The following is a 206,576-nucleotide window of genomic DNA, read 5'->3' as shown; positions in this document are numbered from 1 at the left end:
TAAAATGTTTTGTGTCAGATTGTAACACTCTGTTAAAACTGAAAATGTATAAAAGTAGAAAGAAGGGGGGGGGGGAGTCATCCCTTTTCAATCACCCAGAGGCAACCCACAGATGGATTTCTTTCTAGATGTTTTTCCCTGAACACATACTTTACATAGTTAGGTCTCACTGTAGTTTAAATTCTGATTCTGCTTTTCACAGTTAACATGCATGGGCACTTTCCACTGTTATTTCTAAGTTTATAATCATTATCTTGGGCAGCTCGGGTGGCTCAGTGGTTTATCACCGCCTTCAGTCCGGGGTCTGATCCTGGAGACCCGGGATCGAGTCCCATGTCGGGCTCTCTGCATGGAGCCTGCTTCTCCCTCTGCCTGTGTCTCTGCCCCCCTCCCCCCCGTGTGTCTCTCATTAATAAATAAATAAAATCTTTTAAAAAATAAATAAACATTATCTTTAAATAACATTCTTTTCCTGTTGGTTCATAAAAGCTATACTTGGCCATTCCAGAGAAGGTAGGAAAGTGGAAAGGAAGCCACTTTCCTTATCTGCACTTCCACTGCTGCAGGATGACCACCATCAACATTACGGGGGGACGCCTTCAAATATTTTGTATAGTTTTGGATTTTCAAATATGTACGTGCGTTTACAATGTTCTGCAGCTTGCTACAAATAACACTTCCTGGAGCAGACATCTTTGCAGGCATCTCTGGGCATTTCCATGAAATAAATTTCAAGAACAGGACTAGCTGAGTCATAGGCGTGTACATTATACAGGCGGTTGATAACATTACCAAGCATCCTCCAGAGAAACTAGACTCTTCCCATTCTCACCTGCAGTCGAGCTCACAGTTCCCCAAGCTCTTCCCGACACCAAAATTCCTGTCGATTTTAATCTTTGCCAACTTGATAGGAAAACAATTACATTTCATTGTTTCAATTTCCTTGAAAAGAAATTGAAATTGTTTTTTCATTTGTGTATAATGGCTATTTGCATTTCTTCTGGTATGAAAAATGTTGCTTTTGCTCATGTTTTTATTGGGAAGAATATTGGTTTTTATATTGGTTCTTAAGATTAGGGGAGAAAAAAAAGATTAGGGGAGAAAGCTCTCCCTCTCGACTTTATCTATAGCTATTAAGCCGGGTATTTAAAAAAAAAAAAAAAAAAAAAAAAAAAAGCCGGGTATTTTGCAAATATTTTATAAAGGATGTTTATCATATGAAAATACTTTAAAGATGGCTAAGTGTTGGGACGCCTGGGTGGCTCAGTTGTTGAGCATCTGCCTTGAGCTCAGGTTGTGATCCTCGGGTCCTGGGATCAAGTGCTGCATCAAGCATCTCGTGGGGAGCCTGCTTCTCCCTCTGCCTATGTCTCTGCCTCTTTCTCTGTGTCTCTCATGAATAAATAAATTAAATCTTTAAAAAAAAAAAGATGCCTAAGTGTCCATTTCATCAATTGTCTCTGGATATTTAGATTTGTTCCCTTTTGTGATTATAAATAATCTGCAGAGAATGACTTTTCTTTGAGGATTTCAAGTAATTTCTTATGGTGGAGTTTTGGTGATGCCCCTGCTGACTAGTCTGACTTTATTTTTTTTTTTTACATATTTATTTATTTAAGAGAGAGAGAGAGAGAGAGAGAGAGAGAGCAGGAGCAGGGGGAGGGGTAGAGGGATAAGCAGACTCCGCACTGAGTGTGGAGATCCCAGGGGCTGGATCCCAAAACCCAGAGATCAGGACCTGAGCTGAAGTCAGATGCTTAGCTGAGACACCCAGGCACCCTGCCATAAGACTTGAAATTCATGGCCACCCATCCCTGGCATTGCCACCATCACCATCTCTTCTCCTGTCCCTAGCCCCGAGATGCCTATGTAATGCCTTCTCTTGTCTCTTCAAATTCCCCTCCTTGCACTCAGCCACTCACCTGTTTCCTTCTTCCTTCCAAAGGGATTGCTCTTGCTGAGGTCCCTGCACCCTGCACATGGTTGAGCCAGTGGTCTCTACTCAGTCCTTACTTTCCTTGATCTGGCTTTTCACAGATGACACTCTGGTCTCTCTCAGGCCACATCACTGGGTCTTCCACTTCTCTCCCACCTCCAACGGACAGAGTGCCTGGGCCCAACTTATCTCTGAATACACCGGGGCCCAGAGACACTTGGTCCAGGCTCACTGCCTTAAACACCATCCGCATCGAAAGTGGATACCTTCTGCTCGTGGCTTTGCTTTGAACCCCAGACCTGCCACCTCTCCAAGTCAGCCCATCTGGTCTACCACGCACCCCTGTCTGCTCTGCCTGTCATTTTCCCTATGCCGGCTGGTGACCATCCTTCTCCCCACTCCTCAGGCTGAAGCCTGAAGGTCATCCTTAGCTCCTCTTGCCTTCTCAAGTCCCACATTCAGCCCCCCAGAAGATTTGGTCGGCTCTTTAAAATACACCTGGAATCAGGGGAATCCCTGGGTAGCTTAGCGGTTTAGCACCTGCCTTTGGCCCGGGGCATGATCCTGGAGGCCCGGGATCGAGTCCTGCATCGGGCTCCCTGCATGGGGCCTGCTTCTCTCTCTGCCTCTCTCTCTGTGTGTATCTCATGAATAAGTAAATAAAATATTTTTTTAAAGATTTTTATTTAGTTATTCATGAAAGACACGGAGAGGGAGAGAGGCAGAGACACAGGCAAAGAGAGAAGCAGGCTCCATGCAGGGAGCCCAATATGGGACTTGATCCTGGGTCTCCAGGATCACGCCCTGGGCCAAAGGCGGCACTAAACCGCTGAGCCACCCAGGCTGCCCAAGTAAATAAAATCTTTAAAAATAAAATAAAATAAAATAAAATAAAATAAAATAAAATAAAATAAAATAAAATAAAATAAATAAAATACACCTGGAATCCAGCCCGTTCTTCCAGCCCTACCACCACTGCCACCACCACCTCTTGTCTGGATCAGGGCAGAGTTTCCTCACTGGTCTCCTGCCCTTGCTCTAGACGGTTTATTCTCTGCACAGCAGCAGCTTTCACTCCTCTGCTCAGAGCTCTCCAGAGCCTTCCCAAAGCAGTCAGGATGAAAGCCCGATGATGGCACACAGGACCCACTGAGTCCCTGGTCCTCACCTTTCAGGCCCGCTGTGAGGTTCCTAGAACCCACCAAATGCATGCCTGCCTCAGTGGCCCCCTCCTGCCAGGACCACCTTTCCCAGAAGATGTTTGTTTGCTTGGTCCTTCACCCTCTCCAGATCCCTGTTCACACATCACCATCCAGTTAAGCTTTCCCCGACAAAATTTTATGACACAGCGTCCTCACCCTCCTCCTGAGCCCTCACGCTTCTCAGCCGCCCTCCCTGATTTACTTTTCCCTAGGATATTTTGCACCACTGGACATATTTCATTGCATATTTGTTCATTTTCTGTCCTCCATACTGGACTACATGCACCCGACAACAGGTATTTTCATCCGTTTTCTTCATGCTGTATCCCCAGCACCTAGTGAGCCTGACTGCATAACAGGTACATGGTCAGTGTTTGTAAGTGCAGGAATCACTGTGTGAGCACATTTGCAGAGAATTGTCTTGCCTGCTGAGGGACAGGGGATTAATCTCCCCACCTGAAACAAAGCACCTCAGAGCCAGGGAGGAGAGAGGTTCAGCCCAAGTCATCCGGCTTGCTGGTGGTGGAGCCCAGGGCTCCTGATGCCCAGGGAATACCGTAGCAGCTCAGAAAACTGTGGGAAGACCCAGGAGGACTTTCTGGAAGAAGGGGTTCTTTGGGGATGGGCAGGGAAGGACAAGAAGAATTCTCTTGGGGGGTGCCTGGCTGGCTCAGTCAATGGAGCATGTTACTCTTGATCTCGAATCATGAATTCAAGCTCCACGTTGGACACAGAGTTTACTTAAAAAGAAATTCTGGGGCACCTGGGTGGCTTAGTGGGTTAAGCATCTGCCTTCAGCTCAGGTCATGATCCCAGGGTCCTAGGATCAACTCCTGCACTAGGCTTCCTGCTCAGTGGAAAGCCTGCTTCTCTCTCTCCCTCTGACCTTTCCTCTGTTCTCTCGCTCACTCTCTCTCTCTCTGTCTCTCAAATAAATAAAATCTTTTTTTAAAAAAGAAATTCTAGGGCGGGCCCGGTGGCGCAGCGGTTTAGCGCCGCCTGCAGCTCAGGGCATGATCCTGGAGACCCTGAATCGAGTCCTGCGTCAGGCTCTCTGTATGATGCCTGCTTCTCCCTGTGCCTCTGCCTCTCTCTCTCTCTCTCTCTATGAATAAATAAATAAAATCTTTAAAAAAAATGTCATCCTTAAAAAAAAAGAAATTCTATCAGGTAGAAATAAGAGGAAGTCCCATTGTAGGTAGCTTTAGTATAAATTTAGACTATAGGGAAGGCGAGGTCCAGCAGGTAGGCTCTACCTACCTATGCCCACAGGAATACCAGCCTGGGACATCACCTGTCACCTCACTATGGGCACTGGGGAGCCGGAGGGTGGGGTGCCCTGTAGGTGAAAGCGCACACTTCCTACCAGCTTACTGTCTGTGGTCCTTCAGTCGGTCTTCTCTCTCCTTGCCTGCATGTCTCCCTCAGCTGCCCCAGATCCTCTGTAGCCACAGGGAACCTGGTACATTGTTTCTACCTAGCAGGCTAGGACCCCAGGGCTGGGGGGCAATGGGGGGAGTGAACCCTGCCTCCTTGCAGCTCCAGCAGCCCCAGTGCCCTTAACCGCACACCCAAGGGCCAGGGGCGGAGCAGCAAGACCTGGAGCGGGATTGGGAGGAGAAGGTGCCTTCTGCTGCCCAGCCCCTGAGCGACATGGTGGTGGTGGCCTCCCCTCCTCCTCTGGGGCCAGGCCACAGGCCTGGACAATCCTTGGACTGGTTCTCCGTGCTTAGTACCAGCTGGTGCCAGCTGGCAGCTCTCACCCAGAGACTGAGGTGGCGTGAATATGAGGGAGGAGGAGGAAGTGGGCAGGGGCCCAAGGGGAATAGGGGCCAGGACTGAGGAGGTGGTAGTCAGAAGCCGGGTGGCCAACGTGGGGGTCACATGAGATGAGGGAAAGGCTAGGCTGAAGAATCTGAGGGCTTTCGGAGCAATGGAGGAGGTGTGGGGTCCCCCACTCTGGTCCTCCTGCCCCTGGCAGAGCTAATCCTCTCCCACCACCCACTTGCCTCTACAAACACCCCCTTAAGCTGTCCCTAGCTAATTCGTCTTGGTCCCTTTAAGAGCTGCCTGGGAACTGGGGCACTGGAGGCGGCTGGCAGGGCCCCCCCCCCCCCCCACCATGCCTGCCACTGCTCCACTCCCTGCCCTGTGCAGACTCTGCTGGAAGTCTTGGACGCCTGGGTTAGGGTCTCCTCTTCTGGGCTGGGGGTAAGGCTGGAAAGTGATGGGTGAGGGGGACCATGGTCCCTGGGGGAGTGTGGGAGGGAAGGGTGCCAGTCTCCTAGCACTTTGGGCATAGACTATCTGTGCCAACTTCAGTGGATAACATAGGGGGTCCTTCTCGGTGGTCCTGTGGCCTCAGACAAGGAGCGGGGAGGGCAGCTCTTGAAATCTCAGGGTGGGGGCAGAGCCTGGGGGGCAGGATGACTGTGTCTCCTCACTGTCCCATCTTATTTTCCTGGGACCATCCTGTGATAAATTCCATCAGCCACCCGCTGCCCCTCCTGTAATTACAGACAGGGGGCCCTGACACCCCATCCTTGCACTGATGGGAAAACTGAGGTGAGACAAGCCAGAGGAAATGGAACTGCATGTGTGTTAGCAGGAGAGATGGAGACTAGGCTGTAGAAAGCTTCTCGCTCCTTCTCCACCCAGAACAGGACCCAGGCACTGAGTGTCCAGCTCACCCCAGCACCTTTCTTTCTTTCTTTCTTTCTTTCTTTCTTTCTTTCTTTCTTTCTTTCTTTCTTTCTTTCCTTCCTTCCTTCCTTCCTTCCTTCCTTCCTTCCTTCCTTCCTTCTTTCTTTCTTTCTTTCTTTCTTTCTTTCTTTCTTTCTTTTTTATTTTTTAAAATATTTTATTTATTTATTCATAGAGACAGAGAGAGAGAGAGAGAGAGAGAGAGAGAGGCAGAGACACAGGCAGAGGGAGAAGCAGGCTCCATGCAGAGAGCCTGACGTGGGACTCCATCCAGGGTCTCCAGGATCATGCCCCAGGCGCAGGTGGCACTAAACCACTGCACCACCGGGGCTGCCCTTTTTCTTTCTTTTTAAAAAAGATTTCATTTATTTCTTTAAGAGAGAGAAAGCAAGCACGAGTAGGGGGCAGAGGCAGAGGGAGAAGCAGACTCCCCACTGAGCATGGAGCCCATCATGGGCTCTATCCCAGGACCCTGGGATCATGACCCAAGCTGAATAACCAATGAAGCCACCCAGGTGCCCCACCTCAGCACATTTCTAACAACAGCCATGGCCACTGCCTGAGACTAGGTCCCTTCTGCCTTACAGCCTAGTTCCTGCCTGGAAGTTCTGATTCCATATAGCAAGGCCAGGAGAGGGTCCCCTGCATAATCTAGGGTGAAGAGAGCCAGGAGAAGCTTGCAGGCTCCCTCTACCTTGCTTCCTTGGAGTAGTTCAGAAATGTAGCCCTTACAATTCTGCTCCAGAGGCTGCACCCAAGTCCCCAAGCAGGGAAGGAGGTAGAGGAAAGACTCAGGGACACTCCCAGGCAACAAGTCCTTCTTTAATCCGACCTTCTTCCTTCCTCTTACACCACTAGCTCGGTTGCCTCTGGCCTTGCCACCTTAATTTGCAATCATCTCTTTTCCTGCAACCATGTGCCCCAGAGCAGGGGGAGAAGAGAACAAGTGGGCAAGCCCTGAGGACCCCAAGGCCAAGGGGCTGACAGCAGCCGCAGCGAGGAATGAGGAATTGTACTGGTGTGTGTGTGTGTGTGTGTGTGTGTGTGTGGTGATAAGGCTCTGCTCAGAATCCACTTCTGCTTTCAGCACATGCCTACCCTCCTTACCCCGCCCCAGAAGGAAATGCTCATCTACCACCCGGACCCAGACCTGAAAGGGAACTAAACTTGGCCTCTGGAACCCTCTGCCTGGGGCTGGCACCAGCACACTTCCTTCCTTCTTCTTAGAAATACTATGAAGTCTAGAAATGAGCCAAACTGCTCCAGGTGGGGTGGAAAGCCCTTATTTTACCAATGTGAATCAGAAAGAACGAGAACTCTGCCCAGGATCACACAGCAAGGACCCAGGGCTTCTGCTCCCTGGCCCCACAGAGCCTTTTTAATGGTCCTCCCCCAAGCGGAGAGCGGCCAACCTAGAAGGGCTATTTCAACTCTCATGTTACCAGTGAGGAAGCTGAGGTCCAGCGGGGATAGGAAGGCAAGTAGGGTTGGTCAGGATTGGGGCTGGGAGAGGACAAAGCTTCCAGATGCAAAGCTTCCAGCCAGAGCCCTGCTTACTCTTTCATAGGTGGGAAGAAAGCCAGCTCAGGCTTGTGTCTGTTTCATCCTTATCTGGTCTAGACCTTTGGAAAGTCCCTTCTGCAGTCTGCCCTCATCCTTCCTCTTCTAGCACTTCTCCTAACAGGTCTCACAGGGTTAGCCAAAGAAGGCTTCTGGGACAGTGGCTTGGGAAGAAATGGCAGAATCTGAATTTGGCAGTGGACCCCTTCCCAGGGGAGTCAGGAGAGTCAGGATAGTAGGAACAGAGAGCCTTCTTAGCCTTCTCAACCGAGACCCTGCCTCTCAGCTTATTTGCACAGATATTTGCATGTTCCCTTGCCTCCTTGGCAAACTCAATTTGCATGGGGTCAGGCTGGCTGGCAGCCAGGTAGGACCCCTTCCCCCCTGACACAGATGCAGTTCCCCCGGAAGAGGGAAACCCAGAGACACTGACCGTAAGAGAGAATTTGGCCCCACATGACCCCTGAACCCAGCTGGCAGACATCTGCAAGGGGATGCCTGCCTGGCAGGGGGAGAGGAGCTGAGCAAGGACTCCCCCCCAGGGGCTAGTGTTCCCCTTCCACCTCCCCCACACATGTGGATTCAGGAGCCGCAGAAGGTGGGGCTGGGGGGGACACGGGTAGGAGGAGAAAGAATATGGGGAGATTCTAGTCCCTCCCACTTAGAGATGCGGTCGCCATGGTGACTGAGGACCAGTGAGGCGGGATGGGGTTGAGGATGGGGGGCGGGGGTGTGGCAGGGACGGAGGCACTGGGAGACAGGAACTGCCTGGCATTCCAAGGGGAGGGAAGCACGGTGCATCCCCAAACTCCAGGTAAGGGAACAGGAGAACTGAAGGGAGGGGGCGGGCCTTTGTCTGGCGCTGGCTTTGCCCTGAGGAGGGGGCAGACAGCTGGGGTCGGGCCATTGTGTGCGGCACTCAGCTCAGCCTTCCAGCACAGTCAGATTGGAGGAAGAAGCCTAGGAGGCCTTGGGTAAAGGGTTAGGGGGGATTGGGCTGGGTGGGTGGCAAGGAGGCTGAGAGATGGTGTGGGTGGGAAGAGATGTGGGGATGCTGGGGGAGTAGAAGCTAGGGACATCCCTAGTGCCTTACAGTAGGCACCTAAATATAAGTTGATTTGACTTGCTTGTGATCATAAAAAAGAAGGCAACCAGGGGCAGGGCATATGGAGCTGAGGAAGGGGACCCAGGAGGCTGATGTTCCTGAGGACTGTGCTCTCAGGGGCTGCCCCTGAGGCTGGAAGGGAGATGGAGAAGGGGCCACTGGACCTGCTGGGTCCTTGGCAAAGCCTTTCTCCCACCCCTAGAGCCCCTCTCAGTGAAGTATCTATGTGCCCTGGGGCACCACAGAGACAAAGTGCCCCAGAGTTCTCTGGGTGAGCACAGGGTAGGGTGCAGGGTGGATGAGCATGGGGTAGGGGTGCAGGGGGTGAGCACAGGGTACGGGTGTGGGGAGATGAGCATGGGGTAGGGGTATGGGGGGTGGTGAGCATGGGGTAGGGGTACAGGGGGTGAGCAGAGGTTAGAGGTGTGGGGGGTGAGCATGGGACAGGGGTGCGGGGGGTGAGCACAGCGTAGGGGTGCAGAGGGTGAGCATGGGGTAAGGGAGTAGGGTGTGAGCACAGGACAAGATGGAGAACGACATCTCCATCTCTCCTCCCACCTCCACCCCCCACAACTAGATCTTTACCCTGGGCCAGAAAGCCTGGCAGGAAAGGGCCACTATCTGCTGTGATCTAGGGGCCGTCGGGGAGCAGTCTCCAGGGGAGGGGGATCCTGGGGTGGAGGACAATATTGTTGTTATTAGGGGGGTCTCCAGGCTGGAGAGAGAGGAGTTGGGGGCCCCCACAGTGGGGCTATGAAATGTCATAGCCCCTAAGGCCTTGTCCATGAACATCTGACCCCTTCTCACCACCCGCAACATCCCCCCCAACTGCTGCACGACTCCAGCTCTCACCGAGACACTTCCCCTGCAGGGCCTCAGTTTCTTCATTTGGACAGTGAAGGAGGAGGTGGGGCTCTTTCAGCTGTGAGCCTCCTTGATGCTGTGGGCAGGACCTGCTGCATCATCTGTAGGCCTGGTATTAAATGAAGATGTGTTGTGGTCCTGTGTCCAGAATGATCAAACACCTTCAGGATGGCAGAACAGCAGAACCTGCATGGGCCTTTCTGAATGTGGGCTCCTGTAACTGCCCAGATCATGTGCCCTTGAAGCCACTCTGGCTGTGGACCCCCAGCTGCAGCATGGCGATGGCTGTGTGATGTTGCATGTAACTCCAGAGCCTCCCATGAGAGAGGGGCAGTGGTAGAGCAGGTGCCCTTCGTCCCTGTCAGCCTCTTCCACAGAACCGGAACTGATGGCCCTGCTGGATGAGGGGCCCAGACCTCCACCTGATAGCCAGAGAGGTTTCTGTTCCCTCCTGGGTCAGGAGTCCCTGAGATACGGTTTCTGGGTCCAGCAGAGCCAGAGCTTGCCACCCCCACCCTCCCAGCTGTCTTTCCAGTCCAAGTGGCTCAGAGCTAAGGGAGGATCACAGGAGTGAGCACTCCCTCTCGGAGTGGTCTCTGGGTGGAGAGATCTCTTGACCTCTGGGTGGTCAAGGCATTCATTTTTTGAATGAGGCAGATTTGAGCCTACCTTGGCTTCTCCCTGTGTGATCTCCCTGACCCTCACTCTCTTCACCTGTGAAATGGAGCTATGATGGTGCCTATCTGCTAAAAATGGTGGTTAGACCAAAGCTTAATGATGCAAACTATCCATATTGGCTGGAGGGCTGGGAAAGTTGACCTGGGCCGGGAGGGAAACCCCCAGGTCTTGGGGAAGGATGAAATAAGACCAGTATGTTGAATCGAACACCTCCACAGGCATAAGAAGGGCATCGGGCTGGGAGCGTGCTTCCCCCACAGCCCTCCCCCCATCAGAACTCCTCCGTGACCCAGATAAGCCGATCTGTTGGAGCAGAGAGGCCCAGGGCCAGGGCAGGTCCCAGATCTGGGCTGGGCTCTGGAGAGGTGCAGAAGGTGGGGTCCAGGTGGGAGTTTCCCTTGATTCTGAGAGTGGGTTGGCCCATGGCCTCTCCCAAGGACCTGGCTGCCGGCTTCTGTGCAAGTCTGGGAGAGTCGAAATAGTCAGAAGGGGACTGGCTGAGACCAACCCCCAGGGAAACAGGGAAAATAGGGGCAGAGGGGCAAGGAAAGAGGGCAAGTAGGCCAAGGAACTCTTTCAAGGGGTGACCAGGGCTGCCCCATGCCAGAGGGATGGCGGTCTCAGGACAGGAAGGACGTCCTGCCTGAGGGCCAGTTGTCAGGGAAGGAGTTGGGTCTCCAGTGGGAGTTAGGTTAGCTTGGGCTAGCTGTGCTTTTAAACCAGCTGCCAGCCAGTGTTGGGCTGAGTGGGCCGGAAACAACCCACTTTATAGGCTGTGAGATCTCAGTGCTGGATGCCTCATTAACCCTGCATTACAAGGCTCCCCGCCAGGGCCCCCAAGGAGAGGTGAGCAGTCCTGCCGGGGAGCTCAGATAGGACAAGCTCTGGGGTCCTCTGGAGACCTGATGCTGCCCTGGGAGTGAGGGAGGCCGAGGTGAGGAGGGGACTTCCTCAGCACAGCCACAGCCACAGCCAGGGGGCCAGCCTCCTGCAGCTGTTGCAACCCCAGCTGGACATGGAGGTTTGAAGGTCAGACTGCTGCAGGCACTTCTGAGTACACAGCTGTGGAGGGACCTCATCCTGCGGGTGAGGAAAGAGGAATAGAGGAGGGTGTCATGTCTCCCATCTGTGAGGTCTTGAGCTCTTGCTTCTTGAAGTCACTCCTGGGCTGGTTAGAAGGGTTGTGGTATGGCAGAGGGCAGAGGGTGGCTGACATGACCCAGAAATTTTCTGGTCTTTTCAACTTTCTGGATGGATGGAGCGAAAGGAAGGGAGACGGAGGCGAGTCTCCTTCTATGGCCCGCCCTGCCCCCCCCTACTTCCGCCCAAGCCAAGGATCTGTCAGGACTCGAGAGGTTGAAATTCTGGTTTTCCAGAACACCCAGTGCTGGCTCTGGCCCTATGGGTTCCTGGAGGGCCGCACTCCCGGCCCAGCCAGGCTGAGCCTTCCATCCCCTGCCTCTGGGGCCTGGGAACCCCCTCCTTTCTCTTGGATGCACCTCCACCCAAGAATCCAGACACCTGGGGGCTCTGCACTGTGGCTGGCTCGAGGGTATGTAGGATTCGGTGGGTGGCTGGGGGTCCAAGGTCCTGGGGACGCTGATGCAGCCACCCAGGGACACAGAGCCCAGGGATAGGGCAGCTGCAGAGAGGCTCTGGGCAGTGCTGGGAGCCTACCTCCCAGCAATGAGAAGGCCATGTAGGCCTGAGCATCAAAGACCTGCGCCCAGCTGGGGCAAGGGGAGAGGTTGGAGCAGGCCGGCGCAGGCCTGCCGGGGTCATCTGAGGGCAGGGGTAAGGGTGCAGCACCAGGGTATCCAACCTGAAAGTGCTGGGGCAGATGGGTCCCGTTGATCTATGTTTTTTTTTTTTTTTTTTTTTTTTTAATTTTTATTTACTTATGATAGGCACACAGTGAGAGAGAGAGGCAGAGACACAGGCAGAGGGAGAAGCAGGCTCCATGCACCGGGAGCCCAACGTGGGATTCGATCCCGAATCTTCAGGATCGCGCCCTGGGCCAAAGGCAGGCGCCAAACCGCTGCGCCACCCAGGGATCCCCCGTTGATCTATGTTATGAGAGAAGGAATCTGCTCCCTGGGAGTCCCCTTCTCTGGGGCCAGACAGTGGTTTGAGTTCTGGACAATGGGGAGGGAGGGCAAAGAGTAGACAGCAGGGAGGTCTTGCTAAGAGTAAGATGAGGAAAGGCAGAGCAGGGCCAGTGGTGGCCAGGGGTCAGAAGGACAGGCCTGACGGCAGGACTCCGACCCAGAGGGGAACATGAGGCAGCAGGCTGGCGCCTAGGGATGATGGAAGTGAGACTCTGAGGGCGCTGTGCAAAGGAACCTGTCCCCTCCCCGGCAACCCCCACCCCCACGAGTACTTCTGCTGCCTGGGGCTCAGTGATTGGTCCCTGCGGGGGGGATGTGGTGAGGACTGCTCACCCAGGGAGTGCCTGGGTGCCTGTTTCCCCAGAGCCATCTGGTGACAGCCTCTGGCTGAGCATGGCCCTCCTCGCCCTGGGCCTGGACCCCTGGAGCCTCCTGTGCCTTTTCCTCTTCCAACTGTTTCTGGCATGGCTGCCGCTGACTGCAGGGGGCAGTGGGCAGGGGCCCCTGCCCAGGGTCACGTTCGGGGCAGGTGAGTGTCTGATGGCCAGGCATGGGGCGCCAGCTAAGCTGGCAGGGCAAGGAAGGGAGGGATGGAGGGAGAGAGGAGAAAAGGGATACAGAGAGGTTACTGTCTCAGATTGATGTCAGATTGGTGTCAGAGCCCCAGAGACTGAGGAAGGAGTGAGTGAAGAAACACTATGTGGTGGCTGGGGGAAGATTGAGCGGGGAGGAGGGGCCGGGTGCTTCTCTGAGGAGGTGATTTCTCCTTCCCTCCTTACCTGGTGCAGTCATCAGGCTGGCACTTCTAAGTGCTTTCACGCCCCTCATGGGCCACCAAAGCCAAGGTCATCCGTGGACCTGGCGGTACAGACCGTGCTGGACTGCGCAGCCTCCATGTCTATGGGCCCAGGGAAGAGGACTCAGGGCACCCACTGGCCCTCTGACATCCAGGGAGAAGGCTCAGGGGGCCTCAGGCTCTGCAGGAGTTGTAGGGGCAGGACTCCCTGAGCACTGCTGCATCTTTAACATCTGTCTGGGGCAACCCAGTGTTGGCCACTGTGCCATGAGACTCAGCCCTGCCGTTGGGGTGCTGGCAGTCCTGGGGGGGAAGCAGATGAGCAGCCGGCTATGCCACAGGCTGGTCAGCTCAGTAACCAAGGGGCTTCTCCCACTCTGGGGGAGGCTACCCTCTCCAGCACCTTGTACCCACTTCTCCTTTTGGTCCCAAGATTGTCAGAGCTTCCGAAGGTAACACTTAGCCAGTTGGTCCTCTAACTAGGGCCGAGGTGCAAAGACACCCATGAGAGTCCTGAGGAACGTGAGCCCCTCACTGATGTGCCCAGGGACAGGAGCACACGCACAGCACCCTCTGCCACACCAAAGTGATGAGGAGGGCCTCAGTCAGCCTACGGTAACCAACTCATCTCCCCTGCCCCGGGGACGTCCAGGCATGCCCACAGGGCCTTTGAAAACATGTTTGCTCTCTGCTCAGCCTGCACAGTGATTCTAGTGGTATACGTTTCCTGCTAGAGGAAGGCAAGGGGGGTCGGTGAGTGTGGCCCTACAACCCACAGCTACCAAGACACACAGTCCTGTCTGTCTGTTTTCTGCTCACCCTGCTCCTCCCTGGGGGAGGACTAGCGGATCCTCCCCCACCCCCCAGCCCCTCAGGCCTGGAAGAGGATCCAGGTGCCTCACTCTACTTCCTGTCGCTTTGTCTATCTCTTGGATGCAGGCCATCTTCTCCCAGTCCTGGGCTGTCGTTACCCTGTCTCTGGCTGCCTTTTCTCTCCACTGTTGGCTCAACACAAAGCTCCTGTGCTGCCAGTAGGGTGGCTGAAGGGGGAGCTGCCGATGGCAAGTGGGCCCAGCTGCCATGGCCTTGGGACCACACTGTGCCAATGCTTCCCCATCCCCACAAAATCAATTGCCTACCTACCCACTCCTCATCACCCACCCCTTCTCGTCACTTCCCGACAGGGGATGGACGCAGGGCTCTCAGCCTCTTCCAGCAGAAGGGCCTCCAGGATTTTGACACTCTGCTCTTGAGTGGTGATGGAGGCACTCTCTATGTGGGGGCTCGAGAGACCATTCTGGCCTTGGATATCCAGGACTCAGGGATGCCAAAGCTGAAGAACATGGTGAGGAGGCCAGGGACGAAGGGCTTGGGCTGGGAGTGTGGTGGGGGCTGGCAGCTGTCCGGTGCCTGGACTGCCCATGTGTGACTCACTGTCCAAGAGCAGTAATGAGTAATTCCTGTTACGGACAGATAAGAAATACCACAGTGGTCTCACTATTTGCTGGCATTGTGCATCTTGATTGAATAATATTAATTGCTAACGTGGCTGATATGGAAATCATTGACATACAACAGAAACACTGACTCAAATTATATCAATAATATGATATCCATCCACCGGTAGAAATCACTGAAGCTTCTGTATTAAATTATAGTCACCCTGCTAATGGGAACAATATGAGGAAGAAAGGGGGAAGGAAGGAAAGGAGGGGGAGAGCTATGATTACTGAACATCTCTCTGGTTGTGTCTCTCAATGTGTGGTCTGTGGGCCACCTGTGCATAAAGGATGCTCAATGAAAATGCAGAGTCTCTGAGGTGTGAGCCAGGAACTCACATTTTAAACAATTTCCGCAGGAAAGGTGTGGTTTGTCAACTGCTGCTCCGTGTAGCATGCATTGTATTAGGTACTTTACGTACGTTCCTGGTTGTGTCCTCTAGAAGCCTGCACAATGGACTAGGACCCCTCGACCAGTAAGTGGCCATGCCTGGATTCACACTGAGGTCTGATTCCATAGGCCATGTTCTACCACAGAGCCATGTCCTAAAATGAATACCAGTATCATCAGAGTAACAGCCATGGTCACAAATTGATGTTATTACAGCTCATCAGCCTGTCACTGATCACTGTGCCTGCTGGTGGCTTCACACCAGACCCAAGGACAGGACAGCAGGTCAAAGCTAAAATGGAAGACCTCATATCCTCTCCCTCCCAACTCCCCACTGCAGATACCCTGGCCAGCCAGTGACCAAAAAAAGAATGAATGTGCATTTAAGAAGAAGAGCATCGAGGTAAGTGGAGGTGGGGGCTTAGGGGCTCTGGGTGGAGAGCCCCAGAGTCCCCAGACCATCACGGATGACCTCAGGTTGGGGAGGCAGTAGAGGAAGATTCTTTCTATGATGATGGTCTACGTCACATTCTGTGAAGACATCCAGGGATGCCTCAACAACTCTGGGCCCTCTTCCCACTGGGAAGTGAGGGGTAGCCCGTGCAGCCCAAGAGTGTGGGGCAAGTGGCCTGGACACCTGAATTCTTTGTCTCCCCAGACACAGTGCTTCAACTTTATCCGTGTCCTGGTCTCTGTCAATGCCACCCACCTGTATGCCTGTGGCACCTTCGCTTTCAGCCCCGCTTGTACCTTCATTGTGAGTTACTGGGAACTCAATTCTCAGACCCAAGCATCCCTTCTCACATCTACTCCTGAGCCATCCTCTGTAGCTCTGGAAAACCCTGCTCTTCCAGATGCAGGATACTTGTGAGCTTCCTGCCCGAATTCCCCTCCATGTCCCTCTCCCTCCCTCAGGCCCCTCATTTCCCAGACATGAGACTCTGGCATTCTGGCCCCCAGCCTCTCCCCCCCTTTAGGAACTCCAAGATTCCTACCTGTTGCCCATCTCTGAGGACAAGGTTGTGGAAGGGAAGGGCCAAAGTCCCTTTGACCCTGCCCATAAGCACACAGCTGTCTTAGCAGGTGAGTATCAGGTTCCCAACATCTGCTTGCCTGGGTCATTCTGTGAAATATGGAAGCTGACAGTTTCCTGGAAGGCAGGGGACTGAGGGAGGGGAGCCAGGAGCCTCTGAGCACCAGATCAGAGAGAGACTTAGGCACCCCAATCATCAGCTCCTGTTGAAGCTGCCACAAAGGAGGTGGAGGGAGATAGGTACAGAGAGGTTCACATTGGCAAGAGGGTCTGGGAAGGGTCTTAGGCAGAGAAGAGGCCTGAGGTTCAGCCATTTGTTCTGTAGAGGTTACTCAGAGATTACAGTCTGTGCCCTCCTGACACCAACCATGACAGACTCTCCACTCTGGCTTCCTGGACCAGGTGGCTTTTGAGTGGGACCCTGAAAGATAGGTAGGTGGGCAGGGAAGATGTTCCAGGAAGAGGAGGGTAGGACCAAGGTATGGAAGCAGAAGACACAGCCACCTTTGGGGAAGAAAGGGTGATTCTATTTGGCAGCTGGTTTAGCTGAGTGTGTGAGTGAGCACACAGAAGGACTTGCGGTGGCTATTCCCTGTAGCAATATTCTCTAACGAGGGTGCCCAGTGGCATCTGTGCCCTGGACTCTGGGCGCCGCAGGAGGGCGTGGAGCACAGACAGGGAGGCTGGAGAGGGATGTGAGTGCTGGCCGAGTAGAGGCAGGCCTGAAATGGGCAGAGGCACCCTCCAACGACGAGGCCTCTGCCCTCTGCCCTAGATGGGATGCTCTATTCTGGCACCATGAACAATTTCCTGGGCAGCGAGCCCATCTTGATCCGCACGCTGGGACCCCAGCCCGTCCTCAAGACCGACAATTTCCTCCGCTGGCTGCAGCGTAAGGACCCGAGTCCCCCAGCACAGGTCTGGCCCTGCCCTGAGCGCAGAGCGCGGGCCGAGAGCCGAGAGCCGCGGTCACTGCATCCCGCGGTCCTCCGCACTGAGGCACAGAGTCGGGTCGGTGCCAGGCAGCACTGCTGGGGGAGGGGTGCAGTTCCCGCCCCCAGGGAGCGCCAGTAAACCGAGGGAGGAGCAGGCACCCCCGGAGCCGCCCCAGGCCAGCTCCCTCGGCCAGCCGCTGCAGAACCAGCCTCGGGGTGTCCCAGCCCTAACCCTATGTGCCCCGCCCCGCAGCGGACGCCTCCTTCGTGGCAGCCATCCCTTCGACCCACTTCGTCTACTTCTTCTTCGAGGAGACAGCCAGCGAGTTCGAGTTCTTTGAGAAGCTCCACACGTCGCGGGTGGCCAGAGTCTGCAAGGTCTGCGGCCCAGGCGGGGGCGGGGCTGGCCGTGGGAGAAGCCAATGGGGAGTAGTCAGGGGCGGGGCCTAGCGCCCAGGGTCAAATGGGAGCGGGGCGGGCGCCGTGGGTGGAACTGGCGGGGGGCGTGCCTGACCCCGCTCCCCGGCGCCAGAACGACGTGGGCGGGGACAAGCTGCTGCAGAAGAAGTGGACCACTTTCCTGAAGGCCCAGCTGCTGTGCTCTCAGCCGGGGCAGCTGCCCTTCAACGTCATCCGCCACGCCGTCCTGCTGCCCGCCGCTGCCCCCGCCGAGCCCCGCGTCTACGCGACCTTCAGCTCTCAGTGGTGAGCCGCTAGGCGGGAACGAGGGGGCCGCACGCGGGTCGGGGGTCCCTTGGGTCTAGGTGACGTGAGCACTTCACCTAGGAAGGCATGTGACCATCATTATGTCCCAGAAATCTGACTTGCGCCCTTCGTGTAGATGGGAAAATACAGCTCAGGTTTTTACTCGTTTATATCCCACCCGGTTCCAAAATGGATAGGAGTCAGCTTACGGAAGGCAAACATTGAGACCAGACAAGGTAAAACTGATGAAGAAATGGAAGTGAAAGGAGAATAAGAAGGCAGGGATAGCGTCAGCACATCATAAACGTTTGTCATTTATGCAATGTTGGGATGCTCTGTTAGCCGCGAGCTTCCTAGTGGCAAGAGCAAAGAGGGAAACACCATCAGTGTCACTAAGATAAAAATAGTCATTGATGAGAGACTGAGAAAAGTTCATTGATTTGCTGTGATCTGGCCCCACTGTTTAGGTACCTGCTGATGACATGTCAGGTATCAGAACTATCTGCTGTAAGCAGGGGCTGGTATCAGTGGCATCCAGAGCTGAGAACATGTGTGTGCCACAATCAGGTTAAAGAGAACAAGAGAAGCCTTCTGTCTCCACAGACTGGGGCTGAAGGAATAAGAAAAATCTCATAGTCAGGCTCTGGTTGGTTGTCTGAGGATCAGAAATCCATGGGACACAGGAACAGGGCTTCATCTGGAGCCTGTTGGGAGCTGGTTACATTGCCCCTTCCATGGGTACAGCCCAGTCTGGGCAGGAAAGGCAGGAGCCACCCCAAGGCCTGAACCCCAGTTAATTGTCCTTAAGGATAATCACACTTCAAATCCTAAGATGAGCCAGAGTCAGGATCTCTTCTAGCCCTTATCATCACAGCTGGGGGGAAAGTAAGTAGCAATAGGCCAACCCAGCCCTCCATACTCCTGCCCTCCAGAGCTTTCTCACAGGGTGGGCCAGGGCTGGAGGAAGAGCTTCCTGGAATAGCAGAGGAGATGATCGTGTCCCCTCTGGCTGTCCACAGGCAGATTGGTGGGACCAGGAGCTCTGCTGTCTGTGCCTTCTCTCTCAAGGACATCAAGCGTGTCTTTGAGGGGAAGTACAAGGAGTTGAATAAAGAGACTTCACGCTGGACTACTTATGGAGTCCCCGAGATCAGTCCCCGGCCAGGCAGTGTGAGTACCACCCCCAAAACTGAGCAATGCCCCACTGCCACTGATACACACACATCCCACACATCAAAGTACCTGTCGTGGCACAATAAATGTCCAATAAATGTTAGTGCTTCCTGCCCTAACCAGTCCTGTCTGCTCAGGTGCACACCTGCTCCAGCAGTCCAGATGCCACAGGTGTCCAACCCATCCTACACACAGAGAAATCCCCCCCCTTCACTAAGTGCACACCAAATACCTGCACACCAAATACCTGGGTGTATCAGTGAGGAAACAAGGGAGCATGGGCTGTGCCAAGGACTGGCTGGGCATCTTCATCTGCATTCTTATTTAACTTTTTTAAAAAAGATTTTATTTATTTATTTATTCACGAGAGACAGAGAGAGGCAGAGACACAGGCAGAGAGAGAAGCAGGCTCCATGCAGGGATCCTGATGCGAGACTTGATCCCGGAACTCCAGGATCACGCCCTGGGCTGAAGGCAGGCACTAAACCGCTGAGCCATCCAGGGATCCCCTAACTTTTGTGTTTTGATCAGAGTTGTATACGGCCACCATTTATAGAATCATATACCTCTACATGGTTCGTTACAAAAAACAGCCCTATTCCCTGTCCTACACTTTTCCCTCTCTGGAAGGATAACCACCTTCAACTCTTTTAGCCTTTTTGTATTTATCTCCAAATCTCTAAATCTCTGCCATACTTTTATTGCTACTTCTTGATGTTTGAATTCCCATTCTGGATGCTAAAGATTTACCCGTGCTCTCCTACCCCCCACCCAGTTACGTATGTGCTGGAGCTGGCCTAGAGCAACCAGCAAGAACTGTTTTTGGCTTCTCTTTCCAAATTCACGTGCACCAACATAACACTGGTAGCCTGAAACTAGCCATGCTGGAAGTGCGTGCCATGACATTCAGCAAACACTACAAATCAGGGCTCCCCCACCCCCACCCCAGAACTGCTCCACCAGCACAACACTGCACCCACCCCTCATCTCCCAACATAGTTATATAATAATTTTGGTTAGATCAATATTTATATTAGGACTCTTATGCACAGCTGAGCCAGGTAGCAGGCCATGATTACTTTTCCTTTTTGCATAATTTAAAATTTTCCTTGGGGTAAATAATGATCTCTTTTCTCTTTTCTTTCTTTCTTTCTTTCTTTCTTTCTTTCTTTCTTTCTTTCTTTCTTTCTTTCTTCTTTTCTTTCTTTTTTCTCTGTCTCCTCCTCCTCCTCCTCTTCCTCCTCCTTCTTTTTGGCTTGCTTTGTTTTCTAAGTCCTTATCATTAATTCAACCACAAACTCTTCCTCAATGATCTGCATCTCTTCTGAAGACAGATGGATTAGGCATTCTAACAGTCTCATCTTCCTGGAAGTGGTTCCTGCCTGCTGCAGTCTGCACTGGGGACCCCTCTGTCCTGGGCACTGCTGCTGCCCTGGAATTTCCCTTCTTATCATTCTGGGCATTCCCTTTGTATCTCTGTGACATTCTCGTGTTTCTTACATCCCATAGCTTCCTCTTTTTTTTTTCTTTTACTATCTTTTATAAAATATTTTTATTTTTTAAAGATTTTATTTATTTGAGAGAGAGAGCAAGAGAAAGAGAACATGATTAGAAATGAGGGGCAAAGGGAGTGGGAGAAGCAGACTCTCTGCCCAGCAGGAAACCCAATACAGGGCTCCATCTCAGGACTGTGGGATCATGACCTAAGCCAAGGGCAGATGCTTAACCAACTGAGCCAGCCAGATGCCCCTAAGATTTTAATTTTATTTTATTAAGATTTTATTTATTTATTGAGAGAAGAGAGAGAGAGAGAAAGAGCATGAGCTTGGTGAGGGGCAGAAGCAGAGGGAGAAACTGGCTCCCCGCTGAGCAGGGAGCCCGACTCAGAGCTTGATCCCCAGGACCCTGGATCATGACTTGAGCCAAAAGTGATGCCCAACTAACTGAGTCACCCAGGTGCTCCAGATTTTTATTTTTAAGTAATCTCTACACCCAACATGGGGCTCAAACTCACAACCCTGAGTTCAAGTCACATGCTCTTGCAACTGAGACAGTCAGGCACCCCCCCCCCTTTTTTTTTACTATCTTATTTTTAAAAAATATTTATTTATTTATTTGAGAGAAAGGAAGAGCACACAGAGGGAGAGGCAGAGGGAAAAGCAGACACCCCCCCGCCCCCCGCACTGAGCAGGGAGCTGGATGTGTGGCTTGATCCCAGGATCCCGGGATCATGACTTGAGCTGAAGGCAGATATTTCACTGAGCCCCCCAGGTGCCCCTTTACTGTCTTAAGTGGAGCAGAGCCTCCATAGATTCCTGGAAAGGGATATATATGGCAGGTAAATATTTTGAGACTAAAAATGTCTGAGAATGTCTTTATTCTACTTTTGCATTTGGTAGTTTGATGTGTGCATGTAATTCTAGATTAGAAATCATCTTCCTACAAAACTTTGAAGGCTTGCCCTCTTGTCTTCCAGGGGGGTAGCAGTGCAGAGTTCTTCTGATTCTTCAGTCTCTGAAAGTCCCTGTTCTCACTGGAATCTTATAGGGCCTTCTCTTGGTCCCTAGTTGTTCTGAAATGTTGGCGCTTTGATGGGAGTGTTCGTTTACTGGACATGTAACCTGACCCTCAGCCTGTACGTTTAGTTCCTTCAGCTTGAAGTTCTCTTGAACAATTTCCTCCTACTATCTTTTCATTTAATGAATATTTTCCGAGGCTGCCTGCTGCTGTTCTAAGCTCTGGGGAACACGGCAGTGAATGAAGCAGACAGAAGTCTCTTCCCTCATGGAGCAGACTCCCCTGCTGGAATGTTTCGTCACATCTTACTGGACCTCCTGGACTGGTCTTCTTTATAAATCCTGTCCAGTTTTCCAGGTCTTCGGTTTTGCCCTACATTCTGGGAGAGTGTCTCAATTTTTTTTTTAAAGATTTTATTATTTAATCATGAGAATACACAGAGAGAGAAAGAAAAAAAAGAGAATACACAGAGAGGAGACAGAGAGAGAGAGAGAAAGAGAGAGGCAGAGGCGCTAAACCTCTGAGCCACCCAGGCTGCCTAGGGTGTCTCAATTATATCTTCGAATCCTTCTATCAGATTTTTTAAAAAATTTTTATTTATTTATGATAGTCACAGAGAGAGAGAGAGAGAGGCAGAGACACAGGCAGAGGGAGAAGCAGGCTCCATGCACCGGGAGCCCGATGTGGGACTCGATCCCGGGTCTCCAGGATCGCGCCCTGGGCCAAAGGCAGGCGCCAAACCGCTGCGCCACCCAGGGATCCCATGATTAATTATTTAATATGCATTTAGCATTCAAATTTCCAATAGTCTCCAAGATGTCGTAAGAGTTGTTTAAAATACAGTTTACTTGAATCAAAATCTACATAAGATATATAAATTTGGATTGGCTCTCTCCTTTTTTTTTTTTTTTTTTAAGTTTATGTATTTAAGTACCTTCTACATCCAACATGGGGCTTGAAGTCACAGCCCTGAGATCAAGAGTGGTACGCTCTATTGACTGAGCCAGGCGGGTGCCCCTCGGATTAGTTGTTCTTTTAAGTCTCTTTTAATCTGTGTTTCTTTTCTTTTCTTTTTTTCTTTCTTTTCTTTTTTTTTTTTTTTTAAGATTTTATTTATTTATTCATGAGAGACACAGAGAGAGAGGCAGAGACACAGGCAGAGGGAGAAGCAGGCTCCATGCAGGGAGCCTGACGTGGGACTCGATCCCGGGACTCCAGGATCACACCCTGGGCCGAAGGCAGGTGCTAAACTGCTGAGCCACCCAGGGATCCCCTGTGTTTCTTTTCTATCTTCTTATTTTCTCTTGCCATTTACTTGTCATGTTGAATTTTTCAGTCTAGACCTTGGTTACTATGCATCTCTAGGGTGGGGTTGCAGTATTTCCTGTAGATTCACTGGAGGTTGGGCCTAAAGGCTTGGTCAAGTCAGAGTTTGACTTGGGGGCAAGACCCCTTCACCATGATTGTGGGTCTTCCTTTGGGATACGCATGATGTCTGTCTCCCTCTCTGAAGTCAGGAGTCCTCTTTTGTTCTGGTTTCATGGGTACACGCTCTTCTCTTCAGGAAGTGATCATATTTTGTTGTGAATGTCTCTTTTCTCTGAATCAGTTAGCCTCTTGTTTGTTTGTTCCATTTGTTTGTTTTGGTCTCTTTCATGTTCATGGTTTAACTCATGTGTCTGGTAGCCCTGGGCTCTCTGCTCACATTTCAGAGCGAGGATGTGAGGCCATTTGGAAGCTACACAGGGGGAGATGTGACTGGTCTGCTTGGGCCCCCCCATGTCCCCAGAGAAGATGGCCTGGCTGAGAGCTTTTCTCCGAGACCCTTGATATCAATAGTATTAGGTCTTACTGCTGACGCCCAGTCAGTTTTCTGGGGCCTTCTTCTAGCCTTGTGTTTGGAGGGAGATAGCCTAGCTGCTGGTCCTGCGGGGCCATGGGGGAAGAGTCTCCACAAGTGCTTTGCTTCCCTGCCTTCACCCCCAGCTTTCGTGGTGTGCCTGCCACCCTCTGCTTTACCCTCCCCAGAGAAGGAGCCTCCAGTCCGGGGCCAGGGCCCCAACTACACACCTTCAAATACTCTTCTGACACAGCCCCTCCCTTGCCCCATTCCCAGTGGGGGCCGCTCATCCATGACCTTTAGGAATTCTGCCTTGTAAATCAGATAGTTTTGGTGACCCCAGGGCTGGCTTAAGAAAATTCTGCTAGGTCTTTTACCATTCGCTCATTTGCTTTCCAGCTTCTACACTGGGGCTGTCTTTGCTCCTCTTCTTTTCTCCCCTTTCTGGGGTGAGGAGGAAGTGAGAGGAGGTGCATGTGCTCATTCTGGCATCAGAATGAAATATAGATGTTATTACGTCACTTTGCAAATAAGGAAATTGAAACTCAGGGAGGTGGAGCAGCCTGTCGGAGGACACAGCTGGCAGGTGACAGAGTGGGACTGGCCCTGAGATGGCACCCTTAGGGTACAGAGGATCAGGATACAGCATGCTGGGTTTGGCAGGGTCTTCACAGAACAGTCGGCCCACCCCCTGCCCTCCACCCCTCCATATTATGGGTGAAAAAAGGAGGCCCAGAATAGAGAAGGGGCTGTGCCAGATTCATGTAGCAAGTTCATGTGACACCGTGGGGAGGAGTGCTCCCTGCCGTACCCCCTCCTTCTGTGAGATCTTTCATTTAGTCACTGACTCAGCAAACCTTTCCTGGGTACCAGCTGTGTGCCAGGTCTTGTGCTGAGTGAGCCTGGGGCTATGGACGTGAGTGCATCTTCCCTCATCCTACTTCCTGCTGACTGCCAGGCACCCCTAGTGAGGGCACCAAGGAGAGGGAGAGATAACAGCTAACATTTACTTACTTCATGTCATGCCCCGTTCTAATTACTTTTCACAAATTCATGCGTTGCCTCCTCACAGCAGGCCGATGATACACTGCACTGTGTGCAGAGCCTGCAAATCAAAGCCAGGCCGCTCCAGAGCTTTCACCACCACCCCTGTGCCCTCAACACCTGAGATAAGAAGATGAGGACCTCCTCTGGAGCACTGGGAGGGAGGAGGGGAAATAGCAATGGTGAGCCGCTGGGAGGGCATGTGCTGACCTGAGGTGCCTCCTTCCCCCTCTAGTGCTCTGTAGGCCCCTCTTCTGATAAAGCCTTGACCTTCATGAAGGACCATTTCCTGATGGATGAGCAGGTGATGGGGACACCCTTGCTGGTGCAGTCGGGTGTGGAGTACACGAAGCTGGCAGTGGAAACAGCCCAGGGCGTCGATGGGCACAGCCACCTGGTCATGTACCTGGGCACCGGTGAGTAAAGTGCTGTAGGTGTCTCCCTGTGACCAAGCAGGGATTGCAAGACAGGTTGACAAGGGAAGCCGTGGAGCTCCTTCACTCATGCTTTTACTCAACAAACGCTTTCTGAACATGTACAGTGGGCCTGGCACCCTGCTAGGCTCCAAGAATACGGTGGGGTAACCAAACAGCCCAGAATCCATCCTTTCTGAACTTTGAGTCTAGAGGCGGAGAGAACAAAGAGGGCTCTGGTGGCCTTAGGAGGAGCTGTTTGTCTCCCGGAAAAGCCATGTCAGAGCCAGAACTGGAAAAGCCATGTCAGAGCCAGAGCCGTGAAGACTGGGCAGGTGGCAGGTAGTTTGGAGCAGCCAGGGCAGGGCCACGCCTTTAGGAAGCTGGCCTTGAAGGGGAATTTGGGTGGGGGGGATGACTGGGGGAAGTCGTGGGGTCCCACCAGCATGCTTTTTTTTTTTAAGATTTTATTTATTCATTCATGATAGACATAGAGAGAGAGAGAGAGAGAGGCAGAGACACAGGCAGAGGGAGAAGCAGGCTCCATGCAGGGAGCCCGACGTGGGACTCGATCCCGGGACTCCAGGATCACTCCCGGGGCCAAAGGCAGGCGCCAAACTGCTGAGCCACCCAGGGATCCCCTTTGCTTTTGTTTTTTAAAGATGAGAAGGTCATGGGGATCCAGGAGGGAGGCAGATGGAGAAGAAATGAGCAGGCCAGGGGATAACTGGCAGGTGAAGTCGCAGAAGGAGCAGGAAGCCAGAGTCCAGAATGTAGGAAGGGGGCAGCCCCCAGGCTGGGATGGGATGAAGAAGTAGAAGGTAAGGCTGGGAAGCAGACACAGCTATTATGGACAGGCTTTTGTGTTCCGTGCAGGAGGAGGACACAGTACCTTGGGCTGGGAACAAGAGGTGGAAAAGGTGGGAGGCTTGAGGAGAGAGAGGTAGATTCAAAAGTCACTGTGGAGAGAAGGGGAGAGTCGGCAGGGCGATGTGGAAGGCTGCCAGGCATGTCTGTGGAGGGCCCGATGGGGGTGGATGAGCTGGAGCTTGGGTGGAAGAAACCTGCAAGTGTGCTGATTCTCTCAGGACATGTGCCCGACCACGACATTAGCCGCACACATACTGGGCTCTGGTGGGGAGCTCAACACACTGAAGCTTGGTGCTGGTGGAATCTGTCAAGATGCACAACAAACATGCCACATGAGCCCATGACCTAGGGTGTTAGGAGATCAGAGGTCGACTTTGAGTGAGGGCGGATCAGGAAAGCCAGCTGGGGAGGTGGCAGTGGGTACCGGGTAGTCGGTGTGGACCTTGCTGATATGTCCTGGAGTAGGGACACATACTGGAGGTGAGGATGGCCGGCGGCGAGCTTTCTACAGAAGCACTCGGCTGTCCACTGCCCGACTCCACAGAGGAAGTGGGTTGGGTTCCTGAAAAGCAAAGACAGAGGGACAGGGGGTTCCAAGCCATTTATAACAGAAATCATGTTATCTCCCCGGCATAGAGGGGAGCAGCCTAACAGACCTGTGTCCGTGCCCAGCTCACTCTGAAGGAATGTTCTGATAGTTGGGAGGCCATCTGGGGTCAGAGGCAGCTTGACGGGGGTCTATGGATGGGGTGACAGCTCTGCTCTCTCCCTCCCCACAGCCACAGGGTCCCTCCATAAGGCTGTGGTGAGTGAGGACAACAGTGCCCATCTGGTGGAGGAAATCCAGCTGTTCCCTGAACCTGTCCGCAACTTGCTGCTGGCCCCCGCGCAGGTGGCAAGGGGCCTCTGGCAAGGTGGGGGGCTTGGGTGCTGGATCCCTCCTGGGTGCGGTGAGGCATCCTGTCACCATCCCTCTCTTTTCCAGGGCGCAGTGTTTGTGGGCTTCTCAGGGGGCATCTGGAGGATTCCCCGAGCCAACTGTAGCATCTATGAGAGCTGTGTGGACTGTGTCCTTGCCCGGGACCCCCACTGTGCCTGGGACCCTGAGTCTCGAACCTGCTGCCTCCTGCCTACTCCCATCCCGTGAGTGCCTGTCCTGGACAGGGTCGCAACGGGCCCACCAGGATCTTCTCACCCAGCATGCATGATCCTTCCTCCCTCCATGGACTACTGGCACATTCCCTCCAAGAATCCCTATCCTGTGGCAGGTTCTTCCTGGGACAGAGTTGCCACAAACAGGCTTGAAGCCGCTCTAGCCCTCCTGGGTTCACCTTCCCCTCCTCTCTGGCTGTCTTGTCTCGGGCCCACTTCCCTCTCCTTCTTCCTTCTCTTCCCACTTTGGTCCCTGTCAAGGCTTGAGGATTGCTTTCCCTGCCTTCTCAGGAAGTCCTGGAGACAGGACATGGAGCAAGGGAATCCAAACTGGGCATGTGCCACTGGCCCCATGGGCAGGAGCTTCCAGTCTCAGAGCCGCCCCCAAATGAGTGAGTGTGAAACCAGGGGGTAGTGGGAAGGCTCAGGTGGGCGTCTCTGCCTTCATCTCTTCCCTCAGCACCCAGACTTGGGGTGGATTTGAGTCCTGGTTTAGGGAGGCGGGATAGGAATCTAAGCTGGGATTCAGGATTGAGGCTGAAGTCTGTTTTGGTGTCAGAGCTGGAGTCGGATGGACTGAGGTTAGTTTGGGGTCCAGACGAGATAGACGAGAGATCAGAGTTGAGTTTGGGAACTGCCATGGAAGCTGGAGATGGGAGTCAGGTCCAAATGCTGGGAGTACTCCTCCAAGCTCCTGCTCCCCCTCCCTCATGCGCTTCCCCCTCCCTCCATCTCCAGTTAAAGAAGTCCTGGCCATCCCCAACTCCATCCTGGAGCTCCCCTGCCCCCATCTGTCAGCCCTGGCCTCCTATCGCTGGAGTCGTGGCTTGGCACAGGTCCCAGAAGCCTCGGCTGCCGCGGTCTACAATGGCTCCTTGGTGCTGCTGCTGCGTGGTGGGGTGGGGGGCCTGTACCAGTGCTGGGCCACAGAGAATGGCTTCTCGTACCCTGTGGTCTCCTACTGGGTGCACAGCCAGGACCAGCCCCTGGCCTTGGACCCTGAACTGGCGGGCATTCCCCGGGAGCGCATGGAGGCCCCACTGACCAGGGTTGGTGGTGGGGCTGCCCTGGCTGCTCCGCGGTCCTACTGGCCCCACTTCCTCACAGTTACAGTACTCCTGGCCCTGGTGCTTTCAGGAGGCCTCCTCCTCCTCCTCACCTCCCCGCTGGGGGTGCTCCGAGCCCGGGGCAAGGTACAGGGCTGTGAGACCTTGCCCCCGGGGGAGAAGGCCCCCCTGAGTCGAGAGCAGCACCTCCAACCTCCCAAGGAACTCAGGACCTCTACCAGCAATGTGGACGCTGACAACAACCATCTAGGCCCTGATGTGGCTTAAACTCTGGGCACAGGCTGGGGGAGGGGGGCCCCCGGGCACACTAGCTGGGGGGACCTGGGACAGCACAGCACAAAAGATCACCTTCCTGCCATGCCACAGTGGCCCTCAGTGGGGCTGACACAGTGGCCCTCAGAGGCTGATACAGTGGCCTGACCCCCTGGGGGCCTGCCCTGTACCACACACGTGGGCTCTCCAACCGCCTGTCCCAACCTGGGTCAAATAAGAGCGGATCCTTCAGCTCCGGCCATTCCAAGATCCTCCAGGAACAGACTGCTTCAGGAGACCCTACAACATGTGAGTGAGTGTTCACCAACGTATAAACAAGCCTGCATGCCCGCTGCCCCCGCAGCAGCAGCTGCCATACCACCCACCAAGGCTCTGCTCTCCCAGGGCTCCTGCTTCCCTTATCAACCGTGCACTGCTGACTCCTGGGAAGTCCTTCTGGAAGTTTGACCACCTTCCTTCTTGTTTTGTTTGGGGGAGATTCTGGTCCCTGCTGGCCCGGCTAGAATAACAGGGGTAATCTGAGCCTTGTTCACTCCTTTTTCTGGCTGACCTTGATCTCTCTCCTCTCCCCTTTCCTTTATTTTGGGATTCAGAAAACTGCTTGTCACAGACAGTTTATTTTTTATTAAAAAGACAAATCTCACTGCTGGTGCTGTTTCTGTCAGAGCAAAACGCTGCTGCTGCTGCTGCTGCTGCAGAGGACTGTGGGGTGGAGGGGGCAGGCAGCCCTAGGGCTGCAGCAGGGAGGAATGCTTGGTTTGTGGGGTGGTTGCTCTCTCCAACTGTACACCACCTCTTCTGCCCCTGCCAGCTTCCTGCACAGAACCAACCCCGCAGCCTTTTCCTCTGCTCGGGCATCGCCAGAGAGTGCCTCCAACTCTGAGCTCAGGCCAGAGCCGTCCCTGTGGAGCAGCCTCAGCTTGGCCTGGGCAGCACCTCATCCATCATAACACCCGCTGCTTCCCATCCTCTGCTGTCCCACTGTCTCTCCCCTTCCCTTCTCCACAGCCGCAGGTGGTGTCAACTGTGGGTGAACTGAATTTTTGGAGACACTGTACAGCCACCTCCATTCTGGCCACACACTTCCCAAATCTGACAAATAGTGCTCTGTCCACACCCCTGGGCTACCTCCCTGGAGGATCCCCAAGCCTCTTCCCACCTCTGCTGAGACTGCCAGCGTTGCCCCTCATTCTACCACTCTCTCACCTTCCACCTCCCCTCTCCCACTTGCAGGTGTGCTGGCTGTTCTCTGCAGGATCCAAACAAAGGATGATGCTGCCCAACCATCCCCCCTACCCTGCCCACCAATGGTTCTCTTTTCCCTGTTCTCACCAAACATTAGACAGGGTCCTTTCTGGCCGCCTGCCCGTGGCTCCCCCAGGGAGGCCTTCACCCTCCTGAGTGCCCTGTGGTCTGGCTTTCTCCCCCACCTCTCTGCAAAAATGATTCTCTAAAACTACCCATAAGCCCCCACTGACCATACCCTCTGTACCACCTTCACGCTTTGCTACCACATTCCAATAATTCTCTTTCTCTATGGCTTCTTTTTATTTTTTCTTTTTATTTTTTAATTAAAATTTTTAATTAAATTTTTAAAATTTATTTATTCATGAGAGACACAGAGGGAGAGAGGCAGAGACACAGGCAGAGGGAGAAGCAGGCTCCATGCAGGGAGCCCGACGTGGGACTCGATCCCGGGACTCCAGGATCACGTCCTGGGCCGAAGGCAGGCACCAAACTGCTGAGCCACTCAGGGATCCCCTCTATGGCTTATTTTTTAAATGTTTTTATTTTTCACTGTGTAACAAAGCAAATAACATAAAATTTATCCTCTTAACCATTTTTAAGCATGTAGTTCAGTAGCGTTAACTATATTCACATTGCTGTGTAATGCTTCTAGAGCTTTTCATTTTGGACATCTGAGTCCATCGAACAACATCCCTCATTTCCCTGTCCCTGCAGCTCCTGGCAACCAACATTCTGCTTGCTATGAATTTGGCTACTTTTGGTACTTCATGTAAGTGGAATCACACAGTATTTGGCCTTCTGCGACTCGCTTTTTTCACTCACCATAATATCTTCAAGGTTCATCCATGTAGCTCGTGACAGGATTTCTTTCCTTTTGGGAGGATGAATAATATGCCACTGTAGGTGCATACTGCAGTTTATCTGCCTATTCATCTGTTGGTGGACACTCAAGTTGTGTCAGTGCTTGGCTACCGTGAATAGCGCTGCAATGAACACGGGTGTCCAAGTATCTCCTCAAGATCTTTCCATGTCCTCTTTAGTGCAGTTATTTGGCTTCTCTAGGGATTTCTTTCTCCCCTGCTGGCTCCTACTGCCCCTGTCACCCAATGCACTTTTTTTTTTAAATTTTTATTTATTTATTTATGATAGTCACAGAGAGAGAGAGAGGCAGAGACACAGGCAGAGGGAGAAGCAGGCTCCATGCACCGGGAGCTCGACGTGGGATTCGATCCCAGGTCTCCAGGATTGCGCCCTGGACCAAAGGCAGGCGCCAAACCGCTGCACCACCCAGGGATCCCCCAATGCACTTTTATCCTCAGCCTGAATTTCACTGTTCTGAGCACCTGACAGACTCCTCTTGCAGCTCCCTGACCACCAGGCCAAGAGATGTGGGGCAGCAGGCAGGGCACTGGGCCAGGACGGAGCTGCTGGGGCCTTTGTCCACTGTTAGCAGACTCAGACCACCTTTCATGTCTGTGCCGCAATCCCTTGCCTCTCAGAAGGAAGGAATGCACAGGAAGCTCCTTCTGCTTTAAGGATCATGGATCCCTCGCTGCCAAATGGGTGACTCCAGAGGGAGCTCTCTCCTGTGCTCCAGCCATGCAAGGACAAACCTGCCGGACATCTTCATCCAGGGGACCTCGAGGCTCCTAAAAGCACATCCTTTCTCCCCCATTCTCTGCCTCCCCTCTGGAATCTTCTCTTTCCTCATCTCCCCCTGGGGTACAGTCTGGATGCTTCCGTGCCATCTTCCCAAACCGGCCCCTGTCCTGGCCGATCATCCTCCCCCAACACAGCACTCAGGAGGTACTTGAGCCAACCATAAGGCTGTGAGACAGAGAGTGGGGTGGTACATGGAGTACCCCTGCTGGGCTGCCAATGCTCCAGGGCACAGGGGGCATCTCAAGCCGCCTCCACAGCCTGCAGTGTGAGGCACCTCAGGAGGCCTCCTGATGTGCTTACCATTTGTGAGATCACATCCTTGGTCCATTTCACCCTATGTGACCTCTCTACAGCCTTTGACTTTGGTGCAAGACCTGTCTTTGGTCTCTGGCTGCAGTGCTTTCTCACTACATGCCTGCCATTGCATCTCAGTTTCCTGTCAGCATCCTTCTCTTCTCTCCCTCTAAACACTCCCTCCCTTGGGCAGTGTCTCCATGTCCCACGCCTACTGCTTCCTCTCCCACCTCTTCACGAAGGATGTCTGTCCATCCATCTATCTGTCCATTCAGCAAACATGCACTCAGCACCTGCTATGGTCCAGAGCTTGACCTAGACAGCCAGAGACACATGAGTGTGCCTACTTCCTGTCCTCACAGGGCTTACAGCACAGGGATGGGGCAGGGCCACCACAAGCTGGGGAAGACGTATTGTGGGGAACAGTTGCATGCCCTTTTAGCTACCGCTGACCTCCACTTGGACACGCCACAGACATCTTTAACACAACATGTCCCAAATTCAATTTATCAGCCCCTCCAAACCTGCCCCTCTTCCCTGTTTCCCTATGCTAGCCAATCACACTGCAATGCAGAGGCTTGGGACTCAGCCTACACTTTCTCTTTCCCACTCCTCCATTCTGTTGACTGGGTCCCCACCCACTCTTCTCCTCCTCTTCACTTGCCCTGGAATTCCTCAGCTCCTCTGAAGTCCCACCAGGTCCTGACCACCTCACCGAGACAATCAGAGCCAACCGAGACAATCAGAGCCAACCGCTAACTAGTCTCTTCCACCTTCCTGCCACTCCCATCCAGACCCCATTCTCTGGCCAGGGTCAAGAGAAGCTTACTAAAAAAAATTCTGCCTAAAACTTGTAATGGCTAGGGGTGCCTGGGTGGCTCAGTTGGCTGAATATTTGACTCTTGATTTCAGCTCAGGTTGTGATCTTGGGGTCGTGAGACCGAGCCCCACATCTGACTTTGCGCTGAGCAGGGAGTCTGCTTGAGATTCCCACTCTCCCTCTGCCCCTCCCCCATGCACATGCACTCTTTCTCTCTCTCTCTTTCTCATAAATAAATGAAAAAAACTTAAGAAAAAAACTTCAATGGCTTCACTAACTAACAGCGAGGTTCCTTTGGGCATGCTGTTTCTTCCACCTAGGACATCTTCCACTCTGGATTCTTTTCAAACCTACCACACAGAGTTAGTGCCCTATGCACACTTCACTATAATCCATTTTATACATTGCTGCTGCTGCTGCTTCATTGGGTTTCTGTGTGCCTGGCATATACTCTTAATGCTGAAATCTTTTCATTCATTCAAATATTTACTGAGCACCTACTATGTGACAGGCACATCAATGAACAAAGCAGAAACAATTCTAATGGTCATAGCATTCATACTGGTGTGGGAGATAGATAACATAAATAAATCAAATAGGTAGGGTGCATTGGATGGTGATGTGCTACGAAGGAAGAAAACAGTTGCAGAAAGAAGGTTGAGTGGAAGGAATGTCTACAGTTTTAAATAGGAGATTCAGAGTAGATCTCGCTGAGAGGGTGAAATTTGAGCAATAAAACAAAGGAGTAGGGGATCCCTGGGTGGCGCAGCAGTTTGGCGCCTGCCTTTGGCCCAGGGCGCGATCCTGGAGACCCGGGATCGATTCCCACGATGGGCTCCCGGTGCATGGAGCCTGCTTCTCTCTGCCTGTGTCTCTGCCTCTCTTTCTCTCTCTGTGACTATCATAAATAAATAAAAATTAAAAAAATATTTAAAACAAAGGAGTAAATGAAAGTATAGGCTATGTGGATGACTGTAGGAAAAGCTTCCAGACACAGCAGAAGCCCATACAAAGGCCCTGAGGCAGGAGTGAGAGTAATAGATGAAGGGAGAAAGATACTGGGTATGCCGGGGGCAGGGGTGGGGGATTGTAGGACCAATAGGCCTTTGCTGTTGTAGATGTTGGTTTTTACTCTGAATAAATGGGGAACCACTGGAGTACTTTGAACAGCGGAGGGTGCATGATCTGACCTAGAATTTAAGAGCATCAGCCCGACTGCTTCCTTCTGATTAGAACATAGCAGGAGCAAGGGTGGAAGTAAAGAAACCGGTGAGGTAGCTACTGGAATCGTCCAGTTGAGTGTGGTGACTGGGACCAGGGAGGGTATATGGAGGCAGTGGGGAGTGCCCAAGCTCTGGACATATTTTTAAGATGAAGCCAATGGTATCTGATGATGGGCTGTGTGTTATGCATGAGAAAAGGAGAGTTTGCAAGGATGCCCCCAGATCCTTGGTCTGTGCACATGGAGGAATGGACTTACTGATGAGCTGACCTATGAAGAAGAACGTTTGTTCAAGCCCTTTTATCCATTTTTAAATTGGGTTGTTTGTCTTTTGTTGTTGAATTGTAGAAATATATATTTTGAAGTGCACTGACTCTCCACTCCAGGCCTTCCAGTCCCTCATTTGAAGAGCTATTCCTCTCTTTTTATTTTATTTTTTTAAAAGATTTTATTTATTTATTTCAGGGAGAGAGAGAGAGTGAGCTAGAGAGAGAGCACAAGCCGGGGGCGGGCGGTGGGGGGGGGGGGGGGGGGGCCCGAGGAGGCCGAGGGAGAGGGAGAAGCCAAAGGCAGGTGCCCCCTCTTCCTCTGCTTTTATTTTATTAAAGATTTTATTTATTTATTCATGAGAGACACACACAGAGAGGAGAGAGAGAGAGAGAGAGAGAGAGAGAGAGGCAGAGACAGGCAGAGGGAGAAACAGGCTCCATGCAGGGAGCCTGACGTGGGACTCGATCCTGGGTCTCCAAGATCATGCCCTGGGCTGAAGGCGGCGCTAAACCGCTGAGCCAGCTGGGCTGCCCTTCCTCTGCTTTTAAATCCAAATATAAGTAGACAGTTTCCAAGCCGTTAGAGATCCTAATGTCATGTCCTCCGCCCCCAGGATGGCTCCTACTGCAATTTTTTAAGTTCTCAAATCTGAAGATCGGTTGTCTAATTTCACATTGCACACTGGCCTCTGTTCTGGCTCCACAGATGACAAAAAATTACGCAAAAATTACAGATTAGATTTGAAGTTAGGATTTCCAACAGACCCGAAACACAAGGTGACCCATTTACAACCAGATCCTCAAGACCCGCCAGACGACCTGACTTCTGCGAACGAGAAAGGACACGCACGCGCCGTGGAACTGAGGGCGGGACGAGGCCAGTGAAGGCGTGGCTTCTGCCCGAGTTCAAGATGGACGCGGGCCCCGCCCATCCCCTCCCAGGGGGCGACAAGGGAGAGGCTCAAGGCTCAGCACGCGATTGGTGGAGTTGCCCGCGGGGCGGGAGTGACAGTGTCCCGACTTCCGGTTCCGGCAGTACCCGGAGCCGGGTCGAGATGGAGGAAGATGCCCGGGTGTGCCGGCGGCTGCCCGGCATGGAGGCTAGAGTGGGAGCTGTGGCCTAGAGGCCCGGGCTTGGAGTTCGCCTCAGTCGCGGGGGAACCGCCCTGATCCGAGGAGGTAAGAAACCGCCGGTGCAGGGTGCCTGACAGTTGAGGTCTCCGAGGATCTGGACCTGTCACGGCGGCAGCGGGTGCCTGCGCTCCGTGGGAGCCCCCCTGGCCGCTGCGGGGATGAGGGGCGACTCCAGCCCGGCGTCTGTTCTGTCGGAGGAGCGCGAGGCTCGCCCACGGCGGAGGGAGCGGGACGGGAGGCGTGGCGACGGCCGCGTCCGAGCCTCCCGCCGAGGGCTGCCGTGCGGAGGGCCGGCGGGAGCTGCACGGACCGTGTCAAGTGGTGTCTGTGATGAGGGATCACATGGTGCCTGTGGACGACCACGGGAGAGCTGGGAGGCACCTCCGGGTGCCCGAGGGAAGAGACGGCCTCGAAGGAGGGGTCGCAGGCATTGCGGGGACCCGCCCTGAGGACCGGTGGACTAGCGCGTCGGTACATTTCGCGCTCGTGCGGGAGATAGCTCCCAGGATGCAGAGTCTTGATGCAGACGCAAGGGTGGGGAACGTAGGAACCGCTGGGGAACCACAGACCGTGGTTCCGGCTGAGGAGCGGGGACCCAAGCCCATGGGTGTGGGTCTGGAGCTGTAGAAGGGGATTTGCTTTGGTGGGGGTGGTTGACCCGAAAAGATCTGCCAGCGTCTAGTGATCATCACTGGGCCCAGTTCTGGTGACAAGTCAGGATGGAGTCATAATGGCCCTGGACTCTTAGAGTAGCTGTATCGTTATGATAATACTGATGATCCTTAATAAAGCAGTGTTTTCCAAACTCTGACACATAGTAATCACCCAGAGAACTTGTTGAAAAATGTTGGCTCTTATTCAGCATGGCTAGCCTGCAACCCGAAATTCTGTCTTTCTAAGAAGCTTCCCGGTGACGCCCAGGCTGGGATCTGTGCGCCACCCTGAGTAGCCAGGATTGAGAGCAGGCTTGTCTGATAGAGCTTTCTGCAATGATGGAGATGCTTTGCTGTTACAAAACACTTTCCCCCATATTGCCTCCGGTGAGTGCCTCTACATTATTACCCAGCCATGGCAGGCCTGACTAGCCCCGCTTCATAGATGAGGAAACAGTTTCAGTGAACACATGGTTCCAGTGGTACCAGTTAGGAACAGAAGTAGAGCTCAAACTTGGGTCTCTTGAATACTAGTTAGTGTCCTTTGCACTGCATGACCTGGCCTTCCAGGTGACACTGCCTTGTTTCAAACCAGAATCTTATCCCCAGACCCAGTGAATAGTCTGGTGTGATGCTTCTGGTTCAGGAAGAATGCAAGTGGAAGGGGGGTATGCAGAGACCTCCAATGTGTCCCTTTCCTTTGCTGGGCTTGACAGTGGAGGCTCTGCCTCTGACATCAGATTTGATGACTTCGGGTATTCTGGGTCATCTGTTGGGTACCCATAGGAGGCACTTCAACCTTTGTGCCTGAGCAGTTGTTAAAATACAGAAGGAAATTCAGAATTGGAGCTTGCTCACAAATAAGGATCTGGGAAAGAGCCTTAAAGTATTGGGGCTGGTCGTGTTGGGAGAAGGGAAGGCTGGAGGAAATGTGTGTACAGGCGTCTGCCAAGAGGATTTTCCAAAGGGTAAAACAACAGTTTTTTGGGATCCCTGGGTGGCTCAGCGGTTTAGCGCCTGCCTTTGGCTCAGGGCGTGATCCTGGAGTCCCGGGATCGAGTCCCCACATCGGGTTCCCTGCGTGGAGCCTGCTTCTCCCTCTCCCTGTGTTTCTGCCTCTCTCTGTGTGTCTCTCATGAATAAATAAATAAAATCTTTAAAAAAAAAAACACCAAGTTTTTTATTTTTATTTATTTATTTATTTTTTTTATGAGAGAGACAGAGAGAGAAGCAGAGACAGAGGCAGAAGCAGGCTTCCCACAAGGAGCCAGATGTGAGGGACACCTGGGTGGCTCAGCGGTTGAGTGTCTGCCTTTGGCTCAGGTCATGATCCTGGGATTCAGGATCGAGTCCCACATTGGGCTCCCCTTAGGGAGCCTGCTTCTCTCTCTGCCTGTGTCTTTGCCTCTCTCTCTCTCTCTGTCTCTCATGAATAAATAAATAAAATCTTTTTAAAAAATGGAAAAAAGGAGCTAGATGTGGGACTCCATCTAGGACCCCAGGACCGCGCCCTGAGCTGAAGGCAGACACTCAACCACTGAGCCACCCAGGCGTCTGGAGGAACTCGTTTTGATATTTCAGTAGGAAGTTTGGACGTTATGTAACAAAGAGCAGGTTGAGATCCCACTTTTTTTTTTTTTAAGATTTTATTTATTCATGAGAGACAGAGAGAGAGAGAGAGACAGGGACAGGCAGAGGGAGAAGCAGGCTCCATGCAGGAAGCCCGATGTGGGACTCGATCCCAGGTCTCTAGGATCAGGCCCTGGGCTGAAGGTGGCACTAAACCACTGAGCCACCCGGTGGTTGCCACTGATCTGCCCGAGATCCCACTTTTTGAAGGGATAGAGGGAGTGATTGCAGGGCCCTCTCCTCTTTAACTGTCTAGGCTCCTCCATCTGAGGCCAGACCCTTAGTGGCTTCTCCTGTCACCATGGCAGTGGTAGGAGTTACCTGCTTTGGCCTCGGAGAGAGTTGTCCCCTGCCTTCCTTCTGGGAATTTAGAATCCCCGGGCACACATAAGAGATGGAAGAAAGAAGGGAAACGGGACACTGGGTTTTGCCTAGGATTTCATGCTAGGGAGATACTGGTACTTTGTGCTTCAGCTTGACAACTGAGGAGGTGCCCACAACACCAGGTCTTGGAACAGAATCTGCTGCTCTGCCATTCTGCCCTGCTTAGCAGTTTTCACGAGCCTTGCTGTATTTGTCCTGGGACGACAGTGTGCCGGCCAGCCTCTTCACTTGTCACTCCACCAGCACCCTAGGAAGCAGAGGCAGCTCTTGGTTTCCCTGGAAAGAAACTGAGAGAAATAACGGGTCATCTGCAGGGCCAGGAGCTTATGCTTAACCCTTGGGTGACCAGCGGTCCTGAGGGCATTAATTCTGCCTCCCATAGGTGGGAGTGATTTGGCTTTAGACTGAACTGTGTGACTTGTGTTGGAACTCTGCGACTCCCATGAGGTAGAAGGCATGGTCAGTAGAGAAGAAATCTTGGCTCATATCCTGTCTCTACCACTGACCAGCGGCATGACCTTGGACCTGTTCCTTTTAACTTACTGATGCGGTGTCCTCATTTAGCAGAAGTGTCTAACTGCACAGGTTCAGTTGTAAGGATTACATGAGGTCATAGGTATTCAGAAAATCCTAGAGTCTCTCTCTCCTCATTGCTCAGTGGTGTTGAAAACATGACCTTGGGACCCTGTATAATGAACACTTGGGTCAGGGCAGATGATAACCACCTTCTCTTGAGGGCCTCAGAGGAGAGGTCTGCTGGGCTTGGTGGGAGTCTGAGGCGGGGGAGGAATGGTCACTTCCCTTCGCTCCTTTCCCGCAGATGCTCCATTCTGGCTGAGCTGGCTGCTCTAGGCCACTGTTTCTTCCTTTTGTCCTCATGCATTTCTGCTCTGTTCACGTGGCTCTGTCCTGCAGGGGTGCCTCCCACTCGCCTCACCTGGAAGCTGAAGTTCCCCTCAGCGCATAGGTGTGCAGCTTGCCCCACAGGCAGGTCCTTCAGTGATGGTGATGTAGTCCAGCTTAGTCCAGCTCAGGGGTTCCAGAAACCCCACTGTGCTTCTCTGCTGACTTCCATTGTAAAAGCAAGAAGCTCCTCAGGCTAGTTGGGAGCTTTTAGTGGGGAAGGTGGTAGAGGATGGACTCTGTTTAGAAACTTGACATGAGGTTTGCCAAGGCATGGGCTTTCAGAAGATTTCAACCTCTAGATTGTCCCTTTGATGCGGTCACCTCCTTTCCCAGCCTGGGCGGGGGAGGGGGGGGTCTCTCTCAAAGCATGGGAAGCCCCTGACTTCTCACTGCCAACTTCACTTCCCCATTTCCCCTCTGGCTGAAAATGTCCAGTGTCTTGCCCAGGAACACATTATATTGTCACCAATATATCATGGCCTGCTGTTTATAGTTTCTCAGTTGCAACCTCCTGATTTTATACAATTACATTAATATTAGTTTTGTTTGAAAACTTAGGCAGTGGATACACTTGACATGAGAGCCACATTACAGTGATGTGCCCTGGTTTCTTTCTCAGTATCTTACATCTGTTCCCAAGAGGGATACTGTTGTCCTCAGGAACAGATTTTGAGTTTCTGGAAGGCAGAATCTGTGTCTCCCCTGTCACTTGACTCTCATTATATAGGACAGAGATATGATTTCTGTGCTTAGGGGTGAGAGGGGCCAGACATGTCCTCTCCCCTGTGGTTCTCGAGACTCTTCAGGGAAACCACTTAGCTCTGCTGGTTCTTTTCTTTCTCTGGAGTGAGTTATCTAATAACCAAAGAGGACTCTGACCTTTGGCTTGTTCCTAACTTTCTAACTCCTTTCACTGGAGGGAGGGGAGAAAGGGGGGTGCCACACTTTTTTCGAATGCAGCCTGGAGAAAAGATAAGTGTGGTGAGTGTGTAGGGGGGTGGCTCAGAGGGGCCAGCAGGGAAATCAGAACTAAAGTGAGGGATGGAAGCTGGGAAATGGTGACAAAAGAGGCACCCTGCAGAGGGCCAAAGGTCAAGGCAGTGTCTCCTCAGCACGCCCAGGAGCATCCACTAGGTCTTCCACCATGGAGAGCTTCCTGCCCTCCAGCAGTAGGAACCTGCTGAGTGATATCCCCTTAGCCTTGGAGAGCCTTGCATCCTGCTGGGTGGTTTATCCCCAGCATCCTGCGCTCTGCCTGGGGTGAGCAGAGGAGGAGGACAGCAGACTGTAACACTGGGGCCCAGGGAAAGGCAGGGACTGGAAGAGGTGGTGGATCAGCCTGGGGCAGGGAGCTGAAGTGGGAGTGGAGCGGAGAAGTCACTGAAGTGAGGAACAGCTCCTGGAATTGGGGAAGGACCAATGAAGGGGAGAGGAGGGGGTCACATCCTGATCCTTGAAGGAAGACTCAGGTGAGAGTTGGCCAAGCCGGACTGGGTGGAGTCTAAGCTTCGGGGAGGTGAGAACTCTAGGGGATGAGGCCTGAGGAGGGGGTTCAGAGCCTACCCCGCAGGGCAGAGTGCAAAGTTCTGGCCTCGTTCTCTACATCCTCCCACCTGCTCACATCCTCAGGTCTTCAGGCGCCATGGAGGACAAGCGCAACATCCAGATCATCGAGTGGGAACACCTGGACAAGAAGAAGTTCTATGTGTTTGGTGTAGCAATGACAATGATGATTCGTGTCAGCGTCTACCCGTTCACCCTCATCCGCACCCGGCTGCAGGTTCAGAAAGGCAAGAGCCTCTACCATGGGACTTTTGATGCCTTCATCAAGATCCTGCGAGCAGACGGTGTTACTGGCCTCTACCGGGGGTTCCTGGTCAACACCTTCACCCTCATCTCTGGCCAGTGCTATGTCACCACATATGAGCTCACCCGGAAATTTGTCGCTGACTACAGCCAGAGCAACACCGTCAAATCACTGGTGGCCGGTGGCTCAGCCTCCCTCGTGGCTCAGAGCATCACAGTGCCCATTGATGTGGTGTCCCAGCACCTGATGATGCAGCGCAAGGGTGAGAGAATGGGCCGCTTCCAAGTGCGAGGGAGCCCAGACGGACGAGGGGTAGTTGCCTTTGGCCAAACCAAGGACATCATCAGGCAGATCCTGCGGGCTGATGGGCTGCGAGGCTTCTACCGAGGCTACGTGGCTTCACTGCTTACCTACATCCCAAATAGTGCTGTTTGGTGGCCCTTCTATCATTTCTATGCAGGTAAGAGGAGGCCAGAAGAGTGAGGGTAGAGGGAGGGCCTGCTAATGGGGCTGAGATGCTGCAGCTCTGTGCATGCTGGAGTGGAAGATTTCATGAGAGAATTGGCTGTTCATCCAACAAACATTTGACCCCATTCACAGATGAATAAGACACGGTTCTTGCCTTCAGGGGGCTTATATTATTGTGGGGGGAATCAGATAAGTAAAGTGATGACTGTAGAACATAAAGTATGTTCTGGCTGCATTAGAATCAACGAGGGTTAGTGGAATCTTGGTAGAGAATTGGAAGGTGAGGAAGGACAAAATTCATGGGATATTTGGGATTTGAAGATAAAATTACAAATGAAATTTCATTTGAATGTTTGAGTTGGATATCTTTCCTCAGCGTTGTTAAATTCAAGATGTCATAGAATCTTGAACCCCTTCACTTGTAGAATGTATTTTTGTTTGTAAGACATTTTATTTAAGTATTTCCCAGAAATGGATTACTGGGTCCAAAGTAAGTATGTTGCCAGATTTCCTTCTGTAAGGGTAGAGTGCACTGCCAGGAGCAAGACCTCGGTGAGCCTGCCACCCTCGGCATCCACAGCTTTGGGCAACCAGCAGATTCCCGTGAGGAAGCCTCCCCAGCCCCTGCTGCAGGCTTCTGAGCCTTGGTGGTGGGCGTTCTGTATGATCCATCTGGGACCTTTCTAACCAAATTTCATGACGACCTCCTAACCTATAATCATTCTGTCCCTCTGGTACTATGCATTTCTAATTCTATTTTCCTGATTGTACCTTCTTTTTTATTGCTAGCTCTGTTTCACACACCCTTTCTTCTAGACTATTTGGTGAAATTCACATACCTGGACTCCACACCTGGCCCTTTGCATCACATCCTTTGGGAATTAAGATTATCAAAATCTAGGGGATCCCTGGGTGGCTCAGCGGTTTGGCACCTGCCTTTGGCCCAGGGCGTGATCCTGGAGTCCTGGGATCGAGTCCTGCGTCGGGCTCCCGGCATGGAGCCTGCTTCTCCCTCTGCCTGTGTCTCTGCCTCTCTCTCTCTCTCTCTCTCTCTCTCTCTCTCTGTGTCTATCATAAATAAATAAATAAATAAATAAATAAATAAATAAATAAATAAATAAATCTTTTAAAAAAATCTTAATGTTAAGAAAAACTCAAGGAAATGTGAGCATTTTCTCTGGCATTGTCTCCTCCCTTCTCTCCTTATGTGATTTCATTTATGATTGACTTGTACTTTTCTGACATGTCAGAAAACATTTGTCCATCCCCAGACTAACTTTCCAGAGCTCTGGACAGGCACTCTGTTGGGCCTCTCGACTTGGGTGTGCACATTTACATCTGAAACATTGCTCAGTGAACTATTTTTTAACCGAGCTGGTTAGGTCACTTCCTTCTCTCAGTGGCCATCCCTGAGACTATCACTCTTCCTTCCTTGTCCCCATATCTGGTCCTGGTGACCCCAGAATGTTTTTCCCTACTTTTGTCCTTTCCTTCTGCCTCTCCTGGAAATCATGTCTCAGTGACCACCCTGCTGGGTGCTGCACCAGCCCTTTAGCTGGACTCCCATCCCACCTGCCACACATCCCTAATGGAGTCACTCTTTCAACCCTAGTTGCAGTGTTCAGTGGCTCCCACTGCTCCTGAGGACAAGGCCATCTCTTCAGCCTGGCTTCCACCTCCCTTTATACTGAAGCCTCCCCTAATGTAGTGGGTGCTGCAGCCAGGTCAGATCATGCACAGATCTTCCACTGTGCATCATGTCTCCCACCCCTGCTTGTTCCTCTCAGCCCTCAGGCACACTTGCCTGGTGAAGCCATAACTTACCTGAGAGTTCCTTACTGCCTCCTCTCACATCTCTCCACTGGCCCTTAACCCAGAAGTGACCTTTCCTTCCCTTGAGCCCCCTGACATGGCTTGAAGCTATCTTCAGGCAGCTGTATCGCTTGTCTTGATATTATTTGTATGTGCCTTATCTCTTCACTCTGGGGAAAGGTTCCTTTTTTAAAAAAATGCATTTTTTCCAGTTTTATTGAGATAGAATTGATTGGAAAGTTTCTTGGACAGGGGAGGAAGCTAATATTTATTGAACATGCACTATGTGCCAACACACATGTGTCTGACATGTGTGTTTCCTAAGTATTTGTTGAAAGAGTAGATTGGCTCTTGTCATTGCCCTTTGCTAAAAATCTACCAGTGCTGCCTTCTGGGCATTTAGAGTAAAATCAAATGTGTCCATGGTCAGCACAGATGTCCTTGAGTTGCATGGCCTGCTGTACCAGCCCTGTGAGGGGCCTCTCCCCTGACCTTGCTCCATCCTCAAGGTCCTTCTCTCTGCCTGAATCACATCAAGCTCTTCACCCTCGCAGATAATGTTTTTCAGCCTGGAGTGCCCTGGCCCTGTTCTCTTGGTGGCAGGGTCCTCCTCATGCTTTAGGCCTCAGCCTATATGCTGCCTTTGCACAGCAGACTTCTTCACCCAGTTGGCAAGAGGGCTCTTTCTCTTTTCTTTTTCAGTTTGTTTCCTTCATAGCACTTGTTATAATTTGTGATCATTTTATCCCTGACTCACAACTCCTGGATTAGATTGAGTCCCAGGAAGGCACTTCCCTGTTCATTTCTCTCTATGTCCTGTGCTCACCACAGTGTGTGGCATCCAGTAGCATTAGATAAATACACGTTTATATTACTGTCCAAACTCATGTAACCAGAAGGGACATAAACCAAGTCAGCCTGGGTTTATCTTCTGCTTTGCACAGATAATAGGTGCCCAGAAAGCACTTGGGGCACTTTTCCCCACTCTCTTGCTTTTTTCTTTTCATCTTCTCCTGGAGTCCAAGGAATATGGCATGTGTGTATGACTAAGTTGGAACCTGGATCTTGCTGTGGCTTGCAGGCCTGGGGGCCAGTGCAGACACGCCCATGGAGGCTAGCAGCACCAGACCAGATGCCACCTTCCAGTAGGTTCAAGATGCTTGCTTCTTAGGAGAAACAAGATATGGGTGAGAAGGTGTCAACAGGTCACTTTGTCTTGGTTTGTGCTGACCTTCTGGAGGAAGGGAGGTGATTAACAACCAGGGGAGAGGTGGTTCTGGCAGGGCATTAAGGAGTCCTACTATGCTGCTAGATTTAGAGGCCTTTACGTCTGCCCTGCCAACCCCCCACCTTCCTACTGTCCCCTAAAGATTTTTAGGTAGCTACAAATTACCAAAAGTAGAGGCATGAGAAAAAGTTCTTCAAGGTTCTTTGACAGTGGGCAGCCCCAGTGGCGCACCGGTTTAGCGCCGCCTGCAGCCCAGGGCATGATCCTGGAGATCCTGGATCCAGTCCCACGTCAGGCTCTCTGCATGGAGCCTGCTTCTCCCTCTGCCTGTGTCTCTGCCTCTCATTCTCTCTCTGTGTTTCTATGAATAAATAAATAAAATCTTAAAAAAAAAAAGATTTACTTATTAAAAAAAAAAGGTTCTTTGACAGCTGAACTGTAGAGAGAAGACTGAGAGAGAGCCTTTGAGATAATAAATCTACTTTCCATCTAGCCTCATTCAGAGCGAAAGCCAAAGCTCTCACAGTGGCTCCAAGGCCTTAATGACTTACCTCGCAGACCTCGTCTACTGTTGTTTCCCTTGCTCATTCTGTTCCAGGTACACCAGCCCTGCTGCTCTTGGAGACTTAAGGCACACTCCTGCCTCAGGGCCTTTGCATAGGATGTTACCACTGCTTGGAAAGTTCTTTCCACAGATCCACAGGGCTTGCACTCTCCTTCAGGTCTTTGCTCAAACTTCAACCTTCTTGGAGAGGCCTTCCATGACTGCCTTGTTTAAAATGGCAACCCCTTCATTCCCCACACTCAGCGTTCCCGATCTCCCTTTTCTGCTTTATTTTTATCTACAGGGGGCATGCATCACCTTCTGACGTAGCTATATATTTTGGTTTTTATTTGTTAATTGTCTGTGTTTCCCCCATTAGAATGGAAAACTTAGTAAGGGTGGGACTTGAGCTCATTCGTTCACTGCTCCATCCTCAGGGAGGCTGGCATACTGTAGCCAGTTAATGAACCTTTGTTGAACAAATGAGCTCTTGTTTCTCACCTCAAGAGAGGGTAAAGTAAATAGTTCAGCTGCAGGTAAGTTTTCCAGTGACCAGGGAATGGACGGGGCTCGGTCCTCTGCCATCACTTCCATCAGTATTTTGAAAAATGAGTTTTTCTTTCTTGATATAGCCTGGAAAAAAATCTCACTGTTGGATATGATTTTTCTCTCTCTTTTTTTTTTTTTAAAGATTTTATGTATTTATTTATGAGAGACAGAGAGAGAGAGAGAGAGAGAGGGGTGAGACACAGGCAGAGGGAAGAGCAGGCTCCATGCAGGGAGCCTGATGTGGGACTCGATCCTGGGTCTCCAGGATCAGGCCCTGGGCTGAAGGCTGCACTAAATCACTGAGCCACCCAGGCTGCCCTGATTTTCTCTTCTAAGTGTCATTGTTTTTATTTTTAAAAACATTCACATGGGTATATACATGATGGAATATTGGCCATTAAAAAAACTGAAATCTTACCATTTGCAATGACATGGTTGGAGGTAGAGAGTATAATGTTAAGTGAAATCAGCCAGTCAGAGAAAGACAAATACCATATGAACTCACATGTATGTGGAATTTAAGAAACAGGACAAACAAAAAAAAGACAAAAAACCAGACTCTTCACTCTAGAGAACACATTGGCGGTCATCAGAGGGAAGGTGGGTGGGGGATGGGGGAACAGGTGATGGGGATGAGGAGTACTCTTATCATAATGAGCACTGAGTATGATAGTGAACTGTTGAATCACTATATTGTACACTGGAAACTAATATAACACTGCATGTTAATAACTGGAATTTAAAAAAGAAGAGTAAAAGTATTCATGTGGCTCAAAACTCACCAGATAAGGAAGGGGATGCAGCAAAAAGGTTCCTCACCCTCTGTGGTCACCCTGCCCCTTAGCCAGTCAGCACTGCCCGCTTTTACTGTTTGCTGCGTTGTTCCGTGCATGAGTGAGAAAACGTACCTCATGTGCTTTCCTGGCTGTGTGTTGAGAGGAATAGATCACAGGCAATAAGGTTTTTACACCAGGAAGGAGTTATGTCCATCAGATGAAAGCAGCAAGCAAAGAGGCTCTGAAACCCCTTCTCCAAAGGAATCTTCTATTCGAAGTGGGCAATGTACCCAGCATGGCTTCCAGAAGGGGCCTGAGATTTATCATTTTTTGTTGGTTAGGATGGAAGCGAAAAAAAAGAGAAGATGGGAGTTACAGGGCCTAAGGACACTGAGGATGAAGAGGGTTCATCCTTGTTGGGCATAGAGGCAGCATGAGGGCAGATTGAATGGCATCTCGTATCTTAAGGTATTATTGTCTTTCCCTCAATTCCAGAGCAACTCTCGTACCTCTGTCCTAAAGAGTGCCCGCACATTGTCTTTCAAGCCGTCTCGGGGCCCCTGGCTGCGGCCACCGCTTCCATCCTCACCAATCCCATGGATGTCATCCGAACCCGAGTGCAGGTAAGGCCAGCCTCTACCCCTGTGAGAAGGGTAACTGTAGGCTTCCCAGCAATCCCTGACCTCTCTGTGTCATAGCCTCCTAGTCCCAGCCAACCTGGTCCTGGTCGGCCCCTTCCTTGTGGTTAGGACTCAACATCTATAGAAACCAGCTGAGCACTGTGAAGCACCTAGTTTCCCTCATGGTGTCTGCTGCTTGCATGCCCTCCTCCTGTCCTCACCATGCCTCACTGGCTCCTCCCTGCCTTGCATCCTGTTAGCAGAGCCCATCAGACACCTTTTCCTTACCTTGTGGTATTAGAAATAGCCATCTCAGTGAATTCTGTAAGTCTGGTTTCTCTGCTGGGCTGTGAGTCCTCTATGGGTTGTTCTCGAGAAGGTCTCCTGGACTGTGCCGTGTGGACTCAGCAGAGACACTGACAGCCCTTGGTGGTGCTGTGCAGAGATTATCATCCCTGTCTTCACTCAGCTCAAAGATAGTTCCCCAGCACCAAGTCCAAGAACCTAACTATGGTTAGGCCCATAGAACCTAACTATGGATGTGTGACAATCAGGCAGCAGGTTCTGATGCTTAAAGCGTTAGGTGGAGAGAACCGGGGATTCGGAGGTGTGAGGTGGGTAACATGAGAGGACCGCTGACCAGGAGGTCGGGCCGCTAGTGAGGTTGGGAGGGGAGGGAAAGAAATCAACAGATTGGGGGTGAAGTCAGGGTGCTGGGATGGGGTGGGTGGTAAATCTAGGTGTATTTGTCCCTAGGAGAGAATGACCTGCCCCGCCCCCCCCCCCCCCCCCCCCCCCCGCCACACACACACACTTTTAAATGAATAAATGGGCATCTGGTTGGTTTGCAAATAGCAAAGCACACAGGTTCCCTCTGCATTCTCCTTGGAGGTTTGTTTTGAGTGTTGTAGGAGGAGATCCCAGGGAGAGGACAGGTCTCTACTTCTGAGGCGCTCCCAGGCTGGAGAGGACAAAGTGCATATGAGGGCCAGAGGCCTTGCTGGAATGGCCTTGGACTCGGCTGTGGATGAGTGGGAGGGCTAGGGGGGCATGGGTGGTCAGAGGAGATTCTGGAGAGGAAGAGGGGAGGATAGAGGAGGATGCTAAAGGAGGTGGGGAGGAGTAGGGCCAGAGGTCCCCTGTGAGCATCATCCAGTCTAGGGAGGTGTGTCAAGGAGTCCGTGTCCTGCAGTGGTTGAGGGTCTGTGTGGGGCCTGAGCGGGGCGAAGTGTGTTTTGGTGGCCGGGGACGGGTGGTCAGGGGAAGGGGGCAGTACTGCTGAAAAGGAACAGAAAATTCTTGCCTTAGCCAAACTTGCAGTGTGGTAGGGAAGACAGGTCCCGGGGTATGTGGGGGTGACAGATCAGGGGAGGACTCCAGCTGGTGGAACTGAGGGACTGAGATGGAATGGAAATAACAGACTGGCAAGGCCGCGAGGACCCAGTCTCCCCGGGGCCAGAGAGCAGCATCTAGTCCAAGGACCCTAGCTGATTGGCTTACCTCGTGGTAATAATAGCTGGAGGTTACAGAACTCGAGCGTCTGCCAGGTGCTGTTCTCAGCAGTGTTGACTGCTCAGAACAACCACGGGGGGCGGTATGCCCCGTTGCTGTTTCACCCCTGAGGGGACTGAGGTGCAGAGAAGTGGGTACACCCCCTGAGGTTGCACTGTCAGGAAGCCAGGGAGCGGAACTCTGCCTGGGCAGGCAGCCCCGTGCCGCACTGGCCCTCACAAGCACAATCCAGCCCCCAGACTCCAAGGGGGCTTCTTCCCATGGTAGCCCAAGGCAGAGGAAGACTGTGCTGAGCGGCTTTGACTGCAGACCACAGCCTTCTGCTCTGTTGCGTTTCCAGGTGGAAGGCAAGAGCTCCATCACCCTGACCTTCCGACAGCTGATAGCCGAAGAGGGGCCTTGGGGCCTCATGAAGGGCCTCTCGGCCAGAATTATCTCTGCCACGCCCTCTACCATTGTCATCGTGGTTGGCTACGAGAGCCTCAAGAAACTCAGCCTCCGACCTGAGCTGGTGGACTCCAGACACTGGTAACCCATGGTGGGGAGTGAACCCCAATGTTTGCCACACTACTTACTCTAGGGCGGGTAGCACCCTCCCCACGTGCCCCCACCACATTTGCAGCCTGCCCTGGGCCAGGTGGTCTGTCTGGGACAGAGCAGAGACTCTGAACTGCTCTTGCTGAAGAGGCTCCACACCTGGACCCCCTGCTCCTGTTATTTTTCATTTTCTTGCCAAACTAGGCTCCCTCGCTCAGTCCCGGTCCTCGGTCCTGTCCTAAGGAAACCCACCATCCACACCAGTTCTGCCGCACCTGTCCCCTGTGAACTCTTCTGGCTTCTCCCACCATCTGTGTCCCTGCGATCCTGACAAGAGCTGTATATAGAGCTTGCTTACTATCTCACTGGTCTTCCTCTTGGGCTTTCAGCCCAGGTTCCAAGCAGCTGCCATCAGCCCTTTCCTGCTTAGTATCATAGGCTGGGTGTTTTTACTTGGGACTGAGCTGCCCACCAGACTGTTCTGTTTTTCCCTGCCACCGGGGCATGGTGCCAGGTGCCAGGTACTTCTGCACAGGGAGCAGGAGCAGCACAGACCTCTGATTCTTCAGAGCACTTGTCCTCTCTTTGGAGAGTTATTAGGTCGGGGACAAATGTTGATACTTTATTTTGTGTATTTTTTTTAACATCTGTGAACTAGGTACTGTCAGTACTGCTGAGGCGCCAATCCTGCGGTTAGAGCCCACCCCTTGCTCAGACAGGTGGAAAAGGTGGCTTTCCCCTCAATCCCAGTTACCTATCTCTTCCACTTCCTTCAGAGCCAGCAGCCCCAGGACATGCAGGCTGCTGGCTGCCCCTGGTCCAGATGATGGGGGGGTGGGGGGGCCCAGTTTGGAGTAGATGGGGCAGCCTGGGTGCTGTTGCACCACCGGGTGGAGAGAACAGCTGCTCTGGAAAGCCCTAGTGCACCTGCCGAGAGCTGCCCAGTGAAGCCTGGGAGAGGTGGTGGGGCCACTCACATCTATACCCCAGTCACCGGAACTCACACAGTTCTCACAACAGGAATCTCTGAGTTGTGGAACCACTGGTGTTTCTCCTCATCCCTCTCAAGGGATGCTGGGGAGTAAGGAGTGGGTCAGGAGGTCACCCACACCAGGACTGCACTTACCAGCCCGACACTGCCCAGCAGATGTGGCCACCGCCCAGCCAGCCCTCCTCCACCACTGGGCCTGCGAGGCGGGGTGTGGTGCCCCTAATGACAAAAGGCCTGTCAGACCCTGCACTCCTACTGCACATGTGTGGCCTCTCATCATTCCTCTGGGAAAGGCCGAGGAGCCAACTTGAAAGGTGCTAGCTACCTGAGGCCTTGACACTTCCTACGGCTGTCCCATCTTCTGTCGCCCAGGCGGATCAGAGCCAAAGCCTGCTCCTCTACCTTCGCTGCTGCCACCACCACCTCTGTCTGTCTAGGTCTCAAACCTTCCAGGGTTATTCCCATTTACTTACCTTCGGTGTATCCCCCAGTGTCTGTCCGCTGATGGTTGCCACCCCACCTCTGTGCACAGGTGACTCTGAACCTCCTGCCCCTCCCTCACCCACCTGCCCCCAGAGCCACCAATAGCATGGAGGCCAGGGCCTCTGACCCTGCTCTCTGCGCCTCAGCCCTCCCCAACTTCCAGAGGCTTGTGGGCTCAGAGCGCTCAGACCGCTTTCCCCCAACTCCCCGGGCAGGGTGCCGCCCCCTCCCCCCGCCCCCATCGCCCTCTTTACCTCCCTCCATTCTCCCCATCGCCCTCACCCCCTCCCCCTTCTCACACACACACACACACACACACTCGCGCACTCGCACGGTCCGATAGGACGCCGTGCGTCTCCCGACAGGAAACCCTGGCCGCTGCTCTCCCATCCAGCACTTCAGGGGCTTTGGTCTGGCTGGGTTACGGGGCGCCCGGCGGGGAGGCGACCGAAGGCCACGCCCGCTGGACTTGGGGGCCAGCTGGTCCGTGGCCAGGAACTGGAAGGAACGTGGGACACTGGGTAGGCGTCTGGTACACTGGACTCCTGTGAACATTAGCGGCGGACACTCACTGCTGCACTGTACGAAGTCTCTGACGTGTAATTAAAAGTTTTTATTGAGCCCCTGAGCTTTGGCTGGCGCGTACTCTGCCCCACCCAAGTAGGACTTCGGCGCTGGCGCGCAGCTGCGTCCTCCCGCCCCTCGCGCGGCTCGGGGATGGACACCCGCCACTGCCAACCGGAGGCGCCCACTGCCGGGGCCGACCAATCGGGGGCCTCGGTGGGCGGGGCGGCCGAGCCCGTTAGATTTGGCGGTCCGACTTCAACATGGCCACAGCGCGCGGCGTCCACGCAGACGGCGGTTGTGAGGAAAAGGGGCCTGAGGGGTCGTGTCCGGAGTCTGGGCCCTACAGCGCCACCATTCCGAGAGTGAAGCTCCTCGACACTCTGGTGGATACTTTTCTCCAGAAGCTCGTCGCCGCCGGGAGGTAAGGTCGAGGAAGCAAGGCAGGGTAGAGGGCGGGGCGGCGGTGGCGGCGGCCTGGTCACGTGGCCTCGCGCCGGGGCGCGACTGACCAGCGTCCCCCCGTCTGCAGTCACGTGGTCTCGCGCGCCGCCAGGGGGCGGGGCCGGGAGTTCGGGTTCCTTCACTCCTGCCTGCCTGGCCCGCTGAACGCTGACGGTGGTCAGTGAGGTGGTGATGACGGTGCCCCTGCCCTGGGAGGTACGGGCGCGGAGGGCAGGGCGCGTGCGGGTCGTAGGATGTCCGTGCGGGGCCTCCGCGGGAACCCCGTCGTCCCCCGCGATCGGAGCTGTCGCGGTGCCCCCACCCCACCCCGCCTACCCCGCGGACCCGCCGGAGCCCGAGGCCCAACTACCCCACCCCCACCCCGGACCTCAGTCTTGCCGCGGTCGACTGCTGGGGAGAAACTCCTGCTGTCTCCGCCCTCACCCCCCGCCCCCGCCGCGCTTCAGTCCCGCACACACCCTGCGGCTGGTCCACTCCGCACACGGTGGGCGCGGAGCTGGTTTCTCGGGGGGGTGGAGACGGGCAGGGAACTGAGTAGGCACCAGCTTGATGAGATAACGAACAGGTGATGGGCGAGGACAACGCTGGAAGGAGCCCGCTGAGCAAGTGACCCTGAGCGGACACTGAAGGATGAGGAAGGCTAGGCAAAGCACACAGCTTGTGCAAAGGCCCTGAGGTGGTCAGGCCTGCTGGGGGGTGGGGGGGAGGCGGGCACAGACATGCAGGTGGCAGCTTTTTCGTGCAGGACCTAGTTTCCAAAGTAATGAGTTTTGTAAAATAATTTGTAATTGTTTTTGTGGACTCATCATAAGACACCATCAACGTGTATCCAGCCAGGATCCCCCCCCCTTGTTTTATGTATTTATTTTTTTTAACTCCTCCTACTCATTCTTGTCTTCTTTTCTTCTCTTCATAGGCCCCACTTTCTGTTGGCTCTATGTTCTCCATTTGTTCATGTGCAGTTATTTATTGACCATCCACAATGCCCCAGGCTATGTTCTAGGAGCTGGAGATAAACCAGTGATCAAGAGGCGAGAAAGGTCCCTGCTCTCATGCAGTAGGTCTGCGAGTGCCATAAAGAAAAATAAATCAGGAGAAAGGAATAGAGCAGTGGGATGGGGGGGGGGGGTTCTGCTTAGTACGGGTGCAAGGAAGTGACGTTTCAGTATGTTTGCATCCTTGTAAACTATGTTTGTGTATTAAGTTTATGTGAATGATAATTGAGCTACATAGGACTTTTCACTCAACACCATTTTTTTAAAGATCTAACCACGTACTCTAAGTTCATGTGGTTCAGGGCTTTGCAGGCTGCTTTTCATTCCATGACATGCATCCAGCTCCTGCCCATCTCCTGTCACAGACCCCTGGTTGCCTCCAGGCCCCTCCTCCACAAGTCATGCCTAGTGAATGTCCCTGTCCCTGCCTTTGTCCCAGGGCTAGCATTTATGGAGGTAGATAATGGAGAGGAGCCTCTGCATTCTGGAGCTTGCACCTGTCGGTACCGTGTCAGATTGCTCTCCAGAAGAACTGTTCTATCCCCTGCATCCTCACCAGTCCCAGGCATCCACCATTCCAACCCCTGCTGCTCTGAAGGTGTAGAAATGGCTGTCCTGCCAGATTATAATCCACACACCTCTGCTTTGGGCATTTCCTCCTCTTGTCAGTTGTGGGGCTTCCTTTTCTGCCACTGGCCTACTCATTTCCTCCAGCTATTTTTTTTTCCAGGCTTTTTCTTTTCCTATCTATCTATCTATCTATCTATCTATTTATTTATTTCGTTTATGTATGTATGTATTTATTTATTAATTAGCTAGAGAGCACAAGCAGGCAGAGGGGCAGAGGTAGAGTGAGAAGCAGACTCTGCTGAGCAGGGAACCCGACATGGGGCTGGAGCCCGACGTGGGGCTAGATCCCAGGACCCTGGGATTATGACCTGAGCTGAAGGCAGACACTTTACCAACTGAGCCACCCAGGTGCCCCTCATTTTCCTTTTTTTTTTTTTTTTTTAATTTTTATTTATTTATGATAGTCACACACACACAGAGAGAGGCAGAGACACAGGCAGAGGGAGAAGCAGGCTCCATGCAAAAAGCCCAATGCAGGACTTGATCTTGGGACTCCAGGATCACACCCTGAGCCGAAGGCAGGCGCCCAACCACTGAGCCACCCAGGCGTCCCATAATTAAAGTTTCTAATTGTAATTCCAGTACAGTTAACATAACATGTTACGTTAATTTCAGGTGTAGTGTAGGGATCTGCATTGCTCAGTATTCATCGCCTGTTTTCCTGTCCCCCACTGCCCTTCCTTCTGGTGACCTCTCTAGAGTGACCCTTGTCAGTGTTAGACTGAAAAAAGAAAGATCTTTCTGTATTAGGTGTTAATTTTGTCTATCATGTCTTTTGAGGAACAGAAATCTTCAGTTAATAAACAGGTTTGTGGGATGCCTGGGTGGCTCAGCGGTTGGGCGCCTGCCTTTCGGCTCAGAGTGTGATTCTGGGATCCAGAATCAAGTTCTACATTGGGCTTCCTGTGTGGAGCCTGCTTCTCTCTATGTCTCTGCGTCTCTCTGTCTGTCTCATGAGTAAATAAATAAATCTTAAAAAATAAAAAAAATAAAATGGAAAAAGGGGAAATAATAAAAATTAAATTTAAATAAAAATTTAAAGCATTTTGAAAAGTTAGAACACAACAAAGGAGACAGAACTTTAGGAAGAAGGCACAATGACATCACTCTGCTTACTAACTGCAAGTCCTTCATGACAATATGGGTGAATCTCACAAAGGCAATTTTTGTTTGTTAGTTCCTTTTTAAAGATTTTATTTATTTATTCATGAGAGACAGAGAGGCAGAGACACAAGGAGCCTGATGTGGAACTCGATCCCAGGTCTCCAGGATCACGCCCTGGGCTGAAGGCGGTGCTAAACTGCTGAGCCACCCGGGCTGCCCTCACAAAGGCAATGTTGAAGAAAACAAGCCAGACATAAAAAATTACAAACCACAGAATTCCATTTAATAAAGTGGGAAAAAAAACAACAACAGGCAAAACTAATGTATAGTTAGTAGAAGTCAGGAAAGTGGTTATGCTTTCAGTGGAAGGTAAAGATGAGGAGGGGAGATACGAGCACTTCCTGGGGTTCTTGATCTAGGTGCTGGTTACATGGGTGTGCTCATTGTTGAAAATGGTTATCAAGCTGAACATTTATGATTTGTGAACTTTGAAGGAGGTTATTATACTTTAGTAAGAGTAGAGTAAGAATGCTAGAGAATTATCTTACAAAAAGCAATAGTTTCTCTAAGTCGTCAGTAATGAATTTTAAAAGAAAATAGAATATTCACAATAGTAACAAAAACTATGAAGTGTACTAGGTAGTAACCTAGTAAAGAACGGATGAGTTCTTTAAAGAACTTTAAAATTTTACGGAAAAACATAAAAGACAATGTGACTAAATAAATGTATCACATTTGTAGCTGGATGGTGTCATTGCAGAGATGCCTGTGGTCCCCAAACTGATCTACAAATTCAGTACAATCCCAACCAAATTGCAGCTGAATGTTTTTGAGGAACCAGAAGAATTCACTCTGAAGTTTACAAGGAAAAATCAAGGTCTCCAAATAGCTGTGCTAATCTTAAAGAGAAGAGAAAGGAGAGGGACTCTTGGATTTCCAACAGAGGCATGGCATTAAGAACGTGTGTGAATAGACAGGCAAAAGGATGGGCAAGCAGATCAGGGGGCAGAGAAGGGACGAGTCACAGGAGACCGAGGACCCTGCCTATGATAAAGGACACCCCAAAATGAAGTATGGATGGATGAACTTAGTTGACAATGATGGGCAAACTTAAAAATAGGACCGGCAAGACAGCCTTTATAAACAAGGACCCAAGGGACACCTGTCCCAAGATTCAGGATCCAATCCTCATCCGGCTCCCTAGAGGGAGCCTGCTTCTCTATGCCTATGTCTCTGCCTCTCTCTCTGTGTCTCTCATGAATAAATAAAATCTTCAAAACAAGGACCCAAAAGTACAACCATAAGGTGAAAAAAAAGTAATTTCATGAAAATTAAGGATTTTTAAAAGATAAATTGATTAGGCATTGCCTCACAATTTATTCTGGCTAAGGGGTGTGGAGTTAGGCTGAGAAAAGGAGGAGCTATAGTTTGTGAGGGGCCTGGGATAACTGCATTTCTCTTTGTGCTTTATCCTTTTGGGATAAAGTAAACAATCAAAACCGGTGTCTTGTTTTTGTTTTGTTTTTAAGATTTAAAATTTTTTTCAAGTAATCTCTCCACCCAACTGGGACTTGACAGGCCTCCCAAGAGGGAGGCTGACTTGGGACTTGATTCTAGGACCCTGGGATCATGATCTGAGCTGAAGGCAGACACTTAACCAACTGAGCCACCCAGGCACCCCCCCCCTATTTATTTATTTTTAAATTTTTTTTAGTTTTAAATAATCTCTACACCTCATGTGGGGTTTGAACCCACAACCCTGATACCAGATTGTGTGCTTCACCAACTGAGCCAGCCAAATGCTCCATGTTTTGTTTTGCTCATTTCTTTTTTTTATAAATAAATCTCAGTATCTGTGAGAATTTATTTTTATTTTTTTAATATTTTTTAAAGATTTTATTTATTCATTCATGAGAGACACAGGCAGAGGAAGAAGCAGACTCCATGCAGGGAGCCTGATGTGGGACTCGATCCTGGGACTCCAGGATCATGCCCTGGGCGGAAGGCAGGCGCTAAACCACTGAGCCACCGAGGGATGCCTGTTTTGCTCATTTCTTAAGTGGGCTGTCTTTTTACTGTTAACTTTAAGAGTTCTAATTTTGAGAAGTCCAATTTAAATCATTTACTTGGGCAGTCCTGGTGGCGCAGTGGTTTAGGGCCGCCTGCAGCCAGGGGCATGATCCTGGAGACCCTGGATCAAGTCTCACGTTGGGCTCCCTGCGTGGAGCCTGCTTCTCCCTCTGCCTGTGTCTCTGCGCCTCTCTCTCTCTCTCTGAATAAATAAATAAGTAAATCTCTTAACTCTTTAAATAAATAAATAATAATAAAAAGCCCACCAAACCCAGGTTTGGGGGTTACAAAAAAAAATCAAGAATTTTTTCTTTGGTTGCTGGTGGTTTAGTATCATGAGAGAGACCACTGTCTGATTCAAGGTCACAGAGATTTACACCTGTGTTTTCTTCTAATGAGTTTTATAGTTTATGCTCTTCTGTTTTAGGCATTTGATCCATTTTTTTAAAAGATTTTATTTATTTATTGATGAGAGACACAGAGAGAGGGAGAGAAGCAGAGACACAGGCAGAGGGAGAAGTAGGCCTCATGCAAGGAGCCTGATGTGGGACTCTATTCCGGTCTCCAGGATCACACCCTGGGCCAAAGGCAGGCGCCAAACCGCTGAGCCACACAGGGATCCCGGCATTTGATCCATTTTGAGTTAGTTTCTGTGTATGGTATGAGAAAGGGGTCCAACTCCATTCTTTCACATGTGGACATAGTCATTTAATTCTGTGTCTTTTGTAAATTTCCTTATGATTTCTTCTTTGACCAGTGATTATTTACTAGTATGTTATTTGGTTTCCAGGCATATAGTTTTTTTAAAGTTATCCTTCTGTTGTGATTTCTAAATTTATTGCATCATGATTAGATAACATGGTCTGTATGACACTGATTTTGGACGGGGGGGAGGCTTTAGCACTTTGACATCATTTGGCCAAATATGTGGGCAATTTTTGTGAATGTTCCACTTAAAAAAAATGTGCAGTTTCTATTTCTTGGGTATAAATTTCTGTACTTGTCAGTTCGAACTTTTCAATTTTATTAAAATCTTCTATATGCTTATTTAAAAAATCTTTTGGCTGAGCCATCCATTTCTTTTTTTTATTTTTAAATTTTCAAAAAGATTTTATTTATTTATTCATGAGAGACCCAGAGAGAGAGGCAGAGACACAGGCAGAGAGAGAAGCAGGCTCCATGCAGGGAGCCCAATGCAGGACTCGATCCCAGGACCCCAGGATCATGCCCCTGGCCGAAGGCAGGCGCTCAGCCACTGAACCACCCAGGCATCCCCCATCCATTTCTTTTTAAAGTCACATTTTTTGTTTTAAGTTTTTTATTTATTTTTAGTCATGTCTGCTCCCAACATAGGGCTTAAACTCAGGACCCGGAGATCAAGAGACACACTACCAACTGAGCGGGCCAGGCATCCCCCTGATGTTTCTTTAAGTCATGACTGATCTTTTTTTTTTCTCCATGTTTGAGAGATGTCTCTCCACCAGTTTAAAAATACTTATTTATTTATTTATTTGTAATGCTCTGAATACAATGACTTCAAAGGTTCTCCACTGTGCAAAGGAATAGATTATTGGCAGGACTGTCTTAAGATCTTTCTAGAGGTCTAGCCTGGTTCTTTTTGAGACTCTAAATCACATTATGTCAGTGTCTTTAAAAAACCTCCAGTAATAGCACCTAGGTGACTCAATGGGTGAAGCCCTTGACTTTCTGCTCAGGTCTTAATCCTGGGGTCCTGGGATTAAGCCCCTTGTCGGGCTCCCTGCTTAGTGGGGAGTCTGCTTCTCCCTTTCCCTCTGTGTCTCCCGACTCTGTTTCTCTCTCAAATGAATGAAGTCTTTAAAAAATGGAAAAAAAAAAACATGCAGGATCTTGACTGGAGTACACATGTGATAATACTACGAAGATGTCCACACAAACAGAGGTACGTGGATAGCCAGTGAAATCTGAATGAACTCTGTGGATCATATGGTGTTGGATATCGTACTATAGTTGTACAAAATGTTAACATTGTGGAGGGTTGGGATGCCTGGACATCTGCCTTCGGCTCAGGGCGTGATCATGGAGTCCCGGGGTCGAGTCCCACATTTGGGCTCTCTACATGGAGACTGCTTCTCCCTCTGCCTATGTCTCTGCCTCTCTCTCTCTGTGTCTCTCATGAATAAATAAATAAAATCTTAAAAAAATATATTTATTATAGGACAGCGTTCATTGGGAAATAATTGAAAACTACCCAACGGGATCCCTGGGTGGCACAGCGGTTTGGCGCCTGCCTTTGGCCCAGGGCGCGATCCTGGAGACCCGGGATCGAATCCCACGTCGGGCTCCCGGTGCATGGAGCCTGCTTCTCCCTCTGCCTATGTCTCTGCCTCTCTCTCTCTCTCTCTCTCTCTGTGTGACTATCATAAATAAATAAAGAAAAAAAAAAAAAAAAGAAAACTACCCAACATGTCCAACATTTGAAGAATGATGGTGGTTACCCAAGTATAGTAACTCGGACTAATAAAATACTCTGCTGGTATTTAAAATTCCAGTATTTTAAATAATGCCAAGTCATGGGAAAATGATCACATTATAATGTTAAATTTTAAAATCAGATTATAGAGGGAAGCATCCACATCCCACATGAATATGATTTTTTTTGAGATTTTATTTATTTATTCATAGAGACCTACAGAGAGAGAGAGAGAGAGAGGCAGAGACACAGGCAGAGGGAGAAGCAGGCTCCATGCAGGGAGCCCGACGTGGGACACGATCCCGGGTCTCCAGGATCACACCCTGGGCTATAGGCGGTGCTAAACCGCTGTGCCACCGGGGCTGCCCTGATTTTTATCTGTGTTAAAATTTCAGTTGACTAGGGGTGCCGAGCTGGCTCAGTGGGTGTAGTATGCAACTCTTGGTCTTGGTTATAGGTTCAAGCCCAGCATTGGGTATAGATTCCTTAAAAAAATATAATTGCAGTTGACTAGTTGACATGTTACATTTTATAGTCATTTAAAAATGACAATTATTTAGTCTGGAATTTTTTCTCAGCCATTCTACTTTTTATTTTATTTTATTTTATTTTATTTTATTTTATTTTTTTTTCTTCTCTAGGATTTTTTTTTTTTTAACTTTTATTTATTTATGATAGGCACACAGTGAGAGAGAGAGAGAGAGAGAGAGGCAGAGACACAGGTAGAGGGAGAAGCAGGCTCCATGCACTGGGAGCCCGAATGGGATTCGATCCCGGATATCCAGGATCGCGCCCTGGGCCAAAGGCAGGCGCCAAACCGCTGCGCCACCCAGGGATCCCGCCATTCTACTTTTTAAAAAAAGATTATTTATTCATTCATGAGAGACCCAGAGAGAGAGGCAGAGACACAGGCAGAGGGAGAGGCAGGCTCCATGCAGGGTCTGATGTGGGACTCGATCCTGGGATTGAGCCCTGGGCTGAATGAAGGCAGGCGTTAAACCGCTGAGCCACCCAGGTGTCTGAAGCTATTCTATTTTTTAAAGGTCTGAAATGTTCTTCCTGACCCTGAAAAGCTTGTCAGCTGAGAGTCCTGTGCCTAACTGTGTGGAAGGGGCCACAGTGGTGGTACAGACAGGGGCACCTGGGGGTCGGAGGGCCAGGGACTCCAGGGCTCCCAACTTGTGGGTGGTGGCTGGGTGGAGAGTCGTGCCATCTGTCTGGGGCTGAGGAGAGAAACAGGTCTAGGCTTAGAAAGCTATTTGGACAGGTTCGGGCTTCTCTGCACCTTTGCTCCCTCCTCCCAGGGATGGCCAGGCCCAGTCTGAGTTCTGCTTGCACTCCTCGGCCCCTTCCCCAGCTTGCCCAGCAACGCCACAGAGCCTCTTCTTGGTGGGAGCCCGGCTGGGAGCCAGGTTGGGCCACAGTGGCCCCTCTATGAGCCCGGCCCCTCCTGCCCCCGCTGTCTTCTCCCCTTCTCCGCCTACCGTAAATGTCATCACGCCCCTCAGGCTGCATCCCTGCACCCTGCCCCTCGCCCCCTGTGCCTGGCAGTGAGAATGGCACCTAGCACCTGGTCTGTGGAGAACACCGAGAGCTCCCAGATGAGTTCCTGCATCTGTGGTCCTGGCTGAGAGCCACCCAGGGGCACGTCCTCCCTTGCTGTCACTCCCCTTAGTCCAGGGTTGTGGCCACAGCCTTCTTCCTTCCAGGTGCTAGGTGCCCATCTCCAGTTTCTGTCTCAGCGTGAAGCAGTTTGCCACCATTCCCTTGAAACTTCTCCTTTCAAGATAATTAATCACGCTGTTGCTACTTACCGTGGATGTTTTGTTAGCCTACTCACTCTCCTTGTAGCCTTTGATGCTGCTGTCCATATCTCTGTCCTGGCCGTTTGACCCTCAGCTTCCCACACCAGCCTCTGCCACTTCCCCTTCTTGGGCTCTTCCTCCTCTCCTCATCCTTGAGAGAGCCCTGGTTTTTCCTCACATTCCTCCACATGTGAGCGAGCACATGCCAGGTGATGTCTGGCTGCCCTTGGGCTCCCCTGAGTCCCTTCAGCTGGGCTCCGAGTTCCCATGCTCTGGCCTCAGTGAGACCTCCTTTCCTAGGTCAAGAGCTTCCCTGCCTCAGGGCATTTGCAGTTGAGGTTTGTTCCACCAAGAACGGTTTCCTCTGTCTCTTCCTGAGTTTCTGTAAAGCTACCTTCCTCCCCTGGTTAGTCGTTATCACGACACTTCTGACTGTGCACAGTTCTGTTATCTGTCCCACTCAAGCCACCCCCGAGGTCCCAAGGACAGGATCTGGCTGGTTTCATGTACCACTCTCCCCACTTTGCTTATCGCGCAGCCCAGCACTCTTGACATGCAGTAGATAGTTAGGGCTGTGAGGATCCCAAGCTGCATTGATCTGTCAAGCTTCCAGCTCCTGCAGTCTACCACTGGACTCTCTTGGTGTCCCCAGGACCATCGAGCTCAGCAAGGTGGGGACAGGGCTGCTGCCTCCATGGTCTCTAACGTGGTTGAAGAGCCCAGCGAGTGCTCATTCCCTAGGCCAGAGGTTGAGGAGTGCTAACCCATCCCTTGCACCATCAGATACAGAGCCCTGTTGAAGCAGTTCATGCTCAGCCACCCCTTCCTGGCCCTCCAGCCTCAGCTTCGTCCCCTCCCTTGCTTCTCACATTGGAGCATGGCCTTCTGGTTACAAGGGTTCATTGGCTCAGGGTTGCTTCCAGAATCAGCTCAGCACACAAGGCCATTCACTCCTTGGCCCTGCCCTCATCTTTACAGCCGTGGTCAGGGCTGTGGGTGTCTAACATGTGCACACTTGCATGCAAGTGGAAGCACTCAGGTGCCCATGAGGTCTTCTGCAGCGACCTGCTCTCCCCACTTGCTGCTTCTTGCTAGAACCTTCTTCCCTCTGTGTGTGTAAACAGGAACTTGCAGCTGGTTTCACACAGAAAGGGCTAGACAAATGTTGTATATGAAAATTCCCACTGGCCACTGATACACCTCTGATGCCTGAGGCTCCAGGCGGCTGGGGTCCTTGACAAGTGATGTGTGAGTCCTGTATGTCATAGGGAAAGCTCCCACCTCCATCTGGTGACCAAGGACCTGACCACACGGAGTAGGTCACTCTTCCTCCACCCAGACCTTACTGCTTGGTCCTCATGCCATCTGGAGCAGCCTCCCATAGGCCCTGGGTGCCACTGCTCATCTTCACCACAGTCCATCCAGCCACTGTCACCTGGGAACACGCTGCCACTCCTTGGGTGGCCTCTGATGGGCGATTGCAGACCCCAGCGATCCCAGCTCTTTTCAAAAGACCTAATAAATCCCTGTCTGCCCCACCAAAAAAAAAGTTATTGAGAGACCACATTCACGTAATTTTTATTACAGTATGTTGTTATATTTTATAGAACAATCATTTTTTACAGTGTTCATCTTTTATGGTGCCTAGTGTATAAATTAAGCTTTATCATAAGTATATAAGTGTTTATGTACAGGAAAAAGCATAGTTCTATCCAGTTTCAGGCATCTACAGGAGGTCGTGGAATGTATCCCTTGTGGATAAGGGAGACCAATCTACACATATCTGGATTGATTTTTTTTTTTTAATCTTTGTGCTAATATTTCTCAAATCAGAAGTCTTTTTCAGGCAGCCCCCGTGGCTCAGTGGTTTAGCGCCACCTTCAGCCCAGGGCGTGATCCTGGAGACCCAGGTTTGAGTCCCACGTCTGGTTCCCTGCGTGGAGCCTGCTTCTCCCTCTGCCTGTGTGTCTGCCTCTCTCTCTCTCTCTGTCTCTCATGAATAAATAAATAAAACCTTTGGGGAAAAAAAAGTCTTTTTCAGAAAAAGCATCTCAATTTCAGATTCTCACTATTAAGTTTCTAGTAGTTTTAGTCCAGGGGGCCTACAAACCTAAAGACCTAATGAAGATTAATTTAAAAAAAAAATAAGATTTAGGGCAGCCCGGGTGGCTTAGCAGTTTAGCGCTGCCTTCAGCTCAGGGCATGATCCTGAAGACCCTGGATTGAGTCCTACGTCAGGTTCCCTGCATGGGGCCTGCTGCTCCCTCTGCCTGTGTCTCTACCTCTCTCTCTCTCTCCCTATCTCTCTCATGAATAAATAAAATTTAAGGGATCCCTGGGTGGCGCAGCGGTTTGGCGCCTGCCTTTGACCCAGGGCGCGATCCTGGAGACCCGGGATCGAATCCCACATCGGGCTCCCGGTGCATGGAGCCTGCTTCTCCCTCTGCCTGTGTCTCTGCCTCTCTCTCTCTCACTGTGTGCCTATCATAAATAAATTAAAAAAATAAAAAAAAAAAAAAATGTTTTAAAATTTAAAAAAAATAAAAAAATAAAAAAGATTTAAAAAATAAAAATAAAAAATAAGATTTTATTCATTTGAGAGAGAGAGAGTGCTCGCATGGGGGTGGGGAGGGGCAGAGGGAGAGGCAGGCTCCCTGCTGAGCAAGGAGCCCAACACAGGGGACCTGGAGATCATGACCCAGGCAGAAGGCAGACACTTAACTAAGCCACTCAGGCGCCCCTAATGAAGATTAATTTTTAAAAGATAACTTTTGCTACAGTTGTCTTCATAAATCACAGACGTGTGCTGTCATCTAGGAGCATTTCTCCTTTTGGCTTCCCGTCTCTTTGTCAGGCCTGGGGCTGACCAGTGGACCCTGGACTGAGAAGGCAGCAGGAAGGAGCTGATGGAGAAGCACCTGCTAGCCTCAGGGCTGCCGTCCAGGCGGTGGGGAGGTGCAGAATGCAGGGATAGCACCCCTATCCCTGGGCTGGGACCGAGGCGCCCTCTGGGGGCAGTCCGTGAAGGGGCTTAGCAAGCTGCAAGGGCCAGCCTCTGTTAGGCCATGTGGCCGGCCAGATGTTCAGGCAGAGCCATCTGCAGGCACAAACCCCCAGGCTGACCCCAGGGGCTTGATGCTGTGCCTCGGTATTTTGAAGTTTTTAAGTTAAACTTATGTGATAACTCAGTTTGCAGTGAGCTTTTAGTACAGTTACTGAAATGCTTTTTTTTTTTTTTTTAAAGATTTTATTTATTTATTTATTCATGAGGGTGAGGGGCAGAGACACAGGCAGAGGGAGAAGCAGGCTCCATGCAGGGAGCCCAACGGGGTCCCGGGTCTCCAGGATCACGCCCCGGGCTGAAGGCGGCGCTAAACCACTGAGCCACCCGGGCTGCCCTGAAATGCTTCTTCAGTGAGTTCAGACCATGCAGGTGTCTCAGATGCTGTGTAGAGAGGATTTAAGAGCCAGGTGCCTGGCATCGCAGTCCGAGCAGGCGACTCTAGATCTCAGGGTGGTGACCTCGAGCACCACATGGGATGTACAGATTACTAAAAAGAATTAAGTTCAAAAAAGTGTGAAGAGGGGGCCTCTGGGTGGCTCAGTCAGTGAAGCTTCTACCTTCAGCCCAGGTCACGATCTCAGGGTCCTGGGGTAGAGTCCCATGTCAGGCTCCCTTCTCAGAGGGGACCCTGCTTCTTCCTCTGCCCCTCCTCCTGCTCATGGTCTATCTCGCTTTGTCAAATAAATAAAACATTTTTTTAAAAGAGTGTAGGAGGGCAACCCGGGTGGCTCAGCGGTTTGGCGCCTGCCTTCAGCCCAGGGTGTGATCCTGGAAACCTAGGATCGAGTCCCACATCGGGCTTCCTGCTTGGAGCCTGCTTCTCCCTCTGCCTGTGTCTGTGCCTCTGTCTCTCTCTCTCTGTGTCTCTTTCATGAATAAATAAAGAAAATCTTTAAAAAAATAAAATAAAAGAGTGTAGGAGACAAACTAGATTAAAATCAGTTAACATGGTCATCTGTATTTTGAGATTCAGTAAATACATTTCAAACAGTGACCTTCAGTTAATGATTTGCGGAGGCCACAACTTAGCCTTTTCTCTGTCGTGAGGCCAGTGGGTGCTTCCTGCCACTGGATTGGCTTCTGTGCATGCAGCTGCCACTAGGATGCTTTTACTAAGCATTTGTCTTGGGCAGGAGACACTTCTCGACTCTGGGAAGTCAAGTCAAGTGAAGTCACTGTTTGGCACTTCTGAGGGGGTGGTGAGGACTGTTTTTTTGAAATTAGTTATAATAATTGTAGTCAGCATGGAGCCTGTCAGTGTGCAAGGCACTATACTAAGTACTTTATGTATGTGGCCTCACAGTGACTTAGTGAGTCAGGGATCCATTTATTATCCCCACCTGACAGAGGCAGAACCTGAAGCTTATAAAGGTAAAGAAGTCAGAGATCACTCACCTGACAAGTGGTAGAGGTAGAATTTGAACCTCAGAGGGGACAGGCTGTGAGTCTGCAGAACCAGTGCATGTACCAGTGTGTAGCTGGGTGACCCTTATGTACCCGTGGAAGGCCAAGGCCAGGGCACCATTCCAATAGAGAGCAAAAGGGGGCTTGGCAGGAAGGCCACTGGGGCTGCTCATGAGGGAGACTCCTCTGCCCAAGCAGGTGGGGAGGTGGCCGGGAGTAAGGTAGGGTCTCCTCAGCCCCAGCTGCTGGTCTGCAGCATGGCTTATGTGCTGCCACAACTAACAGTTCTGGGCACCCTGGAGGTCCCAGTGACTCTGCAGGTGGCCTCCCCGCCCACAGGGATATCAGAGTTTACATGAGAAGACAAAACTTGGCACAAGCCAGGGGTTGAGATGGCCCTGAATGGTTTCTAAAATGCATCACTTGTCCTACTTCTCCCTGAGAGTATTTTCTCAGATCACAAGGGCATTTAAACCCTTCCCAGGCCTGTGCCAGCTCTCAAGAAAGGAATTCCTGGCAGTGTGGAGGCAGGTAGGAGGAAGGTAGAGGCATACGTGTCCTGCTGGAGGATGAATGGATCCTGGGTGTGTGGAGTCCACCAGGATGATTGCAGCTCATGCCGTTCTGTGAAGAGTCCATCGTAAGAGTTCCCATTCACAATGAAAAACTTTGCTTCCCTGTTTTTTTTTTCTCTCTCTGAGATGGTGATGGATGTTAACTATACTTCCTGTGATCATTCCACTGTATATGTGAGTCAAACCATCATACAATGAGGTATGGCAATTTTATCACAAGAAAACTGGAAAAAAAAAAAAAAAAACAAGGATCCCTGTCCTGTCTTGCTGACACTGGCCTCCAGTCCGGCTGCCTTCTCTCCGTGCCCTCACGGCAGGCATTCACTGTTCTGGGGGTCTGTGCAAATGGGCTTCGCTTTCACGGAGTCAGAGCTAAGTGGGGACACAGGAAGACTGCTGGCCCCAGGCCCCCTCACCACTGAGCCTGCTGCCTGAGTGCAGGAAGGGGCCACCACTCACACCCTCCACTAGTGAGTGGGCTGGTTAGGAACAGGATCTCCAGTGTCCCATCCAAGTCCATCTCAAGCCACAATTACCGGGTTTCAATTTCAGCCCTGCTTGGCTGGGCATCCTGTGTCTTTCCACGTTCTTTGTGAAGCCACAGACTGCGTGGCGAGTGGCGCTAGTGGTACACAAGTTGCCTGAGTCCCCACGAGGGCTGAAGGGTGCCCGTGATCCGTCTCTTGCACTGGTCACTGGTGGCCAAGGTTTAACCCCCATGGTGTACCAGCATCCAGCCCTCCAAAAATAAAGCCCTAGGTTACTGCATTTGCCAGCTTCCAAAGTGTAAATGCCCAATACAGAGTTGCGGAAAGATGGGCAGCAGACACCTTTACAGAGTGTTTCCAGACAGATGATGTAAGCCACGTTCAGAGCAAGGAGAATGTGGTGGAAGGATTAGGATGTTGTGTGTTTTGAGTAGTTAGTACCATTGCTTTTAATATGATTTACTGCTAGATTATGTAATTTGGTATCCGGTGCTGGCTGTGGTGAACAGCAGGCTCACAGACTCTGTGAAAGTAGAGAAGGTGTCCCTTGCAAGCCCCTGTGTGCTCTCACTTGTCACAGACATGGTGTAAGGGCAAGAACTGGGTGGGGAGGTCAAGAGCCATGAGAAAGGAAGGACCAGCGGTGATTCCCCGAGGGGGGTGGGGGTTGTGCACGGGCTTCCAGGGACCCAGTCCCCCATTTGTCCAGCAGCCAACCAGCCTGGCCACACAACTGAGGAGCATTGGGACCCACAGCCAAGCATAGATGTGGGCTTTTGTGTGCTTGGGGACTCCCTGGCTCCGACATTTCCTGTAGATCACTTGAACATTGCTTCATCAGAGGCTTTCACTGAACACCCCACATGCCAGCTTAAAGGCTGTCCCTGTAACCCTTGCCTTTAAAGCGCCTCCACAAGTGGCCATCTCCTTGTTCACATGCTTGTGTCTGCTGGTCTCTCTCTACTGGGAACTCCAGGAGCGCCACGCAGCCTCCCAGAACACCCAGGACCTGCTGGGCAGCCAGCACAGAACCTTGGTGGAAGGTGAAGAGACGAGAAAGGGAGTGGGGAGAGAAAAAGCAAGAGACTGCTTTTACCTTCTTTGAATTTCTTTGTCCAAGGGCATGAGCCATTGGGAGTGTCCTAGGTACCCTCTGATCTTTCCAGCTCCAAGGATGGATCAGGGAGGCCCTCTCCACTGCCAGGGACAGAGGCAGGATTTTAAATGGTGTGAACAGTGAGAGGCATCCATGACTTCACTGACCAGCAGCCCCAATGTGGGATGGCTCTGGTTTGGGGTTTTCAGCAGCTTGATGACATCCTCAGAGACCACAGTTCTCTTCCAGTCACCAACTTAGGGTATAAACTCTGCCCTCAGGCCAGGGGCCCCCTAGTGGCTGGGAGCTGGAGGTGTCACCTCCAGCACGTGTAGTCACATCCTACAGAAAGGGTGCCTGTTCCTACCCCATGTGGCTCCTTTGAGGAGGAGAGACACCTGTCCCAGGGGCCACACATCCTTTCCTAATCTAGCCCAGCAGAGAGACTGGGATGACCATTTTCTCAGGGACCTCAGCCCACACTGGCAGCAGCATCACCTGGGAGCTGGTTGGACACTGAGGGAGTGGCCCACGAAGAGTCACCCTCCTGGTGACTTGATGCACCGTGGTGGGACTGGGGGCAGGTGGGGCTGATTGGAGCTTTATCCACAGCCTTTACTCAGGGCCATGAACTTGACCAGGCCCTGAGCTCCAAGGGGGAGGTGGGGGTGGCCCAGTGGGTGCGGCAGGCTGGCTGTACACTTGACCCTCCACCTTGCTGTTTCTCCTTTCTGCCAGCTACCAGAGATTCACCGACTGTTACAAGCGCCTCTACCAGCTGCAGCCTGAGATGACACAGAGAATCTATGACAAGTTCATCACTCAGTTGCAGACGTCTGTCCAGGTGAGTGGCAAGGAGCACAGCAGGTAGTGGCAGCTCGGGCTCCTCTGGGCACCCCCAGGGCTCAGAGCAGTGGCTGTTGCCCCTTGCCATGGACAGGCACCGTGCATGCCCCTGCCCTCATGCCCTGGTGCCGTGCATATGTGCTCGGAGGCCTTCTCCCCCACAGGCCCTGGCTCCTCTCCCCACTTCCAGCGCCTGGTATAGCGCCTGGCTCGGAGGAGGCGCTTCACAACATGGTGCTCTGTGGACCTGCGTACAACTGGAGTCCAAGCTTGAGTGGGACGGATCGGATCTGTGCAGAGGGTCTCATGGCCGAGCCCCTACACTGCAAGATGGGCCTGGGCAGCAGCATGATGGGTCTGGGGCCACAGAATAGGTGCACCAGGCCTGGGACCGCAGCACCCTAAGGCAACGGGCAGGCTGTGAAGTGTTTTCTACTTTTACTTCCTGTTCTTAATTATTAAAGTTAGACGGAGATAAGTCAGAATGTTGGTACAAAGACACAGAAATTAGCCAAACTCTGAGTCCTTTCGGCAGTGGGGCGTACTTTCACTGCAGGCTTGTCTGGTGTCATTAGCACTCTTACCACTTTCTTTTCAGGAGGAAATCTCAGAAATCAAAGCAGAGGGGAACCTGGAAGCAGTGTTGAACACCTTGGACAGGATCGTGGAAGAAGGCAAAGACCACACGGAGCTAGCCTGGTGAGAAAGGCACTTGGAGCTGGCTCCGGCCCCTGGAGGCTCCTGCGGGAGACTGCCGCTGACCTCCAGGGTGCAGCCAGCCTATGGTCTCCTCTGGGTAAGGAGAGCCCCAGAGCAGACGCCTGTTATTGAGGGCTTGGGGCAGATGGAGGGACGCCTGCCATCCTTGCCGGGGGCTCCTTTCAGGCCCCACCTGGGTGTAGCAGAGAGGGTGGGCAGGAGGCGGAAGGGTGGATTTGCCATCTTCTGTTGGACCAGCCTAGGCATCTGGTCTTTATTCACTCATCCACATAACAATATTTGGGGAACATGCAGCAGTGAACAAGTCCTGCTCCCCTGGAGCTGACATTCCTGCAGGCAACCTTGTGGCCTGGGGTGTCCTGTGCAGGATGGGGCCCCACCGGCTCCCTGTATGAACAGCATCAGACCAGAGCCAGGAAACACCTTCCTCATGCTTTCCAGTTCTTTTATGCTTTGTGATTTTAACACGTAAGAGAATTAAGTTTTATAACAGAAAAAGAGTATTTTAAAGAACCTCTGGCAGGTTCCACCTCACTGCCCATCAGAACCAACCCATCCCCTCACACAGCATTCAGAACCCCCATACTCTTGCCTCTTCATCTGCCCACCTTCCCACTTGCTGGGGCCTCTGCAGGTCCCCCACTCATCCAGTCCCACCCCACGCTACAGCTCACTGGTCCCCAGGATGAGGCAGCAGCTGGAAGGTCGCCTCCTGCCCTGAAGTGTTAGACGTGGGGGTGCATGTGGCTGTGATGGGTTCAGACATGGAGCAAGAGGACAGGGAGAGGGGTTCCTGGGCGCCCAAGTTAAGGCTTCACAGGTTAGTGTATCAGCAGAGCAGGGGCCGTGGAAACCCATACAATGTGAGACTGCAGGTGGGAAGACCACTGGAGTATCACCCACACACGTCCCCCCCAACCCCTCCACTGGCCCATGTGACTTCACAGGCGCCCTAGCGGGATCCCGGAAGAAGACGTGCGCAGTGCCATGGTGCCCTACTTCCTGCAGCAGCGGGACGCCTTACAGCGCCGTGTTCACAGGCAGGAGGCTGAAAACAGACAACTGGCAGAGGCTGTCCTGGCTGGGCGCCGGCGGGTGGAGGAGCTACAGCAGCAAGGCCAGGCCCAGCAGCAGGCCTGGCAGGTGGGTGCCCTGGCAGGTGTTTTTCTACTGCGGGCTGGCTCCTCCTGTCAGGGTTAGCACCCCGTGGCCCTGGGTTCTCTACAAGACCACTTCCCAGGAGCTTTAAGACGTATATGTGAGAGGGTGCCCAGGTGGCTCATTCGGTTGACAACTCTTGGTTTCAGCTCGGGTTGTGGTCTCCAGGTCAGCTCTGCACTTGGCGCAGTCTGCTTCAGATTTTCCCCCTCCCTCTGTCCCCGTATGCCCTCTCACATGCAAAAAGTGGCTCCAATCCAGGATTGCTGGTAGGGCTTGGGCAGCAGCACCAGTGTTGGGCTTGCTTCGTCATGCAGATGTCCAGCCTGTGTTTACTCATAACCACTAGGCAGCTGCCTTCCGGGAGCTGACTGTCCTGTTCCTCACGGGAGTGGGTCCCCATGCCTTGGAGCAGGGCCAGTGGCTTGCTCTTCACTCTTGTCTTCACCCCTCCCTGGCTCTGGGGTGCCCTGCTGGGTCCTCAGGCGAGATGCTGCCCCAGCAACGCCACTCTGTCTCTGTGAGGCCATGGGTCACTCTTCTGTTTGGAGGGGCTCAAAGCCTCTGCTCAGAGCTGCCCCTCACCCAATGTAGCTAGACCCCAGCCATGTATGCAGTGGGTCGGCTGGATGAGCCAAGTACTGGGCCCTGTGTGGGACCAGGAGGGCTCTGTCCTCCCCATGGCCCTCTCCCCAGTTGCAAGCTCACCTAACTCAAGAGAGTATCTTTGCTAGAAATCGCTGGTGGGAGGTCAGATGATCAGGGCATACTTTGGGGGTTCATATTCATGGTGGGTGCTCTGGGGAGGCCCAGCCCTGGTGACTACAGCCCCCAGCCTGCCCTAAACCCCTGTGGAGTAGAGGGGACCCTTCTGATAGGCCTTGGCCCTCACATGCCCTGCTGGGCCTTCCATGTCATCCTAGGGGAAGGAGGCCTGGGGACAAGCAGAGTGGAGGGAGAGGGTTTGGATATTCTCATGTCCTGTTTGTTCCCTCCTGCCGCTGCAGGCCCTGCGCAGAGAACAGAAGGAGCTGGTGGGTGTGCTGGGGGAGCCTGAGTGAGGAGACGGTGGCCGGATCAGGAGCAGATGGTGGTCAAGGGCCTGGGGGAGCTGCCTCTCAGAACCACCGAGACATGCCCAGTCCTGAGTGGGGATGTAACTAGCTGGAGGATGAGGCCTGATCATCCCTCCTGACTTTGGGGCTCCCTTGGGGTCACACGCATACAGACATGACCTTCAGATCCTTGTTTTCTTATCCTTTTGAGGATGGTTGGCCATCTCCCTCCCATGCTGGGAACCAGGCAGCAGGCTTTCCATCCTCTAGGCCAGGGCCCCGCCCTTGCCCACTCCAGAGCGCCCCGGGCCTGGCTCAGGGAATCTGTGTCTGGTCTGCACTGATTGCCCCCTTGCTGGCCAGCCTGAGGGCCCTTGCCATGTTCTCCCCACATCCGTAAATAAACTTCCTCCACTGTAATCTGTGAGGATGCTTCCTCTGCTGGGCCTCTCCCAGTCTCTTGGGCCTGGGCCCCTTTCCACCAGCAAGGCCTCAGCCACTGTGCCCGGGAGCCTCCAGGCTGAGGTGGGCTGGCAGGGGTGAACCCGACCACCATGTGCAGGAGGCAGCAGGGCCCCTTGTCACAGAAGCCAGACCCCTGGCTTCCACCCTTCTCTGCCTGTTGAGCTCGTTGTGGCGGCCTTCGTTGGGTCTTGGGTGCAGTGAGTGCTCATGCATGCAGGCAGGTGGGCCCTCTTCCCTGGCCAGGGCAGCTGGCCATTGGGGTGCTCAGCCAGCAGCAGGATAGGTGCCTCCTCTGATTGGCGGGTGAAGTGGATGGGTACACGTAGGGTGCACAACTGTTTTTCCTGGAGAAGGCCTCACCCCAGGGAGGCTTGGTTGGGTCTGTTTGGGGCCACTGACAAGAGTCCAGGGAGCTGCAGCATTGACATGAGACGCCCTCCTGCCCAGCTTTGAGCTGTGGGGTGGGGGCAGCAAGTGCCATGTCAGGTCCCCACCTGTGCTGGGTGGTGAGTGAGGACACCCTCCTTCCTCACCCTCAGGTGTGCTGAGATGGGGTTTTTTAGGCTAGACGTCTGTCTTGGAAGACAGGTCCCCGCGGTTGTTAGCACTGAGGAGGCCACAAGGGCAGGAAGAGGGTCAGAGGTCAGGAGCCAGAGGCGCACCCTGTCTCCCTGCTCCTTGCCCTGCCTCTCCACCTGTGAGGGGCCCTGGGAGAGGGTCCCCACTGCTGGAGGCAGAAGAGCTGTCTTCCTAACCGCCCACCTCTGTTGGTTTTGGGGTCCTGGCCTGAGGCACCAGCCCCACACCAGGCCTGCCCTGGAAGTCCCACAGGGTAGGGTGCTTCCAGGTCAATGAGGGCATCACTGCCCAGGCCCTCCCTCCCTGGGGTTTGGCTCCTGCCTTCGGGCTGACCATGCAGATCACAGTCTTCCAGGGGCTGCCCGGCTCTACCGGAGTCTATTTTAGGCCTTGAGCCCCCCTTTCTCCCCAGGCTCCTGTCCTGCCCCTCCTGGCCTGCCTAGCTGGTGTTTCCACTGACACTGGAGCTGGACGATTTGGGGTGTATGCCTTGCAGTGGGGCCAGACCTGCCCAGGCAGCTGTGGTTCCAACCACATCCTTTGGGATTTGGCGTCCAGAGCCAGGGCGGATGACTCCCAAATAGCCCTGGCAGATCTGCCGGTGGCCCGCCCACAGCATGCATGGTGGGTGCCCCCCCTTGCCTCCAGGGCACGACCCAGAGTATAAAGGGTGCTGACGGTGAGAGGCAGGCCAGCTGAGACCCAGCAGCAGCTGCTCACAGACCCAGACAGAACCGACCCACCATGCGGTCCCTGATGGTCCTTGCCCTGCTGGCTGTGGCCGCACTCTGCCTCTGCCTGGCTGGTCCAGCAGGTGAGTGCCCCCACCTCGAGCTCCCAGTCCAACCACCCTCCTGCAGGCTGTGTCCTGGTGGAGGGAGAGGAGGTGCAGGCCCCCCCCCCCATGAGCAGGGGTGAAATGGGCACTCTTCTTTGCAGATGCAAAGCCCAGCAGTGCTGAATCCCGCAGAGGTGGTGCAGGTATGAGGCGGGAGCGGGGGGGGGGGGGGGGGGGGGGGGGCGGGGGTGGACGGGACATGTGTGCAGCCTGCCAGCCCCCAGCCACCTGATGTTGGCCCTTCTGCTCCACAGCCTTCGTGTCCAAGCGGGAGGGCAGCGAGGTGGTGAGGAGGCTCCGGCGCTACCTGGACTCTGGGCTGGGGTGAGCAGGGGGCCAGGGCCCTGTGGCTGCAAATCCAGGATGAGGGATGCGGACTCCAAGGTCCCCCAGGGTGGGGGGTGGCAGCAGATGTTTTTCCTGGAGGCTGATGCCACTCTCTTGGCCTGTCAGCGCCCCGGTCCCCTACCCGGATCCCCTGGAGCCCAAGAGGGAAGTATGCGAGCTCAACCCCAACTGTGACGAGCTGGCTGACCACATTGGCTTCCAGGAAGCTTACCAGCGCTTCTATGGCCCGGTCTAGAGCGGCCAGCCCCACTCTCCACCCCCTCACCCCCCCTTCTCCCAGAACCCCTCCCTTCCCCTCACCCTGACCTCCCTGCCCTGCAAGTGTGGGGTCCTTGTCATCACAGCTGCTCCAGAATAAACTCCAGAAGAGGAATTGGTGGGGCTGTCTCTGTGCATCTGTGGAATTGGTGTGTGAGGGCGGCAGGGGAGGGGATGTGTACCATCTTCAGGCCCAGAAAGTACTTCCCCAAAGCTGCTGTTGATTGGTTTATTTGTACCCACCTCAACTGGAAGCCCGGGAGGCAGCTTCCTAAGACTATAATGGGTGCCCCCCTACCACACCGTCCCATGACATCCAGAAAGACCCAAAGGCCTGGACACACTGAGTTATGTGTGGTGACAGGCACATCCTGGGGGACTGGGGGGGGTGCCAAGCACTGCCGGCAGGTGGCATCTGGTTTGGGAGGTGAAGGCACAGTGGGCCTCGTGGCCTGATGAACAGCATAGTGGGGGGGTGCTACGTTAGTAATGTTAGTTCTCCCGTGTGTTGGGCAGAGGCCTGCAGGCCAGGATGGAAGTGGGTGGAAGGGCCGCAGCACCCCCGTCCCCAGCCTCCTGCCGGGGGCTAGCTGCAGCCTGGATGCTCACACTGCCCCTCTCAGACCCTCAGCACTTGCCCTGGCCCCACTAAGCACACATTCCTTGCCCCTCCTGCTTACAGCCAGCACTTCCTCTGCCCCCTCATTCCCTATGCCCTCTCTCCTCAGCCATTCTTGGCTCCAGGCTCCCCCTGCACCCCACCTCATCAGACCTCATCTGGGATCTGGGCTCCTTCCCAGCCTCCAGCCTGGCCTCTACCTTCCCCTGGGTGGGGTGGGGCAGGCTCAGAGATGGGACCTCAGTGTCGTCTGGCCTTCACAACCCCCTCCAAGGGGCTGCCCTGCAGCAGGGGGCTTGTGCTGGGGGCCCGAAACAGAGAGGTTGTGAAGGCAGCAATGATGAGCAGGTTCCCAGCCACTGCCAGGCCCAGCGTGGCTACTGTGCCCACCAGGCCCAAGGGCGGCTCCTGCATGGCCAGCCAGGCCCGGCGAGATCCCATATCGGCCAGCACTGCCTCCAGCTGGAAGTGGGTGCCCAGCACAGCACAGATGTGGAACAGCTGGTGACTGTGGCCTGTGGGGTGGGGGCAGCTCAGGGCACAGACCACATGTCCAGGGGCCACCCTGACTACTGCATCCTCTGGGAATAAGAAAACCTACCCATGGGAGTGAGCCGGTGTGCATCAGGCCCCCAGTGTACATGCTACTGGTTTTATCATCATCTGAGGAGGGTGAGCCTGGACCTAGGCCCTGTCTCTGGCTGTGATACTCCATCCCTCACTCTGCCCTGGGATGCTGCCCGCCCCCCGCACCCCTCCCTGGATAGGGACCACTCCTGAGCTCTCACCAATGTAGTCAAAGCGCCCTGGGGCCAGCCGCTCGGGCAGGTGAGAGGCGAAGAGGAAGCCGGTGAGTAGCGCACAGAAGAGGTGGTAGCTGTGGCTGGGGCTCAGCGCCTCCTGCCCACAGGTGTGGCCTCTGCCCCAGCATAATCCAAGCTGGCAAAGGACGGCAGAGGTGGGGGGGGTGCTCTGGGGGTGGAGGGTCTGGGGGGGGGGGGACTCTGCAGGAGGGCCTCTGTGGGGGAGAGTCTCCATGGGGGGAGGGTATCTGGGGGGGGGGGGAGTGTCTCTAGGGGAAGATCAGGGGCCCCAGGCCCCCTTACCCGGTAGAAGAGCGGGAGGTTGTCAAACAGGAAGGGATAGGTGAAGGCAGCTGTGCGGAGGATCTTACTGAGCCCAGGGCTCTCGAGTTCAGGGAAGCTAGGGGAGGGAGGGAGGGAGGGAAGAAGGGAGAGGCTGGTTACCCTTCTCCAGGTGGTGGTCTCAGGACAGGTGTCCTTTGGCCAAGACGGATGTCAGTGTAGCTAAGAGGTTGTGAAGCCCTTGGGGCAGGTGGCCCCTGTGGAAATGACCACTGCTGTGAAGCGGGGACACCTGCCTCCCTTGGGCAGCTGTGGAACTAGCACAGGTGTGGTGTGGTGCTAGCACCCCAGCGACACCCCAACTGAGTCCTTGGTGAGTCGGGACATGGTCACTCATGTCGGTCAGGAACTCCACCACTGGCCTCCAGTGTGTTTGGGGGTGCCCGGTCCTGTCCCTCTGACTGCCCCTTCCGCCCCTGCAGAGAACCCACCGAGAGTAGCAGGAGAGGCCGGTACACAGGAAGGAATTGAGTGCGGCAGCAGGCACGAAGAGCTGATGCAGGCGGCTGTGCAGCCAGGAGGCCGGCATGGAGTAGGCGGCATAGGGGAAGGCACAGCCTGAAGAGGAAAAGGGTGGGGCAGGAGCTGAGATCCCAAGGCCCCACCCCTGCCCCGGGGCAGAACGCCCAGGTCCGGGCCCGCCCCCAGAACACCGCGGCCCCGCCCCTTTCCTGCTCGGAGCGTCCCCCGACACCCCAGGGCATGCCCCCATCGCTCCCGGGACCCGCCCTTGCCCGGTCCCCGCAGCTCCCGGGCCCTGCCACCGAGGGCCCCGCCCCCCCGAGGGCCGCGTGGGGCTGACCCAGGCTGTAGAGGCTGAGCGCGCCGTAGTCCAGGAAATAGCAAATGTGGCGCGCGCGGGCCGACATGGAGCTGAAGGTGTGGGCGCAGCACGAAGCAAAGGGGTAGAGGCAGGCGGGCAGCAAGAAGACAAGCAGCGGCCGGTGGTACGGCTCTGCCCGGAAGCCCGGGCCCCCCGCCAGCGCCAGCAGGCGCCACAGGAAGTACCTGCGGGGCGGGGGGGGGGGGGGGGCGGGTGCTCAGGCCACCGGCCGCACAGCCCCGGCCCCTGCCCGCCGGGGAGCCCTCGGGGCGCACAGCCCCGGCCCCTGCCCGCCGGGGAGCCCTCGGGGCGCCCCTCACCACGTGGGCAGGAAGTGAGTCCAGATGTTGACCGTCTCGTTGGTCATCTGGAAGGAGCTGAGGACACAGTCCCGGGCCGAGCTGGTGGGGCGGCGGTAGCCAGACATGATGCCGTCCTCCCAGAACACCTGTGCAGGGGCCGGTGGGACACAGGAGGGGCGTCACAGCGCCCGACCCTCCCTCTCCGGGAGAGGTCTCTGCAAGCGGCATCGATGAGACTGGGATGGAGGTCACAACAGCCCCAAAGCCAAACCCAACCGGACCCCCATCTTACCGCAGGTCCAGAGAGCGGAGGAGAAACGGAGGAGGGGACAGTGAGGAAGGCGGGGGCGGGCACAGACCGGGAGCCCCGGGGAAGGAGGGGGCTCTGGGGAGGGGTCGCCAGCAGGTTCCTTAGAGGGCAGAGGGATGGTAGGGATGAGACGGCCTGCAGGAGAGACCACCCCCCACCCCCGCTATTGCTTCAAGGGAAGGGCCTCTGCCCCATAAGTAGCCTGGGGAATGGGAGCCGGTGGGTCAAGCCCCTCACCCGAGGGACCTGGTGGACTCGAAGGAGTTGGGGTAGCTTGAGACTGAGCATGGCAGCCCAGCACCTCCACGCTGACCTAGAGACAAAGTGCAAGGTGAGGGAATCAGGAATCTGCCCTCATCCACTGGCCCCTTCTCACCCGGCCAGGCCTGGTCCCCTAGCTCCTGGCTGGGCTGTGCAGGACACTGCAGGTGTGGGTGGGAGCCAGGGTGAAGTTGACTCCTGCAGGCTGGGGGGTGGGGTGGGGGAGGAGGCCGTCCAGCTTCCTGTCATCAAGTCATCACAGCATGTAACCCCACCCTCTCCATCGTAGCCCAGAGCAGTTCCCCCTCTGAGGTGGGCTGTACAGTGGAACTGCAGTGTGCTCCCCAGCCCAAAGGCTGCCCAGGTTAGTAGCCCCAGACTCTGGATCCAGGACCCCTGACCGCAGTTTCTGTCTCAAAAGAACCCCGAGTCAGGGTGGTTAGTGCAGAGAGAGCACGAGCACCCCCGCCCTCCCACCAGAAAGCCCCTTGGCCCGCAGAACCAGGGCTGAACACTTAAAGTTTATGGCGCTTGCCGAGAATTCCTGGAGAGGCCAGATGGCTGTGGGAGGGGCAACGAATGGGGGATGGGTGCCTGGCTCTTCTTTAAGGACTACACTTGTGTCCTGGGGGCCCCCAACCCTCCTGAGCCCATACCCCTCAGCTCCAGACCTGTGCACTGCCTCCGGGTGGCCGCAGCTCCGCTGCCCCGCCTGCCACTCCAGGCACATTCCTTGGCACCAGCAGAGGGGCTGGGCCAGCCAGGCGGGTGGAGCCGCCCCGGGGAAGGGAGAGTAAGACCCTCCCCCTCCTCAGGCCAAAATATCCCTGCAACAATGCAGCTGGCCCCACCCCTCTTCCTGCGCCAGCTGTGGCGGTTGGTGCGGAGCACTCTGGACCTCACAGGGCTAGTGGGCCCCCCTCCTACACCTCTGCTCCTGCCAGGCCCTGGGCCCCTGAGCTAGGTGCCTGGGACCCTGCTAGGCAAAGATACACCCTGTCTCTAGCCCCCATGCCCTGGCTAAGCTTTTAAGATGAAGCCTCCCAGGAATGGGATCGGGTGGTGTGACCCATCCTGCCTGCTGCCCATCTCCCTGGGAGCTGGCCGGGAGTGAAGATGCCAGGGCCTAGCTCCCTTCAGGGTCCTGTCCCTCAGCAGCAGGGTTTAGGGTCTCTGGAGGAGTGTGTGCTGTAGCCATGGAAACCGAGGAGGGAGCCAGAGCAGGTGTCACAGCCCCAGGTGAGCGTCCTTACCCCAAGCTTGGCCGGTGCTCCTACGCTGGTGGGTCAGCAGGCCCAGGGCTCCTCCGGCAGAGTCCCAGGCTCCTGCCAGCCAGTCTGACGGGAGGGAGAGAGTGGCAGGCGGGCCAGGCCTGGGCGGGGAGTGAGACAAAAGGAGCCAAGGAACAATCCAGGCCTTGTCCAGCCCCCAGGGAGCAGCTCAGGGTGGCCCGGCCCCATTAGCAGGCAGCTCACTCAGCCTCCTGCACACAGCCAGCCCCTCCAGCTCCACCCACACCCACGGACACCAGACTGGCCCTGACAGGCGGGAGCTGCATGGCCCCTTCCGCAGACAAGGCTGAGTCCCCATCCTGATGTGTGGTTTCAGGAAGCACCTCTCTGTGTCCGGATGCTTCTCAGCACCTGGGGGCTGGCACAGTCCAGGGCAAATGCCTTCAGTAAATGCTGGTTCAACCACCAGGGAATCGCCATTCCTGCCCATCTTGACACACTGCCAGTCCCGGCAGGGGGACCAAGGCCAGGGACCCCGAGTGTGGCCCTTGGGGCGCAGCCGCCTTCTTTAAGCTTCCTGCCCACACCCCTGCTCACAGGGCCTCCGAACTTGACCGCGTCTTCCACAAAACCAGCCGTGGAACTTCCTTCCGCCTGAGCTGTCAGTTTTGAGGGGTTCACCTCGAAGAAACTTTCCCAAAATGCCATTTCAGCGAGAAAGCACCAACATCCCAACACGACTGTACAGAACAGCACCAGGAGACAGGGAGTGGGCTTCGAGGGGTCTTTATTAAGTGATGCTTTAGTCTCAGTCTCTGCCATGGACTGGGCATGGGGGTCACCCCACCCCGCCCCAGGTTGTCCCAGACTGTCTTAGAGGAAGGAGGCAGGAAGCTCACTCTCCTCCAAGAACAGCCTGGAAAGCCAGGCTAGTGCTGAGGAAGGGGGCAGCAGAGCCAGGAACTCCGGCCCCCTGGCTGAGCTCCTGGCCAGCCCTAGGGTAAGGAGCTGAGGCTTCCGGGCCAGAGCCCCCCAAAACGCCTGCGCTGGCCACTCTGCCCACTGCCCTGAGCTATTCATGATCTCGGCTTGTTCCCCTTGCCACTTGCCCACGCTTGCCCCATGCTCAGCCCCACAGGGACGGCAGACCCCTGATGGGGCAGCTCTCAGGGGCTCTCCTTTTTGCTGCCCACCTCAATGCAGGCCTCCCCCAGGGAGGGGGCTGCTGGCCTCACACTGCACCCCCTTCTCTTCCAGGTACCATGGCCATGGGGCTGTGGGTACAGGAACCTTGGCTGGCACGTGGGCCAGATGGCCATTGATGGCTGGGCTCACTGAGCTGGGCAGATGGAGACTGGAGACAGAAAGCACAAGTGGGGCAGCAGGAGGGGTCACGCCCTGGCCCCACTCCCAGGCCCTCTCCTTCCAGAGTCCCCAAGGCTCCAGAGCTGTCCCACCTGCATGGAGAGGACGATGGGAGGTCCTCGAAGGGAAGGGACTGCAGAGGACCACCCAGACGTCTTCTGATACCCAGTTCTTCCCCTAGCGCCCACCGCCGTGTCTTGGGAGGAAGAGGGGCCCTTCTGTCCCTTCCCCTCAGAGGTCCACACACTGCTCCAATGAGACAGACTCCCATGCCGGCCACCTGCCCATGGGGACAGCAGCGGTGGGGGCACTGAGGCAGGAGGGCGGGCGGGAGGCCCACATGCCTCTCCTGCTCCAAGCACTTCCCTCACTCTCCTGATGTCATCTTCGCAACAGGGGGACCCACCCTCCCAGGGGTTTAGGGGCCTTCTCTGCAGCTCCTGGGGCCCTCCCTGCGGCCTGTGTGCAGCTGGGCTTCCTTCCTGCGTGCGTGCTTCTGTGTGTGGTGGGGTGACTACAGGTGGTGGTCCTGGCTGCCAGGGAGGGCAGGAGAGATCTGGATGCAGCCCCACTGCAGGGCCTGGGGGGGGTCCATCTCAACCAATCTCCTTCCACTGCTTGTAGAAGTCCAGAACATTCTTGATGTCCACACTGGCATGTGTAGCGGCCTGCAGGGCTGCCTGTGGAAGGGGGAGGGGGGGCTGTTGGGGGAGGGCCTGACCTCCTAAACTCTGGGACCCATTCTGGGGCTGGGGAAGGGATGGTGGAAGAAGGAAAAGCAACTATATGGAGTGGTCTAAGGAGGGAGGCTGCTTTGGCACCTCTCCCTGGTTCACCTCCGTCCCCCACTGCCTGGACTTACCTGCATGGGGCCTGAGAGCGCACTGGGGTTGTCCAGTGGAAAGCCTGTGACGATGGTCACCATGCCGCTTGGGTCCTCCTCGCCTGCCCCCTGGGCCAAAGTCAACTGTTTGCAGCTGTCTAGGATCTTATAGAGCGTCCTGGAAGGGAAGAGGAGGTAGGCCAACCCCCAGCATTAAGCACACCGTGGATGCCAGGAGCCCCAGGGCACAGGGGAAGCTGGGGACAGGGAGGGGACCAGGAGATAGAGCAGGAGAAACCAGGCAGCCAGGGGTAGTAGTTCTGGAAGCTGGTACTGGAGAGTGTGTCCTGCAGGGGACTGGGTAAAGGTACTTGGAGTGAGGACACCAAGCCCAAGCATCTCAGGGCCACAGGGGTTCTAGGGCTGCGGTCACTTCTCACTCCCTCTTCAGGGACACGTGCAGGAGGCCCCTGGTGGGCTGAGGCCCCAGGCTGGTCTGCTCTCTGCTGCAGAACTCTCTGGCCTGGGGAGTGCCTGCAGAGGAGCAAGGTAGGCAGCCTCTCTGAGGTTCTGGGAGCATGGGGCTCAAGTTTTACCAGGCATCTGCATCCTGCCTCTTCAGCTTATGCCGCTCGAAGCTCTTTCCTACTTCTTTCTGGCAGCGAATGTACCTGCAGAGGAGGAGGAGGCAGCAGAGTACAGGTGGGGGTTGGGGGTTGAGGAGGGCAGCACCTTACACAAAGCACCTCACTGTGGCCCAGGGGAGGGGGCCCCCGTCTTATGGGCAGGGTAGGGGCACCTCTCCCATCACAGCTCTCTTTGGAGCCATTTCAAAGGAGCTTCCTGGCCAGTGAGCCCAGCTCGCTTTTCCTCCTGATAACATCGATCCTTTGGTTCCTCCAGGGGGAGGAGCTGGGGAGGGAGGAGTAGCAGATGCTTTTCAAGTCAGGGCTTCTGGAGACAAGGTCCGAACAAGCAGGCTTTGTGCAGCTTCCTGGCCAGCAGAGCAGATGCAGTGGGGGAGCAGGGGAAGGTGCCAGCTTCTCCCTCTTCTGCACCCACTGCCTGGTGCTCTTCCAGCCCCAACGCCCAGAAGGGAGGGCCTGTGCTGGCCTGAGCACCTACATGCTGCCACCTGCCAATCCCCGATGGCTGCAATGGGAGGAGAGCTGGCCTGGTGAAGGAGCTGGCCTGGTGAAGGCACTCCCACCCTAGTATATTTGATCACTGGGCAGACCCAGACACAGGAAAATCTCCCACAAAGGAGCCCAGAGCTGTGTGATGATGAGATCTGCTCCCATCTCCCCGGTGATGCTGATCTGCCCAGAGTCAAAGAGACAGCTGGGCAATGCTCCCTCACAGGGCTCCAGGCCCTCTAACTACTCTCCATCCACACCTGAGACCCTGGCCCATGATCAAGGCTCTGGACCTCCCCCTCCAGGCAGTACGCAGGGAGTGCAAGCCTGTGTCTGACCCACAGGGACCAAAGAACAAATAAGCATCTGTTGTCTAGGAGCTGTGACACAGGGCTCAGGAGAGGCCCAGCCAGGCCCACACTCACCTGTTTCCTTTCTTAAACTCTGCCTCCAGGTAACGGATCCCATCCCGGGCCCCTGGGTGTTCCTTCTTCAGCAAATCCAGGCCATCAATCACTGGCAGACAAGGTGGGGGTGGGGAAGGACAAAAGAGGTGAGCTCCCGCTGCTGTGGCCTGAGGCTCCACAGGAAGCGGCTGAGCTCAATCTAGTAAATGCTGCAGGATCCTGTGGGGCTCCCCACGCTCTTCCAGAGTATGACTGCCTGTGAGCAACGTACCTGGCTATTTACCACGTGTGTTCACTTAGGTTTTCCTCTCCTGTTTTCTCCCATCTTGTGAGTTTAAACAGAGACTGTCACATGCATTGCACAGAGGAGGTGACTGAGCTTCACAAAGGTGGCAGCGACCAAGGCCACTGTGTGTAAACTGCCCCCCCACCCCTACCTAGGGCCTCCTGATCTCAAGCCTGAAGTCTCTTAGCCACACCCTTTCCCCCTACCTCTGCAGTAAGCCTACCTGTCCTTGGGATGATGACAATGAAGCGGCCGCTGGTGGCCAGCTGGCGGATGACCGGGAGGTGGTGGCAGAGGGCCTGGGTGTCCGGGACGAGGTAAGGAGACATTGCTGACTGGGCCTTGGGCTGCTGCAGGCTCCCTTCCAGCTGAGAGACCTCGAGCTGGGGACAGAGGGCAGAGTGGGCCCTGCAGCCGGGTGGGAAGCATGGAACCCAAGGGGGCTCTTGTGGGGCATCTCCTGCTGCCAAGGGGGACAGGGTGCTCCTTGTGCCAAGGGTCTTGGAGCAAAGGGAAATGAAAGAAGAGACAGCATTGAGGGCAGAAAGGGGCCCTCAAGGCTCAGATCGGAAATGAGCAGAAGGTGGTCTGGGAGGTGATCTGGTTAAAACAAAGGTCGCCGTGGAGGGGCGAAATGGAGGGGCGAAATGGAACAGAGCTTGGCGGGGGGTACGGGGCAGGGGCAGGCACAATGGAACATGGGGCAGGGGAGGCAGAACAGACAGCAGGGAGCGGCTGGATGGGATGGTGGGCCTATGGGGTCTGGCCAATGCCCTAATCATGAACAGGAGCAGCTGGGCCCCGACCCACCTACCTGAAGTCGCAGCTGGGCCATGTCTCTCATCAGCCTGTTCCGACGGGCCTCTTCCTGAGCCTAGGAGGCGAAACACGTGCTAAACTTAGGACCAGGAGCTAGGGCTGTACTCCCCTGCCCACTGATCAAGAGCTTGTTAACAGAGCATCACCCAGTAGAAATTCCCAAGGTCTGAAACAAGAAGCCTTCACACGAAGTCAGCTCTCTCGCTCCTAAGTGAAGGACAGGGAGGCTTTAGGGGGAAAAACCACTCCTCTGGCGGAGATCGACTTCTGGGACCCACACACCCAAGCTTTGGCCAGCCCAGGTGCCCACGTGAGGGAGCAGCCAGCTGTGCATGGTCCCCACAAAGGGCGGCGCCTGGCTACATATCAGGCTTCCATCTCTGCCCCTCTGCTCCATCTGACCCACTCGCCCTACAGGGCTGCTGTCCTCACATACCCCACCTTCTATCACCATCCACTTGCCAACTTCCTCCAAATCAGCATCTCCAGCCCAGACAGCCCCCTCTGTTCAAAACCTGCTGCCCCCCTTCTGGTGATCCCTGACTCGGGAAACCAGCTACTGTCTGCCCAGGGAGGAGGCTGAGCTGGCTGTGACCGTTCCCTCTCAGCTCCCAAAGTTACTGCTTCCCAGTCCTGCCAATTGCATCGCAACTGCATCGCTCACATACTTCTGCTCCCCTTTGTCTCTGTTGACCATCCCCCCCCCCCCCCCCCCCCCCCCCCCGCCCGTCTCAGCTGTTTCCTCCCATCTTGACGATGACAACTTCCTCTTCCCTGGTCCCTGCCTCTATCCCAAGCCACTTTCCCTGCCTGCAACCAAAGCCATCTTGGAAATACCATCTGGTGTCCATCGTGACCCTGACTAAAAGTCCTCTGATGGTTTTTTGCTGTCTTCTGGATGATGCCCCAATTCCCTAACATGGTCTAAAGATGATGTTAAAAATGGAGACCTAGGGATCCCTGGGTGGCGCAGCGGTTTAGCGCCTGTCTTTGGCCCAGGGCACGATCCTGGAGACCCGGGATCGAATCCCACGTCAGGCTCCCGGTGCATGGAGCCTGCTTCTCCCTCTGCCTGTGTCTCTGCCTCTCTCTCTCTCTCTGTGACTATCATAAATAAATAAATAAATAAAAATTAAAAAAAAAAAAAAAAAAAGGAGACCTAAAGACCAGGGTGAGGGGAACACTGAAGGTTCTTTGATGAGCAAAGCGACATCCTCAGAGCAGTGCTTTACAACATTCACCTCAAATGTATAATCTCATCCTAACCATGAACACACGGGGCTAAGACATGTCTGGACAAAGCCAGGTTGAGCAACACCCTACGAATTAACTGCCCAGATACTCCTCAGAAGTGTCAAGGTCATGAAAGGAAAAGACTGAGGAACTATCACAGACCAAAGAGACACACAACCCAACACAATGTGGGAGCCTGGGAAAGAAAAAGAGACATTACTGGGTGCCTTGATGGCTCAGTAGGTGAAGTCTTGGGGCACCTAGGTGGCTCAGGGGTTGAGTGTCTATCTGCCTTTGGTTCAGACTGTGATCCTGGGGTCCCAGGATCAAGCCTCACCTCAGGTTCCTTCCTCAGTGGGGAATCTGGTTCTCCCTCTCCCTCATCCCCTAACTCATTATCTCTAATAAAGAAATAAAGTCTTTAAAAAAAAATTAAAAAAACATTAGTGGAAAATCTAGTGACATTTGAATAAAATCCGTGGTTAATAGTACTGCAGCTTTCCTATTGTCTTCATTGTAACAATTACTACAGCTGTGCAAGATCCACCTATGCCCCTGCAGAGTCCTGCACGACAGAACAGCCCTGTCCAAAATGCCTAGAATGTCCCCTTGGAGAAACATGGGTGCAGGAAGGAGAGTGAGGCACATGAGCAGAAGCTGAGGCCGTTTCTTCACAGGCCCCGTTGGGAGACTGGCAGGGACAGGGAGCACTGTCACTGCAGAAATCAAGTCCAGAGAATGGCCTTTTAGGCTGGAATTAGAATTGTGAAGCCCCTCTGCCAGGGGGAGTAGGCATCCCTCTGGATCCAGGAAGAGAGAGAACCACACCAACCTCAGGCTCTGCATCACTGGTCTAGCAGCTCAGAGACGTGGGCCTCTGTGTTCCTCACAAGAAACCCAAGGGACCACAGGCAAGACAGGTCCCTCCCCAGGGCAGAAGCGTCCTGGAGCAGGAGCAGTGGCCCCCGGCAGCCACCGGGCCTGTAGACCAACTGTGCCCCACAGCAGCTTAGAAGAGCTAGCCTGCCCAATCCCACAGCCCATACCTCTTCGGCGGCTCTGTGCCTCTGTCTAGTGCAGGAGAGGGCAAGCGCCCACTTCCCAGAGCTGTGCCCAAGGGTGAATAAGCTGTCATGGGCAAACCAGGTTTGGCATAGAGAGCTCTCGATACATGACGGCAGATGTCACTATGATGACAGCCATGCTGCTGCTAAGGGCTAAGCCCTTAGGATGGACACCTGCCTCTTGGCAGAATAGGGGCATCGGCAGGCGATGTCACCTTGGTGTCCAGTACCATATGATGGGGGCTTTCAGGTCTCCCCTGTCCCCTGGAAGAGTCTTAGAGTTTCAAACTAAAGGAAATACCTGCAAAAACTAACATTTTTAAAAGCTGTGTAATTTCCCCACGATTATCTTTGTAATTGGTGTTTTCCTCCACAAAACAACAAAAACCTTAATACAAAAGATTTGTTTTTTAACAAAATGCACTTGCTTTTAAGACTTCAGAGAAGGGCGTTTCTGGGGGAGCCTGTGCCCTTCCCACCCAAGCGAGATGTCTGCAGGAAGAGGGTGTTCAGAAAGGTGGGAAGGCCCGCGTCTGCTGGGAGGAGACTGGCTTGGGAAGCCCTGAGGCTTGCTGAGACAGTGTGGGCTGAGCTTCGGCGCCACACACCACCCGCCAAAATGTAGTGCCACCCAGCCCAATGCAGACAGCACACCCCGGGCCAGACAGGCCCCACCACAGAACCTGGGCTACCTTGTTCGCTGCCTATGGTACAGATGGGTCTGGCATAGCGCACAATCTCAGTGTTTGGGGAGTGGACGCTGGGGAAAAGGGAACTCAAACACTTCCTACTCTTTGGGGCTCCTGGAGGTGGGAGGGGTCCTGCATGACACGCATGTAATACCCTGATCCTGCCACTCACTCTACCCTCAGTCTCCGTCCCTAAAGAGGAAGGGCCGGGTGCACCTACTGAGCACGCCAGGTGCCCGAGATGCGCTGTCATTCTATGGTCACAACCACCCTGTGAAGCCAACTCTGCCAGTGCCACATAACTAGTACAGAAACAGGCTTGGCAAGGTCAAGTAACTTGCTAAGCTAAGACAAGCAGGGGACAGAGATGGCCCTCAAGCCAGGCAGTCTGGACACAGGCCTGGTGCCATGCTGCCTCTACTCAAAGCACCGCTCAAGGCCCGTCCCCAAACCCCCACCCACCATGTTCTTCCATCAAGGGCCCCGGGTGTGACAGTGAGCCTGGTGGGCAGGAGCAGAGCAGGGGATGGGGGGCAGGACGACTCACCATGCGGAACTGCGCCTGGGCCTGCTGCAGCACGCCCTCCTGCTCAGACTGGGCGATGCTGACAAAGATGCCAGCCTCTGCGCTGAACTGCAGGATGCTGCCCTGCAGGTGGGCGATGAAGTGTCCAAAGCTGCGGATGCAGCAGATGCGCACGACTGACTGTGAGGGGACACAGGAGCCAGTCAGACCCACCCTGCCCACCGCACCGCACCTGGCCCACACGCACTGCTGCCTCAGCAGCAGGGGCTCTTTGGAAAGGCCTTTGGTCTGTGAGGGGGAAGGGGGTGTTGAGACCCAGAGCCTCAGGTGGCCAGGAAAGGAGATCGCAGGCAGGACTGGCGAACCAGCAGGCGCTAATGCCACCTCCCTCTCAGTCTAACGTGTAAAAACAAGGGAACTGAAATAGACCAACATTTCCAATCTATTCTTTTGGTTGGCAGAACAATTCTTCCCCACCAAACAAAAATCTTCTCTAGAACCCTAAAACATGAAACAAGCTAAATCCAAGGTCCTCTGGCTGGAGAGGAGCACACAAGAGACCTGTGTGCACGCTGGCGAGGGTGCTGGGAGGCCTGTGTGCTTGGCTTGCCCTGCCGTCCCCAGACAGCCTGCGCGCTGATACAGACGCAAAGGGGACTTACCTAGGGGGTAGCACTTTCCCTTCCAGCTCTCTCTCTCTGACAGCTTCCTGTCCAGCTCACACCATGCTGGGCAGAGTGGGAAAGAGCATGATAACGGCTCCCCATATCACCCCCTGCAGAAGGTGGACATTATGGAGGAAGACCTATCCTACAACAAGGTGCCTACAGATGAGCATCCTGTGAGGAGGAGAGCAAAGGGCAACAGCCCCGGAGGGAAGCCCTCCAGCCCAGCCTTGGGACACACTGCCTGTCTGGTGCCTGTCTGCCACCTGCTCTGCTGCTGGGCCAGCCTAATGATGGAGCCTGTGGCATCAGAAATGCCATCCTCACCTCCTCTAAGGAGTTAAGCAGGGGCCGGTCTGTGTCAAAGTTGAAGCGTCTATGGGCAGCCCGGAGGGGAGGCAGGTTACGAAGGGCCGTGTCCTCTGGGAGCAGCAGACTGGAGGGCAGGTCAGGCAGTTCACAACCTTCAAGTAGGTCCTGGACCTCGGGACACAGGGCCAGGCCTGGGGAGAAGACAGGTGAGACCATCTGTCCTGTGGGAGCCCCCAGAGAGACAGAGCCCTTTCCATTGGAGAACAGGGAGCTGAACACACAGGGAGGGCCATCCCACACGGCTCAAGAAGGACACCAGGAGAGCTCTGGAGAAGGACATGCACACCTCTCAGGTATGGCCAGAGGTGGGGAAAGGTGGGCACGTTCAGCTGTAGGTGGCAGGAGGGGTGAGCTCTGGAGGCCGAGGTGGATGCTCAGTGCCTGAGGCTAGCTCCCAGGCTCCCCTCACCCCACTTCTGCCCGCTCCACTGCCCTCCCCAGGGAGCACACTCCCTGGCCAGCCAGGCCACCTGCCCACAGTGGGACAGTGTTGGAGGAAACCGGAGACACAGAAACCACAATGGCTGCTGTGTGTCAGGGTAGCTGGGCAGTGAGTCCCATTAACCTCCTTCCCCCTAGGCTGGGTTATGGAGGAGGGGGATGGGCTTCATGGGGCCACTGAGGGAGAGGGGAAGCAGAGGCAGTGCTGCGGACTCACTCACCAGACTCTTGGAGCTCACCAGCAGCTGGCAACAGGTTCAGCAACACAGACAGGCGATTCCACAGACTTTGAGAGCTCTGTGGAGAGGGGACACCTTCAGTATGGTGGGGAACAAGTAAAGCATGACACCTGAGGAGTGGGGGATGTCTATGGCCACAGGCCTAGAGGGATCAGAGAGAAAAACTAACAAAAGAGGCAAAGTGGGTGCTCACAGGAGACCTGGAAAAATGGGAGCCAGTCCCCTGAGGCATGAAGTGGGCCCATAGGCCCAGCTGCACTGTGTCACCAGCAGCAGGATCATGGGAGAAGCAATGAGGCCAAAGGAAGGACACTCTGAATCTTGAGAATAGGAAAAACTAGAGCGCTAGAGACAACTTCCCCCCACCATTCAGCCTACAAGTACCCATCCTGGGACATCTGTGTGGGGCTGCGACCCCACTTCCCCTAAGGATAGTGAATAACCAGCTGCTGGCACACATAAGCACACACTCAAGGGTGTCCCTGGCCTTAACCCCAACTCTCATCTGGGAAAGAGGGTGACCAGAGGGGAGGGGTCTTCACAGCATAGCTCTGTGCTCCTGGGATGAAGCGACACCGAATAAAAACTGAAGAGCCCTCAAGACAGACTGAACCAGGGGAAGAGAAGCCCCCACCCCCACCAGCCTCTGCAGCGCCAGCCTGATACCACATCCTCCATTGCTCTCCTGTCCCAACACCTCAGCCTTGTCTGGAGGTCAAGCTGCCCTGGACTCTGTCTCCCTGGCGCCAGTGCCCCCTCCTCCTTCTGGACTCTGGGATCAGGATGGAGGCTGGCCCTCACACATACGCCTTCATCAGTCCCACTCCTCACGTTAGGCATTATGCCTGGTGTGCGGGACACAAAGTGGAATAAGCAGCTCTTGCTTTCCTGGTCCACAGAATGTGTACACCAGGCCAGGCCACAGGCTCCTGGAGTGCAGAGATCACATCTAATCCTTTCCCTGTAAAAAGCATAAGGGCCCACCCAAAGCAGGTGCCTGACGGTAACTTGTCGGGATGGAGCCACCTGATGGGCCTCCCAGCACCCCCAAGGCTGTGTCTCCCAACACCCAAAGCCGCACCTGTGCACACACAACGATGAGGTCAGGGTTGGCCCGCAGCCAGTCCAGGAAGACCTTCACAGCAGGAAGCAGGCCTTCGGCTGCCAGGACTTGCAGCTTCTCCTGGACACTGCGCTCATTCCGACAGGAGTGCCCACTAGATTCACTGCCCTCCGACTCGGAGCCCTCCTCGGAGGCTGGGAGTGGGAGACAGAGCTGGGATGAACAGCAGGCACGTGGCATTGGGCTTCGGCCCCAAGCTGGAGGGCACAATCGCCCTGCCTGCACTCTGGAGCAGAGTTCTGAGGTGAAAGATGGGGAACTCATTAAATACCCCTGCCTAATCTTTCTATGCCAGTTAACCAGTTGCTTTCAAGCCAAGAGACTGGTGCCTTTTAAAATAAAATTCTTGGGGATCCCTGGGTGGCTCAGCGGTTTGGCACCTGCCTTCGGCCCAACGCGTGATCCTGGAGTCCTGGGATCGAGTCCCACATCAGGCTCCCTGCACGGAGCCTGCTTCTCCCTCTGCCGGTGTCTCTGCCTCTCCCTCTCTCTCATGAATAAATAAATAAAATCTTAAAAAATAATAATAATAAAATAAAATACAATTCTTTCTGGGGTGCCTGGATAGCTCAATCGGCTGAGCATCCAACTCTTGATCTCAACTCAGGTCTTGATCTCAGGGTCATGAGTTCAAGCCCTGCGCTGGGCTCCATGCTGGGCATGGAGGCTACTAAAAAATAAAAAAATAAAACAATATGGTTCTTTCTGATTCAAGCTAACTTGTGAGGATGGCCTACAGCTATTCTCAACCGGTGTTTATAAAGGTCCTACTCTGTGCTAGAAGGCAGGGCAGACAATCAGAAGGGAGCTGCTGGGGAGGGAGAAAAAGCATACAGAAATAAAAGAACCACCCCTGGGATGCCTGGGTGGCTTACTCTGTTAAGTGTCTGACTCTTGGTTTTGGCTCAGGTCATGATCTCAAGGTAGTGAGATCAAGCCCCATGTTGAGCTCCATGCTCAGCAAGGAGAGGGCTTGGGATTCTCTCTCCCTCTCCCTCCCTCAACTCCTGCATGCTCCCCCTCTCTCTCTCAAATAAATACATTAAACCTAAAAAACAAAACAAACAAACAAAAAAAGACAACCTCAACTCCTAGCTCTCCAACCTAGCAGGTCAAATATGGAGCCACTCTACCTCTGCACACTGGCTTCCTGGCTTCTTTTATCCCATCAGTGCTTCTTTTGTCCCACCCAGTACAGGCACGGTGTTAGGTACTGAGGATCCAAGGAAAGACCAAAAACAAGACTATCCTGCCCTCCACGGGCTCACACAGACAAGCCAATAGACAACTTCCCCTGAGTGGGAAAGGCCTCGAAGCTGTGGAGGGGGCAGAGGCTACAAGAGCCCCCCAAAAAGAAATCTAACCTTGGAAAAACCCCAGACCACGTGATTTTAAAGAGAAAACCAAAGGACAAGAAGAACTAGCCAAGCGACAGGCTGGTGGCAAGGGGCAGCATTTAGAAGAGGGATGAGACCTCTTCCTCCACAAGACTGCCGTGAAAGTTCAACAATACCCGGAAACAGTCCAGCCCAGCGCTCAGCAGAGAACAGGCTTGGCCGCTGTTAACCTGTGCAGGAAAAATCCTCAAGAGAGAGGTCCCGCTCTTGCCCATCTGTCCTAGTGGGTGCCAGTCCTCTAGTGTCCCAGAGCCCTGGTGAGATAAGGGACGGTGGCAATGGTTGTGTCGGGACAGGAGCCCCATGCCTTTGGGGCAGGGTAGGATGTGAAAAGGGGAAGACCACGGGCAGGAATGGGGAAACCCAGACCACATGGAAGGCAGTGAGGGTGGACATGGAGGCACTTGCAGAGACAGGAAAGCCACCTCTCGGGTGATGGCAGGGAACCACGGACTAGAGTGGGAGGAAGAGAAGCCCAGATACCTGGTTCCGAAGGCTTGTCTGCATCTCCATTGACACATGACCTGCGGTTGGCTACAGTGTGGGGCTCAGTGGAAGGCTGGAGGAGCAGGTTGCTGAAGGTGGGCGCCAGTCGGAAGCAGCGCTTGGTCTGGAACATCTGCGTGGACATGGCCTGTAGATTGCTGGCAATGCTCGCCTCACTGGGGCCCAGTGGGCCATTGAGAGACTCGGGAGCCTCTGACCTGGGCCGAGGGGGCTCCAGGGCTGGGGACCGAGTACCCTCCTCATCCTCAATGTCTTCCAGGTCTGACCGGGACTCTTGGCTGTTCATTTCTGAGTCTGTCTCAGCATCAAAGGCTGTTCCCCCACCTTCGAGACTCTTGTCGGAGCCACTGTCTGAGCCCTCACTGGCCCTGGCTGAGTCATGGCTCGAGTCTGATTCAAAGCCTTCACTCAGGTCACTGTCATCTCCAGCTTTGGGTGGGTGGCGGCGGCGGCGGAGGCAGGAGAGGCGAGAGAACTTCCGGCTCTTTCTGACCTCAGTCGCTTGAGGTACTGCAGGAGGGGGCTCAGGCCCCGGTGCCTCCTCCTTCTCCAAGGGCTCATCTGTGCAAAGAGAACAGTCAGGTGGGACCTAGGGACAACCTGGAGCCCAGAAGCTGGAAGTTGCTCTTCAACACCACCCCAGCCACATCTGTACTCCCCTTCCTCAAACACCAGGCCCCAGGCTGACCTTGCCACAGTCGCATCCCCCCATGCCTGCACCTGTGCCATCGCTCTGGAACGCCGGCACGGGATTCTCACCCTCCTCCAGCTCAGCCTGCAGCCGTATATTGACATGGTTGACGAGGTGGGAGAAGAGGGCCAGGGTAAAGGCAATGGCTGCACTGTACTGTTTGGACCCTAAAGCCAGGAAAGCCAGGCGTTAGGGTCCCAGGCCTCAGAGGAGCAGCAGGTGCCGTTAGCTCCAGCCCCATCTCACATGTTTTCCCCTCTTCAAGGATCCAACTACTTCTCAAAGCTTCTTCTAAGTAAAAAGATTTTTCAGGTCTCTGCACAGTTATCTTATCATCTACAATGTGCCAGCTCACTCTGCATGTCCTCAGGTGAGCATACCCTCTTGTCCCATGCCATCCTCCCTGGTTCTGATGCCTCCACACAGGCTCTTCCTCACAGCTCCAGCACTCACACATCCAGCCCGGCCTCTCCCTCTCTCCTGACCTTGCACAAATGCGCCTCTGCCATAGAGGTCTGCAGCACTGCCTAACTGCCCCCAACAGCAAAATGTGAATTCTGTGTAGATCATCAGCTAACTATCCTGATGCCCCTGTCTGCCTGGGTTGTGGCCAACATGGATCTGCTGCAGGCGGGGGGAGGCGCGGAGATATGTTGTTGCCTTTGTTCATTCATCAGGAGCCCAGCAGTGACACAGATGGTGTAAGCACTTTTTGTGGGAGGAAGTTCACAAAGGAAGGGCTGCAGGAAGGGAAGTGAGGAACCCAGAATCCTGGGACAGGAAGCAGGGCACAGGGAGTTACCTGCTCTCTTCAAGCTATGCACACCCATGAGACAAATGATGATCATCTGAAAGATGAGGAGGTCTGGGAGGAAGGCATAGCCACTTTCATAGTCCTCTTCACCCTCACTGGCCAGGCTGAGGCTGGGTGAGGATGGCAGGTAGAAGAGGCAGAGATTGAAGTCCTCCAGGACTGACTGGCAGAGTGAGGTCAGCTCTGAGTCCACCGGGCTGCAGAAGGGCAGGAGTGACAGGGAGGTGAGTGATGCCACCTGCGGCAGGCACAAGGAGCCAGGGACACTTCAGAGAAAGCCACCCTGGACAGGGCTCGCAGGATGCAGGGCAAGGGCCTGCCCTCTTCCACTTACCTGCTCCTGGGCTGCAGGAGGCTTTGAAGGTACATGAAGTTTACCAGCAACCTCTTGATGTCTTTACAGCTGGAAGGAGAGGAACCCAAGGTAAATGGCAAATGGCTCCAGAGTCCCTTTGGTCCTAGCGCCCCAGTTGCAGAGCCCTCTCAGCCCCATAGGCCCTACTCACCGTTTCTTGCTGGGAGAGAGTTTCCGAGTCTCACACTTCTTCAGCTGGTGGTACATCTTGGCTGCCTTGTCATACAGCCGCTTGAGATTCCCATAGGCCCCCTCAAAGGACACTTCCGACTGGATGCTGAAAGAAACACAGCGGTAAGCTACAGAGCAGGTATGGCGCTCTGCTGGAGCTTTAGGGAACAATGCTTCTAGCAAATGTATGCTGCCCCAGCTTTGCTTCCATGTACAGACTCAGAGTGAAGGCCATCTATCCTGATAAAACACACAGACACAACTTCCAGATAAACACAGGAAAAACTGGGGATCCCTGGGTGGCTCAGCGGTTTGGCGCCTGCCTTTGGCCCAGGGAGCAATCCTGGAGTCCCGGGATCGAGTCCCACGTCAGGCTCCCGGCATGGAGCTTGCTTCTCCCTCCTCCCATGTCTCTGCCTCTCTCTCTCTCTATCATAAATAAATAAACATATAAATAAATAAATAAATCTTTAAAAGTAAAACACACACAGGAAAAATGATGCCTTTGCTTCCTTAGTACCTATGGTTCGATAATTGCTCTTACTCTGTTGTTATGCACTTAAGTTAGGCACCATCCCTGAAATACACTAGGCTATCTTTGTTCTAAAGCAGTTAACAAGTAGCATTTAACAAGAGGACCACATATGAGATTATTTACATACAATTTCAGTCACCCACATGACACTCCCTTGAATACATGTGTGCAGAGAGCCTCACTGAGCGCCAGGCACTGCACTCTGAGACTATCCTCACATTCAGACAAGGAGGAGGAGCTTGGAAGAGCAGGAATCCTGCCCAGGCCCCACAGCTAATGCACGCTAGAGCAGGGTCCAAGCCAGCCTGCCTCGCTGCAGCCTATGATGTCAACAGTGTATATTGTACTGTTTCTAATGTCTTTTCTGGAAAAAACTCTTTTCGTTACAAAATGCAAAATACATTAGAAAAAAAAAACACGTTTATAGTGACTAAAATATAGCTAGAAATTCTTTGATGCTCCTTCCATTCAGAAGTGGGTTCTGTGTCTCCTCTTCAGGAGACCTCTTCAGGGACCATGTCCTCTTCAGGGACCATGGGGAAAAGACTATATGCAGTGCAATTGCTCTGACCAACAGAATATTGTAGAAGGGGCTCTGCCAATCTCTAGACCCAGGCCTTAAGAGACTGGCAGATTCTATTTACAAATCTCTTAGGTCATTATCCACTGTCGGGAGCACTGAGCCACCATGTAAGCAATCCATGTCTCTCAAGAAAAAGAGACCACGTGGAGTGGGAGGGGGTCCAAATGAGCCTTGCTCCAGATATACCAACCCTCCAGGGCTGCTGGAACCAGTGATTGATTCTAGACCTGGCCCCTGGGGGAACTGAACCGCCCAAATGAGTCGTACTCAAATGCCTAACCAACGAACATGAGGAACATGAGATGTGAATGCTTTAGCACAGCGGGGCAGGACCTCAGCAGGTACCTCCAAACCTGAATATGCTGAGCCCTCTTTGGAAGTGACCTAAATCATGGTCATGAGTGTGATGAGGGACCAAGGATCAGTAAGGGGGGATTCCCTGGAAGGCATGAGAGGAATGGGGAAGAGGCAACGGAAGCCTGTGAACCTGGTAACCATATTGAAGAATGGAACCGGCAGCATCAGGGGCCAGTCTGTACCAATGCAGGGGACAGACACCGCAAGAGCAAAACACTGTGCCAATTCAAGGGAAAAGGTTTACTGGACCAGGTGAACCACAGATCACGGCACATGGAATTACAAGGCAGAATCTTACTTTACACTTTAGCATGTGACCACTAAAGTTATGAAGACCAATTTACTCCCTCTACTTTTGTTTTTCTTTTTTTAAGATTTATTTATTTATTCATGAGAGACACAGACTGAGAGAGAAGCAGAAACACAGGCAGAGAGAGAAGCAGGCTCCTCGCAGGGAGCCCGATGCGGGACTCGAACCTGGATCCTGGGATTACGACCTGAGCCAAAGGCAGGCGCCCAACCACTGAGCCACCCAGGTGTCCCCACTCCCTCTGCTTTGAAGCCTAATTCACAGCATTGTCTTCTGCAAATGTCTGGCTTCTCGTGGAGCCATCCGCCCCTATGAGGTGGCAGCCGCTGGGGCCCAGGCAGCTCATTTCCAACTATAACCTCATCAGTGGTTCCCAGCCTACCTAACAGGCACACGTACACTTGGCTCCACGGACTGGGTGACCTAAGCCCAGTCAGCTTCAGCTGTCCTGAAACCGAGGTTTCTCATTCTGAGCGGAGTGTCAGCACCAGGGAAGCAGGGAGCCACCTTGCAGTTCAGCTGGTCCTCCCACACCATCACCATGGTCACCTTGAGACACTGAGACTCAACAGTTCTGCAGTTCTGGTTTAGCCGCCGCCTTGATAAGATTTTATCAACTCCATCACATTTATTTCCTTCTTCAAGATGGCAATCCTTTACTTTACATAAGACAATGGGCAGCCAGTTGGTGGCCAGAGTGCCTACCAATCCAGGTGGATCCTTAACAAGCAGCAGGGCTGCATCAGGGTGCCCCTGACAGGAGGGACCCCTCACTCCTGGCCTCCTTGTTTCAGCCTGGAGCCGAGGAAAGGGACAGGAAAGAGAAAACGAAGCAGGAGCCCCACGGACGCAAAAGCTGGCTGGGAAAAGAGCCGGAAGACACTCACCAGCGCAGGTAACAGTACATGGCTTCCACGTTGTAGTACTTGCTGCCTGCAAGGGTGCCCAGCTGGTTAAAGGGCATTCCTGGAGGGAGAGAGGTCATGCAGCGTGCAGCCACAGTACTAATCCAAAGCTGCCACGAGCAACCCCTGCTAAGCACTAGGACATTTGTGGGGAGAACAGCCAGGTCTGCAGCTGACGCCTGTGTTTCCAGCAATGAGCACCGTAACCCTATTTTCCCAGGAGATGGACTACAGACTCACTTCTTATCAGCGGATTCCACCCTGGCCTGCCAGGGAGTTTAGCACCAATGGGTGCTATTCCTTCAGTGGCAGCTGGGGCTCTTCTCTGACTGTCAGAATGCCATGGAGCCATCTCCTCTATCTCAGCAAGGCTTCTCAGCCCTGAGCTCTCCTGCTAAGAACTAAGCTAACCCCCAACTCTCCCTGTGATGGAGCCTCATCTGTTCTCCCACTCTGCCTCCTGTGCAGAGAACTGAAGGATAATTTCCTCCTTCTACAGAGACCCCAGGGACAGGGGAGCTGCCTTCTCTTCTTTCCCCTCTGCCTCCCTCCTCCTTACGTCAAGACTCTGCATTTGTTTTGAGTGTGTGTTCCAAAGGGGTACGCACAACCACGGGACTGAGCATGGGGAGGATCCCGGGAAGCCAGTGCAGTCTGCTTGCCCTCTTAACGTTGTCTTCCTCCTGGAAAAAGCTGCTGTGTAGGGAGTCCCGAGCAGGGGTGCCACTTACCGATCTGGGGAGCTACAGACAGGGCTTGGTAGTAAAATCTCTCAGCTAGCAGCTCAGTGTCTACGCCAGCTAATTCATTCTGATATCGTGCTGCAGGAGAGAGGAGAGAGGAAGCTTGATGATGTCGTGTTTCCGAAAAACCTCCCCTCATCTGGAAGTCCACCATGTGGAGTTGTAGCAAGAGTTTGGGAAGATACCTAAGCTAGGAGGTACACTGCTTGGGCCTCTGGCACAATCTTAACTCTGCATGACTATGGGCAAATTGTTCAACTCTCTCTTCCTTGCTGGCAGCTTCAACATGTGAAGAATATTTAGTGTTTTGAAATAGGCTCCTACTTATCTCTTCCTAATGCAGGGGATCTGCAGCAGACAAACTGCTTGGGAAGACCTCTGGTATTGGGTTCTAGAATACAGCTGCTCGGCTCTGAAGTAAAGACATTACTGAGAACACCTGGTCAGTCTCACATGAAGCAGCTGGCTGTCTCTATGCACACTGCCTAAGAGGGCACCGCAGGGGGCAGGGAGGGAAGGCGCCTCAGAAGACAGAAGGTGAGGCATCCACCAGCCTCAAAAGGACCAGAGGTGCTACCAGGACCAGACGTGCAAGGGCCAGCAGGCAAAAGAGGACTCCTCTATTCTGAGGAACATTTGTCAGGCAGGAAGTCCTCCATGAGACCTAACTGCAAGTCCTCTAGAAGTCCATAAACAGAAAAGCAAATCCCAAAGGAGGAGAAAATCTTCTAATTAAAATCTCCCTAATCCATTATTGACACCAAGTTATCACCCAGACTTTCTCAAAGTTCATTTTCCTTCTTCCGTAGTCACTGGTCTTTCCTGGCTCATGGAGGAACAGTAAGGAGGGGACATCATTTGAGTGAGAGGAAAAGCTACAGAGGCCAAACTACTCCTGCTCTCCCATCACATACCAGGTGGTACCAACAACTGAAGCAGCTTACTGCTTGTCCTGGAGCCCAAACCAGAAAATGAAAGGTTCTGATCCTTACACAAATCCCCCAGGTACATGAGACATCGGTGGCAGGCCATCTGTGCCCAGTCCATCTCCTTCCCTGATGCAGACACTGGCTTCTTGCATCCTGAGAAAAATAGAGAGACTCAGAAGCCCATTCCCCAGCCCCCTACCAATGGGGAAACACCTTTCCTAGGTGGAGAAAGGAGAACAGGAATCCATGGCTCATCCTGAAACACTGTGTTAGGGGGAGAAAAAAAACACGTATCCAGGACACAAGTAGAGACAGAGGCTCACAGGTAGCAGTCATTCACAGGAGAGAAAGGCACTGGAGGGGATGGGTGAAGGCGACTTGAAAGTGTGAATATGACTCCTATGGGTCATCATAGGAAGGCTTCTAGAAAGGAGGAAGAGGAGCTCAAGTGTCAGGACAGCCTTGGGTGTCTTACATAGAAGCTCCCCACATAATGGTGAAATGTTTGGGTAGAGAGGGGAAACCTAGGATAGAATAGATAGATAGGAAGAATAGACTATGAATGAAGAGGCCAAGGTATGTGCTCCTGGCTTCCACCTGGGAGAGGAGGCCTGCAGAGAAGGCTGCCTATGAGAATCCACCCATGAAGAAGACAGGTGAGCATGCCATGCCTGCTGAGGACCAGTGTGGCCAGAGACCAATGTGCTGAGCTCTCAGCTCTCCCTTCAACCAAGCAGCTTTGTAACCTCAGTTAAGAGGGCCTGAGCTCTTTGGGAGACAGCTTCCCCACATGTCAGGTACTGGTCTAAGTGTTGTTCGGTGTCAACTCAACAGATCCTCACAGCAACCCCATAGGGAGTCACTCTGACCACTCCCACCTGACTGTTAAGGAGAATGTCATGCAGCAGGTAAGTAGCACAGCCAGGACTTAAAAGGCAGACTGGCTCCAGAGCACATCCTCTTGTCCACACCACCTCACATCCACTGAGCTGGCTATGCGATTCCCATCCTGAAAAGCCCCTCGTAGTGTTTTTTATAAGTATGTCTTAGTTGGCTGGATGAGAAAATACCAATGAGGAGAAAAATTGAGTTTGGGGAACTGATTCTTTGAAATAAGGGTTCTTCACTTTTTTTTGGGGGGGTATGGACCTCTCTGGCCATATGTATAAAGTCTAGGAGGGCAGTCTTTGGTCACATTGTTGGGGGGTTTTTTTTGTGGTTTTTTTTTTAAGATTATTTACTTATTCATGAAAGACACAAAGAAACAGGCAAAGACATAGGCAGAGGGAGAAGCAGCTTCCATGCTGGGAGCCTGATGCAAGACTTGATCCCAGGATCCTGGGGACCTGAGCCAAAGGCAGACACTCAACCACTGAGCCACCCAGGTGCCCCTGAAATGTTGTTTGTAAACAAAGTTTTGTAAATGCACCAAATGCAGTGCCGTGCTTCTCACCAGAGAACGCCTTCTGGTGGCACAGATACAAGCTCGGTCCCAGAGGTCTGGCAAGGGTGAGGGCTCAGATGAGGGAAGGGAAGGAGCATGAGGGGCCAGGGGCTCAGACAAGGAGGGAAAGAGGTCAACCACAGCCACTAGCACCTCAGGCAGCCACATGGAGACCAAAGCTATTGTGAAGGAATGTCTATAATCCCCAAAGATTTCTAAAACTTTCAATACTTGCAAAATAAACCAGGAAACCATCTCTGAAATTAAAAGAAACAATGCTGGGGGCACCCGGCTAGTTCAGTCAGGGGAGTGGGCAGCTCCTGATCTTGGGGTCTTGAGTTGCAGCCTCATGTTGAGCACAGAAATTATGTAAATAGGGACGTCTGGGTGGCTCAGTGGTTGAGCATCTGCCTTCAGCTCAGGGCATGATCCTGGAGACCCGGGATCGAGTCCCGCATCGGGCTCCCTGCATGGAGCCTGCTTCTCCCCCTGCCTGTGTTTCTGCCTCTCTGCCTCTCTCCCTCTCTCATGAATAAATAAAATCTTAAAAAAAAAAAGAAATTATGTAAATAAATAAAAACTTAAAAGAAAAAAAAAACAGTGCTAACCAAATTTAACTACAAGAAAACAAATGCTATTGATACCATTCTCTAGTGCCAGATCTGCTCTAGATCATTCCATCCCTCCCTCCGACTCCTCCTCAATCTACAGTCCCAACCAACAGATACTGTTCTTTCCTTCAGATCTTCACCCTACCTCATGTGCTTGTCTGGATAAACCCAAAGTCTATGGACCTTCCGGAGGTCTTGCTAGAATCCTCTCTGCCTGGCTAGGTCACAAGCTACATGAACCTGGAAGAAGGTGGCCAGCCTCCTTGCTCCTCAAGCCCACTTGCTCCTCAAACCCATCTTTCAGATTTCACTGACCTATGAGGGGATCAGTAACATGGGTCCAGTCGATGCAGCACTGAAGCTCCAGCTGGTAGTGGGACTGGATGTAGAGCAGCAGATGCTGGTAGAAGCCAATCCCAGCAACCAGGTGCGTCCTGTAGGCACATTCCAAGGTGCTCCGGCTGTGGATGTGCTGGGCATTGGGAAAGGAGAGCGGCTACTAAGCAGTAAGCTCAGAGGACGGTTCCCCCACCCTAACACGGTTCCTCTCACGAGGAACTGAACTTCTGTTCTTGGCTCTGGAACTCCATCCACATCTCCTCTCACTCACGAGTTATCCACACAGCCTTAGACCCACCTCTCTGACCTGTTCCTCCCTCCTTGCTTCTCCTTGGCTCCTCTAACTCCAACCATGCCCTGGCCTACTTTCCTAGTTGTTTCTTCCTTTCTTAGCTTCCCTCTTTAGACACATTTCTTCTCAAAATCAAGGACCTCAAAAAAAATAATAATAATTTCAAGGACCTCGCCTTACCTTCTTATTCGTCTTGATAAGCTGAATAACTTCGTAGTACACCTTTCTCCACAGCAGCTCCTCAGCCTTTCTCCCATAGTCTACTGGGTGCAGGAACATAAGCTTGACGCAGAGCTCACGCAGCCTGAGGGTACAGGGGAGCACCAAAGACTCACCAGCCTTGATGGGGCAAGGAGGCATCTGCCAATACCCCGACTGATAAATTCCTGTACTTCCCAGGAGAATCCAGGGTCAGTCTGCATAACCTGGGACAAACAACAGTCCTGGAAAGCAGGGGGAGCCCCAAAGGACAAAGGCAGGAGCAGTAAAAGCTTCAATAATCTTTTTTCTCTATACACTTCTCTCCTTATTCCTGCCTTTTAATCCCACTTTTCTTTCCTGTCATTACATGGCATGGCCAGCTCCCCTAACTCCAATGCCATTCACATGGCACCAGTCTGTTAGATGCAGAAGCTGCAGAGAGAGCAAGGGGTCCCCATTTCATCTCTTAGGAAAGCCAGAGTTCACAGCCCATTATTGTACCATGAGTACAGGAGGTAAGAGAGAATATGTGTCTATATGCGACAGGGTTTGAAGGGTAGAGAAACTGTAAAGATCTGTGGTTTAGAGTCTCCAGCTTACTTGTTCCTCAGGCTAATGTTCTCTGGTTTAAACACTTCTTGATAAGCAGTTTTGTTGCAAAGGATGAGGTCGAGTCGATGCACAGCCTCCACCACAGCCCTGGAGGGAAATACAAGCAAACAGCCCCTGAGTCATGCATATGTTTAGGCCGGGGTGGGGGGCAGTGGGGGAACAGGCACTGATCCCAGAGGAGAAGCTACAGAATTAGGGGCAGGGAACGGGAAGGCTACAGGCTAAGCTGCACAAGACAATATGAACACAGTCTCCCTCCTGATGAAGAGCCCCCGACCCTGGGGGACATTTGATTGTCACTACTTGTGGCAGGGGTTTGAGAGGGGTAAGGAGAATTGCTACTGGCATTTAGTGGGTGCTGCCAGATACCCCACAATACCCAGGACAGTCCACCACAATGAATAACCCGCCTCAGATGTCCACAGTGTCACGGCAGAGAAAGCTTGTATATAAGCTAGACTCTCTTAATGGAAAGAGCCTCCACCTTGATGCCAGAAAATCCAGGCTTTGGCCCCCTGGTGTGTCTAAGTCTATAACTTCGGGCAAATTATCTACGCTCTCCAAGCCTCAGTTGCCCCGTCCTAAAAATGGGGCAGGAAGGGCAGCTGCCTCAGAGGATAGGACAGAAGAACTTCCATGTGGCCCTGGCATATGGCAGCCTTCAACAAATAACAGTGACATGAATTAATTACTGCACAAGGGCTTATGGACTCTGGCATAAAGGAAAGGCATTCTTAGCATAAATTCTACTTCTGAATTAGTGGATTATGGGGGAAATAGGGCGGGGGGTGGGGGAGAGGCAGGGATGGTCCTGAGTTGTATACAGCGTAGTCACAAGGTCTTCCGGATTCTTTGATATGAGAGGCTCTGGGTCCTGGGCAAAATATCTAACTTCCTTATGTCCCAGTTTTCCCATCTACAAAATAGGAGTAATAGGGACGCCTGGGTGGCTCAGCGGTTGGGCGCCTGCCTTTGGCCCAGGGCCTGATCCCAGAGACCTGGGAACAAGTCCCGCACTGGGTTCCCTGCATGGAGCCTGCTTCTCCCTCTGCCTGTGTCTCTGCCTCTCTCTCTCTGTCTTTCATGAATAAATAAATAAAATCTTTAAAGAAAAAAAAATGGGAGTAATTATATCACCTATTTTGTGAGGATTAAATTAGCTAATACACAAAGCACTCATAAAGGTACCTTGTACACGCAGAGTATTCAAGTATTAGTCTCCATCTTTCTTGTCATAAGGCTAAGGGGGAGACTCCAGACACTAAAAAGCCAAGGAAACTACAATGGATGGCTAAGAAGTGCCAGAGGTATGTGTCATCTCCAGAAGGTAAAATCCAGAGTAAGACAGCAGCTGCGAGAACAGTAAGCTTAGACATACCTCTGCACACAAAAGCAACCAAAAGAAGGTGGGGGAGGAGGGGGCGAGGAGTGATGATTCCCAAAACAATCTGATTGTTTCAGAATACTGAGACATGGACTCCTGGGTCAGGGAAAGTGGGCCACAGCAGGTTAGCACCCGCGGTGGCTTAGGTGGTATACTGGCAAAAGCTGTCCGGATGGGGCAAAGTGACCACCAGCACCCAGATGAGGGGGTGGGATGGTAATCCAGGCCTTCTCACAGGCAATGCTGAAAGCTTAGCATTTCTCCAGATGCCTTCTAGGCTGCCTTTCAGCCAGCCTGACCCTCAATGCCAGGGCCGTCTGACAGCCATCAGTGATTTTACTCTATGCCAGCTTAGTTCCCCAGGGCAGGGCTTTTTAACTTCTGTACCGTGGACAGATCTCAGAAGTGCGTGCAAAAATCTCTATGGACCAGTTCCAGAGCTCTCCTTAGTTCTGAATCCAAAAAAGGTTAATAACCATTACTCTGGGAAGTTCTTTTTTTTTTTTTTCTAGGAAGTTCTAATTGCAAATTCTTTTTTTTTTTTAAGTAATTTTTACATCCAACGTGGGGCCTGAACTCATGACCCTGAGATCAAGAGTTGCATGCTCTCCTGAGCCAGACAGGCACCCCAAAAAACATGTTTTTTTAAACAGTTAATCGGCCTAATTAATTGGTGTTTGTGGCCCTTCTAGCACCCCTTCTACCGCTGCCTTTTCTTCTGAGGGGCTTAAAACATTTCAGAATCTCATTTCTGTAAACGGATTGTGGGAATTTCCCAAATTTAATGAAGCTATTAGTAACAGTTTCATAGTCTAAAAACACATTTAGGGGATCCCTGGGTGGCTCAGCAGTTTGGCCTGCCTTCGGCCCAGGGCATGATCCTGGAGACCCGGGATCGAGTCCCGCATTGGGCTCCCTGCATGGAGCCTGCCTCTCTCTCTCTGTCTCTCATGAATGAATAAATAAAATCTTTAAAATAAATAAATAAATAAAAATAAAAACACATTTATCAGCAGCCCTGGTGGTTCAGCAGTTTAGCGCCTGCCTTTGGCCTGGGGCCTGATCCTGGAGACCCGGGATTGAGTCCCACGTCGGGTTCCCTGCATGGAGCCTGCGTCTCCCTCTGCCTGTGTCTCTGCCTCTCTCTCTCTCTCTCTCTCTCTCTCTCTCGCATGAATAAATAAAATCTTTTTAAAAAATAAATAAATAAAAACACATTTATCTTGGGCAGAGAAATCAGACCTTCCTTCCCCAGTTCCTTCTAACAATCACCACTGCTTTAATAAACAATAAAAATGGAGACCTGCTGCCTGCCCTACGTTTCTGCCTTGCTCAAAGCCAAGAACATACAGTCACAGGCAGAGGTACCCACGTGCACACATGTAAGCCACACGTGCACACACATCACTTTAAGACCATCAGTCCCGTGAGGGTAGTGGGTTTAGAAAGAACTAGCCCTGAGAAGGATTAGAAGGACAACCAGGGCCATTATGAAAAGCTAGAGACAAGTACAAGACAGGGCCCACACTGACAGGCAGTCTTGACATTCGGCAGCGTGATGAGGCATACATGCCACTTACAGCTGACTTCTCAGGATCCCTGAGATGGCTTGGGGCAGCCTACAGTAGGCGCCCAGGGGCTGCTGGATTGGATCACTTTTCTATTTTTGGAAGAGCCTATACTCCCCTCTGCCTCTTACTTACAAAGGCCAAGCCGGCAGGATGCCTACTCCAGGGAGGAAAAGACAACATGCTCTTGACTCTTTCACTACCAAAATGGGGCCCACTGCTCTGAGGGCTCTGTTCTACAGAGCCTGAGCTAAATGAAAAACTCAAACCTACCAGTTACTGGAAAGCAGCAACCTCAGCTTGGTCTCATGCTTCACCCCACTCTGCCCCAGTTCCAGAGCCCACGGTCCAGGAGCCCCGCATAAAAAATCCTCCAACCCCGGTGAGAGAGCGCATAGGGGCCTCAAGATGAGGGGTGAAGACAGGACTGCAGGACAGTGAGTGGTGCTGCGGAAACCAGAAACCAGGAATGGAAGCTGCCTGGCCAGGGACTGCAGTAGTCATGAGGCTGTGAGGAGGCAGGGCTCAAGAGCGGGAGTGCTCAGGTGCCCTGAAATAGGCGCCCATGACCTAGGGAACGCTCCGGGCTCAATGCCCTTCGTGGCCCTTCCAGGCCAACACGACTCGTCTTCAGCCTCTCTTTTCATTCGAATTCCCCAAAACTGGAGCCAGAGAGACTTCAGAGCGTATCCAGCCGAAGCCTGACCCCTCCAGGATGCGGAGAGCGAGGCCCAAGGTCACATGGAGCGCTCGGCTCTCCGGGCTGTAATCCGGGGCGCTCCCCTCTGGGACCTGGGGGATTCGGAGCGCCTCTCCCTTCCAGGTTCTCCCCGCCGGCGACCGCATCCTCACCTCCGCGGCCTGCAGAGCTCGGGGCCCGCCTCAGGCTCCCGGCCAAGGCCCTCCTCCACGTGCGCCCCCCGCCGCCCGGCCGCCCTCGGCCCTCGGCCCCGGCCCGCCACCGCGCGGACCCCGCTCGCCGCCCGGCCGCGCCCTCCCGCTCCCACCGCACCCCGTCCCCGCCCGCCGCGGTCCCGCCCCCGCGGCGCCCACTTCCCCCGGCGGCCGCACGCACGCCCCGGCCACTCACCGGTAAAGCCGCTTGGTATGGAGGACCTTCGCCTCGGGCTCGCTGCTCTCCCCTGGGGGGGGGCCTTGGCTCATGGTGCCCGGGTCCGGGGCGGCTCCCGGTCACAGGCCCCCGCCGCCCGCCGCTACCGCCACCACTGTCGTGTCCGGCCAGAGCCGGAGCCGCAGCCGCTGCCGGCCCTGCTCGGCCGCCATCGCTGTGAGGCGGCTGCCTGCGACAGCTCCTCCTCCGCCCGCCAAATCTCGCGATAGCAGCTGCCCAGCTGCGAGTCGGTGGCCTGAAGGTTACCAAATCTCGCGAAGCTCGTTTTCCCTCCGGGAAGTTGCCAGAACTAACTCTGGGCAACGCAGCCTCCTTCCGGTTTTTCCACGTCCTTGCGAAAAACTTTATTGACAAAGCTGCCGTGGGACGGACAGTGGGGCCGAATCTGTGCTGGGTGGCTGCCGATGGGCTCGAAGCCCGGAGCGAGGCTTTTTGCTCTGTCCTGCAGTGGCCATTTGACCATCCTTCCAACCCTTCCCAGCCCCCCACTGGAGCCGCATCTCTTTCAGATGACTGCTGATTCCCCTTCTTCCTTTTCCCCATCACTTGAACAACGTGAATGTGCAGGTTTCCTTGGAAAATGTGGGACACAAGAGTAAGGCTCTCCCGAGACGTGACCCTTGCAGGGCGCCGCGGCCCTGGGCTCCCGCGGCTGGATTTCACTTGGTGTCTCTGGTCAGCCCAGCAAAATTCATGGAACACCTGCTGCCCCCTGGCCACAAGCCAGGGCTCTGGAGATGCAGGGACCAGCAATCCAGACACTGTCCCGCCCTCACAAAGCTCAGGTGGCTTCTGGGGTGAGGTCCCACAGGGATGAGCAGCCACTCTCACATTTCTGCTTGAAAAGTCGCTCTGAATTCTTACAGCTTTCTTAACCCTGAACCTGGCTACAAAGCAAGGTGTTTCGTGGTCTGTGTAAGCTGTAATAGGAACACGAGTTCTTTCCCACCCCTGTCTCCTGGTTCCAGCCACCAGCCTTTCTTCTGTTCCTGAAATTGCCTGAGCTGGTCATTCCCCTGTTCTCTCCTCGAGACACTCCTCCTTTCCCATCAGGTCACAGCCCAAATGTCATCTTGGCAAAGAGGTTTTTCTTCACTCGAATTGTCTTCTTGATTAAGGTCTTTATCATCTGTTACCCCAATAGAACAAGCTCTTTGAAGACAGAGACCTCACCTGTCATCTTCTCTCCTGTGTCTGTGCCTAAAAGAGCGCTTAGCTGAAAACAGGTGCTCAACAAATATTGCATGGATAAATGTAGAAATTCCACCTCTTTTCTGGGTATCCCAACCTATTCCAAACACCCTTTGACGTACAGACCCACTCTTTATCCTCTGCTTTCCTGAACTTCAAGTTCCCACACATCCCATGTGCCTGGAACTCACACTGACCTTTATGCCCAGCTGCACCCCCACTTTCAGAAAGCAGGATATCCTCCACCAGGGCTTTTCTGTCGGCAGATTCAGCAGGGCGGGGCCTGCCCCTTTAATCTGGGCCCCACCTGCTCTGGTCAGACAGGTTTGGAGACACTGGTAGAGGGAGAGAGACTGAGAGGAATAGTTGCGGAGCCAGCAGAGGACCCAGGCAGCTCCTTTCCAGACGTTGGGGACCCTCCGCCTCTCCAGATGGAAAGTAAGAGGGTGTCATGGGTCCACGTGGCAAGGGATAGAAGGCCCTAGAGGAGGTGGAGAGACGGGACTCAGCCCCTTCCAGCAGCACTGCGATGGAGGAAACAGGGAGGGGAGAAAGACAAGAGAGGAGGCATGGGAACAGCCATAATTAGACCTAGACATCAGAATGGACAGCCCCAGGCCCTCTGGAGATGGAGGATGAAAGACAGGGGCTAAGGAAGAGTGTGGAGACTGCCCAGGTACACAACTTGGAGACAGAAGAGCAGGACGCACTACTGCTGCTAATTCCTTGGGACTTATTTGTTGGCAGATCCCTGGTATCAGTTACCAGGAGAGTTCCAAGCAGGAATCTACAAGGAGAAGGGGAGGTTTGAAGGTGAAGGAGCAGCTTCTCCATCCACAGGGAGGCCCCTAGTGGGAAGGAAGCTCCTGGCAAAGCTCTAGAAACCCACTCTTCCTCCTGTTTCCGCACTAGGGTGGCTATGACCCCAGGGATTTGGGTGGAGGGGTTAGGAAGAGTGGGTGGACTGGCCGGGGCCACAGCTGCCAGCGCCTGTGCCCCCTGACTCACCCTCTCCTGCTGGATGGCCTTTGATGGTGAAAAGGTGTCTCCATTATGGCTGCTCACTTCCCTCCCATCTCCTGTGTCAACACCTTCCTCTGTACCATGTTCACCCTAAGGTCCCAGAAGGGGCTAATGCCCATGAGACCAGCTGCCCGGAACCATTCCAATTCTATCAACCTGTCCCAAGGGCCAGAAGCCAGGAACTTCTAACAGAGCTTTCCTCCACTCCCTCCAGGGTGATATGACCTTATGGTAGACACCAGAACTGAGGCCCCAGCATGACAGAACCCGAAACCCTGGCCCTGCTGCAAGTGAAGGGGTCTGAGGCTGTGGAGAAGAGCCTGCCCCAGGCCCTGGTCCCCAATGGCCAGCAGCCGGAAGAGGAAGGTGGGGCTGAGTCCCACAGAGCTGAGTCCTCCGAGATGGGGTCTCCAGCTAGATCTCCTGTGGCTGGAGAGGGGGCTGAGGATGGTCTCAACAGCACAGTGAGTGAGGCTGCCACCTTGCCATGGGGGACCGGCCCCCAGCCCAGCGCCCCATTCCCAGACCCCCCAGGCTGGCGGGACATCGAGCCAGAGCCACTCCGGTCGGAGCCACCCACCAAGCTAGAGGAGCTGTGCGAAGATGATGCCAACTTGCTGCCCGAGAAGGTGGCCCGGGCCTTTGTACCCATCGACCTGCAGTGCATCGAGCGGCGGCCCCAGGAGGACTCAGCTGTGCACTGTGAGGCGGGCGAGGGCGAGCGCAGACGGGCCTGCCTGTCCTCCCGGGCTGCTCAGCCTGAGCCCCGCGAGCGCAAGTGGGCTGAGGCCGTGGTGAAGCCGCCTGGCCGCTCCTGCAGGGGCTGCAGGGGCTGCGGGGGCCGGGAGGGGCTGAGAGCCGTGGCCTCCATGGGGGCCGCCCTTGTCCTCTTTCCCTGCCTGCTGTATGGGGCCTACACTTTCCTGCCCTTCGACGCTCCTCGGCTGCCTACCATGAGCTCTCGCCTCATCTACACGCTGCGCTGCGGGGTCTTTGCCACCTTCCCCATTATCCTGGGTGAGCCAGGCCGGGAGAAAGGAGCAGGGTAGGGGGGCAGGAGATCCCCTACCCCGGGCTAGCCCAGGCTGGGGTGGGTGCACCCCTCCCTACCCCCTACAACACCTCTCTGGCTTCCCGCCTGCTGCCCCCAGCTGACCCTGTGTATCCTGCAACGCCAACAGGGCTCCTGGTGTATGGGCTGAGTCTGCTGTGCTTCTCGGCCCTGCGGCCTTTTGGGGAGCCGCGGCGGGAGGTGGAGATCCACAGGCGGTATGTGGCCCAGTCAGTCCAACTCTTCATCCTGTACTTCTTCAACATGGCTGTGCTTTCCACCTACCTGCCCCAAGAGACCCTCAAACTGCTCCCTCTGCTCACTGGTCTCTTTGCTGTCTCCCGGTGAGTTGGCTGGGTGTGGGGCCTGGGGGAGGGGATGGTGCTGGAGGGACCCAGGCCTCTTGTCTGGGGAAATGACGGGGACAGGAAGCCTTCTGGATTCTGTGTTAGCCGGCTGTGCACCTGGATCGGTGAGTCTGCCTTCTCCCTTACACCTTACCTCACCTGGTAGCAGGTGACCAGCTATGTGTCTTCTTAAAGGAAGTTGATTTCAGAGACCCATAGACCAACTTACTAAAGCTGGAAGGTGTCGCCTAGATCAGCCTCCCACCCATTGCTGCCACTCCTCCCAGAGACTCTGGTCAGGTGGTCTTTGGCCTGCAGGTGGACAGCCCCTATCACCAAAGCTCAATTCAGTGTAAGACCGTGTGTCTCATTTATCAAAGGTCCCAGTTACTAGAAAGTGCTGTAAACTGCTGCCCTGACTTTGACTCTGGAATTGCCCAGGACAACCCAGATCTTTGACAACAGCTCTCCATGTCCCCACTCCAACACCCTCCTCCCCCAGGGTTTACTTTACCAAACGGTCCTTGTCCCTGAGTCTCATGACCTTCCCTTGGAGCAGAAGACTGTCCTACTTGTTGGTGCTCACTAGCTTGTTGGCTCTCATGCAGCCTCGTTCCTCTGCCTTTGTTTGGAAATCACCTGAAATCTCACGGTGTGTCCATGTCAACTGCTGTTAACCCAGAGGCACTTTTGAATTTCTGAAGGCGCATGCAGAACTTTATTTCCCTATTTGCTTTTGTTACTTTTGGTACAGGATTCCAGGTCCCTTTAACTGCTAGAACATTCTTCCTCTTGAGCTAGCATGTGTTTGCTGTCGCTGTCACTTGTGACTGTAGTCTAGCACCATCTGTCCCACCAGTGTGCTGGCCATTGTGCAGCCTGTTTTTTCCCAGATGCTTCCCAAGATGAACTCACTCTCCCATGTGTATCTTGAGGAGTACCGACCTCAGAAGTTGGCTTACACAGTAAGAGAAGTGAGGGGATTACAGGAAGGCCCAGTGCTTATCTGGCCCTGCTCACCCATTTCACAGCAAGTAGAGCACCGCAGAGCAGGGCAGGGTAGTGGCCGAGGCCCTTCAGGCCTGGAATGCAGGCCCCTCTGGCTGTCACCCAGGCCCCTCCCTTCCCCACCTTCCTTGAGCACTCATGCCTCTGCTCCTCCATCTGTGCAGCACAGTTGTGGGGAATTAAACGAGTTTGTTCATGCAGCCCTCGCAGGAGCCCAGTGCGCAGTGAATGCTCAGCAGCAGCATTCATTTTGTCATGCTGCCCACTGGGGCTTTTTCCTCCATCCTTCCCTCCGACCCATGCAGGAGGGCACAGCTATGTCCGTCTTGTACTAAGTAGTCCTTCATGGCTTGAGAGGGAACTGCTGCCGTCCTGGCATTGAGGGGTATGTATTTGAGTGGATCTTCGGGGAGCCGAAAGACCCATCCCTTGGGCTTCGGGCCTTCGTGGAGATGGCTTGCTTACTCTTTTCCCCTCTGCCCCTCTCAAATAGCAGGAGAGAGGATACTGATTGGGCTTAGGTTCGTGCCTGGTTTTACTATTTCCCTGACATGTGGCCTTGGACCGGTTTTTCTTCACCCCTTTGGAATCTTAGTTTCTTCATCTGCAAAAGGAGACATCCCTACAGGGGGGTGTACTTCATCTGTGAAAGATGAGGAAGCTGGTCATGTATTGATAGAACACTAAGCTCCAAGATATAACGTTAATGGGGAAAAAACAGCGTGCAGGATAGTCTGTCTACACAGAGTGCTAGCACACTTCAGAAAAGGGGAAAAGGAAAACATCAATCATTTACTCGCTCATCTGCGCATAAAACAGCGCTTGATGGGCAAGCCGCCACGACACTGGACATCCGAGGTGGGGGCAGAGGGGCCAGGTTAGGGTGGCTGTGTATCAGGACAGGGAGACATTTTACTATGTGCACTGGAGCCTTTTGCATTTTGAACCACGTGAATGTATCCTGCCTGCGCAAAGGTTGTTTTTTTTTTTTTTTAGATTTTATTTATTTATTCATGAGAGACAAAGGCAGAGACACAGGGAGAGGGAGAAGCAGGCTCCCTGTGGGGAGCCCGATGCAGGACTCAATCCCAGGACCTCAGGATCATGACCTAAGCTGAAGGCAGACGCTCAACCGCTGAGCCACCCAGGCATCCCTATGTAAAAATTTGATTATTTACTTATTTTTTTAAATTTTTATTTATTTATGATAATCACACAGTGAGAGAGAGAGAGGCAGAGACACAGGCAGAGGGAGAAGCAGGCTCCATGCACCAGGAGCCCGACGTGGGATTCGATCCCGGGTCTCCAGGATCGCGCCCTGGGCCAAAGGCAGGCGCTAAACCGCTGAGCCACCCAGGGATCCCTACGTAAAAATTTTAAACTTAATATTTGGAAAGTGAACGAGGAGGGGAATAATATATTCGTCTCATGGAGATGTGAAGATGTGTACGTTGGTGTTTCTAAAGTGGTGCACGAGCATGGGCTGTTTAGAAGTATCGGTAGTACCCACTGACCCCCATCTGCTCTTCCCATCAGCCTCCAGGCCAGCTAGCTGATGCACGTCCCTCCAGAGGAGGCTGACCTCTTCTTGCCCTCCCCTCGCAGGCTCATTTACTGGCTGACCTTTGCCGTGGGCCGCTCCTTCCGAGGCTTTGGCTATGGCCTCACGTTCCTGCCCCTGCTGGCCATGCTGGTGTGGAACCTTTACTACATGTTCCTGGTGGAGCCTGAGCGCATGCTAACTGCGGCTGAGAGCCGCCTGGACTACCCCGACCATGCCCGCTCAGCCTCGGAGCACAGGCCAAGGCCCTGGGGCTGAGGCCTCTGCAGCCTCAGCCCAGCCCTGGCACCTCGGGGGAGAAGCTGCACTACTGCCCCGACTGTCCCTGCTCCCCCCGTTGGTGTAGCCCTTCACCTCAGGAGCCCGGGGCCGTCATGAGAGAGGGACTTTGACTGGTTTCTTGTGGGGAAGGAGATGGACAGCTATGTCCCTTCTGCATGCTGCAGGTAGGGCACCAGGAGCAAGGGCGTGTTTCCTTCCCCAGCAGCCCCAGCACTGCCCCCAGGACCCTGCCCCACCCTCCAGCCTCCTGCAAGGCCTCAAGCGGGCAGAGCTACGGCCAAACTGGCCGTTTCTGTGCCACTGTCTAAGTAGAGGGCCGCAGGGAGAGTGGAAACCTTGCCCAGGCTGAAGAAAAACACTGGGCATCCGATCAATCAGGACTTTCACATTTGGTGAAAACCTTCTGGAGGGCCTGGGTTCAGGACCCTCCACTGCTGGCCCTTGTGGGACCTTTAGCTTCAGTTCAGATAATTAAAGCTGCTCCAGCCCAGAGCTGGTCTCCTGTCTTCCAACCCAGTTAGGCCCCTGTAACCTCCCACCTCTGAAATGCCCACAATATGTGTCTCCCAGGGGAAGAGGTACAGGGGGGAGAAGAGGCCCGCCTCAGGGGAGGGGGAGGGGTGTGTGTGCAAGTGTACATGCGTGTGTGCCCTCACACGTGGTGGCCAGGAACTGGCTGCAGGGCCCAACAGCTGATGTCAACCCCGTGGGAGCATGTGGGTGACGAGAAGTGGCTGCCAGTCTTCCTTGGCTCTTTCTTCATGTTTGACCCCCACTCTCAGGTGTCTGTCCCTCGTCTGACCCAGAGAGCACCAGAAGCTGCTGCCCCGTTGGTGGGAGAGGAGTGTCTGCCTGGTGACGAGAAAGGGGCGCACCAGGGGAGACATGTCTACCATGCCCACATCTCAGCCTCTGGTTCCTGGAACCAGCCTAACACCTGCCCACAACATCCACACTGAGACAAGCACCAGGGAGAAAATAAGTCTATTTTGTGCCTTCTGGGGCAGCCAACCAATCAGAAGGCCTTTGATTTATGTCTGTGAGTCTCATGCCAGGAAAATGGTGGAAGGGCAGAGGAGTATCACTAAGGGACCCCCCCCCACCTCTAGCAATCACCCTGTTGCTGGTCCCTCCTGAGAGTATGATGGAAGCCCCGCCTGGGGGTTCCCTGAGGTTTTGCAGAAAAGCAAGATGGGAGAAGGGAGCAGCTAACCCTTCAACTGGCAGACCAGCAACACAGGCCCACTAGTTAATGTCCCGTCCTCCAGAGAGTGGGCCTCAGTTTATAGGCTGGTATTGGGAGCACTGCTTGTGCCACAGCAGCAGAAATATGCCTCCTGCCAGCAGCATGAGCCCTGGAGCACCCAGGGCCACTGCCATGATGCCTAGGATTAACGGGGACAAGGCGTCCACTGGAGGGGTGCCCACACCCAGGAGCATTGACCTAGGGCAGGGAGAGTGAGAAAGACAGGTAAGTAGGTTAGGCAGGAAGACCAGGAAGCCAGGCACCCCCACGTCCACTCCCAAAGCCCCAGCCTGCCCCGGCCCTCACCAACTGAGATAGTATTCGTCCCAGTAGCCGGGGCCTGTAGGAGCCCCAAATGTCAAGTTGAAGGCACAGAAGTCAGTCTGGGGCCCAAAGAAGGCTCGGACGATGGGAGACTGGGGAAGAAGGTATGCCAAGGTGGGGCGAAGAGGGGAAGCTTGGCAGGGCAGGGATGATTCCCGGCCCCTCTGCCTCTGGGCAAAAGCCACTGGCCGCCACTGCATGAAGCCCGAGGGCAGGGAGCCCCACAGCAGCTGGTCCAACTGGGAGAAAAACAACAGGATGAGGAGGACCAACCTTTGCCCACCCTCCAGTTCCTCCACCCTTCCCGGCCTCCCAAATGTTACCAACTGTCCAAAGGCCTAGGCTGCCCCCAAGGCTGCTTACATAGGGCCTCTGCCCCTCCTCTGTAGAAAGAGAGGTGGCTCGGGAACACTGGGTCCTTTCCCAGCCCTGACGTCCATAAGCCTATACTCAGCTCACAGCCCCAGGTCCCCAGGCTCCCCCAACCCCCGGCCCCCAGGCCTGGCTTCCTTTTGTCTTCCCCACTGAAGGCAGAGGCTGGGTCAGCACAGTGGCCAGCATTTGAATGAGCTGAATGGCACCACTAGTTGGTAACTGGTTACATGGTTCTTTGAAGTCCTACCATCCCCCACCCATCCGCCTCTCCGCCTGAAGACTGACCTTGAAGACTGCAGGTGCATATTCATCATCAATGGAGCGCTGCTCCTGCACTGAGGGGCAGTCGGGGGCCTGGCCCAAGGTGGCTACCTCCAGCCCAAACAGGGAGCGGTTTCCCCGGGGATAGGCCCCAAACAGGGCCACCTCTAGCTGGCAGGTGTCTGCTGAATGCAGGAGGCGCGGGGCTTGGGCTGGGCGGCTGGATCTGGTGAAAGCCTGCACCTGGGATGGGGGAAGCGGGCGAGGCATGGGAAGCAGGGACCTGCCTGTATGTGAAGGCCACCACCCCCACCCTCAGAAAACAGCCTTTGGTGTTCCTCTCATTCCCCACACCCTTACCCTGAAGGCCAGGCTGCCATTGGCAAAGGCCCCAGCGGGGTCCTGAATGGGGCGGCCTCGAAATGTGGCGCTCAGGGTAGCGAGATCCAATGAGTCAGTGATGTTGTTCCAAGAGAACTCCGCCAGGGAATACGGGGGATACGGTTTTCCCGGAGGCTTGGCTGACGCCTCAGATGTGTTGGCACTGTCAAATTCAAACAGCTGGCAGGCAGGGTGAGATGGGACAGGAGTTGCCTGAGTCTAGCTACCCCCAGAGCCACCCCCGCCCCATGGCTCCTATGCTTGACTCTACTTCCCATACCCTGGTCTTCGGTCCCCACCTTGGGCCCGGGTGAACCCTCTGCTCAGCACTCTTCCCCTTTGGCTCTCCCCAACCTCCTCACCCTGGTGAAGACAAGGGCAGAAGAAAACTGGATACTGTTCTTGGGGAGCACCGTCAGGCCCCCGTCAGGCTCAGGGGAAAGCAGGCGGCTCCAGTTGACAGTCAGGGTGCTGTGTGGGGTGTTGGTGGCCACCAGCAGCACTGCCGGTGGCCCCATGCTGCTCCACACATAGTGCAGTGTGGAGTTGCTACCCACTGCCCGGATGTGGAGCAGGTTCGGGGAGGGGTCTCGGCAGTCAGGGATGACCTCCAGAGACACCTGGAATACGGCATAGTGGAGGGTCAAGGGAACGAGGTCAGGAAAGAGGCACAGGACAGAGCAGCTGGGGAACAATGGGGAAAGGCAAGAGACGCGGTGTGGGAACTCGGGCATCTGGTTTGAGGCGCAGGCATCGGCTGGAGGGATGTGGCCTGGAGAGCCGGCCAGAGCCACAACCACCCTGACTCCAGCAGGCAGACGAGGATACGGGGCCAGGGGTGAGAAGCAGCCCAACTCTTGCTGGACCTGGGTCACTCAGGGCTGAGTCAGGCGCTGGCAGGTGTCCCCTTAAGACAGGGAGCCCGGGAGTCCCCCTCGTCCACAATCCTGTCCCAGGGCCCTGGCGGTGCCCCACCAGCCCTGCCGCTTGGGTGCCTCCCAGGGTAGCATTTCCAGGAACACCTACTGCTCTAGCCCCTCACCTGGCGAGTTTCCTCCCCCAGCAGGCCAAACGGGGCTGCAGACAGCAGCTGAATCAGGAGGAGCATGGAACTGGGGGCACAACGCCCGCAGCCCCAGCGGGGCCCCTCATGGCGGCACATGAGGCCCCAGTTGCAGAGGGCGGAAGAGACTTGGGAGTCATGTGACTCACACACCCAGCTGACCTCCTTGTGGGGCGGGGCTGCCACCAGCTCTTAAAGAGACAACTCCCTTGAGCCAGTTGAGGTTGGAGAGAGAATATAACCCCAGAAATTAGGAGCTTGTCATCCCCAGCAGGGCTCCAAGCAAGACACCCCAGACTAGACAGGTGCGTAGCCATACGGCCTCTCCTACCCAACTGGCCACACTGGCTACCTGTAATGGCCATGACGTCGGACTCCAAGATCCCAATGATCCCAATAAGCCAACTGTGCTGTAGAGAAGGAAGAGCAGAATCTGCAGAAATTAGGGGTGGGGCGGGGGACAGTATAGCCCAGTTGATTTTGCCAGTTGTTCATATTTATTGAGCCCCTAAGTAATGCAGGTTCCTGTCCCAGAAGAGCTCAGTTTTATTACGGAGAAAAGATACTTCAATAAATAGTTGAGAACACCACATACATTTTGTCAGAGTTCATATCTGGCTGAATAAATCGCTTTGTTGTTCTTGGATGTTTTTGCTTAAAATTATTTTGACTAAAAAACAATTATTTTGACTAATAATAAATGCCTATGACACAAACTTCCTAAGGTAGTGAAAGGGGTCTGTCATCTTTATTCCCCAGCAACCCAGGTCCTGAGACAACTACTGCGTTGGTAATAGTGTCATTCCAATGATGTTCCATGCAGGGGCACCTGGCCTGCTCAGTCGGTAGAGTGTGCGACTCTTGGTCTTGGGGCCTACAGTTCAAGCCCCATGCTGGGCAGAGCCCACTTAATAAAACTAAACCAAAGGCAGCCCGGGTGGCTCAGCGGTTTAGCGCCACCTTCAGCCTAGAGCGTGATCCTGGAGACCCAGGATCGAGTCCCACGTTGGGCTCCCTGCATGGAGCCTGCTTCTCCCTCTGTCTGCATCTCTGCCTGTGTGTCTCTCATGAATAAATAAAATCTTGAAAAAAAAAAAAAAAAGATGTTTTGTACACAATGTGTACACACGCACACTGCGTGTGTGCACATATATGTAATACCATGCAATGGAATCCAAACACCCTTCTGCAGTTTGCTTTTCTTTTTCACTTACACATTGAAGACTGTTCTCTGCACCTGGAACTCATTCTCCACTTAAGTATATTACTGCAGGAGGAGGTCCCAGGGATACATTTAACATAACTGTGGTACTTCCCAATTTCCCTTTGAAATGAATCTCTCTGTATGTACAGCATTTCATATACATTTGAATCCAAATATAGAAGATAAGCAGCCAGGATTCAAACTGCCAGGGCAAATTGACCTGTGTATGAGGTCTATTGATGGGCAGGCCACGTACCAGAGGGGCTTCATTAAGTGTTCACACTTACATGCATGTCCCTAACAAGTAATGTTATTAGCTCTGTGTTTGTCACTTCTCTGGAGCTTACACCCTTGGCCTATTATTTCTATGGGCCCTATCTCCTTGACTGCCAAATTCTTTTTGTTGTTTTTTTTAAGATTTTATTCATTTGAGAGAGAGAAAGCATGCATGCACACAAGCTGGGGAAGGGGCAGAGGGAGTGGGAGAAGCAGACTGAGCTGAGCAGGGAGCCTGGGGGTCTTGATCCCAGGACCCTGGGAACACAATCCTGAGCTGAAGGCAGACGCCTAACAGACTGAGCCACTCAGGCGCCCCTTGACTGCCAAGTTTTAAAAGTTCTTTAAAGAGAGATGCCTGGATGGCTCAGTGGTTGAGTGTCTGCCATCAGCTCAAGGTGTGATCCTGGGGTCTGGGATCGAGTCCTGCATTGGGCTTCTTACAGGGAGCCTGCTTCTCCCTCTATGTCTCTGCCTGTCTCATAAATAAATAAAATCTCAAAAAAAAAAAAGTTTTGTTTTTTTTTTAGATTTTATTTATTAATGTGAGACACACACAGAGAGGGAGAGAGGGACAGAGAGACAGAGACACAGGCAGAGGGAGAAGCAGGCTCCATGCAGGGAGCCTGATGTGGGACTTGATCCCGGGTCTCCAGGACCACGCCCCAGGCTGCAGGCGGCACTAAACCGCTGCGCCGCCAGGGCTGCCCTCAAAAAAAATTTCTTTAAAGAAATTACTTTTTGTATTGGAACAAATATCACCGCATCTGCAACCCCCTACTTCCTGTTTGTTGTTTTCACAATGCAAATTTTTATTTTCTCCCACTCTGATATAGTAAAAAATGTCATGTGTTCTAGTTTCACTTTCTTGTATCAGAATCTTTCAGCTGCCTGGAACTAATTTTGCAAACAGTGGATGAAGTAGGGACCCAATTTCATTTTTCCCCCAAACGGCTACTCTAGGATGAACTCAAGTTTTCTCAAAAAACTTTTTTGAGACAAGTACTTGTATCATCTGAGGTATCAACTTTGGGAACTGACTGGGGGAAATAGAAACAAGAGTCTTGCCTAAGTAGAGGGAGCTAGGGTAATCGGGGATTCAAGCCTCCCCACCACCCAAGAAACGCTGCTTTATAGGAGGAAATCCAGGAGTCTGACAGGGAGGACCATGAGCAAAGTCAAGCAGGTGGCAAAACTGGGTTCCCAGGACCACAAAGTACAGAGATTGAGGCATCCCATAATCACCATGTTCACTTCCAGCCCAGAAAGTTAGAAGGGGCTCTCAAAGCCAAAGGGGTGTGTAATGATGGAAGTCGCCAGGAGACAGGCACACAGAGAGGCTCTGACCACAGCAGGAAGGCTACCACACATCCACCCAGCATTCATTTACCCCCTGCCTGACTGGTAGAACCGCAGCCAGAGTGGACATGGGGGAAATCACAAACGGGAGGAAGAATACACAGGGTCTTTGTGTTTTTCTTCAAAACCTAGTTCACTTATCTCTTCTCTAAGGTCTTGGAGCTCTGAAGGGATGATTAATGAGGTAGAGGTGGGCTTACTTCAGAGCCTTTGGACAGGGGGAAGATCAAAGACCTCGAGCAGCTGAGCAGGGCGCTGGGCCACGGGTGCGGACAGACCAGAGGCTTCCAGAGCCCCCTGCACGCCTCATGCAGCGAGCACAGCCTGAGAGCTTGGCTCCTGGAGGCAGATCGCCCACACAGGAATCCAGTCTGCCACTTCCCAGCCCTGTGACCCTTACACAACTTTATCTGCACCAGATAGATGCCCCATGGCAATATGGGGGGATACTACCCATCTTAAGTGTCATCATGAAGACTAATATGTGCACAGTAACTAGAATGTTTATCATACAGGAAGCTCCATGTGCTATTATGATCCTACCTAGTATTCAACTTAATATGACCAAGTCCGGAGATCAGGAAGGAGATAAAGTCTAATTGTATGAATCATAAGGACAAAGGGGGTGTGGAGGGCCCAGGAGCTAAGAGGAAGGACACTGAAGAAATCACAGGCTGGCCCCACCTGACCTCCAGCATCCCATGGCCATTATTTTTCTCCTTTGATAAAAACAAAGCAGAGAATGAGATTAAACCTTCTATTTCTGCCTGTGACACAAGCAGGCCAGAGTACAGACTGCAGTCAGGAAGAACAGGGGAGGAAGCATTCCAGGTAAGATGGGAAGGATACAATAGAAAATACACATGTTCTATGTTATTTAGGACAAATGCCTGAGCCCTAGCACATACTGGGTGTTGCTCTATTCACAACCACAGATGGGGAACACCCATGGTCTGGACAGGTTCCTCCTGTTCTTTGGGTGGTGAATACGAAGCAGTGCTTCTTCAAGTTTTAAAGTATGAACCTCTGAATTCTGAGAGAACCAAGAGTGTCTCCCATCAGCAACTACTGAGAAGTCTGAAATACACCTCTAGGGAGGCAGGTACTTACCTCATTCCCATCTCCCTTCCTCCCCAGCAAAATCTTCTGTCTCGTGTCTCTTTGCCAGGAGGCAGAGATGTGAACCAACGTTGAAAAACACATACCACCATCTCAAATGACTTAGATTTAATCAACGGAAGCAAACTACATTAAATGGAAAGCTTACAATAGAGAAGAATTATATGTCAGTGCCTTTTGCAAACTGAGCTACCACAGGAAGAGGCCAGGGCTGCCCCTCAACCTGATCCCTTCCAAACAGAGACGTCCACAGTGTCCCTGGCAGTCTGGCTCAGGGAAGAGGAAGCCTCTGCCGGCTCTGTGCGTTGAGGTCACCTTGCCCTTCACTCACTCCTGGCCAGCGTCAGGAGTCCCGCCTTGCCGGCTCTGGTCGTCACCCTTCTTTTTGTGGCCTGAGACAATGTCATCAATCCGCAGCAGGAGAACTGCCGTCTAGGGAAAAACCACAGCCCCAAAGAGGTCAGCAGAGAAAGGAAGAACACTTGTTTTCTTTAAAACCTAGCTCCTCCTACATAATTAGCATTTTATCTGAGATCTGCCTTTTCAGAGCCTTGCCTGTAAAAAGCCTTGCCTGCTTTTACAGAGCCTTGCCTGTAAAATGCACCTCTCCCTCAGCAAGCAATGCATATCTGCTATTACCTTGCTTTTTGCATGAGCTGGAAGTTAAGTAGGGGAACAGATTCCCTAGGAGATCTGAGAACATTCTGCCTCTGTACCCTTCCCTTCAAGACTGAGCCCAACACCCTGGTCTCTGGTTATCTGTAAATAAACAGCACAGCGTAGGTTTCAGGGTGCCTCACCTCTACTGCTGTCTTGTATGTCTGCAGCTTTACAGCCAGTGGTTCCCAGATGCCCAGTTCTTTCATGTCTACCAAGGTACCTGTCTCACCGTTTACACCCCATGTCTCACAGTTCTCCTGAGTGTGCTTGGCCTGTAGTTGGAAGAAGCATCAACAGTTCAAGGCAAAAACAGAACGAGGAAGCGGGCAGGGAACATGAAGGTAATAAACCAAGAACAATGAAATGAAAAAAGGTGATGACAATGACAGCAAATAGGTGGCATGCTCAGAGAGAGGACACTAGAAGGCCTAAGCTGTCAGGAAAGCCTGATGCACGACGTGAACCATCCTCTTAAACCATCCTGGTGGAGGTCAGCTTTCCCCACCCCATCAAGAGCAAAAGCATGGGAAGGAACTCACCCGAAGGGAGGTAAGCAGACGAATGGTGCTGGCCCCACAGTTCTGGATTAGGGTGCGAGGGATGACCTCTAAGGCCTGAGCAACAGCCCTGTACGGCCACTGTTCCACACCAGTCATGGCCTTCGATTTTTCTGTCAAGGCATGGGCCACAGCCATTTCAGAGGCCCCACCTCCTGGAACCAGCTGGGGGTCCAAGAGGACATTACGGCACACCTGCATGGCATCCTGGAGGTTGCGTTCCACTTCCTTGGGAAAGCAAACAGACTATGTGAAGCCAAAGCTCAATGACTCAGGAATATATCAGAGGCACTGAAGGGCTTCCTAACTGCCAAGTTTGGTAAACCATCAAAATCAAACTAGGAAAGGCCCTTGGAACCCTTGTGGGGCAGGGCAGATACCCTTTACTTTGGAAAAACACATGAATTATAACTGCACAAGAGGGCCAGGGGGCAGGCGTGTCACTCTGTGAAGTCTGGCTAGACAGAGCACTACCCCATTTTGACCCATCCCAACTGTGTTCGCTTAAGAGGCTGCGTGGTGTAGTTACTAGCTGTGCATCTTTGGGTACTTAACCTGAGGAAAAAAAGTGGTATTTACAATGTCAACTTAAAAAATAAGGAAACAGTGGTTGCTGGGGAAATGATGAGTCATTGTTCAATAGGTATAATGTCTGTTTTGCAAGATGAAAAGGTCCTGAGATCTATTGCCCAAGAACGTGAATGCGTAGGCTTAAAAATTAATATGGTAAATCATACTTTTAACAATTAAGAAATTGTTCTTTATATATATATATATATATATATATATATTTTTAAAGATTTTATTTATTCATGAGAGACAGAGAGAGGGAGAGAGGGAGAGAGGGAGAGAGAGACAGAGACACAGGCAGAGGGAGAAGCAGGCTCCATGCAGGGAGCCTGATGTGGGACTCGATCCCAGGTCTCCAGGATCACACCCTGGGCCGAAGGCGGTGCTAAACCGCTGAGCCACCCGGGCTGCCCAAGAAATTGTTTTTTATTTTATTTTATTTTAATTTTTATTTATTTATTCATGAGACACAGAGAGAGAGAAGTAGGCTCCATGCAGGGAGCCCGATGTGGGACTCAATCCCAGGTCTCCAGGATCACACCCCAGGTGAAAGCAGCGCTAAACCGCTGAGCCACCGGGGCTGCCCAAGAAATTGTTCTTTAAAAAAAAAAAAGATTATGTGTTTGTATGTATGTAATCTAACCAAAGTGGAACTCGAACTCATGACCCCAAGATCAAGAGTTGAATGCCTTACTGACTGAGCAAGCCAGGTGTCCCTAAAACAACTGTTTTTAATTTTTAAGAAATGGTATTTGTGACCACATATCAAAAATTAAATAGCTATGAATGGGCAACAGGAGAATTTTAGGTCTTCTGGGACTCTCAAGAAATGAAAGGACCTGGTCCATGCAGTCACACTTCTAAGGTAGACTCACCGAGAGAACCTCTTTGCTGGCTCCGCGGAGGAGAATGGTACATGCCTTGGGGTCTTTGCACTCAGTGATGAATGTAAAGTACTCATCTCCAATTTTCTTGATTTCCAACACGCCTGCTCCTGTCCCAACATCATCTTCTCTCAGCTCTTCTGGCCGGCTAACTATCCGGGCCCCACAGGCTCTATTGATTAGATTGGGGGCAGGTGATTTTAGATACTTTTATGCTTCCTCCTAGTCCCTAGGGTCTGTGGCTGGGAATAAGGCCAAAAGTGGATTGCTGGAAACACTGCTATGTAACTTGGGAGGTCTTGGCTGCCTGGGGAGATAGATTTCCAAACATGTACAGGGAAGTTTCCTTACACTAACAAGTCTTTACAAATGAATGTGTATATCCCTAGAGCAACTTCTATAACCAAATGCAGTTTAATTCAATATTTTGTGGATACTAAAAGCTGGACAAACGAGTTCTCGGGCATATCTAATATGCATACGACCACATAATGGTCTTTCTTAGATAGAATTTGTCCCATACTGCCCAGAGCTCAAGGCCAGTGACAGAATTGTACTACAGACAACGCAAAAATCAAGCAAGGAGGAAAATAAGTACATTAGTGTATGTCTAACTCAATTTCATTGAACAAAACTAATTTGTCACTTTTTCCCCACTCGTGGGCATGCAATCAACCATTTGTACCCATATATGCCCAAAGCCATTTCCGAACTAGCGAAGTATAAAATTCGACTTGGATTGGATATATGCTATTGGGACAGACTTCTCTTTTTAAGATAAAAATTAGTATTAAAAATGAATGGTATGTGAACACAGACATCAAGAATGCAACCTAAAATGCATGAACAACAGCTAAAGATACAATCAAGGAAATTAATTGATGCTTGTGCTCTATTCTGAGCTAGTTAAATAGACTAAAGCAGACCCCAAGGTAGGGACCACAGATGGTTAATCACGAGCGGATCACTACTGGCTAGTGGCAGTATAAAAGAGACTCTTGCAGTAGATAACTTCAACTGGAGATTCTCTGAAGAGGGTACACAACAGCTAAACCCAGGGCATTCCCACCTGTACCAGGTTTGGCTGTGTCCTGTATTAAACATTTTCAGATAATGATCATTGCATTAGAAAGCTCCAAAAAGAAAAATACATGGGAAGGAAGAATCTTATTTTTATGTGGCCTACTCACCGAGCAATGCGATTATTGTCGGTCTTCCGGACTCTGCGGATTGCTGTGATATTGGCCCGCATGAGGTAGTGCTGAGCTAAATCTGTAAACCCAAGAGTAGAGGTATCAAACTAGAAGTCAGAATTCCTGGTTTCTGAACCGGGTTTCATCCTCACTGTACCCTAACCATCACATGTTTATTATGCTGTTCATGCCCAAGGGGTAAGGGGTCAACCCATCCTCTTCTACCTCAAAAGGAGGATGGGAAAAGAATGGAGTCCTACCTGAAATGCCCTTTTCTGTGATGACCACATCAGGCTTCAGATGGATAATGTCCTCACAGAGCTGCTGTATGTACTCTTCTTCCATCTGAAGGATTCGTGTGAAATCTTCCTCTCTTGTGATCTCAATGTCAGTCTATGTGGTGAAGAAAGTCATGGACTTTTTTTTTTTTTTTAATTCATGAGAGACAGAGGCAGAGACATAGGCAGAGGGAGATACAGGATCCATGGAGGGAGCCCGATGTGGGACATGATGTCGGGACTCCAGGATCTCACTCTGGGCCAAAGGCAGGTGCTAGCTAAACCACTAAGCCACCCAAGTGTCCTGAAAATCATGGACTTTAAAAAAAAAAAAAAAAAAAAAAAACCTGGACAGGTGATGCTCTTCAGGATCATCCCAAGTACCAGGCTCCCCTACCCAGTCCTCTCATGCACCGCAGGAAGTGTCAGAGTCCTGTTAAGCCAGGAGCCCACATCTATGAAGCTAGTTTAGCTCCAGGGTGTCAGCTTAACTCCTTAATTATGCGTTAAATGCAATTCAAAGTCAAAGGCAATCAGTGGAGATTGTGGCCTAAGGTCCCTGAACCTCCATGTAATGTTTCTTCCGTCTTGTCAATGTGAAAATTCTGGGTCTTAATTCTTTCCACATTGAAATAAATCTTGTTCCCAATCCTTATATTAACAAGCTTTAATTACTTTATTATATCCACAGGTAAGAGAGTCTTGTGAACCTCTTCCCTCTGGAAATTCTTTAGCATTTCCAAGCTAAATTAACTCCTACTCTATGTTCTCATACATTAGGAAAAGTGGCATGGTAGTATGGAACTGAAGCCAACAGAGCTGGGTTCAAATACTGATTTGGTCAATACAGTTGTGTTACTCAATTAACCTAACTTCTCTGAGCTTTAGATCCCTCATCTATAAACTGAAGTATTTTTTTAAAGATAGTTATTAATTAATTAGTTGATTAATTAATTATACACAGAGAGAGAGAGAGGGGCAGAGACACAGGCAGAGGGAGAAGCAGGCTCCATGCCAGGAGCCTGATGCAGGACTCGATCCTGGGACTCCAGGATCGCGCCCTGGGCCAAAGGCAGGCACCAAACCACTGAGCGACCCACGGATCCTCTGTAAACTGAAGTATTAACTACATCAAACAGCTCTTGTTAAGAAGCAGAAACTGTATATGAAGATCACTCACAACAGAGCAGACAATGTAATGAACACACCTTTAATTTCCCTTGTCTCTATTAGCAATCAGATTTTCACGCCAACTTCAAGGAAGAGGGCCAGGAACCTTACCTGGCTTTCTCCTTTCTTGTATTCCAGAGAGGAATCCAGAAGCACAATGCGAGGGTTCTTGATATAACGCCGCATTCGTGGATGGGTCACATCTTTGTTAATCATGACTCCTCGTAGGACACACGAGTCTTCGATGATGCCCCCAGGTATCTGAGCAAAAGACCCACTTTCATCCACAACCAAGAGTAAACAGTTTCTCAACTCTTCTCCTGCACACTCATCTTTCCCCAATGAGCACTATTTCAGGTTTCTTTCCCTTTTTTATTTTTATTTTTTTATTTTTTATTTTTTTTATTTTAAATTTTTATTTATTTATGATAGTCACAGAGAGAGAGAGAGAGGCAGAGACATAGGCAGAGGGAGAAGCAGGCTCCATGCAGGGAGCCCAACGTGGGACTCGATCCCAGGTCTCCAGGATCATACCCCAGGCTGCAGGCGGCACTAAACTGCTGCGCCACTGGGACTGCCCTATTTCAGGTTTCTAACATAGCTTTCTTCCTTGAACGTCAAAACAAACATGGTTACAATCACATTTTTCCCCTCTAGGAGGACACACCAATAACGGACCATGACCCCAATCTGAAAAGGTCAGCCCGAGACTAAAAGATTCAGTGATTGAGATTCTCTATTTCCCCAAGATTCTCACAAAATTTTTATACCTAGAGCTCCCCCTACAGGTCACAAGCTATTAATAGTACATTTTGTCCTTAAAGGAGTAGAGATGGAAGAGAGTTCTTTGGGGCTTATTAGCGAGAGTGTAGAGACCTCAATTCATATCCTCACCAAGTGGCAAGTATGTACAAAAATGCACAAACATAGAGACACCAATAAGCCTTTCTGTAGCTTCTGTAAACCTTGGTAGGAACAGCAGCAGAAGTACTATTTTGGGAATGCTTCCTTGGAACTCTCTTTTTCAAGTTTTTGTTTTCTGGGCAGCAAATATTATTCTAACTATAAAGACTTAAGCCTATGTCCTCCACAAGTGGGCTAATTCATACTAGGAAAGAACTTGTCTTCCAAACACACACTGTTTAAAAAGCTTACCTTTTCCACCCTTGCGTATTTCTTGATGTCAATCTCCTTGCGACCGTTCTCCTCAAACTGCACAGTCCTGACAGCATCTAGGGCAATATTGCAAGCCAATGAGGACCACCGACTGATTGCTTTGGTAGTAATAGAGCTGTTGATGATGTTCAGCATCATATCTCGGTTATTGGTGTCAACCGGGGTACTGGAAAGAAGAAACAGGTAGTATGCTCAGTAGAGACCTTGCATATTCAAGAAGTCCCTCCTCTCTAGTGTGGGGATCAGAGTGGGCCAACAGGCAGAACTGTTCATCCCTCTGCCTTTCAGCAAGATTACAACTAACCCATCCCTGAAAGGTGTCTCAAATCCTGGAGTAATCTGTTCTTTTGCCTGACAACCCTCCAGACTATTTGTTTTTTACCTTCTGCTTCAACAAAATAAACTCAACTTTTACAACTTGAGCCAAAACACATTTTGTCTTTGAAACCTTTTCCCATAGCTAACAAATTCTGAGAGTTTATCCCAATGATCACCCTTAATCTGTACTGAACACCTGATTCTCTTCTCTTCTTCTATCCAGCACCTTATTCCATTCCATTGTATATCATATGGTGCTTTCTGTGTCTATGTGCTTGGGTCTTTCCTAACATTCCTAACAGCAGCATACATTAATACGTAATCAGACTGTTTACAATGCTAAAAATGAAGTTGTAGGAGACCTCGGAAACCATCTTGTCCAATTTTCCTATTGCTGAAATCCCTTTTTTAACAACGTAAGGCACACAATTTACTATTACATAATTGTTGAATTACAGATTTCAGGGAAGAACCAATAGCTCTACAAGTATCTAAGATATTTAGACAATTATTGTTTGAAAAGAAAAACTTTCTATCAATTCAGCTCCACAAACTCAATAAATCTTTTGGTTATCTATACATTCTTACACACCTTACTTCATATAAATAACTTCAGGCAAACACTGCATTCCCTACGAGTGCTAGACATGTGTTCTCATATGCTGTTTCTAAATGACAGGCACTACAGTACAGAGCTCATCAAGTTGCTTGAGACTTAGGTACCCAGCGACCCAGTAGAGAACAACATTGTAAGTTCTACGTTTCAAACAAAATTTTTAAATCAAAAGCATTTTGCATTATGTCATCACTTAATATCCTCTGATGTTAGAAGTCCTGCCTTTCCACAGTCGTATCACCACCCTGTTAGTATTCAGCAGACTTGAGGCAAATTCTTCAATTCTGAGATGGGACTCGAAAAGCATTTTCAGCCCCCTTCCTTCTGACCTGAATGGAAAACTGCCGGCTACACTCTCCACAGCATTTTATTAGAACACTGACCGCATCAGTCATGATTGGGAGAACACTTTACTATTAAGTCCTGAATCATTAGTTACCTAACTCTTCAACTAATTCCACCCGTTGGCATCTAACATTTTCCATGGCAGCACCTAACACAGAAACAAGCAAACAGCACGTAACCAAGAGATATTTTGAAGAACTGTACTGAGTCCCTCTTGTCTACTTTGTATCCTTTGTCATTTTCCAAAATGTTTACATCTCTCATCCTCTGTTGGTTTTGCTCTCCTGTCTCACTCTAGCACAGGACACCAGCGTATAAATTGTGTGATGTGTCTGGCCTTCCTTCATCACCTCAGAACAGATCAGTCTTCCAGGCTCCCCAGAGATGATAGTAACTTCTGATCTCAATACCTGATTTTCTTAAGGGTGCTAATCATATCATCCAATGCCTTGCGGTAAGCACTGATCACCACTGTTGGGTGCATCTGCTGCTCCAGGAAGTGCTCAGCCACAGACAGCATCTCCCCCGCTGAAAAAAGATACACCATAATGGTTTTTAAAAGTACCTGGATTTCAAGGCAACTTCTTTTTCTTTTTTTTAATTTTTTTTTTATTATTATTTATGATAGTCACAGAGAGAAAGAGAGAGGCAGAGACATAGGCAGAGGGAGAAGCAGGCTCTATGCACTGAGAGCCCGATGTGGGATTCGATCCCGGGTCTCCAGGATCGTGCCCCGGGCCAAAGGCAGGCGCTTAAACGCTGCGCCACCCAGGGATCTCTCAAGGCAACTTCATTGAGTTTTCAAAATACTATTATCTTTTTTCCTAAAATACTGTCCCAAAAGCTATGCCAATTGGCTGTTAATACTATTCAAATTTTATACTTTATACAAGGGAATTCATAAAAAAAAAAAAATCATCAGACCTATTTTTTTTAAATGGTGGTGTGACAGAAGCCTTTCTTTTATTAAAAGACTTTACCCATTTATTCATGAGAGACAGAAGAGAGAGGCAGAGACATAGGCAGAGGGAGAAGCAGGCTCCATGCAGGAAGGCTGATGTGGGACTCGATCCTGGGACCCCGGGATCACGCCGTGAGCCAAAGGCAGACGCTCAACGGCTGAGCAACCCAGGTGTCCCTCAAATGTTTGAATTCTTGAATACTTTACACCAATTCTAAGTGACCAACGTGTACACTGAAAGATAGTAATTTTATTTATTTTTAAAAGATTTATTCTTTTTTTTTTTTAATTTTTTTTTTTTAATTTTTATTTATTTATGATAGTCACAGAGAGAGAGAGAGGCGCAGAGACACAGGCAGAGGGAGAAGCAGGCTCCATGCACCGGGAGCCCGATGTGGGATTCGATCCCGGGTCTCCAGGATCGCGCCCTGGGCCAAAGGCAGGCACCAAACCGCTGCGCCACCCAGGGATCCCAAGATTTATTCATTTTGAGAGGGAGAGCACACGTGCATGTCTGTACTCGCATTCAGGAGAGACAGAAGGGGAGGAGGGGACAAGACTGCACTAAGTGGGGAGTCTGAAGCGGGGCTCAGTCTCACAGCCCTGAGATCATGACCTGAGCTGTAACCAAGAGCCACCAGGTGCCCCCAAAGATAATTAAGCATTTTAAAAGATAATTAAGCATTTTAAAAGATGTTTGAGTAAGTTCACTCAGAAAAGAACATGTACGCCCTGCTAGAGAAGTCAGGATAACTTAAGAAAAATGAGTCTAGGAATGGCAGAGCTACCTAGACATATGGATACTTAACCCATCTAAGCGCTCCAGGAGATTCAACAAAGATTGTTAACTAGAAATTCTGCCTGATGTCTACCGCTCATCTTCTACCAAAAAAGTAAGAAATCATATAAAATCTGTCCTCCCTCTTTCGACTCCAAATTATCTTTCACTCCTCTTCATAAAAATTGGGTCTAAAGTGCTTAGTGGGCACCTAGGTGGCTAAGTCAGCTGTATCTGCCTCTTGGTTTCAACTCAGGTCATGATCTCAGAACTGTGAGATGGAGCCTTGCATTCAGTGGGGAGTCTGTTGAGATTCTCTCCCTTTGCTTTTACTCCTCTCCCCCACTCATGCGGGCTCTCTCTCAAAACTAAAATAACAAAGTGCCTAGTTGGTGGTGACTCCAGTACATCTCCACCCAATTTGATACATTCTAAAAATAACTGAAAATGCCACTTTAAAAGTTCACGTAAGGGATGCCTGGGTGGCTCAGTGGTTGGGCATCTGCCTTTGGCTCAGGGTGTGATCCCGCAGTCCCAGGATCGACTCCAGCATCGGGGCTCCCTGCATGGAGCCTGCTTCTCACTCTGCCTGTCTCACGAATAAATAAAATCTTTAAAAAAAAATTAAATCAGGGGATCCCTGGGTGGCTCAGTGGTTTAGCGCCTGCCTTCAGCCCAGGGCATGATCCTGGAGACCTGGGATCGAGTCCCACGTCGGGCTCCCTGCATGGAGCCTGCTTCTCCCTCTGCCTGTGTCTGCCTCTCTATCTCTGTGTCTCTCATGAATAAATAAAAATCTTAAAAAAATTTAAATCAAAGTTCCTATAATAATTCTATTGTATGGATTCTACTTTTAGGCATGTGAGTCAACACTATAAATAGGCATTCCTGGGCAGCCCTGGTGGCTCAGTGGTTTAGCACCACCTTCAGTCCAGGGCCTGATCCTGGAGACCTGGGATTGAATCCCACGTCGGGCTCCCTACGTGGAGCCTGCTTCTCCCTCTGCCTGTGTCTCTGCCTCTCTGTCTCTCGTGAATAAATAATAAAAATCTTAAAAAAAAAAAAAAAAAAGAGGCATTCCTTAAAATAGTTCTCATTTCTTTATCAATGTGTTACTGTATGTAGGTTTTTAAAAATGCCTTGATTAAAAAAATTCACCATTGACTTAAAACATATAGAGAAATAAAGGCAATGTTTTCAGAAGTGATTCTCCAAGATCCTATAGAAAATGGGAGATCAGTTATTAAAACTTGTATGGTCACGACTCATTGTCAAGATTCATTTGTCAACTTCATTACTTGCAAAAACGTTATTTGTAAGCCCCAAATCAGCATTGGGGACACTTTCATGGTCACACACATGTGCAGAGGTGGAAAACTCTGAGTCACTCAATACAATGCTCTGCCTTATTTCAGCTGTCATACTTTCCGAGGTATAGTTTCATTTTTGTATTTTTAAAAAAATATTTTATTTATTCATGAGAGAGAGAGAGAGGCAGGCACAGAGACATAGGCAGAGGGAGAAGCAGGCTCCATGCAGGAAGCCTGATGTGGGACTCAATCTTGGGACTCCAGGATTACGCCCCTGGGTCGAAAGCAGGCACTAAACCACTGAGCCACCCAGGGATCCCTCATTTTTGTACATTTTGTTGGTGATTCCACTGTTTGAACTGGCCCCCAAGTGTAGCACTAAAGTACAGTCCAGTTTTCCTAAGTGCAAGAAGACTGTGTGTACCTTACAGAGCAAACAGCACATTATATAAGCTTCATTCAGGCATTTGTTACGATGCTACCGGCCTTGAGTTCAGTGTTAGTGAATCAGCAACATATTTTACATAAGGTGTTTTTATTTATTCATTCATTCATTTATTTATTTTTATTTATTTTTTAAAAAAGATTTTATTTATTCATGAAAGACACACCAAGAGAGGCAGAGACAGAGGCAGAGGGAGAAGCAAGCTCCTTGTGGGGAGCTTCATGTGGGACTCGATCCTCACGTCCTGAGCCAAAGGCAGACACTAACCACTGAACCACCAGTCGTCCCAGGTGTTTTTATTTATTTTTAATTTTTTGGTGTTTTTGAAGATTCATTACACACATACCCTGCACGCAGGGGGAGAGGGAAAGAAGTTTCTTTTTTTTTTTTAATTTTTTTAAATTTTTATTTATTTATGAGAGAGAGAGAGAGAGAGAGAGAGAGGCAGAGACATAGGCAGAGGAAGAAGCAGGCTCCATGCACCGGGAGCCCGATGTGGGATTCGATCCCGGGTCTCCAGGATCGCGCCCCGGGCCAAAGGCAGGCGCTAAACCGCTGCGCCACCCAGGGATCCCGGGAAAGAAGTTTCTTAAGCAGACTCCCTGCTTAGCATTGAGCCTGATGCCAGGCCTGATCTCAAGACTCAGGAGATCATGACCTGACCCGAAACCAAGAGTCAGATGTCTAAGCCACACAGAAGCCCCCATAAGGTGTCTTTAAACAAATAGAAAAGGGGCACCCAGCTGGCTCAGTTGGAAAAGCATGTAACCCATGGGATGCCTGGGTGGCTCAGCAGTTAAACATCTGCCTTCAGCCCCATTCCTGGAGACCCAGGATCGAGTCCCACATCAGGCTCTTTGCATGGAGGCTGCTTCTCCCTCTGTCTGTGTCTCTGCCTCCTTCTGTCTCTCATGAATAAATAAAAATCTTAAAAAAAAAAAAAAAAAAAGGCACGTAACTCGATTTCAGGGTTTTGAGTTCAAGCCCCATGCTGGGAGTAGAGATTACTTTAAAAAATAAAACAGGGATGCCTGAGTGGCTCAGTGGTTGAACATCTGCCTTTGCCTCAGAGAGGAGTCCCAGGATAGTGTCCCACATTGGGCTCCCTGTATGGAGCCTGATTGTGTCTCTGCCCCTCTGTCTCTCATGAATAAAATAAAATAAAACAAAATCTCACATAAAGTAAGATACAGAGGTGCCCTGACTCTTGGTTTTGACTTGGGTCATGATCTCAGGGTCGTGGGATTGAGCCCCATATGAGACTCCTGTTCAGTGGGGAAGTCTCCTTGGGTTTCTCTCCCTCTGCCTCCTACCCCATGCTCGCTCACGCTCTCTCCAAAATAAATAAAACCAAAGTATGTATTTATCAGAGTATGTGAAGAGGCTGACAGGGGCCTAACCTGTATTTCCCCCAGGAATGACGGTTTAGGATTTGTGGTAGCTTTCTAGAATATAACTTACTGTGAATGACAATAAACCACTATATTTTGTTCAACCAGATTTTTAGTTCATCCTACACTATGAGGAGTGTTTTGTGTTCACTTGGGAGAAAATACACAGGAAATTAGCAAAAAATTACTTAAATATTGTAATTAGTGGATTGGTAACAATTTCCTTCTTAAACTAGAATGCAGATCTACTTTCTGACAAAAACCTTCATGTTTCAATCCAATTTTCTCTATCAACACTGTTCTCCTCTTACTTACCAAGAATAATTACTGATGTGGTCCCATCTCCAACCTCTTCATCCTGTGTCCGGCTAATTTCAATCATGGATTTGGCTGCTGGGTGCTGGACTTGAATCTGAAAAGGAAAATGCAGATTGCCACTGAATCAGCACTACTCAAAGACTTTGGAATCCACTTTCCATGGTCCTAACTCTTGAGCTTCTTACTTCCACACTCACTCCCTTATCTTTATTTTACCAGCTTGAAAGATTTAAAATGGTCCCCAAAATATGTAAATAAATCCTCTTTCCAAGTCTCCTTCTTCTTAGGAAAAAATGCATATGCCAACTTAACCATTAAAGTTTCTCCAAGACAGGGTCCCTGGGTGGCTCAGTGGTTTGGCGCCTGCCTTGGGCCCAGGGTGTGATCCTGGAGACCCGGGATCGAGTCCCACATCGGGTTCCCCGCATGGAGCCTGCTCCTCCCTCCGCCTGTGTCTCTGCCTCTCTCTGTGTGTCTCTCATGAGTAAATAATTATTAAAAAAAAAAAAAAAAAAAAAAAGTTTCTCAAAGACAGATCAGTACTCTCTTAGCTTATTTACAGGGAGCCCCACTGTCATGGTTGCACTGTGTTTTCCAAAAGGACAGCTGAAGTCCTCCTACCTCTGGAAACTGTGAAGGTGAATGTTTTGAAACAGGGTCATTGCAGATATAATTAAGATTAGATCATACAAGGGACGCGTAGGTGGCTCAGTGGTTGAGTGTCTACCTTTGGGTCAGGGCATGATCCCGGGGTTTGGGATTGAGTCCCTCATTGGGCTTCCTACACGGAGCCTGCTTCTCCCTCTGCCTATGTCTCTGCCTCTCTGTCTCTCATTAATAAATAAAATCTTTAAAAAAAATTAGATCATACAAGATTATTACAATAGGCCCTAAACCCAACCACTGTTGTCCTTTTAGAATAAAAGACACGACACAAGAATGGCATATAACATCTGAAAAGGTGACTAAGTCCACAAACCAAGGAATGTCAACCATTATGGTCAACCACGGGATGCAGGAAGCAACAATGATTCTTTCCATGGGATGCCTGGGTGGCTCAGCGGTTGAGTGTCCTCTGCCTTCGGCTCAGGGCGTGATCCCGGGGTCTGGGATCGGGTCCCATATCAGGCTCCTTGTGGGAGGCCTGCTTCTCCCTCTGCCTATGTCTCTGCCTTTCTCTCTGTGTCTCTCATGAATAAATAAATAAAATCTTAAAACAAAGAACAAAAACCAAAACCAAAGATTCTTTCCAAGAGCTTTCAGGAGGAGTAGGGCCCTGCTGACACCTTGATTTCGGACTTCTAGTCTCCAGTCTGTGAGAAAATAAATTTCTTTGTTGAAAGCCACCCACTGTGTAGTAACTTGTTAGAACAGTCCTAAGAAACTAATCATATATATATAACTTTACGGGTCCTTTATAAAATTGCTAGAATAAAAAGTCATACCTCTCGAAGAATGGCATTGCCATCATTGGTCATCACAATGCCTCCCATTGGGTCCAAAAGCATCTAGGGCCAAAGTAAAAGTTATACTTAAGTCTTCCAGATAACAGAAAGGGAAAATCTGTAGTCAATTTTCAGTAAGAGACAGGCCTACCTTCATCATGGACTTGGGTCCCAAACATGTACGGATGATATCTGCAATGGTCTATCAAAAAGAAAATATAATACATGTAACCACCAATCAGATAACCACATGAATGTGTGTGTTAGGAGAAGCCACGTTAGATACAGGAGATTACATGTCCGGATTCTGTTCTCCTCTTCAGGAATGAGTTCAAGGTGGATGCATAAATAATTTTTCACAGGAAAAGAGGGGACATGGCTTCCAGAGCTTCAGTTTCCCATAACTCAGATAACTGGAAGTCCATGTGTTAGTACTTCTTTCCATGACAGTGGCCTCCACACCATGCTAAATCAGCTCCAGGGCTGTTTCATTCTTTCATCCAAACTACATTAACTGAATACCGAGGCAGGATCTACAATGGATGCTAGGGATATAAAAGGGAATACAATCCTTCCCCTAAAGTAACTCCACACATGGTGTGAGACAAACACGAACAGGTTATAAAATATACGCTAATAGAATTATGCACAATATGAAAAGACTATTAAGCCTAACTCATTGCGGGAGGGCATCCTACCACCATCAGAGAAATGCCCTCAAAAAAGGCAAGTCAAACTTTTCTTCTGCCTAATTGCAAATGAATACAGAAATACTAGGGAAGGCAGCTGAAAGCAAACTCATCAACGTTAAACTATTTAAAAGATATGCTACTGGGGCACCTGGGTGGCTCAGTTGGTTAAGTGTCTGCTTTCAGCTCCCAGGGTGCTGGGATCAAACCTCACATCGGGTTCCCTGTTTAGCAGGGAGTCTGCTTCTCCCTCTCCCTGTGCTCCTCTCTCCCGCTCCTGCTCTCTCTCTCTCAAATAAATAAATCTAATCTTTATTTAAAAAAAAAAACCATTTTATTTATTCATTCATAGAGACACACACACACACACACACACACACAGAGACAGAGATACAGGCAGAGGGAGAAGCAGGCTCCATGCAGGGAGCCCGACGTGGAACTCGATCCCGGGTCTCCGGGATCACGCCCCAGGCTGGAGGTGGCACTAAATCCGCTGAGCCACCAGGGCTGCCCTAAATCTAATCTTTAAATGAATGAATGATATGCTACCTTGGCGGCATTGATGTTTCCAGATTGAACCTTTCTTCCAGATTCACGCTTTGTGTTCTGGCCTAAAACAGATAAAGTAAAATGTGATAGACCAGGATTCACCCACTGTGTAGCAACTATTTACTCCCTGACCTTTGGAAATAACACACGCACACATGCACACACAGGTTTTACAGATATACAAAGAACAAACCTCAATGAATCCTATGCTCTAGATACATGTAGGTTATTACATATCAAAATACCTTTGAAAACTTAAAAACAACAACAACACTAAAACATGTATTTATGGCTACATTTTTATGTCAACCCCTGGCATACAAACAATCCCTAACGCTTCAACTATGAAACCCTGGTCATCTCTTTCCCACTAACCAAATATTCACGAATTAACAGCAAAGATTCATACTGAGGTCCATAAATGGGCTAGTGGAATGGTAAACTCCTAGAGATTATATGAGAAAATGGGAAGGTACTGCATTCTTGACTGGGAAGAGGATCTATATCCTATTCTCAAAGAGCTGGTAACCTAAAAAAAAGCATCAGTCATTGCTTTCTGTAAAAAAAGGAAGGAGTTTGGGGGTTCTTATTTTCCTATTTGGGCAGGAGGAATTATACTAACCATCCCAGCACAATTACTGATAGCGCCCCCACAGTGTGCTGTGGAATTAGACTGTCCTCTCAGAGTGGCTCAGTTTGCAAGATAATCACTGCATGCTAGGATATAAGTAAGGATGCCTCAGTAACCGCTCTACCATCAGATTTTAACAGGGAGCCTACTCAGTCATAGTCACTAGTGCCAGAAAATAATGAAGACCCAAAAAAGGCTTCACACACAACCACCACTCACCCCTGGGGCCCTCCCAATGGAGACAAGCCAGTGGCTACAACCAAACCGCCGATTTCCCTCCTTCCAAATTACACATTCCCTACAATTTAAATCAGTAAAATTTTCAACCAGTCCCATCAAATCTACACGCTCACAACCCTCAGAATTTAGATTCATGTTTCGAGTAGCAGTAACTAAAATCCTGCACAGACTATTCTGATGGGCTCCTCAGAAAAAACAAAAGACAAAAACAAAAACAAAAACAAAAAACGGGCTTTTTCCCGGTTCAGTAAAAAAAAAAAAAAAAAAAAAAGTTTTTTTCCCGTGAAAACAGTGATTCCCAGGTACAGGGAAAAGGCATAAAACCGCTTTATTGCATTTTGTATACATAAAACGGTAAGGGAGGAACAAGAGTTTGCAGACGAGGTACAGAAGTTACACGAGGAACGGGAATATCCCAGGAGAAGACAATGGAGCGAATCCTCCTTAGAGAGAAATTCAGGAAAACTCAGTAGGTAGGATCACAGCGCGGAGGACACCGCGGGGCCAATTACATCGAAGCCGGACCCCGCGAAAGGAGACCCCGGGAGGGCGTTACTGAGAAATTACCAGGGCATCGCTCGCTGTGCGCGGACGCCCCCCCCCCCCCCCGCCCTCGTCGGCAGCGTCCCTACTTCAGTCACTTAAGCCCCCGATCCGACAAGAAAATACTGTCGAGACCCCCGATAAAAACGGAACGCTCGAGCCAGGCGATGTGGCGGGGTCAAGGGCCGGAGCTGGGAGGCCAGGCCTGACCACATCCCGTTCTCCGCGCCCGCACCGAGAACCACGCGAGCAGGGGTGCAGTGGCGGCGGAGGGAGCCCGGGTGCCCGCAGACCAGCGGCCCGGCCCGGCCCAGGCCCTAAGGGAACCGGCTCGGGGCAGAAAGAGGAGAAGGAAAGGGGATTCCGAAACCAACGACGACGGGAAGGCTGCGCGGCAGGACCAGGGCGGGACCGGGCTGGGGCAACACGCCAAAGCGCGGAGGTAAAGGGCGAAAAGAGGCCCCTCCTGCCCCGCCTTCCCCCAACTCACTGAGCACGAGCACCGGACGATGGCCCATCATGGCGGCGCGATGCAGAACCGGGTACCCAGAGCTGGGGCAACCGGCAGAACCTTCTGGAGAGAGAGAACCAGCGAGAAGCCCAGAAAACGCTGCCTCCTCAGGGCTTACACCTAAACCCGCTACCCTCCGGGTCGCTGCCAATCACTGCAGCCAGCTCATTGAGCGGCAAGAAAACCGGCCAATAGGCTTTCTTAGTCCCGCCCTCTACGCAAGAACGGCAGAGCAAGCTAGATAGAGAGCGCACGATGATGGCGAGGGGAGGGCCCGGGCGCTTGCGCAGTAGGGTGGCCGCTCCCGGCCGCGTGCGGCGCGCAGGTCGGCGCAAGCGCGGAGGCTGGGGCAGTTGGCCGCGACGCCACCGCGCATGTGTATCAACCACAAGGGTGGGACCCGGATCGGAGGCTCTCGAGTAACAGCGCTGGTGAAGTTACTGAGCTGGCCCGCGCCTCGGGTCCTTTGGGGGCGATGGTCTCTGTCCAGTCTTAGCTGCGGGAGGGACCGCGGCGCGGCCACTTCGGGAACTTGGTCCCCGGGGCGGTTGAGTGGCAGAGCCCTTCCCGGGGCGCCCCAGCGCGCCCCTCGCCCTCCTCTCGCAGGTGCTTCCCGCAGACGCTGGGGGCGAGCCCGGGGGTTCCTCGCGCAGCCGGGCCGTCTTTCCACGCCGGTACCCCGCGCCCTCCTGCGCTTTCTCTCGGCCCATGACAGGTGATGGGGAGCCAGGCTGCTGCAGTGACCTCAGAGGACAGGAGAAGGGCTGGTGCTGCAGAAGGGAAACATTGAGGGAAGCCCCGTTACTGGGAGACTCTGAAGGTTTGGGCTTAGTTAAGTGACGACTTGCCCAGAAGAGAGGATATAACAGTCAGGGACACCGCTGTTTTCCAAACCAGCGAAGGGACCATGGGAGCACTTGGCCATGAAGCAGAACAGTGCCTTCTTTCATACATCTTCCTCCCTAAATTGGAGCAGCGTCAGATGTGCTGGGGAGAAGTTAAACTGTCAGCGGTAAAATGGTAGCATGAGTTGATCATGTAACGCTGTGATTCTTCCCTAGGCACCACACCTTCTTGGTGTCCAGATGGAGCAGCATGCTAGCCACCCGAACGAAAAAGGTGTGTGTCTGAGGCCCCTTGCCCCCTGCCTTGAAAGCCAGACCTTCTTAATTGCTCAGAATTTGGGAAGGTGATTCTAATTATGCATATACCCCCTTTTTAAAAGATTTTATTTATTCATTCATGAGAGACACACACAGAGAGGGGAAGAGACACAAGCAGAAGGAGAAGTAGGCTCCATGCAGGGAGCCCGATGTGGGACTCGATCCCGGGGCTCCAGGATCACGCCCCAGGCGGAAGGCAGGCGCTAAACCACTGAGCCACCCAGAAATTCCCCCCCCCTTTTTAATAAGATTTTTATTTATTTATTCATGACAGACATAGAGAGATAGGCACAGGCAGAGGGAGAAGCAGGCTCCACGCAGGGAGCCAGATGTGGGACTTGATCCTGGGTCTCCAGAGTCATGCCTGGGCTAAAGGCGGCACTAAACTGCTGAGCCACCCAGGCTGCCCCATTTTCCCCTCTTTTTCTCATTAATTGGAAAGTATTTATATCTCTTCTACAGTTTCCCATTAAATGGGAGCTTTGCTGGGACACTCAGCCAGCTCAGTCGGTAGAGTATGTGACTCTTGATCTCATGGTCATGAGTTCGAGTTCCAGGCTGGGCGTGGAGCTTGCTTAAAGAATAAATAAATGAGAACCTTGCTGAACTCCCAGCATCTACAACTGGATCTATTACATAACAGTTGCTCAATGACATGTTGAGTGAATACATTATTTCTTTGTTTCCCCTGTTAATATTTAGAACTAGACCTCAAGTGCAAGGATTCCAGGAGACCTAGTGTCCTTTCAAGGGGGGCAGTCCCACTCATGGCCAGGGAACTGCCTGGGGCTGCCTGACTTCAGAGTCCATCCACCTACTGTAGGTGGAGTAGATGACTCCTACTATGTCACAGCTTAGACATAATGGACTAGCTCTCTTCACAGTATGTTGTGCACATGTGAAGAGTGTGACCTTGGAGGCCACAGGTCTGGATTTAACCCCGGCACAGACACTTGGCTGGTTGTGGAATCTTAAGCAAATTTCCTAACTTCCACTTTTGTCAAATAAAATGTGTATAAAGCTGCCTACTTCTTAGGGCCGTTGTGAGAACTAGATAATGTATGTAAAGCACCTCTTACCGTTATTTTCTACATTCTGTGTCCTGTTGCTGCTCCCTGACCTCGTCCTCAGTTGTGTTGTCAGAAGTGTGGTTCCTTTAGTATGCACTGTGTGTAAGTGTTCTTCATACCTTACAACTTGGTAGAAAATGTATCCTCCTCTACCTAGGAAGGGCCTGAATTGTTGAGAAGTGCATTTGTATGGAAGTTAAAATTAAATTTTTCCAGTGGTGAGTATAATCTCGAGACCCAAGTTTCAACTTTTGTCACCTTATACCATTCTGCACGAGCTGTCAAATGACTGATGAGAGGAAGGGAAAAGAAGATGGATGGCCTACAGCAGGGTTTGCACAATCCACAAACCCAGCCTAAAAAAACCCAAAAGACAAGATTTCTTTCAGGAGTAATAGGGAATAAAACAGATTTCAGTTCTCATAGGCTCAGTGAGTTTCCACATAGAAAGCACCTCAGGCTGGCACCCATGTGTACTTCCCCACCCCGCCGCCCTCTGGTGGGCCATTCTTCTGTTACTTTTGGAGTTAAGGACAGGAATACGAAGTCTTCTTTCATACACAACCTATTGTTTGTCACACCTCTGCACCTAGGCTTATTTTCTAGGAAGACCTCCATCTTGTGTCTTCCTCCAAATCCCAGCTGAGACAGGATCACTTCAAGGAAACACATTCCCCAGCTGCACAGATGGCTTATAGGTTAGATGCTCTTCTCACATTATGGGGGTACAATAACATGCATGCTTGATCCCTTTGACTGTCTATACTGTAATGCTGTCAGTTCCGTGAGAGTCATGATCATGGGTGCTAGCTTGCTGTGGCATCCTCAAGTGATGGACACTCAGGCACTTAACTGTCTCCTAGATGTGTAAATGAATGAGTGGATTCAGTTTTTCTGTCCTCGGAGAAGATCTCAGCCTGGCAGTGACTTGTGGGCTCCCCCAACTATGTTGCTTCTCCATCCGTCTTCATGCCTTCTCCATCCATGCTTTGCCACTTCTTTCTCATCTTCCAAACTCCTGAGGAAGAGCTCCCCAAGCTCCAGTTTCCTTTCTCAATGTTTTACTTTGGAGAGCTGATTTATCTTTGCAGCTTCTTTATCACATCTTGGTGGCTGGCCTGGCAGCTTGATTTTTCACCTGAGCTCAGCGCCACCTATGGCTGTCTTTCTAGGCTTTTCTACTTGGACCTCCTAGTCTCCACTCAATCAGTATATCCAAAATGTGATTTATGTTAATCTGATGGGACCCCCCACTCAGACTCCCTTGAGTAAACAAGGAAATTCAAAGGCTTGTGCAGTTGGGAGGGAGGCTGAGATGGTCACAGGACAGGAAGAAAGCCTGCAAGAGCTGGGATGTCAGGGACTGCACTGGGGGACTTGGTGCCTCTGGGTGTCTGTCCGTCCGTCTGTCTGTTGCACTCATCTATACTCTCTTGCCTGTACTTGCTCCTTCAGCATGCTGGCCAAATCCAATAGCTTTCATTTGCCCTGACTTTGCATTTTCCAGCATAGCAGATCAGAAGAAAGCAAGCTTCTTGAACAACAGAATCTGTATATCAATCTCAGAGAGTGACTCTGGCCCAATTTGCCCTGTGTGCTTACCCCTTGGATCAATCACAGTTGCCAAGGAGGATGAGATACCATAGGTTGGCCTGCGTTGGGCCACAAGCCCTTTTCTCCTGAGGGTGGGGCCTGATGTGATCCCACCAGTATGGCCTAGAATCTGGGGAGAGTATAGGTTCCCAGAAGAGGTGGTACTCACTAGGCAAAAATAACATATGTCTTCTATAGAATTGATGACCTCCCTACAAATCCATTTTTCCTTCTAACTTAAGTATTTCTGCCAAAAGTTATTTATTTGCCTGTTCAGGAACTCCTTTCACATTCAGTCTATTTTAATATCTGTAGATTAATACAGTTTTTATCATATTTTCTAATCCTAAATTGCTCAATGGCTTTCCATTGTATTCAAGAGAAAGCCTAAAATCTCAGATTCACTATTGTGAAGGGTCTTCATTGCTCACCCTGCTCTCCTGCCCTCCTTTTTTCTCCCACTTGATATATCTTTTCCACTCATTGAAAGCACCATGTGTTCAAGGTCCAACAAACATCCTCTACCTGCCTGGCATCTTCTCTATTGTACTCATATTGAGCTCTTCCACCTTTTCAAAGCATCCATTTCTACGTTCAATCACATACTTAGGATAATTACAAGATAAAAGGCCTCATTTCTGGGGCAGCCCGGGTAGGTCAGAGGTTTAGCACCGCCTTCAGCCTAGGGCCTGATCCAGGAGACCTGGGATTGAGTCCCATGTCAAGCTCCCCGCATGGAGACTGCTTCTCCCTCTGCCTGTGTCTCTGCCTCTCTCTCTCTCTCTCTCTCTCTCTGTCTTTCTCTCTCTGTGTCGATCATGAATAAATAAATTTTTAAAATCTTTTTTTTTTTTCAAAGGCCTCATTCTCAGGGCACCTGGATGGCGCAGTTGGTTTGGCATCCGACCTGATTTCGGCTCAGATCATGATTTCAGGGTTGTGAGATTGAGCCCTGCATTAGGCTCCATGCTCAGTGTGGAGTCTGCTTGAGATTCTCTCAAATATATTTTCAAACACAAAAGTCTCATTTTCACCCAGACTGTCTGATGCATTGTTTGGGTCTGTAGGTGGTCCTATCACATTTCATCAGTGCCCTATCAGTCTCCCAAAGTGATAGTAACCATGAGTTTGAGATCTTGTGATGCCCAAGTGTCTAGCACAGTAGTAAGCAAGTGGCACGTGCCCATAAGAACTTGCAATACTTAAGCTGAACCTGATCCTGCTTGATTTCTCTTCATCCTACTATGTTTTTTTTTTTTTGTCTTTTGTAACTTTCTTTGGCACTGCTCAGGGCAGGGCCTTGGCACTTGTATTCATAGACCAAATGTCAGGATTGAGTTAGAAAGGCCAGGCCTTGTTAGAGACGGTTCTGATTAGTTGTCTCTGATTTTGTTCCAGCCAAAGAGGAAAGTAATGCCGTGCCTCTGTGTCGAGCTAAACCCTCTCCTAGCTTTATTAATCTTCAAGCAAGCTCCCCACCGGCCACTTTCCTGAACATCCAGAGAACAAAGCTGCCCTCAGGTAAGGACGCAAGGCAGTTTTCCCAAACAGACTCCATGTGGGAGAGGTCGCACGGAGGAAGTGGTCTGAGCTTCTTCCCGTTGACCTGGTGCCACCCCTGTGTCATTGGTAGCTCATTGATTATTCAGTTCTACTGATTGCATTTTCTTCCCAATTCTACCAATTTGTGTTGGTTTCTTTATGAGCACTTTTAATTTTTTTTTTAATTTTTATTTATTTATGATAGTCACAGAGAGAGAGAGAGAGGCAGAGACACAGGCAAAGGGAGAAGCAGGCTCCATGCACCGGGAGCCCGACATGGGATTCGATCCCGGGTCTCCAGGATCGCGCCCTGGGCCAAAGGCAGGCGCCAAACCGCTGCGCCACCCAGGGATCCCTTTATGAGCACTTTTACTAGGCTAGGCAGGACAGAAAGGAAAATTTTGTTGCTTGCTAGTAGCATTAGTTACAAAGTGGCCAGGGAAGGACTTGGTAGGCATTAGCTCAGTTTATTGCCTGTCAGTCACTCACAATCCCATGGGGAAATCAGTGGGTATTTCAGATACTGGTGGGGAGCCTAACCAGGCCCTAGACAGTCATGGCAACCGTGTTTGAGGACCTCAGAGTTTAACGAAGTCATGACCAATACATAAAAAAACAATAGGTAAATAACTTACCTAGAAGTTAGCTGCATGTAACATCTTTGAAAACATTAGAAAAAATTGGCATAATGCAGCAAGACTGGTTGAAGTGAGACAATAGGAGGGGCTTGCAGGTCACCCCTGATCCAACCACCATGTAGGGTGAGAGACAGAGGCTGGGGCACCCCTGGAGCCTCATTCAGATCATTTCCTTCACTCATCAAGTCTTTTTTGAATACTTGTGCACTGGGGCAGTCTTCTAGGTGCTGAGGATATAACAGAGAACAAATCAGACAAAGCTCCCTGCCTTCCCAGAGCTTATATTCCAGGGGAGGGACTCAGACCACAAATAAATAATTACATAACATGCTGTATGATCATAAATATGATGGGAGAAATTAAGGGAGAAGGGTAACAAATTCTAGCGATGGTTTTCCAATTAAAATAGGGTAGCCAAGTGGGCCCCACTGGGAAGGGGCCAGCCATACAAAGCTACATGTGGGTGGAACTGTGCTGGGGAAGGTTGACAGGGTGATCCTCTTAGAGCCCTTCTCACCACAGTATCATTACAATTTCTCCCCATCCCTCTGCACCTTCATTTCTTTCCCCTCAGGAGTTGAACACAAGCCCAAGGAATGCCTGGGACTCCTAGAATGTATGTATGCCAACCTCCAGCTTCAGACCCAGCTTGCCCAACAACAGATGGCTATTTTGGAAAATTTACAAGCATCCATGACACAACTGGCTCCTGGGAGGGGAAGCAAGAAGTCTTCCCTTCCAGTCTTATCCCGCAATCTGCTGTTAAATCACCTGTCCCAGTTCAGTAAATGAATTGTGGAACAAAGTTATTGTGTATGTTTTCTCCTTTCTCCCCAGCAGACTCTCAGTGGAACCTGGGCCTAGGTATTCTGTATGTGGCCAATTAGTTTGCAAGGTCACAATGAGTGCTCACCGGGTACAAAGTGCTGGACAAGGCACTTGGGGATACATATCACAGTAGAGACAGTCTTGGGGGATTTACTGTCTTAATAATGCAGCTTCACTGCAAAATGTAGTGGTCTTGGGGCGGGGCTGGAGGCGGGCTGCAGGTGGAGAGGCATTGCTGGGAGGATGTAGCTGGACTAGTCTGAGACTCTGGCTGCTGGAGGTGGCCTTATGGTGCCATGTGATGAAAGGGAATGGGCAGGTGGCATAGATAGATGAAGTAAGGTGGTTTCATGTCAGTCGAGAGGCTTGGACAAAGACCTAGAGGTAGGAGGGTAAGTGTCATCAGAAAATAGAAGAGGCTCCCCCTGTCCCTCCTCCTCAGGAATATAGGATGTGAGGTAGATGGGACCCCTGGGTGGCTCAGCCGTTGAGCTGAGCACCTGCCTTTGGCGTGATCCTGGAGACCTGGGATCCTGTCCCGCATTGGGCTCCCTGCATGGAGCCTGATTCACCCACCCTCTGCCTATATCTCTGCCTTTCTCTCTCTCTGTCTCTCATGAATAAATAAATAGAATCTTTTAAAAAAAGGATGTGAGGTAGAATGTGGAGCAACTGAGGACTGACAAGGCAACTTTCCCTGGGAAATTGTATTAATGGCAGCCATTGGAAGCTCTGATTTTATGAGGCACTGGAGTGCCATTGGAAGCATTCAAATAGCAGTGGGGCACGCACAGGGCAGACGTGTTGGGGTGGAGGCAGAATGGCACATGAGAGACCTGTGTGAATTAATAATAGTTATCCAAACGTGAAACCACCATGGTCTGGATAAAGGGCTTAGAAATGAGGTAATCTCTTAAAGACAGAACAGGTAAATCTGAGCTATACTGCAGACAAGGGGTAACTAGTAGCTTTGAACTTGTCCAAGAGACAGCATCTGGAAATTTTTCAGCTGGAAAGTCAGTTCAGCTTCAATGAGGGCTCAAGTCCAGCCATAGGTTTCCAGTATTTGAGAAGAGGACACATGAGTTGTTAGCCATGTGAGCCACACTGGGTCATCACTTTCCCTTACAGATGTATTGGCAAACTGCTCTCAGGACTGTCCTCTTTCCACAGAGGTCTCATTTTTCCATGGAATGTGCAGAAAGAACTGGGTTGGGATGTAGAGGTGAGGAGGGGATAAAGCAGTGATTAAGAAGAAGAGGACTTCACACCAGCTTCAACCCTTTGGAGAGACATCTTTATTCTGTGCATCTGAAGAGAACAGCACCAGAGTAAGGCCAACATTAAGCTTGAAGAATCAGAGTTTGGCATTCAGGAAAAAATTCTGATGAAGCCACTATCCATGGAGAAAAAGAAAGCAATTAAAATAATTTTAACAACAGAGAGGCTCCCAAATTTGTGGATAAGTTTGGACCTAGCTGTGCTTGGATGCACAGGAAAGGGGAAGTTATGTTTGGAAGTTTGTCTCTGCTTCCTCAGATCATAATTGTTACCAAAGTGCAATTCTGGAATAAAACCTGAATGGGGACCCCTCTTCCCTTAGCCAATGATCTCTCTATTCATACTTAAAATTTAAGAGTCATTCTCCCATTAGAATGGCTATCAACAAGAAGACAAAAAACAGATACTGGTGAGGATGTGGTGAGAAGGAAATTCTAGAGCACTGTCAGTGGGAATGTACATTGGTCCAACCACTATGATAAACAATATGGTGGTTCTTCAAAAAATTGATTATATGGGATGCCTGGGGGCTCAGTGGTTGAGTGTCTGCCTTTGGCTCAGGTCGTGATCCCAGGGCCCTGGGATCAAGTCCTGTATTAGGCTTCCTGGCGGCGAGCCTGCTTCTCTGCCTCTCTCTGTGTGTCTCTCATGAATAAATAAATAAAATCTTAAAAAAAAATAGATCTGCCATATGATCCAGCAATTCCACTCTTGGGTATTTACCCAAAGGAAATGAAAACAGGATTTTGGGGGCTCCTGAGTGGCTTAGTTGGTTGAGCATCTGACTCATGATTTCAGCTCAGGTCATGATCTCATGGGTTGTGGGATGGAGGCCTGCATTAGGCTCTCTGCTCAGAGGAGAGTGTGCTTGGGATTCTCTCCCTCTTCCCTCCCCCATGCTCATATCTGCGCTTGCATGCTCTTTCCCTCTTTCTGCATAAATAAATAAATCTTAGAAAAAAAAAAACACCCAGGATTTTGAAGAGATATCTGCACTCCCATATTTATTGCAGCATTTTCACAGTACCTGTGCCCATCAAATGACAAATGGATAAAAAAGATACAGTACAAACACACAATTGAGTTTAGCTATGAGAAAGGAGGATATCCTGCCATTTGCAACAGCATAGGTGAACTTGGAGCACATTATGCCAAGCTAAGTCAGAGAAAAACAAGTACTATATAATATCACTTACACGTGGAACCTAAAAAAAACAAAACTGAAAAAACAAAACAGTAAACTGGTGGTTACCAGGGGATGGGGAGTTGGGGGGGGAAAGTGATATTTAAGGGTATAAATTTTATTTTTTTAAGGGTATAAATTTTAAAGAGTGTTATATAAGCCGTAGTGATTTAATGGACAGTATAAAGAATATAGGCAACAATATCACACTGTAAATATGCAACGTGGGCAGCCTTGGTGGCTCAGTAGTTTAGCACCGCCTTCCGCCCAGGGCATGACACCGGAGACCAGGGATCGAGTCCCACATCAGGCTCCCTGCATGGAGTCTGCTTCTCCCTTTGCCTCTGTCTCTGCCTCTCTCTCTCTCTGTGTCTCTCATGAATAAATAAATAAAATCTTTAAAAATAAATAAATATGCAACATGATAAATATAATTACAAAAGCAATCATACTACAGTATATAAATGTATCAAAGTAACATACACCTGAAATTTAGACAATTTTTAAAAAATTTTTAACCAAATTTTTAACAGATTTTGTTTATTGAGGCTCCTCAATGGCTCAGTCGGTTAAGTGTCTGCCTGATCCCAGGGTCCTAAGATGAAGCTTGGTGTCAGGCTCCCTGCCCAGCAGGGAGTCTGCTTATTTCTCTTTTTCTGTCCCTCTCCTGACTCCTGTCTCTCTCTCTCTCCCAAATAAATAAATAAAATCTTTTTTAAAAAAAGATCTCCCCTTCTCTCTTAAAGCAAAATCTTTTATTTATGAGAGAGAGAGAGAGAGAGAGAGAGAGAGCCAGAACGAACATGAGTGGGGGAGGGGCAGAGGGAGAAGCAGACTCCCCGCTGAGCAGGGAGACTGACACCAGGCTCAATCCCAGGACCCCAGGATTATGACCTAAGCCAAAAGTAGATACTTAACTGACTCAGCCATCCAGGCACCCCTTTATTTTTATTTTTCAGAGAGAGAGAGAGAGAGAGCAGGGGTAGGGACAGAGGGAAAGAATCTTAAGCAGACTCTGCACTGAGCTTGGAGCCTAACTTGGAGCTTGATCTCACAACCCTGAGATTATGACCTGAACTGAAATCCAGAGTTCATCACCTAACCAACTGAGTTACCCAGGTGCCCCTCAATAATAATTTAAAAAATGTTTAGTCATGCTCAATGGAAAAATAGTCCCTCTTCATGGTTGGAAGACTCAATGTTGGTAAGATGTCAGTTCTTCCCAACTTGATCTTTTTTTCTTTTTTTTTTAAGTAGGCTCCGCATTGGGCTGCCCAATGTGGAGCTTGAACCCATGACCCTGGGATCAAGACCTGATCCAAGATCAAGAGTCAAATTCTTAACCGACTGAGCCACACAGATGCCCCATTCCCAACTTGATCTATAGGTTAAATGCAATCTCAATCAAAATCCCAGTAAATTGGGCAGCCCAGGTGGCTCAGTGGTTTGGCGCCACCTTTAGCCTGGGATGTGATCCTGGAGACCCGGGATCGGGTCCCACGTTGGGTTCCCTGCATGGAGCCTGCTTCTCCCTCTGCCTGTGTCTCTGCCTCTCTCTGTGTGTGTGTCTCTCTCTCGTGAATAAGTAAATAAAATATTTTTTTAAAAATCTCAGCAAATTATTTTGTTGATATTGATAAACTTATTTTTTTAAGTTTTTTTTACTTATTTGACAGAGAGAGAGCACAAGCAGGGGGAGCAGCAGGCAGAGGGAGCAGCAGGCTCCCCGCCGAACAGGGAGCCTGACACAGGGCTCCATCCTAGGACCCCGGGACCATGACTTGAGCTGAAGGTAGATGCTCAGCTGACTGAGCCACCCAGGTGCCCTGATATTGACAAACTTATTGTAAAGTGTGTATGGTGAGGCAAAAGACCCAGGATTGCCAACACAATATTGAAGAAGAACAAATTGGAGGAGTGATGCTCCCTGACTCCAATACTTGATATAAAGTTATGCTAATCAGACAGTGTGGTATTGGTGAAAGGCTAGGCAAATAGAGCAGTGGAACAGAATGGAGAGCCCAGACATACAACCACCTAAATAGAGTCAACTCATCTTTGACAAAGGAGCAAAGGTAATCCAATGGAGAAAGGATAGTCTTTTCAATCATGTTGGAACAACTGGACATCCGTATGCAAAATGGGAACCTACACTCCTCTCTCTCTGACCCCATGTCTTTGAATAAACCCCGTCAGTTCTGGCTTCCAAACATATCCAGAGCCCGACTGCTTCCTTCTCTGTCATCACTACCACTGCTCTTGCCTGGGTCATTGTTCTGGCCTCTCCACTGGCTGCCTGCTCCCACTTATCCCTACAGCTCATGCCCCCTCAGGCAGCCAGAAGGATCCTCTAAAATAATAAATCACATCCATTATTCCTCTGCTTTTACCTCCTGGGTGGCTTCATTCCCCCTACAGTAAAGTCCCACTGCATGCCAGGGCACTGAGCTCTGTGTGTGCTGCCCATCACACGGCACTGCTCCCTTGCCTGCCACACCAGCCACCCTGCCCTCCATGCTGTTTCCCCCCAGAGGTAGTGCATGTGTGGTTCCCTCTGCCCAGAGGTCTGTTGGAGCCCCTTTCCGGCTTTCTGCCTGCATCTCCAGAGTCTCCTGAGGCTTCCCTAGTAAACCAACCTCATGCCCCTTTCCATTCAGTCTCTCCCTTCACTCGCTTAGCCTTGTTAACATCGAACCTCTTAGGGCATTTCATAGACATCTTTGTGTGTGTTTATTGAGTCTCCCCCACTAGAGAAGCATCTCCTGGAGGACAAGATCAGTGTCTATTTGTTCACTGCTATCTTCAGGGTCACAGCCAGGCCTCCTTGACCTTGCAGAGTATGACTCAGTAAACAGCTACAAAAGCAAAGGCCGAATGGCTATGACTTTGCTTGCCAGCATTAAGAGCCCCAGATTTCATATTCCCCCCATGCCAGGGGCTTGGTGTACTGGCAGGGCTGCAGGAGAGAGACCCCAAGCAGGCCGCCCACGTTCTAAATGTGCCCTAGAGGAGGCGAGGTTCTCCTGTGTTCACGGCCCAGTCTGGTCCCTCTTCTGCAGCCAGGAGCTTCTCAGAGGCAGCAGCCCTAGTCAGACTGTAGGGACCCACCTCCCCCAACCCAGCTGCTCTGGTCCTGGTGTGTCAGCTCCCTGGGCAGAAATCTGCTCTACAATTGTTCAGGGTCATATGTGAAGAATACTTCTGCTCTGTTTCTCCCTTTTCAGAGAAAAGAGGTGTTCATCAAAAAGCATGACTCTCGTTTGGGGAAGACAGGCAGTGAAGGATGGGGCTGGAGAGAGGGAGCAAGCGAGCAGTCCCTGGACCCCAGCAAAGGGAAGCAGTGGGACAGAGCTGGCTTTCCTGATTGGTCCAGGATGGAGTGTGGTTCTTTTTTTTTTTTTTTTTTTATGGAGTGTGGTTCTGGTTGGTTCTGTGGTGGAGTCTTTGGAAGCACTGAGGAAGAGAAGCTGGGAGGGGCACATGGCATTCTGTCCCTCGCCCCCTTTAACTGTGGTCATACCCACATGACCCATCCCATGAGCAAGACACCCCCCCCCGCACCCCTCCTAGAAAAGCCCTCCTGGCTATTCTCTTGAGGGGCCCCACCCAGACAGTTGAGGGTTAAGGGAATACCCTTTGTTTTATGTTCAAAACTAAGGACTGAGGGCCAGTTTCCCCACATCCGAGCAGGGCATAGATTTCCCCCAAGGCCAGCCACAGGATGGAGGGGGAAAGTACACCACACAATTCACCTTCCTGTTTCCTTATTAACAACAGCAATTCAGTGGGACGCCTGGGTGGCTCAGTGGTTGAGCGGCTGCCTTTGGCTTGGGTCGTGATCCCGGAGTCCTGGGATCGAGTCCCCGCATCGAGTTTCCTGCATGGAGCCTGCTTCTCCCTCTGCCTATGTCTCTGCCTCTCTCTGTGTGTCTCTCATGAATAAATAAATAAAATCTTTAAAAAAAAAAAAAGCAATTCCCATGAGCTGTGCTACTAAGGATGCACTGCAGGTCATGTGTTCACGGGCATTCCTCCTCACAACAATCCCTGGGAGGAGAGGAAACCAAGCTTCAAGGCTTGGTAAGCGACTCGTCCAAAATCTCTCTGGGACAGAGCTGAGACCCTGCCCTTTGTCCCCATGCTCTGAGGCTATGCCCTTCCCTTCTGCACTTGGCTGTCTCCCAAAACTTTCACTGATCAGGAATTGACCCTAGACCCCCAGCAGGATAGGCAAGGATTGTACTTCGGAGGCAGGACTACTGTCAAGCCTTAGTGACTGAGGCATCAGCTCCTCCCTCTTGGCGTCTGGAGAACAGAGCTTGGTTCTGCCTCCGCAGTGGCCAGTGGCGGTGGGGTGTGGGGACAACCCCCAGTACCCCGCATAGCAGCACAGCGCCTGGCCCATCGCAGGAGTGCAAATAGAGTATTAAATGCATGGAACAAAACCCTGGGGGCTTGAGATCATTGCTTCCTGACAAACTTTTTTCAAAGCACTGTCATTTTGATTTTACAACTGAAGAAAGCTTAAACCAAAGTGATCTGACATTCTTTTTTTTTTTTTTTTTTTTTTATATTTATTTATTTATGATAGACAGAGAGAGAGAGAGAGGCAGAGACACAGGCAGAGGGAGAAGCAGGCTCCATGCAGGGAGCCCGACGTGGGACTCGATCCTGGGTCTCCAGGATCCTGCCCTGGGCTGAAGGCGGCGCTAAACCGCTGAGCCACCCGGGCTGCCCTGATCTGACATTCTTTTATGTGGACACTGATATTATGGTGAGGCCCTGGGCAGAGAAAGCCATATCTGATTTTCACTATGCCATGTATATACATACAGCAGTGTTTTACATGGTGCTGCAGTGGCTCTGGTTTTCAGGAGAGTTGAGGTCTGTGGTTGGTCCAGCCCCAGAAAATGGGCATCAAAGAACTCTCTAGTATAGCCTCATTTCTCTTCATACCAGAACACTGGACACAAAGGCACTCCCTCCTCCACCTCAGCTGTGAAAGTAGCCTAGATCTCGAAGTAAGCATCACTTCTGGGAAGCCTTCCCTGACCACCCCCAGCACAGGTTAGAGCCCTGGGCCCTGTCCTCATGACAGCCTTCTGCAGCCTGATCCCGCCCATACATCCACTTCCCCTGAGGGCAGGGGGCTATGTCTTGCTCCAGCAGCTCCCAGCTCCTGGCACAGCACCTGGCACACAGCAGATGCTCAGTATGTTTGCGAAACGAAGGCAAGCTCTGTTTCCCCAGATCTCCTCTGTCCAAGAGTGGTTTTGTCACTGGGGCTGCTAGTCTGATGACCCCTCTTGACTGTGCTCATCAGGCCCCTAGTCCCTGCTGTTCACCCCCTCCAGCTAGGACAGGAGAGTGCGTGGAGACTGTCCACAGAGACACCATGTGCCCCACAGTGCACTGGAGTCATTCATTTGTTCTCTTTGCTCAGCGATCAGAACAGTACTGATCACCACATTTGCTGAAGGTTTAGAAAATGTTAGCACTCTGCATCACCTCTGGGGGCTCCTCAAAACCAGTTGCAGAGGACTCAGTACTTCCCAGCTCCGCCTCCCCCCCCATGAAGATGTGGTGAATGAATGGACACACCAACAAGAGTCTTAAAGACTCAGGTGCTTTGCCACTTTTCTCCTGTGTTCCCCTAACACTGGGGAGAGCTCGGCGGAATTAAAGGAGCCAGGTGGCTTTGGGGAAGAGGCGACCCCAGGGGAGAGCAGCTTCGAGCAACCCCACATTACTCAGTAACCCAAGCCCTGGTCCCCCTGACAGCCTGGCCGCACTAGGCCAGGGCAGGCAGCAGATAGCAGTTCCTCTTGGCCATCTTCCAGGCATCCATCTCTGATCACAGCTGGAACCTGGAGAAGGAAGGTCTGAGATTGAGTAGACCCCAAGCCAGCAGAATGGGAGCTGACAACAGAGTGAGGGCCCCTTGGGGGGAAGTCTAAGATGGAGGGGGGATTGAAAAATAAAGCCCCCCCCCATCCCACTAGAGCTTCCAGGGCCAGAGGAGGCAGGGGGAGGGCCAAGGGCCTTGATATCGCTTGGTGATCCTAAAGAAAACCATGGATGGAGACTCTTCATTCTGGGTGGTGGGCCAGGGGAGTCCTCACAGCTGGAGGCCTGCCAGGAGAACCCTTGGGGGAGGGGAGTCAGGGGGACCCTCAGAAGGGGAGGACTGTCAGGATCTTGCCCTCTGCTGGACCAGGGGTGACATAAGCTGGTACCACTGGTTGTTAAAATGTAACGATGTTTCCATACAGGTTGATAGACAGATGTTGCCCAGATATCTATTCTCCACAGGCTGGCCCAGCTATTCTGGCCCTTCCAGGGGTTCCCTCTAGACCTCCTGACCTCCAGTAGATCCAGTAGAGGTCCGTATAGAACTCCAGGACCCAACTGTGTTACACATGTTAACTAGAATCTCGAGTCATAGCCCTAGGACCTGGCCCAGGGTTGTTACTAAGCAAATAGTTGTTAAATGAAGAATGAACAACAGAAGTGGGGGAAATCAAGGCTCCAGAGGCATTCAGAGACTAAGATGGGAGAGGCTCGAATCAGCCAGGAGGCTCCCAGAAGATACTGGGAGGGCCCAGCCCATTCTGTCTTGCTCTCCCTGGTTCTGCAGCTTGTGAGGGCTCTTCCCTTTGTAGGGCCTGTCCAGACCCTGCCTGGATAACCCAGAGCAGCCCCCACTCCCAAACAGTGCCCAGGAAACAAGCTGTATCCCTGGGGCAGAAGGCTGGGCCTGAGAGGATACCCCAGACGAATTATCCAAGAATCATTATCCAAAGGCTGCTGACCAGACATCTCCCACCCCCACCCCTTGCTGAAGGAGCCAGCAAACATCCTTCCTGCTGACCAAGGAGTGACAGAGAACCTCTGGGCCAGGGGCCAGGGGCCACTGAAGGCCAGAGAGCCTGCTTGGTTTGCCAGGAGCAGTGCTACAAAGGCTGATTGCTGCCCTCCCAAGCCTGCTTGGCTGGGCACTTACTTAGGTTAGGAAGCTAGACATCTAGAATCCAGCTGTCCCCCAGAATCCACGCTAGGCTCTCAAGCCCATGGCAGGAGGTGGGGAGGAGATGAACTGCACATAAGGCAGAATCACGTCTATTGCCCATTCCTGAGAATGGCAAGCCCCGTTCCTAGCAGGAGCCCCACTTTGCATCTGCTGTGGGGAGCAGCTGCCCCTACAAGCCTAGGTCACATCCTCGGGGAGTGGCAGCTCTTCTTTCAGGCAGGGATCTTTGCAAACAGCAGCAATCCCCTCCCACACAACAGCCCACTTGGACTGGGCTGGACAGCAAGATGGAAGGAGGGCTTCCCCTCCCACCAGCCCCACAAAGATCACCTCTCAGCTTCTCTTCTTTGAAGTCCCCTGTGGCCCGCAGGCGTCAGAACCAGTAGTGCCAGGGTCTTCCACCTGTGAGAGTCCTCCAGTGGCCCCATGACCATGGGGTAGAGGCCACCTGCCTCAGCAGGGCATCCAAGGCCTTTCTAGACACCCCACCCTATCAGCTTCAGTCCCTGAACATCCTGGAAACTCACATGGCCAGGCTTCTGTCTTTGCAAGTCTCCTTTTTGAAATACCCCCTTCCTCCTCTGCTTGCCCAATTTCTAAGTTGCCATTCTAGGAAGCAGTTCATGTGGGTGCCCAGCCTCATCCCCACTCCCATGAGTTCTGCTGCTTCTCTTCCTGGGCCCCAGTGGCCTCTGTACTTCCTAAGGTCTCACATTCACCCCGGTGGGAATGCAGCTCCCTCCTATGTATGGGTCTCTCAGCTGGACAGTGGCTCCTGAAGGCCATGAGGGTCATCTCCAAAGCCTGGCTCACAGTAGGCATCAGTCTGTGTGCTTCTTGTCTGTCTCCTGGGACCCCAGCAGATGTCCCAAGTGGCTCCTGACTCCTGACCCAGAAGACCCTCTGTCTTGCTTCCCTTCTTTCCAGCTGCTGAGGCAGGCCAGGTCTCCTCGGACCCGTGCAGGTGAGAAGGAAACCCAGCTGTCAGCAGGGCCAGCTGCTAGTCATGCTGGGGTGCAGACCTGGGAAGCCTAGAAGGCTTGGGGCCCCGGGGAGGGCTTCGGCTGCTGAGGCCCAGACACCCCCAGCTGGGTTAATCATCAATGCTTGGACAGCGCCTCTTTACCTCTGTACTCCATCTGGCTTTTCCAGTTTGGAAAAGATTGAGTAACCCCTCAACTGTCTCTGGTGTTAACCCTGGGGGGGCCAAGCCCAGGCTTTAAAGGGAAACAGAAACACTCCTTGGGAAACACTCTAAACTAACACCACGTTTGAGGGGGAAGGTGCTCTCCTTGCCCCTGCCTGGGACCCCCAGCTATGCCCCATTAGGGCAGAACACCAGCCATCTCCAAGACCTACCCCAACCCGAACTGCATGAGGGTCAGCTGGGCCAAGGGAGACAGGCCCCAGGGGTCTGACACTGCCGCCCCGCCCTGCCGTCCTTGCCCCACCTCAGGCCTCAGGCCCAGGCCCTCACTGCCCTGGTTCTGTAACTGCGGGGGCTGAGCCTTGGCAGGGCCTGGGCCTGGCTCCAGTGGGTGGGGCCTGGCTCCGGTGGAACCTGCGGGCCCTGCTGGGGAGTGTCTGCCCTGTGTGCTGGGAGCCCCAGCCTGAGCCAGAGCCTGGAAGACCCTGTCCATGGCCAGATCCCCCCGCCGCGCCGGGGCCCCGCGACTGCAGCTGCCCCTGCTGTGCCTCCTCCTCCAGGGCGCCACTGCCATCCTCTTTGCTGTCTTTGTCCGCTACAACCATGAGACGGACGCGGCCCTCTGGCACTGGGGCAACCACAGTAACTTGGACAATGAATTTTACTTTCGCTACCCAAGTGAGTGTGGGTGAGGGAGCGGGGAGCTAAGGGCCCAAGCTCCATGGTGTCTTGGGTGTGCATATCTGCCCCCAGGAGGGCAACCATCTGGCTGAGATGAAGTTGCCCCAGATTTATAATAATACCCTTTCCCTGGTGTCTGCGGTGCTCTAGGCATTGTGCTGAGGGCAGCACATGCATTATCTCCTTTACTCCACGAAGTGGACAAAGATGGGGAAACTGAGCCTTAAAGAGATTAGGACGTGGCTGGTTCAGATTCCAGTTGTCAGAGTTGAGGGAGCTGGAATTCAAACCCAGATCTGAGCTTTAATCGCTCCCTGTCTTGCCTCCCAGTTGGCCAAATTGGGCTTTGCAGGGCTGTTGCAGAGACTGCCTTTCTGAGAACCTCCGCCCTAATCACAGGAGAGAGAATCCTCCTGTGATTAGGGCGGAGGTTCTCAGAAAGGAGGTAGGGAGTGGTGTGCGGGAGGTGGCAATGGCAGGGCACTATGAAGGCAGCCAAGACTGGTGGCGCTCAGGTGTTTCCTCCCCAGTCACTCAAAACTGGCCCTTCCAGAGTCAGAGAGAGAATGGCACAACCACTGACCACAGCCGCAGAGCAGCAGCCCCCAGCCCCCAGAGGGAAGCATGGCAGGGTCATTAGCCCATTTCCTAGGGGAGGAAGCTGAGGGCTTGTGACTTGCTCAGGAGAATGGCAGAGCAGGAACTGGGACTTGGGCATCCCAAGCAACACAGCTCACCTGCCTGCTGACGAGGCCCAGGAATGAGAGGTTAAGCCTCTGCCCCTGCTGGAGACAGAGCCTCTCCCTCAAGGTTGCCCCCTTCCACTCCCAGCTCAGGCCCTGGGCAGCTGGGACCAAAGATACCAGATCTCCAGACTATAGCACCACTGCTTGGGCAGGGCTTCTCTTAGCCTCACTTTTCTCCATCTGGGCAATGGGGAGCAGGATGCCTCAGTTTGAGGGATGTACATCCAAGTAAGTCCTGGTGTGAGAGCCTCCTATAAAAAAACCCCAGGCTGTCATTACCTTGCTTTTTGTATGCTGAGCTGGCAGCAGGCTGTCCCCACCTGACCCTCTCCCAGTCTCAATGCTGACACAGCGAGGCTCCCAATGCTGAGGACATAGACAGTGAGTTGCACTGGGCCCGAGCAAGAAGCGCTCAACCCCCAGACCCCCAGGTATCCTCGGCAGAGGGGCTGCAGTTCCTCCCTCTCATGTTTCATGTCAGCCCTGTCTTTACAAGGTGAGCCACAGAAGCTGGGGTGGCAGTCTCCTGGGTTGTGCATTTGTCCAGAGAGGTAGTGTTGGGAGGGAACAGCCCCCAAGCTGAGAGAAGTAAGCTCTTGTCCAAGAGTCTGACCTGGCTGCCTGCAGGACCCCCCCCCCCCATTTGCTCCTCCCATGGGCCTCACCCAAGACCTCAGCACCCTGCTCCACTCAAAGTTCTCTCTGAAACACCCCAGCCTGTCACCCCTCTGCTGCATTGCGGGGGGGGGGGGGGGCTCTCCTGGGACACGCAGCCCTCCCTGGACTGCAGTAAGAGGAATGGAGTGGGGATCCTACCTCTCTGCTGCCCTAGGTTTCTATCCCTGTGGACTTGGGACCCTGGTGTGGGGGAAGGTCGGGGCCAAGGGAAGTGTGAGGTCTCTAGAGCTTGGCGCTTTGATGAGCCGGGTCTTCCTCTGCCCCTGAGTCCAGGGGAAGGGGTCAGGGCCAGAGGGAGGTGTAACCACTGCCCTTTCACCGCCGGTTCAGGAGATGAAAGGGAGTTCTGCAGCTGATGTTGAGCTGTGGGGCTAGGTGTCCAGTGCCAAGGACACAGCTGCTCTGAGGGTCTCTGTCATTGCCACAAGGAAGGACTCTCAGCATACATGTGGCCCTCTCCCCTCAGATGTGGAGAGACAACTAGAGAGGTCATGGGGCTGCCTAAGATCATACAGCTAGTTAGCCAGGCTAGAGCCAGGTCTCTTGGCTGCCCAGTTGTGGCCTTTCCCCACATGACAAACTTCCTGTCCCATCAGGCAAGTCATGGAGAATAAGAAAGAGGAGAAAAGACAGTTTTATAGGGGACACAGTGGCAAGTACAAGATAGAGTCTAAGAAAACAGTATGGGCAGGTTCTGTGTCACACATCTCTGAGACCTTGCTCTTGGGGAGAAGTATTTTGGATAGATGGAATCAGGATCTTCTTGGAAGAAGTGGGGGAAGGGGATGTTACTGGGACCAGAGTGGTTTGTGACCACTAGAAGAGTGTGAGGGGAGGTGGACTCCACAGCTCACCACTCCCTTCTCTCTGTTCCTCGTGTTTTATAGCCCCACTTTACAGATGAGGAAACCAAGGCTCACAGAGGTTAAGTGGCTCATCCATGATCACACAATCTGGCTTTAACTGTCCCCTTGTTCCTTGTTATTTTGTTCAGGAGCCATCCAGTGGGTTGGGGAGGGGGGTAAGGGGAGGAGGGAGGGTCATGGGTATCTCTAGAGGGCTTCTGATCTGTTCTCCAACCAGAGGTGCATGGGTTTGGTGGCCACAGCCACTGTGGAATGTTCCCAGTGAAGGAGATTTCTTAATGTTTAGACTCCAGTTGAAAGGTCAAGGGAAAAAAAAAAAAAAAAAAAAAAAAGGTCAAGGGACTGAGTTTTGATGGAAAACAAACCCGGGGTGGGAGATGTAAATATTATTCCCACTTCAGACAAGCTCTGGGGCAGTTTCTGCATGTCAGGGACATGGCATCCAGCACCCCATCCCCCTTTGCCATCTTGCTGTCCTTGGACAAAAGAAGAGACAAGACATCCCCTTTACTGTTTGCTTAGGGAGAAAAGAAGCCAGACAGTGAGGCCTCAAAGAACGTAGGTTGCAGGCTGGGTTATAGGTGATGCTTCTTTTTTTTCTGTTGGGGTTTAAGATCTGAGAGGGAAGAGAGAGCTGGGTGATTCGGGAGCACACAGGGCTAGAGAACACTTAGCAAGGCGAGGGGACCTCTAGACCCTCTCCCCGCTTGGCTGTGGGGGCCGACAGCTGAGCTCTGCTTCCAGCACCCACCCAACCTTCTGCCAGGGCCTTGCAAGCTTATTTCCTGTCTGCCCATACCTAGCACAAAAAAGCAAAAAAGTCTGCTTCTCTCAAAGTTACGGATTGCAAAAATTTTTGGCCTGTTGGTGCTTCCTCAGATTAAACATAAAGGTGACCGTGATTGTTTTTTTCCTTTATGATCTGTCTATTTCTACAAGAGATTTGAAGTCATTTGTAACAAAAACATGATGAGTAGGAGAAAAGAAAAGCAGGGAAGCAGAACACAAATAACGAATAGAACACCATAAGTGCTTCCAGGTGCTCCAGTGGCTGGCCGATGGCAGCGTGGCTCCAAGCTACCAGGCAGCCAAGAGAAAAAGGAAATATGATCAGTCATGTCTTCTCCTCAGAAGCCAGGAAGGCTCACAGAAGCAATTCTTTGATTCTTCCAGGTTCGGTGACGGCAGGCACAGTGGCAGCTGAGCTAACAGCTCCATCCCCAGAGCCTGATGCTCCAGTTCATAGGAAAGCTCGCTCCCATGAATTCGGGGAACGCTGCTGGGTCCCTTGGGGGAAGTGACATGTGCTACCACTAAGTTCCAAGAGAAAGTTCTCACGTGGAGCTATAAAAGGGGAGTTTAGGGTCAGAGTTGACTCTGTTTCTCAATAACTTATTTACACTTGCGTGACTTCTGGCAGCACTGTGATACTCCTTCTCTAGCATTTCTCCATTAAAGCCAAAGATACATGGAATCACTCTACACGTAGACCTGAGACAGAGAGCGGGGCCAGGTGTGTGCTAGTGGCATGTCGCACAAGGTTATGTTCCAAATCCTACTTACACGTAGGGGAGGAGAGAGGTCCAGAACAAACTAATACTGGAGCAAACTACTTGTGCGTATCTCATTTTCGGCCTTACTGCATATGATTTGTATTAATCTCCTCTTTTATGCATACATAATAAAAAGCAAACGGAAAGGCTCTGATCCACTGGGTGTTATGCTATATGTTGGCAAATTGAACTCCAATAAAAAATAAATTAAAAAAAAACAAAACAAAGAAAAGAAAGGCTCTGATCTTCCTGCCCAGAAACCTCAGTGACACTTAAAAAAAAACAAACACAACTAATTCATGTATAAAATTAACATATTCAAATTATAGAAAGAAACAAACGAAAAAAGCAGAACCCTCCTTCCCAGAGCTACCACATTGCAGGACTCCAGGGGCTGCGGTTTGAGGGGCAGCAGTGCACCAGCAACCCCCCCACACACACACACACTCCATTTAGTCCCTGAGGAAATCTCTGTTCACAATTAGAGCTATTTCAAAAATAAATAAATACATACATAAAGTTATTTCATAAATTATTTTTTAAAAGTTTAAAATCCTCAACATGGAGAGGTATAGATTCTCAATATGAGGGATGGAGGATAGACCTTGAGGAGGACTTTCCAGCAGAAAGGGAAAATTGAAAGAAGCTCGAAGGGGAAAATGAGTTTGGGCATGGAGGGGCAGGGTCTGCGGCAGGAGAGAGCTCAGGCCGGACTTCCTGCCAGCCAATTGTAGGAAACCAAAGGCCAGGCCAGAGAAGAGACTAGAAGGCTCTCTGTGCCTTGGCTCCGACATGGGGACAGCAGGGATGGTCTGAGTCCCACTCCAAGCAAGCCAGCTCTGTGTAGGTGATCCTGGCCAAGAGGCCCCACCACACCTGAGGAGTTTCAGAGCCTCAGCTACTGCCTCAAGGTGGCCCTGGCTGGTGAGGGCTGGGCGCTGGATCGGATGGCCCGAGGCCAGAGCAGCCTTGAATGTCCCCTGCAGGTTTCCAGGATGTGCATGTCATGGTGTTTGTGGGCTTCGGCTTCCTCATGGCCTTCCTGCAGCGTTATGGCTTCAGCAGCGTGGGCTTCACCTTCCTCCTGGCTGCCTTTGCCCTGCAGTGGTCCACACTTATCCAGGGCTTCTTCCACTCCTTGCACGGAGGCTATATCCATGTCAGCGTGAACAGGTACGCAGGGATAGCCTCCCGGTTCCTCCCTGCTCCCTGGTCTAGCTGGGAGGCTCCTGCCCCAGGGGGAGCCAACCCCAGCCTGGTCCTTCAGGCTGCTCCTGGGCCAGCAAGTGACTTATCCAGGTGCCCTGCCTGTTCCCCTTGCCACCCACACACCCAGCCACACCTCCCCCTTTCTTGAAATCCCTTCTTCCCCAAGAACTGTGGGGTGTAGGACAGGGCACAGGGGCACCTGTGGTTCAGGGTGGTTCTAACACTGGAATCCTGGCATCTCTGCCTCCGGCCCTGCTTGTCTGCTCAGGGCGCCCTCACCTGCCCTGCTCACCCTCCCCTCACACCCTGCCTCCCCAGCATGATCAACGCTGACTTCTGTGCTGGGGCTGTGCTCATCTCCTTTGGTGCCATCCTGGGCAAGACTGGGCCGGCTCAGCTGCTGCTCATGACTGTGCTGGAGGTGGCGCTGTTTGGCATCAATGAGTTTGTGCTCCTTAATCTCCTACAGGTGAGTGGATGGATGGGGGCAGGGGGGGGTGGGTGGGGGGGGGGGGGGGGGGGGGGGGGGTGGGTGGAGAGGTGGGCATGGTCAGGGCCAGGCCCCAGAGCATGGAGACCATGGGGCCAGGACTGCCCTTCCAGCTCAACTCCACCTTCCCAGGTGAAGGACGCAGGAGGCTCCATGACTATCCACACTTTCGGGGCCTACTTCGGACTGGTGCTCTCACGGGTCCTCTACAGGCCTCAGCTGGAGAAGAGCAAGCATCGCCAGTGCTCTGTCTACCATTCGGACCTCTTTGCCATGATTGGTGAGGCCTGCCTGGGCAGGGTGGGGTGGTGGGGTGGGGGTCAGGCAGGGCCATCTCCAAGAGAGGTCTCAGGGTGCTGCCTATAGTCTTTGGGGTCCTGCTGGGAACTCCCTTCCAAAGGCCAAGATCTCTGCTCATCATTGTCAACAGTTTTTTGCCAACAGTTCTTGGACTCAGCCCTGGGCTGAGCACATGCCCCAGACCCACTCCTGGGGGCCTTTCTGAGTTAAGTCCAACTACACCAACCCTTGCTTAAAACCCTTCATCCTCCACCCTGAGGCAGAAGCCCCCCGCATTCTCCCCATCTACCACCTCCAGGATGCTGCTCCTCCCTCTGCCCCCCCCCAGGTGATTTCCCAGAGGCCCCCTAACACCCACACCTTGGGTGCTGGGAGAGGTTGTGGGTCTGACCATCAAGGCCATCTGTTTCTTCAAGCATGAGCGTAGACCTTGGCCTCTGCTCCTGTCTCTGCCTCCACAAATGAGGCAGGAGAGGAAATTGGTATTTTATCTCTTCATCGGTGGTACTGAACAATGATCACAGTGCCTATTCCCACAGTAAACAGAGAGGCTGGTCTTGTATTTCTTGCTCACCTCAGGGATTATCATGAAATGAGGTGGATGCTTCAGCATTCAAGAAGGCATGCTTCCCCCAGAGGCTTGCACCCCAGCTCTCCTCTGTCCTCCTCCTTCCAGGCAGGACACCCTGCCTCTTCCTGATTCCTCCTGCTCACCTCTTGCAGGACACGCATGTGAGCAGACTGCACGCTTCAAGGAGCAATTGCATTGCACACCTGAGGGCCCTCAGGACGAAAGGTCGTCCCTCAGGCCCTCTTGCCATGGTGGCCCTATGGGGTCCCTGCCCTCCCCTCCAGGACTGGCCTGGGAACCCCACACGGGTAGGCGGGGCACATGGAGCTGTGGTTTCCCCACACACACACACACAGAGGCACCCCTCCTGCACCTTGCAGCCCCCCCACATTCAAGGGGCAGGTGAGGTTTTAAATATTGCTATTTCCCTGATATGAATATCAAGCTCCCAGTTGAGTGCCTAACATGCAGTGCCCTTTCCCTGTTTTTTTCTCCTTTTCTGATGCTGAAAAAATATGTCAACTGCCTGTGGTCCTCAGTCGGGTAGCTCTTCCCATTGGTTCCCTTTGACAGCAGCTCTTGGTTGGGCAGTTAGTGGCTGCTAGGCCCAGGGCTGCACACTTCCTGCACGCTGGCTGATGTGGCCCGGCTCTAGGAGGTGTTATCCCCCTTTATGAGTGAGGACACTGAGCCTGCTCAGGGGACTACCTGCTTTCTCTCACTCTGCCGGCCTGCCCCCTGTTTAGGGACCATCTTCCTGTGGATCTTCTGGCCCAGTTTCAACTCTGCACCCACCACACTGGGGGACGGGCAGCACCGAACAGCCCTCAACACATACTACTCTCTGTCGGCGAGCACCCTCGGCACCTTTGCCATGTCAGCCCTCGTTGGGGAGCGTGGCCGGCTGGACATGGTACGGGTGGAGGCCTCTGGGAGGCCCAGAGATGGGTGAGGGGAGGAGAGGCCTGAGACCGGGCAAGGTCCACTTTCCAGAGGAACAGGACACGGCATGAGCACAGGGACCAGATGTGCAGGGTCACAGCAAGACAAGACCCCATGACAGCAGGAGAGTTAGAGATCAGACAGCAGAGGGACTTCCAGAGGCAGGAGATGCTGCTGTGGTGGATGGACGGAGCAGGGTTGGTCTGGGCAGACAATCTGGAAGAGCCTCCAATGCCCTGCTCTCCTTGATCCTCCAGGTCCACATCCAGAATGCCGCACTGGCTGGAGGGGTTGTGGTAGGGACAGCAGGTGAAATGATGCTGACACCCTTTGGGGCCCTGGCAGCTGGCTTCCTGGCTGGGACAGTCTCCACGCTGGGCTACAAGTTTTTCACGGTATAAATCCCTCTCGGGTCCTGGGCAGAGCAGGGGTCCTCAGCACCTTTCCCCCCATTCTCCAACAGCCCAGTGGGGACGGGCACACGAGACTCATGATGGTGTTCTGTCCTCCAGCCCATCCTCGAGGCAAAATTCAAAGTCCAAGACACATGTGGTGTTCACAACCTTCATGGGATTCCTGGGGTCCTGGGAGCCCTCCTGGGGGTCCTTGTGGTCGGGCTGGCCACCCATGAAGCTTATGGAGAAGGGTGAGTCCTCCCCATCCCTGACCCTCTCCAAGGTCATTATCCCCCTGGGTGGCCTCTCTCATTCTCTTCCTCCTTCAGTGGACCAGCACAAAAAGCAGTGTCTATTTTCATTTACTCATTCATTCATTCATGAATAATGACAGGAAAACATAATAACCTTCAAGATGGAGGTTTGCACATTAGGGGTCAGAGGACAAGCACAGTAATCCTCAGACTGAGTCAGAAAAGCACATGTCTGCGGGCACACGAGGGTGGAAGGGGGATCTGGGCTCCCTTGAGGTCCTTTTGGCCTCTGTGTGATGCAGTGACCTGCCCTGGCTCTGGCTCTATCTTCCCATCACCTCCTCTCCCTGCAGCCTAGGCAGTGTGTTTCCGCTCATAGCCAAAGGCCAGCGCACTGCCATGTCTCAGGCCATGTACCAGCTCTTCGGGCTGTTTGTCACTCTGATGTTTGCCTCTGTGGGTGGGGCCCTCGGAGGTAAGTGACCTTGGCTGGGGTGGGCAGCTAGCAGGAGCTCCCCGGAGCACGGAAGACAGAGGAGGGGTGCTCTCTGGAGGAAGGGCCTCTGGATCCCATCCCCCTGACATTCATTTGCTCACATGATTATTAAGCACTTGCTTTGTGTCAGGTGTGGAGAGCGGCTGCAGAGTTCAGGGGTAACCTCCTCCAGAAGCAGGTGCTTGTTCCCTCCTGGTGCTGGGAAAAGATGGGGAGCAGGCTAGGGACCCGTTGTCCAGTCCTGTGGCTTCCCTGTGATGCCCATTCTGTCCACCAGAGGGCAGCACGACCTCAGGCTGAGGCCCCTAAGGGAATCCAAGCTCGGTAGGGAGCAGGGGTGGGAGAGAGGGGATGGACAGAGGTGGGAGGGGAAGGACAGGGGCAGAGGGTGGGGGCTGGAACACACAACCTTCCGCAGAGGCAGACTGCCCACTGACCCGGGTCAGACAGTCCTTCCTGATGTCTGGCCTTAGTCCTCGGGGCCTCCAGAATGAAACCTGAGACTCAGTATTCGCACCCTGCCCCTGCTCTCACCGTGAGCTTCACCTTCTCCCACAATGTTCAATTTGTTGGGTCATTTAATTCCTTATTTACTCAATAAACACCCTCTACAGCTGTCCTAGATGGAGGTTATGGGGATCCCAGGAGCTGTGCTTATGGGAGCCTCACGGTTTAGGTCATTAATGTTTAGGGGAACCAGTAAGGGCTGGACTTCTCTGGGCCTCAGCTTCCTTCACTGTGACCAGAGGGTCATGGGTAGTTTGTTGGGCTGCTGTGGGTACTCAGGGGCGGGGGTGGGGGGCTTGATGAGCCCTTGCCTGGCCTGGCCCAGCACACAGCAGGTGCTCCCCAAGTCCAGCTGGGTTCTCTGTGGCAGGCATCCTGTGGAGACCACCCTCCAACCCCCCCACACCCCTGCACCTCTCACCCCCTCCCAACCCCTCCCCTACTGCCATCAGGTCTCCTGCTCAAGCTGCCCTGCCTGGGTTCCCCGGCAGACTGCCAGTGTTATGAGGACCAGGTGTACTGGGAGGTGAGCTGCCTGCAGGCCCTCAGACCCCCCCTCTTTCCTCCCTCCCTGCTCATTCTCCCTTGGGGGACACCCCAGCTGTGGTCTTCAGCCCCCTGAAGCGACCTCTTCACCTGCTCCCCCACCCCTGCCCTCCAGGTGCCTGGGGAGCATGAAGATGCAGCCCAGGGACCCCTGAAGGCGGAAGAGCCAGATACCCAGGCCTAACTTGCTTCCAGTCCTCGAGAGGACGAGAGGATGCTCTTGTTTTAGGAGATGGTGACTGGCTGCCATAGGGATGTTCTTTTCTAGCTCCTGACTCTCCTGATACAAGAAAGGCTGAGAGCTGCCTGGGGTACTGGGCACAGGGCGGTGGAAGGGGCGGCGATGGGGGGAAGCCGCACCTGGCCCAGGTTGGGGGGAGAACTCACATCAACCCCACCCCACCCCTGGGCCTGTGAGCGAGGTTTTGGGCACAGCAATTACCATGAGGTGTGAGCCAGGCCCGGTGGCTGTTGGGGTGATAAACACCACCTATACCAAGGACTCCAACTCCTTTTTGTGCACTGGGAATCCAGGGACCTCCTCTCTGGCTCTAACACACAGTGTTGAAACCTTGGCGGGCTCAGGTGGGGGGACCTGGGTGCCAGCACACTCCCACCCCCCGGGGCCCCATGTAGCTCCCTGTGTGGTGCCCAGCTTGGGCTTGCCTGCCTCCAGGGACAGGGCACTCATTCTCTACTAGAAAGTCTGTCATGTGGGGCCTGGGCTGCTGGACAGGCCTTCCTGCCCCAGAATGGCATCTGCTCCCCATCCTGATGTGGGCGGCCTTCAAAGGCAGCAGAGCGGCCCCTGTGGGACTTGAAAGGGGAGCAGGGGCTGGAAAGGGGAGCAAGCTAGCACTGTGTCCTTGGACGCAGCCAGCAGTCCGCACCGTTCTGCCCCTGGGGTCAACAGGGGAGTGGGAAGCGCCCAAAGGGAGGCTGCATGGGAGCAGGGAGACAGGCCCAGCCTGGACGCCGGAGGCTTCTGACCACCAGAGGGCGCCCCAGATCCAGCACAAGAAGCGGAGGCCCGGCCCTCACCCTCACCCTCACCCTAATGGGTGTCCTTCCCAGGCGCCCTTTCTGGGTTCCTTCCTGGTGTCCTTACTGGTGTCCTTCCTGGGGGTCCTCCTGGTGTCCTTACTGGTGTCCTTCCCGGGGGTCCTTCCTTTGTTCCTTCCCAGGCGTCCTTCCCGGATGTCCTTCCTGGGTGTCCCTTCCGGGTGTTCTTCCCAGGTGTCCTTCCCAGGTGTCCTTCCTAGGAGTCCTTCCTGGCTACCTCTGCCTGCTCCTCACCGTCATGCCCTGAGTCTGCTTTGAGTTCCCAGTTCCCACTGTATGTCAGGCGGGTTCTAGTGCCTCAGATCTTGTGCAGCAGAGAGGCCACCCCTCCAGCAGCCTGGAGTGCCTCACCCCTCCCAGAGAGCGAGGACCCCTCCACCCTGTTCTGTCCTTCCTCCAGCGGGAGCTGCCCAGACCACAGGCCTCTCCCCTCAAGATCAACACCCATTCAGACCCAGGGACCTGTGGGGAAGGGGCTTCTGGGGCCTGACTCTGGGTCAGGAAAAGAGGTACCCCCACCAGGCTTTATCCTCATGGAAGTTGGGGGGATGGAGTGTGGCTGGGAAAGGAGGCCGAGCACAGAGCTGAGAGGAACAGGAGGAAAAAGCAGCGCCACTAAGGGACCCCATCTCTGTCCACAGGGCCCCATTGTACCCCAACCCATCAGCTTTCTGCTTCCTCCACAGAGCCCCCCATTGCTGGCTGGAATGGGTGTGGGAGGGAGCACCTGTGCTGGGGCAGGAGGGTGACTGCCCAGGTTGCAGTAGGGTCCCCTGTGCTTTCGGCCCCTGTGGGGAGGGAAGGGGCTTGGGAAAGCTGAGGCCTCATCCCCCTTTACCCCCTGGGGACTCAACTCCCAGCCCTATGCTGGTCCAGGCCCAGCTGCTGAACTGGAGCCCCCACCCTCACCACCCAACCATCCTCAAAGGGACCTGAAAGCCTGTTGGGAAGGGAAGGCTCAGTGAAAGGATGAGACCCTTGCTGCCCTGGCTCAGTCTGGGTAGTCATTTCTGCACACTGCCAGAATTTTCCAACAGATCCTCTTCTGGTTCCTTCTTTTTTTTTTTTTTTTAATATTTTATTTAGGGATCCCCGGGTGGCGCAGCGGTTTGCCGCCTGCCTTTGGCCCAGGGCGCGATCCCGGAGACCCGGGATCGAATCCCACATCGGGCTCCCGGTGCATGGAGCCTGCTTCTCCCTCTGCCTGTGTCTCTGTGCCTCTCTCTCTCTGTGACTATCATAAATAAATAAAAAAGAGATTAATATTTTATTTATTTACTCATAGACACAGAGAGAGAGAGAGAGACAGAGACACAGGCAGAGGGAGAAGCAGGCTCCATGCAGGGAGCCTGATGTGGGACTTGATCCCGGGACTCCAGAATCACACCCCAGGCTGCAGGTGGCGCCAAACTGCTGCGCCACTGGGGCTGCCCATCTTCTGGTTCCTTTTTGATGGCAGCCACATCTCCTCCAGGCTTGAAAACAGAGCCTCTTCCAGCCCTGGCTGGCCACTGCACCCAGCTTGGTGGAGAGAGGCTTTGGAGAGGGGACAACTGAGCCCTCTCTGGGGGAAGGCCATCAGCCAGCCGGCGTTCAGGGGAGGAAGTATGGGGTGGCCCACCAAGAAGTCCCTGAGGAAGGACAGGTTGGTCAGGGACTGTCCCACAACCGAAGCCTCACGTGTCCTGCAGGCAGATAGTTCCAGGCTCCATCACCCCCAAGAGGCCTCCCATGGCCTGGAGTCAGTGCTGAGCTCTGTCACAGAACCCATAGCTTGGCTCAGGAGCCTCGGTCCAGGGCTGAGCTTTCCCAACCGGGGGCTGGCTTGTCACAGCTTTTCTTCCCTTCCCTCCCCTACTGGTTCCTGAGCAAGCCGCTGGGCACCCCATTGACTGTGCCCTGTGATTAAAGCCATCACTTGTGGTTTGGGGATGGGGGCAATGGGGGGCAAGAAGGGGATGGGGGATGGGAGTGATGGGGGAACAGGGGTGATGGTCCCATCACTGCTTTCAGGCGGGGAGCTCAGAAGGCGGGAAGTACAGGTGTCTCTGCAGTCCCTCCTCCATCTGCTCTACAGCCCGGCTGGTCCTCCACACAGCAGCCCATCCATCCATGCTGGGTCAACAGAATGACAATGAGCAGGTCAAGGAGATGGCAGGGCCAGGGGCCGGAGGGCTTCTTCCTCACCCTGCAGGACAATGATGCCTCTGCCCCTCAGGGACAGCCCCTCTGATCACCACCATTATTACTCTCAATGCAGGACAATCAGATGCTTGTCCACTCATGAACTCTGTCCAGCTCCAGTGTCTGAGCTCTGGGGACAGTGATGGACGAGGACATGGTCCCACTGATGGGGAGAGGGTGTGCTGAGGTCAGTGTGGAAGCCAGCAGGGCCAGGGCCTTGAGGAAAGGGTTTCTGGAAGTGGCCCCTGTTCTGGCTTCCAGTGGCTGTGTCTGTGACAGGGGGTTTACCCTGCAGACATCTGCAAGGTCCCCTGGTACTTCCGTGCCTGTGTGGCTGGAGCCCTTTGACTGCAGTGGCTCCTCTGACCTCTGGAGGACCCGGCCTGAACTGCGCAGCCTGGGAACAGCCTGAGCTGCGCCATTGGGATGCACATCACGGCGCATGGCACCGGCTCAGGGAGGAATTAGACACGGCGTGGGTGTCCAACGTGGGGGTCGGTGGCTGTATCGGGGCAGATGGACTCGGCGGGCGCCCCGCCTCACCCCGATATTTCTCTACCACCATCAGGACCCCTACCCGCCGCCTCCCAGCTCTGCGCCCCAGCCCCTTTGTCTGGCCCTGCCGCCCGCCCCGCGCGCCCGGGCCGGCCCGTGCACCACCGCCGCCACCACCGCTGGCGGGAACAATGCGGGCCAATGTCTCGGACAGGCGGACAGGCGAGCTGGCTATGCAAATGCCACCGGCCTGTGAGAATTCCCCTCCGCCGCCCCTGGCTTCTACCGCCTGAGAGGGGCCGGCAGCCACTGCATAGGGATGAGCTGTCATCTCCAGCGCCCTGGGACAGAGCGCCATTGTCTCCACAGCACTGTCTAATCGCCAGCCTCCGCCCAAGGCAGAGGTGACCCAAACCTGTCCCCTCCACCTACTCCTTGCCCCAGAGAGGCTTGACTTGGGGGTCGGACTGTGGAGGGCCCCCAGCCTCCCTCCCTGCTCACTAGGTTGGTGCCCTGCAGGCTCAGGGCTCAGTTCCTGTCTCTGAACCTGTCTCAGAGGTGAAGCCTGGCTGGGTGGTTGGTGTTCTTTCCACTCCCCCTGCCTATCCACCCAGCACCTCTCCCCCTTCTCTGTCCATTTTCTCACATCACATCGACCCAATGGACTCTTACAGGTGTTTCTGAAGCTGATTCCTGTCCAGAGCCTCAAGGGGAATGTCCTGGTTTCCCCAAACCAGGTTATGGGACAGCCATCCCAAGTGGTCCTCTCTGAGCATGTACCCCACACTTCCCTCCACTGTATGCCACAGTTAAGGGCCCTGTCTGTGCCCTGAAGAAAGGCTCACCACAGCAGGACTGAAACTCCTCCAGTGACGAAGGCGTAGGGCTGCACATGCAGTCCCCCTCCACAAATGGAAGAGGTGTGCCCAGGGGGAGGCCAGTCCAGGAACCTGTATCTGGCTAACATATGGGACTGGTCAAACCCTGGCCTGAAATACTCAGACGGCAGGGGTGCCTGGCTGGCTCAGACTCTTGATCAGGGGAGCCTGAGTTCAAACCCCTTGTGGGGTATAGAGTTTACTTAGAAAAAATACTCAGACATTGGTTGAGGGAGCTCTGTGCTGGGCAGTGAGGTGCCTGGAGCCCTGTTCTTGGACGCATGCAGGCCAAGCTCCAGCACACGGTGTGGAGGCTGGACGGGGTGCAGAACCTAAATCCATTTTTCCTGAACCTTTCCGGAGATTCATGATCAAGGGCTGATGCCCCTCAGGTGAAAAGCTGTTCTAGACCTGGCGCTTGGGCCCTTGAGACAGTGATATTCTGGGACTCCTCAGGTTCTCGAGGAGGAATCAGTCAGGGCAACACCAAAAGGAGACGTGTCCTGGGAAAACCCAGGCCCAGTAAGGCAGAAGAGAGTTGAAGGGGGGCGGAGGGAGAAGACGCTGCTGCAGAGGCTTGCTCTTCTCTGGGCTGGCCCAGCCTTTCATCCCCCATGCAGCTCTTCCCTTCTGTCCCTCTGGCCTCCCCAGAGGTGCAGGTGCGAGGGTGATGTACACAGCAACCTCGTCCTGGGGGCGTGTGAGGGGAGCCTGGCCTCCAGGGGCCACATTGGGGTGCTATTAGATAAGAGGAAAGTCAGGACCAGGGAGCTGGGGTGTTTCATGGAACCAGGGAAGATACCAGAGTTCTGCCTGCCTCGCAGCCCCCACCTTTGGAACTGGGCCCTGCTGAAGCTCCTCACCCAGCTGCTCTTTTGTCCAGGTTTCTGGTCCAACCCAGAATTCCTCCAGAGCATTCTGACCTGGGCTGCTCAACCTCATGGAAGCTCCTGGCGCCACCTCAGGAAACCAAACCCGTGTTCTCACACATCTCCACACATGGCCAGGACCCCCCCTGGGCCCTAGCCCCAGAGCACATCTTCCCTCCCATGAGGGCATTTGCAGATGGGCCCCCTTGCTTTGGGCAGTTCCTGGAAGAGGAGTGACCAGAGCTCCCCACCCTCAAAGCAACCCTCTCTCTTTCACTTGGACATTTGGGGCTCTCTGGGCCTGCTCAGCTAGTCTTCTGGGGCCCCAGGCAGGCCCAGCTTGGCTCGGAGGCTGAGAGAGGAAGTGGCTTTGTTGTGCCTGGGCATCGTCTGGATTCTTAAACTTGCTTTTCCCACCCTGCTCTTCTTGGCAGGAGAGCCCTCAGCTGGAGATGCTGCCCGCCTCCCAGTGTTCCCTCCTTGCCTGCTCACACCATCCACCTCCGTCTCCCCAGAGCAAGGAATGTGGCTCCAGGACACTGTGGGGCTTGTTCCCAATCCCTTTCTAGCTCATTTCACTCAGGCTTTTATAAACTTGCCTTCATCCCACGGGCTGTTGTCTGGTTCTGGCTCTGAAGACACAGACAGAGGTCTCCCCTCCTCCCCGCAATTCCTCACGCTTCATTTTGTCCCAACACCATCTGAGGAGGCTGCGCCATGGGGGGTCAAGGAACCCTGATGTGGGAGCTGGCGGGGGGCAGGGTCCCCCTACTTTCTGGCCCTCGAGCTGCTCAGGAACCGGACCCCGCACGGTACACCGTGGCTGTCAGCCAGTCAGCAGTTCTGTGCCAGCCCTTCTGTCCACGCCCCGCAAGCCTCGATTATTGGTGGAATTAGCACCGAGCTTCTTGTTGGCAGTTGCTAATTAAGACCATTAATAAACACGATTATTGATGTTGTAGCAGGCTGCAGCCGCCAGCATCTATCTCCCGCACCCCGGGCTCTGCGCTGGCTGCGGGGTGGCTTCTGCCCACCTCTGTACCAACCCTCAAGGGCTGCTCTGTTTCACCACTGCCCGGCCCTGGTAGAGGCCCTTCGAGCCAGAGCTTAGTGGGCACAGAGGCTTGGAAGGGGCGAGCTGGGCCTTCCAGAGAGAAGTACAGGGGCAACCTTCACCCCAGAACTGGAACCAGGGAGGCCCCCGTGTGTGAGAGAGCCACGTGATGCCAATACCTTTTGTGCCCAGAACACTCGGGGGTGGCTTGGGATGGAGGCATGAGGGCTCTCACACCTAACTCACACACAGGCACCTCTGTGCTCCAGCAACCCACAGCCCTCAGCATCCCCGTTTGCCTTAAACTGGGTGGTATAGTATTTGAACTTCTTCTCCTGTGACTGAGAGGACCCTCTCAATGAGACGGTGAGACCCCAGGAAAGGGGATGATGTGCTTGAGTGCAATACTGAACGCCTACCAGGTGCCCATGAATAAAATATGGTCATCTCTTCCAGGGCATGGTCCCTAACCCTCCAGATTGGCTCAGGTCTGCGTCCTCTGTGGACCATTGCCTCCTTTTACATTTCAGCCCCCCTCACGGGGTGTTGTGGGGAGCTGCTTATCTGTTCACCCCAAATGGACCTCAGGTGGCTGGAAGACAGAACCTGCCCGTGCTCACTGCGGAGGCACAGCCTGATCCTACTGCCTCACCCCTCCTCCCGACCTCCAGCCTGGGGCCACCAGGGGGACGCACCCAGTTAGGGGTAGCAGAGCCTGCTGAGCCCTTGGCCAGTGCTCAGGGCAGGTGGAAGTCGCCCCTCTGGCCTAGCCTGGCCTCAACACCCCCTCCCCATGGTTCCCTCAGGCCCTGAGAAGTGGCCCAAAGCAGCCCAGGAGAGCTTGGGAAGAGACCCTCCCCCACACACCTGCTTCCCCCCATTCTTCTCCTTGAGGACTTCAGTGTCTTGACTTTTTCCTATGGCTTTTGAAGGAAGGATCCACCAAGACTTTAGTCTGCCCCAACTCAGAAGAAAAGAGGGGAGAAAAGTCCTGAAAACAAAACCCCTACCACAACCTTAGACTAGGAGAGATTGGCTGGAAGGCTTTTAATCCCTTAATCCCTCTCAGATGGGCCTTGAGACGCTAATGATTTTCCTAATTATTCCCTCCCATTTTCCCATCGCTCTGTAAGGGCTTTCGAGAGGAGTGAAATTCTGAGCGATGGGGGTGAGATGAATGGCAGGCCCACCTCCCCCAGATCAAGCCCGAGTTCAAGCAGCTAGAGAGGTGGGGGCAGGGCCAGGAGTGCTCCAGCTGGGGAATCCGGTTCCCCTGCCACTGGGACAATGGGGCAGTGGAGTCCGGCTGCCTGAGAGGGCCAGGTGTGGGGCTGGGGTCCCCTCAGTGTGAATGGCCCATTATCCTGCCTAAAGGATGGGAGCTGAGGGTCTCTTTATGTCCCCTAGGAAAGGCCCCTCTGGGTGATAATCACCCTGGGAGGGAGGTGGAGGTGGTGATAAGGGTCTTTAAAGGGGACCAAGCCTCTTCAGAGAACAGTGGCCATTCAGGCTTCGGGCTCCCCTTGTTTCCAGCAGCCTGGGATCCTGTGGCCCATCCATGGGGTTGGGGGTGAGGGGCAGACAAGCAACTGTAGCCAAGCTCTGGGCTCAGCCTCCTCCCCATCACTGTGGCCTGCTGGCCGGGGGCAGGGAAAGGGATAGCCTTCTTCAGGAGACTTCCCCTAAACCCCCTCCTGACTCCCACCTAGTCCTGGGTCCTCTGGGGCCTAGTCTCACCTCCACCAAGCTGCTGAGTTTCTCTGGGGCCAGACATGGCTGAGAGCAGACCCTGGCCCTGCCGCTCCTACAAACTCCCTGTGGGATGAGGAATCAGCCCCATTTCACAAATGGCAAAACTGAGGTTCTGAGCAGTCAGGAGACTCATGAAATGCTACAGAACCAGCTACCAAGCTGAGATTAGAGGTTGCTCTTGCACACCCCAGGCCCAGGGCTCTGGTCTTGGCATTTCTCTGCCTGGAATGCCCATGTTTCCAAGGACCGTGGGGCCATCTTCCATATTTCTGCTCTTGGCTCAAACCACGCCGTCCATGAAGGAAGAGGTCTGGGATTGGCTTCAAAACTACAACTCTGAGCCTAACCTGGGAGGTGTGGGAGCTGGGTAACAGAGCGGTGGGGGCTCCTCACACTATCCTCCCCACTTCTGTGTTTATTTACAATTTTTCACAAGAAAAAGTGGAACAAAATCTGGCCTTCCTTAAGCACCTTATTTGAAATTGCAATTCACCTCCTAAACCTGGCCCTTCTCATCCCCTTTTCCTGTTCTATTTCTCTCCAGATTGTGTAGGACCAGCTGACCCTGGATGTATTTTACTGATTAATTTGGGTTCTTGTCATCTCACGCCCTGGCCTCACGAGGCCTGAGGTACTGGGGTCTGGGTGCGCCCTGGCATGCAGTGCCACACCTGCACCCAGAGGCACCTAGCACACATCAGCCAGGCACCCCCATGCTGATCCTGACCCGGGTTTGCATCCGAAGGCTATTGTCCCCACCGAGGCAGAGGAAGGGCAGCTTCCTTTTGGCTTGGGTTTCTAGCCTGCAGCGTCCTTGAGCACCTGTAGCCATAGCCAGAGGGTCCTTCCTGGCGCCCCCTTGACTGGGAGAAGCCCCCGAGTGTCCTATTATGTACACTCACTTCCTACTTTGTTGGGCCTTTTGTCAGTGGGCCTGGGAGTGTGAGGGGCTATTACCACAGACCTCATTATTCCCAACCAGAGCAGTAATGAGGAGTCCCCTCCACAGGCTAGCGCCCCGCGCAGGGTCCCTCCCATTTAATAAGTGCAGTGACAGCCGCTCCTAGGAGCTCCCGCTTTGTGCTTGTGCGGTGCCAAGCACGCCACATACATTAGCACAGTTAACCCCCCGCAGCTCTGGCAGAGAGCTACTCTGTGTAGCCCCATTTTGCAGATGTGAGTGCGAAGGCTCCACTACCAGACCTCCTTTGCGCTCGGTGTAGCCGCCCTAGGAGAGGAAGGGCAGGGGTGCACCCGGGGCCCCAATGGGATGCAGAAGTGCAGAGAGGGCACGTGAGCACACAGCAGGCTGGCGAGGCCCACGCTGACCAGGCAGAAAGAGTCTGCGGAGCATGGGTGGGGGGGCAGGTGGCATACCCTCAGCTGCAGAGGAGCCACCAGGCCACCACTGTCCCCTCCCAGGACAGCTGCTGGCTCAGGGAGCTTCAGTGACCTGCCCATGTGCAGGGAGGTAGTGAGAGCCCAAGCTCTGCCTCCGACACCATCTGGCAAGGGAAGGGGTGCTTCTTTTTCAGGGCTGGTCCCACAAGGTACTGGGGGGACCTGGGCAGAGCAGGAGGTCTAGTGACCAGGCCCCGGCGGCCATGGGAGGAAGCAAGAGCAGGTGGAGGAAGGAAGAGGCAGCCAGAAGGACCTGAAATCCCACTCTTCACTCTTTGTTTTTTTTAATATTTTATTTATTTATTCATGAGAGACACAGAGACAGAGAGAGGCAGAGACACAGGCAGAGGGAGAAGCAGGCTCCATTCAGGGAGCCTGACATGGGACTCGATCCCGGGTCCCCAGGATCACACTCCGGGCTGCAGGCAGTGCTAAACCGCTGCGCCACCGCCACCAGGGCTGCCCCCCCACCCACCCACCCCCACCCCCGGCCACCAGGGCTGCCCCCACTCTTCACTCTTAAATGAGGAGTCTCAGGGTTTGTTTATGTTCTGGCCTTTGGGGTAAAACCCTCTCCCTCCCCAGCCTTTAAAAAAGATGCAATAAAGAAAATAAAAAAATAAAAAAGATGCAATAATTAATATTTTACATTTAATTGTTTCTGAATAAGTAATTCCTTTGTTGTACTTTGGAAGCACAAAAGGACAAACAATACAGTTTAGAGTTTCCCTCCAGCCTCAGTCTCCACCCCCAGGTCTGGTCCCAGAGACAACCCCATCCCCGTTGCTCGTTGCTCGGGATCCTCCTAGAGTTACTCTGGGTCAGGCTGTTTAGTTTCTAGAAGTAAACACCCGTCCCTCTGCAGGCCATTCGTGTGTTTCCTGAATGTGTGTAAGCACCCTCTCAGCCAGAGACAACCCTCCACTGAGGGGACCCCAGGTATGGAGGGGAAGAGGGTCCTCAGAAGTGGGCATGGTCTGTGCGAAGGCTCAGCTGGGTGGCATCTTCTGCAAGTCCAGGTTGCTAGTGTGCTTCTTGCATGAGAGTCAGCGGAGGAGGCTGGGCCCCTGCAGCTGGGCCTTGGGGGATGCAACCCACAAACTTGGACTCTCAGGATTTGTCCATCAGTCCCTTCTTGTAAAGGATGGGTGTGAAGGGAACTCCCTGGTCTGTGACCCCCAGCTCTTCAGTCTCATCCTGAGGGGTTATATAACTTTATGAAGTATTTAGCACAGTACTTGACACAGAGAACACTCTAACCGTGTCCTGCCTTAATGGCCCCTCCCCATCAGTACCTACGCACCTTCTCTGCTCATTCCTGGCCTGAAAACCCGTCATGCTCCTTCATCTTGGGTCCCTGGGGAAGGGTAGCCAGGGAGCCTCCTTGGTGTGACCCCTGGAACTGGGGTGCTCGGTGAGACCCCACCCCTCCTGGCCCCTACACTCCACCTCTTCCCACCGCCCCACCCCTGCCTCGAACCCCCGCCCCCCCTGCTCATTAGAGCCCAGCAACTGGCTACAGCCCTGGCTAAGGCTGCAATTAGATCGTTAACACCAGCCCCAACCCACCTGCTCAGTCTGCAAACGAGTTTTAATTGTAATCCCTTAATCTCCCTCAGATGGCTAGCAAGGCTGGCTCTAGGGCTTTTGCACCAATAGCTCCTTCCCCCCCTTCCCCCAATTAAGGGGTCCTCTAGGCAGAGAGTGCCTTTCCCAGGCCTGGGAGGAGCAACACCCCGCCCTGTCTCCCTCTCGGTGAGAAGTGGCCCCAGATAGCGGGTGGCCCACCTGAAGTTCCCATAGGTGGACCCCTCCCTGGGCTGCACGCCTCCAGCCCTGGTTTCTCTGTGCTCAGGGAAGCCCCCACCCTGGCCCCTTCACAATGACATGATTTTCTGTCAACCCATCCTGCACCCCTGTACTGGCCAGCTGTCTCCTCTGCAATTCCGGGGTTGTGCTGCAGGTGGAACTGGGGGCCTCGACGGGAGACAGGACGACAGGACGTGTGTGTCCCATGTCCCAGTGGGAGCCTCCCCAGAGCGTGGCCTGGCCCTCCAGTCCCATGCCCACCCCGGGTCCTGGCACCCTCCACTACAGAGGAAACTGGCAAAACATTGGGCTGGCCTCCATCCTGAGCTCTGAGCAGGGCAGAGACAGGAGGAGGGACAAGATGACCCAGCATGTGGCCTTGTCTGAGGCTGAGCCTGGATGAAGCTCTTTGCTGGGAAAGTTCTGTCACTAATTGACTTGCAAATGCCTTGTTTCTCCCCAGATTCATAATTAGTGCTAAGGATTTCTAGGGCCCCATCCTGAAGGGGCTTTTTTGGGGGCAGCCTACCCCTCTCCCCTCTCTGAGGTCGGCTGGGCTAGGGGTGGGCAGAGTGGGGCACCGGTGCCCAGCTGCCGCCCGGTGTTCCCACGGCTCTGGTGCCAGCGTGTGAAAGGGGAGGTACGGGAGGTGCTGGGGCTGGGGCTCCCCACCATACTTCAGCTGGGACCAGGGCCAAAGCCCCAAGGCTCCAGGAAACAGCAGAGCTGGGCAGTGGGCAGCAGTGGCGGGTGGGGGCTGGCTGGCGCCCCCAGGAAGGAGAGCCCAGCCGGTGCGGGGGGCTGGCATTGGCGGAGCCTCCGGCTAGATGAACAGGCCAACAAGGGGCCTCTCTTCCCTGTGGCTTCCCCACAAAGGCCTTGGCTCCACCACTGGATGTGGGGGGGCCGGGGGTGACCGGAGGGAGAGGCCATTCTCAAAGACACCCCCACTCCTGGCCTCTGTACTCCCAGGAAGGGGCCCTGGGCCAGGGGCCCAGTATCCCAACTTCAGGCCCAGCTGGGACTCTATCTGCCAAGGGAGGAGGGCAACTCTCCCAGTCTTCTGGGCTCAGTTTCCCCCGCGCTGTTATCCCTGGGATCCTTCCCCAACCTGATGTCCCCTCCTGGTATCTACCCCATCTGTTGTCCCCAACAGCCAACCCCACCCTCCATGGCCAATTCCCAGGAGTTCCCAGCCAGGGCCCCTTGGCCAGGCACAGCTCCCTAACCCTGGACACCTGCTACCCTCCCCAAGGGCAGGAGAAGCCATCCTGGGTTCTGCTTGCCGGAGAAGGAGAAGGAAGGTTCTAGGCTGTGGCGCCTGCTGTGGAGCTGGACAGGCCAGGGCCTGCCATTTGCAAACAGGGTGTCCAGACGTGTCTGTCAGCCCATGGGGGCCTCCCCGCCTGTGCAAGGCTCACAGGGCGATCGCTGGAGCCGAGGGGACCCAGTGGGCCTGGCAAGGAGTAGATGCTCAGTCCCCTTCTTCGCTCATGGCTTTGTGTTGGCCTGTCTGTTCCCTGGGGGCTGGGTCCTGTCACAGTGCACCCCCATTTTTCTTGCCTGGCTCGCCCTTCCCACCCTCTACTAGTCCCCATTTCCTCCTTGGCCCCTCCTGCCCTCTATAGTCCCCATTTCTTCCCTGGCCCCTCTCCCTGAATGGCCCACTTTCCTTGGGTAAGTCCCTTCCAAAGTCTAACCTTCTGTTGCAGGTTGCCTCTCCCCAGCCTGGCCTCTTCCTAGGCTGCCCTGCAGCTGGGACCCTGAGGGAAGGGGGTGGGCTGGGCTCTATGGTAACCCTGAGAAGAGAATGCCCTTTCTCCTCATCTGCATACAGACGGTCTCATCTGCATACAGACAGGCCTCATCTGCATATGCTCTGTGGGACTCTGAGAGCACATTCCGAAGTCTCCTGCCTGGACCCTCCTACCCCAGTGCTGACATCCCTGTCGAGGGAGGGCCCCCACCCCTTCTGCCCCTGTCTGGGTCTGGGTCTTTCTGTTTCCAAAAGGCAGCCCACCCTCCAGGGCTCCTCTCCCACCTGCTGTGCCCAGTGCGTGCCCTTCCCTGTGCTCAGAGCACTCTCTCCACCTCCTCCAGCCTTTCTAAGCCAGGAGGCCCTAGTGCAGGCAGAGGGCTGGCCCTGTTACTGGCTGCCTCCCCCACCCAGGTCCCCCAACACCCAGAGGGTAAGGAGGCTGGGAAGACTGATGCTCAGGCTGAGCAGACCCCAGCAACTTCCTTCATGCTGACCCCAGGCCTCCGTGAGATCGACCTGATGGGGTGGGGGCTGCAGTGGGTTTTTGCAAGGTCTGGTAGCAGGAAGGGGCCTGAAAGGAGGGCTGGGGAACCTTAGAAGCGCTGGTGGGGCACAGGGAGCCCAGGCCCAGTGTCAGTCTTTTAAATAAGCCCCATCGTGTTACAAACAGAACTGCCTCTTCTTGGCTGCGTCCTGGGACTCGGTCAGCTCTTGGAGTCCCTGTCCTTGCAGGAGACCCTGGGGCTCTTTGATACCTGGGGTAGGGGGAGCTTGGAATTCTTCTGATGGGTCTCCACCATGCCGAGGGCCTTGGCCACAGCCCTCCTTTCCAGCGTCCATTTCCACTGTGAAATGAAGAGCTGGAATAGGCCAGGTGGCTTTAATGTGTCCCTTCTTCTGGAAACCGTGTCCAGGTCCCTAGCCAGCATTCTGTATGCAATTTCAGCAGATGCCAGGGGCCCCTGAGGTTCATCTTGACTTCAGGCTAGGAGTCCCGGTCTAGGGAGCTAAAAAGTGCTGTGGTCAGTGTTTAAATGGAAAGGGGATTGTAGACATATGTGTGTAGATGCATGTGAAGTCTCTTGGAGAGGACACCGGGACCACCAGTTGCCTTTTGGAGAGGAGTTAGGTGGCTGGGGATGGGGTGGGGAAGCGACATACTTCCCTTTCATGCTGTGAGAACTGTACCATGCTTACTATCTTAAGTTTTTTTATTTAGGAAGATTCCAGGTTTCAAACTATAATTCCATGGAGGGGTGGTGGTTAGATGGGAGGAAGAACTTTTGAGAGGGTGATGGAGATCTTAAAAAGTGTTTGTAGTCTGGACTACTTTACAGCATGAGCTCTATAGAGTGAGAGGGCCTATCATTTGGGGGAGTACCTTGGATACAGACATGCTACGGGGGAAATGGTGTCAAGAGCAGTCCCAGTGCCTTCTTACTGTGGGTCCCCTGCCCTCGCATTCCTACCCAGGTCTTGTTGGGAAGTTCTGTCTGCTGCCTAACCTGAATCCCTTTTGCTAAGGATGTTCATCCCCTCTATCTCTCTGGGGAGGGGCAGAAGAAGCAGGAGCAGGTGGCCCTGTGGGGCAGGGGTGCTCTCTCTCTGTGGTCTGTTCAAACACGGGAGGACATTTGTGAAGAAGGGCCCCTTTGTGGAGGAGAGAAGGCCACCCAGTGATCTCGCACATAGGCAATCCCACCCTTGGGATTGGGATGCTGCAAGCACCTGCCCATCACTCTGAGTTGGGGATGACCAGAGCCTGGGTGGCACTGCCAGGAGTCTTGGGATGGCTGAGAAAGGTGGAAGGAGCCAAGGAAGCCCCCAGTCCCCACTCCACCCCACACATGGCTTCCTTCTTCTGCTGCAGTGGTGGGTCTCTTGGAGGGAACCCTCCCTTCCCAACCCTGCCCAGGTACATCACTACCACCAGGACTGGGTCAACATTCAGGAGTCTTTATTAGACATGAGATGGGACCTCCATCTCAGAGGATAGCGACTCAGACAATACTGGAGGGACTGGGGTGGGCCACGGTGGACAGCTGTTGACACGGGAGCATGGGTACAAGGAAGCCGTCTCCAGGTGGCTCCAACATAATGGGCAGCCAGGCTGGAGCTAGGGCCATGCCACGTCCATCATGCTCAGAGGCTTCCTGGAGCAGCCAGTCAGCTTGCTGGAGTATTCGCCTCATCCTTTGGTCAACCTAGGAAGGCTTCTCAGAGGGAACCCACACCACCTGGGTGAAATAGGTCCTTCTTTTTGGTCTGAAAAAAAAAATGTCAAGAGTGAAAAAGATTCTCTTTGGATAGAGACCTTGGCAGGAGGCAGAGGACAAAATTCCAGGGAGAGCATCCAGCAGTCCTTGGGGCTCCCCTCCACCAGAAAGGCAAGGGCCTGGGGAGGCCCCACGACAAAGGGCTGAGTCTGGGCATCTCTTACAGGAGCTCTACCCAGGGCCATGACAGGTGGGGAACTCAGATCCCCAGCAGGTAAGAGGTTAAGCTGTGGCCCAGGGGATGTGCCTGAAGGTGGGGGACCTGCTTCCCTTGGCCCAGGACCAACCTGGGACTACTCAGGTGGCTTCCACAGCAACTGTAGCCTCTTCCCTAGTCCTGTCTTCACTCATAAGGATGGGTTTTCACATCCCTCCGGGTCAGCACCTGAGAACTTGCTTGGAGGTCCCCGCCATTCTGGCCCTTGAATGTATTAGGAGCCTGTTCCGCCAGGGCCCAGGGAGGGAGGGAGCTTGTGCAGGGGACCCACCAGGCCCCATCTGAAGCCCAGCCCAACTTACTAGCTCCCTGACTCGGGGCCCTTTACATGTCCTTCCTGGGGCCCTGATTGCACCTTTGCAAAGTTGGGGGCAGTACCACCCAGTTTCCAGGCCCGTTGAAAGATAGAGAAGAGAGGGGGTCTGGCTTGCCCGAGCCGTGGGTGTGAATCCAGGTCAATTCCCTCCTTCCTGGGGTGGATGGAAGCCTTAACTAGGAAGGAAAAAGATCAGCAAGGGCTACAAGGAAATCTGGCATTGAGAGCAGGACCATTGGCACAGCATCCCTGTCCTGCTCATAGCAGCTCTTGGGGGGTCCCTAAAGTTCACCCTACCTGACTTCTCCAAGGGCTTTCAAATCTGAAAAGAGAATCTGGGGAAGAGGAGGGGCTGTGAACCATGCCCCTCCACTGCCCTCCTCCACTCGGATGGGGTGGTCCAGCCTCAGCCACCGCCCTCCCACTGACCTTGATTCATCCACTACCCTACAGCAGGCCTAACGGGCCATGGACCTTGTCTCAGGTTGTACTGGGGATGGTACATTTGCCTCACCCATCACCTATCCTACTGGCAGCTCCCCGCAGGTAAGGATTCAGTCTCCCTCAAACCTGGGCTCCTTGAGGCCCCGACTTCCCTACCCCTTTGACCTGGCCTGGCCCCCAATGCCGCAAGGTGAGGTGTTGCTCCTGGTACCCAGCCAAGACTGTCAGCCTCTCCCTGCACACAAACACTGTCCCCCCTACTGTAGCCTTCCTGGCTCCAGACCCTCAGCCTGCTGGGGAGTCCCACAAGCCCCAGGCTGGCTGGATTGGGGGGACAACGAGGTGTGTGTTGGAGCCTGGGGAGGGGTGGTGGGTGAGGCTCCAAGCACCCCCCTGTGGGGGAGGAGGGGTCCAGATGGAGCCATCTCTGCTGCTCCGCCCTCCCAGCCCAGACACAGATAGCCAGCATCTCCTAGCAACCATCCGGTAGCAGGGGGCTGGGAAGGGGGGGCGGGGAAACAATGATGTCGTAAATCATCCCCAGCCCCTCCCTGCCAGCCCACCCTGCCTCAGAGTGGAGAATGGCCTTCTTTCTCTCCCCACCTGCTTCTCATTTGAGATTCCCCCAGCAAAGCTGGCCCCTGCTCTGAATCCCCTGGGGATACCCCTCTAGGTCAAGGTGACCATTCTCTGCCTTTTGCTTGGGCTCCAGAGGGAGGGAGTCCTCACCATGTCAAGATCTCTCAGGGATCCTGTTGGAACCTCCCTGAAGGCAGGAGCAAGGAGACCTCTTTCCTGGGGGGCCCCCCAAACCTGAGGGCCTGGGAAACTCTCACTTTCCAGTGGCCTCTGGCTCTTGCCTCTCTCTGTGGGTGGGGATGGGGGCAAGGAAGGGGAATTTCAAAGCATTTTGTGACACTGACTCCCCTTCTCTACACAAGATTTTATTTATTATTATTATTATTATTATTATTATTGTAAGTAGGCTCCACAACCAGCATAGGGCTTGAACTCAGAACGGACCATGAGATGGAGAGACACATGCTCTGCTGATGGAGCCAGCCAGGCACCCCTCTAAACAAAAGATTTTACATTTGGGTCCCCAGGTCTTTAAGGGGCACTGGGACATCACCACATCGGCCAAGTCTGTTTCCTGTGCCAACAGCCATAGTCCAGAAAGCTCAAAAAATGACTCACACCGCAGGGAACATGTTCCTTACCTCTCAGATTGGCCACGTCAAGCCAACGGTACTTCTGCAGTACAGATCTCCATAAGACCTTGGGAAGGACGTCCCCAGACAGGGGCAGGCAGGATTCTGGAATTTCCTGGCTGGAGAGAGGAAAAGCCTGTTACAGAAACACGAAACTGAGTGCAAACGTCTTACACTTATAACATCAATGTGTTCTCGGGCATGTGAAATAATACACACGAAGTATTGTGCACAGAGCCAGACATACAGTTGGCCTCCACCTTGGCTATTTTTAAAAAATCATATGTTAATATTAATTTTTATTGGACGGTGGTCAGGAGGAAGGGATAAATCCCTGGAGACCTATCTCCCATCCTTCAGGAGCCCCATGGGAAGATCCAGATAGGAAGTAGTGCCCTGAGTACAAGATGGCAGCCAATTGCTATGGCAACAGCAGCAGAAGGAGTCCGGTTGATTGTGGGGGCAGTGCTGGAAAGCCAGCTGGTGCCAGATGGACAAACCCAGCAGAAGGTAGCCCTGGCCGAGTGAGGCTCATGTCCCTGTGCCCAGGGCTCTCCCTCCATATGCCAGCCTCCGCCTGGTCCCTTCTGTAAACCTAGAGGCTCCTCTCTATCTGTGGGGTATGATGCCAGAACCAGGCCTCCCCCCCAGCTCTTGCTTGTACAACAAGGAATGACCACTTGGAGACAAAAGACCCTGCTGCTCAAAGTCTTGCTGGCCCATGGGCTGAGGGATCTGGATAAGCCTGAATTTAGCTCACTCCTGACAATGCTGAGGAACATAAAATTGGGGACTTGCCAGACTCCAGGGCGGCAGGGCTTGGAGGCACCATTTTGTGTCCACTCACTGGAGGGTCCCAATGTCTGGCCAGTGTTTTCTCGGAGAACGCTGAGATGAGGGCCACAAGGTTAGGGCAATGTGGGGGAACTTCAACCCCACTCCCTGCAAGATTGTTAGTGTTTACACCAGGCCAGCAGGAAGTTCTTCCTGAGAAGGATGACAGAAGCTGTGGCCACGCAGTCTACCATCTAGGTGGTAAGATGCTCGCCTGCTGGTGACCATGCATGAGAGCTCCAGCGAGTGCATGGAGCCCAGCCATGCTTCCCAGGCAGGCCTTCAGCACAGACAGCACCCAGCCCCTCACTCTCCTCCCCAGCACTCATGCCCTCATTTGGGAACATGGAAGCCTGCCCTGACTGTCCCCACCTACCTGCAATGGGCCTTCTAACTCTTAGTCCCTTCTAGAATTTGCCCTGGATATCTGCATACAACCTTACAAAACACCCTGGTTCACACAGACCCATCTGGTTCCTCAGGGTAACTGTGGAAGGAAGTCAGGATCCAAAGACATTAAGTGACTTGCTTAAGGTCACCTAGCTAGGAAAGGAGGGAAGCTTAAGGTCACCTAGCTAGGAAAGGAGGGAATATTTCACATTTGCCTCTTGACCAGCCTGTCTGATTCCAGCGTCAACAACCAAAACCTCCCTCTGTAGTCCATCCTGTGGATGGAGCCCTTCTACCAAATCTGTGAGCAACCTCGGGCTTGCTGGGGTTGCTGTCATTCTATTGCTTCCAATGCCCCAGACCCAAACATTTATTAAAAGGATAAGTTCACAGCAAAGCATGGGAGGTGGGAGAGAAGTTCTATCCACGCTGCTGGTAAGCAATAGGTGACACTGGGATCAGGCCAGGAAAGAACCCCCCCCACACACAAGACTGGGTAGAGTCTCAGGCAGCACTCCCGGGGGCAAAGGGGGTACAGGAGCTGGAAGCACATTGGAAAGGCTGGCTTGGGGAAGGGTGGCTGAAGGGCCTGGCATGATGGGAGTTATAGTGGGGAAGAAGGCTGGCAGCAGGGCCTTGGTGCAGGGGGTGGGGGCCTATGGGGCCTGAGAGGATTGTGGAGGGGAGCCTGTCCTGAGCCTGTCACTGTGAGAGCCTGGTCAGATCTCAGCTTCTCCATTTCCTTCCCAGATCTGGCTTTCTCCCCTCCTCCAACCCCCTTCCATCCACGCTGTGGGCCCTGGGAGCTAAGCCTCCTCACCTGACAGGGCCACTTCCACAGCCACTCACAGAGAAGCCTTTGTGCAGAGGCTGGGCCTGGGGGAGGGGCAGGGGCCGGCACCCCCACTTCCCTCCCCCCAGAGGCCAGCAGCAGCACCTCACCTCCTTAGCTGCCTCTCTAGCCTCCCACCGCCTTTCTCCAGGAGAGATCCCCTCAGAGCCCTGGCCCACCTGCCACCCCTCCCTCACCCCCTCTTCTAGGGACTCTCCAGGACTGAGTGCCCTCTCTTCTCCAGTCCTCAGCTGACCCTGGGACACCTGTGTTAGGCACCAACCCTGGCTTCTCCACGTCTCCTCCCAGAGAGCCCCCATCAGCCTACCTGCGTGCAGGTGGCATGCGGCATGCATGTGGTGGCGGAGCAAGTCTAGGGAAAGAGCCGGAGACCCTTCCCTGGGTGGCTCCCAGGCCTTTCATCTGGTCCTTCATTTGCAGAACTAACCGAGAGCCAGTGAAATGTCTAGTTGGGCACTGGACGGAGTGGGCAGCTAGATGCGGTGCCCTGGTCCCTCCTGCTCCCCAGCCACACCCTGCACCCAGCATCTCTGAGGCTGTCAGCCAACTCCCCGGTACTCCCTGGTGGGGCCCCTAAGGCTCTTCATAACCCACTTTTGCCTCCATGTCCTATCACCTTCTAGCCCAGAGTCCCCATAATGGACAGCCCACCCCCATAATAGCCTGTTTCCTGCCTCCCTGCCTGTCCACTCTCCACCACCAACTCCCTCAGGCCTTGGACTTAACAACACCCTGTCTACCTTTATCTCACCACTTCTCCTTGGGCCCCTCCAGGAGGCCATGCCTCACTGCCCTGCCCCATGCCCCTGCAACATCTGGCACAGGTCAACCTTCCCACTACCTCCTCGGGGCAGCCCTGTATCCCACCTTTGTCTTCACACAGCCCCTGGCACTCAGCAGGTGCTCGGTAAATGCCTGTAGATGGACTGAGCGGACAGAGAGGCAGGGTTAAGGGAAAGGAAGGTATGGGTGTGAGAGCTACTACAAAGGAGGAAGAGATGGGTCTTGACTCTGGTGCTGTGGAGGGGGAGGGTCTGCACCTGATGTGACTTGAGGAGTTTGGTGACACCAGCGGTGGAGGCAGACTAGCAGGAGCACGGCCAGGCTGGAAACACAGTGCTGAGCCTCTGAGTGTCTGGGGTGTGGCCACTGGCGAATTATGGAGGGAGGTTGGCTTATGTACCACTATGGAGGCCTCAAGCACGGGAGCCCTCCTGGCAGCTGGGGCCTGGGCATCAACCCAGCAGGTGCACCCCTCCAGCCTTTTACCCCTGGAGCTAAGGGTGGGAGCACAGAGAGCAGTTAGGGGACATATGTGGAGTTCAGGGAGGCCAGAGCCAGCAAAGTGGGAGAGCATCTAGAAGGCCAGATGTGATACACTAGCAGGTCTGCAGAACCCTAGGGAGCACTCATGAATGGAGACCTGGCCAACCTGGAGGACTGAACAAGCACATAAGCAAGGATGTCACAGGAGACCCAAAGGCCACAGGAGCAGGCAGGATGACACCCGCAGGAAATGCTTTGCATGGGTTGCCCAGCCTGAGTGGGGACGGGTGAACTCGTGTAGGAGCTGTGGGTGGCCGTCAGGGCGCAGCTTTGGCAGAGTCACAAACATGAAGCCAGACTGCTGGGCTGGGCAGAGAAGACTGGAAGCTTCATCTCGGGTACACAGCAGCCCTTGGAGGCCCCAGAGAGACCCTCACGCTGGCAGGGGTCCTCACCTCTACTTCCTCCTGCTGAGACGCCCACTTCTGACCCCTCCAGTATACGTCCGTCACCCACAGTCCATCAGATCCTTCGTCAAGGCCTCTGACCACCGGTGTTCACCAGGGGTCTGGAAGGAAGGAAGGCCTCTCCCCCAGCCCTGCTCCCGTGCCGGGCTCATCCTCCTTTCGGGCTGCCATGTCTCACTCCTCCTGCCTTCCTCTCTCTCATCCTCTCTTCCCAACTCCACTGGCAGGAAGACTCCTCCATGTTCTGGCCGGCCCGCCGCCGCTGTGTCCATCCACCTGTCAGAGGTGGCCATCTTAGGGCAGCTGCATGAGATGGCGGTCTCGGTCTCGGTCTCGGTCTCCCTCTCCCTCTCCCTCTCCCTCTCCCTCTGCTTCCGTTCCCACAGCAGTGCCTCCTACCCGTCTCTCTCTTCCTGAAGCCTGAGCCCAGCAAGGTGGGGGGCCAGGCTGGGGAGCCAAGGCCAGAGGAAGCAAGACAAAAAAGGACAGAAAAGCTGGCCCCTTGGCATCTCTCTTTGGCATCTGAGTACAGCTCAGGGAGGGGCGACAGAAGGGAAGAAAGAAAGTAGTGTGAGTTTTTATTTCTGTCCTCTTCCTGCCACCTCCCCCCCCACACACTTTGATGAAAACAAAATCTCTCCCCTTTTCTCTCTCTTCTCCTCCCCTTTTTTCCTGGCTCCTACCATGAGCCTCCTGGAATGCAAATGAGTTGTATTATGCAAATGTATGCAAATCAGGCTTAACGAGCGGAAGGAGGGGGCAGAATGCCTAATGAGTAATGGTGGAGGGTGCAGATGGAGGGTGGCAGCGATGACCCCCTCCTCTTCTCCCGTTCCCACAGCCTGGAGGCTTGCTGGAGGTAGCAGGGTGTCCCTCACTTCTGGGAAAGACTAGAAGGTCAAGGCCTCTGTCACTTCGGCTCAGACTGGCCTGGGTGGTAAGTGAGGGACAGGAGAGATTGCGGGGAGAGCGGTTAAGTATAAGGGACTGCTGCTCACTCGCACAACCTTCCCAGAGTCTCTGGATGCACCAGCCTCTCTGCCTGTACAGCTCGGCTCCAGTGCTGAAAAGAGGGTGATGCTCATGCATGCCAAGGCTTGTGCATCAGAAAGGAGGATTCCCAAGGGAAGATTCCCAACCAGACCCAGGTTCTTCCTGGGGGTGGGGGTGAAAGCTGTCTCTCTTTGTGCTTAGGAAAGTGGGGGTTGGGGAGGTTGCCATGGAAACAGCATGGAACACCCACCTCCCCAACATCCAGCCCCAGAGGACCTAAGAGTTGAGGGGGGGATAATAGATTGACACCCCCTGATGCCCCCACCACCTGGCACTGCCAGCCGGAGATGGCAGCATCACATCCTAGAGAGAATGGCCCCTTTGTTTCTGGGCTCCCGGTGTTGGAGAAGCAGGCCTGGGCACACAGAAGGGCCTTTCCCAGGCCCTGTTCCAGTTTGTGTGACTCTTGCTGGCCTCTGGAGACTCCTTGTGGCCATCGGCTGGCCTCTGTGCCCTGGCAGATGGTTGCCCCCTTGCCTTTTCTCCTGTGAGCTTGCCAGCTACACTAGGTGTCCCTGTGCTTCTGTCTGAGGCCTCCCCTCCAAAGCTCCTCGGACAGAGATACTAGCCAGTCCCATCTCTTCCTGGCTTGTGTGGACACCTCACATGTCCAGACATGCATTCTGTCCTTTTCTGTACGAGGACAACCTATGAACCCTCCCTGCCAGCATTAGGTCTGCTCCTCCCAACTCAGGCTGGGAGGCCCATGCAGGATATATACGACACCGTAGGCAGGGCCAGGCTGGAGTTCAGGAGGCTGCATCTTGGCATTTCCACTACCCAGCTGAGTGACCTTGGTCATAACTCCTTCACTCTCTTGGGATCTGTAAAATGAGGAATATAGGGCTGAGGCTCATTCTAGCTCTACCTGCTTTCACAAGACCTTAGGTTAAATACTTTCTGAGGTCTAACTCTCACCCCTCCTGCTGCGGCAGCGGCCCCTCACTCAGACTCACCAAAGAGGACAAATGCAATTTCCTGAAGATGGAATGCCAACTGCCCTCAGCCTTTTCCTCTTCCTGAGACTCTAAGGCTGCCTGCAAACAATTCCCACCGATTTCACAATCTAGAGACAGACAGAAGGCCCCTCCCCCTCTCCCGGAGGGGGCCTGCGCTGCCGTCCTACTCACCGTCAGGGAGCTGTCCGTGGTGCTGGATGCGGCTCTGGCTCACGAGTGGAGAGGAAAGAGGGCGGGAGGGTGGGCGAGCACCCACCCGCCCCAGGTAGGAAGCTGGAGGGAAGAAAAGAAGCAGAAACATTTGGAAGCTGTAAGTAAAGGGGCAGATATCCCTGAAGAAAGTTTCTCCTCTCTGAAGATCTCCAACTTGCCAATACGACTTCGGGACTGGGGGGTGGTGGAGGAAGAGCCCAGGAGTCAGTGCAACTCTGAACATCTCCTTCATTCCCAAGGACTTAAGAGTCCTCGATTAGCTCAGTCTTCACCTGAATCCTATTTGGAAATCCGCCAGGAGATAGAGTCATAGTTCCTGCCCTTGGGGAAGAGCTCAGGTTGAGGGAGTTGACAGGATGCAGATCTCTAAATTCCACCTGAAATTCTAAGGTTCCCATAAGGAATTTAGTAATAAAGATGAGAAAGATAGACATATGCAGATACACAATCTGTCCCACAGTATTAGATATGGAGAGCTCGAGAGGAAAGGTAGGGAAGGTAGGAAAGGGAAACTGTGTGTGCCTAGGGGCGTGTGCACAGGTGCATGTGTGTGTGTGTGTGTGTGTGTGTGTGTGTGTGTGTCTGTCTGTCTGTCACCCGGGCAGAGGGGTAAGTCTGCACCCGTGGTTCTTATCCCTAGATGCACATTAGAAATACCCAGGGAACTTTTAAATGATACCTATGCCTAGGCCTCATTCCAGGATACTTTGATTTCATCCATCTGGAACTCGACCCATGCATCAGTTTTTGTTTGTTTGTTTGTTTGTTTTTTTGTTTTTTTTTTTAAACCTCCCCAGGTGGCGCAGCGGTTTGGCGCCGCCTGCAGCCCGGGGTGTGATCCTGGAGACCTGGGATCGAGTCCCACATCGGGCTTCCTGCATGGAGCCTGCTTCTCTCTCTGCCTGTGTCTCTGCCTCTCTCTTGCTCTCTTTGAATGAATACATAAATAAATCTTAAAAAAAAAACAAAGTACATAGTTCAGTACTTTAAAAAAATAAAATAAAACCTCCCCAGGTGATTTTAGTACATAACCATGTCGAGAATCACTGGCCTGGAAGAAGGCATGTAAGAAAAAGTACAGGGGTTAAATCTGATCAGCTGGAGGGCGCAGCAAATCTAGGGCCCCTGAAGAAGTAGGGAATGAATAGGGATGAGGAGGACCAACATCTAACATCCCTCTCCTGGGAACTCCTGGTGGCCTGATCTGGATGGGAGACTGACTCAGGTGTTGAGCTTGTCTCCTGTGTGCTGTGGAAGCTCAAATCATCTCAGTGACATCAGGCAATGAGATGAACTGTCTTCCCACCACAGTCCCTTGTGCAGAGACAGAGCATGGGTGCAATGACCCTGAGGGCATGCTGCTCCCCTTCACCCAAAAGGTCCCCCAGGGAGGCAATTGTAGAAGGTAAACAGCAACAATGGTCTCTTTCAGTGTCCAGATCCCAACCCTTCAGTCCAATTAGCAGACACAGCAAACAGCAATTCAGCGGCCTTCAGCTGCTGTCATAACAAACTCAGAGCAGCCTTAATGGGGGGATTAGGGCAGGCAGGGGGGGTGTCACTCTGAGCTTTGGGAGAGCCTGGGTGGCAAGGAAGGGTTCCCCATTTCTCTCATGTCTCTCCTATCTAAATATGCACCTACACACCTTTACCTTCCATAATCCTGCTTCTCATTTTCCTCAAAGCTCCAAGAATGTTTTCATGGTTTTGTCTACTCCTTCCCTCCAATGATTTTAAAGCATTAACCTAAATGCATTTGTCTCCTAGGGAAGCTGGCACACTCTGCCTCTGGATGAGATAGTGCCACAGCCCCCCAAGATCTCCGAGGTCTCAATAGCAAAGGAAGGAAGGTGAAAAGGTTGATCTGTGCCCAAAACATTGGGGTGGGAATGAGGTGAAGACATAAGTATCAGAATATCCTAGTTCCCAAACCTTGGGAAGTGCAGACTTCAAGCAGGACTTCCAGACCCAGAAGAATGCAGAGGGGCCTGTGCTTCTCTGGCAGGTTACCAACCTTGGGGACTAATTTGGCATTCAGGGAGGTGGCAGACTGGGAGGGAAGAGAGAAAACACCCCTTCTTAAAGTTGTTCAGTGTCAAAGAAAAGTCTGCACACTGATAGGCAGGTAGGTCTCCATTTGGTTTGTTAATTATACCCATTCCTAACTGGTCCTTTACCCAAATAAACTGTATTTTTAGTAATTCTAGAAACTTAATGGAATAAACTTGGAATTATCATTTACCCATGCCATATTTCTCTATGTAAGTCAGTTTACCAATCCTAAGTACCCTTCCAATAGGTGATAGGGACTGTTAAGAAGAGAAAACGTGATGGCCCTTCTGCCCCATGGACTCTAGCCTCTTCCCTTAAGGGGCTTCCCAAGGACTGTTCCTCTTCCTCCGAAACTTCAGACACTGCCTTTCCAGGTCCCCAGGAGTGCCTCCTTAGCTCCAAAGCTGGGAAAGGAGGATCTTCCTCAAGTTTAAATGTGTTGAGATCCTCAGTCAAGAACATACCAAAGAGCTGTCCTCTTTGCATCCTGAGATCAACCGTATATTTTCAGATTATTGTTCTAAACTGTAGCTTAAGAATTACTCTTCGCCCATGGATATCATAATGTATTATAAGATCTTTTACATAGACTTCTTTGCTCCATGTAACGGTCCTGAGGGCATACATTCTTCTCCCCCTTATATAAACATTGGAAGCTCAGAGATGATGCTTGTGGCTGGGGAAAACTTTCAATGCTGCATATTGGGGAAAATCTGACCCAGGGTGAGGTTGTGGGTGGTAATCAAAACTTGAGTCAGATATTTAGAAGAAAATTGCCTTTGAACTCTTGGATTCAGAATTCAGTAGGAAGGCATGAGAATGAGACTGAGGGAGGAAAATGGGGAAAGAAACCAGCTTAGAACCTGTTTCCCAGTAGGAATGGGTAGATGTTGCAAGATCTGAAGAATAAAACTAAAAACTCGTGGACACAGAAGTGTGATGGTACCAAGGAAGAAATTTGCTAACTGGTGAGTGGTGAGGCTCTTTTGAGCCCCTTTGGAGCCAGCCTCCCTGCACCCCCACACCATCAGTTCTCCAAGTGCGTTCAGTGGAGGAGGTATTACCTGGTATAAAAGTTGGAGGATGCAGACGGCAGGACTCGGGGGTGTCACTGTGATGTCTGCATTTGGTAAACCCTCCCATATCCCAGAGCGTCTGTTCCTCTAGTGGATTTATGCTTATGCATAGTCAGGCATCCCTGATCTTACAGCCAAGCTTCCTGCCCACTGTGGATGGGTCACACACATCCAACCTCAAGCCAGGTCACTTGGGTTCTCACCCTCATGAGTAGACGCAGCTCCCAGCACAGGCACCCATCATTTCCCTGACAGCCCTGCCCACACAGCCATGTGCACCACCACATGTACACATAAGGCAGCACACACTCACCCACCACATCCCTCCTGGCCACTATGTCCCTCCTGGCCTCTCCCTGGAAGGAGGGAATGCTTGTTCTATAGGGTGTAAACTCTCCACCCACGTGCTCCCTTAGCCCCTCTATTCTCCTTTGGAGAGCCAGTGGTCAGATGTGCTGATGGGGGATCCCACAATAACAACATAAACCCACTGTGGCTAAAATATAAGTTCTAAGTCTTATGTAGATGAGTCTCAGCAGATCCCATATGCACATTTCCAACCAGCTGCATGAAGAGTTAAAAAGAAAAAAGAAAAAAAGGGCTTGTCTTTCTTGGTGCTTCTCCTCCTGTCACAACCAGGCCTGAGGTCTCTTCTCCTGGACCTTCCCCTTCCCCTGAAGCGCAGATACCCTCCCTTCTCACTCATCCCTCTTGTCCCCCCACCGGGGGTTGAAACTATTGAATAACATCAGGTACATGCTGGGGTCTGTGGTTCCTCATCTGTAAAATGGGGTTAATAGCAGCCTCCTCAGTGTTGGAGGATCAAAGAGAGGCAGAGAGACAGAGGCTGTTACCAGGAGGTACCCTGTGCTGTTAGGGATTCTCAGTCCCTGCCCAAACCTGCTCCCTTTCTCCCTAATCCTGTCTCCACTGTCTCCCTCCAAAAATACCAAATTCCAAACAGCTGAAAAATCGAGAGGCGGTTAATCTCTCCTTCCTCCAAACCCCCGAAGGGAGGAAACGTGTGCTCTAGGCACTTGGAAGCCTGCTGTTTTAGTTTGGTTCCCCAATATTTCTCCCACATAATATATAATTGAATCATAATCTCCTAGCTATAAAATCAGCTCCTGGAGGAAACTGTAAATTAACACAGGGAACTGGAGTCACTACAAGGTCATTTTGTCCAGTTGTCCTGTCCTCTTTCTAGCCCTGCACTCCTGCACTCCTGCCAGGTGGTGGGGGATAGACCCGGGAGAGGAAGTAAAGTCAGTGGGGCCTTGCTACATTTAGTTTTATTCTACCAAGTGACTCTAGACCACCCTCCTCTCAACTGCACCCAAATGCTTTTGCTTAAAATATTTAGGTCAGCTCAGATAAATGGATTCTTTTAGGAAAGGCCCTGATTAATCTAATTCTTTGATTTCTCTGGGCAGCATAAATACTAAGCTACAAATTCCTTTGTGTTTGAGCTCCTTGAGGCCATTTGCTCCTGGAGATGATTTCTAAGAGAGTGAGGATGGGATGGGAAGGGAAGATGTCCTAAAAGACCCCAACTCAACCCATTTGATCAATGAAGACAAAGATGGCATGAGAAGCTTTTCAAGACATCAGACCCAGGTCCTGGGTCAGAGAGAGTAAAGAGTGTGAACAAGGGAGCTGAGAAATCCTCTGCACCCCAGGGCCCCAGAACCCAGCCTGTACCTCCAGTTCCTCCGCGGCTCATCTCCACTCTGCCATTCTCAGCTCTCACCCCAGCCAGGTAGACCTACTTGGCTTCAGGGAAGCAGATGAAAGCAAAAACCCCAGGTAGGGCCTTTGCTCTTTCCTTTTCTCTTCCAGAGGAGGGAAGGGGCTCCCCCAAAGCCTCCCACCCCAGCAAGAGCTGTGGATAGCCTGCGGAAAGCTGTTCACCGGCACCCACGGGAGACGCCTGGTTTGGGAGCCCCAGGCACGGTCCCAAATAACCCCACAACTAGATTTCAACGGAGCTCTGCCTCAGAACAGCTTCCCCCGCAGGGGCCCACTCTACATTTGGTCCAGAAAGGCCCCATCCTGAGGAGGAACCACCCCGCCTCTTTCTGGCCTCCTCCCAGCTCTGGGCGAAGACGGAGCATCTAGCTAACGGGAACCGGGAACCCGGCGGCGCCTCCTACCTGCGCGGGCCCAGGTTGGGGTGCGGTCTTGAGGCCCGCGGGCCACCGGCTCCTCCTCTCGCCCACGCGGCCCGGGGGTCCTCACGTCCCCAGCCACTCGCGTAGGCCTCCCCCGCCCGCCCGCCCATGCGGCCAGCTCTCCCTGGGCCCTCTGCGCAGTGTATGGGGTTATTTTTACTTTCGGTTATCTAGCTTTATGAAGACTCCACACCACTCATACAGCTAGATAACCAAAGATAACAACCAACCCCGCCTCCTGGCTGGTGCCGCTGCCTCTTCCACGCAGCCTCCCGGCCGCCGCCGCCGCCGCCGCCGCCGCCGCCGCTCCCGGCCGCCGGTGGAGGTGGGAGAGGGCACAGGGGTGGAAGTGGGGGCGGAGAGAGAAACGGGGTTCAAGTCGGAAGGACCTCGAGTCCAGGACACAGAGACCACAGAGACCGAAAAGGGCGTGGGAAGGACGCGACGGCCAGCGGCGTCGAGGTCCAGGGGTCGGCCAGGGCCGGAGAAGCTCCAGGCACCCCGTTTCCCACTCGCATCCGAGCACGAAGTGGGAGTTCCGCGGTGCTTCCGCAGGAAGAGGGACTCGCGGGCTTTTCGCGCCAGCCGGGAAGAGCGCGGGGACTGTGGCGGAGGCCTCCGCGGCCCCACGGGGTCCCCAGCGCCCTCCTCCGGAGGCTGCAGGGCGCGCCCCGCAGCCGAGCCTCCGCGTGGGAGCCGCGGGAACCTCTGCTCGGGAAGGGCTGCAAGCAGGGCGCCGACCAAAGCCGGGGGCGAGCAGCGATTCGTGGGGAGAAAACCCCCGGCGGCGTCCTGGCAGGGAACAGGAAATCCCGGCAACCCGGAGGGAGGCAAGCCGGTGCGGGGTGGGTGCCCCAGGGCCTCCTCGGCGCGTCCCCGGGAGAGGGGGGCGGGAGAAGTAAAAGGCTGAGACCCCACCCGGGAGGGGTTCCGGGAGAGCCCCAGCTAGATGGGGCAGGCGGTGCAGGTGAGCAGAGTCCCAGGCCCCGCGGGACCCCTCAGAGAAACGGCTTTGTACAAAGAGGGCCACAAAGCACCCAAGGCTGTGAAAATGACCGGGGGTCCGAGGCGAGAGGGACCCTAGCGCTTGGCAGGGATTCCGATCGGGAACGGGAACCGTCACGGAGGTCCTGGCAGGCCAGAGGAGGGTGCGGGTCTCGGCCGGCACCTTGAGGTGGACGCGCAGGCACGCCGGACGCCGAGGCGTTCGCCCACCTGCTGCCCCGAGCCGGCCAGGCCACTTACATCGAGCCCCGGGCGCCCATCGTGCTCTCCCGCGCGGTCCTCCCGGCGCGTTGCCGCCACGGAGAGCCGTGGCCCGGGGTCCGCGGTGCCGGGGCTTAGCGGGCGCGGGGATGCAGATGCCCGCGGGCTCTCAGCCTCCGCCGAGCAGCGGCGAGCGGGGCCGCGCGGGCCTCGCCCCCCCAGCTCCCGCCTCCACCGCGGCCGCTGCTCTGGCCCGGGCGCGCTCCGGCTCCGGACTTTTCATTCATCCTTTCACGCTCCCTCCCCAGGCCAGCCTCCGATTGGCTCCGGAGGGTCTGACGTCACCGCCTCATCTCCCCCCCCCCCGCCCCGACCCCGCCCCCCTTCCCGGGAAGAGCTGGAGCGCGCAATTGGGGCTCTCCTCCCCCCGGAGCGGGGTGAGGGAGGAACTACAGCCTCCGAGCGCTGACCCCCGGCCGCTTGCTGCCTCGCCCACCCGAGGCCCGTCTGCCATCTCCCACAATTGTGGTTTTGATCGCCATCCTCACTCTTGTAGGCCTTACATTTTCCATTTGGTCCCTAGACGTGTTGCACCGGGAGGGGGGGCGGCGCAGAGGTTTCAAAAAGAATTAGATAACTGGAGATTCTCCCCCTACCTGCCTCCATCCCTCAGGATATCGTTTGTTTGTGCGTGTGTTCTGATCTCTTCCATACTGGGATCCTAATCTTCTAGGACGGGCAGGAACCTCTCTCTGGTCGGTTTCCAACCCAAAACACTGAGGGAACGATTCTGGAAGTTGGGGACTCCTCCTGGGACCCGCGGGGCCTCCCTCTTCGCCGCGAGGAATATTCAACGGGAATATCTCTTGAACCCGCTCGCTACACCAAAGTTCCAGGCGGGGGAGGCTGGTGGGTCCCAGCGGCGTTAACCTGGGCAGCATCCGCAGCATCCACTGAGCCACCGAGGCCCGCGCTAGCGCCTTCTCTCCCTTTCCCCGGCCCGTGAGCCGCCAGGCCCCTCTCCACCTCCGGGCATCTGGAGAGCTGAGGTGATAGGGAGAAGCATCACCCTCAGCAAGGTTTTCAGTTCCAGGCTTTCCTGACCTGGCTCCCCACCTGCCCAGAGAATCAGAGTCCAGTTATGCCGCGTCCCAACCCGGGAGCACGCACGGCCCTGCAAGCGGGATCCGGATTCTCGCTGCCTGGTGGAGCTTTCCGAGAATGAGAAGGAGCGGTGAGGCCCTGGTGAGCCGCAGTGCCTGCCTGGGAGCGGTCCGGGTCTCCAGTTTCCGCACCCCTCCAATCGCCATACTCTCAACCCCTTTTCTGAAAAATCCTATGGCTTAGATACCTAGAGCCCGTGTACCTGCTTAATACCAGCAGATTCCTATCACCTGGGATCCTTGAACACAGTACCAACAGAGGTGCGCTCCCCGTGCCTCCAGCGGGCCCAGCCAGACTGTTCTTTAAATAAATTTTTAAAATTTTATTTATTTGAGAGAGAGCCAGCAGAGAGGGAGAGGGAGAAGCAGACCCTGCTGAGCAGGGAGCCCAACGTGGGACTCTATCCCAGGTCTCTGAGATCATGACCTGAGCCACTCAGGCGCCCCCAGCCAGACCGTTCTATACACTCCAGCATGTCACCTCTCTGCAGTGTCTAAGACAAAGCCGAGCCTGGATGCTATTCCCCTTGGTTAGATGTAAGCCCATGGCCAATGGCTTCGTTAATCACATTCCCTTAAAGATGGGAGAATGTCTGAATAGTGTCTACAGGATTGTGAGGTGGGGCACACTTGGAAGTAGGATAAAGCCCCAGGGCCTACATCTCCCAAGAGAAGAGTATGGAGCTGAAGCAAACAGCCTGGCTTTTCCAAGGCTCAGGGCATTCTCAGGGCTGTGCTTGGCACAGTTTTTCCACCTCTGTCAGCCTCCAGAGGGTCTCAGGACCCAAGGAAAGCCCAAGGGAAAGTCTTTCTAGAAGGTTCCACAGCATCAATTCTTTACCCTCTCAGAACTAGGAGCATGTCAGGCAGAAGTGGAGAAAGAAAGAGACAAAGTGTCCACTGCCTACTTCCTTCCCTCCCTCTCCCAGGTGCTCCTACAGCTCAGAATGGAGCACTGGGGGAGCACTGGGGCCTCTGTTGCCTTAGTAGTAGCAGAAAACTAGAATTCTCCCCCAACACTCTCACAGCTAGACCTACCCTACTGGTATGCTGCCAAATGCATTCCCTAAGGCATCCTCCATACCAGGCCCTGGAGAAACTATAGGCTCCTTCAGTCTTTCAGCTTCCTGCCTACAAACCTCCTCAAATAATTCCAGGTACATGACCTCACACCCCAATACTCTCTAGATATTCCAGCCACCCTAGATTGTGCCAACACTTCACATATACCACCCACTTCCCCTACAAATATTCTCCAATTTGTCCCCCACAAGATCCCTTAAAAGCACCTAAAGCATGCTTTCTTCCCTTCCTTCTCCCCTCACCCAGTGCCTGTGAGGCTGGGGCCAGCATGTGAGAAAGAGCTGACCATCCTGTTAGCCAAAACCATCCTCTTTTTTCTGTCACCAATTCCAACCAGGTCCCCTGTCCTCATGGGCCCCAGCTTATCTCCACAATCCCTTACTCTGGAGTTACCCAGTGAGCACAGCAAGAGGCAGCAGGACCAGCGTAATCCCTCCTCTTTCAGCCACAGCTGTATTTTTGCTGGGGATGAGGTGGGGGTTAGACTCAAAAAGGCTTCTTTGCCCCATGGAGACACTCTCTTCTCCACCCCTATTGGCCAAAATCAGACTCTGCTGGACCTTCTAAAAAACTGAGATCTGGAAAGAAATGGGTACATTTCCAAATTCCTCCCAAATACCTAGATAAGGAGCTAGATCCTCCACCTCTTGCTGTGGTTTTGGGTTCTGCAGAAGAATCTTGGCCTAAGCAGTGGCCCCCACAGAAGAAAATGGAGATTAGTTTAGATTGGAATCACCCTCTCCGGCCAGGTTCCTGATAAAGCAATTTTTTGTCTGGTTTGGTTTTGTCTGGACTTGACAACCTGACCCTCCAGGGTTCCTGCTCACAGGGGAGTAGGGCCTCTGTCTCCATTCCAACAGGGATGGAGCTATAAGCCCTGAAAGAAGCAAACTCCCCACCATCATGTTCACTGGGCTTGCTTTGTATAGGAAACCATGTTACAGTTGGTTTCCAAAAGGACACTACGTGGAGGGAAGCAAATGAGACAGCCCTCCAGGGCAGAGCAGCGTCATACAGACTCGGTCTAGAGGGTCTAATGCTACACCTAAAGCAGTGCCCAGGAAAGAGTGAGTTAACAAGGGGATGTGTGTGTGCCCTCCTGTGGACCTAGTGTCCTATAAGTGGAAAGGGAGGGTGTTGACAAAGCATGTCCAGCATGGGATCTGCGTGGGTGGGGGGGGGGGGAGAGGCAGGGCGACCATGTTGTGTTTTAGTGACTATTCGGCAGGTCCTTTGACCACCAGAGACCTTTCTACTATCTAGAACTGGATACAGCAGGCCTGAGAGAGGCTGCCAGCTGGAGCAAAATGGGTGCATTTTGTCCCCCTCCTGCTTGGCCTGCCAGCCTCAGTCTCCCCAGGAAGGCCTCCGCTGGAGCCCACAGCACTCTCTGTTGAGGTGGAGGTTCTACAGAGCTGTGGCCTGCAGATCCCACCGGAGTTCTTCCAGGGAAATTCTGAGGTACTGTGGGGAGAGCCCCCCAAGTCCCTGGCATTGATGTGAGCTTGTAAGTGTCTCCATCAGCTTACAGCCTGCATTCTTTGCCTGTGCCTGTCCCCACCCCCATCCCTACAGTCCTGGTGCGCACCCATTGTCTGTGCCTGAAGAGCCCTATGTACGGAAAAACATGGCCTGAATTATGCTCTCAGGACGCAGCTTTTGGACAGCTTTTTATAATTTGGGTCCAAAATACATTTTGGCATTAAGCCACTCTCTTGAAACATTCAGGTAATTAAATAAAAAGCATAATTTTTCTTTGTTTCAATTATCAGATTAATTTGCCTTGAAGACACAGATGAAAGCTGCATGTGGAGGAGGGTAGGTTCAGGTATTTATTTTTGCCTTATAAATGCATCATTTTTATGAACATTATCACACATTATTCTTTGGCTATAGAATATTTGCATTGTCTGTGGGATGGTGACACATAAAAGCAAGAACGGGAAATTAAAAAAATGCTGAAGCTGTGAAAAAAAAATCTATCTCCATATGGACAGAGGAGGTTAGAGGGCATGGGGACAACTTGGAAGATTTTGTCCCTGGGGGTGTCACCCTTCCCTCCCCATGAGAGTGTTTTTCTCCTGCTGAGAGGCCAGCCTGAGAATTCCTCAGGCCTCTCTAAGCACTGCCTCCCTGCCTGCCCTCAGTTCTTAAACCCATAACTGAGCTGAGCGCAGGCCTCAAAGCCCTATGGAGTCAGGGAGGTAAGGACGAGGTGACAGAGACTGTAGAAGGTCCACCACCAGTGAGTGGTCTCCTTGAGGGACAAAAGCATGAGCGTGTAAGGGTGCACACACACACACACACACACACACACACACACACACACACGTGCAAACACAAACCTATGTACTAAGACAAATGCCACCACATTTCCATGGCACTCCCAGCAAGAGCCTCTGAAGCTTCCAGGGGCAGGGTCCGCACATACCTTTGCGGTGTGCATGCTTCCCAGACCTCCACTCACTACAACCCACACTGCTCTCCTTTCTCACCTCTGTCACCCAGGTACAGACATCTGCATCCCCACCCCAGGGTCAAAGGGCTGCCCACGCCCCCAGGAAGCTCTGAGAGAAGAGGAAGAGTCCCTGACTCCCCAGTACCTCTCCTCCCTCTCACAGAACTGGGGTCTTCCATTCCCATCATCAATGACTCCACAGGTCTTACTACCATCAGAGGGGAGTACAGGCCTGGCCCCACAACTAGAGGAGGCAAGGTGGGGAGAATAGGGGAACACAGAGGTGGTGCAGGGCCAGCTCCTCCCGCCCCCCCCCATTGAAAACAAACAAATAAGAAAATAAATACCCTAAAAGCCAAGGTGGCCACCCACGATGACACCAGAACCGGGGCTGCCTGCTGCTTCTTGGATGCCCGGCCCTGTCAAGGAAGAGAATGTGAAGGTTAAAGTGGCTCCAGTTCTCTCCCTTGCATTCCACCACCTCTCTGCCATCCTCTGTGGCCCAGCACTGAGCTTCGGGGCAGGTGGGGGGGGGTGTCAGCGGGGAGCAGCCTTGCCATGCAGGAGGGCAGCCCCCCCCCCACCCGCCGCCTGGCCAGCCCCAGTCTGGGTGGACAGCGATAACTCATCCCCCCCCACCCCACTCACAACCTGCTCTGCCTCCATCTGAACCTAAGGCTCCGGCTTGGCGATCCTGGCTCCAGCCAGTCCTGCTAACTTGAACCTGCAAAGAATAGTCCCTTGCCCAGTGGACACTCTCTCCTCCCAGCTCCCCGCTGCTTGGGGCAGAATGGAGGATCTGGGGGCAAGGAGACATTTCTGTGTGTCCAGCTCCAACTGCACAGCAAACTGTAAAGTGCTCTACACTGAAGATACAGCCAGTCACGCTCCGCCTCTAGCTTTCTCACCCTTCCATCCATAAGAGCAGATCCTGGAGCTGTCAAGTCCTCCCCTGTCTCACATACACAAAAGGTGAGAATACAAAGCAGCTTTTTAAATTTTAATGTTGGGTATGGAACCTAGTCTCAATATTTTTATAGTCTCATTTTTCCCGGTATTTTGCTTTCAGGCTAAATTTTGATTTAGGGGAATGATGTGGGTGATCCAGCCCCTGATAGACTAAGAGAAGTGCATTCACATGTGTGTGCGTGCATGCGGGTGTATGCGTGTGTGTGTGTGCACATGTGTGTGTTGGGGTAAGTTGGTGAATCCTCCTGCCTCAAACTCAATCCACAACTATTCACCTTCTTTTTTTAATTAGGAAGATAATCTATCTTAATGCAGAGGAAATCATAAAAAGGAAAGGCTACGGAGTGAGAGTAAGTAACTCTTCCATCGAAGCCTGATTTCTAGGAGCCGTGCTTTGAGTGCCCCCTGCCCACCTCTCACGGCCACAAATGCCCACCAGTCCCACAGCTGCAGCTCAACCAGCCTGTTCATTCATAAAGGGATCTCTCCATCTGAAATGATCCTCACACTAGAGGGGCCAACACCCCCACACACACTGCAACTTGCAGACTGGCTAGAAAATATTTGGGGAGTCTCCAGCTCCTTCTTCCACCCTCGTCAAAAAAGAGGCGTGGGGTCCCTGTAGCAGCAGCACCTATCTCTGCTGAGCCCTGCCCTGCACCCCGTGCCTCGGGGGGGGGGGGAACATGGTGACAAGGACCGCACCCCAGGAGACATGGAACATGTGTGTGCATGTTCAGGCAGCCTCAGCCTCTCCCAGAAATCTGGTCTCTGGAGAACCAGAAATAGTCTGCAGGCCTCCAAGCCCCCACTGCCTCCACAGGAGTCCCAGCCTGTCTCCCAGAAAGCCTCGTGTGGGTAGGGACAGGACTGAAAATTGTGCCTTCTCTCTACATCTCCTGGCCCTTCTTAAAAATTAAGAAATAAAAGCCAGCCTCAGATGGGGCTGGTGAAGGCTGGCAGAGCTTGAGCACCTGGCCCCAACCCCACGCTGGCCTTTCAGCTCCCTGAACCCTCCTCCCACCTGCCAGCTCATGGGAAAAGCAGAGAGGAAGGTAGAATGAAAGTCATCTAAATTCTATAAAAATGCTTTTGGGTTTTTTTCTGATTCTAGCCCCCACTTGTTTGGGAATGTGGCTCCTCCCCAGCCCCCAGCCCCACTCCCCCAGCTCCTCAGACTTTGTCCCCACGCGCAGAGAGGACCGGAGCCGGAGAGGAAAGAGGTCAGGAGTCCAAATACAGAACTGTCTTTCTCCTCCCTCCCGGCCTGGCTAGTCTTCCTTCCTGCCCCTCCTCTGGTATAAGCATTAAGATGTTGGCCGTCTGGTGGAAAGAGGGAGGGGTGGATTAATAGGATCAGTAGCACCGTGACCCTAAAGCCCCCCCAATCCCATTGACAAACTTGGTGAGCTGTCTGCCTTCAGCTGGGCGGGGAAGGAGGGGACCAGGAGGCGCTCTGGCGAGGGGCAGGGCCGCTGCCTGAGCCCAGGGCCACCCTGGAAGCCCCCGGAGCAGGGAGCAGGAGTGAGCAGAGACCCCACTCTGCCAGCCCCTGCTCCGCACACATGCTCCACTCTGTGGGTCACCCCCTAAATCTTTTATCAGCCGTTCCTTCTTGTGATTGCTGTGCCTGTCTCCATTAGCGGGTGAGCAAAGTAGGGCGCCCGGACTTAATTCAGGGGTCCCACCCCAGCCCAGCCCAGATGTCCAAGGGAGCAAGGACCCTCCCGAATGGCCACTCACCTGGCTTCTGTGAGGAGGAGAGCCGGCTTGGTGGCCCCTGCCGATGGACTGCCTCTCTCCAGCTCCTGCCTCCTGAGGCGGGGCGGGGTGGGGGGGCAGGAGGGGAGATGCAGCTCCGGTGACGTAGCATCTGTCTGTCCATTCAGGAATTCCGCTCGCCTCTCTCTCTCTCTCTCTCCCTTCATCCTGGAAGGCAGCGAAGAGGGGGTGCTGCCCCTGTCTGGAGACACCACAACCACCAAAATGACAGCCGGCCGGGAAGCCCTCCTTCCTCTCCGAGGCCTCGGTGGGAAGGGATCTATGGCACAGCCCCTGGCCCCCACCCCCTCCTCTTGCCTTTTTCAACCTGAGGCAGGAAGAAGGGGCTAAGGAAAGCTATTGTTCCTCCAGGCCAATCTCATCCCCCGAGGAAGCAAGACAGAGGGTGTGACAGACACACACCGTCCCCAGGTTCTTGCCAGGTCCAGCCGAAATTTTCCAACTTGAGTGCGTGGCTGGATGACTGGCGTGCAGTGGGGGGAGCCGAGCTGGACAGGAGTGACAGCAAGAGGACACTCTGCTGTCTGCTGGGGTCCCTGGGCCCTCCTACCCAGCCTCCCCCAGGCCCGGGCCCAGTTAGCTCCAGGAGTCCCAAATCCATGTCCTCCTTGCGGAGGAGAAAGTGACTTGGGAGATGCCAGCGACCGAGGGGGGCCAAGGTGGGGGCTGCGGAGGCCAGCGTTTGGACGTCTAGACGGGAGACCGGAGGGGTGTGACCACGGATTCAAAGTGGGAGATAAATCATCTCATTCTCAGAGGAGGGAGAGCCATTGGGGGCTGGTTTCCAGGGCTGGGGTCCCGATGTTTGCTGGATGCCGGGGGCCCAGGACGGCACAATGGCCGGGTCTTCCCAGTCACCCCCAGCCGCCCCGCCCGCTCTTCCTCGGCCGGCCTGGGAACTTAGTCTGAGCTCGCCGACGTGACAGACAGCAGGCCTGCATGCTAATGAAGTTTGTCTCAAGTTCATTGTCAAAGCCCCCCGCTCCCCTCCTCTCTCATACACAAATCTCCCTCCAACTTTTGTCCCACAGACCTGGAGGCCACTTGAGTCCCTGCCGGCTCCCTCTCCCCTCCCCCACTGTGTTCAGTGTCCCCCGCATTACCTCCCTTAGCTGGGGGGTGGGCTCTCCCCTCTCCCCGTGCCTTCCCAGCCACCTTCCGGCCTTCATCCCCAAGCTCTGAAAGGGGGATTCTGAGGGCTTAGGTCAGAGTCCTAGGCCTAGAGCTTCCTTCCGCACCCCAGAGTGGGGAGACCAAGGGGGGGGCAGGCTGCCCCCCCAGCTCCCCTCCCCTCATTCCTCCCATTATTATTATTTTGCTCTCCCCTTGATTACATCTGCTTCACTAGCTCAGAAATAAAGATCCTTTGAGACTAATTTTGCGCCCCCAGCTCCCCACCCCTTCCCTCCTCCTTCCCTCTAGGCCTGGGCTCCCTTCAGCTCCTTTCTCACCGGCTGGAAGACATTGAGCTCCTTGTCTGGGGGCTGGGGGGCTGATGGGAGGGGTGCCAGTGGCATGGAGGGGGTCTCTCCAACTCTGGGACGTGTCCAGCAATCCAAACCTGTCCTCCCTTTGTTCCTGCAAATCTCTTCACACTGTCCCCACCCTCTCTAGTCTGCCTTTCTCCCAGTAACCAGGGGCTAGGGGAGGAGGGGAGGAGGACCCTGAACTCACTCCACCCCTCAATTCTGGGGAAGTGGGGGAGAAAAGGGAGAAAAAAAAACCCCGAATCCCCCCCTCATTAGCCAGAAAGGAATCAAAAGGGGATAATTATAATTAAAGGCAGACAGCTGTGGATGGAGTCTTTTATGTTCCTCCGGGCCTCCTCCCACCTCTGCCACCATCCCCCAAACATCTGCAGGGCTCCAGGAGCACCTTCTCCCTGTTGTGGTCCTGAGAGCGAGTGAGTGAAGGGGGGTGGACCCGAGCCTGGAGTCCGAGGTGTGGGTGCAGCTCTGGGAAAGGGGACCCCAGAGCCAAGACTTTCTCACACATCTCAGCAGTCCCAGGGCCAGGAGGCGCCCTCTTGCCGTGCTGCAGTCTACACCCCGAAGTGTGGGCCTGGAGGTGGTGAGAGCATTCCGGTAACAATAACTAATTCAATGGTTTGGGGAAAATTTTTTATTTTCCTAAAGCCAGTAATAATTTATTCATGATCATCTCAATACTAAACATTACATATAACCCAGAATATTTCCGCATTCAGGCCCCCTCTTTCCGAACACAGGAGGGGTAGCCGAAAGCCGGAAGAGCGAGGGTCTCTGAGGGCTGTGTTGTAACAAAGAGAGGCTCACAGATTTAGGGTACACGTAAATGCACACACACACATACTTTATAATTTGGGGTGGTGTTGCTAGGCCTCGCTCTGCTATCCATGTATTTATAGAACTTGATCATAGGCCAGAACAGCAGGGTAATTATAGCATTATTAGCATATATGCAAATCAAATAACCTATATATGCTGAATGGAAGCAAATTATTATTTATTTCTCTCCCCATCTCCTTCCCTGGTATCAGCTCTGGTTCCTCAGAGCGGCACACCAGCAATTATCTGACACGGGGAGAGGGGACTGCCGTAGGGGAGGAGGGGGCCAAGGGAGTAGGACATTTTACTCTGTGTTATTCTGGGAAGAGTGGGGAGGGGCTCTGTGAGAAGTCTTTGAATTAACAAAGAGGGGGTGGGGTGAGTGTGAAGAGACAGAGACCCTGGGCAGAGACAGCCAAAGCCAGCGAAGCTGTGAAGAGTGTCAGAGAGGGACGAGGAGACAGACCCTCAGTTCAAGGAGCAGAAAAGCAGAGACAAGAGTGGCAAAGGCACACAGAGAGGGGCACAGAGAATCCATGGCACCTGGAGAGAAAACCCCGGGCCTGTTTCTCTGGAGGGCGGGCCTGAACTCTCTGGGTTCACTCAATCCTGGGACGTGGGGCGTAGGGCCCCAGGCGCTGTCCTTCTGTCACTGGAGCATGCCCCCTTCCCACCCCCTCCACCTTGTTTGTACCACCTGGTAAATAGTCAGAGGATCCAAGCAGAAGCTGTTGGCCCTTGTGTCATCATAGCTGCCTGCTGGCTGGGTGACCACACAGCGGGGTGGACAGGGTGGGACTCCAGCTCCTCCCCTCCCCCCAGCACATCCTGGCGCTGTCAGGCTCTCCTCCCAGATGTCCCTAGGTGCCTCGGGCTCTAAGGAGTCCCCAGCTCCCTCCTTATATCTTGCCTTTTCTTACTCTGATGTTATATTTTTACCACATCTGAGACTGGGAAGCAGGACCTCTCAGGGTTTATTGCTTTTCCTTCATATTGTTCCCAGGACTTGCCCAACTGACCTGGGGACCTCTTCCCCTCCTGGCCAGGTGGGATTCCACTGGCCCACGGCCTCACCAATGTCCTTCCCTCTAGTCCATCCCCTGAGTGGAATAAAGTAGTGTCTCTGTGTGGCTCCTTACATCCCTAGAGATACTTGCATCTCCACCACATTGCCAACACAACCCCCCAGGCACTGCTAGCAATGTGGCCATCTCGCTAACTCTGTGTCAGTAAAGCCATTGCCCACCTGAGGCAAACTTCAAAGAAGGCAATATTGTGGGGGGGAGGGTATCAAAACTGCAGCAGAGGAGTCCGAGGGCCCAATTGTTCTTGAGTGGCATAATGAAGAAGGGGAAGGGTCCTTGAAAGAAACAGACAGAGACACCCAGAGAGACAGCTGCTGAAAGACTGCAAGAAAACAAACTTTTGAGGCCATACTTAGATTTTTACACAAACATGAAAACGTGCTATCACATAACTATACAAAGACCAGCAAGATGGATGGGCTTTATCACCAATGACCTCCCATTTACGAAATGCATTCGTATTTTTATCTGCTCCTGGATCTGGTTGTGTTTCTTTGTGGCCACATAATACAGAACAGTCAAAGCGCTGAAGAAGCAATGAAAGGAAGGCCGACAAATGGAGCAGAGAGAGAAACTGAGAGAGGCAAAGACCAAGACCAAGAAAGGCACCCTGAAGCCAGTCAAAGACAGGGCAACCAGAGAGGGTGACAGCTGGCCAGCCCCAGGGGCCAAGCCTGCCCTTCTCTATCCCACGCTAGAGACCTCAGACATGGCCCTTACTTTTGCCTGTTTCTCCTCCAGACTCAGTCCTGACTTTGGTGAACCGATCTGCAGCTTCTTCTGGCATTCGCCCGGATCCATCTGAAGTCGTCTGAACAAGGGCCACACCCTTCCCAGAGCTGCCCAGAAGACATCTGGCTTCAAGCAGGAACTCTGGCATTTCTCTTTCAAGCTCTGTGCTTCTCTACTTCTATGGTTCTCGCCTAGAATAACTGAGCTCCAAACCTATGGAGTTCTGCGTGTGCACATAAATAGCTCTTAGCCCATCTTCTCTCCTACAAGATCAATGTCCCCAGTAGACTGACTGGACTTCTGTAACCACACCTTGCCTGCCTCTTGCCCCGGTAAGGTTGTCAGGACCTAGTGGAGCAGGTCCATATATGGCATGAACGGATTTATGTTTTCATCCAGCATGGTCTGTGCACATCGACACCTGCCTGCAGCCAGGCTCCACCATCCACCAGGCATATCTGGCCACCATGTGTGCTGCTGTACCTGGGGGCACCTTCCAGACCCAGGACTTTTGGGGCATGCTCCAGAGGGTCTTTTACCTCAGAGGTTATCCCCAAAGCTGTCAGAAAAAAAATCTTGTTTTTGTAATTTGATGATAGATCTGATACATACAGTTTCCCCACAATCCAGCTTTTCACTGCAGAGCTCCCATGGCACCAATCACATCTGCCCTGGGAAGGACACCAGACTTCGCCACAGAGGTTCTGGCTGGCATGCCAGCTTGATCCCAATGCCCATGAGCTGGAGAGGGCTGTTCTACTCTACACCTTCCTAGGTGTGTTTTGGTAACTATATTTATATACAGATGTTACTTTTATTCCTAGAACCGCATATATCTTTTCTGCTCCTTTTCAGAAAAATAATAGTCTCTATGTAGGCACCTGGCTCAACCCCAGCACCATGTGTGATACATGTAGCTCAGAATACACACTGGCACACAGATCGCCTGCCTGATACTCTAACAGAGTGCCATTTTCTTGGTGCAGTGCTGGCTTCTGCCTGCTTCGCAGACGTTTCTCCAGGGCTGATGCTCATTTCTGAGGCTCAGGCTCCCAGATTTGGGCTGGATCACTCAGCTAAACAAGCAGCCAGTATTCCCCACCTTTGGAACCCCTGCAACCCTAGTGGAGGCAGAGGTGCTGAAACTTGATGGCTGTGTATCTGGCCACGGCTGTGCCTGTGGTGACACCAGGTGGGTTCCCTTCCCACTGTCCTGCTGGGA

The 206,576-nt window shown here is 52.9% G+C and overlaps 10 protein-coding genes, 3 long non-coding RNA genes and 1 other non-coding gene across 51 annotated transcripts; 7 read left to right on the top strand and 7 right to left on the bottom strand.

The window, feature by feature from the left end:
- Window positions 1–5,262: 5,262 nt before the first annotated feature.
- On the top strand, window positions 5,263–29,512 carry SEMA4A (semaphorin 4A). Of its 9 annotated transcripts, none has more exons than XR_005362363.1 (16): window positions 8,081–8,215; window positions 12,521–12,685; window positions 14,137–14,297; window positions 15,183–15,245; window positions 15,501–15,599; window positions 15,820–15,925; window positions 16,651–16,767; window positions 17,064–17,188; window positions 17,343–17,515; window positions 18,535–18,685; window positions 24,325–24,505; window positions 26,152–26,264; window positions 26,358–26,515; window positions 26,816–26,916; window positions 27,263–28,152; window positions 29,098–29,512. XR_005362363.1 is itself a non-coding variant. In XM_038543057.1 (15 exons), the coding sequence occupies exons 2-15, from the start codon at window positions 12,550–12,552 to the stop codon at window positions 27,856–27,858; spliced, it is 2,280 nt and encodes a 759-aa protein (XP_038398985.1). In that variant the 5' UTR covers window positions 5,263–5,349; window positions 12,521–12,549; the 3' UTR covers window positions 27,859–28,507. The 9 variants fall into 9 exon arrangements, 5 of the variants coding, with proteins under 5 accessions (XP_038398985.1, XP_038398981.1, XP_038398982.1 ...); XR_005362364.1 differs by lacking the exon at window positions 29,098–29,512 and adding an exon at window positions 28,676–29,091; XR_005362362.1 differs by lacking the exon at window positions 29,098–29,512 and adding an exon at window positions 28,249–28,507.
- A 4,878-nt stretch (window positions 29,513–34,390) lies between these two features.
- On the top strand, window positions 34,391–71,732 carry SLC25A44 (solute carrier family 25 member 44). 5 transcript variants are annotated; one of them, XR_005362358.1, is made up of 8 exons: window positions 34,391–34,558; window positions 39,715–40,352; window positions 45,765–45,892; window positions 47,742–47,929; window positions 66,863–66,968; window positions 67,569–67,766; window positions 68,638–68,833; window positions 69,856–70,323. XR_005362358.1 is itself a non-coding variant. In XM_038543038.1 (8 exons), the coding sequence occupies exons 2-8, from the start codon at window positions 39,728–39,730 to the stop codon at window positions 71,644–71,646; spliced, it is 1,395 nt and encodes a 464-aa protein (XP_038398966.1). In that variant the 5' UTR covers window positions 34,392–34,558; window positions 39,715–39,727; the 3' UTR covers window positions 71,647–71,732. The 5 variants fall into 5 exon arrangements, 4 of the variants coding, with proteins under 4 accessions (XP_038398967.1, XP_038398966.1, XP_038398964.1 ...); XM_038543038.1 differs by lacking the exon at window positions 69,856–70,323 and adding an exon at window positions 71,596–71,732 and having other exon boundaries at window positions 34,392–34,558; window positions 67,569–67,669; XM_038543036.1 differs by having other exon boundaries at window positions 34,392–34,558; window positions 67,569–67,669.
- Window positions 36,644–49,427, bottom strand: LOC111096733. Of its 2 annotated transcripts, XR_005362360.1 has the most exons (4): window positions 46,704–49,427; window positions 45,402–46,324; window positions 44,446–44,577; window positions 36,644–37,466 (listed from the first exon to the last, which is right to left on the bottom strand). It is a non-coding gene; the product is annotated as an uncharacterized LOC111096733 (long non-coding RNA). The 2 variants fall into 2 exon arrangements; XR_005362359.1 differs by lacking the exon at window positions 46,704–49,427 and having other exon boundaries at window positions 45,402–46,651.
- BGLAP (bone gamma-carboxyglutamate protein) lies at window positions 71,620–72,510 on the top strand. Its single transcript, XM_038543052.1, has 4 exons — window positions 71,620–71,761; window positions 71,887–71,928; window positions 72,040–72,109; window positions 72,239–72,510. The coding sequence occupies exons 1-4, from the start codon at window positions 71,692–71,694 to the stop codon at window positions 72,366–72,368; spliced, it is 312 nt and encodes a 103-aa protein (XP_038398980.1). The 5' UTR covers window positions 71,620–71,691; the 3' UTR covers window positions 72,369–72,510.
- Window positions 72,511–72,606: 96 nt separating this feature from the next.
- Window positions 72,607–77,720, bottom strand: PAQR6 (progestin and adipoQ receptor family member 6). 5 transcript variants are annotated; one of them, XM_038543049.1, is made up of 9 exons: window positions 77,105–77,720; window positions 75,828–75,903; window positions 75,573–75,690; window positions 75,299–75,426; window positions 74,958–75,163; window positions 74,587–74,713; window positions 74,117–74,213; window positions 73,799–73,949; window positions 72,607–73,525 (listed from the first exon to the last, which is right to left on the bottom strand). In XM_038543049.1, exons 4-9 carry the CDS (start codon window positions 75,403–75,405, stop codon window positions 73,251–73,253), a joined length of 963 nt encoding a protein of 320 aa, XP_038398977.1. In that variant the 5' UTR covers window positions 75,406–75,426; window positions 75,573–75,690; window positions 75,828–75,903; window positions 77,105–77,720; the 3' UTR covers window positions 72,607–73,250. The 5 variants fall into 5 exon arrangements, with proteins under 5 accessions (XP_038398977.1, XP_038398979.1, XP_038398978.1 ...); XM_038543051.1 differs by lacking the exon at window positions 77,105–77,720 and adding an exon at window positions 76,523–76,603; XM_038543050.1 differs by lacking the exon at window positions 75,573–75,690 and having other exon boundaries at window positions 75,299–75,495.
- Window positions 77,721–77,853: 133 nt separating this feature from the next.
- On the bottom strand, window positions 77,854–104,343 carry SMG5 (SMG5 nonsense mediated mRNA decay factor). Of its 3 annotated transcripts, none has more exons than XM_038543034.1 (22): window positions 104,110–104,343; window positions 100,056–100,154; window positions 99,435–99,558; window positions 98,939–99,095; window positions 96,632–96,721; window positions 95,628–95,717; window positions 94,879–94,924; window positions 92,187–92,312; window positions 92,015–92,083; window positions 91,669–91,877; window positions 90,896–91,033; window positions 90,152–90,736; window positions 88,230–88,510; window positions 87,131–87,206; window positions 86,424–86,599; window positions 85,453–85,611; window positions 81,915–81,974; window positions 81,324–81,483; window positions 80,833–80,923; window positions 79,868–79,942; window positions 79,311–79,449; window positions 77,854–79,128 (listed from the first exon to the last, which is right to left on the bottom strand). In XM_038543034.1, exons 1-22 carry the CDS (start codon window positions 104,181–104,183, stop codon window positions 79,045–79,047), a joined length of 3,108 nt encoding a protein of 1,035 aa, XP_038398962.1. In that variant the 5' UTR covers window positions 104,184–104,343; the 3' UTR covers window positions 77,854–79,044. The 3 variants fall into 3 exon arrangements, with proteins under 3 accessions (XP_038398962.1, XP_038398961.1, XP_038398963.1); XM_038543033.1 differs by having other exon boundaries at window positions 94,879–94,957; window positions 104,110–104,342; XM_038543035.1 differs by having other exon boundaries at window positions 88,230–88,405; window positions 94,879–94,957; window positions 104,110–104,341.
- An 84-nt stretch (window positions 104,344–104,427) lies between these two features.
- Window positions 104,428–111,106, top strand: TMEM79 (transmembrane protein 79). Of its 4 annotated transcripts, none has more exons than XM_038543046.1 (6): window positions 104,428–104,746; window positions 105,296–105,377; window positions 105,667–105,780; window positions 106,580–107,382; window positions 107,547–107,760; window positions 110,377–111,106. In XM_038543046.1, the coding sequence occupies exons 4-6, from the start codon at window positions 106,623–106,625 to the stop codon at window positions 110,588–110,590; spliced, it is 1,188 nt and encodes a 395-aa protein (XP_038398974.1). In that variant the 5' UTR covers window positions 104,428–104,746; window positions 105,296–105,377; window positions 105,667–105,780; window positions 106,580–106,622; the 3' UTR covers window positions 110,591–111,106. The 4 variants fall into 4 exon arrangements, with proteins under 4 accessions (XP_038398974.1, XP_038398972.1, XP_038398973.1 ...); XM_038543044.1 differs by having other exon boundaries at window positions 105,663–105,780; XM_038543045.1 differs by having other exon boundaries at window positions 104,428–105,377.
- Window positions 111,107–111,580: 474 nt separating this feature from the next.
- Window positions 111,581–114,409, bottom strand: GLMP (glycosylated lysosomal membrane protein). 2 transcript variants are annotated; one of them, XM_038543041.1, is made up of 6 exons: window positions 114,244–114,403; window positions 113,564–113,821; window positions 113,181–113,381; window positions 112,845–113,063; window positions 112,167–112,423; window positions 111,581–112,058 (listed from the first exon to the last, which is right to left on the bottom strand). In XM_038543041.1, the coding sequence occupies exons 1-6, from the start codon at window positions 114,361–114,363 to the stop codon at window positions 111,893–111,895; spliced, it is 1,221 nt and encodes a 406-aa protein (XP_038398969.1). In that variant the 5' UTR covers window positions 114,364–114,403; the 3' UTR covers window positions 111,581–111,892. The 2 variants fall into 2 exon arrangements, with proteins under 2 accessions (XP_038398969.1, XP_038398970.1); XM_038543042.1 differs by lacking the exon at window positions 112,167–112,423 and having other exon boundaries at window positions 114,244–114,409.
- Window positions 114,410–118,315: 3,906 nt separating this feature from the next.
- On the bottom strand, window positions 118,316–135,941 carry CCT3 (chaperonin containing TCP1 subunit 3). Of its 3 annotated transcripts, XM_038543019.1 has the most exons (14): window positions 135,780–135,941; window positions 133,876–133,937; window positions 132,789–132,839; window positions 132,638–132,700; window positions 131,190–131,286; window positions 126,400–126,517; window positions 124,690–124,876; window positions 123,646–123,795; window positions 122,347–122,479; window positions 122,084–122,165; window positions 120,885–121,065; window positions 119,422–119,667; window positions 119,023–119,154; window positions 118,316–118,654 (listed from the first exon to the last, which is right to left on the bottom strand). In XM_038543019.1, exons 1-14 carry the CDS (start codon window positions 135,808–135,810, stop codon window positions 118,550–118,552), a joined length of 1,638 nt encoding a protein of 545 aa, XP_038398947.1. In that variant the 5' UTR covers window positions 135,811–135,941; the 3' UTR covers window positions 118,316–118,549. The 3 variants fall into 3 exon arrangements, with proteins under 3 accessions (XP_038398947.1, XP_038398949.1, XP_038398948.1); XM_038543021.1 differs by lacking the exon at window positions 133,876–133,937 and having other exon boundaries at window positions 135,780–135,871; XM_038543020.1 differs by lacking the exons at window positions 132,638–132,700; window positions 132,789–132,839.
- Window positions 135,671–144,228, top strand: TSACC (TSSK6 activating cochaperone). 10 transcript variants are annotated; one of them, XM_038543029.1, is made up of 4 exons: window positions 135,671–135,731; window positions 136,862–136,919; window positions 141,025–141,147; window positions 142,381–142,611. In XM_038543029.1, exons 2-4 carry the CDS (start codon window positions 136,886–136,888, stop codon window positions 142,596–142,598), a joined length of 375 nt encoding a protein of 124 aa, XP_038398957.1. In that variant the 5' UTR covers window positions 135,671–135,731; window positions 136,862–136,885; the 3' UTR covers window positions 142,599–142,611. The 10 variants fall into 10 exon arrangements, with proteins under 10 accessions (XP_038398957.1, XP_038398958.1, XP_038398952.1 ...); XM_038543030.1 differs by lacking the exons at window positions 135,671–135,731; window positions 142,381–142,611 and adding exons at window positions 136,041–136,193; window positions 143,808–144,228; XM_038543024.1 differs by lacking the exons at window positions 135,671–135,731; window positions 142,381–142,611 and adding exons at window positions 136,041–136,193; window positions 143,766–144,228.
- A 9,478-nt stretch (window positions 144,229–153,706) lies between these two features.
- RHBG (Rh family B glycoprotein) lies at window positions 153,707–164,009 on the top strand. The gene is given in 10 exon segments (NM_001003017.2): window positions 153,707–153,953; window positions 158,786–158,972; window positions 159,327–159,477; window positions 159,631–159,778; window positions 161,116–161,282; window positions 161,569–161,706; window positions 161,824–161,957; window positions 162,314–162,435; window positions 163,416–163,489; window positions 163,625–164,009. Coding segments are annotated over 10 exon segments (1,377 nt in total). The 5' UTR covers window positions 153,707–153,766; the 3' UTR covers window positions 163,694–164,009.
- A 2,544-nt stretch (window positions 164,010–166,553) lies between these two features.
- LOC119872685 lies at window positions 166,554–169,958 on the top strand. Its single transcript, XR_005361682.1, has 2 exons — window positions 166,554–167,654; window positions 167,925–169,958. It is a non-coding gene; the product is annotated as an uncharacterized LOC119872685 (long non-coding RNA).
- An 8,750-nt stretch (window positions 169,959–178,708) lies between these two features.
- LOC119876445 lies at window positions 178,709–186,819 on the bottom strand. Of its 4 annotated transcripts, none has more exons than XR_005362355.1 (4): window positions 185,035–186,819; window positions 183,621–184,239; window positions 181,246–181,355; window positions 178,709–179,037 (listed from the first exon to the last, which is right to left on the bottom strand). It is a non-coding gene; the product is annotated as an uncharacterized LOC119876445 (long non-coding RNA). The 4 variants fall into 4 exon arrangements; XR_005362356.1 differs by lacking the exon at window positions 183,621–184,239 and having other exon boundaries at window positions 185,035–185,349; window positions 185,446–186,819; XR_005362357.1 differs by lacking the exon at window positions 183,621–184,239 and having other exon boundaries at window positions 185,035–185,322; window positions 185,446–186,819.
- Window positions 186,820–192,727: 5,908 nt separating this feature from the next.
- Window positions 192,728–192,789, bottom strand: MIR9-1 (microRNA mir-9-1). Its single transcript, NR_049351.1, has one exon. It is a non-coding gene; the product is annotated as a microRNA mir-9-1 (primary transcript).
- Between the last annotated feature and the right edge of the window lie 13,787 nt (window positions 192,790–206,576).

Source organism: Canis lupus, chromosome 7 (genome assembly GCF_011100685.1).
Source record: "Canis lupus familiaris isolate Mischka breed German Shepherd chromosome 7, alternate assembly UU_Cfam_GSD_1.0, whole genome shotgun sequence".
Taxonomy (NCBI): domain Eukaryota; kingdom Metazoa; phylum Chordata; class Mammalia; order Carnivora; family Canidae; genus Canis; species Canis lupus.
The sequence above is the reverse complement of the archived record's forward strand: the minus strand, read 5'-3'. Positions and strand labels throughout refer to the sequence as shown.

What these genes read in the sequence shown, in the direction of transcription:
- PAQR6 (XM_038543047.1), bottom strand. Translation starts at nt 76,581, where the DNA reads ATGTGCCTGGAGTGGCAGGCGGGGCAGCGGAGCTGCGGCCACCCGGAG. An exon ending in GAGTCCACCAGGTCCCTCGG is followed by an intron (nt 75,427 to 75,827) that starts GTGAGGGGCTTG and finishes GCCCCTGCACAG; the next exon opens with GTGTTCTGGGAGGACGGCAT. An exon ending in GCTCAGCCTCTACAGCCTGG is followed by an intron (nt 74,714 to 74,957) that starts GTCAGCCCCACG and finishes TTTCCTCTTCAG; the next exon opens with GCTGTGCCTTCCCCTATGCC.
- SLC25A44 (XM_038543036.1), top strand. Translation starts at nt 39,728, where the DNA reads ATGGAGGACAAGCGCAACATCCAGATCATCGAGTGGGAACACCTGGAC. An exon ending in AGTTGCAGACGTCTGTCCAG is followed by an intron (nt 66,969 to 67,568) that starts GTGAGTGGCAAG and finishes CTTTCTTTTCAG; the next exon opens with GAGGAAATCTCAGAAATCAA. An exon ending in GACCACACGGAGCTAGCCTG is followed by an intron (nt 67,670 to 68,637) that starts GTGAGAAAGGCA and finishes GTGACTTCACAG; the next exon opens with GCGCCCTAGCGGGATCCCGG.
- TSACC (XM_038543022.1), top strand. Translation starts at nt 136,056, where the DNA reads ATGATGGCGAGGGGAGGGCCCGGGCGCTTGCGCAGTAGGGTGGCCGCT. An exon ending in TAGCCACCCGAACGAAAAAG is followed by an intron (nt 136,920 to 141,024) that starts GTGTGTGTCTGA and finishes ATTTTGTTCCAG; the next exon opens with CCAAAGAGGAAAGTAATGCC. An exon ending in GAGAACAAAGCTGCCCTCAG is followed by an intron (nt 141,148 to 142,380) that starts GTAAGGACGCAA and finishes CTTTCCCCTCAG; the next exon opens with GAGTTGAACACAAGCCCAAG.
- CCT3 (XM_038543019.1), bottom strand. Translation starts at nt 135,810, where the DNA reads ATGATGGGCCATCGTCCGGTGCTCGTGCTCA. An exon ending in CACATCAGTAATTATTCTTG is followed by an intron (nt 126,518 to 131,189) that starts GTAAGTAAGAGG and finishes ATCTTTTTTCAG; the next exon opens with CGGGGGAGATGCTGTCTGTG. An exon ending in GACAATAATCGCATTGCTCG is followed by an intron (nt 121,066 to 122,083) that starts GTGAGTAGGCCA and finishes TCTAATCAATAG; the next exon opens with AGCCTGTGGGGCCCGGATAG.
- SEMA4A (XM_038543053.1), top strand. Translation starts at nt 8,107, where the DNA reads ATGGGGTTGAGGATGGGGGGCGGGGGTGTGGCAGGGACGGAGGCACTG. An exon ending in GCCCCGCTTGTACCTTCATT is followed by an intron (nt 15,600 to 15,819) that starts GTGAGTTACTGG and finishes CCCCCCCTTTAG; the next exon opens with GAACTCCAAGATTCCTACCT. An exon ending in TTTCCTCCGCTGGCTGCAGC is followed by an intron (nt 16,768 to 17,063) that starts GTAAGGACCCGA and finishes CCCGCCCCGCAG; the next exon opens with CGGACGCCTCCTTCGTGGCA.
- TMEM79 (XM_038543046.1), top strand. Translation starts at nt 106,623, where the DNA reads ATGACAGAACCCGAAACCCTGGCCCTGCTGCAAGTGAAGGGGTCTGAG. An exon ending in CACCTTCCCCATTATCCTGG is followed by an intron (nt 107,383 to 107,546) that starts GTGAGCCAGGCC and finishes CAACGCCAACAG; the next exon opens with GGCTCCTGGTGTATGGGCTG. An exon ending in GGTCTCTTTGCTGTCTCCCG is followed by an intron (nt 107,761 to 110,376) that starts GTGAGTTGGCTG and finishes CTCCCCTCGCAG; the next exon opens with GCTCATTTACTGGCTGACCT.
- SMG5 (XM_038543033.1), bottom strand. Translation starts at nt 104,183, where the DNA reads ATGAGCCAAGGCCCCCCCCCAGGGGAGAGCAGCGAGCCCGAGGCGAAG. An exon ending in CATGTACCTGGGGGATTTGT is followed by an intron (nt 95,718 to 96,631) that starts GTAAGGATCAGA and finishes TCTCTCCTGCAG; the next exon opens with CACGATATCAGAATGAATTA. An exon ending in AGACAAGCCTTCGGAACCAG is followed by an intron (nt 88,511 to 90,151) that starts GTATCTGGGCTT and finishes CTTTCACCTCAG; the next exon opens with AACTCTGCTCCAGAGTGCAG.
- GLMP (XM_038543041.1), bottom strand. Translation starts at nt 114,363, where the DNA reads ATGTGCCGCCATGAGGGGCCCCGCTGGGGCTGCGGGCGTTGTGCCCCC. An exon ending in TGGGGGAGGAAACTCGCCAG is followed by an intron (nt 113,822 to 114,243) that starts GTGAGGGGCTAG and finishes GCCGTATTCCAG; the next exon opens with GTGTCTCTGGAGGTCATCCC. An exon ending in ATGGCAGCCTGGCCTTCAGG is followed by an intron (nt 113,064 to 113,180) that starts GTAAGGGTGTGG and finishes CCCCCATCCCAG; the next exon opens with GTGCAGGCTTTCACCAGATC.
- BGLAP (XM_038543052.1), top strand. Translation starts at nt 71,692, where the DNA reads ATGCGGTCCCTGATGGTCCTTGCCCTGCTGGCTGTGGCCGCACTCTGC. An exon ending in CTGCCTGGCTGGTCCAGCAG is followed by an intron (nt 71,762 to 71,886) that starts GTGAGTGCCCCC and finishes TCTTCTTTGCAG; the next exon opens with ATGCAAAGCCCAGCAGTGCT. An exon ending in TACCTGGACTCTGGGCTGGG is followed by an intron (nt 72,110 to 72,238) that starts GTGAGCAGGGGG and finishes TTGGCCTGTCAG; the next exon opens with CGCCCCGGTCCCCTACCCGG.